Below are 287090 nucleotides of genomic sequence, written 5' to 3' on the forward strand. Positions count from 1 at the left end.
CCACCAGCTTCGCTCCGTAGCTCCGGGGCGCCGCCGCGCTAACCGCGGAGGAACAAGAGCAGAGAGATACTAAATATACCCCCGGTGACTCTTGGGTAATCAGAGTCTTCTGTCGCCCAGAGAAGTCTCCGTCTAATTGCACTCTGATTAGACGAGCTGCCAAGTCTCTCAGTGAGAGGCGTGGAGGGAGCCCTCCCTCTCATGTGCACGTTGCGCTGACATTGTCTCCACAAAGACACGAAATAGAGCAGATGGAGTAAAGTCGAGCAAAAAATACACAAGATGCTGACCTCTGGAACGGTTACGCTTCCCTCTCTCCTGCACCAGACTAGGTTGTGTTTCTGTGATTCCAGATTTGCACGTTTCTTTTGAATCACAAGGGGCTTTTTTTTTTGTACACAGCAGTAAAACTTTGAAGATCTCCACTTTTTGTAATCTTTAACAACTTCAGCTACCGTTCAAGCTTTCCTTACAAGCATAACAATTAGCCCCGCATTTACACCACCTTTCATTCTGCCGGAGTCAGGGGGGGAAAGAGAAGAGGCGCTCCACAGCAGCCCGTGCGTTTAAAAAAAGATCAAATGAAAGTGAATTTATTAAAGACAGATATAAATATGATTCTCTCCCTCCCTCCCTCCCTCCTTCCCTCTCTTCTTCCCTCCCTCGCGCTCCAACTTAGAGGATTCTGTGCTAATTAGAAATGTGTTAAAATCACAAAGGAGAGAGAGAGGAGATCATACGGTATTAATGAACAGAGACAGAGGGATATCATCCAATCTCCATCTCTATCTCCATCTCATCTCTCCCTCTGCACACACACTCCCCCTCTCTCCTTTTATCTGCCTTTGTTTCCTCCTCTTCTCAATTCCCCTCGCAAACTTTGTTTCCCTTTTCTTTCTTCCCCTTTTGTCTTTGCCTCCCTCTGCCTTTTTTTCTCCTACAAATTCCTTGATAATCTATTTTTTTATCTCCAATTTCCCCCCCCTTTTCTTTCTTCTCTTTCTCCCCCCTCTCTCTCTCTCCGCTCCCCCCATCCTTCGGCGGTGCCAGCGCTCCATTAGGCAGCTGTGTTCTGGTTGGCGTGGTTGGAGGCCTGGCGCTGTGCCGCTCTCGGAGTGTCTCAGCAGCCCTCGCCCATCCGTCTGCCCACCCAGCCCCGTGGTCCTTAATTAATGAAAGCTCTGTTGTTTTTGTTTACCGGCCTGTTATATGCTAATCCAGCGAGCCCTGCGTGTGCACGCCCGTCCTTCCTTCCATGTCTGCTTGTTACCCTCTCAGCTGATTAGCATGAACAGCCGTGACCCGATGTCGGGTCCGATAGCCATTTGATCACTGTGTGTATTCTGTTGCCTTTTAAAGGGTCAGTTCACACAAATGGCCAAAGAACATATTTTCTCCGTCATCTCTAGTAGGGCTGCACAATTAATCAAATGGTGATCGCGATTTGGGCTTCCCACAATTAAATGAACATGATCATCTGCGATATTGACGCACATTTTCACACCTGCCGCCGCTATATGATAGTTTTACCTCGGCATACAGCAGCAACGTAACAGCCACACTGAGGGGTTTTGGTTTTTTTTGTTCTGTTTTTTATATGCTATGCGTCACAAATTAATTTCCATTCACCTCCATTGTATAGAGTTGCAAAGTGGGAGGGTTATTTCAGACATTTAGGGTTCTGAAAGTAGAAGTCTTGTTCATTTTCTGCATGTTTGCAGGTGACATTTGGAGCAATCCAAGCCTAGCTGAGTCATCAAAGATAAGCAGCTGTCTTAGAAAATATCTGACTCTTTCAGTCTGTGTACAAACCAGAATTACCGCCTCACGGTTGTATGCTTCCACCAATCAGTCAAGTTACAGTTTACATCCATGTCTGTCCCAAACGTCATCACTTCATCATTTTATCCTGTTAGACATTTGTATGAAATTGTCATAATTAGCATACGAATTCTTGAGTTTTGGCCAAAAATGTGTTTTGTGAGGTCACAATGACCTTTGACCACCAAATTCCAAGTGGATGCCAGATATAATACAATTCCCTCGGGACATTCCTGCGATATCGCTTTCATGAGAATGGGATGGACGTGTGGTCACGGACATGAAAAAAATTCAGATTTAATTTTAAATCAACACTTCCCACTTTTATTTTAAAATAAAAGCCCCCAAGCATTTTGTTTTTTCTGTGGACAGAATTCCTGCATTTGTTAACACAAGGCTTTTGTTCTGAAATATGTGCAGGACAGTGATGTAGAACATGCAGTGACTTGCAGGGCTCCATGAATGAATATAGTACAAATGACCACACGTTTATTAACATTTTTCTGTCTAAAATAAATATAATGACATTAATAATGAAATGAAATGGCCATTATGAAAGGTAAACTCTATGTAGAAAGAAAGAGCTGACAGCAGCAGAAACGCTGCTGGTGTGGACGACACACGCGTGAGACACGCAGCAGTTCAGCGAGGCAGCCGTCACGCACTGCTCACAGGGGCAGTCTGGCCCAAGCGCTGGACACTAGAAGACAAACCGGAAACCGAACAACAAAAAAAATGGGCAGGGTTGACTGGACTGGACTGGGTTGATATTGAAATGTCCAGAAAATGTTGCCTTTGTATTTTTGCCTCTGAATTAAAGTACATAAATTAATAAAAAAGACTGTTTAGACAGGGCTGAATTCATGTGACACTATCAGATCTCTAAACTGGTTTGCTTAATTCAGCCGACCTGTTTAAATATAGGAAAACGTCTTCAATAATTTATTAAGCATGAAACCTTCTCAGCCGGGCGTCATTAGAGGGATGATTAATGACTAATGTGATGTGTTTGCACCTCCAGCCTCCCGCCTCACCTGCATGTTTGTATTAGCAAAAGTGTTTGACTCGGCAGCAGGTATGGAAGGTCAAAGGGGTCAACTTTTTTTCATTCAGACAAAATGAAACCTAAACTTCTGGACGCTAAAGCCACCAAATAAAACTCTGATGAAAGAAGAAACCTGCATCGTAGAACAGGACAGGATATCCGGGTTATAATAACTAACTAATCCTCTTGTGTCAGCACATAATTCTGACATTATTTAGTGTCACACACGAAGCTGCATTTCAGTATTTCCAGTCAAACCGTGCCGACTTGTAAACAGTGTGTAACGACACGGCTTTAAAAAGACACTCGACTCTCCTCTCTGTCAGCCGGAGCTGCTTGCTCTAACCTTTCCTGTCACTATGAATTATGGGAAGGAGACGAGCAGAGGGATGGGACGGCTCTCTGAAGAGGAGGGATGAAAGAGGGAGAGAAAGAGACGGAGAGTTGGAGGGGAATGAAGGGAGACAGTCGGATCACAAATGGGAGCGGAAGAGGAGAAACCGCTAAGTGACAGAGGGAGCGTGAGGAGAGGAGGAAAGAGAGAGAAAGGCGAGAGAGGAGATCAGACGGCGATCATAAGAGAGCGCCAGAGATGAACTTTCTTTTGTCTGTCAATTAGAGGGCTAATTTCTCTCTGGTTGGGCTCCAGAGTGCCAGAGACGGGCGGCATTAAAGTGGAGCTCAGAGGGATAATAAGGGGCTCTGGGACCGTTCTGCTGCTGTCGCTCACTATCCAAACATTAGTATTACAAAGGCGCCGCATAACCTCAACAACACGGAGGGTCTACGAGAGGGCTTCCCAGGAATACTGGGCTCCTGAAATAGATGCAGATAAAGACCACCCCCCCCCGCATTAGATGAAGATTTACTCCTGGGAATCCCCACATGGGAGGCGTCCTGCTGTCGTGGTGGTGTGTTCAGGAACTACTCGTGAAAGTACACTTGAAGTACACTTGAACATAAACAGACGTCGTTGTCGGGCACTAGCTGAGAGGACTGACGCTGTAGTTTTTCTCGGACAGTCTCCTTGCATTACATGCTCAGGAGCTCGGGCACCCATGGATAATGTTGAGCATCCAAGGGGAAATGTGAATTGGCCATATCAGGAGAAAACGTAACGCTGTTCAATTATGGTAAATAGAAGATTACACACAGTTTTATCTACGGGCTTAACCTGTGTCCATCCTTATATTAAAATCTCCTGGTTGTAGTCTGACAGTCTTCTGGGTATTAACCCCTCAGCAGTTTCATACAGAACAGTTTTTAATAGCATGTAAAGCGGACACGTGTAAGATCGACAACTAGTGAAAGAGCTAATAAAGTATTTCACAAAGTGGCAGATTCAGACAGACAAAGATTAGTTACAACTTCCCGAAAAAAATGGGATTAAAATGACAGAAGTAACATCAACTCATCCGTCACAGAAGAGACAGAAACGTGATTGAATGTTGACTATTTCAGCTAAACACAAAAGATCCCACCCGTCTGAAAAGTTCTGGTCTGTTTAACAGTGTTCAAACTTTTCAAAGCTTTATTCCATCAAAATAGAGCGTTCATTTAGATGCATCGTGATAGAAGGACCCTCTATTGAATAAAGTGGACTGATAAGATTTTATTTTTGGGGGGATTTTTACAGTGAGAGATGACAGAGAGAGAGATACAACAAAGCTGCCTGGCTGAACTCCAACAGGTGATGTTACGGTTCATGGTCAGCATCCTAACCTCTAAGTTAAAGGGAGATTTTCTGACTTTGCCATTTTTTCATGTACATTTAAAGCTCATTTTTAAATTCAACATGAGCATGCATCAGTTTCTTATTGTCATGTAGCCCTTAAAGGACCAGTGTGGGAACAATTAGGGGGATCTATTGGCAGAAATGGAATATAATATTAATAAGTATGATAACAAAAATCGTTGTGTTTCCGTTAGCTTAGAATGAGTCGTTTATATCTACATAGGGAGCAGGTCCTCTTAGCGGAGTCCGCCATGTTTCTACAGTAGCCCAGAACGGACAAACCAAACTCTGTCAACTTTTCCTGCTTGGGCCGGAGTCGATAACGTTACTCGCTCTCGTCACCGCCGCTCTCTCTCTCTCTCTTGCTTCACCACTCACTTAGAACACACTCCAGAGAGGGACTTTCTCGTTTTTGCGTCGGCCACCGTAGCTCTCCAACATGCTTGGCACGCGGGAGAGGCTGCAGTTGGTTGCAATCTCCTCACCTCACCTTACCGCTAGATACCGCAAGATGATGGTATCGTATTGGTGCATAGACTAGAACGTACTCGCCAATAACGGATCCCAAATTTTGGGCAGTATCGGACACATTTCCGATACTGGTATAGGTGTCAGAACAACTCTAGATTGTGCTCTAGGTAGCTAAAAAGTGTGCAAGGTTTCTGTGCGTAACAATCCCAATCAATCAGGATGTTCTTTAAAGATATTGATGATGACCAGTGTGTGTGGATGCATTGTACAGCATCCTGTCAGATTTAACTCTGCACTAAGATAACACAAGTAATGAACAAAGCCCACACGCCCAGAGGAGGAGATGAAGACGCAGATGGAGTTAATAAACAGTTGAGCAACATCCTTCATTCCACCCTTGGATGGCTACTTCAGTGTGTGTGTGTGTGTGTGTGTGTGTGCGTTTGTGTTGCAGTGATCTTAATTGAATATTGATAAGTGAGGCGAGCACACGGGGTAAACAGCTGTGACTGGTACTTCATCATATGTGTGTGCATCACTCATTATCAGGCCCAGCTGGTCCTCCGAGACGAGTCATCAGACAGTGACCGCACACACACACACACACACACACACACACACTCACACACACACATTCCTACACGCTCACACTTATTACAGTAATTGACAAACAATTCTGACAGAGATCAAAGTCACCAAAAACTGTGTAGACTGCAGAGAGGGATTCCCCGGTGGCTTTGTTGTTTGTTCAGTAAACAGGCCTCCGAATCTCACATTTATTCATCACAACTTTCCCTCGTCTCGTCCCTCGGAGGGGTCCCTCCCTACCTGGGTGAGCCAGCATCTTCATCCTGTTGCCGTGACAACAGAAGCCATTGTCTTAGTAACGCAAGTCGGACGCAGAGCGTTTAATGGAGACGGATTTAGAAATGACTGGCATTTGTTTGAGTGGAAGGGAAGTGGTGTAGGTAGAGGGTCTTACGGTTGCGTCACAGGTCTCCTAGCAACCACAGTTTGGTGCCATGCATGATGGAGGTCCATTGGAGAATTGTCTGTCTGTGTATGAATAACGGCTGAATATACTGATGGAAGAAAGATCGGGACGGTGTTATAACTTGTAACCTCCATATGAGAGCAGTGCTAGCCGGTGGGGCACGCTCACATGCACAAACATGCACTAAAAGCATGCACGGCCGGCCCGGCGATGTTAAAGGTCCCACATCGTGCTCATTTTAAAGTTCATGCTTGTATTTTGGGTTTCTAATAGAACATGTTTACATGCTGCAATGTTCAAAAAACACTTTATTTTCCTCATACTGTCTGCCTGAATATCCCTGTATTCACCCTCTGTCTGAAACGCTCCGTTTTAGTGCATTGCAACGGAATTGCAACGGAATTACGTTGCTAGACAACAGTTGGGTCCATGTTTACTTCCTGTCTTCTGATGTTATTCACATACACTGCAACAGGAAATAAACTGGGACACATTTAGAATGTTTACGTTTAAAACCGTGTAATGGTCTAAATATTGTATATTTGTGACATCACAAATCGACAGAAATCCAAACGGCTTGTTTCAAACGTGCAATTTCTGAATACGGGGCTGTGTGTATTCCTCCGTATGTTGAGCATTTTGATAGTTTAACAGTATTTATAAAGCACTTAAACCTGCTTTATAATATAAGACATGAAAAAAATCACACTTTTTACAATATGGGACCTTTAACAACTGAGGAGAAGCTCGGATTACAACACACACAGACGTAAAGAGACTTCATTCTCTGCTCAGGTAGACATTACTCCTCTAGGTAGACATTACTCCTCTATGTCTTTACATCTCAAATCATTGTTTGATGTTATATTAATGCTCTGGATATCGTAAAGAGAACCTAGGACATACTGTATAAATGTGGTTTGACTATAACTCCAATGAGTTTTGTTTATTAAATGAAACACCCTGACGAGGTTGACTTGTTTCAGTGTGGGTTACTGTGACACCGTCCTGTCTTGTTTCATCGCCCTGTCTCGGTTGTTATCATATTATTGCTCCTAACAGTCCGTCTCTTTGGACACATCTGGACACATCAGGCCGGCTGGTAAAACGAGTAGCAAAAAAAAAAAACATATGCACAGAAAGAATGGCATGATGAAGAGAGAGGAGGATACGGATGGACTACAGATAAACGTGTATTGTGTGGACAGAAGGATGTGGGCTGAGAGAGCTAGTAACATACAGTTAAACACACACACACACACACACACACACACACACACATACATATGTATGTCTGCCGTTAGGATTAGGAATGCTCCGATAGCCCCTCGGGCCTCCGTTCATCCACAGATGGGATTTGGTAAATTTTCTGCGTTTCACAACAACATCCACATCCTGGTTTTAATATGTGGAACACAAGCAGCACAAATCCAGAGTCAATTCTGTCATGCTTCCTACGTAGAGCCTGAATCCTGAATCCTGCCAGAGCCGGCCACACAAACACATGAATCACCCCCTCACACACACACACATACACTCTGAGGAGGCTGTGAGTCATGTTAGTGTTTTAGGTTTCATTCATTTGTCTGTGGCAGAGTGACTTTGCAGCATTGATGGATGTTAAATCAAGATTTCATTCTCACACACTCTCACGCTATCACTCAGGAAGTGATGCACACGTGTCACTAGTAGAGATGTTACGAGAACCGATACGAGAAGTCGATGCCAAAATTCTAAAAACGTGACGGTACTCGTTTTCTACAGTACCGTACGATGCCTGCAGGGTCTGAAATTAACACCCGCCAAGCGCCAAATGCGGCTGCTTCTGTCCTCTGCTCTGTGTGTCGGAGTTTGACACAAACACAACAGCGCCATGCAGCAGCGAGATCCAGAGATGCAAAGATGCTCTATGTTCGAGAAGAGGATTCACTCGTGGGGGGAAAATCTGAACTGAACAAACTGAATTTCTATCTTTTGTTGCTTATTGCTAAATCTCTGAAAAGTGTGTTTTGTTTTATTGAACTCTGGACTCTTTATTTCCGGTGAATGTTATTGGTACTTGCATTTGATTATCTTACACGTAACTCCCCAGATCCACTTTGTTTGATCCAATCCAACAGCATCCATTCAAGTTTCAGAAGAAAACCATGAAGAACTGACGTTATGTGGACAATAAGTACCTCATACAACCCCTATACTGCCAGCAGACTCACTGCTCCTGGGTTAAACAGAGACTCAGTGCTCCTGGGTTAAACAGGGGGTACACACCTTCTCTTTGAGATGCTTCTGTATCTCAGACAGGGACCTGGGAGTGTTCTGTGGACCACGCCTGAGAGAAACAAACAGACAATTCAGTTAATTCCCGTTCAGCTGCTGCCACCAAACGCCTAGAAACGCAGCGTGGTATTCCTTTGTTTAGAGAACGTTGTGCTGTGTGGTGCTGGTAGGAAGAGGAGAGCGTGTACCTCACGCTGCTGCTGCTGCTGCTGGCTCTGCGGGCCGGGGGAGCTCGGGGGCTGAACCGCCTCAGAAACTGCATGTAGTCCACCGTTTCACCGCCGCCCTCACACACCTGTACGGCAGCAAGAAACAGAGAGCCGTGTGAACAAGAAGCGGAGCCACATACAGTACAGGACACAAGATGATGGCGTGGGACAAAGGGCAGCAACCTTTACCATCAAAACTATAAATAAACTTTACTATCAAAAGAACTGTTTTAGGCAAAAAAAAATCTGTCTGGAGCCGCAAAACATTTGAGCATTGTGATGAAGTTTATAGTCTATAGTATATATATATAGTCTATATAAGTATATAGTATATAAGTCCAATGCAGTGAGGGCCAAACGGAGTATTAGGGCCACATTGAGGGAAACAAATCTGAGATTTCCAGAATAAAGTCAAAATATTAGGAGAAAAAAGTAGTAATATTACGAAAATAAAGTCATAACTTAACGAGAAAAAAAGTCGTAATATTACGAGAATAAAGTCATAATTTAACGAGAAAAAAAGAAAATAACACGTAAAATTACTACTTTATAATATTATGACTTTATTCTCGAAATCTCAGATGTATTTTTTTCCTCAATGTGGCCCTAATACTCCGTCGTACCGTCGTACCATAGACCTACAACAATGATAAATAAAAATGTAAACAACACAGTTATTCATTTCCATGTTTAAACCTCCACAGGGAGCCTCTGGAGAGGAGCTGAAGAGATGCAGGTTGCAGACCACCTGGTCTGGGGGGGAAACATTACTCCACATCCAACCTGCACTCAAGCCCAAACTTTCCAAACATTCCAGCACCAGCTTCTGCGATAATGGCACATATTATGGCGTGGTCTCCGTGGAGACGGGAGGTAGCAGCATGGCGATGTGGCTGGCTGGCGTCAGGTGGGTTGAGCAGTAATTTTCAGGACGAGGCTGTTTGGGGAATACACTAGGTGCCGTTCTCTGGAACGGGACACACCTGGGAAATGCAGCCGCATGCTTTTGTTCTGACCTTGTGCTGTTTTACTGCACACACACACACACACACACACGCACACACACACATGGACACACACACACACTTAACAGAAAACTGGTGAAGAGTTGGCACATACCCAAACACACAAAATCAGGGAACTAGTTTCCACAAAAACACACACACACACACACACACATTCAATCAAGCAGACAAATACTTGGCACACACACACACACACACACACACACACGTACACCTATTTTGGTGGCTCATAATCAAAGTACAGTCCCTGCTGCCCTGCCCTACATCCTTCCATGGTGTAATCCAGTGCAGCGGTCCCCAGCGGAGCTCCTGGCATTGAGTCTTATTATAGACACCACACCGTCCAATTATCACTGCTATCAGCGGCCACGGAGCGTAACACACGGGTTGGAGGCAGGGGGGGGCTCTCCGTGCTCTATATACCTGGGACGGCGTTGTTATACCTGCAGTTCAGTTTGAGGCTGAAGGTGACATGGAGGGCGGAGGCCATAGGACATGTTGCGATGTCTGGACAAAGTCATCTTAAAATCATTATCTATAGGTTAAAGACATAGCTGCTGGTCTTCAGGGCGCGCTCTGCTGCTACGTCACAGGTGGTGTGTGTATATCCAGCCGATCAGACTGTTATCAGGCCATTAAATGGGCGTTATCAGCCTCATAGATGTGGGCCTGCTACACCCACTAGTAGGTCCTTAAAGGGGACATATCGTGCTCATTTTCATATTTGTACTTTGGTTTCTACTAGAACATGTTTACATGCTTTAATGATCAAAAAACACATTATTTTTCTCATCCTGTCTGTCTGAATATACCCGTATTCACCTTCTGTCTGAAACGCTCCGTTTTAGCTCCTGTCTCTTTAAGAGAAGTCTGCTCTGATTGGCTTGTGAGAAAAATATGGTGCACCTTTGCCAAAGAACGTATATCGCCAAGAAGTGAAAGTCAATTGTTCGTTTCATTGCACCATCAGCGCCCAGCAGCAGAGCTACGCTGCCACCATTTTGGACTGAAAGCGAACTGACGCCAATAAAACGTCCGTCGTACAAAAGTAAAACAAAATTATTTCTATTCTATTGTCGTATTCTACCAAAATGGCCTGTGTTGAACAATAAAATATTATAAATATAATAAGCGTTTTCAGTCCAAAGCAGCAGCTGTTGTCAAAAAAAAACACCGGAGTTTTGTCTCTTTGCTTCTAAACTCTTTGCAAAAGTAGTTCTCAAGCTGTGGTTGATATATTCTAATGAGTCTGCATGTGACATAGGAAGGGGAGCCACATCTGAATGGCTTGTTGAATCACATGTTTTCTGATCTAGACAGCCCACAAAAAAACTGACTGTGTTGTTTTATTTCACAGTTTGTGGGTTGGGAGGAACTCCAGATACCCAAATGGAGCACAAGCACTGAGAAAGTGAGTTTTTCATGATATGTCTCCTTTAAGATGCCGAGTACCGATCTGATACCAGTGTTTAATTAATCAGCTGTATGCCTCACTGTGTGGAAGTGACTGGGATCATTCTTGACTTAAACAAAAGATCGGATCGGCCCCATTGTCACTGATATCCGAGCTATTTGAGTCAGTATCGGCACGATATCCGATCCGGTATCGGTGCATCCCTAAACTAGTGGGTTTAAATTTAGGCTTTAAATTGCAGAGTGTGTTCCCAAATAGAAAAGGTAGGATGCTGCAACGTTAAAGTTCTAATCACTCTGAATAAACACAGAAAAAAAAGACATTCATGGAGGGAGGAGACGGAGCTTGAGCTCTCGTGATGCGGTGGATTTTCTCTGTCTTGTTTCCCTGCATGAGTCTGTCTGTCTGTCTGTCACTCCGGCTTCTTCTTCATCATCCGATTTGTCGGCTGTGATTGTCTTTTTGTCATCGACCCTCCTCCCTCTCTCCTTCTCCCCCCTCCCGTTAAGCTCTAATTATTCAGTCGACTTTTACTTTCACAGGTCCAGATAATGCACCTTTAATAACTGATCAATATTTAACGCAAAAAGATCTTGATGCATGAGACCACGTAGATAAATAAAGAAGAAGAGTGTGGGGGGTGTTGTCGGGCTGCTCGTGGCATCTCGCTCCCCCGAGCACGAAGCAACTTCCACATCAGAATGTCACCAGAACAGCAGCTGCTCCTCCGCTGATAGTCCTTTAAAGTAAACTTTCCACAACTCTCCAGAAAGCACACTCACCCACACACACAGTGTCTTTAATGAATAAGACGGTGAGTGGGAGGGGGGGGTGGGGTTGTGTATTGGGATGGTGGTGGTGGTGGTGGTGGTGGAGGTGGGGTTGGGGGGGGTGGAAGACACAAAGTGCTGATATTATGGGAGGAAATCTGTGTGGGAAAGACAGGCAGTCAAACTGTCAGGCGTGAGCGCCGAGACGGAACAAAGAGGAACAGTGGAGACGATTACGGTGGCGTAGCAGAGTGACACACAGATGAAGATGAAGGGAGAGAGGAGGGGGGGGGGGGATTACGCCGACGTGCACGGACCCCAAACACACACACACACACACGTGCACGCTCGATTGATCAATGCCAGAGAGGATGGTGATACGAGGCTCTCATTAGGCCTTCGTTGATGCAGAGTGACGACTTCCAGCGTCCTACATCATCACCTCAGCTTTCACAGCCCGGACGAAAAAAAATATGTATTCCTTCATTTTCAGGCATGCTGAGGAAATGTATGGAATAAAACATATAAAGAATAAGTCAGTGGGCTGGATCAGAGGGAAAAGTGATGCCAGCGAACGCAGCAGAGGTGCAAACAAATAGCGTCTGCTTCAACAGCTGCTGGATTCACTTCTCCTCTGACCAGTCTCCACGGCCGAGGAGCATCGTTTGTCAATGTCAGCCGCCTGGAAGAGATTTTAATATATCTTCTACCGCCCTCTTGTGGAGGATGCCTCTCATGACAACACATCATTTTGGAGGGAAATGTAAGACACATTTCTTTCACATCCTATAACCAAGCGATGCCCAGATACCATCAGCTCAAACTGGAAGTGTTTTTACTTTGGGAGGTCAGAGTAGAAGAGTCAGACATCAGAGTCAGACCTTTTGAAAGGTCAGTCCTTTAACCCACTGAGACCCACGGGGTGCTGTGCTAGCTTGTCGGGAAGGAGGCTTAATGACGTCCCTTGACCTCTGACCTCAAGATATGTGAATGAAAAGGTTTTGATAATCACATGCTGTATAAAAGTGTTATTTTCGCCTATTCTAAAATTATGTATTTTGAATATTTCTGCACACTGGGGTCCTTAAACACTCTTTGAATTACATGAATTGGGTATCACTGTAAAGCTGAGACTCTTGTGGATCCAATGAGTCCAACTGTATTCATGTGTGATGATGTTAGTCCCCATAGGAGACATTTCATTGTAGTTAGACCATTGTTTTTTTTTAAACGTAACCTCAGTCTATGTGACTCTAAATGGGACCATAATTTACTAAATGAACATCATGCTGTTTTGAAGAAGACTTGAAACTAGAGATTGAGACCATAAACTCATGTTTACAATGTTTACTGAGGTAATAAATCAAGAGAGAAGTAGGCTCATTTTCTCATAGACTTCTATACAATCAGACTTCTATACAACCAGAGGAGTCGCCCCCTGCTGGCTGTTAGAGAGAATGCAGGTTTAAGGTCCCTTGGTGTGCCCACACATTGCTTAGGGAGTGTGTTGTTGTAGTACTGGTCAGTGTTTGAACCAGCAGTCTTTACACAACAGAAAAGTGAACTATCTGCCGGTAGCTTGGTCAGATCCAGCTTTGGTTAGTTTCAGATTACTGCTGGACCTCACAGAAGGAGATGAGTGAACCTAACTGATGAAGCAGCCACCTTTTGCTGAAGACATCTGACCTCTGACCTCAGTGTGGTGGACAGAGAGGAAAGTTAGTGTCCCCACTCTCTCACCTCGTCGAGGACGGCGTCCAGCTGGTTCTGGCCGACAGTCAACAGGTTCTTCAGGACTCGTCTGAACTCCTCCCTGCTCACCAGCCCCGTACCGCCGGGGTCCAACGCCACGAGGGCCGACCTGATGCTCGCCAGTCTGCCGTGGATCAGAGGCTCCGCCTGCTCCAGGGTGAGCTGCCGGCCCGGCTGGACTGAGGATGAAACATTAAATGCCACTTTGAAGCTACTTTAGAGAAAGTTTCACAGGAGGTGGTCATATATATACACCTTCCTGCATCGCCACATCATTCTGCAGACCCAACTGAGTAAAGTTCTGCGTACAAAATAGGCAAATGCAGCAGAGGAAACTGGAAAAACTACTTACATCTGCCTGTGTGGATCCATCCTGAGTGTGTGGTGGTAGCAGCCGGAGCAGTGTGGGGCCGCCGGCCGATGACCAGTCGTCCCAGTCTGGGCTGGAGAGGCAGCAGCTTGGCCATACTGGGAGAAACTGGTGTGTGTGTGTGGAGAGAGAGAGAGGCAGGAGGCTGATAAACGACACGGGGTAGTGACTGTGGTTGCTAGTTAACACATGAACATGATCTCTCTCTCTCTCTCTCTCACTCTCTCTCTCTCTCTCAGATTGTATTCAACCTCTCAGTCTGGTTTTGTTGCCTCAGCTCGCTATTATCAAACCAAGTAATCCGTCACCATGGACGCAAAGAAACAATGAATATGTTCCTCCTTAATGTTCAAGACAGATATTCAATGAAGGCAACTAAAAAAAACACAGTGGTGGAAAGTACATTAACTGAAACACAATTACTTTAACTGAGTATTTAGTTACTTATATTACGACTTTTGAGGAAAAAAAAATAATCTGAGATTTTTTGAATAAAGTCATAATATTATAATAAAATATAATAAAAATATTCTACGTGTCATTTTCTTTTTTTCTCGTAAGGTTATGACTTTATTCTTGTAATATTACGACTTCTTTTCTCGTTAAATTATAACTTTATTCTTGTAATATTACGACTTCTTTTCTCGTTAAATTATAACTTTATTCTTGTAATATTACGACTTCTTTTCTCGTTAAATTATAACTTTATTCTTGTAATATTACGACTTTTTTTCTCTTAAAGTTGCGACTTTTTTCTTGTAATATTCTGACTTTATTGTGTAAATCTCAGATGTTTTTTCCCTCAATGTGGCCCTAATACTCCGTAGTACATTGTCTCTTTGGCCCTCACTACATTAGACTTATATACTATATACTTAGACTATAAACTGTGTTACTTTCATCTCAATGATCACATGTTTTGCGGATCCAGACAGATTTATTTATTTTTATTTTTTGCATAAAATGGCTCTTTTGATAGTAAAGGTTGCTGACCCCTGATACCAGTCTACCAATAAGGATTACTTCTTTTCAGGGTAGCCTATTGTTTATACCAGACCAAAGGTGTTGGGTGTGTTAAATCCTGTCCTTGTGGAATAAACAAAGTGGGGACGAAACTGCAGTGTGCGAGTCATTTTTTTTGTCTTAAAAATGATGTCTGTTCATGTGCCATCTGATGAGTGTCTACAGACAGATGTTAAGAACAAAGAAAGAAAACAAGAGTCATCAAATATTGCCTGAAGACACGACTTTATTAATAAACCAGCAAGCAAAGCATGTAAAATACAACGCAAGACGCGCCCAGGAAACAGAGACAGAGGCATGTACTGTATAAAAACAACCCAAACAAACCATAAAGTGGAGATGGGCAGCTGAAGCCTTGCCAACGGCTGTAAACAGAGTGACGGAGAGAAAGAAAGGACAATGAGAGGAGGAGGAGAGAACGGGCGGCCGTAAAAAAGAGGCGGCGTGACGAGTGTGTGCCGAGGTTTTACATCCACACAATAAAAGACATTCACGAGTGTCTGGTAGAGCGCAGGGGCCGGAAACTACTGTGGCAACATGGGGGGGAGGTGCTGGACTGGTTGGAGGTGATGCCTCAGGTTAATAGTCGATGACTAGTAGGTGATGCCTCAGGTTAATAGTCGATGGCTAGTTGGTGATGCCTCAGGTTAATAGTCGATGGCTAGTAGGTGATGTCTCAGGTTAGTAGTCGATGGCTAGTAGGCGATGTCTCAGGTTAGTAGTCGATGACTAGTAGGCGATGTCTCAGGTTAATAGTCGATGACTAGTAGGCGATGCCTCAGGTTAATAGTCGATGGCTAGTAGGTGATGCCTCAGGTTAATAGTCGATGGCTAGTAGGTGATGCCTCAGGTTAACAGTCGATGACTAGTAGGTGACGCCTCAGGTTAATAGTCGATGACTAGTCGTGACACTACAGTGAGTAGCAGAATACAGAACATAGTTAATGCTGGTTTAGGGGTTAATAATACTCTGCTCTCTCTCCTCTCCTGCAGCCAAAAACCTGACATGTCTGAGAAAACAGAGAGGAAGAGAGAAATGTCTCTGTTCGCCCATCAGTGGTAATATGTAGTCTGGTTGGTTTGAGATGTTTTAATAGCTGTGAATACATCCGTCTCTCTTAGACGAATGTGACGGGAAGAAGATGTCTCTTCTTCTGGTGTTTTTCAGCTGGTGCCAAACACTTCAGGTGCATCACCACCGTCACCACCTCTCTCTGGACTGAGTAGAGCCGACCCTGATTTGCATGTAGCCGGGAAACTGGAGACGGATTGTAATCAGATCTGTGATCTGGCTAACGGAGATGCATATATGTGGCAACAAAATTGTATTGAAGACGACCTATTATGCTTTTTTTAAGGTGCATACTGGGGTTTCTACTAAAAGATGTCTTTAGTCTAAATTAGTGGAGTTAAAATGAATTTACGTTATCGCGTTAACTTTGACAGCCCTATACTTTTATTTTAGTTTATATTATGCTCACATGATGCACATCCAAGACAGAAAACATGGGGCCACGAGGGTCAATAGGGGCCCAACAACAGATTTTTCTTTTTCTCTAACAGGTTTAACTGGCCATGGGTTATCTAGCAGTGAGGTTGCACATTGCAACCGTTCTGGGTTACTGTAGAAACATGGTGGCCGGCTCCGTTAAGAGAGATGTAGATATAAACGGCTCATTCTAACGTAACAAAAACACAACGATTCTTAGTTTCAGGTGATTACACACTAAAGAAAACACAATTATTATTATATTCCATTTCTGCCAATAGGTCCCTCTAAATGCTCCACACTACTCCTTTAAATACAGAGCAATGTCCTTTTTATTGAATGTAATCATGTTTATGTCGCCTTGGTTTATAGGTGAGGTCTTTGCATAAGCTTTTGGCTTTCTACCTCTCCTGCACGGACTTTTCTTCACTTTTTATTCACATATATGTGAGTTATATGTAGGTGTAAGTGTCTGCATATATCTTTTACAAACAAATAAAATTAAAGTAGAAAAAAAAATCATGTCAAGGCCTTTAGTCTTCATCCGCACAGATCTTAAACATTGAAGACGAGGGTCTAAAATCGACTTTGTTTGGCATCTGCAGCTGCTCGTTTTAACCACCAGAGGAGACATATTTTATCATATAAAGTAAATACGGTGCAACAGCAGACTGCGTCTCAAATGCTGGAAATGTAACCGTAACGTTTGTATACAAAAATAGCAGTTAAAATCTAAAGCAAGGAAGAATTTGTATGTGATATTAGAGCATCTTTCTAATTATCCTGGTGTCATAAACCTTTTGTTTTATACTAAGGAGAAAGCTCCAGTGCCGATCGGTGCCTTCTGTCTTTGATATTACCACTGAGGGGCGCCAAAGTTACACATCCTTGAATTTAATGTCAAAGTCAGTCTGGAAACTGACGAGACAGATCTCTCTCTCTCTCTCTCTCAAACACACACTCGTGCATCCACACACACATAAAGCTCAGACGGTCAAAGTGATGGAGGCTGAAACCTCTGCAGCACTTTGAGCAAATAAAGGACAATGATCATCTCACACAACGATCTCCACAGCTGTGACGCCGAGCTGCTGGACCGATTTAGGCGTGATCGGCTTCTTCTTCTTCTTCTTCTTCTCTGCAGGTTTGGCTTCACCTCCTACGGGTTCCTCTTCCATGCGTCTACCTGGCTTTGAGCCACCGCTGCATCGAGACAACTGCTAATGCACTCAGTTTCAGGGTTGGACCGATACGTCGGGGGTGACATCGATTAAAGGGCAGATATTAGAGTTGTAATATAATCACCATAACAGGAGACTGTATGAGTTTTTCCAACAGCAGAGTTAATTCCTCTCTTACAGGCAGTAATGTATTCCAGTCTCCTCACCAATAAACAGGTGTGTGTGTGGTCTGACCTATAGAGCTACTAGCCTCTAATAAAACTGCTTCATTAGCCTCTCTGTGGAGGTTTAGTGTCTCGTGATGGTGTCAATGTTTCAGAGGGTTTATCCTCCTGACGACCAGAAACATCAGAGAGAATCACTCAGGCTACGTAGCAGATATTTGTGGCTGATCAACACCGCAAAAAACAAGTCAAAGTGAAGCTTTCGCACCGGAGCACCCACGTGATCGACGCATATGCCATAGCCTGACTTGCAGCTCCCCAGAAATGTAACTACACATCACGGTGACGCAGACTGTGATTGGTCCATTTGGTGACATCACATTTCTTCCTACGCATTTGCCGGACAAGCACATTAAAATCCACCCTCCTTCTGCCTCAATCGGTTCAACGGTCGTACACACCGTCTCCTCCGATGTCTTTTCTGCATTGCAGTAATTTCAGTAACTGTTGTTCAACATAATATTGGCATAGAAACCCCACCGCCAACTAGCGTTTTGGCAGTGTAATTGCAGAGCGACACAGACACCAGCACACAAGTCTAAATGCTCAGAAGAGGCCGCCTGCGTCTTCTACAGCGTCGGCTCTGCGCTACGTACAACTATAAAATAAGTTTCACACCAAGCATGGATTTTCATCCCAAAAATTTGCACAGAAATTTATATAAACTGATTTTGTGGGTTCTTATGAATGCTTGCATAGTAATGCATATTAATTATCCATATACTTCTGTTTGTTGCACGGAGAGTGTGTATTTTCTGGGGCCTTGGAACAATCGCTGTATGTTTTCAGTTGAACGGACAAACGGGCTTTTTTCGGTGCGATGGGACATTTTTCGGACTATCCCTTCTCAACACCCGATAATGTACGACAGACATCGCGACGACTACCTCGACAACCAAGTAAAAAAAAATATATGAGATCGCCCAGCAGCTTTTTCACCTCTCCTCAGTACACATCTCTCCGTGGCTACTTCCTCCAGCTTCTCCGAGGGGTTTCTCAATATGAGCGCAACACAATGAATGCCGTTATCCGCATTTGAACAACATTCGCGTCTCAACTCTATGACGGCAGGCTTTTTGCCACGGCTTTGAATGTTACAAGGATGGATGGATGTTATAAATACTTTAGGTGGTGATTTTTCGTGCATTTCAGCCACAAATATCTGCACGTAGCTTGAATCCCTGTTATGTCTTATTGTAGAGAGATTTAGAATATAACTATTGACCAGTACTTCAGCTCAGTGTTGTTATTATCGGCCTTTAAAAACCCATATCGGTCGAACCCTGGTTAGTATATATACACATATACACACACAGCAGTGGAAACACACTGTGGAGGTAGGGGGGTTCAGGGAGGTTTGGTTCACTATTGATTCCTAATAAATCTGGATTTGATCAGTCCACGAGGGGGCGGGATGTTTTGTTGACTTGAGACTTGAGACAGAGTGCATTCTGGGAAAAGTCTTGCAGTGTAATCCGAGAATGAATGGAGACGTAGGAGTGTGTGGACTGTACTGGAGTAGATCAGTGTGGGTGGTAGAGTAGAGAGGAGGGTCAGGTGCTCCTCACAGGCAGAAGTCAAAGGTCAGGTCGGACTTGCCCATCTTCTGTCTGTACACCGCGTCAAACTTTTCATTCATGGACACCGTGAAGACGTCCTTCCACAGACCCGCACGACCTGCAGGCGGGATGCACAGGAGGACAGGGAGGAATGTCAGATATTAGTAACACGAAAGAGTATCTGATGTACTTGCCACTGATTCAACGGCCAAAACGTGCTGACACATTGGGTTAATTCTTCATTTACAGGCGGAGCCCCGTCCGGATTTCCTGTTTCTAACTCAGTAAATAAATCAAAATAAGGGCGCAGGATCCCCTCAAACTGCTTCCGTAGCGCCGGTCTTTATGTAGCCCCGCTCAGGAGTTACGACGCCGTTACTCTTCGGCGTGAATGTAATATAAAACCTGCGTGAGTTCTGATGATTTATCTGAGAGTTTGAGCTGCCCTGCCGCGGCTCCGACTCCGACTCACCTGCTGAGGCGTGTGTGAGAGACAGATCACACTGAGAGCTGTGTGTTAAGCCTATAACACAGCAGACAGCAGACTTCCATGCACTAAAAGAAAAAAGAATAAGATGGGAAACTGAAAAAACAAACAGATGACAGAAATCATAAACATCAAAATCAAAATAGGAATGGTGACATAAACATAACTTATATATAAAAAATCACGACAAATTAGGGAATAAACGTGAAAGACGTCTCCATGAGGTTTAAATCCAGACAGACTGGGCCTGCAGGTTGATATCAGACAGCTGGAGTGTAATCTGTGGTGTAGATGCAACCTGCAGCCACATGGTGGTGCTATAATCATCTCAAACTGAGTGTGACGAAACCCTCATGGACAGAATTTGAAGATCCCATAACTGTTGTAGATAATTATGGAAGCCTAAAGTGTAATATATTGAATAAATTATTTAGAAGATGTTTTGAAATAATGAATCATATAAATAAATAGTGGTTTTTTTTATTTTATTGGATATCATTTTTATTTCATTTTAATGCCCCTTTTAATTGGTTGAATCACTGAGTGATTGGAGGCTGATTCACTTCACCTGTTGGATTTTAAATGCTAGTTGAGAGCAGCTTGGTGGTTCCCCTCTCGGCCAATCAGGGTGTGACGACGCCCCCTTTCTGTTGGGCTTAAAGAGAGGAGGGAAACTGCACCCCCAGTGTCTGATTCTGATCCCTCCTTCACTAACTGCAACATCTATTATCAGATGAGCCAGAAAATCTGGTCTATTTTAGGCCCTTTGGAGGTTCCTGTGCTCTTTTTGTGTGTTTTGCTGATTGAGAGAGTGTCGACCAAAATAAACTCCCTTCAGTCAGGTTACCTGCATCAGGACGGTTAAGTGCAGGCCTTACTTTGTTATGTTGATTTTCCCTGAAACCCCTTTATACCCGTTTCTTTTGGTCTATTTCATTTGGGGAAACTTTAAAGGAAAAATAAAAAACAATATTTGTTCATAATAATTATTATTGAGGAGGCATTTTTTTGTATTTTTATGTGGATGATCAGCTGAGGTCTGGGGAATCAGTACCGCCACACTCTTGCTGGTTTCTCAAGATCACTGACCCCGCCACCTGCCTTTAATGACGTGAACTGAAGAGGCATTTTAGATAAAACGTCTCAAAAAATCTGAAGCTTTAACTCCGGTTGACTTTGCACTTTTAGATATAATGACAGACACGTGAAAAAGACTAAAGTGTCGACACACAGAAAGAACATGAAAGAATTAAGTGTATATGCATCTTTCAGGACCTTCGCCTCACTAAGAGGCCATCTTTACCATAATAACTCTACTTTAATCGCAGAAGGTTTTTTTTCTCGTAAATTTAGGACTTTAATCTCAGAAATTCAGAGTTGAATTGGCTCTGTAAATGTAAAAGTTATTTTGACCTACAGTGACCCCTAACACGCCATCATATCAAGATAACTTCTCATCCACAACATCTCATCGATCCCTACAGCTTTACAGCCGATTCCAAAGCAAAAGATGACTTGTATTATATGTGATTAATTCTTTCTCTATCTCTCTATCTGGACTTTAAATAACTTTGTAAGAGGAGCTCTGGTAGCTCAGTCGATACCATGACATCATCATCATCATCACGGCTCTGAGAGAGGAACTACATCGAGCTTTCTCTCCTCTCAGCGTCCTCCTCTCTCCTCTGATTGTATAGTTCATTTACTTCTGTATGTCTTACTTGTTTGTGTTATCTATGCAGCTACTGTGGAAAAGAATCTCCTCCTTGAGGACAGATATTAAACTCTATGCACTCTTTTCATCCCGTCTTCCAGCAAATTGCATTTGTTGCACTTTTACAGTATTCATGGAAATTTGAACTCTGACTTAAGTTTTCCTTGTTCTGTTTCTTGTTTGCTGTATTTGTACACCGACTACAATATATTTCACTGTATGCAAGTCGAGAGTTGTCGACTTGTTTTTAAACTTATATTATGACCTACATTTTCTCCACACCTTCACAATGCTGTTATACCACTTAATTGAAGATGACATTTTTATTACGCCCATTAAATGGGATAAAAAGGGAGTTTTTCATGATAAGTCTATCATGAAAAACTCCCTTTTTATCTCGGTATCTGGAGTTCCTACCAACCCACAACTGTGCAATAAGACAACCCAGGCTATCGCTAAGAAGTGAAAGTAAATTATTCGTTCCATTGCAACGTCAGCGCCCAGCAGCAGAGCTACGCCTCCGCCATTTTGGACTGAAAGCGACTACCGGACGCCAGTAAAACGTCCGCCTACAAAGTGACGTACAAAAGTAAAAATAAATTATTTCTATTCTATTGTCATATTTAATGTCTCTACTGAAACGGTCTGTGTTGAACAATGAAAATATTATAAATATGCATACTACTAACGATTTACTTATTTATTTATTAAACTTTTAGCTGCATAATATTCATTATTACAGCTAGCAGGAAGCTGGCAGAGCGTGCAGCGTCTGATGCACGTTCATTATGACGAGGAAAATAACTCTGGATTCAGATATTAGCTAATTTTACTTTCAGGACATCATGGTTTAAATGAGGGATATATAAGTGTTCCTAATGGGAAGTTGATTTACCTTAAAAAAAATACAATCCTCTGATTTACAGGCGTCTCTTTATACATCCACACCCACAGACTCACTGACGTTTTCAGTCCAAAATGGCGGCAGCGCTACTGCAGCGCCATCTAGCAAATGTTGTCAAAAAGGCATCAGAGTTTCACCTCTTTGCTTCTGTAGTCTTTGATTCAGATGTCTCCCCTTCCTGTGTCACATACAGGCTCATTAGAATATACAGCTGACGGCTTGAGAACTACCTTTGCAAAGGTGCACCATATATTATTTTTTTGGTGTTTTTGCTACGATACTTTGGGAACTTGAAACTGATTGACGTAGATGTTCGGTGGGTCAGTCTGCACGGCCTTACAGAATGCAGTTTTGATAATTAACCCATTGATATTAGGACAAACATCAAACAGCGTCAACAAGCTTTACAAAGATCATGGGACACCAAGTGTGAAATCATAAACTGAAGGAACTGAAGTAGAAGAACATGAGATGCAGAGAAAGTGTTTTATAAAAGTGGTTTGATGTGAATCGAATGCTTTAGAGATGCTACTCGGTGTCAGCTACGACAAACGTTCACCCAGGGAGACAGAGACTGTGCCTGGTTAGCAGACGAGAGGATTTGTGTTTCTCCTCCTCCCCCCCACTCACCCCTGCAGATGGACAGCGCCTCTGAGTTGGAGCACTGCTCGATGAGCTGGTTGCAGCTCTCCACCATGCCCTCCAGCTGGGCCTTGTCACAGGAAACCCCCAGGAACCGGGCTAACTGTTCCACCAACATCGCTGGATCCTGGAGAGGAGGAGAGAGGAGGGCAAGGGAGGAGAGGAGAGGAGTGGGGAGTTATAAAGAATGTCATTTATGAAATCAATAATTCCACACAAATACCGAGAAAACATCCCCCCCTCCCTCTTGAATTCTTAAGTAAGACCCAGGCAGTGATTGTCCACCCACAGCTGATGAGAACACACAGTTCAGTTCCCTCCGCTTACACAACCTATGTAGCTTAAAGGTGAGACCCGCTGGCTGTAAACATACAATAGCTGTTAGGACAAAATGTACAGCTCTGTGTGAACAACACATCCTCTAGGGGACAGTTAAATATATATATATATATATATGTAGGCTATCAGTTTACAACCCTGGGTTATATACACATGCCTGTTTGTGTGTTCAAGGAAGGTTCAGTTAGAGATTACTGACCTAAAACTCTCTTTCTCTCTTTAAAGGGACTGTTTGTAACTTTTTACAGGTATAAATCTACGGGATCGGGATCACATGCGCGCTCGCGTGTGGCCGGCGTCTCTCCTCCTCTGCCTGCTTGTCTTCACTCTCACAGCGCGCTCTCTTCAGCCTCCGAAAAGCCAACACTAGTATCAGCAGTGATTCATGGAGAGACCTTCGTCTGGTCGGCTAACATTACTGCCAAGCAGCTGAAATATAGAGTGATATTGTGGTTTTATATGTTTATAATGACATACATTAAAGAGTGCATTGCTTCTTTATTCATCTATAAAATGAAGTTGTGTTTTTTAACGACAAAAGCAAAGTGAAATGTTTGTCTTCTTCCTTCAGTTCTAAGAAATCTATTCTAAGAAAAAGCTCTTACCTGTGAAAACAGAGGAGAGTTTTGAGTCGGGGCCTCGTAAATGTGATAACTCCAGATAATGTAAAAAAGGGACCTTTGACAAAGCAAAGGGCAAATATTGATTTCTGTTCTTTGACTGGAGAAACTGTTGTGTACAGAAGACAGATTAGGATGCATGTGTTTGCCACGTTGTGAGAAAAAGAGGAATAGAGGATCGAAGTGAAGGTTAAAATAGGTCATGGCTGTAAGTGAGTTGAGTTAGTTCGAGTGTGTTGACTTGTATGGGTGGTACATGTCTCTACCGATGTCAAGGCTGTGACCAAAGGTTGGATTCAGGGCCCCTCAGCTTGGGAACTCCTTGTCTGAGGATCTTTGCCAGCTTGCAGAATCAGCAACATCTTTAAACTAACTTCTTATTTTAAGGATTTTACTGAAGTTTGCCATTTCATTTTCCCTACTTCTAATATGTATTAGTATTATACTTCAGTGTATAAATACAGGTTAACCTCAGAGGAGACCCAACTTAAACTAGAAAAAGCTGATGAATCCATTGGTACCAACTACGTCATACTGGGTTTTTAACCACAGTGAAAATGTTGTTTTTGAAAGGCTAAACGCCAACAAATATGAATTGAAGGAGAATATTTAATTAGATTTTGCTACTAGGTATTAAAAAATATATCTTTTTTAAATAGCTTATGAATAGCATATGAAACTAGGAAAGCTGATGAATCGATCGGTACCAACCATGTCATACCAGCTTGTCGTGAAGGAGGTTAAATGACGCTCCAAAGGGCTAAATTTTGGCGAGGAAAAACTGTCATGGCCATTTTCAAAGGGGTCCCTTGACCATCATATACTTCTATCATAATGTTCTTCTAAGCCCGGATACACTTGACACACAGTGCTGAGCTGCATCTCAAATTAATCTTCAGGTTCCCAGCTTTCAGATGATGTTCACCACTTCTATGTGACATCTACTGTTGACCTGCTATCTCCCCCTAAAGACCCCCTGGACCCCCAAATACAAGCACCAGAGGCAGTGATGATGTTACCTTGTACATGTCTTCATATTTCAAGAAGAGGACATTCGAGTCCATACGATGTTCCCAAAACTCCTGAACGTGTTCAAACCAGGAACCATATCCCACTTGGAGAGAGAGAGAGAGAGAGAGAGAGATACAGCTGGATGAACTGACAGTAGTCTGGAGACAGAACAGTACAGGAGGTCACTGACTTGAGACCAGATGGGAACCCAGTGTCCCAGTCCTCCAGTAACCTACTGTACATACTTACGCTTGTCATTCATGAAGCGCCGGCAGAACTCCTGGAAGGTTCCCCGGTAGCTCATGGTCCTGAGAGAGCGGTGGAACTGGTAGTAGGACACCACCAGGTCCTTAGGGTTACGAGCCATGTAGATCACCTGGAGGAGGAGGAGGAGGAGGAGGAGGAGGAGAACAGTTCTCACTACAGTCAGAATTTCTGAATTAGCATGTTAATGCGATGATGGCTATTGTACATGTACTGTCCAGACTCGGCGGACTGACCTTGGCCTCTCCGTTGTGCATGGCTGTGGGGAGGAATCGATAGGGAAGATGGCTTTTGATCAGACGAGGGGAGGTCAGCTCCTGTGGAAACACGAGGGAAGTTATTACTTTATTTGTTTACAGCTTTTGATTCCTTCAGAACATCACATCCTGGACGATGGTTGATGGCGAGGTTAAGAGTTTAACAACTTCCAGATAAACACTACATCCAGAAGACAAATCCAAAGATATAAATATCCAGCAGAGGCTCGGTATGTGATCAGCCTTCAAATCATCCTTGTTGTTTGGACAGACAGTCCTTGTGATTGCAAAGCAAGGCTAGTCTTGTTTTCATTGTGTCGGTGTCAGATTGAGGCCTCTCATGTTTCACATCTAGACAAGTGTGTTGTAATGTTGCTGCACCCAGCGAAAGGCAAACCCACGACAATGCAGAGTCATTCATTATTTTGCCAGACGCCCCACAGACCCAGAACTCCTGCAGTCCTACAACATTACCTGTATGATATCCAGGCCGGGTTGGGGGTACTCTAAGACCGGCAGCTGTTCATCGATGTTCATAAGGCCGATCTCATCAGGGTCGGCTCCCTGACTCACCAGATACACGATCTCCTGAAGTAGACTGGTGCCTACGAAAGAGAGGAGACAGCCAGAGGACAGGAGGAGGACAAGGTTGGACACAGGGGATGAACTTAAAGATGCAGCAGACTGTCACTGTATCCTGACTGCAGTGCATGAGACAGATAATCTGTGGAAAAATCTGCCTCCTCCTAGTGCTCCTAATGGCATTTTAATTTCGTTAACTGAAACCATGACGAAATATGTTCGTCAACTCAACAACCTTTTTTTACACGACTAAGACGAGACCATGACGAGATGGCACCGCCGGCATTAAACAATTAACAGTTTCGATATCAAACATGCTAAATCGTTGACGACTAAAATGTAGTTTAAAAACATAAAAACTTTTCCAAACTCTCTCTTTATTTATTTTATAAACGCACATCCACACACTCCGTCTCTTTCCTGACTTGTGCTACAATAATGCATAAAGTTGGCGGTTAATAGATCCACAGATTATCTGTCTCATGCACTACTGTCAGGATATCGTGACAGTTTGAGCAAATATGATAAAAAAAGTAATTTTTCTAAAAGTTACCAACAGCAGCTTTAATAAAAAATATGTACAAGACAAACTAACTGTTGCAAAGTTTGCTGAAAGAATGTTTCAACATCTTGGTATCACACAAGGGTCGAACATACTTGTGGTTCTTTGTATGTGAAAGTGGAAAGTCTGGCTGCATAGTTCACCACCCCTCATGTACTGTCCAATAAAAAGAGCTAAAAGGAGAGTGGACTTGCATTCTTCCAGGTCCCAAGAAATACATGCAAAAAACAAAAGACTCAAAATCAATTCAGCAGAATCAGATTTATCATCTTTCTTAGTTCACGCATTCAAAACTGGCTGTCTACATTACCCACAATGCAACTAAACCCACTGTTTCAGTCAGTATTGTGATTCAATCCTAAACCTGCTTCTCTTATGCAGAGTCTTTCTCACCATAACACTGTTTTACTCGTTGCCATGCCGATCTGTGGTGTCCCTGCAGTGATTCATTGTGGTTTGCAGATGTGCTCTAATGTCCGATCTGACATCCCACACGCTATTTATTTGGGAAAAACACTGCACAAAATGAAGGCTGGAGGCCGATCACGCACCGTGTGCAACCTGAAAGACGCTGCTACGTTAAGCAGAGAGAGAGAAAGGTACGATCCACTCATCGCTAGTTTCTTAATCAGCTATCAACCTGAGAGCATGCCAGCATGTTCAGCAGAGAAGAGCTACGAGAACAGGACTGAATGTTATAAGAGGACGATGATGTGCCTCTGTGTGGCCTCAGGCCGGCCACATGCCGGCTGTGAAACACACCATGTCACCGAGATCGATGTCAGTTCCCTGATACAGCTCTCCAGCTCTAAAAGAAAACTCTTTATTTCTCATTTGTACCAGTTATAAGATGAACTTTTGCATAGCATGAAAGGGTCCGGTTGTATTTTCTTTGAGATGAGAAGAAAAAAAAAAGAGATTTACTGAAATTATTCGAAATTCTTGGTAATGTTCGGAACTGCATGTCCTCGATCTTAGACAGACAAAAGCAGCTTCTCATGTCCAGCCAGTTACACAATTTTGTCAACAACAACAACTGTTGCTTCCACATTTGATCGGCTATACCTGGCAGGGTAATTCCTTTGTCCCCCAGATTTATATGGCACATAATGGGAACATGACAACGGGTCCTATGCATGGGTGTATAAAGAGAACTGGATACAGCGTTGGAGGCTCCCGTTCATTCCTATCAGAGTTGCTCAGTGGCTCATGAAGCCAAAATGGCTCAATTGCCGAGTGATAAAGTACCCGGATCATCTTCCGCATCCATTGGGCTAGGGATGCACCGATACCAATACCAGTATCGGGTATCGGGTCCGATACTGTGCTAAGTACAGCTGAACGCTGAATAACATATTTTCAGGTGACCAAAAATGTTAGTATATGTTGTGACAAAGCCAGAAGCCTAAAAATAAAGAGGTTTAAAAACCAGACAAAAAAGTGGAGGGGTCATGGGGTTTAATGAGTGACAGCATGCAGCGTAGACTCCATTAGAACAACGAAGAGGGTTTAATTGCATGGGTGCATTGTATATTTGTATTCAGATGTTAGAGGATGTTGTTGCATCGTACTGCTGTCTGTACTCGTTCTGTTACATGATACTGTGAGAGAAAGCAGCATAGAGCCAAACTCTCCCGTGAGTAACACACCGTGCTGCTTCCTGTTTAGGTTTTTGCCCTGCAAGCATAGATTTGTGCTGCAACCTCCCGTTCCACCCAGAGAGGCCTCGCTCGCACTAACTGCACACACACACTCATGATTAATTTAGACTCTCACTACCTCTCATGCTAACCGTGGAAAATAAAAATGCAATTCTCTAAATACATATCAAATACTTCTAAAGAATCTATAAAGAAAAATCGAATATTACTGCCGTTCCTTCTACGTAATATCGAGGAATACCGGGCCGGGTTGAGATCACATTAACAAATATTTCTTTTCCTGAATCATTTTATGTTTCAATAAGGTTTTAATCATGGTTTTGCTCATTTAATATAATAAACAGTCTAGCTGATGCATGAATTATACTTGCAAAGACGCACATAAATGTCTTTGTGAATCCACACGAGCTGACATGCAGTCTTAAAGGTCCCATATCGTGCTCATTTTCAGGTTCATACTTATATTTTGTGTTTCTACTAGAACATGTTTACATGCTGTAATGTTCAAAAAACACATTATTTTCCTCATACTGTCTGTCTGAATATACCTGTATTCACCCTCTGTCTGAAACGCTCCGTTTTAGTGCATTTCAACGGAATTGCAACATAATTGCGTTGCTAGGCAACAGCTTTAGGTCCATGTTTACTTCCTGTCAGCTGATGTTATTCACATACACTGCAACAGGAAATAAACTGGGACACATTTAGAATGTTTACGTTTAAAACCGTGTAATGATCTATATATATTGTATATTTGTGACATCACAAATGGACAGAAATCCTAACGGCTTGTTTCAAACGCACAATTTCTGAATACGGGCTGTGTGTATTCCTCCGTATATTGAGCGTTTTGATAGTTTCACAGTATTTATATAAAGCACTTAAACCTGCTTTATAATATAAAAGACATGAAAATCAATTTTTTTACAATATGGGACCTTTAAGACTACAGTTTGGGAAACATATTAGATGTGTGTTTTGAAATGGAAACGGATGGAGATGCATTCATTTTTGTAACACTGGTGCAAAGATGTAGGCTATATAATTTATTATCATATATTAAGATGTATGTAAAATTACTTAATTAAATCAATTAATCATAACAATCATTGTCCTGCTGATGATCACTAACTGTGCATTGACTTTCTTCCATTATGTAGCCTACAGGTGCTACTGAGATGCTAAAAACAGAGCAAGATATATAATCAAACTCCCCTCTGCCCTTCTGCATGCACTGACTCCAGCCGTCACATGACCGGACCCACCCCAGCTGCACAGCTGCACAGCAGGGCAGCCTGCACAGCGAGCCGGCCTTGCAGCTGCAGCTGCAGCGCTGCGCAACGACACCTCCATCCATTCAAGCTGAATGTAAACACCAACTTCCATCTGGGCTCTGATAGCGCGCGTGTTTTTATGATGGCTGATGCAGGAAGGCCTGCAGCTCTGACGTGTGTGCATGCTTTAACCTGATGCACTGAATATATATATCAGGCACTCTGACTCCATTTGTTGGCACAGATCTGGGATAGTATAAAAGCTTGATAGAGGCCTATAATAATAACATGCAGATCTACGGCACTATAAACAGAGATGTTAGATAACTCCCAGTGCTAATTATTAACTTTAATGATGTGTGTTGTGTAAGATGAACCCTGTGACTGATAACAGGTTGTAAACGTGCCTTAATGTTACTGTAAAATTAACATTATTATACTGTCGCTGACATTTACAGCTTTGTACTGTTAATGAAAAATACTGTTTGAACTTCATTAATTTCACAGTATTTTACAGTTAATTTACTGTTTAAAGATACATTATATAGCTGTTTTTCACCTTTCTTTTACATTATCTTACTGATTTGTTTTAATGCACTATTTAGGTTGTATTTTTTACAACATTATTTCTTGCCTAGATGAATAGACTTAGCAGGTTACAGACACAGGAATAGTCACACTAAATACAATTAAAGGCACTTGTTAGGAAAAAGGCTATAATAGACTTGTTGACACTTTTCCCAAAATGTGAGTCTCTAGCTGGCTACAAGCACAGAATGCAAACCAGAACAACATGTGATGAAGAACAATAAAGCTAATTCACTGATTTTACAATCATGTACAATGTACAAGCCTCACATGAGCAGATCAGGTCCCAGAATTAAACAAATACTGCATGAAACTGTTACTGATGATACTTTAGACAGTTGATCTGCAGTAAACCTGTTTTTTAAGAATGCAATACGGCCTATGAGCGTCATTTAACAGGTTTTCTTTTGTATTAACAGTAAAGCACTGTTTTTAGCAATAACAGGTTAATACTGTTGAAATCCTGCTGTAAATTAACAGCAGTTGTTTACAGCGCGTGTGTTTTTATGGTGGCTGATGCAGGAAGGCCTTTAGCTCTGACGTGTGTGCATGCTATAACCTGATGCACTAAATATATATCAGGCACTCTGACTCCATTTGTTGGCACAGATCTGGCCTATAATAATAATATGTAAATCTGCTGCACAAGCGCACTATAAACAGAGATGATGGATAACTCCCAGCGCTGATTATTAACTTTAATGATGCCTGTGATGGAAGATGAACCCTGTGACTGATAACAGGTTGCAAATATGCTATTATGCATGTATGAAACTTTGATAATCTCAAGAGGAAGCCTGCAGACAGACACTGCTGCAGCAGCACAGACAATAAATGTGTGGAGGCCTATAATAATAACATGTAGATCTGCTGCACATAAACAGAGATGATGCATAAATCCCAGTGCTGATTTTTAACTTTAATGATGTGTGTTGTATAAGATGAATCCTGTGACTGATAACAGGTTGTAAATATGCTATTATGCATATATGAAACTTTGATAATCACAAGAGGAAGCCTGCAGACAGTCACTGCAGCATGCAATGCCAATAAACGTGGAGACACACACAGGGAGAGCCCTGGTGACGCAGAGAGTCTTGTGTACCTGACTTTGGGTAGGTGACGATCCAGATGTCGCTGCTTCTGAGGGAGAAGTTGCTGATCTCCTCCATCTTCCCTCTGCAGAAGGGCGGCAGTCGGACTCCATCAAACTCGAAGTATTTGCTCTCGAACTCGATGGGCGTGCTCGGCGTGTCTGCCTCGCTCTCGGCCATCCTCCAAAACAAACACGAGCCGCCAGTGCAAAGAGACAAGACACACACACACACCCACGAAGAGCTCAATCAAACGTGCAGGATGATGATGCTGATGATGATGATGGTGGTGAAGGTGGTGATGATGATTTGAAACGGATGCTGCACGACGAGTTGACCTACAACCAATCAAGCAGGAGAGAAGTGATGTAATGCGCGAGCACGAGTTCGCAGCATCAGGACCACTCTCTCGGCCGAGGATGCGCGCGACCGCAGAGGAACACAGTTACGCGCTCCATCACCAAGGCTGCTGTAGGGGAGACCGGGGACAACTGTGACATCACTCAAAAACCTCTCCACGTATTTAGATTAAAAAAATTATGGATGTAATTTGTATTTGTGTTCTACATGTTAACAGTTATCAAATGTTTTCACAAGAGACACAATATTGATTGAAACACTATGCATAAGATCAGATCAGATATTCCTTTATTAGTCCCGCAGTGGGGACATGTGCAGTGTACAGCAGCAAAGGGGATAGTGCAAAAAACAAGATGCATCAGCTAACACAGTAAAAAAAAAGAGCTAAACAAAGCATAACAAAATATGAACCATTTAAATAGAAGGAAGTATAAAAATATGAGCAGTATATACAGTATATAAATTAATAACATATAATACTTTAATATATAACCAATAAGCAGCTGAAGGTTTCCTAAGCAGTGGAAATATGAAACAGGTGTTAGAAATCTGCAAATAACTGAAGAAAACAGAAGTAAAGGGTGGTTTGTGTGCTTTATTTCTTTCCTCTTTTATTTTTAAAGGGTGTTGTGACGTCACCACGTGTCGTCTACCCCTACTTGCTGTTGACTGGCTCTTGTGTAGAAAAGGGGCGTTGCCAGACGTGCATTCATCCAATCATACTCACAGAAACATATGTTGCATTTATGGTCCCTCGTAAATCTTAGAGTTCATAAATAAACCACACCTTTGTCACCTGATAGCATTAACACTTGATAATTAAAAAAATGATGGTATATATGAAATTTATCTCCTGTGTGGAGATGGGAGAAACTTCCAGTAGGACAACCATCACTGTAACACTCCACCGATCTGGGCTTTATGGCAGAGTGGCCAGATGGATATGAAAGCCCGCTTGGAGTTTGCAAAAAAGCACCTAAAGGACACTCAGACTGTGAGAAACAAGATTCTCTGGTCTGATGAAACCAAGATTGAACTGTTTGGCCTCAATTCAAAGCTTTATGTCTGGAGGAAACCAGGCACCGCTCATCACCTGCCCAATACCACCCCAACGGTGAACGGTATTTTTCAGCGGCAGGGACTGGGTGACTGGTCAGGGTTGAGGAAAAGCTGAACGGAGCAAAGTACAGAGATATTCTTAATGAAAACCTGGTCCAGAGCGCTCAGGACCTCAGACTGGACCGGAGGTTTACCTTCCAACAGGACAATGACCCTAAGCACACAGCCAAGACAACGCAGGAGTGGCTTAGGGACAACTCTGTGAATGTCTTTGAGTGGCCCAGCCAGATCCCTGACCTAAACCCAATCGAACATCTCTGGAGAGACCTGAAAATGTCTGTCCACCGACGGTCCCCATCCAACCTGACAGAGCTTGAGAGGATCTGCAGAGAAGAATGGCAGAAACTCCCCAAATCCAGGTGTGCAAAGCTTGTCGCGTCATACCCAAGAAGACTCGATGCTGTAATCGCTACCAAAGGTGCTTCAACTAAGTACTGAGTAAAGGGTCTGAATACTTAAGAAAATGTGATATTTCAGTTTTTCCTTTTTAATAAATTTGCAAACCACTTTGTCATTGTGGTGTATTGAGTGTAGATTGATGAGGAAAATAAGTAATTTTATCGATTTTAGCATAAGGCTGCAACAAAACAAAATGTGAAAAAAGTGAAGGGGTCTGAATACTTTCTGAAGGAACTGTATATATATATATACATGTATATATATATATATATATATATATATTTCCAATATATGAACATATACATTATAATTCGCACTGAAATTAGTCTAGTTCAAAATATATATATAAAAAAACAATAAAACAAATACATTTCTGAAATTTCTGCAGCTATGAGGCTATAATATTATTATTATTATTTATTATTATTATTATTATTATTATTATTAATAATAATAATAATAATAATTAATACAAAAATAATACAAATAATATTAACAAAAATAATTATATTATTATTATTATTATTATTATTATTATTATTACTACTAATAATAACAATAATATATATATAATTAAGGTTCCATGAGTGGTTTTCAAAATAAAATGATTTTTGCATCATAAAAAAATTAAATAAAAAAAAAAAATTAAAAAATGATGTTGGGTTGTGATAGTTCTGACAGCACCTGAAGGCAGCATTATAACTACGTCACATGTAGTTCCCTGTAAAGCAGCCAGTTGTTGACCTGTTAGATCATCTGGTCTGTTTCTCTCCACAGAGCAGCAGTTACCTCCTCCTCTCTCTCTACCGGTAGTATCCCGGTCCTCTCTCCTCTCTCCGCTCTCCATGTCCCCGTCATGGTGGACCTGAGCGCCGGCTGGAACCTGTCCTTCGCCGGCTGCGGGTTTCTGGGTATCTACCACATCGGAGTGTCCAGCTGTCTGCTGGAGAAAGCGCCCTACCTGCTGCAGGGAGCCTCCCGGCTGTACGGAGCCTCCGCTGGAGCTCTGACCGCCTCGGTGCTGGCCAGCCAGGCGTCCATCAGTAAGACACACCGCCGGGAGCTTTATATATTTATACACATGAAGCAGGACAGGAAGTACTGTAGTAGTAGTATTATTATTATTATTATTATTATTATTATTATTATTATTATAATTATTATTATAATTATTATTATTATTATTATAATTATTATTATAATTATTATTATTATTATTATTATTATAATTATTATTATTATTATTATTATTATTATAATTATTATTATTAGTATTATTATTATTATTAGTATTATTAGTATTATTATTATTATTATTATAATTATTATTATTATTATTATTATTATTATAATTATTATTATTATTATTATAATTATTATTATTATTATTATAATTATTATTATTAGTAGTATTATTAGTATTATTATTATTATTATTATAATTATTATTATTATAATTATTATTATTATTATTATTATTATTATTATAATTATTATAATTATTATTATTATTATTATTAGTATTATTAGTATTATTAGTATTATAATTATTATTATTATTATTATTATTATTATAATAATTATAATAATATTATTATTAATATTATTATATTATTTAATTTTATATATACGTAATTCTTCTTATTCTTATTCTTCTTATAATTATTATTATTAAAACATTTAATTAAATATATATATAATTATTGTTAATAATGATAATACAATTTCTTTTGTTAATATTATTAGTTTTATTATTCATTATTATTATTATATTTTTTTAATATATGTGTGTGTGTATATATATATAATTATTGTTATTATTATTATTAATAATAATAATAATACAATTATTTGTTGTTAATATTATTTGTATTATTTATTATTATTATTATTATATATTTTTAATGGTGTGTGTGTGTATATATATATATAATTATTTGTGATAATAATAATAATAATACTTTTTTTTGTTAATATTGTTATTTTTTTGTATATACATATATACAATTATGGATAATAATAATATATATTTTTGATTATCATTAACATTATTTTTTTATTATTATTAATTCATAATAATATTAATAATATTATTATAGCTTCATAGCTTTTCTAAAAATATATTTTAAATGTGGTTTGTTTTATTGTTTGTGTATATATATATATATATTTTGAACTACATTGATTTCAGTGCGAATTATAATGTATATGTTCATATATTGGAAATATATATATTTGTATGGGTTTAACATCTTTCAGTTCAGAAATCTGGTTGAATTTTAATAGATTTTAGTTGAAACAAAAGTGTATTTCTTTTTCCATATAGAAATACCAACATATATCATGAATGTACTTTCAGATATTTTTCATATATACATATATGAAACATAGGGAGACTCTGTTTCCCGACTCCTAAACATACTTGTACTTACATGTACTGTGCAATACCTCTGGGTTATAAAGAGAACTTTGTTCATGCTGTGGACAGCGTGAGTCAGAGGAGCCCTTTCGCTTTCTCTCCCATAAAGAAGCGATCAGAACGGCTGATATCAGTCGACACGTGCAGTGACCAATAAGAGGCTGACCTCAGCGAGGACTCACTCGGAAGAGGGTTCGCCCAGGTCACCTCGGTCACTGACTCTTTTTAACCTTATTGATCCAGTCGCAGGGTGACTCTTGAAGAGTTTTGTTTGCAGTCAATCACAGGGGAAGCTTCAAAGTCCCGTCTCCTGAGCCTCAACTCCTCTTTTCTTTACTCATTTCCAGCTCAATGTTGTGAAGATGTCATCGCAGTGGCGAAAGAAGCCAGGAAGAGGAACCTGGGCCCCCTTCACCCGACCTTCAACCTGGTCAAGGTGATAAAGTCCGGCCTGGATCGTGACCTGCCGTCTGACGCGCACCTCCTGGTCTCGGGGCGGCTGTGCGTTTCGCTGACCAGAGTGTCCGACGGGGAGAACGTGCTAGTGTCGGAGTTCAGCTCCAAGGAGGAACTCATCCAGGTGCGAGCTGCTGTTATCTGTTAAATCTGAAGAAGCCTCTAGACCAGGGGTCAGGGGTCAGAGGTCAGGGGTCAGCAACCTTTATCATCAAAAGAGACATTTTAGGCAAAAAAAAAGTCTAAGTCTAAGTATATAGTATATAAGTCTAATGCAGTGAGGGCCAAAGAGACAATGTACTACGGAGTATTAGGGCCACATTGAGGGAAAACACATCTGAGATTTACAGAATAAAGTCAGAATATTACGAGAAAAAAAGTCGTAATATTACGAGAATGAAGTCACAACTTTACGATAAAAAAAAGAAAATAACACGTAACATTACTACTTTATAAAGTTATGACTTTTTTTCTCGTAAACTTCTGACTTGGAGCTAAAGAGCCACATGTGGCTCCGGAGCCGCAGGTTGCTGACTCCTGCTCCAAGGCCTCGGTCACCATAACGGATTTGCTCTGGTTTAACCGTGCACTCTCTGTCCACAGGCGCTGATCTGCAGCTGTTTCATTCCCGTCTACTGCGGCCTGATTCCTCCGTCCTTCAGGGGAGTGGTAAGTGTCTGTGGTTGAATCGCTGTTCATTAAGTTTAGCTTTGGTTTCCCCCGTTTGGGATGCACAATTATTTGTACGAAATCACACTATTTTCATTATTCTCCGAGAGCAGTCATGTTGTTTACTTCATTACATGTGATCAAAAGCATTCACTGGGAACCATGGGACTGAAAGTTTAGACAAAGGAGAAGGAAGTTGAAAAGGGAAGAGCCAAATGAGATCATAGTCTGTAATTAGAACATCATTTGGATTGCCTCTGGGTGCAGCTGTGATCCAAAAACTATTATATAGGGGTGTAACGATTCATAAAATAGATATTAAAGAGAAAATTATGACCCGTTTAACTTCCTAACACTAGCTCTAAGCATTATTTTTAAATCAAATATTTAAATAATCATTTAAAGACGACAACAAAAACGAAGCATGGCTGATGGCGAGGAAGAAGAGCCAGACGAGCGAGAGATTTTCAAGCAGTGTTTGAAACATTTCGGCTTTTGCAAACCGCTCGCTGTTTGCCGAATATACTACAAAGGCCACGTGAAATACAACGGCAACGCGAGCAATCTTTCCACTCACCTACTGAGACGCCATGGGATTGATAGAACCGAACTTTAACTTGATTAATTTATCCCTGATCCAGTATCCAGCTATTTATTTCACAGTCAGACTGATTTAATTTTTGGCAAAAAACAAAGTTACTGTATCGATGTCAAGTCATTGAATCGTATCGTATCGCTCTAGATGAGCCAAATATCATCCTTGAATCGTATCGGAACCCCGGAGAGCGATACGTATCGTATCGCTGTAAGAACATTTCATTACACCCCTGCTGTTATATGACCTCAAATCAGGACTGAGAGGATGCTGCGCTGGAAAGAAAGGTCAAAGTGCCAGCAGGCTGCTGCTATGAGATCATTCTGTTTTGTCATCTCAAATAATCAGGATGAGTCATTTGCATGTTTCGAAAAAGAGCCGTGATAATCATTTATTTTTTTTTTTTGTAAATATGTTTTATAGAAGTGATAATCATTTTAACTGCCAGTTCTTAGAGTCTGATATCTGACCACTGTTGCCTTCACTTTGACTTATCAGCTGCTTTTGGACTTTGACAGTGATGTGATTGGGACAGACAGACAGACAGACAGACAGACAGACAGGCTGCTGTGAACAGGCAGCACGAATCATGTGTTGCCATGTCATGCCCACTTTATGAGACTATGACTTGTTATAGTCAAGTCAGCACACTGACACACTGACAGCTGTTGTTGCCTGTTGGGCTGCAGTTTGCCATGTTATGATTTGAGCATATTGTTTTATGTTAAATGCAGTACCTGTGAGGGTTTCTAGATCAATATCTGTCATTGTTCTGTGTCGTTAATTGATTACTAATCATAAATATATACATTTCCCCGCTCCCATGTTGATAAGAGTATTAAATGCTCGACTAATCCTAAGCCTGATGAAAACATGTAGTTAACACAACAGTCAGTAACAGTTTAAGTATTGAAAGTGTTTGAAATGTGAGTTTAGGTGTCAGTTGAAGTCTGATGAATGAAAACAGTTAACATGTGAGCTGGAAGCTAATCACCCGGCTAAGACCCGACGTCTCAGTTGAAGTGAAAGTGCTAAAAGTTGAACTGTTCGTTGAAGTGTATCCGCTTAAAGCAGTTTTCTTTTAGTACGGATGAAAGCAGTTGAAAGGTCAGTTGAACTTAAACGGCGGTGTGTATGCACAGAGGTTACATCCAGTATGCTGGCTGCAGGCGTTATCTGTGGATTCTGTACATTGTGTACTTTCTGTTGCTCAGATTCTGTTCCCTGTTCAGGGTGACTCACCAGCTCCATGCACGAGAGAGTGAGTGAGTGAGTGAGTGTACATTCATCGAGGCACGACACAACAGCTTATTTATGGAAAACCAAACTTTATTGTGTAGACATTTGTTAGAGCACAGTTCAGAAAGTTTAATAACACTTGATGTTAGTTTCTTTAGTTCTTAAATAGAGAAAGTGTTCAATTGGCATAATTTCAGTTCATTCATTCACACAACTGTAAAGTATTATTATACATATCATACTGTTAAATAGATATCAAGTCTCCGAGAAGAAATTAATATTTAAATTCCATTAGATGTGATTAGGATTTTAGAAGTTGTTCAAAAGAAACTTGAACGCCGAGCATGTTGTGTGCACGACTTCCCGCGTTGTAAACACAGAGTTTCATTTGAAGGCACCATAACGTTGAGTAAACAATATGCTCAGCGTTCAAGTGGTTAAGTCGTGGAGAACGCCGCTGCTAAGCGACGGCAATATTAGCGTTACTGTCGGCGTCTAGCAGTGGGTAGTGGATAACAAAATGCAGCAAAATGCAAAGGAATAATGATAGAGGAAAAAGAAGAGGCCGTTGGGAATATCATCATTATCAACAACATACGATTAAAATATATTAACTTATTGAAAATGAACTTCGATGACCTCCGCCATTTCTGACGTCAAAAAAACACGTCACAAGTCGTGAAGCTTTCAGAAACTTTGGACTGAATACCACAAGAGCGGGGCGTTCATATGGACTCTGCTCGTGAACGCGGTGAACACGACCCCCATTTGACAGCACCATTAAACATACTGTATGTGCCAACAGGATAAATCTGTGATGAGCTAATATCGGCTGATAATATTGGTGAGCCAGCTGCACCCTTCTGTGTGGAGTTTGCATGTTCGCTCCCGTGGGTTTATCTCCGGGTGCTCAGGACTCCTCCCACAGTCCAAAGACGTGCGGGTTAGGTTAATAGTTGACTCTAAATGTCCCGTAGGTTGTGAAGGGTTGTCTATCTCTATGTGTCAGCCCTGTCATAGTCTGACGACCTGTCCAGGTTGTACCTCCCCTTCGCCCAACGTCAGCTGAGATCAGCTTCCCCGAATAGGATGACATAATGACATAAAACCAATATTACACTAATGTAGGTGAAAGTGTCCAGATCCACGTTTCCACACTGTGTTTGCAAACTGACGGATGTCCTGTTCTCCATTCCCTCGCTGACCTATATTCCGTCAGGCTGACAGCTCGTAACGCAGATGCTACATTTTGCACCCGGCAGCGTCTCTTGGAAATAAGGTTAATCCTTTCTCTGTGACATTTTAAGCGCTTTAAATGATAAAAACCCCTCCATTCAGTTTCTAATGTTCCAGAGGTTGAATCTAAAACGGAACTGGAGCGTTTTATTACATAATTAAAATCTGTAAAAAGTGAAGTCACTCGTAAATACAAAGCTGTTTTTGTGTTAGAGGGATGTGACTCTTGTTTGAGTACAGAGTGGTCTGAAAGGCGGTCGTGTCCTCAGGATGTTTAGTCAGATACAGATAGACACAGTGTAGTGTAGTGAAAGCAACGCATCCTCTCCCTCAACCCATTCTCTGTGTCTCTTTAGCGTTACGTGGACGGCGGGATCAGCAACAACCTGCCGCAGTCGGAGCTGAAGAACACCATCACCATCTCTCCCTTCTCCGGCGAGTGTGACATCTGTCCCCGCGACAACTCCACCAGCTTCCACGAGCTGCGCTTCACCAACACCAGCATCCAGATGAACCTGGGCAACATGTACCGCCTCAGCAGGGCCCTGTTTCCACCAGAACCCAAGGTACGGGACTAAAGAAATCTAGAATAACACAATATGAAAATATTATGAATATGATGAGCGTTTTCAGTCCAGAATGGCAGCTCTTGTCAAGAAAACACATGTTAAACCAGCGTGGTATATTTGACTTCAGGACATCTCTGACTACATACATGCTGAAAATCAAACATTTTTACTGTATTAATTTAGAGATTTTCTAAAGTAAAAGTCCCTAGACGTGTATGATTCAACCTTTTCCCATGGTCTAGTGTTAAGAACGTTAACAGAATTGCACAAAATCGCAAAACTAGCTCTGTGATTATTATTATTAGGTAACCTTTAAGATGAGGTGAGCTTTAGGGTAGAGCTGTGTTGTTATTATACAACAGCCTGGCTCCTCGCTGCTCCCCTCACGTGTGCACATTGTGCCGTCTGGATTCCACGATTATGTAATTGGGTGAACAAATCTGTGTGATCTGACCACATTCCTACAGAGAGGAATTACCTCTCTGTACCGCACCACATGAATAACAAGTCTATGTACACGCTTGAGGCAGGAACTCTATGTCCACTTGTCGTATTAACTAAATAGGAACACAGAATTTGAATGTCAAATGAAAGAGTACTTTCCAAGTCTTTTTTTAAATAAATGTTTTTTACATTTATTGGCTTTTTTTTTTGCAGAGAGTTAGATGAGAAGTTTGATACCACTCATTTGTGCGTTCAGTTATGGTATGGAAGATATAAAATACCTAAATAAAAATCAACTAAAGAAATAAAGTGAAATACATAACCCATCGTTTATCCTTCATAATTCAATGAAAACCATATGCTAAAAGGACAACAATTTAGCTTTTTTGTCTTTAATTAATTAATTTTTGTATTTTCCATACCACATAGAAATCAAACCACAACACAGAAAACAAATTGAAGAGGTGTATTTAATTTTTACACATTTTAAATTTCCCATAGCCCTCTGCTGGACAACACTGAAATGCAATATATACACCTCTGCCCTTTGTTTTCTAAATAACTGCCCTTTTAACATATGGTTTTCTTTTAATTGTGACACAGTAAATGCTTACATAAATAAAAAAAGAAAGAAAGAAATACACATAATAATGTGTATTTCACTTCATTTTGGTATTTTTATTTAGGTATCTTAGTGTGGAGCTACAGCCGGGAGGCAATTAGCTTAGCATAGACAGAAAAAGTTACAGCATGTGACTCTCCGTAAAAACACAGATTTTGGTTCCTACACTTCCGTTTGTGTTTAAACAAACGTGGTACAACATGTTAATTAAAAGGTTTTAGAGATGCTTCCTTACGTGTCCTGACAACCACGCCGTACTAAAGACACAGACATGAACAACAAATCTTCATATCTAACTGAATAAGCATATTATCCAAAAACATTGACGTATTCCTTTGAAAAATATCTTATTTTAAGTTGTATAACGACTTATCTTTTTAAAAAATAGCTCAACCAGACGGTAGTTTAAAGCAGATAGTGCGGGAGACTGGCAGCTCTAAAGGGTCAACAACAGTTTTAACATAAAAAAAGAGTTTTATTGTGAAACAGACTCGTCACAGTCTCCATACAGCACTGTACAACAACAAATAAAAGAAGTGTGAAAGACCGTTTTTATAAGATGTACTGTCTTCCTGTCCACAGGTCCTGGCTGAGATGTGTCAGAGCGGTTATAAAGATGCTCTACGCTTCCTTGAAGAAAACAGTGAGTGTCCTACTGCTCTGTTACCACGGTGACTCTCTGAAACAAGCTTACGTTAGTTATGATGCATCCCTTATCAGCCTCTAGCTTTAACCTTCGGACTGTGTCCCTGATGTCGTGTTTAGACCTGCTGATGCTGGAGCATCCGACCTCGGGCCTCGCCCCGCCAGAGAGCCCGCCAGAGAGCCCGTCCGCCTGCTGCGGCAAGCACACGGAAACCAACAAAGAGTGGGTCCTCCGGAGGCTCCGCCTGCTGCGCAAACAGCACTGGTGGCTGGATGAGCAGATCGTTCTGCCCACGTCCATCAAGAAAGGTGTGGAAGGTCATCCCAGACTCTATTTGGTTTTATTTAGTAATGAAGAGATGATTTTGTAACGCGTCTGTTCTCTGTGGGTCCGTCAGTGTTCTGCGAGGCCTGCCAAGACAAACCCGGCCTGTATGCCAAGGTGTCCGGGATGCTGCCAGTGAGAGTGGCCTCCTACATGCTCATGCCGTACACGCTTCCTGTACAGTCGGCCTACTCAGTGGCCCAGAGGTGAGTTTAGATCTAAACACCTTTAAAGCCGGGGGGGCTTTCACAAATACTGCTTGAACTTTCCGAGGCCATGGAAGTTCCCCATTTAAGTAACAGAGCTCTGCACAACTCATTTCCACTCATCTCGTAGCAAGAGAGAGTCAGGTTTCCGTGTTAAACATCAGTTCAGTGCCTGTTCATATAATAACATGGTTTTGTGCTCTGCTCCCAGGTTAGTGGAGTGGATCCCAGAGGTGCCGGCGGATATGCGCTGGCTGTTTGGGGTGGCAGGTGACATGTACCAACAGGCCTGGAGAGGAGCACCAGCCATCAGGTGACAGATGACTCTCTACACACTGCATACACATCGTGCACTCACTCAGCCATACAGTTAGTTGTCCACCCGCTAATTACAAAATGACATAACAATACATAAAACAAAAGATATAAGAAAGTAATAATCACATAAATAATTAAAATAAAAAAGTTACTCAGGCTCCATTTACACTTGGCTACATTAAAATCAGGGCATCTGAAGCTGTGTAGTTAAATAGCAGAAATACCAGAAGAAGAAGAACTTCTCTAGTTTACCACAATAACAGTTTTTAACAGTCATTTTACAGCTCCGCAAATGTCATGGTAATTAGGTGATAATTAGCATGTAACCTATTGGAAATTTCTTTGGAATGACCCCAATATTTACCTCAAACTCTACTTTATTATAAACATTTTAATATTTTATATATTTTATAAAAGCTGGTAATTTATTTAATGCATTTCCAGGAAAAGAATACAAAGTTAATTGATACGCTTTATTTTCAGCTACCAGGTTATATTTGTGCCGACAGTAAATCACACAATGGTGAGATTAGTGCCTGTGATGAAGTGTCTTCTATTAGTTTTTTCCACCTCCGATGAAGAGCAGCCGCTTCTCAAGCCCAAATGGCTCTATTTTAACCATTACATGCTATTTTAGCATATAGTTATTAAATAATAAGAGTATTCAATACTTGACAAATCTCCCTTTAAGTTTCATTTTGACCAGATAAAAAAAAAAAAAAAAGATTGATTTGAGAATAATCGCAATTAAATATTTGAATCGATTGACAGCCCTATTATACTGTGTATTTATATATATATATATATATATATATATATATATATATATATATATACAGTATATATATTTGTGCAATGGTGCAGAGTGCAAAGGGTGCTGGAATAAATATATAAATATAAATATTAAAGAAATGTTGCTTTATATTATAAAGGTAGAGAAATAAATAAAATATTCTATTATAAATCAACCTGTTACATTTATCATTCCTTAAAGGTTTATATACATAAGGTCGGGATAGACGGTATATACTGTACAGCAGCTGTTTGTGGGCCTCAGAGTGACATCTAGTGGGCTGTGGAGGTACTGACATCGGTACCAAAATACATTTTGGCGAGGAAAAACTGTCAGTCATTTTCAAAAGGGTCCCTTGACCTCTGACCTCTAGATATGTGAATGTAAATGGGTTCTATGGGTACCCACGAGTCTCCCCTTTACAGATATGCCCACTTTATGATAATCGCAGTTTGGGGCAAGTCATAGTCAAGTCAGCACACTGACACACTGACAGCTGTTGTTGCCTGTTGGGCTGCAGTTTGACATGTTATGATTGGAGCATATTGTTTTATGCTAAATGCAGTACCTGTGAGGGTTTCTGGACAATATCTGTCATTGATTTGTGTTGTTAAATGATTTACAATAATAAATATATACATACATTTGCATAAAGCCGCATATTTGTCCACTCCCATGTTGATAAGAGGATTAAATACTTGACAAATCTCCCTTCAAGGTTCATTTTGAACAGATAAAAAAATAATTTCTGATTAATCGCGATTAGCTATGGACAATCATGCGATTAATCGTGATTAAATATGAATCGATTGACAGCCCTAATTTCTACTGGCACTCACTCAAACTCTTACTGATGTCATACTGACACAGAGCAACATGACTTCACCAGTTTGTTGTTCCTGAGCCATCAGAGCGATGTGGTAGAAGATCGGGTCCAAACAAGCAGACATTACAACTCGCAGCTTGGAGTCTCTTTGCCTGCTGGACATTCACACATTACATCAAACTGTGTTGCCTATTTCTTTATATACAATGAGACAATAAGTGAAACTAACGGTGTGTAATTGCCTCTACAGAGAGCCGTGCCTGAGGAAATGCTTGAGCGAGCCGCCTCTACCTACAGAGTGTGATAAACCCATGCAGGGAGACAACCCGCCTCCTCTTTCCTCCCTAGACCTCCACGGCAGCTACTGGGAGATCCCCAAATCTACCTCCTCCCACCATCATCCTCACATCGCCCCCTCCTCTCCGCAAAAAGTTAGCTTCTACGTCGGCTCGCAGGATGAACCTGAATGATTCAGGACCTGCACTTTGACAATCATGACCCCACTTCCTGTGAGGAGGAGCTGGTGGATCGACGGGGTGGTACAGATTTGAACCAGCAAACAAAATGTTTTCAAGGAAACGCACATTTAATCTCTGACTCTGAACACTCCAGGCGGCACCGACTGTATTATATTTTAACGAGTGCTCTGGAGAACTCACTCAGGATCGTGGATGTGTCTTTTATGACCTTTTTTTTTTTTATGTACAGCACTAGAAAAGTGTCTAGTTTTACAATCTAACTACAACCCTACCTACCTGTTGGTTTAAAATATACTCAATGTAGCATTCATTCCTAAATCCCAGTAGAGATAATTGAATCAAGAGTCTCCATCTATCTGTCCGTTTAATTTAATCTAATTTATTTTACCCTAGGGATGCACCGATACCGATACCAGTATCGGGTCCGATACTGTGCTCATGTACTCGTACTCGCACAACGGCTCCGATACAACGGCTCTGATACCGTTAGACTCCTTGGTCCGTGTTTCAAGACGGGTCAGGTGGGTTGCCGACATCGCCGCAGACCCCTGGCGCCTTTTACGTGGGGCTGAGCCCCGCTCTGGCGGCACGACGCGGTTGGGGACTCACTGAAAACAGTCCGTCCAGGTCGACAGTCGCACCGGGAGCATGGGGCCCCGTCCCTTCCCGGCGGAGAGAGAGGGCGCAGCGAGGTCCGGGCGGGGAGCGCTGTAAAGCTGTGGTCGCAAGCCACCTTCGCCCCGATCCTTTCCAAGCCGACCTAGAGCCGGTCGCGGCGCACCGCCTCGTATGCGGGACTCCCCAGCCTGCCGTGTGTCGCTCACACCCTCCAGCTGGCTGTTAACGAGAGTCTTTTGGCACAAAGAAGGACTCGTATCGGTACTCGGTATCGGCGAGTACCCAAATGTAAGTACTTGTACTCGGTCTGAAAAAAAGTGGTATCGGTGCATCCCTATTTTACCCCCCTTCCCTCAAGAGGCTTCACCTTTTGCCAGGCCACCACTGTAAATAAGAATTTGTTCTTAAATGACTTGCCTGGTTAAATAAAGGTTAAATAAAATAAAATAAAAGCTTAGATTAGTGGCTATAGCTACAGCTGGAGCCCGGCGCTGCTGATTACAACCAATAGAAATGGTGGTTGCAATAAACTAAAGTGCCCTTTAAATGAGGTGATGTCAAAGACTAGAGCGTTTACTGCGTCACAGAACTCTAAATATTGAGACAAATCTGCCACATAAGTCACTTTACTCACTGATCACTAACATTACTGACCAATGGGGCTGGAGGCAATCTCAGCTGACATGGAGTGATGGCGGGGTACGCCCTGGACGGGTCGTCAGACTATCACAGGGCTGACGCATAAGAGTCAACGCCCTGCATATCTTTGGACTTTTGGACTTAATTTGCCAAAATGAAACACTGATGCTGAGTGTGCTCATCAAGAGAGTCGCAACCAGTGATGTAATGTCAGCGTTATCAGTGTATTATGGTCTGACCTTCCAGTTGTAAATCTGTTTTTACATCGCCTGTCACTTGAATGTAAAGTTATGTTATTACACTGTGATATTCTCTTGTGATTAAACAATTTTAAATCGGTTGTTTTGTTTGTTTGAGTGTCCTGCACCAAATGGTGACACAATACATACACACACATACATTACTCTCTTATGGTGCCACTCGTGTTGTGTCATGATTGGTAGGTCTGTTTATCTTTTCAATATCAATTTCAATATGTCTCTTTTAATATAATGTATTAAACGGTACACCAGCATTTAGTTTATTTATTTATTTATTTTATTTGTTATATTTTATGGTAAATGGTTAACACAAACCGATGGCATACATTTCTTCTGAGTGTCACTCTCAGACCTAAAGGAAATAAACAGTCACCATTGACTTAACTTGCATGTCTTTGGACTGTGGGAAGAAACCGGAGCACCCGGAGGAAACCCATGCAGGCATTGGGAGAACATGCAGACTCCACACAGAAAGGCCTCAGCTGGCTAAAGGAAATATACAGTCAGCAATTAACTGAGCTCACGCTCAGACCTAAAGGATACAGTCAGCAATTAACTGAGCTCACGCTCAGACCTAAAGGATACAGTCAGCAATTAACTGAGCTCATGCTCAGACCTAAAGGATATAGTCAACAATTAACTGAGCTCACGCGCAGACCTAAAGGAAATATCCATCCATCCATCCATCTTCAACCTCTTATCCGGGGTCGGGTCGCCGGGGCAACAGCTCCAGCAGGGGACCCCAAACTTCCCTTTCCCGGGCCACATCAACCAGCTCTGACTGGGGGATCCTGAGGCGTTCCCAGGCGGAGATATAATCTCTCCACCTAGTCCTGGGTCTTCCCCGTGGTCTCCTCCCAGCTGGTCGTGCCTGGAACACCTCCCAAGAGAGGCGTCCAGGGGGCATCTGTACTAGATGCCCGAACCACCTAAGCTGGCTCCTTTCAACGCAAAGGAGCAGCGGCTCTACTCCGAGTCCCTCACGGATGACTGAGCTTCTCACCCTATCTCTAAGGGAGACGCCAGCCACCCTCCTGAGGAAACCCATTTCGGCCGCTTGCACCCGCGATCTAGTTCTTTCGGTCATGACCCAGCCGTCATGACCATAGGTGAGAGTAGGAACGAAGATTGACCGGTAGATCGAGAGCTTTGCCTTCCGGCTCAGCTCCCTTTTCGTCACAACGGTGCGGTAAAGCGAATGCAATACCGCCCCCGCTGCTCTGATTCTCCGGCCAATCTCACGTTCCATAGTCCCCTCACTCGCGAACAAGACCCCGGGGTACTTGAGCTCCTTCACTTGGGGTAAGGACTCATTCCCTACCCGGAGGAGGCAACACAGAAAGGCCTCAGCTGGCTAAAGGAAATATACAGTTGGCAATTAACTGAGCTCACGCTCAGACCTGAAGGATACAGTCAGCAATTCACTGAGCTCATGCTCAGACCTAAAGGATACAGTCACCAATTAATTTACCTTGCATGTCTTTGGACTATGGGAAGAAACCGGAGCATCCGAAGGAAACCCATGCAAGCATGGGGAAAACATGCAGACTCCACACAGAAAGGCCTCAGCTGGCAGGAAGACTCCATCATAGACCCTTCTCATCGCGAGGTGACTTGCTCACCGCGCTGCCTTACCGCGCCTTACCGCGCTGCCTTAAGGGGGGCCTATGTGATCCCCATCCCAGCGAGTCCATGACCCAAACCATCAGCCCATCATTTACATCTGCCTCGTTGACTTGACGTATGTCTTCATTTACGTCTTTCAGTATTTGTTTAAGCTCCTGAAGCTTTAGTTTGAGGGCTTCATTGGTTTGTGCCATAGCCTCCTTCTCCTCCTTCTCCTGGGAGAGTGCACTCTCCATCTCACAGGCTTTGAGACGCATCTCTTCTTTCTGGTGTTTTACTATCCGGAGTATATCCTGAAGGTCCTGAATTTGGTGTCGGAGAGATTCATTGGTTTTTCTCATAGCCTCCTTCTCCTGGGAAAGTTTACTCTCCATCTCACAGGCTCTGAGACGCATCTCTTCCTTCTGGTGTTTTTCTATCCGGAGAATTTCCTGAAGCTGGATTTCATGGACAAAAGTCATCTCTTTCAATTCATCCAGCTCTTGGAGAAGGGCTTTCTCTTTTCCAACAGCTGTGAGACACATCTCTTCATTCTTGTTCTTTTGAATCTGGAGTATTTCCTGAAGGTCCTGAAGTTGGTGTTGCAGAGATTCATTGCTTTTTCTTATAGCCTCCTTCTCCTCCTTCTCCTGGGAAAGTGCACCCTCCATCTCACAGGCTTTGAGACGCATCTCTTCCTTCTGGTCTTTTTCTTTCTGGAGCATTTCCTGAAGCTGGATATGATGGAAAAATGACATCTCTTTCATTTCATCCAGCTCTTGGAGAAGTGCGTTCTCTTTTCCAACAGCTGTGAGATGCATCTCTTCATTCTCGTTCTTTTCTATCTGGAGTATTTCCTGAAGGACCTGAATTTGGTTTTGGAGAGATTCATTGTTTTGTTGCATAGCCTCCCTCTCCTCCTTCTCCTGGGAAAGTATACTCTCAATCTCACAGGCTTTGAGACACATCTCTTCCTTCTGCTGTTTTTCTATCTGGAGCATTTCCTGAAGGTCCTGAATTTGGTGTTGGAGAGATTCATTGTTTTGTTGCATAGCATCTGTCTCTTGGGAAAGTGCACTCTCAATCTCACAGGCTTTGAGACGCATCTCTTCCTTCTGCTGTTTTTCTATCTGGAGTATTTCCTGAAGGTCCTGAATTTGGTGTTGGAGAGATTCATTGGATTGTCCCATAGCCTCCTTCTCCTCCTTTTCCTGGGAAAGTGCACTCTCCATCTCACAGGCTTTGAGACACATCTCTTCTTTCTCGTCCTTTTCTTTCTGGAGCATTTCCTGAAGCTGGATATCATGGACAAAGGTCATCTCTTTCATTTCATCCAGCTCTTGGAGAAGTGCTTTCTCTTCCCAAACAGCTGTGAGATGCATCTCTTCTTTCTGGATCCTTTCTATCTGGAGTATTTCCTGAAGGTCCTGAATTTGGTGTTGCAGAGATTCATTGCTTTTTCTCATAGCCTCCTTCTCCTCCTTCTCCTGGGAAAGTGCACTCTCCATCTCACAGGCTTTGAGACGCATCTCTTCCTTCTGCTGTTTATCTATCCGGAGCATTTCCTGAAGGTCCTGAATTTGGTGTTGGAGAGATTCATTGTTATTTCTCATAGCCTCCGTCTCCTGGGAAAGTTTACTCTCCATCTCACAGGCGTTGAGACGCATCTCTTCTTTCTCGTCCTTTTCTCTCTGGAGCATTTCCTGAAGCTGGATATGATAGAAAAAGGACATCTCTTTCATTTCATCCAGCTCTTGGAGAAGTGCTTTCTCTTTCCAAACAGCTGTGAGATGCATCTCTTCTTTCTGGTCCTTCTCTATCTGGAGTATTTCCTGAAGGTCCTGAATTTGGTGTTGCAAAGATTCATTGGTGTTTCTCATAGCCTCCTTCTCCTCCTTCTCCTGGGAAAGTGCACTCTCCATCTCACAGGCTTTGAGACGCATCTCTTCCTTCTGGTGTTTTTCTATCCGGAGTATTTTCTGAAGGTCCTGAATTTGGTGTTGCAGAGATTCATTGCTTTTTCTCATAGCCTCCTTCTCCTCCTTCTCCTGGGAAAGTGCACTCTCCATCTCACAGGCTTTGAGACGCATCTCTTCCTTCTCGTCCCATTCTATCTGGAGCATTTTCTGAAGCTGGATATCATGGACAGAGGTCATCTCTTTCATTTCATCCAGCTCTTGAAGAAGTGCTTTCTCTTTTCCAACGGCTGTGACATGCATCTTTTCTTTCTGGTCCTTCTCTATCTGAAGCATTTCCTGAAGGTCCTGAATTTGATGTTGGAGAGATTCATTGTTTTTTCTTATAGCCTCCTTCTCCTCCGTCTCCTGGTAAAGTTTACTCTCCATCTCACAGGCTTTGAGACGCATATCTTCCTTCTGCTGTTTATCTATCCGGAGCATGTCCTGAAGGTCCTGAATTTGGTGTTGGAGAGATTCATTGTTATTTCTCATAGCCTCCGTCTCCTGGGAAAGTTTACCCTCCATCTCACAGGCGTTGAGACGTATCTCTTCCTTCTGGTCTTTTTCTTTCTGGAGCATTTCCTGAAGATGGATATCATGGACAGATGTCATCTCTTTCATTTCATCCAGCTCTTGGAGAAGTGCTTTCTCTGTCCAAACAGCTGTGAGATGCATCTCTTCATTCTGGTCCTTCTCTATCTGGAGTATTTCCTGAAGGTCCTGAATTTGGTGTTGGAGAGATTGTTGCATAGCCTTCTTCTCCTCCTTCTCCTGGGAAAGTGCACTCTCCGTCTCACAGGCTTTGAGACGCATCTCTTCCTTCTGGTCCTTTTCTTTCTGGAGCATTTCCTGAAGCTGTATATCATGGACAGAGGTCATCTCTTTAATTTCATCCAGCTCTTGGAGAAGTGCTTTCTCTTTTCTAACAGCTGTGAGATGCATCTCTTCATTCTCGTTCCTTTCTAGCTGGAGCATGTCCTGAAGGTCCTGAATTTGGTGTTGGAGAGATTCATTGTTATTTCTCATAGCCTCCGTCTCCTGGGAAAGTTTACGCTCCATCTCACAGGCTTTGAGACGCATCTCTTCCTTCTCGTCCCATTCTATCTGGAGCATTTTCTGAAGCTGGATATCATGGACAGAGGTCATCTCTTTCATTTCATCCAGCTCTTGGAGAAGTGCCTTCTCTTTTCCAACGGCTGTGACATGCATCTTTTCTTTCTGGTCCTTCTCTATCTGAAGCATTTCCTGAAGGTCCTGAATTTGGTGTTGGAGAGATTCATTGTTTTGTTGCATAGCATCCGTCTCCTGGAAAAGTTTACTCTCCATCTCACAGGCTTTGAGACGCATCTCTTCGTTCTTGTCCCTTTCTATCTGGAGTATTTCCTGAAGGTCCTGAATTTGATGTTGGAGAGATTCATTGTTTTTTCTTATAGCCTCCTTCTCCTCCGTCTCCTGGTAAAGTTTACTCTCCATCTCACAGGCTTTGAGACGCATATCTTCCTTCTGCTGTTTATCTATCCGGAGTATTTCCTGAAGGTCCTGAATTTGGTGTTGGAGAGATTCATTGTTATTTCTCATAGCCTCCGTCTCCTGGGAAAGTTTACCCTCCATCTCACAGGCGTTGAGACGCATCTCTTCCTTCTGGTCTTTTTCTTTCTGGAGCATTTCCTGAAGCTGTATATCATGGACAGAGGTCATCTCTTTCATTTCATCCAGCTCTTGGAGAAGTGCTTTCTCTTTTCCAACAGCTGTGAGATGCATCTCTTCATTCTCGTTCCTTTCTAGCTGGAGCATTTCCTGAAGGTCCTGAATTTGGTGTTGGAGAGATTGTTGCATAGCCTCCTTCTCCTCCTTCTCCTTCTCCTGGTAAAGTGCACTCTCCATCTCACAGGCTTTGAGACACATCTCTTCCTTCTCGTGCCTTTCTTTCTGGAGCATTTCCTGAAGCTGCATATGATGGAAAAAGGTCATCTCTTTCATTTCATCCATTTCTTTGAGAAGTGTTTTCTCTTTCCAAACAGCTGTGAGATGTATCTCTTCAATCTGCTGTTTTTCTATATGGAGCAATTTGTTTAGCTCCTGAGTTTGCTGTTGGAGGGATTCAATGGTTTTTTTCATAGTCCGGGAGTCCTTACGAAGAACCCCGTTGGCTTGGCACACTCTCTTCATGTTTTGGCTGATGAAGACGTACTGTTGAATTAGGCTGTCAACTTGCAAATGGGTAGTCTGTGCCATTTTTAAATCTTTTATCTTATTAAGCTTTAAGTTGGGGAAACTCTCGCGAGATGCTTGAGGTTAGGATAGGGCGTTGGGTAGTGAGTCTCGCGAGATTTACGGGTTATCTTCTAGACACGACCAAAAAAAAAAATATTATTGTGTGAGGGTGAAAGCGGGTAATAGTCTTAAAACTTTCGTTATTTTTTTTTTATTTATTTTCCTACATTTGTTTGTCAGCTTATCTAACATATGTAGGCTATTTTTTGAATATTTAAAACCGTTAACGTCCGTTGGGTGATGGGACGGTCTGCGCATGCGTCGAGGCACACCACCAACATCCAAGGCCTATGGAAAGGAGGTTAGAACACGCGTCATAATTTCGGGGGTATTGCACATGCGCAGTAAAATCTGGCCGCAGCTTCAGTTACACTGCGCATGCGTCATACCCCACACACATCCGTGCCCCAGCCTCCTTCTATAGGCCTTGAAAACATCAGGGAGGAAGAGCAGGATGATGGCGGAGGATGGAAGAGAAGAGTCGGTGGCCACTGATGACGACTCAGACCTCACAGCTGCAGACGGCAGCAACAGCCTAAACAACACGGTAAAAACAGTTTAAACTTTTTTAGTGGATAAATACCGTGTTAACGTGTGTTAACGGTGTAGTGGCTGACGGTTTAAAGCTCAGCTGAGTGCAGGGATACACGGTGATGAAGCTGAGTGTAGGGATACACGGTGATTAGGCTGAGTGGAAGGATACACGGTGATTAGGCACTACTCAGGTACTAACTATGTTTCCTCTAACTTGTTTTAACTCCAGAGGTTATGTGTGATTCACTCAGTCTACTGTTGTTTTCATACTAACATGAACTTGCTTAATAAATAATGCTTCATATGGACATCTGTTAGTTTGTAGCCTAACTATAACAAGAAAAAGTAGGGCCATGAATGAGCCAAATGCAGGGAATGAAATAAACACCTGTCACCTGCCTGATGCAGGTAGATGATGGCTGTGGCAGGTAAACAATCCCAGGTCACCTGCCACCATGGCAGAGAGGTTTTCTTTATATTAAGGAATATAAAACAATTTTTTAAAGCATTCCTAAGTTCAGTAGGCAGAATGTTTTTGACACTATCATTAAGTGTGTAAAAAATGCAAGAATAGTATAAATAAATAAATAGGAATATTAGTTTAAATGCAGGGTTAATACCAGAGTAAACCAGATGATTGCACAGTTGAATTAATGCATTTAATTATTGGTATTGCACAGTTAAAGATATAATAAATTATGGATTTATAGCTGCTGATAGAGGGAAAAAATAATAAATATATGTTGTGTGTATATATGTATAAATATACAACAATTTACAATCTAATGAACATGTCTACCGTTTTCTAGACTGTCTGGTTAGCTGAACTTACAGCTGCAAAGCGACTAATAGCTTGCAGAAGGAAAGCCTCAGAAGTTTTTATTTAAAGGGACTGTTTGTGAGAATCAGAAATGTCTTGTTAACAGCGACACCCGGTGGCCGTTAAGTCAACGAAAGTCAGCGTCCTGTTGCTGGCGCTTGAGCTCGCTCTACATAGACATGAAGGAGCATCGCTCAACACAGTGAGGAGACACACGTCAACTAAAAGCACAATATCACTCTATATTTCAGCTGCTTGGCAGTAATGTTAGCTGACCAGACGAAGGTCTCTCCATGAATCACTGCTGATCCTAGTGTTGGCTTTTCCCGCCTCAGCCTCCCGACCGCGGCCGGAGGGAACGGGGGAGACGCCGGAGTTTTGGTCGGAGACGATAACGTTTCTCTCTGCGGAGCCCCGTCACTTCACAAGACACGGGAAACCTCTGTTGGTCTGGAGGAGCTGCAGCAGTTATTTCTGCACAAACGTCCACTGAACATTCACTAGATATTCTCAGAGCTAAACTAACTCTTCTGCAGTGTGGAGTGAGCAGCATGCACGTGAGAGGTGGCGCGAGCTGAGTGAAGGCAAGCAGGCAGAGGAGCAGAGGAGCAGAGTACAGCAGAGACTCCGGTCCTGGAGACCAAAGCTACGGTCTCCCCCGCGTCCTCCGACCGCGGCCAACACTGTTTAACAGACGGGCTTCACTAAATACAACTTTAAGGGGAAAAAACTTAATTTCAGACCCCGCCCAAATGTCTTGTAAAGAGCCGTTTTCAGAGTTTGTTAATGACACTGTGTGATGTGATGTGATGTGATGTGATGTGATGGTTCAGATGGTGGAAGAAGGCTCCACTCTCCTGCGCAGAATGGAGATCTGCGTCGCTGAGGCTGAGAAAAGGAGCGGCAAGAACACGGTGAACATGCAGGAGACGTTCACCGTGTACCTCATCGAAACACGGTGAGAACAGCACGCCCTTTATCGGCCATTTAAAAAGGTACGGCAAGCCGTTTTAACATTTAATAGCTAGACGGGATATTCATTAGAGATATCTGTAGCTGTTATTTAGGATAGTCAGAACTGGATTACAGATATCTCTAACTGTCGTGTTAGTAGTTGGCTAGTCAGAATGACGTCACAATGTAAATTACGACTAGTCAAAATGCAATTGTAGACATCTCTAATGTTAATTCCAGATAGTCAAGTGTTAAAATGGCTTGCCATAAAAAAGGAAGTGCTGTGGGTTGAGCAGAGATGTTCTGATATCTTTACTTCTTCTTGTCTTATCTCTCGTGTGCATGAATTCACTTCTGTATTTTGTTACTGTGCAAAACTCAATCTCTTAAGGCCAATGGATGCAGTCGCAGACGGTCGTAACCCAGCCCCCGACTCTCTGTGGAGGAGATACAGTGAATTTGAACTCCTGAGGAACTACCTGTTGGTTACCTATCCATACATCGTGGTCCCGCCGCTGCCTGAGAAGAGGGTGAGTTCAGTGTGGCTGCTCTGCTTTCCAAACCCTGTTTAGTGTTACTCAGGAGGATTGTAGCCTTGCTTTATGTCCCTCAAGAAATGTTGAATATAATGTGACAGGATAAGAAATAAGTAGGCTGAGAAATCACCACTGGCTTCCGGCTAAATTAAGGCCCTCTATTAAACGATCTCTAATAGACTGGTTCACTTCAAAAGATCATGACTAATGAAGACTGACAGGAAATATATTTGCAGAACTTATATTTCATCTTTTCTTTGAGGCTCCTTTGTGTGTTTTTTCTCCTGGGGAAACAGTAACAGTGCAGTTTTTAGACAACACAACACAGGGTTCCTACGCAGTGTGGAAAAGTATGAGTAATTAAATGCAACCATGCCAGGGTTGATAAAGAGATCAATAAGCAAAGCCCTCACCAGGCTTGGGGAGTGAATAGTGGCTTATCTTCAAGGCTTTCCAGTTTTACAGAAGGCGTACACGTGCTTTATTCACCTCGATGGCTTATAGTGCAGATAAATGGTTAAACTGTACGTGTTGATGCACCAATACGATTGATGAAAGACGCTGCAACAATGTCATTGAAACACTGAATGTTTCTTTGTTCTCTTGCATGCAGGCAGAGTTTGTGTGGCACAAGCTGTCGGCAGACAACATGGACCCAGACTTCGTGGAGCGCCGCCGGGTCGGGCTGGAGAACTTTCTGCTTCGTGTGGCATCACATCCGGTCCTCTCCAACGACAAGATCCTCCACCACTTTCTCACTGAGGTACCTGCTGCAACTCTGCGTCAGTCAAGTGATAGTTAACAGATCAGAGGCTCGATGAATAACGTTTTTTCCACCGCTATGTGTGGCAGGAACACGGCTGGAAGGAAGTGGTGTATGAGACAGGATTTCAGGCAAAGGTACTTTGTGGAATTTTCTTTAATCTTACAGGCAATTCATACAAAGATTTTCAGTGTTCACAAAGCTTGACCACCTCCTTGTTACTCGTATTCCAGGCGGATTCCAGGCTGAGAGCTCTCAGTGCCACCTTCAGGGTGAGAAATCCAGATAAGTAAGTTAGTGTTAGTGTTTACCAAAGATAACTTCATGTAATAACTAAGATATTACCTTAAAGATAGAGTTGGTAATGGTTATGAAATTAATCAAGAGTACGCTAGATTTAAAAAAATGATCTAACCCTGAACGCAGCACTATTCCAGCCAATCAGCAACAGGACAGGGGAAAGGCCATGGATGTATGAAGAGAAAGGCAGTGGGAGCGAGGGGGGGGACAGTAAACCTGTAAATCAGGATTCATTTTTGGTGTTTTTAAACAACTAGGTAGCAGGGAGGTAAAGGAAATGTAATCACCGCCTTCTGTATTTTCTCTCAGACGCTTCATGGAGATGAAACACTACAGCGATGAGCTGCAGTCTCACACATCTCAGCTGCTCCGAGCACGAGCAGTAAGTCTCTCTCTCTCTCTCTCTGTTTCTCTCTCTCTCTCTCTCTATCTCTCTCTCTCTCTCTCGCTGGTCAGGAAAAAACAATAATTTGTGTACTGAGATTGAAAGATCATTCTTGACCTTGGAAACAGTAGTTGACGAAAACAGTCGCCCCACGAGATGCATTCAGGAGCTAACTGACCAGAGTAGACTCAACATGTCATCACCTCAGTTCTTGTTCTTGAAGGAACTTGACACTGATTATTAATTTGTGTATACAAATAAATGAAAGTACTCCTGACACCTGCTCGTTAGGCTGGAAATCTGAATCAAAACATATTCACTATGTTTTTTAATTAACATCTAAAGTTTCAGGTGTTTATTTCTGTGTCTTGTCTAGAGGGTTGCAGATCGTCTCTACGGTGTTTACAAGGTCCACGGGAACTACGGAAGAGTCTTCAGGTCCGATAAACAAGCACGTCATCATAATGTATCTGCACATGACATCACAAATAGGGCTTTACAATCTGTTCAGCATCTCAATTTGGAAAACAGAAACAATCTACTTTAACCCTTTGGGACCTGCCGACTTCACTGTCCTTCAGAGGCTGAATCCATCGCCATGTCATGCTAGCTTGTGTAACAAATGGTATCAACCCAAATATTGCTGCAACAACTTATGAGACATAGTAGAGCAAATAAATAACAATGCATATCATTCATACTGGAAAACAAAACCTATTCTTCTCAAATGTGTGACAGACTCTCATTGCTAATTTGCAAATGTGTGTGTGTACCCGTGTGTTCACTGCAGCGAGTGGAGCGCCATAGAGAGAGAGATGGGAGACGGGCTGCAAAGTGCCGGTCATCATATGGATGCGTGAGTATATGAGCCGTCATCATCCATCTATCTCTGTTATTATGCTTTTATTTTATGTAATTCACCGACAGATATTACCTCTACGTGTATATATAACGCTTACATTTCGGATTGTTGCTGCCACTACCAGCTGTGTTGCTTGTTTTTTTTTTGTCTTTAGATATGCTGCCTCAATAGATGATATCTTAGAAGAAGAGGAACATTATGCAGACCAACTGAAAGAGTATCTCTTCTATGCTGAAGCTCTGAGGTGAGACACAATGTTAGCAACATCTTCACAAAATATTTGAACGGATCCGTGAACATCATAATGTCGAGGCTTGCCGTGGTAGTCGGTGTTACGCGCGGTGTTGATTTCGTTCCTAAAACTATGATGGAATATGTTCGTCAATGACTTTTTTTCCATGACGATGACGAGACGCCGGTATTAAACACTAACGGTGACAATATTAAACATGCAATATCGTTGACGATAAAAGACGAGACTAAAATGTAGTTTAAAAAATAAAAACTCAAACACACACACACACACAAACCGTCTCTTACCTTCTTGTCTCAGTCCTCAGTCCTGACTTGTTGTCAGTTTTGTTTTGTTTTTTGACGCGTACGGAGCGGATATGACGTCACGTTGCTCAGACTACAACAATAAAAGCAGTAACATACTTCTACCTCCGCATAGACTCACATGAAGACTCAAGTCTTTTGTCTCAAGACTAAAACTAAATTTAAAATAGCTGCCAAAATCAACAGCGGTTACGTGGTGTTCGGGCATATATGTATATGTATATATGTATATTAGAGATGCACCTATATGGTGTTTGACAAATGAATGGATTTATTTTGTAAATGACTGGATTATGCCTGCTTCTGATATGGTAAAGGGTTCGTTCCTATCTACATGTGACATGGTAAATACAGCCTGAGCAGATAACTCCTATATTTCCATTTTATTCCTTTACTTAGTTTCCCAAAGAAAGTTTCCACCTTGAATAATCCCTAATCAGATCTGTGTTCATTGGATATTTACTCTCTGTGTTCCACTACTATGTGAAAGGCTTGTATCGGAGCATAAGAGCTGCATGATGTTATGATATTATGTAGTAGACTTTGCTTTGGCAGGGCAGTGTGCAGGAAACATGAGCTGACCCAGTTTGAGCTTGAGATGGCCTCCCAGGACCTCATCTCCAAGAAGCAGCAGCATGACGAGCTGGCTACGGGGGTACACTATACTCATGTTATCTTTACTCTTCCTTTGTCTGTTATTCTTAAGCAAACCAAGCTAAGACCGAGATGTTAACAGCTTCCAAACTAACATACTTTTCTGTGTGTTCATCTTTCTTAGATTGTGCGGACGTTCTCCTTCAAAGGCATGACCAACAAGCTTTTTGGCCAAGAGGCGCCTGAGCAGAGGGAGGCCAGACTGAAGCTGCTGGAGGAGCTGATAGCGGAGGGTGAAGAGGCCGTCAAGGAGAAAACGCTCGAGTGCGAGTGAGTCGTGGTCACTGCTTAAAGGGTTAGGGTTCATCTGCATTCTTTTCCAGGGTTTTCAAATGGAAAGGTCCACTCAAATGTTAGCAAATGTTCCAATTCCACCTGCAAAGCGTTCTCTGTGTGATCGGGGCCTGACAGAGAATCACGTGTCCTGTCCATGATTCTATATATATATATATAACATATTTAATATAATTGATCTGTTTTCACCACAGAGAGCATGTTGAGAGGGCGTGGGTGGACATGCAACGCTTCAAGGAGCAGAAAGACAAAGATCTGCGAGAAGCGCTCATCAACTACGCCGTCATGCAGATCAGCATGTGTAAAAAGGTACAGAGCAGCACATCTGAAGGTCACAGGACAGCTGTAGAGGTCATGTTTATGATGAGTGTTCTCTCTCTCCCTGCAGGGAATACAGATGTGGGGCAATGCCAAAGACTGTTTCCTGAAGATGTAAAGGTGAAGCCATATTAAAAGGATATCCACCCTCAGTGGTGGATGCTGGGAAATGATGCCAGTAGGTAACATTGCGTATAAAGATAATGTAGTTTCAAGTATTTACAGAAAATAATGCGTTGATATGCGACTAACTTTCAGTCGTGATTTACATTCACTGTTAGGCAAGGCTTAGGGAGGTGGTGGATCACACAAAGCACATGACTGGGATACTGGAGACTCAATATTCAGCCAAGACCATTTCCTCTCACCTTCATGAGGCACTTTAACAGTTTTACATGAGGCCCTGTTCAGACTTGGTATTAACACGCGTCCTGAGTGATCCCATCACAAGTGGACAGCTCTTAGTACGTCTGTTCACACCTGGCATTAGAATGCGTCTCCACATTCGTCTCCAGTGACCACTTGTGATCCGATCTCACTTCCCCGCTCTATACGCAAATAAACACGTAGTAAACACACGGCTAATACAGCAGACGTTGTGACGTAATATTACATGAATGTCCGTAGTAATATCCTAGAGGGATGTCACGAGAACCGATACTTCGGTACCAAGTCGATGCCAAAATACTAAAAACGTGACTCGTTTTCTACAGTACCGAATATACGATACCTGCAGGGTCCGAAATTAACACCCGCCAAGCGCCAAAATGCGTCTGCTTCTGTCCTCTGCTCTCTGTCGGAGTTCGACACACACACACAACAGCGCCATGCAGCAGCGAGATCCAGAGATGCAGAGATCCTGATTCTGTTCCTGATCCATGTTCAAGAAGAGGATTCACTCGTGGGGAAAAAACTGAACTGCACAAACTGAATTTCTATCTTTTGTTGCTTATTGCTAAATCTCTGAAAAGTGGTGTTTTGTTTTTTTAATATTGAATTCTGGACTCTGTATTTCCGGTGAATGTTTTTGGGACTTGCATTTGATTATCTTACACTTAACTCCCCAGATCCACTTTGTTTGAACCAATTGTGCTTGTGACTTGCAAAACAATGACTTGGTCCCACCTCTGGTAGCCTTTACCCGGTGAAATGTCACCATGTCAGTGGATTTAAACTACTGCTTGCAAATAAGAGGATATATATAGACACATGTACACATTACAGGGGATTTATTGTTGTTTTTTTACTGCGGCATCGAATTTGGTATCGAGAACGTGGAAATTCACTGGTATTGGAATCGACTACTAGATTTCTGGTATCGTGACATCCCTAGTTGCAGTCTGGACTAATAATGCTCGTTAATCCATTATTTCTTGGTGAGCTCTTTGTGACACCGGAGAACATAAACACACACCAGAATTTGATTTGTGGGTCCATGTGGCAATGAACCTATCAAATGAATGCAGGAGTGTGAACCAAATTGGACCAGAACCGAAAGGCAGCAGGGTCTCATATGTTTCCTCGGTCCGAACCAAACGAACTGAGCTACAGGTGTGAAAGCGACTTGAGCAACATAAAGACGTCTAAAGTATGACGTAGTGCTCAACAGCTTTATGATAAAACATCTTAGTGGCGTTACATTTCCTCCTCTTCCCTCCGCTGGGAGCTGATTCATGCATCAACGTGTTGATGACATGTGGTGACGTCCAGGTCGACGTATTGTACTCGATGTACAGTAAGCTGCACATAACATTCATGGTACTCAGTCTTAAGATTTGATTTAGTTTCATTGAATTCATCCTTCATATTTATTGACTGAAGTGATTGTGTTTAAATAACATTTTATTTCCTGTTTGGAGGCTTGCCAGCAATAAGCTTTGTGTGTGTGTATTTATGAAGTTTTCATAACTCCATTTGTCCGTTCGTTAATATTTCAAGCTCTTGTTTCTTCTATTTATTTGAATAAAAATGTGTCTGTATTTAGTTTTTCTTGTGTATTTTGATACACGTTGACTAAGAAATACACATTTATTAGATTTATTCTAACTTTACATGTGGAAGACGTCATTTGACACACACATCACATTGCATCAAAACAAAGCTCTGAATGTGGTAGAGGAATATGGTTTTATTTATTAAGTGGATACTGTATGTTTAAGAAAACAGGACAAGAATGCCTAACAGCTTTCTGCTGTTTCTCTCTCTTAATGTGATTCATTTTAAGCAGTTAACTGAGTAGAAACCTCCTAGAAATGTGTAGATGATGGCCACTGCAGCAGATCCGAATGCAAAGAACTGGAATTACAGATGTTCAGATCCTTTATTTAAAGGGGAATTACGCCCACTGTCAAAGTTAACACCATAACAACATGCATGTTGTTATGGTGTTAACTTTGACAGCTCTAAAATTAAGTATTCTAGGGCTCAGTAATGAACAAAAATGACTTGTATATGACGTGTGCAGTATAATTGTGTTAATCTACAAAGTAACTCCAGCAGTAAATTAAATATAGTGAGTAAAAGTGGAGTAGTATGACAGAGTATCAGAGATTTCGAGAATAAAGTCATAACTTTACTAGAAAAAAATTAATTTCCTCCTCTACAAAAGAGGCAGTTTCCCCCAGCAGATCAGTGTGGTTCCTTCTTCAGAAATTCTTCTAAAATAACACGTAAAATTACTTCTTTATAATATTATTACGACTTTATTCATATAATATTACGACTTTTTTTCTCGTAAACGTCTGACTTTATTCTCATAATATTACGACTTTTTTCTCATAATACTACGACTTTATTCTCATAATATTACGTATTTATTCTCATAATATTACGTCTTTATTCTCATAATATTACGTCTTTATTCTCATAATATTACGACTTTTTTCTCATAATACTACGACTTTATTCTCATAATATTACGTATTTATTCTCATAATATTACGTCTTTATTCTCATAATATTACGTCTTTATTCTCATAATATTACGTCTTTATTCTCATAATATTACGTCTTTATTCTCATAATATTACATCTTTATTCTCATAATATCACAACTTTATTCTCATAATATTACGACTTTATTCTGATAATATTACGTCTGTATTCTTATAATATGATGTCTTTATTCTCATAATATTATGACTTTATTCCCGAAATCTCAGATTTATTTTTTTTCCCTCAATATGACCCTGATACTCCATCAAAGAGTAGAAATATAAAGTAGTGGAAAAAAATACAAGTGCCCTTTAAACACGTACTGATACACTGCAGTAATTACACTATCCAGAGGAATCACCTTTTTCAGACACTAAGGAAGGCAAAACATCATGACTTTTCAGTGTCAGGTCTATTGGGGAATAAAGCAGATAATATATACAGTGAAATTATTCAGTTTTTGAGAAAAACTGATTTAGTTAAAAGAATCTAGAGTTTTTTTTTTAATTTATTTAATTTTTTTTTTTTAGTTCTATTTTGTTTCTGCACAATCTTCTGTTCCAAACTCCAGTCCAGATGGTGGCGGTAATGCACCTCTAAGATGGTTTGCCAACCGCCAATAAACACCAAAGAAGAAGAAGAAGAAGAACAGGTGCCCTTTAAAACCACAATGCACTGCTGGCTCAGCTGTCAGACTCCTTCCGGGTTTGGCTCCAGATCTCCTCCACGTGTGAGTGATTATCAGCCTCTGAATAATGTCAACAAACGGTAAAATGATGAATGAAGACGAGGAGTTCGAGGTGTTCGTGTCTCTCCACGCTGAAGCCCTGCAGTCCTCCAGAATCCCCCAAATCTACTGGAGGAGTCTGCACCACAAGATCACCAGTGAGGTCTGTCTGCTGCTCACTTTACCTGCATTAGGCATCCTACCACACCTTAATGTGTGTGTAAAATGTATTTCTTTAATGCAATGTTTAAATCGCTGCAGTCTTGTCGTGGAATAATAAAAAAAAACAGCACAGAAATTTCAATTTTGTAGCAGTTTTAAAGTCTTTTCAGCTGCAGCCAGGTAGCACTGCTGAACTCTGCCAGACTGCATGAATAAATATATGAAATAAGGCAGAGAGTTATGACAAAATGATAAACCCGTTATTTAAGATAAACATAACCATAGCTTATGTTATGACTCAATATTCGGCTAAGTTCGGCTGAGTTAACTCCACCAATTTATCACAAAGGAAGGAAGTAGTGCCAAACTCCCATTTAAAAAATCAGGTTTTTCCACTTTTCCTTCATAGTTTGCACACAAAAACATCCGATACAGCATAGATAAAAACATTTACCAAATATGTATGTTCCCGGGGTAAATTCGGCATATCATTTTCCTACCAGTCGGTATTTTGTTTCAATGCAAATTCGATCTTTATAGTTCAGTTTTATCGTCTTTTCAGCTGCAGCCAGGCAGCACTGCTGAACTCCACCAGACTGCATGAATAAATATATGAAATAAGGCAAAAAGTTATGATAAATGATAAGCCTGTTATTTAAGATAAGCACAACTTTAGCTTATGTTATGACTCGATATTCGGCTAAGTTCGGCTGAGTTAACTTCACAAATGTATCACAAAGGAAGGAAGTAGTGCCAAACTCCCTTTTAAAAAATCAGGTTTTTCCACTTTTCCTTCATTGTTTGCAAACAAAGACATCCGATACAGCATGGATAAAACCATTTACCAAATGTATATGTTCCTGGGGTGAATTCGGCTTATAATTTATCCACCAATCTGTATTTTGTTTCAATGAAAATTCCATCTTTTTTAGTTCACACGCCCACTTCAGGGTACATTTGGTCTGCTAGCAGAACAGTGTTCTGCAAGAACTGGAAGTGCTGCTTTGGGGGGTATTGGAGTTATGCCAATTTTAAGTTGAAGTGGAACCAAAAATATTTTAAACGTGTTTAAACTCGTGTATGGCAGCGTGCTGAAGATGAGAAGCAACAGATTTTAAATTGACATATTTTTTAATGGAGTCTGGTGGTGACATGATGATGTTTTTTTTGTGTGTCATAGATTTATGATGCTGGGGAAGTTTTTGGAATCATGCAGTTCCAACAAGAAGAGGAGGAAGATGGAGAGACTGAGGAGAGGAAGAGGGTCTATACTGGAGCAGTGATCAGCTGTAAAGTGGTGGTGACCAGGGTGACTGGGCTGCAGGCCTCAGAGCCCACCAGGTGAGGGAGCCACAGGACAGAACATACCCATTGACAGGATGGTTTATGGAACCCTAGGTCAGGGGTCAGCAACCTTTACCAGCAAAAGAGCTGTTTTAGGCACAAAAAAAAAAAATCTGTCTGGAGCCGCAAAACATTTGATCATTGTGATGAAGGTAACACAGTTTATAGTCTAAGTATATAGTATATAAGTCTAATGCAGTGAGGGCCAAAGAGACAATGTACTACGGAGTATTAGGACCACATTGAGGGAAAACACATCTGAGATTTACAGAATAAAGTCAGAATATTACGAGAATAAAGTCGTTTTTTTTTAGTTAGTTATTTAATTACGAACACTTTGGAGCTCCTTAATTTTGCAGTGAAGCTTAATTAAAAGAAAAAGACTGATATATTGATTTAAATAAAAAAAGCACTTTTAAATTGAGTTTTTAAAAGATGAGCTTTTAAGCTGAACTCCGTCCATCTTCTTCTTCCTCCTGCAGTGTTTTCTTGGTGGATCACGCCTGGACGTACCGCACGGACGGCGCCCGTCAGCAGCTGGAGCAGATACCCGGCCTGCTGCCCAGAATGACCTCCCTCATGGGGATGTACTTCCACGGCGAGGCCCCCGACCCGGACTTGGTGGAGCTGGTGATGGAGCGCATGTGGAAGTACAACCAGACTTATAAACTCTCCGAGGGGGTACGTCAGAAAACACCATCGCTCTTACACTGCCGACGCTGCTCTGATACACCCAGAGATATTAAAGGGGATTGAAACCTCAGTATTAATAATAAATAATAACTTCTCATCATATTTGCTCAAAGTTACCAACTGCAGCTTTATAAAATCTAAGATAGCAACACTCTTACATGCAGCCGAGCTCTCGTTCCTATTCAGTAATGTAAATGTAAACACTCTGTGTCGTATATTATACTGTCTTATGGGGTTCACACGGTGATATCTGTCCTCGTTGTTTCTCGTGTGAAACCGTTGCTCCGTCAGTTCTCAGCAGATAAAGGCTGAGAAAGATCCTCCCTTATGAAACATCCAGTAGATAGGAGCTATGAAGGAGCAACTGTGTGTTCATTTAAAGGTCTCATATCAGCTCATTTCCAGGTTCATACTTGTATTTTGTGTTTCTACTAGACCAGGGGTCAGCAACCTTTAACCTCCTCCTCTTCCTGTCGCGTTCTCTCGTGCAGTCTCCGGAGGATAAAGTTCCCGTGTGGTACATCATGGATGAGTTCGGCTCCCAGGTGCAGCACTCCTACCAGCCCAGCTGCAGCATGGCTCCCTTCTACTACGCTCAGGGAGAGCTCACCTACTCGGTGCTCTGGCCTCTGCAGAACCTGCAACAAGGAGGTGACCGCACACGCACGCACACACACACACAGGGAGGAAGGAGGAGGAGGAGGAGGACGAGGAGGAGGACGAGGAGGAGGATGCAGTAGTGAGTGAGCTGTGGCTCTGAGCGATAGCTAGTGACCGGCCTGAGACCTGCGGTATCTGGTAGCTCTGATTCAATCACATGGTGTTGGGGGGAGGGGAACGTTATCAGAGGACGGTAAGATGAGCAGTGCACCAGACTAACAGACATAGATAACGTTATCTGAAGGTACCTGAAAATGGAAATGAACAACTGTTTTGTATTGTGTTTACATTTTCATTTGTATTTATCATTGTTGTAGGTCTATGGCACGGTACAACGGAGTATTAGGGCCACATTGAGGGAAAAAAGTAATCTGAGATTTCTTATTTTCTTTATTTCATGTAAAGTTATGTCTTTATTCTCGTAATATTCTGACTTTATTGTGTAAATCTCAGATGTTCTTTCCCTCAATGTGGCCCTAATACTCCGTAGTACATTGTCTCTTTGGCCCTCACTGCATTAGACTTATATACTATATACTTAGACTATAAACTGTGTTACCTTCATCACAATGATCACATGTTTTGCGGCTCCAGACAGATTTTTTTGTTGTTGCCTAAAACGGCTCTTTTGATAGTAAAGGTTGCTGACCCCTGACCTAGCAGCAGTAGCTTATTTAAACCATATATTTACATTTATAGGCTACTGTATTGACTACATAGTTGGTAAATGTGTGTGTTCTAATCGAGGGGTCTTTGAAATTACACACGTTTCACCAAAAAGCCCCAGATGTCCCAGTTTTCCACCAGTACTTTAACGCAGCATGTGGATCTGTGGAGCTTGAGGCGTGAAAATAGTCTCAAGACTCAAATGTAACCTGGTCAGTGTGCTTCTCCTAAAGTAAACATTCCCACAAGATAAGACCACTTCTCTCAGAGGCCCTTTTGTTTTGTTTTTTGAGAGCTACAGATTGTACGAGGTCAAAGAGTACTGAGAGACAACATTTCCATATTAATCAATAGTCCTTTTACCTCCACAGATGAAGTAACCCGTGACTATACGTACGGAGAGTCAGACCCCCTGGTGAGACGATGCCGTCTGTTACCATGGATACCTGACGATCTAGAAGGGGTCAGCAGCGTCACCGCCGAGCCGTCGGACTCTCACTACGAGGTGAGGACTCCCTATCGGTATTTGCAGGTTCGATTTGTATATATTATTATTTTATATATATATTTTATATATATATATATATATAAAATATAATATATATTCTATATATTTATTTTATATATAATATAATATATATATATATATATATATTATATATATTCTCTATATATATTTATAGAGAATATATATGATATATATATATATATATATATATATATATATATATATATATATATATATATATATATATTTATATATATATATATATTATATATATATATTATATATATATATATATTATATATATATATATATTATATATATATATATTATATATATATATATATATATAATATATATTATATATATTATATATATATATAGCGTCCTCTGTGTCTGTTCCTCCAGGCCATCGCCGTGGAGAACAAGGAGCAGCTTCCTGTGGAAGTCCAGCCCTACACTGTCCCCGAAGACAAGATCCTGAAGTAAGTCTTTCACCTCAGCACCTCAACATTATATTAACATTATATACAGAAGGGCTTGTCCCGAATACAGTTTTTTGTATTCAGGTGTTCAGTTATATTCAAAGTCTCTCGTCACGGGGCTAGATGTTGTAAAGCCTGAAAACAAACAGAGCCATGAGGAGGAGCAGAAGTCTAGTTTACTCTCAGAACACTTGAACTACAATATGCTGAAAGGTTATTAATGAAGTTTTGCCAAATGATGCCAAAAATATACTGCCTACTTAAGCTTTAAGTGCGATTCCAAACCAATTAACGGCGAGAGGAAGTGGTTTTTAAAACCCTCCAACAGTGAATCTGCATCGATGCCGACTAAACCAGCCGCCCTCACCGACGCCGTGCACGCCGTTTAGTGTTCGTCATGGAACACGATCCGATACAACCGGTACAAACATTTACTGTAAACTGCTCAAACTAAAATAGATATTTAATTTATTCTACTTTATCGTCAAGCAGACCTTATCAACTTAAAGTAAATCGATTGTATTTAGGATCAAATGTCTCGTCTAGAAAACGGTAGACATGTTCATTAGATTGTAAAGTGTTGTATATTTATACATATATATACAACATATACTTATTTATTTATTTTCCCCCTTTATCAGCAGCTATAACCCCATCATTTATTATAATTATATATTATAATTAGCCAAAGGAGCCAAAGGAGATGAGGAGAGATCGGACATGTCTTTTAAATTCAATTATAACCGGTTACAGTTAATCTATCCATCAGGTTTCTAAGACAGAGCCGTGTCCCGTAACAGAATTACAGAGTGTAAAAATAGGTCTTCTTCCTTCCACCTGGGGTGTCTCTGTGTCCGTGTCTCTGTGTCCGTGTCTCTGTGTCCGTGTCTCTGTGTCCGTGTCTCTGTGTCTCTTTCTTCAGTATTTATACGGGTGTTTTTATACAGGTGTTTTTACGAGTTACATGCGTCAATGGTAGGTAAACATACGTCAATGTGGACCACAACATAGAGGGACATCATGAACATCAACACCTCCATAGGGGCTGCACTTAGCGAGGTTGGCACATTATATACCCGGAAAACTGGAAGGAAGCCCATATATGGTGTTGTTTATGACGCACATTGTCCGGAGGAAGCTCATATATGGTTTTATATGTGGACTGTATGCCTCTCTGCTGAAGATGAGTTTTATCACCTGCGGTCCCAGATCAGAACAGCCTGTAACCACACATACATCCTGCTTCATCTCTGTGACTGCTACTATGAACATTAGTACAAAAATGCATGAGGCCTGATAAAACACAATCATACAAAGATAACTAACCCACTGATGATTCCTGAAAAGCATGTGATGCATTAAAACACACCGGTTATATGAGTGCTGCATAATGAGTACATGAGCATTTAAAACTTATGAATGATTACATGATTCTGAGTCTATCTAAATTAAATATTGATATTGTCACTCAGTAAAAGCTACGACCCAAACATCTGTATGGCTCTGATACAATAATTATAACACATGTTTTTATGATTTTGTTAAAGAGGGAGATTACGTTTCAGAACTGAACAATAGATCCTTCTTTTCAGCATTATTATTTGCAATGTTGTTATAAATATATCTTCTTTATATTTTCGTATAATTTCTCTAAGTCTGTTTTATTTTTTTATTTTTTTATTTTTTTATTTTTTTATTTATAGATTGGGAGAAATTTCCTCCCGGGGATCAATAAAGTGATGACTGATTATTTCCTTGCTGTAGAGAGGGAAGTTCGTCCCAAAGTGGCCGCTGTATTTACACCTTCCACCTTAAAATAAAAACATATTAACATCAGTATTTAAGTTTAAATAAAAGTCATCTTGAGGTAATCCCAAAGCAACGGCAAGTAATCGAGTTATGCTTCTTTCATATTGTGATACCTGGATTAGGACTACCTTTATTTAATAGTAATTGTAGCGGAATACATTTTGATTTTTTATTCTTTATTTTTTTTCGAGGTTGTTTTCATACATGTAATTTACTGTTCGTAATTAAATAGGTTATAAACCAATTTTTACGTAATGAGCTTAGAAACCAAAAAAATAAGTACACAAGAGAAAACATCAGCATTAGAAATTGAAATTAAATATTAATAATAATAATAATAATAATACAAAACAATTAAAATTAATAATAATAATACATTAAATTATATATTTTTTTAAATGAAGGAGGGAGATATAGCAATATTATTTACATGGATCGACACATGCGTCTGCCTATATTTTTTAGCTATATTTTCCATCTAACATCCTCCATATTCCTTATTTTGTGAGTTCCCTTTTCCATAACTTTTACTTCTAGAATCAAACTTTTTCCATTTTATAATAAAACCTTTTTTTTTTGAGTTACATTTTGCTCCCATTCTAGAATATAAATATATAAAAATAGAGAAATCATAAGAAAATATAAATAAGAAATATATATAACGACAAATAATACTGCTGAAAAAATAAGATATATGCAAATAATATAAATGCATGCATTTATAAAAATGCAAGAATAGTGTAAAATAAGAATATTAGTTTAAATGTTCTGTATAAATAAATGCAGTGTTAATGCCGGAGTAGACACGCTTATTGCACAGCTGAATTATTGCACTGTCAAGTCAGTATTGCACAGTTGAAGATATAATAAATGATGGAGCTATAGCTCCTGATAGGGGTACAAAAGAATATTTATACTATATACATTTATATTATATATGTGTTATTATATTATTCTCATTTATATATTATATCTTCTCATATCATTTCTTACATCTTCTTGTATTATCTGGGTTCGTGGCAGGTAACGTACCGAGAGAGCTGCTGCTTTTCCTCTTCATTAATGCTTCATTAATTCTTCATTAATGCCTTTAACCCACCACATTATGTGTAAAAGTGTTGCTGTGTCCTGTAGTGCCTGTTGCTGTCATGGTTTCCACACCTTCTCATCGTTCTGTGCTTTTGCTTTCAGGGTTTACGCCGATCTGTCACAAGTAACAAACAACCTGACACATCCGCGGTTCCAGCTGACGGAGGAGGAGGAGGAGGCCGATATCATCTGGAGCTATATTCACATCAAAAACTACAGGTCAGCAACACACACAACCTGCATTCACTCACACTCCTGGTGGCTCAGCGGAGCCGTTTCATCAGCAGTCAGACGAGATACATCGGGGGGGATTTAGCTTCACGATTTAGTGACTGAAAGGTTGAGAGCATAAACACAGTACAGCTGAACTTAAAATGATCCTGTAAGGTTTTCCTGGTGATTATATCTCAACACATGATGTTACAGTAGAATCAGAGCTACGGGAGACGCCAGGTCAAAGGCCGGTCACTAGTTCATAAACATCAGCAGGTGAGGATGAAGTTTCAGGGCTCAGAGCCACAACTCACTGCCTCCTCCTCCTCCTCTTCTTCTTCTTCCTCCTCTTCTTCCTCCTCTTCTTCCTCCTCCTCGTCCTCGTCCTCCTCTTCTTCCTCTTCCTCCTCCTCCTCCTCCTCCTCTTCTTCTTCCTCGTCCTCGTCCTCTTCTTCCTCTTCCTCCTCCTCCTCCTTGTCCTCCTCCTCCTCTTCTTCCTCCTCCTCTTCCTCCTCCTCCTCCTCCTCCTCTTTTTCCTGCTCCTCCTCGTCCTCCTCCTCGTCCTCCTCCTCCTCTTCTTCCTTTTCCTCCTCCTCCTCCTCTTCCTCCTCCTCCTCTTCCTCCTCCTCCTCCTCTTCTTCCTCCTCCTCCTCCTCCTCTTCCTCCTCGTCCTCGTCCTCCTCCTCCTCGTCCTCCTCCTCCTCCTCTTCTTCCTCCTCCTCCTCTTCTTCCTCCTCCTCCTCCTCCTCTTCCTCCTCCTCCGAGCCTGACGGGCCCAAGTCCGCTGATAGTCTCTGTGTCTCAGTCTCCCTTCTATCCTTCAAGGTCTACGCGGAGGAGTGAGTCACAAGAATAGCATAAACCCATTACACTTTGGAATCATTAAGGTGGAGTTGTGCTTCTGCAGATCTGCACACAGCCGTGTTTAATGGTCTGTAACTGTCAGATGAAAGCAGCAGCAGCGAGAGTGCAGTGTAGAAGCAGGATATTTCCGGCCTCGGGCCTAAAGTGTCTGAGCCCTCTGATCAGCTTTCTTTAAAACTCAATTATCAAGGTATCAAAAAAGTCAACACAGGATACTCAAGTAACTCTCTGGAGACGGTCCAAGTATGATGCAAAAAGCAGAGTTTTTATTGTGTTCAATAATGGTAGAAAGAGACACAACCAAAACCCGAGCCGCTCCGGACTGAACTGACTTGGGGAGCTTAGTATATAAGATATATAGATATCGTTTACATCATCTGACTCCAATATGTTTGGTGCCTTACAGTGTCTATTTTTTAAAGGTTATTGCCACCTGTCGGCTGTACTTCTAGTCAAATAGGGAGCTCTGGGAATTAAGGACCTTTCCAGGTATATCACATTTACGCATTGTCTCTTAGGAGGCCCTTATAAGGATTCATCAGCAGCTGCAGGATGAAGCCAGGGTCATGCAGGGTCATTACTAGGAGCCAGACTGAAATGTTGATGAATCCCCATGAGGCCTCCTTAGAGGCCTCTCAGGTCATCTGGATCAGGTCTGCTTAGTGTCATCTGGATCAGGTCTGCTTAGTGTCCCCAGAGTCAGAACTAAACATGCAGAAGCAGCGTTCAGTTTTTATGCACCAAATATCTGGAACAAGCTCCCAGAAACCTGCAGGACCAACTCTGAGTTCTTTTAAATCAAAGCTTCAAACGTTCCTGTTTGCTGCTGCCTTTAATTAAACCAGATGATGATCTGATACTGCACTAGAGCTTTTACTCTTTTGTGTTTTATTCTATTTTAACTTCTATCTTAGCTTTTATTTTTAGCTTGTTTTTATTTTCTAATCTTTAATGTTTTAATGTTTTTATGTTTTTATAACCGTTTTAATTATGTCTTAATGTTCTTTTGCACTTTGTCGCAATGTCCTTTAATGTTTCTGTAAAGCACTTTGAATTGCCCTGTTGCTGAAATGTGCTATACAGATAAAGCTGCCTTGCCTTATTTTGGTCTTACCTCTGACAAATTTACGTCTCTGAACTTTTTACCCGAGCCTCCTCCATTCATGCCACAGCTAGAGGTGTAAGATCACAGGAGCCTCCTCATCTTACCTACAGTTTGTATCACCTCCCCCCTCAAATCTCAGAAGCGTCCTCCTTTTGCCTACAGTATCAGCCCCCTCATGTGTCACCACTCAGCCTGCAAACCGCCTCCCCTCGCACTTGTCTACAAGCCTGGATGTAACGGTACAGCTGATGCTGCAGGCTCGCTGGAGTCCTTCTGCTAGAAACCCCCTGCCATGCTCCACTCCTCCCAACTAGAGAGCCAGTGTGCTTTTCCCTCACTAATACATCAGACACACATTTTTATGTAATATTAACATTAGCTTGTGTGGCAGAATACGTGATATTTGATTGTCTCTAAGTTTATATTTTAATCAAAAATATCCTAGTATATGAACATTTTGTGTAAATGCATGATATAGTTGTCTTAGGTTATATTTTTATAAAAACACCATGAAAATAGACCACAACACAGCAGGCGCCCCGTGTACCAAAGGCTGAGTCCGTACCGCACAGGCCGGGGGTTCGAATCCGACCTGTGGCCCTTTGCTGCATGTCATTCCCTCTCTCTCCCCGTTTCATAATGATCACTGTCTCTCTCCGTTAAAAATAATATTAAAAAGTGCATTCAAAATCTGAAACTCCACAGCATGCATTGGCACTGATCATTGATTTCAGGAAAAATAACCCTAAACTCAAAGCTACTGTAGCACGATGCATGTCATGGGCCAATACCAACGTCCACACTCACACACTCACAGACTTTGACGGACGCTCACCAACGGCCCCAGACTGTCCGACGGCTGACTGTCGGCTTGGTGTGTCAGGGCGATAACGTTCCCCTGCTTTGGCCTTGGGGAGTGGATCAAGTCTTCTAAGCCATGAGGTTTAAAGTCATTGCTTAAAGTCAAACTCAAATTTGTGACTTCAAGTCCAAACCCTATACAGCATGTCTCCGCGCCGGCAATAGCCGTGGTCGGAGGCTTTATGTTTCGGGTTGTACGTCCGTCCTTACATCTGTACTTCCGTACCATTTTCGTGAGTGCGATATCGCCGGAACGCCTGAAGGGAATTTCTTCAAATTTGGCACAAACGTCCACTTGGGCTCAAGGATGAACTGATTAGATTTTGGTTGTCAAAGGTCAAGGTCACTGTTACCTCACAAAACATGTTCTTTGCATAGGATAAAAGAGGAAGTGATGACATTTTGGACAGACATGGGCGTAAACTGGAACTTGACTGGTTGGCAGAGGCGTACAACCACGACTCAATCATCATTACATGTTCTCTGACAGGAAGCTGAGCGAGGAACGACCTCATGTGATGCTAAACCAGTTTCCCTGTGAGAGCATCATCACCGTGAAGGACTGCATGGCCGCCGTGGCTCACAGAGTGAAAGGCGACTCGCAGCCCGATTGGCTACCGGAGACCTTCAACCTCCAGTCAGAGCTGCCACAGTTCATCAAGCGTTATCAACAGAGACAACAGAGGTTGGGAATGTTACACCTTTTAATTAATACTTTAATAGAATCAGAAATATGTTGCTGAAGGTCTGATCAGCACTAAACAGGATAAAAAGATGTGTCTGTGTGTTTCAGGGGAGAGGATAACCACTGGATCTGTAAGCCCTGGAACCTGGCCCGTGGACTGGACACGCACATCACCAACAACCTGGACTACATAATCCGACAACGAGAGAGTACGCCAAAGGTACGCACGTACAAACTATGACACCATGAAACCAGCAGTACATATTAATCTGACTGGGACACCTAAACCACGACAGCTGAGGTTTTAAACGACGTGTTGCCGGTTCTTGGAGCTGTAGTTGTGGCTTCAGTCTTCAGTGTACGGACGGTACCTAACTGCAGAAGAGGCGGTGTTACTGGAGTTTAAGTTTCTTCTCAATTGTGATGGTTGACTATTTGTAAGCACACAGTTCACTGAAATAGTTTCTGGTAACTTACTTTATTGTACTTTTTCTATACCTTCTTTAGCGCGTTTCTCCTTGTCTAGGTCCGGGGTCAGCAACCTGCGTCTCTTCAGCTCCTCTCCAGGGGCTCCCTGTGGATTTATAAAAATGGAAATGAATAACTGTTTTGTGTTTACATTTTTATTAATCATTGTTGTAGGTCTATGGTACGACAGTACGACGGAGTATTAGGGCCATACTGAGGAAAAAAAAAAAATCTGAGATTTCAAGAATAAAGTCATAATATTATAAAGTGATAATTTTACGTGTTATTTTCTTTTTTCTCATAAAGTTATGACTTTATTCTCGTAATATTACAACTTTTTTTTTCTTGTTAAGTTATGACTTTATCCTCGTAATATTACAACTTTTTTTTTCTCGGAAAGTTATGACTTTATTCTCGTAATATTACGACTTTTTTCTCGTAAAGTTATGACTTTATTCTCGTAATATTACGTCTTTATTCTTGAAATCTCCGATTTTTTTTTTTTTCCTCAATGTGGCCCTAATACTCCGTCGTACCATAGACCTACAACAATGATAAATAAAAATGAAAATGTAAACAAAGAACAGTTATTCATTTCTAGTTTTAATAAATCCCCAGGGAGCCACTGGAGAGGAGCTGAAGAGACACATGTGGCTCCACAGCTGCATGTTGCCTCCCCCCGGTCTGAGTACATTTAGGTCATAATTTATAGCAACGAGGGGCTCCTCGGGTAATAAATACGAAGAAGGCCTCTTTGTGCATGAAGGCGTGAAAGGAATCGGCTGTAATACCCACAAAAATATCATGCATGTGCATTATGCTCACACACGCACAGTTTATCCATCAGGGGCATACAGTTCTCCTTGCCTCCCTTCTTATGTTGTACCTCTAACTGTGTGTCTTTGTTTTCCAGGTGGTGTGTAAGTACCTTGAAGATCCGGTGCTGTTCAACAGAGAGGAAGTGGGAATGGTGAAGTTTGACATTCGCTACATGCTGATGTTGCGCTCCGTGAAGCCTCTGCGTCTCTATGCCTACAACGTCTTCTGGTTGCGCTTTGCTAATAGGTACAACGTACATGCATACATACACATATTGTACATATATTAATACGGGTGGATTTGTTAAATGTTTCATTGACGATCTTTCTTAGATCGTCTCTTTTGCCTCTTTCTGACTGAACGGAGCCAGATTCTCTAAATTGTCAGAAGAAAAACTACAATGAAGATATTTCCAAACTACATTTATCTTTTTATACATATATATATGCTCAGTATTCTCCCATTCATTTAGATGAATGAATCATTTGTTGGTTTTGAATAGAGTTAATCACAGTGTGAAATCAAAGTTACGGTCCGTGTCCTGGATCTGTGGTTCCAGTAGGACGACAAAATTATTTTTATACGCCCGTGATTTGCATAAAGTAGACTGGCCTTCAACTTTAATGCAAATATTTATATTCATTATATCATTGTTTTGTGTTGTTAATTGATTTCCAGTAATATATATATACATACATTTGCATAAAGCAGCATATTTGTCCACTCCCATGTTGATAAGAGTATTAAATACTTGACAAATCTCCCTTTTAAGGTGTATTCTGAACAGATAAAAAAATGTGCGATTAATTGTGATTAAATATTGAATCGATTGTTTTCTCTATACTGATAATAAAGTATTTGCCTTTTTATATAGAGAGTGAACTGTTTCTCGTGCCTGGAGACCTGACGTTTGTTTCTTCTATCTAGACCTTTCTCCTTGGACCATTTAGATGATTACCAAAAGCACTTCACCGTCATGAACTACGCGGATGATGTGGAGCTGAAGCAGGTACCTGTTTATGGTTGTTTTTTCTATTTGTGGACTCGGTCTGCGGTCCCGAGAACACGGTCTGGTCCCTGTGGTCTTTTATTTATTGGTTGATCATTGTAATTGAATGTCTCAGAAAGATGACATATAACATATCTACATCTTCAAAGGCTGCTTTACCTCATCTTTTCTAGTCAGAACTGTCAGTTACGTCTAAGACGAGGTTATTTCATGAGGATATAAATGATCCGGCCTCGTGGTGGCCTAGTGATCTAACGCTTCGTCCACACTGGGAACGTCAGCAGCGCGTGGCGGCTGCGTTACGTGTTGTTTCTTATTTCGGCGTCCGTGTTAACAGGTTAGAGCAGCCACACTGCCCCCATGAGTTGGCTGCTCTCTTCTAGAGATTCGAGGTCTCGCCTATTTTTGAAGCATGCCATGCGGACACTTAAAGTGATCTATTGACAGTATATTGACATCATATCAGCAACATTACTACAGCTTCGATGTCTTTATCTGTAGAAAATGTTACAGAGAGGAAAAAAAGTAAACACTTATTTTTAAATCAACACTTCCTGCTTTCATTTCAAAATAAAAGCCCTCAAGCGTTTTTTTCTATTGACAGAATTCCTTCATCTGTTAACACGAGGCTTTTATACTGAAATATGTGCAGGACAGTGATGTAGAACATGCAGTGACTTGCAGAGCTCCATGAATGAATAAAGTACGGAGTTTTAATTGTGGATTATTACCATTATTTACAAATTACTACCAGGTTCTTAATCTTTCTCTGTCTAAAATAAATATAAATGATATTTATAATGAAATGAAATGGCCATTATGAAAGGCAAACTATGTAGAAAGAAAGGGTTGACGGCAGCAGCAGCAGACACGCAGCTGAAACGCAGCTGGGGTGAACACCCGACGCATGAATCGTGCAGCCTCCACGCGCTCCTGACTTACCTAGTGTGTTCCGGGCGTCAGATGTTCACACCAGCTGCGTATCTGCTGCTGTCAGCTGTCTGTTGTTGCTGTGAACCGCGCGGCTCCCGTCAAAAATAGGCAAGACCTCAAATCTCTAGAAGAGACGCACACAGCTGACACGCAGCTCTCCCTGAGTCACTGTTGCTAACTATCAAATCAAGGCAAACAAATAATCAGTAAAATAAATAAGAGTTAGGCCGTTACATGAATACCTAATGTAAACTAACAAAACTCGGATCAGTTTCATGAAGGTGCCGTTGTTAACATGAAACTCTGTCTCCAGGTGCACTACGACGACTTCATCCCCATGTTTGAGAACCAGTACCCGCTGTACCCGTGGAAGGAGGTGGAAGTGAGTGTAAACTTGTCGTCCTTTTCAGCTGCGGGAACTAATACATGCCTAATTAAGTCTTCTGTTTCAGGGTGAGCAGCACCCAGACTGTGAACCACAGGTTATGTTGTCTCTTGATATAAAAAACAAAGAACAAATAGGACCACATTGAGGAGAAAACATAAATCTGAGATTTAGAGAATACATTTTTACCATGTACAATTTCCGTAACACTTCCCTTCCCTCCTTTTCCTTCCTCTCCCAGGCGGAGGTGTTTAAAGCGTTCAAGGAGTTCTTCCAGGCAGCCTCGTCCCGACCGGCTCCGTACGGTATATGTCCCTACCCGCCGTCCCGGGCCATCTACGCCGTAGACTTCATGCTGAAGTGGAGTACGAAGCAAAATGGTGAGCATTCATTCTATACTGAATTCATCAGCATGGTAAAGAAGCAGAAGAAGAAGTTATACCTTGAGCCTCGGGGGATTCCTTTACACGCAGTGTTCTTTCAAAATAAACTTCCGTTTTCACAGGAAGGTTTAGGTAACACAACCACTTAGGTAGGGTTAGGAAACGGTCCTCGTTGACGTTAACTTCAGTGATTTGACTCACTAACAACTCATGTGACTGACGATACCGACGACGCATGTGATTAACGACGCACTTGATAAAATAAGTCAGCGTTACTTTTTGTTTCAAACGAGACACGAACAGCGGTCTCCTGGTTGAAAGTCTTGTGTTTGTTTGTCACCACCCCTCCTGAACCTCCCTTAGTGGACTTTCACGCTATTATTACTACGTCACTTGCTTCAACCATCGAATAACGCCACGAGTGGGTTTACGTTGGAGTTAGTTGAAAGGCCGGTTTGTCACATACTGTTGCCCAAGGCCACTGTGTGTCAGTTTCTGATGCCGAGGGGCGCTGCCCAATTTGGCGATGTTTGACGAGCTGGGAGTGAGAACGGGTTGGTCCTTGGGTCCCTTTGTGATCCCGGGTCTCATTTATAACCGTAGCGTACTCACAAAAAACGGGTCGTGAAAGAGGCAAAATATTCACATGAGGAGCGCAGCGAGACCCCACGGACGTCAGTTGAGTAGGCGGTCCTTAATGTGGCTGAGGACGGTGTCAAGGCTCGCTAAAGTCAGGCGGATATACTGTAGCTCATAAATGGTAAAACCGTGGTTACTATACATTCTATTGGTTAAAAAACACACATGAAATCAAGTCAAGTCAAAAGGTCCATGCTTCCTCATTTGTTAGACAATTAAAGCGCACTGTGGGCAGAGAGGAAACATCTGCTGCTCTATATCAATGAGATTAACAGACCGCCTCAGGAAACATCTGCTGCTCTATATCAATAAGATATAAACTTTGTGCTAATAATATTTATTTGTATGAATATTTATGTCGTAATATTATGGGAATAAAGTCATAACTTTACGAGAGAAAAAGTTGTAATATTACAAATATTATTGACCAAACAATCGTCAAATATTTTAATATTAACTAAGTATACTGTACAATGTGTATAAATATGTAGTACTTTTTCCTGTGGATGACTTTGTTTAGGATACTTATACCTTTTGTGTAATCACCCTAACCATCATTTGCTTATCTAATATGTGTTCTGATCCTGGGTCAGGTGAGCGAGTCATGCAGCCTCAGATCCTGGAGTTTAACTTCAGCCCAGACTGCGCCCGGGCCTGCCTCTACCACCCCTCCTTCTACAACCACATGTTCCAGACCCTGTTCCTGGACCAGCCCGAGGACTGTCCGGTCACACAAATCGTATGATCGACCCACCGAGCCCCCGGCCAATGTGATTTTTTTGCAGTTCTGTTTTTTATACTTTTTCTGTCCGAACTTTTCTCTCTTTCACACTCTTTCTCCGTAACTGCTTTACCATCTAATATCCGAGGGATTTTAAGAGCTCATGGAACACGTTTGCCTCCATCTCAATTCCTCATGAAGCTTTAAATCGTGACCTGCTGCTGTTACGGACCCAGCGAATTAAAACCAAAACACTACTGTACAATGAGCAATAAATAAAAAAAAAAAAAAACATTTTTGGGATTGTGGTGGAAATTGACCGAATAAGGGAGACCAACAAAGAGAAATTTATCTTTGTATATTTAATTAGCTTTTGCGCAAAAGGACCGAAACCAACAAAGTGACAGTCAGCGACTGCCGAGGAATCGATGCCGAGTGCATCCTCACCAGGGTTTTTATATGCATAAGAACAAAGAGTCAATGGTTACATTCAATGAAGGGATAGACATCACTTGATTAATAAAGGAATTTCCCTAAATGAAGGCACTCTTGTCTCAGACACAAAATAAAAAAGTTAATGTGCAGGCTAGGCTATATTTCAACCTTACATCATTTAGCACGTTAATAATAATAATAATAATACATTTTATTTAGTGGCGCCTTTCTGGACACCCAAGGACACCTTACAAGAATCAATTTAACCATACAGATAAAACAATATAAAAACAACAGGACATGACAGAGACATATTTGTACAGACACATAGGATGGGTGATGATGAGTACTAGAGAGAGTAGGCCAGCTTAAACAGGTGGGTTTTGAGGAGGGATTTGATTGATGTGATATTGTCAGACTGCCGGATGTGTGGGGGGAGTGAGTTCCATAGCCTGGGAGCAGAGCAGCTGAATGCCCTGGCTCCCATGGTGCTGAGGCGTTAGGTGGGGGTGGTCAGAAGTCTGGCTGATGATGAACGGAGGGAACGGGAGGGGGTGTACTCCTGAAGGAGGTCTGTGAGGTAGGAGGGGGCAAGGTTGTGGAGGGCTTTGTAGGTGAGCAGGAGGTTTTTGTAGTCGATCTGGGATTTAACAGGGAGCCAGTGCAGTTGGATGAGGATGGGGGTGATGTGGTCGGAGGATTTGGTGCGGGTGATGATCCGGGCGGCAGAGTTCTGAATGATTTGGAGTCTGTTGAGTAGTTTGATGGGGATGAGAGGACAGCGTTGCAGTAGTCGATCCGGGATGTGACAAATGCGTGAACCAGGATTTCAGTGCTGGAGTGAGACAGATCAGGCATTGTATGAAAAAGGGCAGTTACTTTATAGTATCAGGGGTTCGAGTATGGTTCAGCGGAAAGGGAGCCAGTCATGCTTTCTACAAAACAGTATAACACAGAGAATCACACTTAATACAAAGGTTATACACTAAATGATAATTTTTCCTCTACAGGGATAAACTGGAATTGTATCATAAATGATTGAGGGACGAATAATCTTTGGTGCTATTGTCGTATCTTTCCTGCGACAGTGCTGTTGAAGTGATGAGGAAGGATGCTCCGCGGACACTGTTCTTGCTGGTATAACAGAGTTTATTACAAACAAGCAACAAATATCATAACGAACGTCTAGAATGTCCGGAGGTCTCAAGTCAAATCTGAAAGTCCTGCACTTCGGGGCTCTCGCACCTCCTTATATCGGGTTCATGTCATGCAACATCTGAGCTGAGCGCATGACCATGTATGGCTCCTTTGTCCTACATGTTTATCTTTCAGCCCCTGGACATATCGCATGACCATATGTCTCCACGCATGCCTCTTACCCACATGTTTACAATTAGGGGCCTCACGGTCTTGTGCAAGACTTGAAAATATACCACACTATGAAACTTAAAACTGAAGTAGGCGAGAAGGGAGGGGGGGAGATAGCAAGCTGAGTCAGCTGGCCTTACAGGAACACACACCCACACACCACACACCACACACCACACACGCACACACACAAAGTGAATCAGGGACACTGATTGAGAACATGGGGAAAAATAGTTCCTGCTGTCTATAATAAATAAATACATAAATAAATAAAATTCAACAGAAACACAAATAATTCAAGGAATTAATATAAAGATAAATAAATGAACAAAATAAAACATATCAATTCATGTCACATCTTATCAATTAATTAATGGCTACATTTATTTTTAATATTATTTTTGTTACATTTAATGACATTTATTTACTGATTTATTGAGTAATTTATTAATGTGTTTCTTTAATTTTTGGTTTTGGCAGGCTCTGTCCTCCATACATACAGTTGTTTTGAAGTGGGTTATATGAGGTACTTCTCCATAGTCATTGTATCACCTATAGTAGATGGAGTTTAGTTTTAGGCTATTATACAATATATATATATATATATTGTATATATAAAATTAAAAATAATAAAATAAAATAAAATATTTATATATACATCGCTTTAGACTATTTTATAATATTTTCCGACGGGGAGCTGAACTGAAAGTAAAACTTAGTTATGCAGTTTTTGTCTAGATAAGTTTCATTTCCATGATAATGTTGAGTAGCTTCCTTTATGAAATGTGACTCAAACATTACGTCATTGTTGCTGAAGCTTTGTTGACAAATTTTAACCAATCAGAGGCTGCTTTCTTTACAACCGACCAATCAGAGGCTCTCTTTACAACCGACCAATCAGAGGCTCTCTTACAACCGACCAATCAGAGCTCACGCTGAGCGTCATATAAAAGGATCCGGTCGGCTCTGTCTCTCCTCAGTGACTCTGAGACTCTACCAGGAACTACTTCTAGAGGAACAGCAACAGCAAACACTCACAATTCAGAGGAAATAACCACCAGAAAACGGACCAACGGACTTCTATGGATAACTATGATGTTTATTTCAGTTGAGGGTCTTCAGGAGTTGAGTTTTACTCGGTTTTGAGGCGTTGGAAGCTGAGAAATGAGTTAAAATCAGTTGAAATGCGGTAAGTAACTGTTGATCGTTAGAAACGTTTGTTTTAAATGTGAGCGATAACGGTTGGTCCAGATGTAGCTGCGCATTCAGACGGGGGGAGACGGTCTTTGGACGCAACACCAACTACGTCACTTGAACTTTACCTCATAGCGGTTTTTTAATTTTTTATTATTATTATTATTATTTTAAAACCTTTATTGAACCAGGTAGTACTCATTGAGATTAAGAATCTCATTTTTATATATATATTTTTATTATTATTTGTTTTTTTAAAAAAAAAAAAACTTTATTTAACTAGGTAGTACTCATTGAGATTAAGAATCTCTTTATTTATATTTTTATTATTATTATTATTATTTTAAAACCTTTATTTAACCAGGTAGTACTCATTGAGATTAAGAATCTCTTTTTTTTAAAATATTTTTTTATTATTATTTATTTATTTATTTTAAAACTTTATTTAACCAGGTAGTACTCATTGAAATTAAGAATCTCTTTTATTATTTTTTTTATTATTTTTTTAAACCTTTATTTAACCAGGTAGTACTCATTGAGATTAATAATCTCTTTTTTAATATTTTTATTATTATTATATTTTTTAAACCTTTATCTAACCAGGTACTACTCACTGACATTAAGAATCTTTCTTTTTATTTTTTTATTATTATTATTATTATTATTAAACCTTTATTTAACCAGGAAGTACTCATTGAGATTAAGAATCTTTTTTTTATTTTTGTTATTATTATTATTATTATTATATTTTTAAACCTTTTATTTAACCAGGTAGTACTCATTGAAATTAAGAATCTCTTTTTTAATATTTTTTTTATTATTATTATTTTGTAACCTTTATTTAACCAGGTAGTACTCATTGAGATTAAGAATCTCTTTTTTTTAATTATTATTATTTTAAACCTTTATTTAACCAGGTAGTACTCATTGAAATTAAGAATCTCTTTTTTAATATTTTTATTATTATTATTCTATTTTTTTAATCCTTTATTTAACCAGGTAGTACTCATTGAGATTAATGAGAATCTCTTTTGCAAGAGAGACCTGGCCAAGACAGCAGCATTTAAACATACAGTAAATAAATAAGTTTGGGGAAGTAAATAAGGGGTAAAATGCAAAGGGAAAATCGTGCATAAATAAATTAATAAATAAATACTTCTAAAAATAAATAAATACATTTAAATATTAATACAAATAAATAAATAAAAGGGAAAATTGAACGGAAACATTAATAAATCAAGGAATTGATATAAATAAACACATAAATAAATACTTCTAAAAATAAACACAAAACAAATACAAAATAAATGCAAAAATAAATATATGAATGAAAAATAAATGCTAAAATAAATAAAAGGGAAAATTAAATGGAAACACAAATAAGTCAAGGAATTAATATAAAGATAAATAAATAAATACTTTGAAAAATAAATACAAAATAAATGCAAAAATAAATATAGAAATGAAAAATAAATGCTAAAATAATTAAATACATTCAGAAATTAATCAAAATAAATACATAAATAAATAAAAAGGAAAATTCAACAGAAACACTAATAAATCAAGGAATTAATGTAAAGATAAGTAAATAAACAAAATAAAACAGAATGGCTACATTTATTTTTAATATTATTTTTTTGCTACATTAAGTGACATTTATTTACTTATTTAGTGAGTAATTTATTTATTTATTTCAAGACAGCAGCATATAAACATACATTAAAGTTTCAGACGCCACAACATAAAACAAATGCAAAAGTACATCGCATAATATCATACAAAACACATTAAAATCAAGTGTTTCCCGATTGACTTCTAGGTCTTCATTAATGTTTTAAATTCACACTAAGGGTTGAAATGCAAAGGGGAAAATCGTGCATCAATAAATAAGTACTTCCAAAAATGAATACAAAATAAATGCAAAAAGAAATAAATAAATGCAAAAACAAATCGATACATTTAACAAATTATAAAAATAAATACACAAATAAATAAAAGGGAAAATTAATCAGAAACACAAATAGATAAAGGATTATATTATTCATTAATTATTGGCTACATTCATTTTTAATATTTTTGCAACTATTAATTATATATTTATTTATTGAGTTATTTATTTACCGTGTTAAAAAAAAAATTAAGCGGTCTATTAGCTGATTATTTTTAACAAAGCAAAAAGAGAGGAGGAGGATGAGGCTGGTTGGGAGGGAGAGACAAAAGAGAGGTGATGATGAAAGTAAAGTGCAGGCAGGAGGGACTGAGACAGTGAAGAAGGAAAAAGTAAAAAAAAACAAGATTAAAATACTTTACAAGTCATGAAGTTTAGAAAAGTTACCCTGGAGCCCTTCTGTAAAGAAATTAGTGAAATAATTTTCCTAACGGTGAACTAGAGACAATGAACGCAGCACCGTGGCTGCTACGGTAACTCTCCTGACGGTGAACTAGAGACAATGAACGCAGCACCGTGGCTGCTACGGTAACTCTCCTGAAGGTGAACTGGAGACAATGAACGCAGCACCGTGGCTGCTACGGTAACTCTCCTGAAGGTGAACTGGAGACAATGAACGCAGCACCGTGGCTGCTACGGTAACTCTCCTGACGGTGAACAGGAGACAATGAACGCAGCACCGTGGCTGCTACGGTAACTCTCCTGAAGGTGAACTGGAGACAATGAACGCAGCACCGTGGCTGCTACGGTAACTCTCCTGACGGTGAACTGGAGACAATGAACGCAGCACCGTGGCTGCTACGGTAACTCTCCTGACGGTGAACTGGAGACAGTGAACGCAGCACCGTGGCTGCTACGGTAACTCCCCTGAAGGTGAACTGGAGATATTGAACGCAGCACCGTGGCTGCTACGGTAACTCTCCTGACGGTGAACTGGAGACAGTGAACGCAGCACCGTGGCTGCTACGGTAACTCCCCTGAAGGTGAACTGGAGACAATGAATGCAGCACCGTGGCTGCTACGGTAACTCCCCTGAAGGTGAACTGGAGACAATGAATGCAGCACCGTGGCTGCTACAGTAGCTCTCCTGACGGTGAATATGGGCCTCAGTTGTCTGTTCTGCTCTTACACTGCAGCTGGCGCACCGCTGCACACAAAGCACAAGTCTTGTCGGTTGACGGTAATAATCTGTTAACGAGGGTCAGTTATAGGTTAAGAATTTTTTTCAAAATTAGCATCCCTAGTTTTTCTGCTCAGTAGCATGACGCACATAGCGAGGCGCAACTTGTTAATCAAAACTATTTTATTAAAATCAAAAATGAATACAGTAAAGTAGCCGACTGGACTTAAATGAGTAGTTGGCTGTTTGGCCGGCGCTTAAGGAAAGCTCTGAGCGGGCTACTCTTATACTATGTGAGTCATTCTATAGAGCAGTGTTTCCAACGTTTTTCTTTAAGGGACCTCTTTTCTATCATTGAGTAAACTGACGACCCCTGACTAATTGACATAATTTGAGCTCTTTGATTGTTTAACAGAGAGGGAAGGATCTGTGAATGTAACTTATGTTCAGCTCTACACTGCTCAAATAAAATTGACTTGACTGTACCAGTGCGATGTGGTGAAGAGGGAACTGAGCCTGAAGGCGAAGCTCTCAATTTACCGGTCCATCTACGTTCCAACCCTCACCTATGGTCAGTAGCTTTGGGTAGTGACCAAAAGAATGAGATCGCGGATACAAGCGGCCGAAATGAGTTGGCCGCTGCTCCTTTGCGTCGAAAGGGGCCAGCTGAGGTGGTTCGTGGCATCTGATCAGAATGCCTCCTGGACGCCTCCCTTTAGAGGTTTTCCGGGCATGGCCAACGGGTAGACCCAGAACAAGCTGTAGAAATTATATATCTCGTCTGGCCTGGGAACGCGTCGGGGTCCCCCAGGAAGAACTAGAAAACGTTGCTGGGGAGAGGGACATCTGGAATTCCCTACTAATCCTGCTGCCCCCACGACCAGGCCCCGGATAAGCGGAAGAAAATGGATGGCTGGATGGATGGCTGGAGGATTCATAGGATCCATAGCACCCCCTAATGCGTGGAATGATGTTGGAATATAATTGCTCTGATCATGATTCATGAGATTTGGTACCAGCATTGCTCTCATCATTGCAAACATTCCCATCATTCGCTCCACCCAACCGGAAGTTGGCCATTTTGAATGATGTTCATTTTTCATGCATTTTATGCAAACGTTTTCAAACTCTTCCTTGAGGGTTTAACTGATTGGTTTTAAGATTTGGTTGGTATAACCCTCTGGCTAATGTGACGCTAAATTGCGAAGGAATAGTTGATACCTCAAACGGGGTACAGGATAAAACTTCAATTCAGGAATACCTGTTAGAGTAGTAGATTAGTTTCAACATGGCGGACGGGTCACACACTTTCTCATTTTACAGCTAAACAGTACACTATGGTGATGGACAGGTTGACAGACGAGATCAGACAGGAGTCTCCACGGACTATGATGTTTGCGGATGACATTGTGATATGTGAGAGTAGGGAGCAGGTAGAGGAGAGGTGGAGGTATGCACAAGAGCAAAAACGGAATACATGTCCATGGATGATTTTACTTACTTGGGGTCAACTGTTCAAAGTAATGGGGAGTGCAGAAGAGAGGTGAAGATTAGAGTGCAGGCAGGGTGGGTGGAAAAGAGTGTCAGGAATGATTTGCAACAGAAGGGTACCAGCAAGAGTGAAAGGGAAGTATGGCAGTGAGACCAGCTATGTTGTATGGTTTGGAGGAAGTGGCACTGACAAAAAGACCGGAAGCAGAGCTGGAGGTGGCAGAGTTTAAGATGCAGAGATTTTTATTGGGAGTGATAAGGATAGACAAGGTTAGGAAGAGTATATTGCCCTATTTCCAAAGCAGGAACTTTCCCCCGGAACTAAGATCCTGTTGAGGAACTCATTGCGTTTCGACCGCAGGGACCGGGGTCTATATTAAGTTCTGGGGTCATTTAGTGCGTCTTCACATTAGGTACGATTGATCCGTACCGTGCCCGAGTGCGACTGCCCCCCCTCGCCACTCAGCTTTCACATTAGTAAAGCAGTTCCGTACCTGAGTACACTTGTGTCATCATCCACGTGTATTTGTTTATGTTGCGATCAGATGTACGTAGCTGAGCATCGTAAAACACTTCATTTAAACTGGACAGAAACAAAATAAAATTCACCAAAACCGCCACCGATGTGAAAGCACCCTTAGGTTCAGGAACTCACTCCAAACGAGGGAGTTATTGGTCGTTGGAATCCCGCAGTGGAAAACGTCTGTGTTGTAGTAAATGTGACACCAACCAACCACTAATTTTGCTTTTATTTGTTTCCTAGACCTGAGAAGCGAACTGAAGTGATCGCTTGAAAGATAGCTCTACATGCGATGCAATCTGGATTTCCACGCAGCCAAGAAGGGGCCTATTCTGCATTCCAGCACTGGAGAAACGTTGCTCTCCCATCACCTGAGGACATCAACGTTACACCTGTACCAGTAGTTCACCCTGAAAAAATTAAATACAAAACAACATGGTAGTCACTCAATATCCCGGGGAGCTTAGAGTGGCTTACGGTCCAGCTCAGTTGCACCAAGGCTATGGACAATCATAACAGAATCTCCAGGGACTCCACCACCAGGAGTCACAGGCAAGTGTACTAAGCACTGGATTCCACCACCCAATACCTGAAGATAATGCATGCACTTCTCGGAACAGTCGCCACCAAATAAGCAGAGAAGGCAACACTGAATTTTATTCATCAGCACATGTCTCTGCACAGCACATCAGTTTTTCGGGAAATCAGCTAATGAGAACTCTGTAAGACAATCCGTTAACAACCATGAACAACAAATGTCGAATTTGAAGAATAATACTGGACTGCAGCAAAGACGGCATTTGAATTGTGCCTCATTAGCCTGTACCAGTTCTGCAGCACTTAAGGGAGTCGCAGCAAAGATATTTCCTTTACAGGATCAGTGTTCTTCTGTGACTGTGAGCAAAAAGCAGGCATCTAACCCACTGTTGGTGGCCTTACTGAATGGAAATCCTTCAGATTCCAAATCCTTTACCACCCCGTCTTTTCTGTCAGAGGAGATTAATGGCAACACTGAACTCAATACTATTCCTCATTTTTCAGATGCAAGACACCGCAAAGGTCAGCAAGTCAAAAGTTTACAAGCTGCTCTAAACTGTAGAATGACTAGAACACAAAACCCAGATCATTCAAGAGGAACTCCTTCCAGCCCCCATCAGCAGCAGGTCTTCCCTCCGTCTCTCAGCAGTCAGTCATCCACAGACAACGTCTCTCCAGTTGGAGAGACGGAACCACCTACAGATGCAGAAATAAAGGAATATATTGACCGAAAGTACACATATTATCTGACTGTTGTAAATCAGAAAGAGAGAAATTATAGACATAATGCGTGGGACGGGAACTCCACACTGCAGTCTGACGACACCATGCCAAACAGTATTGCCCATCTCCCCATAACCTCTGCCTCTGACAAAGCTGTGGAGAGGCAAAGTCTCCACTCTGCTATGATTGAGGAGTGCACTGCAGCAGTTGAAAAGGACAGTTCAAAGGACAGCAAAGCCAACGTTGAGTTAACACCCAAGTTTAAAGAGACAGATCGTTGTGCTACATATGCATCAATGATACATTCAACAGGTACACTAGTCTCTGCTCTAGGCAACTCAAAATGTGCTCCTAAAAGGGAATTTGTTAAGAAGACTGCATCGGTAGATTTAGATTTTTCACCAGTTGATAAAATTCAGATTACTAATATAGTATCAATTGCTGCAAACCAAAGTGAATGGCTAAGCGACCAAACAAGTGATGAAGGTGCGAGGGAGGATGCAGGCTCTGTGCATTCACAAACTGATTTATGCATAGCACTTTATGAAAACACAATCAAAGAGCATGCCACTCAATCTGAAAGAGAGGGCGAGGAAGCACGACCAAAATATGAGGACATTTCGGACGATGATGCGTCACAGATGGTCACAACCCTCCCAGACACAGAGCATGGAGGATTAAGCATTTCAGCATGGATTAAAGCCTCACAGTATGAAGATGTAAGTGACGCTGACAGTCCACAGTATGAAGATGTAAGTGACGCTGACAGTCCACAGAATGAGTATATGACTGTGGACACATCTCAAGTACCTGATCCCAAAGATGAGCAGTCACCATTTGAAAATGAACATGTGCACGGTCAGGCTCAGAGGAAGACAGAAATCACTCCAGATGAGGAAGCGATTCCAAAGCAGCAGGTTTCACTAAAGACAGAAACACTTGAAATAGCACAGCATTGTTCTTGTTCATGTTTTGTTGAAACTGATTACGGTTTTGAAGATCTATCATGTCCTAAATGTAACCGTGAAACACGAACAAACCACTTTGTTTCAAATAGTCCTTCCTCTGTTTTGCAAGCTGAAGATAACACTGATGATGAGACTGAAGATGAGACTGATGTTGAGGCTGAAGATGAGACTGATGATGAGACTGATGATGATATGGATTATGACTGTTTAACTATAAGCATGTTAGACCTTAAATTTGAACCAGAAGATGAAGACCAGGATAGCCTAGAAAAAAATGCGCTAGAAGTTGGGGAAACAGAAGACGAAGAAAGACTGCATGACACAAGTCCAACACCTCCGAAACCAGTACTAGCTTTTGATTTTCCCCAGCTGCCGGTGTACGACACAAAAGAGAGCTTTATACAAGCTATGACATGTAGATTTGAGGTGGCATCAGGCGAGAGCACACCTGAACATGAAATGGTCTCTGAGGAAGCTCAGAACAGGAGACGGTCTGTAGACAGCTGTGAAACTGAAGACAGTTGTGATTACTCATCTGCATCGGAACACAACTATTTGACAGTATCCAGGAAGATGTTGAGGAAGAGGTCAGCACCTCAGCCATCAGAGACTGATGTATCCGCGTCTGAAAAAGAGGGCGAAGGCGATGAGTTTGCAAATATGCAAAAAGGTCAAACCAGGAGCTTGGACAAGTCTGGCTGTATGCAAAACCACAGACGACTGATTGAAGCCAGAGCTGGCTGCTCTAAGCATGTTCAACCCGAGACCAATAGACAACAGATTTCAACAAAGGATGATGTAATAGTCATAGTTTCTGACACGGAGGATGAAGGTGATCACTACTGCAAAAAGGCAAAAAGACAGAGAAAAGAAAAAAGAATCTTGTTCTCTTCAGCCTCAGAGGACAGTGGAGATGCCCCATGTAGTCAACAAAAGAGACATTTGCCTGGAACTGTGGGCCGTCAGTGTGGAACTGTTAAAGAAAAGCTTCCAGAAAACAGACTGCCATCTGCAGACTCATCAGCACCTCAGCACCGATCTAACCATGATACACCGACTGAAGAAATGCTGCAGGATGCAAGCTCTGACCTGTCACACAGTGCAGGACAGATTAAAACCAAAGCTGCCTCTGAACATGTTGAAGGTGTAATAAATGTTGACTCTGACACCGAGGATGACAATGACCAAAAATACAAAAAGCCAAGCACGATGAGATTTTTCTCTTCAGAGTCGGACAGTGGCGATGCCCCGTGTGTTGAACCTGAAACCAGACTGTCTTCTGCAGACTCATCACTGCCACAGCGCCAGTCTAAACTTCATGATACACAGTTAAAAGACGTGATGCCGGATGCATGCTCTGACCTGTCGCACAATAGGAAAAAGAGTGGACTGCCAATTGAAGCTAAAGGTGGCTCTGCCCATGTTCGACACAAGGCCGACAGACAAACGGTATCAAAAAAAAGAGTAGTTTTCCACGATTCTGTGGTTAAAAAAGGCCATTTCAGCAAAAAGAAGGAAGATAAAAAAGGAATCTCATCAGGATCAGGGGACAGTAGTGGTGATTTATTTGCCACAAAAAGCAGACGGTCAACTGAAACTGTGAACCGTTTTTGTGGAACTGCTAACGAAAAGCCTAAAAAAAACAGACTGTCATCTGAAGACTCGCCAGAGCAGCAGCCCCGGTCTGTGGACATGGAGGTAGACTCTACTTTGGGTCGCTATATTGTGAAGCCTTCTCGACCAACTGAATCCTTGATACTTTCAAAAGAACCTAGAGTCCACAGGCAGGGTAAAGATGGAACAAAGAATAACGTTCAGGCCAACGTACCAAAACCCAGAATATCAAGACAACTTTCCTCACATAGGCAGGAAGGCCCATCTACCTCCTTCAGTAACTTGTCTTCCACAAGTGGACAGCTTTCTGAAGCCAGACGAAGCTCAGCTTCCTCAAGAGGTTTGTCTCCGTCTGGAGAAACCTCCGCCTCCTCTAGTCTTCCTTTATCTAAGCAGAGCACATCTATTCCCAGACAATATTCGCCTTTGTCCAAACTACAGCGTTCTCACTCTTATCGCAACCCCTCAACATCATCTTCTGCAACCATGCCATTATCGGCAAAGGAACAACTGAAAAAAGACTGGAAGGACAGCTTTTACCCAACCATGAGGGACAAAAAACACAGCATGAGGACGGAGGAGGAAGCTAGACCAGGACCTAGTCACCATTACAAGACACCCAGACAGAGGCACAAGTCTGAACCCCAACTGTCGAAGAGGGCTAGGAGTGTGGCCATACAGAGGACAAAGGACATAAATCCATATGCCCCAAAAGAAAGTGTGTTCTTTTGAAGTCTCTACAATGTATTTTTAATTGTCCTTAATTAATTCAGATAGTTCTTTTTGAATGTGTCTAATTAGAATACATGTTCCCAACCCCTATTCTTATTGTAGGATGCCCTGTGGGTGAAGGTTACAAGTGGTCAATGAAGCCAACAGTGGTAAAGCAAAAAAAAAGGTGATACTTAACATTTCCCTAACATGGTTTTAGGACCCCCTCGAAAACGAGATGCTACATCTCAAGGGGATATCCTACCAATAAATTCAAATGGTTTGCTCCATGAGTAATAATTATTATTTTACAGCTGAACAATGCAGTGTGCAATTTCATCAGGTTTTCCAGTTTCTGTAATGTTTTATTTCTGTTGTTTCCTGCTATTTGTCATTGTAGGTTCCAGCAGGAAGGGGAAGAAGTGTAGATCCCGTCCAAGACCCCATCGGTGAGGAAAGGGTGCCAGTGTCTACGAATCCGAGTCCAGTTTGTTTCACTCCCAAAGGGACAGGTGGTTGAGTGGCGAAAACAGCAGTTGCTGCCGATTCCATCTTTTGATTTTCCAAAACATTTTCTGTATTTTAATTGTTTGTGTTTGTATATACGCATACTGTGAATATTTTATATTATATACTGTATTACCAACTGTTTGTGGTAACGGCATTGAATGTTTTGAAAGTGTTCTTTTATCATGTGCTTCAATATGTATAGAAATAAGGATGCACCGATACCACTTTTTTTTCAGACAAAGTACAAGTACATGTACTTACATTTGGGTACTCGCCGATACCGAGTACCGATACGAGTACTTCTCTGTGCCAAAAGACCCTCGTTAACAGCCAGCTGGATGGTGTGAGCGACACACGGCAGGCTGGGGCAACCTGCATACGAGGCGGTGCGCCACGACCAGCTCTAGGTCGGCTTGGAAAGGCTCGGGGCGAAGGTGGCTCAAGGCCACAACCACAACTTTACAGCACTCCCCTCCCGGACCTCGCCGCACCGTGGACAAAGGGCTCGCTGCGCCCTCTCTCCTCGCCAGGGAAGGACCTCTGCTCCCGGTGCGACTGTCGACCGGGGCGGACTGTCCTCAGTGCGCCCCAACCGCGTCGTGCCGCCAGATCGGGACTCGGCCTACGTAAAAAGGCGCCAGGGGTCTGCGGCGTTGTCGGCAACCCACCCGACCCGTCTTGAAAGACGGTATTGGAGCCGTTTTTTGCGAGTACGAGTACATGAGCACAGTATCGGACCCGATACCCAAAACTGGCATTGGTATCGGTTTGTCCCTATATGTAAATTCAGCGTTAAAGTTATTTTTATAAAACGGTCGCTATATCGTGACAGTAGTACATGAAACAGGTAACCTGAAAAAAATCATGTGCCTTTGTGTCCTTCGGTGCTCCTAACGGCATCTGCAAGAGTTCACAGACTTGAGGAAAACAAGCAGTCAGAGCTGATCTGAGGTCTGATGTCCACCTGCCGTCTATGAGAGCCGGCTGTCAATCATTCGGTTAAGGTTATTATGCAATTTTTGGCCAATGATGCCATAAATATACTGCCTACTGCAGCTTTAAGTTAAATCGTTTTGCTCTGAGTACATGGTACTTCAAACTTTTCAACTATTTCAGATGTTATGATTTTTTTTATACAACACGTTTTTTTGTACTTTGAAAAAAAAAAAAGCTGATTGCACTATTCCTATGGATAATGTTCTATCACTTTTTAAAAAATCAATGTGAAAATGTATAAAAAGTCTTAAATGGATCCATTGCTGTTTGTCTCGTGTGCTCTTCTATTTCACCACTAGAGGGAGACATTGATATATATAAAATACAAACAGTTGATCTCCATTTTAAATCAGTGGAGCCTTAACACCTCATCTGTCTTTTTTTTGGCTTTGGCTTTGGCTTTGGCTTCACAATCTGTAAGACGTCCTCTGTCCCTTTCACAACAGTGGAATCATTTATTTCCATGTGTCGGATGAAGAATCAGACTCAGGAGAGAAAGGCCGGTGAAGATGCAAAATACCCTTTATTTGCATGAAAGATCTGAGCTTTGCATCTCTGCAGTCAAAACAAAACTTATTTGTATGTCCGGGTACATCAGTATATCAAAACAACATAACACCCTCCCTTAATGGAGGTAATGATTCCTGTAAGTCCCAGATCTGGCCTGTTCTGTTCTAATACAAATAGATAACAAGATATCTCAGGATCAAAGTCTAATGTCACGATGGCTGTTCCTGTGCTTTCTAGAGGTCAGGTCACTTAATGCAGAATGGTTGTTTTTTTTTACATTAACCCTTCCTTGCCAGCATATTGTACTGTAGTTGTATATGATGTTCCTCTGGTGTCCTCCTAATGGCATCTGCAAGATCTCACAGACCGGAGGAAAAGAACCAGTCAGAGCCGAGCTGGAGACTTGCCGTGTCTGAGCAGCTGTCAATCACTACCCACTGAGCAAAGACACGTCCAAAAGACGTCAATTTAACGTCTCTGTCGACCGTCCAAAAGACGTCCACTGAGGAGCAAGAATGAAAGTTTTTGCGACGTCTTTTTTTAATGTCTAAGATAGTCCCTGGTCAGACGTCCAGATATCAAACCTGTTTTGCACGTCCACAGACGTCCAAGATGGTCCCTGGTCAGACGTCCAGATATCGAACCTGTTTTGCACGTCCACAGACGTCCAAGATGGTCCCTGGTCAGACGTCCAAGATGGTCCCTGGTCAGACATCCAGATATCGAACCTGTTTTGCACGTCCATAGACGTCCAAGATGGTCCCTGGTCAGACGTCCAGATGACGGTCCCTGGTCTGACGTCCAGATATTGAACCTGTTTTGCACGTCCATACACGTCCAAGATGGTCCCTGGTCAGACGTCCAGATGACGGTCCCTGGTCTGACGTCCAGATATTGAACCTGTTTTGCACGTCCATACACGTCCAAGATGGTCCCTGGTCAGACGTCCAGATATCGAACCTGTTTTGCACGTCCATAAACGTCCAAGAGGGGTCCTGGTCAGACATTCAGATATTGTACCCGCATTGCATGTCCATAGACGTACAAGATGGTCCCTGAAAGCTGCCTCTGTTGTTGAAAGAACAGCCAATAGGAATGCTCTCTCTGAAATGACCTGCGATTGGCCTTCCTTCTTCCTCGTGTCCAGCCATCTTCTATATCATGTCTGTCCAGTGGTTGGTGCAGGCGAGCGCCGCGGCATTTGGTTTCGGCCCAGGTTATCTTTGGTCCATTGTGGAGCTTGGCAACATCTCAGGATGTGTTCCATGGTTTGGGATTCGCCACACATACACACACACACACACGTGCATCGGAAGTTGTTGTTTTCCATTTCTTCATTGACACCTTGCAGCGTCCTTCGCCGGCCCGCAGGCGGTTCAGTGTTTTCCAGACAGCCCGAGGTTGATCGTGGCCAGTAGCGAGACATTCATCTGGGGCAGGGTTCTGCGACCTGCGTCTCTTCAGCTCCTCTCCAGTGGCTCCCTGTGGATTTATAAAAAGATTAGTGGAAATGAATAACTGTTGTTTTGTTTACATTTTCAATTTTATTTATCATTGTTGTATGTCTATAGTACGACGGTACGACGGAGTATTAGGGCCACATTGAGGAAGAAAATAAATCTGAGATTTCGAGAATAAAGTCATAATATTATAAAGTAGTAATTTTACATGTTATTTTCTTTTTTTCTCGTAAAGTTATGACTTTATTCATCACTTTTTAAAATGTATGCATAAAAAAAAGTCAAATGGATCCATTGCTGTTGGTCTCGTGTGCTCTTCTATTTCACCACTAGAGGGAGACATTGATATATATATATATATATATATATATATACATATATATATATATGTATATATATATATATATAAATATATATATATATGTATAATAAAACAGTTGATCTCAGTTTTAATACACACCAGAGGCTTGTGTTAAACCATATACTGTATTGTTCATGCATATATAACATATAAACACAAATTAGGTTCTTATTTTTATTTCCCTGACGACACTTTATGGTCATTTCAGTATTTTATCAAACAAAGGGGGTTAACACTTCAGTATGTTTCTACATGTTGTGTTTTTATTGAGGTCAGAAGAAGAGAGAAAATATATTTTTATGGAAAAGAGTGGTGGTGTTTATTATTATTATTATTATTATTATTATTATTATTGTTCTTACAGCACTGGAATCATTAGAATAATATCTTTTCTTTTCTTTTTTTATTTCTTTTTTAAATTTTCATCACAAACAGACAAAAAAAACAAAAAACAGAAAAGTAATATCTACAGACAGACTCACAAACATACCAACCTCACATACAGAACAATACATAAATAAAATAAATAAATACAATTAAATAATACTAATAGAAAATAAAAAATTTGAATAATTTCTAGATCGAGTTTATTCTCCTCATTGATCCCCTAAAGTGTACAAAATACTAATCTATTGGTTATGTTCCCTGTCATACACTCTAATCCTTGACTGTCTGACCTATATATATATATATATTTAAAGGATTTGTGTGCCTCTTGCAGGATAATGATCAGTGACATCATGGTGAGCTTTCTTCTTATCTTATAGAGAAGTATTTATAGGTCTGCTGGTCTGTTTATCATCCTGCAGGCAGACCCAGGTAGCCGAGTGTCGAGCTCAGGCCCCGAACACCAGCAGGACATGCAGAGCTGAGCAAACAGGAGGAAGATGGCAGAGCTGCAAAAACATTATTAATGTGATCAGAGAGATCCAGTCGCTGCAGGAGGCTCTCAGAGGTCAGTGTGTGTTTGTCTGCCTTCATGTTTACATGTGTGTGATGAAGTACGACGTGTTAGTGACGTCATTGTGTGCACATGGTGTAATTCAGGGGTCAGAGGTCAGCAACCTACTCTTTATCTTCTCTCCAGAGGCTCCCTGTGGATTATTAAAAATGGAAATGAATAAATGTTTTTTTGTTTGCATTTTCATTTTTATTTATCATTGTTGTAGGTCTATGGTACGACGGTACGACGGAGTATTAGGGCCACATTGAGGAAAAAAATAAATCTGAGATTTCGAGAATAAAGTCATAATATTATAAAGTAGTAATTTTACGTGTTATTTTCTTTTTTTCTCTTAAAGTTCTGACTTTATTCTGTAAATCTCAGATGTTTTTTCCCTCAATGTGGCCCTAATACTCCGTAGTACATTGTCTCTTTGTCCCTCACTGCATTAGACTTATATACTATATACTTAGGCTATAAACTGTGTTACCTTCATCACAATGATCACATGTTTTGCAGCTCCAGACAGATTTTTATTTAATTTTGTTTTGCTTAAAATGTCTCTTTTGATAGTAAAGGTTTCTGACCCCTGCTCTAATTTAATGAAATATATTTTGTGTGGTCCTTTTGTAAGAAGAAAAATCAGAGCCTAAATAATTTTGCAACTCCATTGGATATGTTTTAATAATAAAAAGCTGTTTTTTTTAAGGGCACTAAACTCTAAGTATTTTCTTTTTCATTTTTGTTTCCTGTTTGTGTCGTTTCTAATCTTGACTTTTAATCAACAGTATTAGTATATACAGGTCTAGTATTATATGATATGATTTTATTGAGAACCAATATATTGTAAATTGATTATTTATTATCTGGTATGATTATACCTGGTTTTAGTCTTTAAAACTATTATCTTTTACTACTTGTATTATTTTAAATAACTACTGTCTGACACTCAACATGTGAATTCCCCTTTTGACCCCGATAAAGAAAAAAGTCTTGTATTTCAATTTCAATTTTTGTATTTTAAAATGAAAATCAAATAACCACTAATTTACAGATGTTATACAACAGGGAGGGTTTCTACAGATGTTAAACAGAACTCTCACATAATTGACAATTTTCTCTCTCACACTCTCACTATGGGCTGTTTCTTTCTGTCGGCAGGTGAGAAGCACTATGTGGCTACTCCTTTCAACACACCTGACACTTCCACCTGATCCCCTTCACTCCGTTAGGAAGACTGTAGCCGAGTAGTTCTACATCATGATAATGATGATTTTTCAACCAGCGATTATGACATTAATGCCAGCTAGACAGAATAAAGCTCTGTCTGTCATGACAATACTGTACTGGACTGAAGGCCACTCCATCACTCTAGATACTGTAGATTTAACAAATACCTGCTGTCTTCAGACGGCTGTAAAGAGTCACCCGAGTAAAGGAAAGACTTTCAGTACAGTTCTATTGTCATGACAGACAGAGCTTTATTCTGTCTAGCTGGCATTAATGTCATAACCACTGGTTGAAAAATCTGCCTTATCATGATGTCGAACAAATTAACTAAATTACATATTATACCAAATAGACTAGAAATGATTGAAAAGCCTCATAAACCACCAAACAGAATACAGAAAGTTAGTGATTTCAGTTTTTTAGTGAACTGTTGGATTTATTATGTACAAAAGTGCTTACAATTACCTGAAATAACCTGCTTATAAGGGAAGCTGAAAACTGTTGTATTGTTTCATGATTGCTCAATAACTGTCTCTCAATTATTAGCTTCTAAGGGCATAACTCAGGGTGAAGGAATGAAGGACTTGGGGCTGTTCAGTTATTGTTGCACTGTTTTGTTCCTTGAGGAGGTGATTCGGTGACTGTAGATTTCTATATAGTCACATTGTAATAATCTCCGGCAGCATTTGGAGAGGCTTTGAACTACTCAAGGGCGAGGACAGGGGGGAGGCACACGGGACTGCATATTCTGTTCTTTTCACAAGGTCACGGGAGGATGGAGTCAGAAGAAGAAACAAAAAAGAAGATATGCAGCAAAAACATCACGTGCCATAAGCTCATGACTATTGATATTGTGTAAACCATAAAAACGCTGGATCAGGGATAGCTCGGGGTTCAGACTTCGCGAACTGACCCATGCATTGTATGTTGTCAGGGACACGTTGATTGGATCCAGAATTCTGTAAACTCTGTTATCTTACTTATGCAACATTAATTGTTCGGAATAAATTGTATTATTATGCTTTAACCCGTCTGTTTGGAAAATCTCTTTGTCACACAAGATTAACCAACACGTAACTGTGCCCTGACCTCTTCGAGGTAGAGGGCCGGTTCCTTCAGAACTCAGGCTGATTAATCCTCATATTAGACTATGATGTCTGAAGGTTGGCAAACATGCTGATCAACCATACTTATCTATCATTGACCAGGATTATTGACTTGACTTTTCATCTATAAATGCGTCAAAATTGAAAATTTGACTGAAAAGAAAATCCTTGGGGATTGAGGAGTGGTGACCTCTGACCCCTACGGTGGGTAACGTCACAGAAGGCCCACTCATAAAATGCACTGACTTCACTGGTACCGAATCTCCCTCCAAACTAAATTGTAAAGCTGACGGCCCCTCAATATGATCTGATCAATACAATACAATCAAACTTTATTGTCCACCAGGGTGGATTTTTCTCTTCGGCTCACAAAACACAGAAAACAACAAACAGCAGTTAGTAAAAAACAGAGACAGGTTATGTTACACATTAAAAACAGTTCATGTCAGTGTCTGTGGCTCAGATCTGCTCAGTCACTGTGTTGAGTTAAGAGTATTGATGGCGGGTGCCTGGGTTAGCTCAGTTGGTAGAGCGGGCGTCCATGTATTAAGGCTTGGTCCTGACTGCGGCGGCCCGGGTTCGAATCCGGCCTGTGGCCCTTTCCGCATCCACTCTCTCTCTCCCCCCTTTCAAGACTCTATCCACTGTCCTGTCAATAAAAATGGAAAAATGCTCCCAAAAAAATAACTTTAAAAAAAAAAAAAAAAAGAGTATTGATGGCATTTGGGATGAAAGACTTTTTAAACACATGTTTAGTTGCCAGAGGGGCTCTATAGCGCCTCCCGACTGGCTGCAGAGAGGATGGGAGCTATCTGCAAGGATGCTCCTCGCTTTCTTCCTCGTCCTTTCTGTAAAAAGTTGAGTCAAGGGCTTTTGGGGTTTATCAACTATTTTGCCTACCATTGACACAATCCTAGACAGTTTATTCTTCTATCTACAGTGTAGGTGACCGTACCAGGCAGGAAGGTTAAAGGTTAAAATCCTCTCAACAATAGTTTTGTACACTAATTCTAAAATCTGCCGGCTGACACCGAGGCCACTAAGTTTCCTTAGAAGATAAAGTCGCTGTGAGCATCTCTTGAAGATATACTCTGTATTTACAGAGAAGCTCACCTGGGTGTCCAGGACTGTACCGAGGTATTTAAAGTGTTCCACAGTTTCAACATGTTGGCCATCAAGTGAAACTGACTCTGTGATCAGATGTTGTTTTGTGCAGCACATGATTAATTCTTTCTTCTCAGCCACATTGATTTCTAGCTGGCTAGTGTGACACCGTGTTTGAAGGGCTGTAGTGTGGGCCAGATAGGCAGCTTCACCTAGTGGGCCTGTTTCCTGTAAAAGACCAACTAAGGCCATGTCATCCGCATACTTAAACAGTCTAAAATGTTTCTCATTGGTCATAAATTCATTAGTAAAAAGAGAGAATAGCACAGAGGAAAGAACACAGCCTTGTGGGCAGCCTGTCTGACATGTTCTCTCTGATCCACAGAACTAACCCTGTGTTGATGTTGAGATCAAGGAGCCTTTTCAGGAGAATATGCGTCTTCATTGAGTTAAAAGCTGAGCTAAAATTCACAAATAAAGCTCTGGCATAACCTTTAGGATGCATAAGGTGTTTAGTGACTGTGTTAAGCAGAGTCAGCACAGCGTCGTCTGGGACTCTGTCGCTCTTATTTAAGCGAACTGGAGCAGATCTAGCTTAGTCACCACTGTGCTGGTCAGGCTGGCAAGAACTCGTTCCATGGTTTTACACAATATGGAGGTTATTGCGATGGGCCAAAGATCATTTGGCTTACTTGCACCTGGCTTTTTTAGCACAGGCCTAATTATTGTGAATTTCCATGATTTTGGCACAGTGTAGGTGTCTAGGATATATAATTAATTAGGCTTTTTTAGGTACAGTATGTATTTATTTAGCCTATTTATCTTCTACTGTTACCTCGATCATGTGCTTAAATAATGTTACACTTTTATAGAATGACCACACTATCTTCTTGGCTTTTATTTTGACATGTTTGTGCAGCAATTTCTCTTTAATAGAAAACACAAAGTCAAATAGCAAATGAATCATCATCTTTTAGCCGGTACAGAACAGAAGACGCATCTTTAAAAGACAACAGAGCATCTTATTGTGCTCTGTCCTTGCACATCGAGTGAGACACTTGGTTATCTGCAGAGGAGTAAAACATTCTTCACATTTCTCTGCTTAATCTCCGTGACAAAGACAACAGTGAGAGGGGAGTTGAGACGTTTTTACGAGTTCATGTTATCTTCATCAGTTTGCACCTGGAGGCTGGAAATACAATCTCACAATGAATGAGCATTGAATTCTCATGATTACTCAGACACAATGGAAGAGAAAGCACCCGAACAAGAAAGAAAGTTTATTCAAGTGAGCTATTAGTATACTTCTTTTAAACTTAGAATAAAAGAGAATCCTTCAGATTAAGATAAATTTAACAAAGTTATACTTAAGTATACTTGGCATATACTGACAAGTATACAGAAACGTCTAAGAGACAGGTCGAGCCTTCTTCACACCCCGAGAGGTAAAGTTGCAGAAAAAATAACTTAAAAATATTTTTTTAAATAATTTAATTAGTTAATTAAAATTAAAAATAATACGTACTAAAGTAGTATAATTCATGGTAGTAAGATAGAAACATTAAATTAATTAATTAATTAATTAAATAAATGTGGAAAAAAAAGAAAACAGCATATAGAAAATAATAATTAATAATTAAGTAAATACACTAGAAAGGTTAGATTAAGAATATTCTATATAAGTGATCCTTGGATCCCATATCCTATCATAATAAATTTATTTATATAGCACTTCTTAAAACAGATGTTACAAAGTGCTTCATAAGACAATGCAAGCAGATAAATAAAGTAAAAGATATGGTAACTGCTAAAACAGAACATCACAGAACATATCAATAATAATAGAAGTGGTAAAATGGTAGGACAAGTTCATAAAACAAATATACAGTATATATACATAAATGTGTATAAGTGTACACATGCGTCCAGAAATGGATGTGTATGTCTATGTGTTTTCAAAAGTTTTTAAAAGTGGATATACAGAGTTAGATGATCGTATCTCTATAGGAAGTGCATAATATCAGGGGGATCCTCATGATTCCACTTAGATGTGATATATCTATTGGCAGCCGTGATTGTCAGGTTAACAAAAACCCATTATCCTCACGGAGGGAAGATTAGTTATCACAGTGGAAAGAGATATTTTCCTTAATTTCCGGGAACATTCTTAGAAAAGTCCTATTAAAGGGACTATTTGTAACTTTCAGAAATGCTTCTTAACAGCGACACCTGTGGCCGTTAAGTCAACGAAAGTCAGCGTCCTGTTTCTCGCGCTTGTGCTCGCTCTACATAGACATGAAGGAGCATCGCTCAACACAGTGAGGAGACACACGTCAGCTAAAAGCACAATATCACTCTATATTTCAGCTGCTTGGCAGTAATGTTAGCTGACCAGATGAAGGTCTCTCCATGAATCACTGCTGATCCTAGTGTTGGCTTCTCCTGCATCAGCGCAGGCTTCAGCAGCGGGGCTGCGCAGTGAGAAACTCGCCTCCTTCCGCCCGCACCCGGAGAGAGCAGGAAGACACCGGCACCCGGTCGGTAACAAGACGACAAGGTTTCTCTCTGCGGAGCCCCGTCACTTCACAAGACACGGGAAACCTCTGTTGGTCTGGTGAAGCTGCAGCAGTTATTTCTGCACAAACGTCCACTGTACATTCACTAGATATTCTCAGAGCTAAACTAACTCTTCTGCAGGGTGGAGTGAGCGCGCGTTCACGTCTAGAGGTGGAGCGAGTACGCGAGAACGCGCGCTCTGTCTGAGTGAAGGCGAGCAGCAGAGGAGCGGGGACGCTGGCCACACGCGAGCGCGCATATGCGAGCACGCATGTGTCCTGACCCGGTACATTTATACGCTTAAAAAGTAACAAACAGTCCCTTTAAGGAAAAACAACGGTAACCTTTCTCACAGTTTCTCCGTCTCTCTCAGTCTGAATTGTTTGTCGAACATTTCCCTTCTTCTTGACCTTGGCTGTCTGAGTGTCCTTCTAGCCTCTCTCCCACGTATTACGGTATGTGAGAAACTACCTCCCCCATCAGCCCTCCAGCTGTTTTATTATCAACATAGTTTTAACATCACAGAGAGTTATTCTCTTGGTGTGTTGTTACGTCCTGAATGAAAAGCCCTTTGCAGTGTAGGTGTGAAAAAGATGGCTTAGGTTTGATAAGCTCACATTCACACCCCTCACCCGCTCCAACCTCACAACCACTAGTTCACAGATGTGTGTGGATTACTTTGCCGTCTCCTCGTCTGTCTGGGCTGGATCCTCACCCACAACGCTCGAACAGTTCAATGAAAACAAGTTAAACTGAAAAACATCATACTAAACCTGTATTCTGTTACTGTATTATATAAGTAAGCACACTAAACATGTATTATAATCGTATTAAACATGTATTATATTACTGTATTATATCAGTAATCATACTAAACATGTAATATAATCCTACTAAACATGTATTATATTACTGTATTATATAAGTAATCACACTAAGCATGTATTATAATTAGACTAAACATGTATTCTATTACTGTATTATATAAGTAATCATACTAAACATGTATTATATTACTGTATTATATCAGTAATCATACTAAACATGTAATATAATCCTACTAAACATGTATTCTATTACTGTATAATATAAGTAATCACACTAAACATGTATTCTATTACTGTATTATATCAGTAATCATACTAAACATGTATTATATTAATAGTATTATATAAGTAATCATATTAAACATGTATTCTATTACTGTATTATATAAGTAATCATATTAAACATGTATTCTATTACTGTATTATATCAGTAATTATAGTAAACATGTATTATATTACTGTATTATATCAGTAATTATACTAAACATGTATTCTATTACTGTATTATATCAGTAATTATACTAAACATGTATTCTATTACTGTATTATATCAGTAATTATACTAAACATGTATTCTATTACTGTATTATATCAGTAATTATAGTAAACATGTATTATATTACTGTATTATATCAGTAATTATACTAAACATGTATTATATTACTGTATTATATCAGTAATTATACTAAACATGTATTCTATTACTGTATTATATCAGTAATTATACTAAACATGTATTCTATTACTGTATTATATCAGTAATTATACTAAACATGTATTCTATTACTGTATTATGTAAGTTTTTAACTTCTTTTTATTTCCTGTCAACAGGAGCAGTCTGTAGAGCACAATCACATGTTTTCATCCACAACAGGGTCATGAGTGTCCTTAGGAGACACTCAGTTACCTTGAGGACCACAAGTCTTAAGAAGTAATAATTCAAATGTCCACAGCTTGTGCTTTAATTATAAATCGTATTTTTATTGTAAGATTAGGCAGAGCAAAAGCATACAGCTCCAAAAGGTAATTCAATTATGATTAGTTCAATGTTAGATTGGTAAAAAATAGAGATTCATAACCCAGTTATAATGATCATGATAAAAAGACTAATAATATAACCTGTTCAATTCAACGTCTGTTTTGAGACGGAGGGAAAGACGGGGTTTACTGCCGTCGCAGTGTTCCTCTTTTACTGCCAGTTCAGAAACTCCTAAGTCCAAAATCACAAATCAAAGCCCAGCTCGAAGCTGGCGTCCAACCCGTGTTGGCAGCTCAAGCTGAGGAATCATGACCAGTGAATCTGTAATCCTCAGTTGGAAGTGGAAAGAGCAAATTCTCTGTAAAAAATCACAATCTCCTATTTTCTTTCCATGTCACTGAGGACACTTGATCCTTTCTCCGTCCAATCTAGCTCAGTCCAAAAGCTATTCATCCTAATCTCCGAGGCTGATCCATCCTGATGAACAGCCCAGACCGGCTCAGAGACTGTGTGTGAGAGAAAAATGATCCGATTCTACTTTGTCCTTAGTTTTTATATTTCCAGCTTGGATGTCATTACAACATCATTTCTCAATTCATCCACGGGACATGTGCCTGTAGTCACTTCTCCTTCTGGCTAACAGACATCCTCTGTGTGCCTCAGCTCAGCAAACTTCACTTCCTCTGTGTCACAAGGCCACCGGTCTCGACTTCTGGTTTTCCCCATCTTCAACTTTATACAGGCTACCATGCACAATAAAGAATCACGCCGCCCAGGGCCCTCTGTTTGGCTGCCCGTTCCAGGGCCGAGGGTGTACATATAGGGGACGAGGGAAACACTAAACCAATGTCCCGCGCGCTGTATAACGTTGGATCATTTATATTTATTCACAGTTTCACATCTCACCAGAATCAAGGGTTTATCTGTGTATTGTTCTTCTCCTCTGTTTCCATTCAGAAGAATCCAATCCAATAGGTTACATACGGTTACATACGGCACGGCACGGTCAAAAAGTGTTTCACACGCACCTAATCCTAATCATCTGAGAGCTTACGTATATGCGCTTTTCATGTCAAAGATACACCCTGTGACTGGAAAATAAGAGCATGCAGCACATTCCTGCGGACCCGACAGGTGTCTCTCATTGCCATTGAAGTCTATTTTATTTATTTATTTATTTTTTTAAGTTATTTTTTTGGGGGGCATTTTCCATTTTTTTATTGAGAGGACAGTGGATAGAGTCTTGGAAAGGGGGGAGAGAGAGAGAGTGGATGCGGAAAGGGCCACAGGCCGGATTCGAACCCAGGCCGCCACGGTCAGGACCAAGCCTTGATACATGGACGCCCGCTCTACCAACTGAGCTAACCCAGACGCCCCCATTGAAGTCTATTTCAGTTTCTGTGTTGCATTCTTGGTCAACAAACATGCAGTGTGCCTATTTGAGGTCGGGACCTTAAAAGGACAGAAGTGTCAGACAGAGAAGACTATGAGATATAAAGGACTGTGAGAGCACATACGCAAAGGTCTAAATACTGCTAAAAAAAAGAGAGAGACTCGGAGCTCTCAGCCTTGAGGAAAAACTGTCATGGTCATTTTCAAACCGATTAATTTGCGACTTAATTGTGATTAAATATTTTAATCGATTGTCAAGTCAGCACACTGACAGCTGTTGTTGCCTGTTGGGTTTGCCATGTTAAAGAAATAAAGAAATACATGTTTTTTTTTAGTTTTAGTTTTTTTATTAGTATTACTTAATTTTTTTTTATTTTTTATTATTATTACTCTGTATGTGGGGTTGGTATGTTTGTGAGTCTGTCTGTAGATGTTACTTTTTTGTTTTTGTTTTTTGTCTGTTTTTTGTGTGTTTGTGAAATTCTGAAAAGAAATTAAAGGAAAAAATGGAAAAGAAATAAAGAAAATAAAAAAAACAAATTAAAATTTAATTTAATGACATATTTATTTATTTTTTTAAATTTTTTTTATTGAGTCATTTATTCATTTATTTTTTGGCAGGTTCGATTTAGGCTATTTCATAATATTTTCCGACGGGGAGCGGAACTGAAAGTTAAACTTATTTATGCTGTTTTTTTCTAGATACGTTTCATTTCCATGATTATTGGGAGTAGCCTACATTTTTTAAATGTGAGTCAAACACTAGGTTATTGTTATTATTACAGGTTATTATATCCAATCAGAGGCTCTCTTTACAACCGACCAATCAGAGGCTGCTCTCTTTACAACCGACCAATCAGAGGCTCTCTTTACAACCGACCAATCAGAGGCTGCTCTCTTTACAACCGACCAATCAGAGGCTCTCTCTTTACAACCGACCAATCAGAGCTCACGCTGAGCGTCATATAAAAGGATCCGGTCGGCTCTGTCTCTCCTCAGTGACTCTGAGACTCTACCAGGAACTACTTCTAGAGGAACTCAGCAGCAACAAACACTCACAATTCAGAGGAAATAACCACCAGAAACCGGACCAACGGACTTCTCTGGATAACTATGATGTTTATTTCAGTTGAGGGTCTTCAGGAGTTGAGTTTTACTCGGTTTTGAGGCGTTGGAAGCTGAGAAATGAGTTAAAATCAAGTGAAATGCGGATTATAAGGTAAGAAATGTTGAAATATTTTACGCGGTTCGTCCGCCGGATGTTCTGTTAGCAGCTGCATGTTAACCTGTGCACCGCTTTAATCATTAACAAAGGAAGAACTCCAGACCAGGTGGTCAGCAACCTGCAGCTCCTCAGCTCCTCTCCAGTGGAAATGAATAACTGTTTTTGTGTTTACATTTTCATTTTTATTTATTGTTGTAGGTCTATGGTGCGACGGTAGGACGGAGTATTAGGACCACATTGAGGGAAAAACAAATCCGAAATTTAGAAAATAAAGTCATAATATTATAAAGTAGTCATTTTATGTGAGATTTTCTTTTTTTCTGGTAAACTTCTGACTTTATTCTCGTTATATTATGACTTTATTCTGGAAATCTCAGATGTTTTTTCCCTCATTGTGGCCCTAATAAAGTCATATTATGAGAATAAAGTCATAATATTATAAAATAGTATTTTACGCGTTTTCTTTTTTTCATGTAAAGTTATAACTTTATTTTTGTAATATTACAACTTTATTCTCGTAAATTATGACTTTATTCTCGTAATGTTAAACTTTTTTTCTCGTAAAGTTATGACTTTATTCTCGTAATGTTACGATTTTTTTCTCGTAAAATTATGACTTTATTCTCGTAAATTATGACTTTATTCTCGTAATGTTAAACTTTTTTTCTCGTAAAGTTATGACTTTATTCTCGTAATGTTACGACTTTTTTCTCGTAAAATTATGACTTTATTCTCGTAATGTTACGACTTTTTTTTTGGTTAAGTTATGACTTTATTCTCGTAATGTTAAACTTTTTTTCTCGTAAAGTTATGACTTTATTCTCGTAATGTTACGACTTTTTTCTCGTAAAATTATGACTTTATTCTCGTAATGTTACGAGTTTTTTTTTGGTTAAGTTATGACTTTATTCTCGTAATGTTAAACTTTTTTTCTCGTAAAGTTATGACTTTATTCTCGTAATATTACAACTTTTTTTCTCGTAATATTACGACTTTATTCTCGTAATATTACAACTCTTTTCTCGTAAAGTTATGACTTTTTAATATTATTTTTGCTACATTTTAATGAAATTTTTTTTTTTTTTATTGGGTCATTTAGTTATTTATTCATTTACTTTTGTCGTATCTTTCCTGCGACAGTGCTGTTGAAGTGATGAGAAAGGATGCTCCGCGGACACTGTTCTTGCTGGTACAATAGAGTTTATTACAAACAAGCAACAAATGTCATAACGAACGTCTCGAGCGTCCGGAGGTCTCAAGTCAAATCTGAAAGTCCTGCACTTCGGGGCTCTCGCACCTCCTTATATCGGGGTCATGTCATGCAGCATCTGCTCTGAGGATATGACCCTGTATGGCTCCTTTGTCCTAAATGTTTATCTTTCAGCCCCTGGACATATCGTATGACCACAGGTCTCCACGTATGCTTCTTACACATCTGTTTACAATTAGGGGCCCCGCTGTCTTGTGCAAGACCTGAAAATATACCACACTTTTTTGGCAGGTTTGCTTTAGGCTATTTAGAATATTTTCCGATGGGAAGCTGAATGACTTTATTCTCGCAATATTCCGACTTTTTTTTCGTAAAGTTATGACTATTCTCGTAATGTTTTTTTCTTGTAAAGTTATGACTTTATTCTCGTAATATTACGACTTTTTTTTTCTTAAAGTTATTACTTTATTCTTGTAATATTGCGACTTTTTTTCTCGTAATATTGCGACTTTTTTTCTCGTAATATTACGACTTTTTTCTCATATTATAACTTTATTCTGTAAATCTCAGATGTTTTTCCCTCAATGTGGTCCTAATACTCCGTAGCACATTGTCTCTTTGGCCCTCACTGCATTAGACTTATATACTATATACTTAGACTATAAACTGTTTTACCTTCATCACAATGATCAAATGTTTTGCGGCTCCAGACAGATTTTTTTTGTTTTTGTTTTTGCTTAAAATGGCTCTTTTGATAGTGAAAGTTGCAGAGCCCTGCTCTAGAGTCTATTTGATAGAGTTATTTGTTTGATAACCTTGAAAGTAAAATTAAGCTTTGCTCTCGGCTTCCTGACTCATTAAAAAAAGAGAGAGAGCTCGCGAGGGCAAGCGGTAATGTTTCATCCACAGTTGGTACAATGAGAAAATAACTTTTCTTTCATTTGTGAATGAAAGAAAAGTTATTTTCTCATTGTTTCACGGCGGTTATGTTCTAAAGCACAAATAAATAATAGGGACAGTGCAGTATGTTGCATCTGTGTAATATTGGGCTATTGTCTGTGCAATGTGGGAAACACGGTAGACGGTACAATACCTGGGTGCAATACCTGCCATGGGGTGTGTGATGGTATGTACCATTGTGTATGTGTTGAAATATCTGTTTCTGTGAAACTGTTTCCCTGTTTTATGTGGAATCTTTTATCATTCTTGTTGTTGTTTTTATTTAGTGTTTGTTGGTGTAACTGCAGTTGGACGGAGTCCAGGAAAAATTTCCCCACGGGGACAATAAAAGTATATCTTATCTTATCTTATCACCATCAAACACTCAACAGATGATTTACTGTGGAGACCGACAATCTCTCTCGTTTCATTTTCCTCCTCTGCATTTCATTCTTTACATCCAACATAAATATATGTAGCAGTAAAATATCGGGACTAAAAGTCCCAGGAACTTTTGGAGCTTTAGAGGGACAGCTCAGGTTAGATGGCTAGTAGACAAAGCGAGAGAGGTGAGACAGAGATGGTTTGGACTAGGTGTGGAACGGTTCACAAAATTCATGGTTCGGTTCATATCACGGTTTCTAGGGTCACGGTTTTTGGTTCGGTTTGGTACATTTATGGTACAGCGAGGAGGTCAATTTATGATTTCAACATGCTTTTCATTTATTTGGCAAAAATAAGTTAACAAATGTTTGCCTAAACAAAAGTTTGGCTTATATAAATAACATAAAAACTTCTTCATTGGCAAATCTTAATGGAAAGAATGGGTCTTCTACAGTAATATTGTTTACGATCGAGCGTGGTCGTATATGCAGTGATAAACACTCTTATAGCATTAGATGTTACGGTGGCACGGTGTGAATCTGCAGTGGGAGGCTGCCAGAACGCTGTGGGGGAACGGACTCTCCGTCCAGTCTGCTTTTGTTTCGCTCCGCTAATCGACACATTCGGGTGATGCTGTCGTAAATTAAATGTTTAAAGTGTCCACATATAAACCTGACTTCAGTTGAACAGTGTCAGCGTGCAGTTTAACACAAATTGTTGTCAGTTTAGCTCGACTATCATGAGCTACTGGGCGCTACAGCGCTGCTACCATTCCTGGTGCGCTGCCAATACTTTCCGGGTAAAGCTCACGCTCCAGAGTTTCTGTTCCGTCGTGCAAGTAGTAGACATAAACAGATATTTGGGTAACGGCGTACCGAAAGGATGTCGCGGACCGAACCGAACGTCCTGTACCGAACAGTTCGGGTCAAATACACGTACCGTTCCCACCCCTAGTTTGGACATGTGCAAAGGAGAGATGCTGGGTATATCAGGAGAAGGATGCTGAAGATGGAATTGCTTGTTAACAGCGACACCTGTGGCCGTTAAGTCAATGACAGTCAGCGTCCTGTTGCTCGTGCTTGTACTTGTACAGTACCTTTTTAAAATGTGATTTTGAAAATACCAAAGCATTTAAACGTTACTGAGAAATTATTTAAAAAGTATTGTACTCCCCAACACTGTGCACACAATCTACAGTTTACAAGTACAAAGACATAACAAGGCAGCCAAACACACTTCCTTGCAATGCCTGTCTAAACACTTGAATTTACCTCCTGAGCGGTGTTCAAATTTAGGTTCAGGAACTCTGCCCAAAAGAGGGGGTTATGGGTCGTTGGGATCCTGCAGTGGAAAAGGTCTGTGTTGTAGTAAATGTGACACCAACAAACCACTAATTTTGCTTTTATTTGTTTCCTAGACCTGAGAAGCGAACTGAAGTGATCACTTGAAAGATAGCTCTACATGAGATGCAATCTGGATTTCCACGCAGCCAAGAAGGGGCCTATTCTGCATTCCAGCACTGGAGAAACGTTGCTCTCCCATCACCTGAGGACATCAACGTTACACCTGTACCAGTAGTTCACCCTGAAAATGAAATACAAAACAACATGGTAGTCACTCAATATCTCGGGGAGCTTAGAGTGGCTTACAGTCCAGCTCAGTTGCACCAAGGCTATGGACAATCACAACAGAATCTCCAGGGACTCCAACACCAAAAGGAGTCACAGGCAAGCGTAGTAAGCACTGGATTCCACCGCCCAATACCAAAAGATAGTGCATGCACTTCTCGGAACAGTCGCCACCAAGACGGTAATGCTGACTTTTATTCATCAGCACAAGTCTCTGCAGAGCCCAGCAGTTATCTTGGGACATTGGCTTATGAGAACTCTGTAAGACAATCCGTTAACAACCGTGGACATCAAATGGAAGATTCCATGCAAAATTTTGGTAGACATTTCCTGAAAAGATCAAATTTGGAGAATAATACTGGACTGCAGCAAAGACGGCATTTGAATTGTGCCTCATTAGCCTGTACCAGTTCTGCAGCACTTCAGGGAGTCGCAGCAAAGACATTTCCTTTACAGGATCAGTGTTCTTCTGTGACTGTGAGCAAAAAGCAGGCATCTAACCCACTGTTGGTGGCCTTACTGAATGGAAATCCTTCAGATTCCAAATCCTTTACCACCCCGTCTTTTCTGTCAGAGGAGATTAATGGCAAAGGTCAGCAAGTCAAAGGTTCACAAGCTGCTCTAAACTGTAGACTGACTAGAACACAAAACCCAGATCATTCAAGAGGAACTCCTTCCAGCCCCCATCAGCAGCAGGTCTTCCCTCCGTCTCTCAGCAGTCAGTCATCCACACACAAAGTCTTGCCAGTTGGAGAGACGGAACCACCTACAGATGCAGAAATATATGACTTTATTGAACGAAAGATCGCATATTTTATGACTGTTTTAACTCAGAAAGAGAGAAATTATGAACATAATGCGTGGGACGGGGACTCCACACTGCAGTCTGACGACACCATGCCAAACAGTATTGCCCATCTCCCCACAACCTCTGCCTTTGACAAAGATGTGGAGAGGCAAAGTCTCAACTGTACTGTGATTGAGGAGTGCACTGCAGCAGTTGGACAAGCACTTGAAGAGGACTGTTCAAAGGACACCAAAGCAAACGCTGAGTTAATGCCCAAGTTTAAAGAGACGGATGATTGTGTTACATATGCATCAATGAAACATTCAACAGGTACACTAGTCTCTGCTGTAGGCAACTCAAAACATGCTTGTGAAAGTGAATTTGTTAAGAAGAGTGCATCTGTAGATTTCGATTTGACCGTAAAAAAAAACTTGGACGCAACTATGCCTGCAAATGGCTATTGCAAACTTGTTTATTCCGATGACTGTGGCAAATCTTTTGAACTTGCATCACTCGTTGAAAATCAAGACGCAAATACAAAAAAGAGGAAAAATGTTGACGAACATTGCGGTGTGACCTGTGAGGAAGCAATTCCTTATTCCGAGCTAGATTCACCAGTTGATAAAATTCAGATTACTAATATAGTATCAATTGCTGCAAACCAAAGTGAATGGCTGAGCGACCAAACAAGTGATGAAGGTGCGAGGGAGGATGCAGGCTCTGTGCATTCACAAACTGATTTATGCATAGCACTTTATGAAAACAAAGTCAAAGAGCATGCCACTCAATCTGAAAGAGAGGGCGAGGAAGCACGACCAAAATATGAGGACATTTCGGACGATGACCCGTCACAGCTGATCACAACTGTCGCAAACACAGAGCATGGAGGATTAAGCATTCCAGCATGGATTAAAGACTCACAGTATGAAAATGTAAGTGACGCTGACAATCCAAAGAATGAATATATGACTGTGGAGACGTCTCAAGTACCTGAACCCAGAGATGAGCAGTCACCACTTGAAAATGAAGGCTATGGACATGTGCAGGGTCAGGCTCAGATTAAAACAGAAATCCTTACAGATGAGGAAGCGATTCCAAAGCAGCAGGTTTCACTAAAGACAGAAACACTTGAAATAGCACAGCATTGTTCTTCATGTTTTGTTGAACCTGATTACGGTTTTGAAGATCTATCAAATCCTAAATGTAACCGTGAAACACAAACAAACCACTTTGTTTCAAATATTCCCTCCTTTGTTTTGAAAGCTGAAGATGAGACTGATGATGAGATGGATTATGACTGTTTAGATATAAGCGTGTTAGACCTTAAATTTGAACCAGAAGATGAAGACCAGGATAGCCTAGAAAAAAGTGTGCTAGAAGTTGGGGAAACAGAAGACGAAGAAAGACAGTGTGACACAAGTCCAACACCTCCGAAACCAGTACTAGCTTTTGATTTTCCCCAGCTGCCAGTGTACGACACAAAAGAGAGCTTTATACAAGCTGTGACATGTAGATTTGAGGTGGCATCAGGCGAGAGCACACCTGAACATGAAATGGTCTCTGAGGAAGCTCAGAACAGGAGACAGTCTGTAGACAGCTGTGTAACTGAAGACAGTTGTGATTACTCATCTGCATCGGAACACAACTATTTGACAGTGTCCAGGAAGATGTTGAAGAAGAGGTCAGCACCTCGGCCATCCAAGACTGATGTATCCGCGTCTGAAAAAGAGGGCGAAGGCGATGAGTTTGCAAATATGCAAAAAGGTCAAACTAGGAGCTTCGACAAGTCTGGCTGTATGCAAAAACTCAGACGACTGATTGAAGCCAGAGCTGGCTGCTCTAAGGATGTTCAACCCGAGACCAATGGACAACAGATTTCAACAAAGGATGATGTAATAGTCATAGTTTCTGACACAGAGGATGAAGGTGATCACTACTGCAAAAGGGCAAAAAGGAAGAGAAAAGAAAAAAGAATCTTGTTCTCTTCAGCCTCAGAGGACAGTGGAGATGCCCCATGTAGTCAACAAAAGAGACATTCGCCTGGAACTGTGGGCCGTCAGTGTGGAACTGTTAAAGAAAAGCTTCCAGAAAACAGACTGCCATCTGCAGACTCATCAGCACCTCAGCACCGATCTAACCATGATACACCGACTGAAGAAATGCTGCAGGATGCAAGCTCTGACCTGTCACACAGTGCAGGACAGATTAAAACCAAAGCTGCCTCTGAGCATGTTGAAGGTGTAATAAATGTTGACTCTGACACCGAGGATGACAATGACCAAAAATACAAAAAGCCAAGAAGGATGAGATTTTTCTCTTCAGATTCGGACAGTGGCGATGCCCCGTGTGTTGAACCTGAAACCAGACTGTCTTCTGCAGACTCATCACTGCCACAGCGCCAGTCTAAACTTCATGATACACAGTTAAAAGACGTGATGCCGGATGCATGCTCTGACCTGTCGCACAATAGAAAAAAGAGTGGACTGCCGATTGAAGCTAAAAGTGGCTCTGCAGATGTTCGACACAAGGCCGACAGACAAACGGTATCAAAAAAAAGAGTAGTTTTCCACGATTCTGTGGTTGAAGAAGGCCATTTCAGCAAAAAGAAGGAAGATAAAAAAGGAATCTCATCAGGATCAGGGGACAGTAGTGGTGATTTATTTGCCACAAAAAGCAGACGATCAACTGAAACTGTGGACCGTCTTTGTGGAACTGCTAACAAAAAGCCTAAAAGAAAAAGACTGTCATCTGAAGACTCAGAGCAGCAGCCCTGGTCTTTGGACATGGAGGTACACTCCACTTTGGGTTCTAATCCTGTGATTCCTCGCTATATTGTGAAGTGTTCTCCATCCAATACATCCTTGATACTTTTAAAAGAACCTAGAGTCCACAGGCGGGGTAAAGATGGAACTCGGTCTTCACAGACCTCCACAGCATCCAGCAAAAAGACTGACTCCCGTGAAAAGAATAAAGCCCCATTGCACAGAAATAAACCTGTAAATGATCGACACCATGCAACAAAGCATAACGTTCAGGCAAACGTACCAAAACCCAGAATATCAAGACAACTTTCCTCACATAGGCAGGAAGGCCCATCCACCTCCTTCAGTAGCTTGTCTTCCACAAGCTCAGCTTCCTCAAGAGGTTTGTCTTCGTCTGGAGAAACCTCTGCCTCCTCTAGTCTTCCTTCATCTAAGCAGAGCACATCTATTCCCAGACAATATTTGCCTTTGTCCAAACTACAGCGGTCTCACTCCTATGGCAGCCCCTCAACATCATCTTCTGCAACCATGCCATTATCGGCAAAGGAACAACTGAACAAAGACTGGAAGGACAGCTTTTTCCCAACCAAGAGGGACAAAAAACACAGCGTGAGGATAGAGGAGGACTTCAAAGCCACAAATGATACGTTGTGGGAAGTTAGACCAGGACCTAGTCCCCACGACAAGACACCCAGACAGAGGCACAAGTCTGAACCCCCCCTGTTGAAGAAGATCAAGATTGTTGCCTTACAGAGGACAAAGGACATAAATCGGGATGCCCCAAAACAAAGTGTGTTCTTTTTGAAGTTTCTACAATGTATTTTTAATTGTCCTTAATGTGTCTAATTAGAATGCATGTTCCTAATCCTTATTCTTCATATAGGATGCACTGTTGGTGAAGGTTACAAGTGGTCAAAGAAGCCAACAGTGGCAATGCCAACAAAAGGTGATACTTAACATTTCTCTAACATGGGTTTCTCCATGCATAATAACAATTCTTTTACAGCTGAACAAGGCACTATGCAATGTCATCAGGTTCTCCAGTTTCTGAGATACAGGTGTAATGCTTTTTTCTGTTGTTTCCTGCTATTTGTCATTGTAGGTTCCAGCAGGGAAGGGAAGAAGTGTAGATCCCCTCCAAGACCCCATCGGTGAGAAAAGGATGCCACTGTCTACGAATCAGTCCAGTTTGTTTCACTCCCAAAGGGACAGGTGGTTGCTGCTGATTCTATCTTTTGATTTTCCAAAAACATGTTCTGCACGTTAATTCTCTGTTAATATGCATACTGTGAATATTTTATATTATATGTTACCAGCTGTTTGTGGTAACGCCATTGAATGTTTTGGATGTGTTCTTTTACCAGCTACCTCAATATGTATGTAAATTCAGTGTTAAGTTGTTAAATCTTTTTGCTCTTTCTAAACTTGAAACTTTTCAGTTATTTCAGATCTTTTTTATACATATATACTTTTTTATTTTTTTGTTCTTTGAAAACTCAGCTGATTGCACTATTCCTATGGATAATATTGTGTCTCTTTTTATAACATCAATGTGAAAATGCATAAAAAATCTTAAATGGATCTAGTGCTGTTTGTCTTGTGTGCTTTTCCATTTTCACCACTCGAGGGAGACATTGTTATATATATATATATTACACAAACAGTTCTCCATTTAAAATGATATACACGAGTGCCTGTGTTTAACCATATATATTGTAACCTGTCACATTCTGTTATCTGATTAGGAACAGCAGTGGCAGTAGCTACGTATATTACCACTTTAAACATGGTTACATGTTAAATTGTCACAATTTTGCCTCCATAGTGTTGAGATGGTGTCGTACATTTCAACAGCTCTGAGAGCAAAAACTGGTGACTATCAGTGGAGCCTTAAAGGTCCCATATTGTAAAAAGTGAGATTTTCATGTCTTTTATATTATAAAGCAGGTTTGAATGACATAAATACTGTGAAAATATCAGGACGCTTAATCCACAGAGAAATACACACAGCCCGCATTCAGAAACTGAGCTTTTGAAACCAATCGTTAGGATTTCTGTCCATTTGTGATGTCACAAATCTACAATATTTAGACCATTTCACAGTTTTAAACCTAAACATTCTAAATGTGTCCCAGTTTATTTCCTGTTGCAGTGTATGTAAATGACATCAGCTGACAGGATGTAAACATGGACCCAAGCTGCTGCCTAGCAATGCAATTCTGTTGCAATTCCATTGAAATGCACTAAAACGGAGCGTTTCAGACAGAGGGTAAATACAGATACAGAAGAGTATTGTGTATTTCAGTCTGTGGTGTGGATTTGTGGAATGGGTTAGGTGATGGGTTGAAGCGGAGCACAAATATAAACCAATTTAAAAAGCTATACAAAAAAGATATTTTTGGGAGGTATATGGATGAGGAAGAGTTGTGATAAGGGTCTGTTTATATTTATTTTTTAACTCCAAATCGATATGTGGGTTAGAAATAAACTTGGGATGCTGTTCATATATTTAATTTGGGATGTAAATAAATCTGGGATAGTTTATATATTATATTATCATTCTATGATATATGAATATATAATATATGAGAAGTGAGAAAGGGGTATAGGGAAATAAAAGTTTTACTTCTACCTACTCCTTTTCGGACACTATTACTCTTGTTTTGTTTGTTATTATTTTGTATCTGTTTTTATTTATTTTTATGTTCGAAATAAAGTCATTCATTCATTCAGATATATTTATTTTATGTGATATATATATATATATATATATAAGTAAATAAGTATATAAATGAATGAATGTGAATGAATGAATGAATGAATAAATGAATAAATAAATAAATGAATAAATAAATAAATAAATAAATAAATAAATAAATAAACTTCAGCTCGCAGCCAAAACAAAACAACAAAAAACAAACAAATCACTGCCCTTTCGCTACATGATGACGTAGGGCCGCGCATTGATATGCGGCCTCAGTTGTGTTTAATTGTCTAAATAATTCGGTCGTGACCGTTGGTCAGTTAGGAGAACAAACCGATGTAAATCATCACTTTTTATCTTATAATTACAACAAATAAACACGTTACATTTGTCCATCTGTGTGTGTTCAGTGATCCTCAGTGAACTAGGCTGTGAATGGACCGAGTGGACCGAATGGAGGACTAGATTTGAATATCCCGCTCTGGCAGCCTACTCACTCACTGCTCCGACGGAGGAGGAGACTCAACAACACTCCGCCGTCATCTAGATCCAGCTCAGTGTGTCAGCGAGCTGCTGACTAGAGTCACTGAGAGCGAACTATTAGCACTAAAACAACATTTAACAAGCAAATACCAAGCTTTCATTCACTGCTACTAACCCACACAGGAGAAGAAGCAGTGTCGAGCATTTTTATCCAGTTTTCTCCTCTTTTTTTCCTCCATGGAGTCGTGTTTCTTGGAGAACTAGAGAGCGGGCAGAGCTGCTCAGTGACGCCGGGATGAGTGTGAGCACGGCGGGCAGCGGAGCGGGCAGCACCGCGGGGTCCTGCCGGTTCGCTCACTACTTCGCTATCTGCGGGATAGACACAGAAACTGGACTGGAACCGGACGAACTAGCAGGTAAGACCTCTGTTCTGTGACTTATTGTTGTTGTTTTGAAGAAAATGAAGATGTTATAGAAGAATTGTTGACTATAAATATCCCTCCACCACTAAGATAAACACAGTATAGTCACAACAACAACACACAGCTGTAAGTCATCACAACATGTCACCATCACCCTATTAAACACCATCCTTTTATCCATCATTCTTTTACTTCTATCTATATACCTATTTTTATTTATTTTACTTTATTTTCTTATTCTTTTTTATTTTTCTTTGAATGTTGGCTTTTTTAAAGTTTTCTTTATTTTATTTCTTTTATTTCTTTATTTCTTTATTTTTTATTTTTTTTCACTCCATTTTGTTTTATCCATATTTAATTTAATTTAATTTTGTTATGAGGAAGGGAAAGAAAAGAAAGAAGAGAAAAAGTGTATATATATATATATATATATACAGTGTGTGTATATATATATATATATATGCATATATATATATATATACTGCCATACTGTCATACTGTGGCAGGTAAGAATTACACATTATAGGCAAAAACACCCACAACAAGACAAAGCTGTAAGTCATCACCACAAGTCACCATCACCCTATTAAACACCATCCTTTTATCCATCATTCTTTTACTTCTATCTATATACCTATTTATATACCTTTATTTTATCTTATTCTTTTTTAATCTTGCGTTTAATTGGATTTGCACTCTGACTGACAGCCAGCCACCCCCACCACACTGTACACAGTCACATGATATTGATCTTTACCATGTTATGTTGGATTTATTTTATTTATTTATTTTTTCTCCATTTTGTTTTCTCCATATTTAATTTAATTTAATGTTGTTATGAGGAAGGGAAAGAAAAGAAAGAAGAAGAAGAAAAAAATAAAATAAAATAAAATAAAATATATTTATAAAAAAAAAAAAAACTCCTCAACACCAACTTCCATCTCCTCTCTCATCCCTCCAATGATTCTATGGATAGAAAAGGCATAAGCCCTGAGCTATCAAACCAGGCTCACAAATTTACGATTTACGACGATCACCACAAGTGGCTCTATAAACCACCAAATACCTAATTAATGGTTTCCTTTACATATTATATAGTTGCACTCAGGGAATGAAATTAGCACCAGCCACCTGCCAAATAACAGGGTAAATGTTGGCTGTGGCAGGTAACAATGTCAGGTCACCTGCCACCATGGCAGACAGGTTTCCTTATAATAAGAAATATTATATTAAGAATATTTGAGCTAAATAAAATGATTGGACAGGCTTATTACAGTCCTGCGACAGCTACAGATGCTGGATTTTATTCTTTTTTTTGACAGAGCATTTGATTTATTGATTGCTGTCGGGGTGTAATGAGAATTTCAACAAATATAATAAAACATGTTTTTGAAGAGTATTATATATAGCTTTAGGTTATGTGATATATTCCATATTTCTACTGTCTTAACAAATCTAAAGCATTCTACATAGAGTTCAAAAGTGTCAGACAAAAGTATTGAGTGCCTGGTAGAAATTTTCCTCACCTGCCCTGGTTGCATACTGCATATTAACAACAGCATGCAGAGTTAAAACAGGTTTGTTTGTCTCTGCTGAGGAGCCATTGATGAGCTTCTTCTTCTTGTGTTGAGGCATGTTTTTTAAACGTTATATAATCTGATTTAAGCTTCCTGTGCTGCTCCAAAACCTGTCAAAGTGAAACTACTCTTCATACCTGTACTGTAGTTTTTTTTACTCACTGGGTTTTTTCCTTATCTTTGGTTACATGTTGTGCAACAAACAGTCTCCTAGCACCGATTTTTGTGATGAAATAAGTAAAAGCAGAGATGCATTTAAGGCTGCCACAAGTGTGGTTTGAGGTGGTGATGCTGCCTCCACAGCAGGTGGAGAAGGATTTTATTAACAAAAGCTTTGATTAAAGCTGCAGTAGGCAGAAGGTTTTTGGCATCAATGGGCAAAAAATTCCATAATAACCTTTCAGCATATTGTAAATCAAGTGTTCTGAGAGACTTCTGCACCTCCTCATGGCTCTTTTTTCAGTCTTTAAAGGTCCCATATTATAAAAAGTAAGATTTGTATGTCTTTTATATTATAAAGCAGGTTTAAGTGCTTTATAAATACTGTTAAACTATCAAAACGCTCAATATACGGAGAAATACACACAGCCCGTATTCAGAAATTTTGCGTTTGAAACAAGCTGTCAGGATTTCTGTCCATTTGTGATATCACAAATACACAATCTTTACACAATTAAATAAACGTAAACATTCTTAAATGTGTCCCAGCTTATTTCCTGTTGCAGTGAATGTAAATATCATCAGCTGACAGGAAGTAAACATGGACCCAAACTGTTGCCTAGCAACGCAATTCCGTTGAAATGCATTAAAACGGAGCGTTTCAGACAGAGGATGAATACAGGTATATTCAGGCAGACAGTATGAGGAAAATAAAGGGTTTTTTTGTACATTGCAGCATGTAAACATGTTCTAGTAGAAATACAAACATGAACCTGAAAATGAGCACGATATGGGACCTTTAATACCTCTATATATGATAGTAGGACTCCTGTTGTGTATATTCATAGGGAACCCTCTTCCTCCTCTGGCCATACTATGGTGTTGTTTACTCCGCCACCAGATACCTTCACTCATTGGCTCAGTTACTGTTATCTCACGCTTTACCCTCTGGATGTGGTTCTTTCTAACAGCGCGGAGGGCTGCATGCTTTGTTGCTGCGGGTGTTGCATCACAGTCAGATCGCTTAGCTTCTGTCTACAGGCCAAAGTTCAGAACAGTAAAGTCTATTGTGTCGAAAGTGAGCTGTGATTGCACATTTTCAGACTGATGTCAAGTGGACCTGTGTTAAAGAAATGTGCGTATGTATGTGTGTGCATGTGCAGGCATGTGTCTGTTGCCCTCAGGCTGTTCTGTAGTGAGTCTCTGAGGAGACACTGATAAGCCTCCACCATACTGAGTCCATATGCCCTCGCTGTCTGCTCCGATAACACCAATCAGACCAACTTGCTGAGCATCTGGTGTGTGACTGATTATAGTCAAAGGTGAACTCTTCAAAATGTCTTGTTTTTGTCCAGCAAGCAGTCCAAAAATCCCCAAAAGTGTACAACTGTAAAAGACAAAAGAAAACCACCAAATCCTCACATTGAAGAAGAAGTGGAGGATTTAGGTATTTTGTTTTTTCTTGCATGCATCAAAATAGTTGCTGATTAATTTTTATGTTGATTGATTAATCAACTAATCGTTGCAGCTCCAGGTTATCACATTTTTTATGATGTATGCTACAGACAGAGCTGGTAGTTGATTGAGATATCTATCTTTCTATCTATCTATCTATCTATCCATTATCCACATAACGTGTTGATGATGTCATTATTGTTGTAATTGATGAGATCATGTGAAGTGACACATCTTTAAGGGGGGGGGCTGTTCTCGCCTCAGCTGCTACACAGAATTATTACTATCTTTGCTGCTCTTGGTGTGAAAGTATCTATTCTATATCTATCTATCTATATATATCTATATAAAAATACAGCTACATGGGTTAGCACGCATGCACATATACACATGCCTGGAGGTGACCTGACATGTGAAGACGGACGATGGTGCGTGCCCATGTAAATGATATTGCTATATCTCTGCGCTGATTGGTTTGATCCAGCTCCTGTTGGGAGGCGGCAGAAAAATCTGCACTGGTGAACGAACCTTGTGCACATTCGCCCCTTGTGTGCACCCCCCGGGGGCTTTTTATGCAAGCCCACAACCCGATGCTGTCAAGAGGCACATCACTGCAGTTTGATGGACATTGACGCATCAGGGACACCGCTGTCCTGTTAGCGAGGCAGTAAGGTGGCCTGTATCACGTGTCTGGTGTGTGACATGTCGCACCAGGAAAGCAACAGTGTATGTTCCACCAGCTGATCCATGTACATGTTAACAGAATACTGAGGAACAACATGAACGTGAGTTTTACATAAATCAGGCATTAGTAGGGCATTATATCCCCCTCTCCTTCATTCACCCCCATTTCTTTATCCTCTGCCTCAGCTTGCCTCCACCCTCCTACACTTCATTAGAGATCATTTACAATTCTGATCAGGCGTGTTGCCGTCCTCCCCCCATGATGCACATCATCCGGACGACACTAACTCTGCTGTGATTGATATCAACATGTTGCCTCCGGCGCTCCATAAACCTCTTTTCTTCTGGCTACATCCCAGCACCCCGACATGTTCTTGTACCCAGAGTATGAGGCTGCCATAATTGTGGTGACCCACATTGAGTTCTACGCCATGGCTTATTTTAGGCTGTGATTCCCCTCCTCCCTGCTCTTTTGTGTGGCACTGTGGCCTTATTTCCCTCAGCCCATTGTTCCAGTCAGAGGACCAGACTTCCTGTAGACCTGCCTCGGGCTTCTCCGTGGTTTATGTTGCCTCCTCTCTCTGTCTGTGTGTGAGTCTATACAGTATTTAACCCTGTTATAGATCCTGAGCTCAGGCTGGAATGCTAATAAAGCTGGTTTAATTCTTCTCATAACTAGCCACTCCATCACCCACCCACCCCATTCCCTATGCCGTTGAGCCCGAGCGGTATAAATACACCCCGGCTGGCATCGAGAGCCTGAAATAGAGACTGCATTCTAACACCAGATGCATTTTAGGGTCGGCAGCAGCATTGTGCAGTGGAAAGGTGAGAGGAATAGCGGAGAGCTAATTTGGGGAGATGTTTGGCGTGCCGGCTGCTAGATGGAGATATGCTGCCACAGTGTGACACATGTGCACCACTTTTCCAAGTTCTACCCGTTCCAGGGAGGCGGCGGTCATCCAGCCCCGTGCAGCTGCTGGAGTGCTGATTGCACACCACTTCTACCAGTCATAAAGTCAACCAGACTTACTAGTGAGCATGATGGTTGCAGTCCAACAACAAACCTTCGTATCTCTTCTAGTCATAGGTTTCTGTGTTCCACTTTGTTTCTTTAAATGGAGGACTAAGTAAAGAGTTATTACTGTTGTCAGGATTTCTAACTAAAGACTAAAAACGCCGGCTCACAGCTCAAATCGAGCCTTTGACATTCTACAGCAGCCGAGAAGATCTGAACACGAAATGACTCGTATACATTTAAATTTGACCTTTGACTCATGTAAACATCTTATTACTTTCTATAGGGAGAATCAATCTGTCCAGTTATCACACACACACCTGACCAGAGGCTGCATTTCTGTGCAGGTCAAAGGTCACCAGACGAGCAGTAACGTGGATGTTTGGTTTAAAACAAAAACATAAAAATGATTAAATGTTTTCCTCCCCTCTGGTCGATCACTTCAGTCTCAGTAATCAGTTTTTTTTTGTCTAAACAGATAAAAGTTGAGCAGCATTTGAAACATGTCCACGATTTGCCTGTATCGGTACTGATGTGCATGCATGAACACACACACAGATGTATAATACATACTACACACACACACAGTGGAGGCTGTGATGATGGAAACAACAACAGATTCTCAGTTTCAGTTCTCAGATGATCCAGTCCGTCAGGTGTTCAACTTGCCACCACTTGTCATTTTTGGCTCCAGCAGCACCAGACCTTCTCCTCCTCCTCCTGTCTGTCCTTCGTCGTCTTCCTCCTCCTCCTCCATGTAATCCCTCTCTTCTCCTTTCATGTCCTCCTCCTGTGTCTCCATGCTTAACACCTCCCCCTCCTCACACCTGAATGTCACCCACTACACCAGTGATCCCCTACTTTGCTCCGACAGACGTGCCGTCCATAACTGTGATGTGAGTGAGTTGATATCACCTCTGCAGGGGAGAACTGGCCGGGCTGGTTTAAAGCTCAGGGATTTACAACCACCTCCGGCTCCCTAGCCAGGTGTCGATAACTCCCTGTAGAGCCGTAGAGGTTTCCTCTCTTCCCTACAAGTTTCAGCATGTCTATTTCAAGGTGAAAGTCTTTTTATGAGAGCTAGTCTTCAGGCAAGCCTTCGTGTAAAGGCTTCGACTTTTTTTTACCCGGCCTGTTAATTATATAGTTAATGTCTATGTTCTACTTCAGTTACAATGTCAAGTACATTTTCTCTGACCGATAGCCGACCCTCGTTAGATGACAACCTTGCATGCGGGGGTGCTGTGGTTGAAGTGTCCATCAACCCGATGCTCAATCAGGTTAAATCCATCATTTACCGCCAGCTGCAATGCATGTGCAAAATAGGGATGTGACGGTGAGGACATTTTCCCACATGGAGTTTTATTTGTATTTGATTTATTTTACAGAACTCGCTTCTTTCATTGAAATTCTTTCTTTACTTCTTTTTCTTGAAATTGGTTATAAAATCATTACTTTGTCCAGCGAGGCCGAAACACTGAAAGCCATTAACTGATCTACAGTGAGTGGCTTTATAAAGAAAGACCGGAGGATGCCTCAGAGTGGAGTCATGGTTATGACCATGAATGTGTGTGCAGAGGAGGCGGTGGCGAGGCCTGGCCGTGTGTTACATTACAGCGATGCGTTCAGTGTAGCCCGGAGGAACTGTCTGAAAGGATTACTCTAACAGGCTTAACGGCAGCCCGGGCCGGGCTAACGGAGCACGAGGCAACGAGCTCTGGGACAAAATGCAGAGAGATGGATGAAATCACTACGGGGGGGACGAGAGGAAGGAAGGAAGGAAGAGATGAGCCATGAAGGAAAGAAAGAGTAAAAGAGAAAGATGCTAGAATAAAGTGAATTAGAGAAACAAAAACAAAAAATGATGTTGCAAAGAAAAGTCCTAATGTTTTGAATATGAGATGAACAGGTTTGTTTTATTGAGCTACTAGCATGCACTGCCCGTTACCCAGGCATACCTTTGTCAGCATAAGTCAACAGGGGCATGCGTCAGTGTTGTTAGCCCCTGTCATCATTACCATACGTCAGCGGGCAGCCTTTGTGCTGACTGACTCCCAGGCCGGTCGGTGATGTGGACAGATGGTCCAGGCCAGAGAGGACAAAATCCTTTTGTGTCCTATACTGCAGCCTGAGGACACTCCCACCTCAGCTCCCGGCCTGCACACCTCTGTGCTCCAGTCGGATTTAAAAAGCTGCACCGGCCAACTTCATAGAGCTCCCAATGGAGGAAAAGGAGCTCTCTGAACAAACTGAATACCAATAACCAAGCACGGGATTAGACCGGCCCACCGTCCCCAAATGTCCCGGACGGTTTACATTAAACTGGCTCAATACTAGGGGTGTAAGAAAATATTGAAAAATTGCAATATTATGTTTTGTGATACTCCAAAGATTAACTCTATTTCACTTTATTTCACTTGCAAAGAGATGCACCCTCTCGGTGTATGTGTCCTCTCAAAGTAGTGCTATGATGTTGGATGTTACAGGGACTGTGATAAATGCAAAATGCAGATCTCACTGTTCTGACTGCATGAAAAAAACACGTATTACTCAGATTTTATGCATATGGTGGTGCAATAATAATTGCAATATATCGCCTTGCTTATAGTATTGAATCGCAACCTCTGTATCATGATACGTATCGTATCGCCAGATTCTTGCCAACACACAGCCCTACTCCATACGGGTGTGTTTTAGAGTTATACATTCATCACATTCATCTCATAAGACCAGGTCAAATGTAGTCTTGTTTATAAGCATAGTCCTTTTACCTCAATACGGCACCTCGTTCATCACATGACGGTTCATGTCGTGCCAAATTAAGCGCCGGAGTAACTTTTAACATAAAACAGTCACGGCCTGCAATCCCACTAGATCAGACCAGGTAATACTTCTGTAGCACTTCTATAATTTACCTCCGTTAAGGTGAGCTGTTAGATCTGTTATAGGACTGGAGAGACCCTGTGCTGTTGGCAGACGAGCAGCATCATGGGAATGATTATATAACAAGTGTCTGTTCCAAATGTTTTTAAAGTTGTTCCTCCTTGCAGTAGTGACAAATGCAGCTTTATGTCTTCACTCACACTGAAGGACATCCACACCGACGACATGTTGAGTGTGTGACTTTACCATATCTACATGCAGATAGCGTTTATACTCGTTCCAAATGGACACATCCAAAGCTTGGGGCAAAAAGCCTGCCATGTCTTTGTAGTATTGTTGTATTGAATCCTACAGAGGAGAATAATGGTGCACACTCTCAGACAGTTTCTCCTCCTAAAAGGCACTCTGGTGTGTTGCACTCTATTGCACACACAAAATGTGATTGAAGTAATTGTAAAGTGTGAAGACTGACAAAAAGGGGAGCTGGGGAGAGAAGCTCAAACCCTGCCTACTGTCACACAGCTCTGCACACCTGGCCAGCTGCTGGATGAAATGGGCATAATAGTCACATTGTCTTGTTTTGGAGTGGGACTAACAACAGACTTTTGTTGCCTCAAGTCAATGTCAATGTTTAAGTTGAAGAGCGCTGGAACCTGCCTGACATGTTGAATGTCAGGGGTATGACACCCATACAGTGAAGGAGAGGCCGCCATGTGCTGCCAGTCAAAGTTCAAGGATCGGGGGGGGTAAGAGAGGGGGGGTAATAATGATGGATCGTCTGCCAGTGGGACCTGACGACCTCCGAGGATGCTGCTAGCTGTTGCCGACCGGTCACATCTCTTTTGCAAATGCTTCTCCGTCTCCAACAGCAAAGTGAGCAGTTGATCTCGGGGAGCCGTTTCACAACCCCCCCTGAGAGTGACCTCTGACCTCTGAGCTCCATATGTTCTGTCTCTATGGGAGAGGAAGGAGACAAAAGAACCAGGAGGGAGTTTGGGGGGTTGTTGTTTTGCTGATTAGAGGGGCCCACAAAGTGTTGGTTGGTTGGAGCTGGACTTGACTTGACCATGGACGCTCAACTTCACTGTTCTTTGGTCTGTTTTTGCATTAAGAAGAGGGTTTTGGCCTTCTTTATTGTGCTTATTCAAAACCACAATGTTTCCCCCGCTTTATTTCTCTCTGCCCGCTTGGCAGCGGCTGAGCGGCTCTCGTTCTTTGGAGGCGGTGTACTCCGCTAATCGCCAATAGCCAATATGTTCGTCCAATCATCCAACTCTAGACTATACGCACCTATACGTGTTACGACTCTAGAAAAGTAAAATGAATTCCTCGTGTGGAACATCTCCCAGTGTTCGTATTACCCAGCGTAGTATAGAACCACATGCACATATGCTATTCTTGTGCGTTCTGACGTATATCAGGGTTCTACGTTGTAAAAGGTCATCAACCCAGTCCTGTTGTTTTCCCCCGGTACTATCTCTGAATGTCAAATCACGTCCCTCAGGAACTCGAGGGTTTATATGAAAATGCCACTGACATTTTCCTTGTAGCTTGTAATGAGCTCAGATATGCGTATCCCTTAACCATAGCTGTGTAGCCTGCGTCACCAGGGAAAGTCAAAAGTCTTTTAAATTGTGTCACATAATATTACAACAACCATGCTTTAATGGATCGGTTATTTTTGTAATGCTTTTAAATGCTTTTTAATAAATATACCTGAAAGTAGGGCTGCACAATTAATCGAGTATTAATCGCAATCACAATTTTGGCTTCCCACAATTAAATGAGCGTGATCAACTGCGATATTGACGTTTGAAATGCTCCGCTTGATCCAAAATAATCGTGATTATCATTTTGGCCATAATCGTGCAGCCCTACCTGAAAGAAAGTAAAGACGAGGGCTGCAAGTATATGACGTTGTTGGCTACGCGATGCATTCTCAACAGGATTTATTCAAATTGGACATTAAACAGCTGATTAAAGCTGTTTATTTTCAATAATCGGTCGTTTCATTCATATTTCATCTCTAAAATAGACTCATGCTGTCATCTTATTCTCTATTTTACCCTATAGCCACCCTGTAGCTGCCCTCCCCCCAATAGTGCAAAGACCGACTTGTGTTTCGTTTGCTGTGTTTACTCTAAATAAATCAATAGTACATCTTTATGTAGTTAGTGATAGTACACTCTGTGCTCTGTATGTTTATATGTGTGAGTCAAGCGGACACTGACCGGACAGAGATGCAACTTACAAGCATTGATGTGCACTCAGAAGCAGGTAAAGCAGAGATGCTTTAGAGGCTGTAACTGGGGGGGAAAACAAGCCGGCCAGATCGAAACAGCCGTGATTAATGAGCCTGAATTAATATTCATCGATTGCTGAATGTAATATAATACCTCCTAGTCCCCAGAGACACACACACACAGGCGACATCGACTCAAACGAGCTTCATCATTGTAACAGCGTGGAGTGCGATGTTATGTCAGGCAGGCTGTAAATCTCCTTACGTAACCGTGATAGGCTGCACGACGGTAACTAAAGGCCCCCTTATGACGGATTAGAGCCGCTGTGGTGCAGGCCGGGGCCCTGCTGCCGACAGACAGGCCGTCACCTCACACACACAGCGGACGCTGGATTATACGCAGCAGCATTACAGGGCTCGACAGAGTGCTTTTATTTATTATATAATTGCTTTTCAGGCTAATAAGCAACAGTGTGTGTTTGACGAAGATAGTCGGGGCTTCACAAACCTCCTCTCATGTACATATTAGGGCTGGGACGATTCATCTTAGGGCTGGGACGATTCATCTATCTCCCGATTCAATACTATCAAGATACTCGGGTGCCGATTCGATATTTATTGGGATGCGATATTGCGAATAACTTTGTTAACTTTTTTAACACTAGACCAAGGGGTCTGCAACCTGCATCTCTTTAGCTCCTCTCCAGTGGCTCCTTGTGGATTTATAACAATGGAAATGAATAACTGTTCTTTGTTTATATTTTCATTTTATTTATCATTGTTGTAGGTCTATGGTACGACGGAGTATTAGGGCCACATTGAGGAAAAAAATAAATCTGAGATTTCGAGAATAAAGTCAGAATATTATGATAATAAAGTCATAATATTATAAAGTAGTAATTTTACGTGTTTTCTTTTTCTTGTAAATTTATGACTTTATTCTCGTAATATTACGACTTTTTTTCATGGTGACATGGAGCTCTCTCTAGATCAGATTCAGTTTCACTTGAAGGAAGGAAAACTGTGTCTTTTATTATGAGGCCATTGGGTTGGTTGGTCGTGTCTACTTGATCTAGAAGAAAGACAATATGTGAGTTTGTGTTTTTGCTGGCTGGTTAATTGGACTTTGTCACTGATTGAGTTCCAACTCATGCACTGACCTCTGGCCTCAGCGATAAGGCTCGGTAGGTAAACAAAGCATGACTGCTCTGATGATATAGATAAGCTAGTCTTTGTCATATTCTCCCTCAGTGCCACTTTACAAACTTTATTTATTTGTTCTAAACCAGAGAACGGATTGAATTATCTCCTATCTCCTGTCTTTGCCGTGGTCTCTGGTGTCTCATCCTTTCTTTCCCTCCTCTGCTACTGTACTCCTTCACCTCGCCCAGCAGAACACACCATTAAGTTGAACACCCTTTGCGACCGCACAAGACGGTGAATATAGTGAATCAAACCAGTGATGCGTGTAATGAAGTCACCCAGTCATGACCTCCCTCTGCTGCAGCAGAAACATCCAGGCTGGAGGCAGCTCAGCAGAGGCTAACAGCTCCCGGGTGGCCAACGCACGCACATGCACGTGCATGCAAGTGATGAGAGGCACCGCTGGCGGCCACAACTGTCCAAAGTGTAATGCTTTAAGGGGACCTGATGTGAAGGACAGATAACGTTGATGTGTTTGTCTGTGAAGGAGTGGGCTGTGTCGACTGTTGTTTGTCTAAGTCAGAAATTAACCGTGACTGAGGGCGATGAATGTTCCCTGTAGATAAATGAAAATTAGGGGGCAAAGAAGTTTCTTTACATTATTTACAAGAGTGAAATTGAAGGTTCATCCTGTTTACATGTTATGTCCAATCTAATCATCCACAGGATTTCAAAGTCAGACAAAATCCACATAACAATAACTGTATCTACAGTAGATAAACTAGCAGCTACAACAGTAAGATGCTGCGTACACATTAATGCAGCAGTGTACAATAGGGGTGTAAGAAAATATAAAAAAAATCAAATATTGTGATATTATGTTTTGTGATTCTCAAAAACACTGTATCAATTTTAAATTAATAGTTTACATGCAAAGATTCACTCAGTCAATACTTTATTTCATTTGCAAAGAGATGTGTCCTGGCAGAGTAGTGCTATGATGTTGGATGTTACAGGGACTGTGATAAATGCAGATGCAGGTCCCACTGTTCTGTTTGCATAAAAAAAATTAACTTTTGTTAACTCAGATTTTATACATATCACAGTGTGTCTTTATACTATGACAGTTTTCCTAAAATTAGATTAAAAAATCACAATATAACACCTTGCTTATTGCAATATATCGCAATATATTGAATTGTGATACGTATCGTATCGTCAGATTCTTGCCAATACACAGCCCTACTATACAATATAATAATATCAGATAGAATAATAAATCAGCAACAGGAGACGAGAATTAGTTCTTTTACTTTTAATAGTATTTTGCTGCTAATGCTTCTGTATTTTTACTTAAGCAGGTTTTTGAATACAGGACTTTTACTTGTAAAGGAGTATTTTAACATTGAGGTATTAAGGATTTGAGTACTTCTATCACCACTGAAAGGTGGTGGGGTTGATGGCGGAGAGTCCAGAAACATGATTTTTGATTAAATAATGAGTTACAGATCAATTAGTGTTATTAGTGGGAGCTCAATCAGGACATCGGTATGATTATGTCACAGTACACAGCTGCTCAGCGTCCCCCCAGAATGTGTTCAACAAACAGCCCGAACCTCCTCCGACACCACATCATCACCAATCAGTTGACTCGGGTTTTGTGTGTGTGTGTGATTCAACACTCTCTCCCGTCCAGACGACAACATCAGGTTATGTAATTGGGCCGTCGGTGGGCTTGTCGAGGCAGATTAGACAGACTGCAGCTATTTCTGAACCAGTGCCTTGGATTGTTTATCCCGGCGGAGTGACGGGTAAAAACGTGACGCTGAGAGGAGCAAAGACTGATGGGAAGAGAAGGACGGAGGAAGGAAGGAAGGTGCCCGTTAGCTCAAAGGAAGTTTGACAGTTTTACTTGATGAAAATGTGACAGGACTCGATCGTTGTAGAATCGGACTGAAAAACCCGGTGTGTTTGGTGGAGGCAACTACTGGTTGTCTGGTAAAAAAAAGAAGTTTCACTTTGCTAATTTAAAACATCACATTTTTAAAGATTAAAACTGTGTTCCAGTGATTTAGTAGAAAGAATGTTTAAGCAGCAGAGGCTGAGATATTCTGACATTTAGTCTCCAGTTTCTAGAAGTTCCAAAACCGCTGGATCCTACATTTCCCATAATGCAACAAATGGCATCTCTTTGTCAAACGCTTCTATTACCTACATCTTTCAAACGCTACACACCCCCAATTTATAACGCAGGCTTTGTGTATACATTTGTAGTCTACAAGCCTAAGCTGAGATGACCCAGATGACATCACTGTATGACGTCATCAGGGTTACTTTGTAAGATTTGCAAGAGTTCCCCTTTAAGGTTAGGAGAAAAGTGTTTTAAACTGAAACTGTCACCTATTCTTGTATGTAAAATCTTGTCCCCAGATGCTGTGTGCTTTAACATCTGGTAGTCACTCTTCTAATTTTGGATCGATACTGCTACCTGTACACTGGTCCGGTGCTCCCAGCTGTTTTTATCTGAGCTTTAATCTGCTGTGTTTGAAGCAGGAGATCATTCAGAAGTCGTGTATGGACAGATTGGACAGATGTTTTTTAAACTGGTTTGACAGATGAGATTCAAGCAGATTGGATATTTGCATGAAATGCACCAGTAAGTTGTTGTTCCCTATGCTCCAGTGTAGCTCGTGACGTCCCTAGTCCCCATGGTTGTAGTGATTCAAACTTTTGGATCTAATCTCTCTAGAACCTACTGTCAGTTTTTACTGCGAGTTTCTGAACTAAACAGACATCCTCTGCTCCCGGTGTCTCTTCTGTTCACCTCTCCACTCTCATTATATCAGCCCTTTTGCTTCATGCCACAGTATGGGACGTACGGCTGAAGTAGCTTATGCAACTGTCTGTCACTCTACCTTTTACTCCTTCCTGTCTTTATCTCTAGCTCTAAGCCTTTATCATTTCCTTTCCAAGCGGCAGCCTCCTTGAACCTCCAGAGCCAGAAGGGTGCACCCATTATAAAACATCGCTAGCGTTGCCTGCTGCTTGTCCGTCATCCACCACACTCGGGTAGCCCCATGTGATGATGATGATGATGATGAGCTGAGGGGCCTGTTTCGAAGGCAATGCAATTAACGTGCGCCTGGGTTCAAACGGGACGACGTAACCTCCATTAACGCCGGCCCTTTTAGCCTTTTTTTCCTGTGTGCTTACAGGATGGAGGTTGCCATGGAGACAAGAGAGGCATTTAAGCAAGACAAATAATTTCACTGAAGGGGGTTGATGAGCTAAACATCTCCACACCACCCCCCCCTCCACTGACATACTCTCCTCCCTTCTCCTTCTCCTCATTACAAGCAGTAATTTATGTCATTCAGCTTCATTGTGTTTCTGCGTCCTCTTCTCCTAACAAACACACACGATCTGCATCGGCTGTCATGCAGGGTGTGAAAACACTTTCTTATTGTTCAGTGGACAGTTTGACAGTGCAGCTCCTGGGACATTAAGGGATTTTGAAAAGTGTATTAAAGGGAAATTTGCAAAGCACGCACAGTCCACAACTATGGACAATCATGGGATTGATTATGATTAAATATTTTGATCGATTAACAGCCTTAGAAAATACATTTACAGGATCTTCCCTTCACTTACTCTCTGTACAGCACGCCCTGAGAGAGTTGGAATGCATTTTGCGCTGCATGCTAAAAAGGGAAAGTGTGGTTGGATGTTGGGATTTGGTTGGTTTGAGGTTGTGTAATTGTCTAGCTGCACAGGGAACAGAGAGCCAGACCAGAGCCTGTATTTCTGCTCTTAGAGACAGTTTAAGAGTGAAACATGCCGTCGCATAATATGACGAATTAGAGACGTGTATCAAGTGACTAAATTCAGCATAATGTAGATTTCACGGCACTAATTCAACTTCATGTCCTACTCACCGCTCTGAGGTTCTCTTTTTCAACACAAATAGTGTTCATTCATTAATCTCAATCACTTCATCTTGTTTTCTATCATTGTTAAACTGACATTAATAAAAGTAAATCCTGCGAATATTTCAAAATATAAACTTACCAGCCACAGTCATGCACTTTGTTCTGCTGGAAAGCTTTTAATGTGAAACAGCTGGGCAGGAAGTGTTGAGTGTCATTCATGGTAGCTTAACTGTGATTACAAAAACATAGCATAGTAGAATGAGTAATGAGAAGACGAACTGAACAGCAGATGTTGTTGTTGTTGTACTGCGGTTTGATTACCGGCTTTTATTTGAGAATTCTTGTTGTTTGCATCCCCGACGAATGCAAAGAAAGCAGCGTAACGTTCTATTAAAACTGGTTTGTCGGTAACAACCGCTAAGCATTGGTTTGGCATTGGACGTTTCTGCAAACCACGGGATACGACTAATGTTGACATTTCATATCAGCCTCGTATCACGCTTGCACTTTGTGAATCGATTGGTTGGGTTTGGGCAACTCTAAGCATCATGGTTGGTGTTGAAATAATAACATAACATTGATAAACATCCAGACTGTCGGGTAAGCTCCCTGCAGTCGTGTTGTGGGGATTCAGTTACTGAGTTATGTCATGTCAGCTTTAAAAGAGCAGCTTTGTTTCTGTCCGTTGTAATGAAACGTCGGCTCTGTCGACTCCACAGCTGTCTGCTCTCCTTCACTTTCTCCTCCTCCTCCCAACGTCTCCTATCCAGTCTTGTTTGTGTTCCCACTGATTTTCTCTCTCTCTCTCTCTCTCTCTCTCTCTCTTTCTCTCTCGTGCCCTTTGCTTCGCGTTCGTCTCCCCACACCTCGCTGTCACACGTCTCGTTGTTTCTCAGCATCGCCGCGAGGCTCGCTGCGTCTCGGATCTGTCTTTCTGTCTCTGTTAGTCATCCCTCGCCGTGGATCTCTACATGTTTTCGTGTGATCTTCTGTAACACAGAGGCTGCGTTTGATGCTGCTTCTGTCACCTCTGCCAACAAAGATAATGTCTTATAGAGTCTCAGAAAGTTACAGATGAATTCAGTTTTTCTTCAGCCATAATGCGAGACTCGTATGTCACTAGGAAAGTCCAACATTTCAGAATTACCATAAATTCTCAATGCAGCAACAAAGTTATGTTCATTCATTTTGATCCCTTCTATGTGATTTTAATGTGCAGGAAGAGTTTCAGCAAAGCAGAATAAACTGAAATTAATTGGTGAGTGGGAACATCATGAAGTCAGGTGAGACCTGAGCCTGACACGCACACCTGACTGCCTTTAATAATAAACTTATACTATATACACAAGAGTGACTCGCTCCCATCGGGCACATCGCCATCATCACCACCTCGTCATCGCCCTGCAGCTGCTGTGAGAACAGCTGCACACAGACACACATACAGCAGCTCAGACAGCTACTTCCTGCCTGTTGATGTAGTTATTCTTCATAATAAAATGAATACGTAGAGGAGCTGTTTCTCATTAACAAGTTACTGATCTAGTTAACTCAGTATGTCCCTTTAACAGAGCGTCTACTATAGTAGCTGTCACTTTAAGAGGCTTAAACCTGTTGAATCAGTTTACATAAGAATATTCAAAAATGTAATATCATATTGTAATATTATTATATATCAAATACATCATCAAGTGCGTTATAATACACCTGCTTTTAAAGCACATTTCTAATATGATTGGCCGCGGTGCAAAAGTTTGATAAAAACAAAATGTGCTAGGGACTAAAATGTGTGATGTGTCGCAATATTTTGTTTTGTGATACTGTATTGATTTTTAATTAATAGTTTACATGCAAAGATGAACTCAGTCAGTACTTTATTTCATCAGCAAAGAGATGCACCATCTCAGTGTACGAGCCCTCTAAATGTGAATTGCACAAAAAAAGTTTTTTTTACTCAGACTTTATACATATGGTGTTGTGTTCTTTATACTATGACAATTTTCTTAAAATTAAATTAAAAAAATTGCAATATATCGCGATATATTGAAGCGTAACTAGGGATGCACCGATAACACTTTTTTTCAGACTGATTACAAGTACTTACATTCGGTTACTCGCCAATACCGAGTACCGATACGAGTACTTCTCTGTGCCAAAAGACCCTCGTTAACAGCCAGCTGGAGGGTGTGAGCGACACACGGCAGGCTGGGGAGTCCCGCATACGAGGCGGTGCGCCGCGACCGGCTCTAGGTCGGATTGGAAAGGCTCGGGGCGAAGGTTCTTCCCGGGGCCGTGGCCAAAGTGTCACTGGGGCGGACTGTCCTTAGTGCGTCCCAACCGCGTCGTGCCGCCAGATCGGGGCCTGGCACACGTAAAAGGCGCCAGGGGGTCTGCGGCGATGTCTGCAACCCACCCGGCCCGTCTTGTAAACACGGACCAAGGAGTCTAACGCATGCGCGAGTCAGAGGGTGCAAGCAAAACCCCGTGGCACAATGAAAGTGAGTGCCAGTGCGTGCCGGCTGAGGTGGGATCCCTGCCCCGCGGGGGTTGGGCGCTCCACCGGCCCGTCTCGCCCGCACTGTCAGGGAGGTGGAGTGTAAGCGCGTGCGATAGGACCCGAAAGATGGTGACGAGAGGTTAACGTCACGCTGCCGTAAAGTGGTATTGGTGCCGTTGTATCGGAGACGTTTTGTGAGTACGAGTACATGAGCACAGTATCGGATCCGATACCCGATACTGGTATCGGTGCATCCCTAATCGGAACCCTAGTATCGTGATACGTATCGCCAGATTCTCGCTGATCCACAGCCCTAGTAACCAGTGTGTATATTCGGTATCATGGGTTTGAATATTTCACTCAATATAAGCATCAGGATTTATTGAAATGTCAGACAAGCAAGACAACAGCATGTGTAAGTGATATGGTGTGTCTGTAAACATTTTTATGTAATATATTTAAAGGGAAGTTAATGGGAGGAATCTGAGTGCAACAGGTTAAAGGAGCACTGCTGGTTATTGGTTTTCATCACTTTAGCTGGTGTGTGGCGCTGCAGCAGAGCTCTTCTCTTACTTGCAGCCGGCCGGCCGACACGATGGTGTCATGAGTAAAGAATGCTGGACTGATGCCACCGTGGCGACCGCAGCTTAAAGGGGATGAATGGACTTGTTGAGGGGGGGACCATTTTCCCCTCCAAATCCCTCAGTGCAACGACGCGTTATCATCCGTTTATCATGAACACCTCCTCCTTCACTGTGCCGATCACTGACTTCATCCGATGTAGTGAGGGTTATCGGTGCTGCTCTCATCAGTCAGCTGCTAATCTGCTAATACAGTCAGGTGACAGTGAGTCATGAAGCGAGGGACACAAAAGCCTCAACATGATGGAAGGACCCCAGGGGAGCAACCGGAGCATGATGCCTGAATGAAAATGAATCGTCGGCCTCCCTTCACACACCTCCTGCCCTCTTCTCTTCCCCCTCTTCTTCTCCATCCATCCTTCTCCTCCTCGCCACCTCTTAAAGTGAATAAAAGAACAAAGCAGTGTTTGACAGCATGACAGGGTGATGACATCACCACGGTAGCGTCCTGAATGGGGCTGGTTTAGCCCTGGCACTGGGACACTGGACCATTGTAACACACACACACACACACACACACACACACACACACTTGCCCTGTGTTCTCATTGGGACTCCCTGCCGTCCTGATCCCCATCATGTAAGGATAATTCATAATGATTAAGAGATTAGAAGGTGATAACCGCCGCCTCCCCACCGCCGGCCACCCTAACAATAACGTCCCCCATCTTTAGTCCTGTTGCCAAGGAGACAGATGGGTTGCTGCTCCCACCCATCCGGTGCCAGGCGTTGGCAGCCCAGCTTGGCGTAGCAGGCGCTAGCTCCATTAAGAGAGAACGAGAAGGTTGATTGTGTTGAGTGTGTGTATGTGTCAGGCGGGATGCCCAGTTGTAGCAGGTGCTGCTGGTGAAGCGCTGGGTGGTGGAATGTGTCGGTGAAGCCAAATGGATGAGTGCTTTGGGAGCAGTAGATTAACTCCCGCTGATTTGTAGTGAGGCTTTGGCCGTGAATACGACTTTTTTCTTCTTTTCTTAACTGCTGCTGAATAGACAGAGCTGACAGTAATAGCAGTGTGGCATCTTTCACTGTCGGGAAAACCTCGCTTAAAATTCTGAACGCTGAAAAACTGAAATTATATTTAATAGGTATTTTTTATGATTTTTTTTGTTACACCACTAAAATTTTGGGAGCTTTAATTCTGCATGCAGTTATTCTTTGTCTTTCTCCTTCCATGAATCGGCTATTCTTCGTAAATCATGACTGAACAGGCCTGCTGGACACAGGCCCAGTGGTCCAAAAGGGTCAGGAGGGGGGCCTGGACAGCAACAACAAAACAAAAACGACCATATAGAGACTCAAAATGACCACGAAAAAATGCAAAATCACTCAAGCGTCTACTAAGAAACACAAAACGACGTAGAACAAAACAAAAGAGATGCAAAGCGACAACAAAGAGTTACAGAACGACCACAAAGAGATAAACAAAAAACTACAAAGAGATGTAAAAACAACTACGAGACGCAAAAGACTACAAGAGATGCAAAATGACCACAGAGACATGCAAAGCGACAACAATGAGATTCAAACGACCACAAAGAGATGCTAAGCGTCTACGAAGAAATGCAGAATGACCACAAATAGATGCAGAACATCTACAAAGAGTAGCAAAACAACTACAACGAGATGCAAAGCGACAATGACGCAGAACAAACAAGAAGAGATGTAAAGTGACAACAGAGATGCAAAATAAATCAGCAGTGACACAAAAACAACCACAAAGACAAAAGTTCAGGACTCTGCTACTTAGATTTTAACCATTCTTTTTTTCTTGTATCTGTTCCTTGCAAGTCCTCCAGTCTTATGGAATTGAAATACTGATGGAGGTACAACCTTTAAAAGTTGCATCACATTTGGAGTGAAGACCGGGTTGAGATAATCAAGAAGCTGGTTTTGGCACTCGAATGATAAATGGATCAGTTTGTATCTGCGGTTTTCCCTCCTTTCTACCGATGTGATTCTACCTGTTCAGATCCCAACCTCATCCAGTGCTGGTCTGAGCTTCATATTTCCACGTCAGTAGTGATTGTGTGCGCTCTACGGGGCTCTTTTTGTGCCCAGAATGCATCCCTTTGCTTTCAACGCATGACTGACCCGTCGTTGAGGGGGATGATTTAATGCATTCGGCAGATATTGAAGACGTGCACAGACGGATGCTTTTTGAAGTAGCACGAGACGTACGAGCCCCTGGAGTCTGTGAATAATGACGGCCACGGGCCTGCTGTCAGAGCCGTGAATACACGCCATGTCTGTACCTTTATGCTCCAGGTGAGACGATGTCGTCTCTCAGTCGGCTGGCAGTTTGGTTTTGTGTGTGTCTGCTCGGTCTGCCTCTAAAGGGACTCACAGTGATGTGAAGCCAGTCAGTCAGCCGAGCTCCCCGAGTGTCTGATCACCCGGTCTAGCAGGGCAACAGGCTCCACATACATTATGCATCAGTGTCTGCAGCCAACATATGATTAGCTCCTCTGTTTCTTGTATTTGTCTGCATGTGTGAGCTGTAATTGGGTATTTTCCCCCCGTGTGTGCCTGGTAAGGGGCTGAGCTTTAACATGTTTTGTCTAATGAGATGCTGCCTCACTCTCCTCATTGTGTACTGTGTATACAGTGCATGTGTGTTTTATGCATTTACATACTCGTGCTATATATTCTCCAGGGGCCTATTGCGTGTAATTAGAGGTGCATTAGTGATTTGTGGCTCTAATGATGCAGCTTGTGTCATATAATACCCCAACCCCTGATACCCAGCGGGGGGAGAAACCCCTCCTGCAAGGTGGCGCTGGCTGTATGAGCGTCTATTGATGGAAATGACCTCATTATTTGATGATTGTCAGCAGAAATACAGAGAGATGGAGGGAGGGGGGTGAAGAAAGCAATTTTTTGTCGGCAAATTGTTAAAGTTCAGCCTGAGAGAGGACGGCATCAACCGCTGCAGCAGAAAGAGGCACAGAAGCAAGTTTTTAACTGTCCATTATTAATCATATCATCATTATTTCCCAGTTTAAACATTATGTTGTGATAGGGAAGTACTACAAGTAAATATACGTATGTAAGTATAATCAGGAAAATGTACTTTAAAGTATTGAGAATTATAGTATTCATGCAGAAAAGTGGCCACTGTGACTAGTATATTATTAGATTATTAGATTACTATTAATCATGCATTAATGCGTAAGCAGCACTTTACTGCTTGGTTGGTTGAGCTGGAGCTCATTTCAACTATTTAGGACTGCATGGATGGATTAATTCATAATAATAATCCATATGGATTAATCTGATTATTGTTTCTCCATTAATGGATTGATCGTTTGGTTTGTAAAAAAATTCTGAAAATAGTGAGAATTTGTTTTGTCCAGCAGTCCAAACCTCAAAATTATTATAAATAAATTAAGGTCTAATAATGTTTGGCATTTCTGTATGAAAACTAACTCATATATAAATAGCAGTTATCAAAATAGTTTAAAATACACAGAAAAATCAATCTGAAAGAGCAGACTAAGTAATGTTATCACAGCATCACAGCAGGAACTGGACCGTGATAATTCAGACGTCCTATTGTTCCTTTACTCTCCTGACGCAAAAGGTCATGTTGCTCTCAGGGCCTTTGAGGTATTTAATGCTAGATTGTAGGATATAAGTTGTGTAATGAAGGTTTCATCTGATAACAAACACATCTTGTTAATAATAATAATAATAATAATAATAATAATGAAGGTTATTTATATAGCACTTATCAAAATGAGTGCTCATTACAAAGTGCTTTACAAGGCAGACATACAAATAATAAAGGATAGAATCAAATGTCAGATAGACACACATTTATTTACAAACAAATATAAATAAATCCCAACGTGGTCTGAAAACTACAAGTGGCCTACAGATCGGATCTAACAGGAAGTCACTTTTCCTGTGACTTCCTGTAAATTCTTCGAAGGCTGCTGGAAACTGTCCGACTCGACCGCAGCTTTTTTTTCACCGCCGCCTCTCGTCTGCTTTCCAGGCGAGGAGCAGTTCATCTCAAAACGAGCCGGTCGGTGATGATGATCACACAGCAAACATTGGTCGGACAGTGATGTTGTGTTGTTGTGATAATGTTGTGGTAAAGGGTTAAATTATGAATGGCTGTCGGTCTCATGTTATTGATATAAAGCCTGTCTGGTGTTTGGCTCAGTGCTGTGCGGTTTAATTCAGATTGTCATAACTATTATGTATGAAAAATCCAAAATGTAAACCACATAAACAACCTCACACAAACAGACCAAACCTCAACAACAACAGAGCCTCATGAAGAAATGACCTCAGGTTAAATTGAACGGGGAACTAAATCGCAGTGGGAGTTGAGGGTAGTGAGTGTATTATAATAAATATGTATCTGGCTGAAAACAGTCGATCCTCTGCATCAATACAGAGTCCCAGAGGGCCGTGGGGTTTGGGATCAACACTGACTCACCAATGTAATTGCTATTGTTTGCTGTACAGTGAACAGCTGAGTGAAGATCCATGCTCTCGTACAGCTTCTTGGCCTTTTCACCATATTGACCTCAGTTCAGTGGTTTGTGAATCTTAATATGTGAGCCTCGTGGACCATAAAGGGGCCCACGAGGCTCCGGGGGAAAACAATAAAAATATAATTCACAGGGAGAAGCGAAAGCTGACGCTCAACGGGATGCTCCATGGCGCAAAGACGCAACAGTGGTGGTGTTTTTTTTACTCCGACACAACCTAGACTGAATATCCTACTGCGAGGTCCGGCAGCAGTCGCGCTGAGAAGGTCCAATGACATCATTCTGCATAATAAGTAGCCATGTGCTTCTGTTTCTAGACTTTCTGTGGGAAAGTCTTGAGGCATCCCAGATGCTGCTTTGGTTGTGGTCTACTGTGAAACGCTACACGAGATAAAACGATCGATTGTCGCACACGACATTCAGTTATTGTTCCCGATCCGAGTCGACACCCTACGACGGCCGCGTCGGGCTATAATCGGGCTGATATCGTGTAGTCTGAACCGGGCATTAAAGGCTTCAAGGGTGGCAGGTGTCGCAAAAGACAGATGGCCAAGTCTTCATGCTTTAAGTCGACTGTCTGGACCGATGCTCATACTTATTAGAGGGAAACAGAGTCCTGCCAAGGTCATGCAGTAGGTCACCAAAACTCCACTTGTTTCAGTGTCAGATATATAGTTTTTATTTTTTAACAAGGCTCAAACTGGAGGATATAGTGCATTTGTCGGGGACTATTTTCAGCGGCGGATTAATCCACATTTGGTGCTCTAGTGAGTATTTGTGGCAGCAGAACGGTGGATGTGGTATCGAGTCTAAACAAACTACAGTGTGTGTGTTCATGGTGATGAAGGAACACGTCACCCAGTGACACAGTGAGGCTCAGTGATGTGTTTTTAATAGTTTTAGGACAACGATGGAGCTCTACGGCTCAGAGGAAGAAGATATATCAGGCTTGGATACACTCGGCTCTGCACATGATGGATTTATTATACTTGGTTATTGATTTAATTCCTGTGCACACAGTTAAAATGGATTACCAAGACTGAGCTGGAAGAATATCAGAGCACCATTAGATGCAATAGATGTTAGTGGCATTTAAGCAGCATCAGTAATCATCCTAAGCATGGTGTGCTCTGAGCAGCAGAACATGCAGACCAATAACTATCAGCTTAATACTGTGACTCATTGATCTTGTGTGCAGTCTTTGCATGTGAGGATCCACAATATGTCCAAAAAATGTATCTTTGTATCTTTTCACAGTATGTGACTCTGATTGATTTTATCTGCGAATGAATGAACAATGAGAAATGAGAATAGAGCAGATAAGAGCGAACAGAGCCGGGCAGACAAAGAGAAGACGGAGGTATACGGTGATTGAAGGAGCAGATAATGCCAGCAGCAGCAAACTGTGTGTGTGGTTTTCCTGTCGCACAGCAGCTGAGCAGTCTTCTGCCGTCCTTCACTTCTTATGACTGATCCGCTGTTTTCAACCGAGTGGGCACCTCGTTTTCACAGAATGACTGGCGAGACTTTCACTTCAGTCCCAGCAGGCGCCACAGCAGGTCCTGCGGAGTCATCACATGAGACAGAGAGAGAAATAAGCTCTCCTGAGGAAACTGAGAGTCTGTGAACAGGTCCGTCCTTTAGCTTTCTGCAGCTCAGGGGAGGACGATTAGATGAGACATTCTTTGGACTTACTACAAGGATTTTTACTGATTATGAAAGAGTCTCTATATGACCTACATAAATAAACGAGACCGTCAGCGAGAAGATTGGCCTTTTCTATATTCTTAATGCTTGTCATCGGTGCCACCGGGTGCGATTCCGGCAGACAAAATCATCATGCAGGTTCACCAGAAACTTCTTCAGCTCAGACTCCGTCAGCGACCAGCCCACCGCGGACAGACCCAGATACTCTGGATAAAGATATCTAGCGAGCTGTTAGCGTAAAGCTCCCTGCTTTAGAGGTTTTGTGTGTGCAGGAGAGAGCTGATTAAGGCCTCTAATCTCCGGCCTGGTGGTTCTCTCACAGGGATTAGCCTACTGTCTGTACGCTCACAGAGTACCTCCGTCAACAGATGGACTAGCTTGTTTGTATTCTGGTGTAATCTAGACATTTACAAAGTGAGCCTGTTTTCACTAAATATATACAATAAATGTCTTAAAGGGGAACTCCACCAATTTTACACATCAAGAAGATGAGTAAAATCGTCCTAGGAAGTCATAGCGGGTTACCTTTAGGTGCTAGGGGTCCATCAAATGGAAATATTTTAGATGTCTTGTGCATCATTTTCCATGCTTTTTCCAAATTGACATATTTAGTAACTTTAAAACTATTTTATCACCACATGCATACATATGGAGTTTGAGAGATCTAAATATGATGTCAGCAGTTTTTGCTGTTCCTGGAAATGTTTGTTGTTGTTGTGCAAATGCTGCTTGGTTTAACTCCATAGAGTTTGTTGCTTACTAACACTGAACCACTCACACAACTCCTCCATTATTCAAGGCAGACGCTGACATGCAGCTTCCATTGAGTCTTGCACCCCTGAAATGGCACTTTTTACTCCCTGAAACACCAAATATATTCATGAAAAAGCCTCATGAGGAGACAGAAAGGAATGTCACACTTTGCAGACGATGACCTACTATTTGTATCTAACATACTGATTTTCTGACCTCCATAATTGCGCCGGTTGTTGGTAGTCCAACACTGAAAAGTAAAAAGTGCTGTTTCAGAACGCTAACACTCTCGTCTCAGGTCCGTGTGTGTGTTATATGTCTTAAATGCTCTGTTTTGATGGTGTATGTGTCATTGTTCATGCTATACTCATTCTCATGCATTTATTAATCTGCTTCTCTGTGTGTGCATTTCTTTTGACATTGCGCTCTCTTTTTCTTTGTTTTTTTTGCTCCATGTTTTTCCTGCATGTGGCTCGTCCGTCCGTAGCTTTGTACCGATGGCTAGAAGCAGACCGCCAAGGCAGGGATCCAGATGCTGCAGCCACAGGTAAAACACCATCAACTGTTCCACATCTTCATAACATAACGGAGCGCTACACCTCACGCTGTCTGCATGCCCGCCGTCAGCTGCTCCCTTACACCTCGACAGCTACAGTATGAGACCTAATATGATGCCAGCCTCGCCCCAGTATAGATTTACACTTCCAAAGTGACACAGTCTGTGTTCATCAGGTTTTTCAGAAATGTGGGCTCGAGTCATTGTGACTTTGGACTTCACTTGACATAACTACCTGAGACTAGGACCAAATGACTTGAGTCACATGTCTGGTTTAACCTGTTTTCGTCTCTGACGGCGCTGGGTCCATTCTTGTCTGTGACCATTCTCATGAGAGATGTTACAAGATAAGGGGCAGAATAAAAATGTTTATTGTTTAAGTTAGATAGACATTATATCACAATCGTAGACGACCTCTCAGCCTTGGTACTGGTCCCACACAAACATACTCTTTGTCCCACATTTAGTTTGTTGGGATCTCGTCACTCTAGACCAGGGGTCGGCAACCTTTACTATCAAAATTAAAGAACGCTGTCTGGAGCCGCAAAATATATTTGGTATCACAGCCTATAACGTCTATTGCAGCGAGGACCCGAGTCCAACTGAGAGGCAGGACATTGAAGAAACATTTGGCTAGAAGCTCCTGCTGTCTAATCTGCAAAGGCACTGTGCTTCTTCTGAAAATGTCTTTCAATATTACTTTTTTATTGTTGAATCTGTCCACGCATTATTAAATTACTCAAAGACTTTTCTTTTTTGGGGATTTGTAATCCATAGCTGGCCTATTGAGCTGTTAAGGTTCGGCTAAATTAGATGATAAGGCGCCGGGCCGAAGACTTACATTTTTTAAATTCGGTGTATAGGCTACATATTTTTACAACTGGAGAATGTAAGAAACACTAAAGGCCTACAAAAATGATAAAATAATAACTGTTATTCATTTTCATGTAACTTTTTGTCAAAGCCACCGGAAGCCGCTGGAGAGGGGCTAAAGAGCCGCATGTGGCTCTGGAGCTACAGGTTGCTGACCCCTGCTCTAGATGTTACCTGGATGATATCTACATTGCTCTATGCCAATAAAAAGACAGATTAGAAGCAAAGGCTTGGATTCAAAGTGGAGCCGGCAATCAGAAACCGATCCTAAACTGACTAACCGACACCTCACAGAGCAATCAGCTGATAATAGAAAACAACAATAAACAGCAAGCAGCTTGTGACACGGAGTCGAGGACAAGATGGAGATAATAATATGGAAACGCTGGTGTTAATTAAACATCTGGTGTGAGGATGATGGTGCCTAACATACAACCTTTTTACACATCATCCTTCTTTATTTACAGCGTTGAACTTCTAAAACTAGTTGCAGTGAACCTGCTATCCAGGATTTGATTTGGAGAGGAATTGAATTCATTTATTTCCCCCATAGAGTCTATTTGTGTTCGGCTGGCATCACTTCTATGGTCTCTAGATCCCTGTGTATCACTCTGCCTCCACCACTTCCACCTGGATTACATCCTTCAATACATGTCATCCTCTTTGCCCCTCTCTCTCTCTCTCTCTCTCTCTCTCTTTCTCTCTCTCCCTCTCTCATTTCCTTCTTCGTTGTACAGTATTTGGGTCAACTTTTCTCTGAGCTTGTTATCCAAATCAGTCCTCCTTTCGTCCTCCCTGGTCGTATTTTTATCTCCCTCTCCTCCTCATCTGAACCCTGATGAAAGAGATGCAGTCGTCCTGTTTCCTGCCTCCAGGTTATTGTTTGTTTTTTATGTCTGTCGCTGCTCGACGACTGGAGTTTAGGGACTTAATAAAAGTAGACGATGGAAGGCAAAGCAAGCCTCTTTTCTTCCCCTCCCCTCTTCATCCTCTCCCTGTCACCTTCTGTTTGTCATGGTTAAGGACCTCGGGGGGGCTTCAGTTGTCCTTCCTCGCACTTGCAGAGAAGACACAAAGCCAGGACCTCCTGGGGCTCACGGCCAACTAGTATTTTATCTGTGTGTGAGAGAGAGAGAAAGACAAATAGACAGACAGAGAGATAATAACAACAACATGAGGCCTGCTGTTTGTACAGGTTTAAACAAATCAGACGTTGCCTTATCAGGTGCTGTAAATGTCACCTCATCCCTCACGTACAGGAGGACGTTTATTGTGCAGGTGCAGAGGAGAGAACCAGACAGACCACCTCTGACTGTGAAACATGGTTTTGCTTTGTTTTGTTCCCCAAAGCCTCCTTAAATGTCAGCTGGCCTTTTCATTATTCATCTGGCGCTGCCTCTCAACCTTTCACCCCCTCGCTCTCTCTCTCTCTCTCTCTCTCTTCCTCAAACATTGAGGCCTCAAGGATACACACAATGCAGTTTAGTGAGAAACATTGAATGCTTATATACGTAGACGCCGCATTGACTCCTGGATCGTACGTCAACGTGGGCGCCATATTGGACCGGGCAAGACTGGCCTGTAAACACATACAAGTGAACGAGGGAGCTGCCGTTATTCTGGATAAACAGCTCTATTTAGTCTACATTTCTCAAGTGATTTCAACGAGTCGTTATTATATTCAAACGTTAATGATCTACAAGGAGTAACGCTAAGTTAACTAAATAACAGACCTGTAAAATGAAGCGAAGAAATGATCTAATGTAAAAGGTTATATAAGATACTTAAAACCTTTTATTGTCCTCTTCAGTTCAGCGGTGCGTGCACAGAAAGCATCAGAAGAGAGTGAGACTGTGATGGAGTCGGTTGTAGTGAGATGTAATATAAACAGTTGTTGTGGACAGCTGTTGTGTCTGGAGCAGTTGTTGGGGCTACCCTGCATTAGACACAGTTTGTCTCTATGCTATGGGCTGTGACAACTGTCCGTCTCACACACCCACACACCCACACAGACAATGAAATCTCAGTATATGGAAGCAGACGGGGTCGTTTAGGCATAAGCGAGCTAGGCGTTCACCAGCTGGCTCCCAACGATGTATTTCATTGTTAAATAAAAAATGTCAGACTACACGATATCAGCCCGATTTTAGCCCGACACGGCCGTCGTAGGGTGTCGACTCGGATCGGGAACGATAAAGGAGTATCGTGTGCGACAATCGTTCCTTTCGATCTGGGACGCCTCACGACGTCCCGACACAAAGTCTAGCATGATTGATTTTTTTTCTTTTTTGCTTTCCACGACGTGTTTCATCACGGCCGTGGATTTGACCGGCTGAGCACAGACGCACACAGCTGTAAACAGAAGGCTACTTATTATGCAGAATGATGTCATCGGACCTTCATGGGAACCTTCCAAATCTCTACCATCCATACGATCTGAGGAGACATTTTGCAAAGCTGGAATGATGAGGTTAAAAATCATGAATGATATGTTTAATTGTTGTCGGCATTTAAAGTTTATTTAAACAGAACATGTTGAACTTCAAAGAAGCTGATCGTTGTGTTTAGTTCCACGCTGAACCTCAGGGTTAGACTAGTGTATGTGTGTGTGTCCAGTGAGGTGTGTGTTGTTATGGGGGATGAGGGGGGAACGTAGAGCGGTCCAGCTGCTGACAGAGAGGAATGTCATGCATGCAGTCAGAGTAGCTGTCAGTGACACATTCTGTTCATGAGGTCATCCTCCCGGCGCTGTACTACTGAGCCGGTGCTCCTGATTCTACACAGCTTCATACTTTCTAAGGGCGTTTTCACATTAGGTACGATTGATCCGTACCGTGCCCGAGTACGATTAAAACTCGTCGTCGTTACATAGATTTTCTGTCTCACACTCTCACACAAACATCCAACTATATAACACACACAAACATACATACACTTACACAATTTCCCACCATTTATAGAAACGTTTGTCAAATGGATATTTAAAGCTTCATGCGTATATGATAAAGATTGTTTATACTGGAGGTTGTTCAACGTGACACACCAACTGGTGGTCACGGTGCCGATGCGTTACCACTGCATCATTGTCTCTGTGTCTTCTTGTCCGTCCAGGTGAAAACTTTGAGCAGAGCCCCCTGAAGAGGACGTTCAAGTCCAAAGTTCTGGCACGCTACCCCGAGAACGTGGAGTGGAACCCTTTCGACCAGGATGCCGTCAACATGGTAGGTGGAATGTACCATTATACAGGGGAGAGGGATGTATTGTTCAGTAAGTGTGCTGAGGATTATGCAACCTAAAAGAAGAGACGTGTGTATATAAGGAGTTGAAATTGAATCAATGACCTTAATTCACACGTATATTATAGCAGCACCATTCATCAATCTGGACCTTTATCTTTCACCGTTATCACATCCGGAAGAGGAAACCATGATGAGGGATGATGCTCAGAGAGAAATAATGAACAGGAAATCTTGACAAGATAGGGACCTCTGTGAAACCTCTGTTTCAACCAGTTTTTTTTATAATACCCTAAAGTATGCAAATGTCTCCATGTAGTCCTATTATCTCACCAAACCAGACCTTGAGAGTTATTGAAACGTCCTTGAAATTGTTTTTGAAAAGTGTGATTGTTTGATGAGGCTCTGCTGAAAGTGCTAAACTGTCAGTATGTTGGGCTCTTGGTGACTCTCTCTCTCTCTCTCTCGTGGTCACCACCTATTTTTCCACCTGCCCCGGCGTCAGCACTGCTGAATAATTCAGCCGCAGGTTCTCGCGTTACGTCGGCATGGAAACGGGCCATTATGCAGCAGCGCGGCGTCTGAAATCCGACGCCCAGATGATTGCGAGCTGTCGAGGTTGACGGCTGAGACATTCTGCATCATCTCTCTCTCTCTCTCTATGTTCCGATGTCGTGTGACCAACACAGCCCCTCATTTCCCCATCTTCCTCCTCCTCCTCCTCCTCCTCCTCCTCCTCTATACCTCCATCATCCACTCCTCTCTGGAATGATCTCACTCCAGCTCCTCCTCTCCTTCTTGCTGTGATGTGAGAGATGAGGAGGAGGATGATCGGTGAAACCCTGACATTTTTTTTTGATAGAACCATAGATCCCATTTTCCTTCACATATCTGGAGGTCAGAGGTCAAGAGAAAGATCGAATAGCGGCCGGGCCCGACGTATTTTTAAGAGGTTAATTAAAAATCGCAAGTTGCGTTAATTCTTTAAAGAAATTAGTGGAGTTAAAACAAATGTAATCGCGTTAACTTTGACAGCCCTAATACATATACAGTATATACATGTGTATATATACTGTATAAACTCATATCTCGCCTTCTTATTCAGTATCAAATGTAATCCAGTTGATAGTTGTCTGTACATCCATGGTTACAGCAAACAGGACCGACTAATATCTAATGCAGCATGACTTTCCATGGTGCAGATTTGTGAAGATGAAAACAAATATAGGCACAAAAACAGTGGTGCAGATAGCTTTACGTTTGATATTCAGACATTTGGCGATGTTCATCCTTTAAAATAAACCTTAACCGATGTTACAAAGGTTTATATACATTCAGTTTAGCCTTACTTGTTTCTTGTTTGCGGGCTGACAGAATATTGTCTGTGTGTGCACAATGCTAGTTCAGCCCTCTGTGCCTCTCTAATTGGGCCATGTCTCCATCTGAAGAATTATTAAAGGAGACTGATTGGTATCGCTGCTCCCTGCCTCATAAATATCTCTGCTGGAATATCTCCGGCGTGAGACAAATCATTTCTTTGAGTTTGTCTTGTTTCCTACCAACCACCATCCCCATAAACGCACACACACTTCCCATCTCCCCCCTGCTGAATCTGAGGCCCTGTTCAGACCAGTCCTGTTTATTCACGAGGAGCGCAGGGAGACCCCGCGGATCTCAGCGGCACGTCAGTAGAGTAGGCGGTCCTTTACGTGGCCCAGGACACATCTGCGTACACACTGCTAAAAGACCGTGGCCATATGTGGCCCAGACCACGTCTGAAAGTGGTCTGAAAGATCAGATCTCAATGCGTCCTCTTGAGTGCGTTCACACCCGTACTTAAAGCTGTCCACTGATTGGATCACTCAGGACGCATGTTAATACCAGGTCTGAACAGGGTCTGAAGGTTTACAGCACATTGATGGCTCAGTCACCACAAACAGGATCACTCCACAGGATGATCTTCTTAGTCGAGCCACATTTCCACCTGGAGAGCTCCAGTTTACCAACAGAGAGAGATCTGTGATAAAGGCCTCAGCAGCTTTCCTGCACCGTGAACAATAAACCAGACGCACCGCCTCCGCTCCTGTTGTCCTCATTCCTCTCTCACATGAGCAACATAAACAGGACAAACCCTTGAATGAGGTCATTTTGTACTGCTGACTCCTGGAGTCACAGACGTGTACGGACCGTCACGTCGTTGCTTCTCACTAACTCAGCTGAGCGATTCTGAACGCGGCGAGTCGATACTCATCTGACCCAAAAGCTCGCCAAATTTCAGCTCCACGTCGTGAGTGATTTTGAGCACGTTTCTCACCGCTCCGTTTGATTTCATTACCTTCCTCAGCCCGGCGGGGGCCGAGAGGTGAAACCAGATAAATGTGGTTGTGATGGTGACTAATGTCAAACACGGGCTGGGCGTAGAGGAGATGTGATCAGTGAGACACGGAGGCACAGAGCGTCTCTCGTCTCCAGTCAGGTTCCTGTTCAGCTCTCAGCGGCCAAATAAACATAATGAGGCTAATAAGTCTGATTTATTGCAGGCTGCTGCTGCTGACTGCGTGTTTAGACCAATAGTTTATGTGGATCTGGCCTCAGAGTTTGGCTGTGAAGCACACACACTATCACTATCAGTCATTTAAAATCATGAATATTGGTTTAGAAAATTAAAAAGTATATTGTCAAGTTAAAAAAATCTGAATGTTCTTGAAGTGGATAATCCTCATACCAGTACAGTATTCTGCCTTGACTGGAGAAGACTTTTGGTTGATTGTAAGCCCCCCCTCCAACACTGATTTTGAGCTATGCCTGCAGAAGAGTGAACATACACAGCATCAACTTTCACTATGTCTGACGATAGTGAGTGTCTGACTCCTGTCCCCCCCCCTCCTCTCCCTGCAGCTGTGTATGCCTAAAGGCCTGTCGTTCAGGACGCAGATGGACCAGCGTGATCCACAGTTCCACTCCTTCATCATCACCAAGGAGGACGGCTCTCGGACCTACGGCTTTGTCCACACCTTCTACGAGGAGGTGACCAGCCCGCAGATCTGTTCCGCCATGCAGACCCTCTACCAGATGCACAACGCAGAGAGCGCCACCGCCAACACCCCTTCCTCCTCCTCCTCCTCTTCATCCTCCTCCAGCATGGACTCTCTGGCCAGCAGTGTAGACGAGGCCGACTCCCCCGCTTCCTCATCGTCCTCCTCGTCCCGCAGGGCGGGTGGCTACGACTCGTCGCGGGACACCCTCTACGTGTCCAAGGCCTTGTGTCTGATTGCGCCCATGCCCTTCATGCACGCCTGCCGCCGCTTCCTGTCGCAGCTGCACAGGGCCGTCACCGCGGCCACCGCCCCCCCGCTGCCGCTGGAGAGTTACGTTCACAACATCCTGTACGAGGTGCCGCTACCCGCCCCGGGACGCTCACTCAAGTTCCACGGCGTGTACGAGCCCATCGTGTGCCAGAGGCCCGGACTAGGGGAGCTGCAGCTGGCTGACTTCCCCCTCGCAGAGACCTTCAGTCAGCTGGGAGTGGAGAACCTGGTCCAGGTGTTCACTTGCACCATGCTGGAGATGCAGATCCTCCTCTACTCACACGGTAAGGACGCTTGAAGATAAAGTCTTTGTTTGTCGTTACAAACTCACTGTATCGGAGCCGTTTTGCGAGTACGAGTACATGAGCACAGTATCGGACCCGATACTGGTATCGGTGCATCCCTAATTCAAACAAGGCAAGATCCAAGGATGTCCGAAAATACCAGATGTATGTCAGAATTACCAGGAAATGTAATATACCTGAGATGTGATCAGATTTTCCTCCTTCTATGTTTCCCTTCATCCATTATTCACGACTGCAGTGAGGCCCCGTTGGAGGACCTCACATAGACAGCAGCTATATTGTGAACTACTCTGTGGCCTCAGATCACCGTTTGTCCTACATCCCTCTGTCCTACTCTTTCTCAGTTTCACGCCTCCAGTCTGCAGCAACACTCTGTAACACTTTCTCTGTTTGTTTAGTTTCTGTGCCGGATGAGTCATGGAAATAGCAAAAGGTCCGCACTCTGCACGCATGTGTACACCAAATCCACAACCCCAAAATAAAACCTTGTCTATACAGTATTCTGCAGCATGCACATACAGTAGGAGGATTCGTTCCTGTGGTGCAGAACCGATAGCGAGATGTGAGCAAGTGAAACCGCTCGGCTGCTCTTTGAAGAGGCTGAACTAAAATCAGAAGTGCAGCTGTAAAACCTTCTAATCTGTATGTATGTACAGTATGTCCGTGCAGAATGTCACCTAGATAACCTGTAACATCCTTTATCTTAGTATTATAAACCTCTGTGCAGACTTTTGGCACCCGAGAAGAGACTATCAAGGGACTGCTTTGACAAGCAAGGCGAGGGTCAGGTAACGAGCTGGAGTAGCCGAGCTACAACTACTGCTGCATTTGCGTTTTTACTATAAGCTACTATAAGCTAAAATCCAGAAATTGGAAAGCTAATTTTATGCTTAATTTGGTCTTAAACAGATAGTTCTGGTGTAATACCTACTAGTGTTGCACCGTATACCCATACTATATATGTATATATACCCTGCCGTTAAAAACGATACGATACCCTGTGTTATTAGTACCGATAGTTTCAGAATGACGGTGTTTTTATACGAGCCGTGAGTTGCATTGATGTGCGCCCGCGGGGCTGTGTGTCTGTCTGCAGCGCTCTGCTTTAGAGGACGCCAATAGGACTGTGATCTTGCAGGAACAAGTCGTTATAACTTTGCTTGTGGGAGCAAACTGTAAAAAAATAACCTGTAGGGATAACCAGAAGGATGGTGCGGAGCCTCCCTAGACCTCCCCTTGTATTTATTCGTTCTCTCGAGTTAGTAACTCGACGAGTGGTCAGGGACCGTCTACAAAGTGCAACACCGAAAAGAGATGCTATAAAAATATTCAATAACTTCATTATTATACAGTGTAGTGCCACCAAAATTCAGCTTTTGTTACTTACTGATCTAGTAGAAAGAATGTCAGCCCGTCTCGTTTTACCTTGGTTTTTAATCACTCTCCCTCTTCGCCTTCTTTGCCTCCTCCGTCAACGTCGGGTAGACTTTCCACTTTTTGTTTTTTCCAGACTTCATTAACCACACAGTATTATTACAATACAGATTGCTCCGGTTGTTCCACCGTTCGCCATTTCCACTACCTGGATCGCTACCGATAGCTACCCAGGGAAAACAAAAGCGCTATCCTCTTCCTGTTTTGGTTTGACGCACTTCCTTTGTGCCGTAAAAGGAGCCTTCGTTTTCACCTGGGAAGATCGTACCTGGTGGCAGACAGACTTGCATAGTGAAAGCGAGGCTTATATGGGGAGCCAATCTAAATGCAGATAGTGTCATTGTTCTATATCTGTTATATTGTGCAATCAACATTTACTTCATAATGATAAGTTAAAGCAAAAAAACGCCACTTTAATGCGGAGACATCAGATTGATATCAGTCCCAGCACCACAATCACGTAGCACCAAAATGTCAAATAAAAAAAAACTTAAAAAAAAATGTAAAAAACAGGTCAGACATCTCATGAATTAAGACGGTATATCTGCTAAATTTAGGGATATCTGAGGCAGAGCAGTGTTAAAAAATGTTAACTGAAGCAGTCTCAGTGGACCTGCTTCTCTCATCCCGTCATCCTTTGATGAAAAATGGGTCTCAGTGTTTTATTCATCATGGCGTCAAAGGCAATCGCTCCTGGAGGGGAATGATTAAAACCAGACCTCACTCTTGAAAACAGCCCCGTGTTGTTCGTCATTTTTCAATTGGGGAACCACCGTCGTCATCCCACCAGGGCTCTGACTGTGTGACACGTCCGTCCAAATGAGCCCTCGTTTCTTTGTAATGAGGTGTGGGAAACACCCCCTGCGTGGGGAGCATCGTTTGTCTGGAGGCAGCTGATGGAAGGGTTCAGTTCAGTTCAGGATAAAAAAGATGGAGAACGTTCTCTGGATGTTAATGAGACGCTGCCCCCGCACCATATGTTCCCACGCTCCTCCTAATCAATCAGCAAGTAATTACACCGAGACACATAGAGGCTTCATCAGCCCCCCTACCTGTTCCCCTCACACACAGGTAGAGATGGAGAGTGACAGGCGGGTGTCTCCTCCAATCATGGGGCACAGTGGGGGGTATGAGGCGGGGCATGCAGGGATATCATTATATGGTAATCAGCGTAGTTCATTTACATTCCTGGCAGGCAGTCAGAGACAACTGATGTGTGTGTAAATGCTAATAGAAGCTGCTCACCCACATTATATAAACCTGCCACTGGTACACTATTTTTATGGTTGGTTTTAACACCACGTATAAAAGTTTGAGAATCACTGATTTTAATCTATTTTGTTGTCTAGTTTTGCACCATTTGGGGTTTTCTGTGTGTTTTCCCCGGGTCAGCTGACCAGTGGTTGACCAATGTTTTCACACAGCATTAGTGATTCTGTGAATTGTCATGGGATGAGATGCTTCTCTAAGCCTCTTCCCTTTTCATTTTCTGTCTAATCTTCCCTCCATACAGTCATTTTCTGACTCTGTTATTATATCATGGTGCAGCTGAACACATAATGTCAGCTGTTCACCACAGACAGCTCACGTCTTCTTCCCTTGTGAGACTGAGCTGCCTGTGTTTATCAGTTGCTGATGCACAGTCCCAGTTTCACAATGACTCGACGTGTCCTGTCCTGTTTCGCAGCACCCTTGAGCCCTGCCTGTACCGGGGCTTTCTGCAGCGCTACGCCTCGCCATATCAGATTTGTTCCTTTTTCTAAATGATCACATGCCTCCTCACAAGGTGCTCGTCATATTTCAAAGGGAGTTTCTTTGTGCGACGCAGCAAACGTTGTCAAAGATGAATCGGGAACACCCGTAGCTATTTCTAAAGGGAACAAAAAATTATGAATTAGTTCAACTCAGTTCAGCAAGAGGAGAAAATGTAATCAGTCACTGTCGGAGTCTGTCTTCATCATCCTCTCGTTATTCCCCGAGAGGCCTCGCTGTGTGGGCTTTGATGTTTTTCACTGTGAGGAAAAGGAAAGAGGGTGAAATTTATGAGGTGTGAAGGAAGATCGCTCAGGAGAAGCACTTTTTGGAGACACGTCAGGTTGTAACAGCGACGTGTTAATGAAGCCAGCTGAGATGCTGAGGCTAAACTTATCCTGGTGTGATGATGAGAGCGTGAAGGGGAACGGGCGGGAAAGGGTTTGATGTTGCACCGAAAAAAAAAAGAAAGAGGAGTGTTTCAGTCGGACTGTGTTTCCCACAGAGGGAGAAGCTTTGAACCTGTTCAGACTTGAGCACACACTCTCTGACTGGCATATCTTCTCTCTGAGTTGTGTGGATGTTAACATGTTGCGGTTCAAATGAAATGGAAAGTTAACTGATGGGAATGTTATTAGTTTTGCAACTATTTGGTCTTTGGTATTGGACAAATTGACGCTAGATGAAAATGTGGGGTCACCAAAGTTAAAACAATTCATCCAGAGGGAAACTTTGAAGTTAAAGTGAGGTTCAGCCGTCTATTTTTGGCATCATTGGGCAAAAAGTCCATAATAATCTTTCAGCATATTGTAAGAAAACTAGACTTTTGCACCTCCTCGTGGCTCTGTTTTCAGGCTTTAGAAAATCTAGCTCGTGACGGGAGACTTTGACCAATCACAGGTCATTTCAGAGAGAGAGAGCGTTCCTATTGGCTGTGCTCCGCTGGTGGGCGGTGCTTGGTATTTCCTCAACTTGATCTCAACATGGCTGCCGGGTCACGAACTTTCTAATTTTTACAGCTAAACAGTACACTACAAGATGTTTCTAAAACATCTGAGGAGAGAAATAGGCATTACAGTAACAGAATATTGATTCATATTTGATCAGCGCTGCCTAGTTTGACCGTTTGATCAGAGTTCTTGAGTGATTGACAGCTGCTCAGAGACGGCAATGCTCCAGCTCGTCTCTGATTGGTTGTTTTTCTCCGGTCTGAGAAATCTTGCTGATGCCATTAGGAGCACCGGAGGACACAGATTACCTGTCTCATGCACTACTGTCAGGATATAGTGACCTGTTTTTTTAATCATATTTGCTCCATCTCTACCTGCTGCAGCTTTAACGGTACACTTCATAGCTTTCTAGGCAGCGGAATAGAAGTCTAACTAAAGCAAACACATACTAATACAATATATTAATTGTCCTTGGACGACTCCAAACTACGTTTTAGTAGAGATTTAGAGAGTCTACAGTGGGATTAGAGTTGGTGTCAGCTTTTCTCTGTGGGTGACTGGCTCTTAGGGTGCTTTATGATGACCAATAGTGGAGGGATGTTTATGTTAAGTGTCTAAGGGGATCTTGAAGGGTCAAAGGTGTTGTGGGTAAGTGGTCTAGTTTAGGAGAAAAGGGATCTCGATTGTTGCTGTTTGCAGGATGTTGTAAATCCATGATGTCTTGTTGGCCAGCATTCCAGCTAAACAGTACACTACAAGATGATTCTGAAAACATCTGAGGAGAGAAATAGGCATTACAGTAACAGAATATTGATTCATATTTGATCAGCGCTGCCTAGTTTGACCGTTTGATCGGAGGTCGCGAGTGATTGACAGCTGCTTGGAGACGGCAAGGCTCCAGATCAGCTCGGTTGCGAAGCACACAATCAACGCTGGCTGAACCCTCGGTGTAAAAAGGGTATAACAGTACTGTACATGTTGATCTTCATTTCAGTACATATTAGAGGAAGCATTGATGTAAACAGCATTTATTTAGATAAAAGGCTTCTCTGCTGAATCAACAATGTTTGGTTTAGAGTTGTCAGGGTGACGGTCAAAAACAACAACACACCCTGAAGTCAAACTACATCTGTCGCTTTTGTAACCACTATTTAGTGTATTCAACCATTAGGCAAGATCTCAGCATGAAAACAACTGTCCCAGTTCTTAATCCAGCAGTAATGTGAGGCGAGGTCACCTCTCTACCTTTCAAGAAGTGACGAGAAGCTGAGGAAACACTCGGTCCAGTTATAGCTGAGCTTGCTGATGGTCCATTTAGTTCCTTTATTGAGTACTCTAATGAGTATCACAGACTTGCAAGGTTGGTAAACATAAGGAACATGAAGGAAAAAGAAAGTGTGTTGCCACTGATTTAGTGTGTGTGTATCCTTATCGTATCACTCAGCTGCTGTTCATACAGAGTCAGAGTCATTGTACAGTATGTGCGTGTTTATAAGACATGCACACACTCAGGAAGTGAACCAGCAGAGCAGCCGCCTCTCGTCAGGTTTCTCCTGTTGAATATAAATCGTTGTGGTCCGTGGTGAAGGTACCGGAGAGCTTAATGCATTTCCAATGAAAAGTGCACAGATTCCATATGTGCACATACAGACAGGACTGAACCTGACAGAGTGAAATGAAATGAGAGAGAGAGAGAGAGAGAGAGGGGGAGGGGATGTGTGACTCTATCATGTTTTATTCTACCTCTTTTCTTTCCTCGAGGTCGTGCAGGCTTTTCACTCCGACCGTCACAATAACATCTGATGAAACTGCTGCTGAACTCAATACTGAAGCCAGCCTGCAACCGCTGGCCTTAATCTGCTTTAGGGAACAGAGGCACTACTCTCTCTCTCTCTCTCTCTCACACACACACACACACACACACACACACACACACACACACACACACATGCACATGCGCGCACGTGAAAATGTGATTGAAAAGAATCCATCAGAATGTAATTCCTCTCGTTTTTAACCCCCAACTCTCTCTCAGATTCAATTTGAATCACTTGATTAAAGCATCTGGTGCACACCAATACCAATAAAAAATAGTATGTATGTATTTCATAAACCTCTCACGTCTCATGGTACGTGTCCACAGGCTCTGTCCTTTCCACGCTTCCCATTCATTGTCTATGTAAGCAGCCGTGCAATGCATTCTGGTAGCGCGATTGGAGCGACGGAGCGTCACGACGGCCGTTCCTCATTTGCATAAAGTTGGAGTCTAGTCTACTTTATGCAAATCAGGGACGTGCGACGCGTCTCACCACCTCTGGAAACTCCCGAGAATCTTTTAAAATAAACGTTGATGATCCAAAATAAAGACAGATTCAGTAACTGCGCGGATTATTTCTCGAATGGCTGGAGCACAGAGATAAAGTGTTTCTTCCCTCCATGTTCTGTCACATCTTTGTTATTATTTCCTACAAGATGAAACCATTGAGAGTTTGTAAATCTATTCCCTTTATATTATTATTATTATAATGATTCTGATTCTCTCTCCTTCTCTCAGACTACCAGCGGTTGATGACGGTGGCCGAGGGCATCACCACGCTGCTGTTTCCCTTCCAGTGGCAACACGTCTACGTTCCCATCCTGCCGGCCTCTCTGCTCCACTTCCTGGACGCTCCTGTCCCCTACCTGATGGGCCTGCAGTCCAAAGACGGCGCCGACCGCTCCAAACTGGAGCTTCCTCAGGAGGTACGCAGTCCAGACTATATGCTATAGGTTACCGCCGAGCCTCACTCAGGTTAAAAAAAAAAGTGTGAAATGAGAAATTTCTCTGGCGTTCAGGTTATCCCGGGGCTAAGAAAGATTTATTTTTAAATCAACACTTCCTGATTTCATTTCAAAATAAAAGCCCTCAAGTGTTTTTTTCTCTGGACAGAATTCCTTCATTTGTTAACACAAGGCTTTTATTCTGAAATATGTGCCGGACAGTGTTGTAGAACATGCAGTGACTTGCAGAGCTCCATGAATTAATGTAATACGGGGTTTTAATTGTGGATTATTACTATTATTTACAAAATTACAACACGCTTCATAATCTTTTTCTGTCTAAAATAAATATAAATTACATTTATAATGAAATGAAATGGCCGTTATGAAAGGCAAACTCTACGTAGAAAGAAAGGGCTGACATCAGCAGAAACGCACGTGGTCTGAACACCCGACGCGTGAATCATGAAGCCGTTCAGCGAGGCAGCCGCCACGCACTCTTGACGTTCCCTGTGTGGACAAAGAGTTACGTGTGTGACTAATTGAACAGTTCTTTTTTTCTTACAAATACAAATATTTAAACAAATAGTTTTTATTTATTTCATTTTTTTATTTTTGGGCACAAAGCAATTACGCCTAGGGCACCCAAATGGCTAGCAGCGGCCCTGCCCACAAGTATAGTAAAACAAGTACTGTAAGTGTGTGTGTGTGTGCACAAGCTGCAGCAGTTTGCAGTCGGTGCTCATTACTGCTGACAATACAATATCCAAGGCCAACAGCATCTCACACACACACACACACACACACACACACACACACACACACACACACACACACACACACAGGCAGACTAGCAGGCTCCTGTTCAGACAGACAGGAAATTGCAAAAAAACACATCTCTGTTCTAAACAACACACACACACACACACACACACACACACACAATAGGACAGGGATTTACCTATTGTTTGTTTACAAATTCACCTCCAGGCAGCGGCAGTCTGAAGTGGATCGGTCTCTGAATTCTTCTTTCTATTTCAACACTTGTCAGCCGGAGAGGAGGTCTGGATCTGAACCAGTGTTCAGCCCAGAGCAGGGTTACAGTTAATGTGTGTGTTCATGTGTTAAAGCGAGATAAGGCCCCTAACAAAGCGGAACATCCCGGCTCGCCAGCTTCCGGTTTCGCTTACATCCCCCCCTTCGCCCTCGACTCCCAGCGCTTGTTAATCCAGCCCATTCCGTATGGATGCTAATTATCCAGCCAGCCAGCGCAGGATGCTGCCGCGGAGCGCCCACGAGCCCGGCATGCCTCCCCCCGCCTCCCCCGATAAAGGGGTCCCCTTCACCCCCCCGCCTGCACAGACTGGTGAATCTCCCCGTGTTTTCTGAATGAGCCTTTGAAGTGTCTGTGACCTAGAAAATGGGCGGATGATGAAAGAAAGAATGGCTTAAAGCGAAGCAGAGAGGACACGATGAGAGAGAGAGAGAGAGAGGGAACGAGGGATGTAATTGGGGAATTAAACGCCAGATGAGGTTTGCCTTTCTGAACCCGGTACTTCAATCCAGCTCTTCTGCTTTTTTTTACTTGATGTCAAATGATAACTTTGTTTGCGTTGCAGACAAGATGATGTGGATTCTGTTATCATCCCCTCTCTACATATTCTCCTCTTTTCTCTCCTTGTGCATATAGAAGTATTACTACTGGGCTTTAAATCCAAACTAGGGCAAACTTCCTGAAGACAATAAGTGATAAGTTAGCTTGAATTCTGGTATTGTTCCTTTATTTGACAGAGTAGAGGCAAAGTAAAACGGGGGTAGAGAGAGGGGTACGACATGCAACATAGGTCCCAAGGTTGGACTCGAACCTGGGACGTAACCACTCGGCTACAAGGTGCTCCGTAGTCCACAAACCAATGGGTGACGTCACGGTGACTACGTCCACTTCTTATATACAGTCCATGGATAGAGTTCATATCTGTCCTAACCTGATGGTTAGCAATAAGTATTGTTTATTTTTTATTTATTTTGCACAATTTAAGACTACACAACATAACAACAAAAAAATAAATAATATAAAAGTGCAGGAAGAGGCAGGAAAAAAAACACTGGGCTGATCTGAAGCCTCCACCTAGAGACAAGATTAATATAAAGAAATAATATAACTACATAATATTAGAACAAGATATATATATATAATAACAACAATAACAATAAATATATCAAAAAAAGACAAGTGCGTGTGGAAGTGTATTGTTAGTGTTTAAGAGGAGGATATTGATTTAAATATCTGCAAAGACTTCTGGGCAATCGTAACCAAACAACACTGTGAGTGGAAAACAAAAATAAAAATAAAACAGATACATGGACAACATGGGGAAAAGCAACTACAAAACAGCAATTAAATGACCCTTTAAGCAACTTTTGAAACATTTGACAGATGAACAGTTTATTGATAGATGTGAAAGGCTACTCCATAATTTGGTTCCTCTAAATCTTATTGAAAATGTACCTCTACTAGTGAGACATTTCTGAAGGATGAAGATCTAGAGATTGACGGGTTGAGTAAGAATGGACCTGAGAATTTGTTTTAAAATAGTTCTTGAACTGCTCAGGAATATTCCCTTCACTAGAGAGTATCTTAGAAATAAAAACACATATTTGAGAAATATTGATATCATAAATAGTAAGAATCTGGAGTTTGTGAAATAGAGGAGCAGAGGAGATGTGTGACTCTGATCGAGTTGTAATCCTCACAAAATGTTTTTGGAGGACTAAAATTGTATGAAGGTTTGTAGGAAAAGTACTCGCCCATAATCGGCCATATAATGTACAGCTAGCAGGTCATTGTTGTGAAATAAACCCTGACGTCTCTTACTTACTGACGTCCACTTCTTATATACAGTCTCTGGCTCTGACTTTCAGATTGCAGTCTGGATCAATCTTTTCTGTCACTCTTGTTTTAAATTTGAATTTATATATCTGTGCTTTCCGGCACTGGTGTATGTCCAGTAGTAAGTGCATTCCTATTTCTGTGGTTCTGAGTGGTTTAGAGTATTATCCGGTCTTACTATAATCCCATATGAGGGTGTGATGCTAACTCCATTATATCAGATTTAGGTTGATCTCCGACAGTGTGCTGTTATCAATCACACACTGACCTACATTCCCCCATCATACCTCCTAAAACCACCTGATAATACCCCCACCCTATGCCTGTTTCTACTGTCAATGTCATCTTCTGTCTGTGAAGGAGAGATTTGAATATCAGTTTATAGGGATCATTGTGTATTCCTGAGCTATATTGTAATATGAACATATTCCCCTGTCCCAGGCCAACCTGTGTTTCGTGGACATTGACAACCACTACATCGAGCTTCCAGAGGACTTTCCCCAGTTCCCCAATAAGACCGAGTTCATTCAGGAGCTCAGCGAGGTGCTGCTCAGCTTCGGCATTTCTGCAAACACAGGAGCCCCGCCACGGACCCGCAGCAGTCCCGGTAGCGCTCCAGGCAGCGCTCCCGGCAGCACCCCTTCCACCCCCGGCAGGGAGCGTAAGACGGTAGCTCTCCGGCAGCTGGAGGACGACGGGCGTAACGGCAACCTCGCGAGGGAGGAGCTGGCCGTGCTGGAGCTGCTGCAGGGCAACGCCACGCTGGAGAGACTGCAGGCGCTGACCAAACGCACCGGGGTGACGGTGGCCCGCGTGGACGCCCTGAGGGCCGGAGTGAAAGCTCAGGTCACCGAGGGGCAAGGGGGCCGGTCGGCGGCCGAAGAGGAGGAGCTGAGGAACGCCAAGCTGAACGTCCAGCTGAGGGAGGTGTTCGCCGGCCGCTTCACCACCATGTTTGCAGACTACGAAGCCTTCGTCATCCAGAGCGCCCCGGACCTGGAGTCCTGGCTCACCAACAGGGAGCAGATGCACAACTTTGACAAGGTGACTAAATCAAGCACAAACACACATCGAGGGCAGAACAAATCACTTCTTTCTTTTTGGCATCCAAATTCCATCATAACCTTTCAGCATATTGTAATTCAAGTTGGCTTCAAAGGCTTCGTCTCTGGCTCACACATATAGTCCGTATATCTCTGTAGGCCTCGTTCCTGTCCGACCAGCCGGAGCCCTACCTGCCCTTCCTCTCCCACTTCATCGAGACGCAGATGTTCGCCACCTTCATCGACAACAAGATCATGTCCCAGTGGGAGGAGAAGGAGCCGCTGCTCCGCGTCTTTGACGCTCGCATCGACAAGGCCCGCCTCTACAACGTCCGCGCTCCCAGCCTCCGATCCTCCTGCTACCAGAGGTGCTCCATCCTCAAGGAGTCCGGTAAGCTCAGAGTCGGGCTTCAACTCATGAATGCTATTATACGGCTCTTAGGATGCTTTATGATGAACAATAGTGTAGGCTTGTTTATGTTAAGTGTTTAAGGGGATCTTGAAGGGTCAAAGGTGGTTTGGTGTAAGTGGTCTGGTTTAGGAGAAAAGGATCTCGATTGTTGCCGTTTGCAGGATGTTGTAAATCCACGATGTCTTGTTGGCATTCCAGGCGGGTTGAAGGAAGAGCTGTATCTTGTATCTTGAAGGTTTGAAACATGGAGGGACGTTTAAATTGGAGGCAAGAAAGGAGCTCATTGGTCAGCATGCTGTACATGTCTGTCGGTCCTTCAAAGCATACCAGTGGTCCATTAGCTGAGGTCAGACAGGATTGCACTGTGCCATGCAATTTAAAAACACACATAACCACTCTACATCCACGCCTCTGCCTCCTCTTCCTCCTCCTCCTCCTCCTCCTCCTCCTCCTCCTCTTCCTCCTTCATTTCTCCTTTCCCTCCTGCCATCTGGAAGCAGCTCGGCCCTCCCCAGTGACCAGAAAAACCGCACTTCTCATTTCTCTACATCCCAACACAGCAAACACTCCATCACTCTCTCTCTCTCTCTCTCTCTCTCGCTCTCTCTCTAATAAGCACAAGCACCAAGTCTTACTGCAAGAGTGTTTGGTCAGGTCTTTTTTTTTTTTTTCCTGATTGTCTCAATTAGTGCTGCCTGGGTTTCCCTTCGTTAGGCCTTTAATTGGTGCTGAATGTGCAGTGTGAGGTGTGAGGGTCAGACTCAGGACTGACTCAGACTGATGGAGGCCAACAGGGAATCTGTGAGGCTGCTCGTGGGTTACTGATGTTCTTAAAACTGGAAAAGAGCTGGATTGCAGGTTTACTTGTGTATTTATAGAAGAAGGACCACTGGGAAAAGAGTGCATGACTCTAATTTGCGTCCTGAGAGTGAGAGGAGAAGATTGATACCACTGTCTTGTCTGTGTTAAAGTTACAATCTCAGAGATCTTCGTTTCATTCTCTTGGCGGCGCCCATGATGATAAGCGGTGACTGCAGGTGTGTTTTGGGATCTCACTTTCCAGAGATCCAAACACTGTGCGCCACTGATTTTTCCCAGGAATTCGGCCAGAGACACCCAGTTCGTAAATGTAAAGGGCTTTCATCAGTGGGCCACATGCTCAATCACCACTGTGTTATCTTATTCAGAGATAGATGGTGACTTAACAGACATTTATTTAAATGAAAATCTCAGAGCTGGAGCAGGTTGCACTAACTGTTGATCAATTTAAAGTTGACCTGGCTATGACATACTGTACGTGTTTACTAAGTGGAGATTTACAGATCACTAGATTAAAATAAGTTGCACCACACTAAATAGGGGTGTAAGAAAAAATAGAAAAAATTAAATATTAAATATCGTGATTGTACGTTTTGTATCGATTCTTAAAAACACTGCATTGATTTTTAATTAATAGTTTCCATGCAAAGATTAACTCGGTCAATACTTTAGTTAATTTGCAAAGAGATGTGTCCTCTCAAAGTAGTGCTATAATCTATGGTGGCAGTTTCTGTTAAAACAAGACACAAGCCAAGGTCACAGGGAAATTTAATAAAAAGCATCTGCAGATGGAATCACGAGCACAGAACATAAGAAGAGTCAGGCTTTTATACACAATAATACATAACACACAGATGAGTGCAGAGTCATGGAAAAATAGTGCTTCACAGACAACAGAGCATCACAAGACATAACGAGTTCTTCAGCCATCTGTTGTTTACAGAGATTATCTGTCAGAAGACAAAACTGTCGGGTCACCGTTATAATGCTGATGGTGACAAGGTCTGCTAGCTGTGAGGCCCTGAGATTCTCTAAAGGAACATGGTTACCTTTGTCCTACTCCTCGGGGGTCTTGGAGTGTCTAATGCAGATATGAACTTTAACCTTCCGACATTAGTTTGATATTTATTTTTTTAATCTCGCTCTTGGAAAGAAAGCAATAAGCATATTTGTCAAAATGTTAAACTAGTTATTTAACTATATATATATATATATAGTGTTACAAGGTGTATTTCCACAATTAATATCTGTCCCCCTGAAACATTTCAGTGTTGACTGAACCACAGGAATATGAATTCATACTGAAATTGCTTTATAAGCTTTTATATGGTAATATATCAGACAGATATTGGGATGATTCAAAACAGCCGTGTGATCGTATCGACTTTCGGTTTTGGCTCGATATCCGCTGTGCAGCGTTTTATACCTCAGATCGTTATCTTCTTCCTCCTCTATGAGAATGATCAGAGTACTTCCCTGCATTCTTCTGGTGTGTGTGCGTGTGTGTGTGTGTGCATGTCGCCTGCTTTTGACCCACACTGTTTCACGCTAATGGGCCGAGCGATGTAAAGCTTTAACTGCAGATGGTGAGCTTATTTGTGGGCGATGGTGCATGCAGGTACCCAATTACCCAGACAATAGGCAGCCTCTCCCTCCGCCTGCCTCCCCTCCCTCCCTCCGTGGTGTCTCGCTCCGGTACCCTCGCTCACTGCTCACTTCTGGAGCTCCTGTCTTTGGAGTTCAGTCACACACAAAACAAGTTCAGCGCTCGAGCAGGGCAGCATGACACGGACGGTTTAACAACAAGCAGTTGCAGAGTTGGATAAGATAAAAAGCAGGTGAAGGACACAGAGGGAAGAGTCTGAGTGTGTTTGTGGGTAAGAGAGGGAGTAATGAATGGGTCAGACAGAGAGAGACAGATGAGAGGACAGCATACTTCCTCTGTGATTTATTATATAAAACAACTTGTTTTGAAGTCAGGGTTTTTTTCTTCTCTGCAAATGAGCAGCTGTCAGAGCACATTATGTTTGCTTCATTAGGCTGCAGTAGGAGATGTGTGTGTGTGTGTGTGTGTGTGTGTGCATCAGGGGGAGTTATTTGTCATAGTTCATGTTTGTCAGCTTTTGTTTACATAGCTGTCTCTTTCGCTGCATTCCCACAATGCATCTGAAAAGTGTTCTCTCATTGTCATTTTGGACGTCATTCGTTGTTCTTGCCGAGTTGCTGAGATCTGGGAACAATTGTTTGTTCATAGTTTTACCATGTGAAAGGTTTACTGATGTTGCTTAGGTCTCATTGGTGAGTCGGTTTTATCATAAACTGATAGAAAAGACGGACAAAACTAAGACCCAAGTCGTGGATAATGTAATTATCCTTTAGGTTTTTCGGTGCAATGACTTTCTGTGATTACATGGACGGCAGTAACATTACTACAGAAGACATTATACAACTGTTATTATACACAGGTTTAGTAGTACTCTTCATCACAAGTCAGTAGAGTAAACTTAGTCTTGATGTGTACAATCATACATGAAGATGCCCTCAATATATTATTTCCTAATGTCACAGTTGTCCAGCTCTGAATGAGAGTGGGTTTAGACACTGAAACGTGTCATCAAGCAGCTGGACTGCTGTATGAGTCACTAAATGTCAGATTAACGTGTGTATATACGATACAGTGTAAAATTCCCTTTAATACTATGACTATAAATAGACTCCTCCACATGTCTACATTGAGTTGTGCAAGTCGATCAAAACATAAATGTTTTGTATTGAATGTCTCCCCTACAGCTCAGGCCATCGAGCAGCGGCTGATGAAGATCGACCACACCGCCATCCACCCGCACCTGCTGGACATGAAGATCGGTCAGGGCAAATACGAGCAGGGGTTCTTCCCCAAACTGCAGGCCGACGTGCTCAACACGGGGCCGACCAACAACAAGTGAGTCGGCTTCCACCTCATGACTTGAAAATCCGCACATGATGATGAAGATTTGAATTTTACGTATCCATGATTGCCCAAGACTGCGAGAGTGGAAGAGGTTAAAATATGTGCAGTCTAATTCCACGTTGTGTGAACTGCAGGTGGTCTCACAGGACGGCGACAACTCAGCGAAGGAAAGACCGTCATCGACAACAAACGGAGCATCTGGGACTCGACAACGACCTGAAAGAGGTAGAGAAACCTCCCTAACAACCGACACGTCACCTGCCCTCTCCTTCCTCTCTGTTCTCTCTAACGTTATCTAGTCTACGAGCATGTCTTTATTTTCTCTGTCCGTCTCATAGCATCATACTTCTGTTTGTTTTTGTCCTGTAACTGTTTTTCTGTTTGAGCTTTCTTTCTTTGTCCTCCTTTTTTTGAAGACCTTATGTGCATGCTGCCTTTTGTTGTCTTTTCCATTCTTCTCTTTTTGTCCCGTCCTCTCCTGTCTGCTCGTGTGTCCTGTGGGGGTCGGCTCGTACCCCTCTTCTTCCTCCTCGTCCTCCTCCTCGTCCTCCTCCTCAGCAGGTGGAGGGCTGTCTGGTCCTGCAGAACTCCATGGCGTTTTGGGAGTGGGACAAAGCGTCCCCTCCACCTATCAAACCGCCTAAAAAATCTGCCTCTGCGTCCTGCCTGGTATGTGGAGGAGCTGCCTGTGTTGTTGGACTTCCTCTTTCAAACCCCTCCACCCCCGTACCTCCACCCGTACCTCCACCTTACAGTCTCACTGAAGCAGCAGCGGTGGGATGTATCAGTATAATCCAGCTCTCTGAACCATAAACAGTGAGGCTGATATCAATGAGATGAAATTACTCTGGATTACATGCATGCATTGTCAATCCCCAGTGCTCAGGTAGGCGGACTCCACCTCTACCAATAAAAACCTAACTGCTACTGCAGGAAAAAAACTGTTGAAACCTCCGTTCAGTCTCCTCCTGCTCTCTGTGATCGCCTACGCTGTGATTTAATGCTGCCGAGTTTATGATCACTGTTAACTGAAGTATACAATCTGGTAATTAAACTCGGAAAACAAAGTTTGGTCGATTATTTCTCTGTTGTTACAACGCTAATGACGTTGGAAAGCCTGTTTATTTACCTTACCAAAGCAGAGCAGATGGAAAGTTCTTATTTCAAGGAAGAAATAGAACATTGTGGAAAAGAGCGGCACTTCAGTTACGGCTTCAGTGGGAACCCAGCTCACCTCCCAACACTCCTCTCCTGTGTCACACCCTTTCCTCTTAACTCACATAAACCCTCTGAAGTGTTGGATTTTCACATTGAAAGCAGATAAAGCTGTCTGTGTCAGACGGACCTGTCATCGTGTGTGCATTAAAAACAGATGACGCAATTCTCTTAATTTACTGTACTGGGTTAGGTCAGTTCTCCAGAGCTCACTAACTGGTCCTGTCTGATCCTCAGAAATACATGCAGGAGGCCCGCAGCCTGGGGAAGAACCTCCGGCAGCCCAAACTGTCCGATCTGTCTCCGGCCGTCATCGCCCAGACCAACTGGAAGTTTGTGGAGGGGCTGCTCAAGGAGTGTCGCATGAAGGTGAAACATACAAACCAAAGCATGTCTCCGTGATTCATTAGCGCAGTTATTCACTGACCTCCTGACACCCTTCCTCAGTCACACACACACTTACAAACCCAAACTCATCTCTCATGAATGATGCATGCAGGGAAAGACAAAGATTATTCCTCATATTGAACATTAGACGTCTTTACATCAAGTTTTGGGAACATCTGACTAAGAATTCCCATCTGGTGATGATACAAAAAATCTATATATTTAGCATAACTGCTCCTCTTGATATTCCCATTGATTGTTCTAACAGTGTGTGTGTGTGTGCGTGTGTGTGTGTTTGTGTGTGCGTGTGTTCAGACCAAGCGTATGCTGGTGGAGAAGATGGGCCGGGAGGCGGTGGAGCTCGGCCACGGTGAGGCCAACATCACGGGACTGGAGGAGAACACTCTGATCGCCAGTCTGTGTGACCTGCTGGAGAGGATCTGGAGCCACGGACTGCAGGTCAAACAGGTCAGCGCGCACACACACACACACACACACACACACACACACACACACACACAAACAGTTTATTGCCTGATGAATCCTCTTTGTCTAGTGTATAATCTTTGTGTGATTTTGGTTCTCTGACATCACGCTTCTCTGGCCTCTCAGGGAAAGTCGGCCTTGTGGTCTCATCAGCTGCACTACCAGGCCCGAGAGGAGAAGCTGGAGCAGCAGCAGGCAGAGTCACCAGGTACACACACACACACACACACACACACACACACACACACTGTCTGTCCTGCATTGTCTAACACACATTTGTTTGATTGTAAAAAATCCTATCCTGTGTTTCTCTTCAACAGTGTCACATGTTCCTGAGAGGAGGAAGTCAGACTGTTCCATAGCGATGCCGTCGCTACGTGTGTCTCTCATACAGGACATGAGGTACGTGCTGCTACAGCAGTTCATCTCTCGACTCCTGAGAGTCACTGAACATCAGAGTGATGAGGGTTTATGAGCTTTCATCCATCTGTCTTCTGTCCCTTCCACTCTGTCCGTCTCCTCAGGCACATCCAGAGTATGTCCGAGATAAAGACAGACGTGGGACGAGCCAGAGCCTGGATCCGCCTGTCCCTGGAGAAGAAGCTGCTCTCTCAACACCTCAAACAGCTGCTGTCCCGACAAGCCTTAACCAAGTGAGCACACCCTGATACGCCTTCGTGATAAGTGTGATGTTTTGGTATCTTTGAACCTGACCTGACCTGTGCTGTGCCGTGCCATGCTGTCTACAGGAAGCTGTACAAACGTTACGCCTTCCTGCGCTGCGAGGAGGAGAAGGAGCAGTTCCTCTTCCACCTGCTCTCTCTCAACACCGTCGACTACTTCTGCTTCACCAGCGTCTTCACCACCATCAGTGAGTTCTCCCTCAGCCGCACACGACCTCTGACCTCTGTTCGATCCTAGTTAAGCTTCACCGTTATGTTCACTGCTAAGATTCAAACATCATCACAACACCGACGCCTGCTCGCTGGAACATTATGATTGGTTACCATGTGGAGCGTTCTGATTGGTCATGATCAGGTGTCAGTAACCTGCGTCTCTTCAGCTCCTCTCCAGTGGCTCCCTGTGGATTTTTAAAAATGGAAATAAATAATTGTTTTTTTGTTTACATTTTCATTTTTATTCATCATTGTTGTAGGTCTATGGTACGACGGTACGACGGAGTATTAGGGCCACATTAAGAAAAAAAAAAAATCTGAGATTTCGAGAATAACGTCATAATATTATGAGAATAAAGTTTTGCTTTTTTCTCGTAAAGTTATAACTTTATTCTCGTAATATTACGACTTTTTTTCTCGTAAAGTTATGACTTTATTCTCGTAATATTACGACTTTTTTTCTCGTAAAGTTACGACTTCATTCTCGTAAAGTTATGACTTTATTCTCGTAATGTTACGACTTTTGTGCTCGTAAAGTTATGACTTTATTCTCGTAAAGTTACGACTTTTTTCTCGTAAAGTTACGACTTTTTTTCTCGTAAAGTTACGACTTTTTTTCTTGTAAAGTTACGACTTTTTTCTCGTAAAGTTACGACTTTTTTCTCGTAAAAGTTACGACTTTTTTCTTGTAAAGTTACGACTTTTTTCTCGTAATATTACGACTTTTTTTCTCGTAAAGTTCTGACTTTATTCCTGTAAAGTTACGACTTTTTTCTCGTAATATTATGACTTTTTTCTTGTAAAGTTTTGATTTTGTTCTCGTAATATAACAACTTTTTTTCTCGTAAAGTTATGACTTTTTTCTCGTCATATTCTGACTTTATTCTGTAAATCTCAGATGTTTTTCCCCTCAATTTGGCCCTAATACTCCGTAGTACATTGTCTCTTTGGCCCTCACTGCATTAGACTTATATACTATATACTTGGACTATAAACTGTGTTACCTTCATCACAATGATCAAAAGTTTTGAGGCACCAGACAGATTTTTTTTGTTGTTGCCTAAAACGTCTCTTTAGATAGTAAAGGTCGCTGACCCCTGGTCATGATGAACCACCCTACAGAAAAAGAAGTCACATAGACCTTTTGCACTGTTCTGCAGACATGTGCTGATCTCTTATCTGTGCCTTCACAAACATTAAAACATTATCAAATGTGTTTTTTGTTCTATATTGTTCCAGCACAGTTGCTTTTTAATAGATGTAAAGTAGCCTCACTGACTCCAGCAGGCATCTATAAACCACCGCCTCCCATCTGTGAGATATCGAAAGCCTGACTGTATATATTTCCTCTTCCTGCTCTGAGTTATTTGGTTAATGTCGGCTGCTAAATGGATGAATGTGGATCAATGGCTGGCTGAGCTGTTAATATGAATAAACCATGAGGATGTACGTACAGTTTAATCAAAGATTCAGATAAATGAACACACACTGTTCAGGTGATGCTTTAAAGCCTCTGTCCTATCTGATCAGTTGTTCTGTTTCCTTCCTGCTGCAGTGTGTTTACCCCAAATCTGTAATTTTATCATGAAATTGACCCAGTTAGAGTCTAATTAGCACGTCACGGTGTTCGTATTTCTCGTCTCTGGCGCTGACATGGTTGTTTCGCCCACCCACAGTGATCCCGTATCGAGTCGTCATCATCCCCATCAAGAAGCTGAGCAATGCCATGACCACCTCCAACCCCTGGGTGTGCGTGTCAGGTGAGCTGGGAGACTCGGGCATCATGCAGATCCCCAAGAACGTCCTGGAGATGACCTTCGATGTGAGTAGTGTGACCTTTGACCTCTCACGAGCACGAGCACACTGTCTGTCAGTCACTCTGAGTGCAGTTTGGGATTGATGTTGTCTGTGTTTACCTTCTCACTCTGTCACTGTGACACCATCTCACTCTGCATGCTGGCAGCATGTACATTAAAGCAGATACAGTTTTACTTGTTTGAAGGGGAATAAAGTCGTAATATTATAAAGTAGTAATTTCACGTGTTATTTTATTTTTTTCTCGTAATATTCTGACTTTATTCTGGTAATATTACGACTTTTTTTCTCGTAAACTTATGACTTTATTCTCGGTATATTATGACTTTTTTCTCGTAAAGTTATGACTTTATTCTCGTAATATTACGACTTTTTTTCTCGTAAACTTATGACTTTATTCTCGGTATATTATGACTTTTTTCTCGTAAAGTTATGACTTTATTCTCATAATATTACAACTTTTTTTCTCGTTAAGTTATGACTTTATTCTCGGTATATTATGACTTTTTTCTCGTAAAGTTATGACTTTATTCTCGTAATATTACGACTTTGTTTCTCGTTAAGTTATGACTTTATTCTTGTAATATTAGGGCTTTTTTCCCGTAAAGTTATGACTTTATTCTCGGTATATTATGACTTTTTTCTCGTAAAGTTATGACTTTATTCTTGTAATATTACGAGTTTTTTTCTCGTAATATTGCAATTTTTCTCGTTAAGTTTATGACTTTATTTTTGAAATCTCAGATGTTTTTCCCCTCAATGTGGTCCTAATACTCCGTAGCGCATTGTCTCTTTGGCCCTCACTGCATTAGACTTATATACTATATACTGAGACTATAAACTGTGTTACCTTCATCTCAATGATCAAATGTTTTGCGGCTCAAGACAGATTATTTTTATTTTTTTTTGCCTAAAACGGCTCTTTAGATAGTAAAGGTTGCTGACCCCTGCTCTAAATATACACTATATTTTATAGTATATACTAGTGCAGAGCCCGGTCGTTATTTTTTTCCTACTACGGCGAAGGCATGCCCCGCCCTTGTTGTTGATGAGGACTTAAATATATAATTATAGTGCTGAAACGATTAAACGAGTCTATTTACAGAAACTTTACAGCCCTCCTCCCCTAGAGACATAAACCCAGTCCCGATGGGGACGACAGACCGCCTGCTGTCCTCCTCACGCTGCACGTCTGTCCGTCTGCATGTTGTTGAGGGAGGTGTGATGTTTTCATTATTCTGTTTGCATGACGTTTGATGATGTTTGTGGTTCTGAGATCGCCGCACCACCACCATTTTTGATTTGTCCATCCATTGTGTGTTAACAAGTGTTTCCGTCTCCCTCAGTCTGCTTTCAGGGCTCATACGCACATCTCCGCCTTGTTCAAGGTTAGAGGAAAGCCCCTGCTCCCTTTCATCCATCTCCCATTACCTCCACCTGTCCTGTTGCCTGTTCCCCCTGCACTGTAGGCATCGTTGTCATGTTTAGTTTGGATTGGGTCATAGCTGGTTTACACCACCGTTAACTGAGCTTCAGTCTCACCCTTGGATCTAAATGCTGCTCTGTATTATATTTCATGCCTGTACTGTAATTATTAACACTGTTTAAAACTACTAAGATCTATTCACTCTATTAAAGACAGTGAAATATAATCAGTGTGGCAGTAGGTAGTAGTTTATGATCACGGGAGGACGGCAGCAGTAGTAACAGTTCTTTGTACATCAGATGAGGTGCACTGATAAAGCTAATAAAGTATGATTTGATATTGCAGGATGATATTAATTGAAATGCTTTACATTAACTCTTCGCTGTGTGTGTCTGTGTTTAGTGTCAGAACCTGGGGAAGCTGACCACGGTGCAGCTGGGTCATGATAACGCCGGCCTCCTGGCGAAGTGGCTGGTGGACTGCGTCATGGTGCGCAATGAGATCACAGGACACACCTACAGGTGAGCGCAGGTTGTGTGTTTTTAGTTGACGCTGACGGGAATGTCATTCCAGAAGTTCTTTTTTTTCTATCATCCAAAAATGCATTTCATCATCACGACAGTTGAATCAACTGAGCATTTGTTCATGAAGTCTGTGAGATGTGGTTAAAAGTTCCAGCAAAAAAGGAAGTGTCATGGCTTTAGTCTAGTAATTTTATTACTAATTCATTTTTACGACTTTACTCTCGTAATATTAAGACTTTATTCTCGTAAAGTTATGACTTTATTCGCGTAATATTACAACTTTTTTCTTGTAATATTATGACTTTATTCTCGTAATATTGCGACTTTATTCTCGTAATATTATGACTTTATTCTCGTAATGTTACGACTTTTTTTCTCGTAATATTATGATTTTATTCTCGTAATATTCCAACTTTTTTCTCGTAATATTATAACTTTTTTCTGATAATATTATTTTTTTTCTCGTAATATTACGACTTTTTTTCTCGTAAAGTTATGACTTTTTTTCTCGTAATATTACAACTTTATTCTGTAAATCTCAGATGTGTTTTCCCTCAATGTGGCCCTAATACTCCGTAGTTCATTGTCTCTTTGGCCCTCACTGCATTAGACTTATATACTATATACTTAGACTATAAACTGTGTTACCTTCATCGCAATGATCAAATGTTTTGCGGCTCCAGACAGATTATTTTTTTGCCTAAAACGGCTCTTTTGATAGTAAAGGTTGCTGACCGCTGGTCTGAACCCCTCTGACTCTGTTGTCTCCAGGTTTCCGTGCGGTCGGTGGCTCGGTAAGGGCGTGGACGACGGCAGTCTGGAGAGGGTCCTGATCGGTGAGCTGGCGGTGCCCAGCGGAGAGGAGGATTCTGGGAGAGGCTGTCGTACACCCCCGCTGCAGCGCTCGCCATCCCAGACCAGACGCATCAGCATCACGTCGCTGTCCGGACGAGGCTACAGTCAGTATCTGTCGGGAGGGCGGGGGGACTGATCAGATCTAAATACTCACATCTGTAGACCCACTTAAATAGTAGAGAGGAGAAATGAACACTGAACAGTCAGGGACATCATCATCCCGTTAAAAGTATAATCTAGCAGTTAGGTGACACTCATAACGTCAGAGACATTCTCTGTGCTTATATATAATATATATATTAATCATATATTAATGCAGCTGTTTTCTTGATTCCAGAACCGACTTCAGCCCAAATCCAAGAGGCCATCGGGGAGGCTGTGAACAACATCTGCAAACACTTCCACAAGCCAGAGAAAGAGGTTAGTGACTGATCTTATCCTTTGTGGTGTCTGAATAAATAATGAATGAACTCGTTTTTTCTTTTGTGTTAGCTTTACTTTCTCTGAATCTTTCACAACACTAGACACTGTGTGGATTTGATTCTCTCTGAAACTGACTGGGTTCATTATGTTTTAGTCAGTAAAGTGCTGGTCTAATGGCCAAGTCCTACAGTACGGCTCAGGCCACGCTTTAAGTGCCCTCCGTCAGAGCAGTGATGGAGAGAGAGAGTAGAGAGTAGAGAGTGGAGAGCCCTGAAAGAGGCCATGAACCCGACAACAACACTGGTTTCATGCAGTCGGAGGCTGTTTCTCCTCTAAGAGCTGCAGGACGTTCTCTCCTCCACACTACAAGACCTTGAATCCTGCAGGATGTTCTCTCCTCCGCACTGCAAGACCTTGAATCCTGCAGGACGATGTAAAGATTTGTGGCATCAACAGTTTTTGTCAGATGTGTCGTCTCCTCTCAGATTTTCTTTGTTAGCGTTATTTTAAATACCATTATTGAAGTAGAGTTTATGTAAAGAGGAGACAATGTGTGATTTCCCTTCTCATGTATTGATTGTTGTCTGTGTGCAGAGAGGCAGCCTGACCGTCCTGCTGTGTGGAGAGAGCAGCTTGGTGGCAGCTCTGGAACAGTTCTTCCATCACGGCTTCAAGTCTGCCCGGCTCTTCCAGAAGACTGTGTTTGTGTGGGACTTTGTGGGTGAGTTTGGAGGGACAGCGCCATCTGCTGCTGATTTCATGAACTATTTAATTTGTACGTGCATTCATGTATTCATTTTGATCAGAAATTCCGAGATTTTAAAATCAAATTTATTTATTAAGACAGTTCAGCTGGTTGGTATACACAGTGTGGAAGGAAACATGTCCTCCTCTCCCTCTGCAGAGAAGGCTGTTGCCTACATGGAGTCAGCTGACCAGATGGGAGACCTTCAGGAGACCGCGGAGCCCCTGGGAATGACCTGTCAATCACTCTGTCGCTACGTTAACGCCATCAACTCCACCCCCAGGAACATCGGGAAGGATGGGAAGTTCCAGCTGCTGGTCTGCCTCGGAGCCAGGTCAGATTCAAAACAGAGAACACTGCTGTCAAAAAAATTCATAGTATAGTATGTCGAAAAATTTATTAAAAAAAAGTCATAGTATAGTATGTCGAAAAATTTATTTAAAAAAAGTCATAGTATAGTATGTCCAAAATTTCATGAAAAAAAAGTCATAGTATAGTATGTCGAAAAATTTATTAAAAAAAAGTCATAGTATAGTATGTCGAAAAATTTATTAAAAAAAAGTCATAGTATAGTATGTTGAAAATTTTCATGAAAAAAATTGATGTCGAAAATTTCGTGAAAAAAAGTCATAGTATAGCATGTCCAAAATTTCATGAAAAAAAGTCATAGTATAGTATGTCGAAAAATATATTTAAAAAAAGTCATAGTATAGTATGTCCAAAATTTCATGAAAAAAAAGTCATAGTATAGTATGTCCAAAATTTTCATGAAAAAAATTGATGTCGAAAATTTCGTGAAAAAAATTGATGTCGAAAATTTTCATGAAAAAAATTGATGTCGAAAATTTCGTGAAAAAAAGTCGTAGTATAGCATGTCGAAAATTTTCATGAAAAAAATTGATGTCGAAAATTTCGTGAAAAAAATTGATGTCGAAAATTTTCATGAAAAAAATTGATGTCGAAAATTTCGTGAAAAAAAGTCATATTATAGCATGTCGAAAATCTTCATGAAAAAAATTGATGTCGAAAATTTCGTGAAAAAAAGTCAGTATAGTATGTCGAAAAATTTATTAAAAAAAAGTCATAGTATAGTATGTCGAAAAATGTATTAAAAAAAAGTCATAGTATAGTATGTCGAAAAATGTATTAAAAAAAAGTCATAGTATAGCATGTCGAAAATTTTCATGAAAAAAATTGATGTCGAAAATTTCGTGAAAAAAAGTCATAGTCTAGCATGTCGAAAATTTTCATGAAAAAAATTGATGTCGAAAATTTCATGAAAAAAAAGTCATAGTATAGTATGTCGAAAAATTTATTAAAAAAAAGTCATATTATAGTATGTCGAAAAATGTATTAAAAAAAAGTCATAGTATAGTATGTCGAAAAATTTATTAAAAAAAAGTCATATTATAGTATGTCGAAAAATTTATTAAAAAAAAGTCATAATATAGTATGTCGAAAATTTTCATGAAAAAAATTGATGTCGAAAATTTCGTGAAAAAAATTGATGTCGAAAATTTCGTGAAAAAGTCATAGTATAGCATGTCGAAAATTTTCATGAAAAATATTGATGTCGAAAATTTCGTGAAAAAAAGTCATAGTATAGCATGTCGAAAATTTTCATGAAAAAAATTGATGTCGAAAATTTCGTGAAAAAAAGTCATAGTATAGCATGTCGAAAATTTTCATGAAAAAAATTGATGTCGAAAATTTTCATGAAAAAAATTGATGTCCAAAATTTCATGAAAAAAAGTCATAGTATAGTATGTTGAAAAATATATTAAAAAAAAGTCATAGTATAGTATGTCGAAAAATGTATTAAAAAAAAGTCATAGTATAGTATGTCGAAAAATGTATTAAAAAAAGTCATAGTATAGTATGTCCAAAATTTTCATGAAAAAAAAGTCATAGTATAGTATGTCGAAAAATTTATTAAAAAAAAGTCATAGTATAGTATGTCGTTAATTTTATGAAAAAAAAGTCATAGTATAGTATGTCACTAATTTTATGAAAAAAAAGTCATAGTATAGTATGTCGTTAATTTTATGAAAAAAAAGTCATAGTATGTCAAAAAAAAAAGTCATAGTATAGTATGTCAAAAAAAAAAAAGTCATAGTATAGTATGTCAAAAAAAAAGTCATAGTATAGTATATCAAAAAAAAAAAAAAAAAAGTCATAGTATAGTATGTCAAAAAAAAAAAAGTCATAGTATAGTATGTCAAAAAAAAAAAAAAAAAGTCATAGTATAGTATGTCAAAAAAAAAAAAGTCATAGTATAGTATGTCAAAAAAAAAAAAAAAAAAGTCATAGTATAGTATGTCGGGAAAAAAAAAGTCATAGTATAGTATTTAAAAAAAAAAAAAAAAGTCATAGTATAGTATGTCGGAAAAAAAAAAGTCATAGTATAGTATTTTAAAAAAAAAAAAAAAAAGTCATAGTATAGTATGTCAAAAAAAAAAGTCATAGTATAGTATGTCAAAAAAAAAAAAAAAAGTCATAGTATAGTATGTCGGAAAAAAAAAAGTCATAGTATAGTATGTCGGAAAAAAAAAAGTCATAGTATAGTATTTTAAAAAAAAAAAAAAAGTCATAGTATAGTATGTCAAAAAAAAAAGTCATAGTATAGTATGTCAAAAAAAAAAAAAAAAGTCATAGTATAGTATGTCGGAAAAAAAAAAGTCATAGTATAGTATGTCGAAAAATTTATTAAAAAAAAGTCATAGTATAGCATGTCGAAAATTTTCATGAAAAATATTGATGTCGAAAATTTCGTGAAAAAAAGTCATAGTATAGCATGTCAAAAATTTTCATGAAAAAAATTGATGTCCAAAATTTCATGAAAAAAAGTCATAGTATAGTATGTCGAAAAATGTATTAAAAAAAGCCATAGTATAGTATGTCCAAAATTTTCATGAAAAAAAAGTCATAGTATAGTATGTCGTTAATTTTATGAAAAAAAAGTCATAGTATAGTATGTCAAAAAAAAAAAGTCATAGTATAGTATGTCAAAAAAAAAAAGTCATAGTATAGTATGTCAAAAAAAAAAAAAAGTCATAGTATAGTATGTCAAAAAAAAAAGTCATAGTATAGTATGTCAAAAAAAAAAAAGTCATAGTATAGTATGTCAAAAAAAAGTCATAGTATAGTATGTCAAAAAAAAAAAAAAAGTCATAGTATAGTATGTCAAAAAAAAAAAAAAAGTCATACTATAGTATGTCAAAAAAAAAAAAAAAGTCATAGTATAGTATGTCAAAAAAAAAAAATAAAAAGTCATAGTATAGTATGTCAAAAAAAAAAAAAAAAAGTCATAGAATAGTATGTCAAAAAAAAAAAAGTCATAGTATAGTATGTCAAAAAAAAAAAAAAAGTCATAGTATAGTATGTCAAAAAAAAAAAAAAAAGTCATAGTATAGTATGTCAAAAAAAAAAAAGTCATAGTATAGTATGTCAAAAAAAAAAAAAAGTCATAGTATAGTATGTCAAAAAAAAAAAAAGTCATACTATAGTATGTCAAAAAAAAAAAAGTCATAATATAGTATGTCAAAAAAAAAAAAAAAAAAGTCATGATATAGTATGTCGGAAAAAAAAAGTCATAGTATAGTATGTCAAAAAAAAAAAAAAAAAAAGTCATAGTATAGTATGTCAAAAAAAAAAAAAAAAGTCATAGTATAGTATTTTAAAAAAAAAAAAAAAGTCATAGTATAGTATGTCAAAAAAAAAAAAAAAAAGTCATAGTATAGTATGTCGGAAAAAAAAAAGTCATAGTATAGTATTTTAAAAAAAAAAAAAAGTCATAGTATAGTATGTCAAAAAAAAAAGTCATAGTATAGTATGTCAAAAAAAAAAAAAAAAAGTCATAGTATAGTATGTCGGAAAAAAAAAAGTCATAGTATAGTATGTCAAAAAAAAAAAAGTCATAGTATAGTATGTCAAAAAAAAAAGTCATAGTATAGTATGTCAAAAAAAAAAAAGTCATAGTATAGTATGTCAAAAAAAAAAAAAAAAGTCATAGTATAGTATGTCAAAAAAAAAAAGTCATAGCATAGTATGTCAAAAAAAAAAGTCATAGTATAGTATGTCAAAAAAAAAAGTCAGTATAGTATGTCAAAAAAAAAAAAAAAAAAGTCATAGTATAGTATGTCAAAAAAAAAAAAGTCATAGTATAGTATGTCAAAAAAAAAAAGTCATAGTATAGTATGTCAAAAAAAAAAAAAAAAAAGTCATAGTATAGTATGTCGAAAAATTTATTAAAAAAAAGTCATAGTATAGCATGTCGAAAATTTTCATGAAAAATATTGATGTCGAAAATTTCGTGAAAAAAAGTCATAGTATAGCATGTCGAAAATTTTCATGAAAAAAATTGATGTCGAAAATTTTCATGAAAAAAATTGATGTCCAAAATTTCATGAAAAAAAGTCATAGTATAGTATGTTGAAAAATATATTAAAAAAAAGTCATAGTATAGTATGTCGAAAAATTTATTAAAAAAAAGTCATAGTATAGTATGTCGAAAAATGTATTAAAAAAAGCCATAGTATAGTATGTCCAAAATTTTCATGAAAAAAAAGTCATAGTATAGTATGTCGTTAATTTTATGAAAAAAAAGTCATAGTATAGTATCTCGTTAATTTTATGAAAAAAAAGTCATAGTATATTATGTCGTTAATTTTATGAAAAAAAAGTCATAGTATAGTATGTCGAAAATTTTATGAAAAAAAAGTCATAGTATAGTATGTCGTTAATTTTATGAAAAAAAATCATAGTATAGTATGTCGTTAATTTTATGAAAAAAAAGTTATAGTATAGCATGTCGTTAATTTTATGAAAAAAAAGTCATAGTATAGTATGTCACTAATTTTATGAAAAAAAAGTCATAGTATAGTATGTCGTTAATTTTATGAAAAAAAAGTCATAGTATAGTATGTCAAAAAAAAAAGTCATAGTATAGTATGTCAAAAAAAAAAGTCATAGTATAGTATGTCAAAAAAAAAAAAAAAGTCATAGTATAGTATGTCAAAAAAAAAAAAAAAAAAGTCATAGTATAGTATGTCAAAAAAAAAAGTCATAGTATAGTATGTCAAAAAAAAAGTCATAGTATAGTATGTCAAAAAAAAAAAAGTCATAGTATAGTATGTCCAAAAAAAAAAAAAAAGTCATAGTATAGTATGTCAAAAAAAAAAAAAAAGTCATAGTATAGTATGTCAAAAAAAAAAAGTCATAGTATAGTATGTGAAAAAAAAAAAAAAAGTCATAGTATAGTATGTCAAAAAAAAAAAAAAAAAGTCATAGTATAGTATGTCAAAAAAAAAAAAGTCATAGTATAGTATGTCAAAAAAAAAAAAAAAAAGTCATAGTATAGTATGTCGGGAAAAAAAAAGTCAGTATAGTATTTAAAAAAAAAAAAAAAAGTCATAGTATAGTATGTCGGAAAAAAAAAAGTCATAGTATAGTATGTCAAAAAAAAAAGTCATAGTATAGTATGTCGAAAAATTTATTAAAAAAAAGTCATAGTATAGCATGTCGAAAATTTTCATGAAAAATATTGATGTCGAAAATTTCGTGAAAAAAAGTCATAGTATAGCATGTCGAAAATTTTCATGAAAAAAATTGATGTCGAAAATTTTCATGAAAAAAATTGATGTCCAAAATTTCATGAAAAAAAGTCATAGTATAGTATGTTGAAAAATATATTAAAAAAAGTCATAGTATAGTATGTCGAAAAATTTATTAAAAAAAAGTCATAGTATAGTATGTCGAAAAATGTATTAAAAAAAGCCATAGTATAGTATGTCCAAAATTTTCATGAAAAAAAAGTCATAGTATAGTATGTCGAAAAATTTATTAAAAAAAAGTCATAGTATAGTATCTCGTTAATTTTATGAAAAAAAAGTCATAGTATATTATGTCGTTAATTTTATGAAAAAAAAGTCATAGTATAGTATGTCGTTAATTTTATGAAAAAAAATCATAGTATAGTATGTCGTTAATTTTATGAAAAAAGAGTTATAGTATAGCATGTCGTTAATTTTATGAAAAAAAAGTCATAGTATAGTATGTCACTAATTTTATGAAAAAAAAGTCATAGTATAGTATGTCGTTAATTTTATGAAAAAAAAGTCATAGTATAGTATGTCAAAAAACAAAAGTCATAGTATAGTATGTCAAAAAAAAAAAGTCATAGTATAGTATGTCAAAAAAAAAAAAAAAGTCATAGTATAGTATGTCAAAAAAAAAAAAAAAAAAGTCATAGTATAGTATGTCAAAAAAAAAAAAGTCATAGTATAGTATGTCAAAAAAAAAAAAAAGTCATAGTATAGTATGTCAAAAAAAAAAAAAAAAAGTCATAGTATAGTATGTCGGAAAAAAAAAAGTCATAGTATAGTATGTCGAAAAATGTATTAAAAAAAAGTCATAGTATAGTATGTCGAAAAATTTCATGAAAAAAATTGATGTCGAAAATTTCGTGAAAAAAATTGATGTCGAAAATTTCGTTAAAAAAAGTCATAGTATAGTATGTCCAAAATTTCATGAAAAAAAAGTCATAGTATAGTATGTCAAAAAAAAAAAAGTCATAGTATAGTATGTCAAAAAAAAAAAAAAGTCATAGTATAGTATGTCAAAAAAAAAAAAAAAAAGTCATAGTATAGTATGTCGGAAAAAAAAAAGTCATAGTATAGTATGTCGAAAAATTTCATGAAAAAAATTGATGTCGAAAATTTCGTGAAAAAAATTGATGTCGAAAATTTCGTTAAAAAAAGTCATAGTATAGTATGTCCAAAATTTCATGAAAAAAAAGTCATAGTATAGTATGTCGAAAAATTTATTAAAAAAAAGTCATAGTATAGTATGTCGAAAAATGTATTAAAAAAAGTCATAGTATAGTATGTCGAAAATTTTCATGAAAAAAATTGATGTCGAAAATTTTCATGAAAAAAATTGATGTCCAAAATTTCATGAAAAAAAGTCATAGTATAGTATGTCGAAAAATATATTAAAAAAAAGTCATAGTATAGTATGTCCAAAATTTCATGAAAAAAAGTCATAGTATAGTATGTCGAAAAATTTATTAAAAAAAGTCATAGTATAGTATGTCGAAAAATTTATTAAAAAAAAGTCATAGTATAGTATGTCGAAAAATTTATTAAAAAAAAGTCATAGTATAGTATGTCGAAAAATTTATTAAAAAAAAGTCATAGTATAGTATGTCGAAAAATTTATTAAAAAAAAGTCATAGTATAGTATGTCCAAAATTTCATGAAAAAAAAGTCATAGTATAGTATGTCGAAAAATATATTAAAAAAGTCATAGTATAGTATGTCCAAAATTTCATGAAAAAAAAGTCATAGTATAGTATTTCGAAAAATTTATTAAAAAAAAGTCATAGTATAGTATATCGAAAAATTTATTAAAAAAAAGTCATAGTATAGTATGTCGAAAAATTTATTAAAAAAAAGTCATAGTATAGCATGTCGAAAGTTTTCATGAAAAATATTGATGTCGAAAATTTCGTGAAAAAAAGTCATAGTATAGCATGTCGAAAGTTTTCATGAAAAATATTGATGTCGAAAATTTCGTGAAAAAAAGTCATAGTATAGCATGTCGAAAATTTTCATGAAAAAAACTGATGTCGAAAGTTTCGTGAAAAAAAGTCATAGTATATATCGCATGTCGAAAATTTTCATGAAAAAAATTGATGTCGAAAATTTCATGAAAAAAAAGTCATAGTATAGTATGTCGAAAAATTTATTAAAAAAAAGTCATTATAGTATGTCGAAAAATTTATTAAAAAAAAGTCATAGTATAGTATGTCGAAAAATTTATTAAAAAAAAGTCATATTATAGTATGTCGAAAAATTTATTAAAAAAAAGTCATAATATAGTATGTCGAAAATTTTCATGAAAAAAATTGATGTCGAAAATTTCGTGAAAAAAATTGATGTCGAAAATTTCGTGAAAAAAAGTCATAGTATAGCATGTCGAAAATTTTCATGAAAAAAATTGATGTCGAAAATTTTCATGAAAAAAATTGATGTCCAAAATTTCATGAAAAAAAGTCATAGTATAGTATGTCGAAAAATGTATGAAAAAAAAGTCATAGTATAGTATGTCGAAAAATTTCATAATAAAAGTCATAGTATAGTATGTCGAAAAATGTATGAAAAAAAAGTCATAGTATAGTATGTCGATAAATTTATGAAAAAAAAGTCATAGTATAGTATGTCGAAAAATGTATGAAAAAAAAGTCATAGTATAGTATGTCGTAAAATTTATGAAAAAAAGTCATAGTATAGTATGTCACTAATTTTATGAAAAAAAAGTCATAGTATAGTATGTCGTTAATTTTATGAAAAAAAAGTCATAGTATAGTATGTCAAAAAAAAAAAAAGTCATAGTATAGTATGTCAAAAAAAAAAAAAAAAAAGTCATAGTATAGTATGTCAAAAAAAAAAAAAAAGTCATAGTATAGTATGTCAAAAAAAAAGTCATAGTATAGTATATCAAAAAAAAAAAAAAAAAGTCATAGTATAGTATGTCAAAAAAAAAAAAGTCATAGTATAGTATGTCAAAAAAAAAAAAAAAAAGTCATAGTATAGTATGTCAAAAAAAAAAAAGTCATAGTATAGTATGTCGGGAAAAAAAAAGTCATAGTATAGTATTTAAAAAAAAAAAAAAAAGTCATAGTATAGTATGTCGGAAAAAAAAAAGTCATAGTATAGTATTTTAAAAAAAAAAAAAAAAGTCATAGTATAGTATGTCAAAAAAAAAAGTCATAGTATAGTATGTCAAAAAAAAAAAAAAAAGTCATAGTATAGTATGTCGGAAAAAAAAAAGTCATAGTATAGTATGTCGGAAAAAAAAAAGTCATAGTATAGTATGTCGAAAAATTTATTAAAAAAAAGTCATAGTATAGTATGTCGAAAAATTTATTAAAAAAAAGTCATAGTATAGTATGTCGAAAAATTTATTAAAAAAAAGTCATAGTATAGCATGTCAAAAAAAATTATAAACAAGTCATAGTACAGGTGTCACCAATGTAGAAACGTCATCTTGCTGCTTGTTCTGCAGAGACCGGCTGCTGCCTCAGTGGCTCCCCCTGCTGGTGGAGTGTCCGGTGATCCTGCGGATGTATGAGGACACGGCCCTGCTCAGAGACCGCACCACTGTCAACGCCCTCATCGGAGTCCTGGAGACGCTCCACGACTTCCCCATCACACTGGAAGCCTCGCTGGTCAAAGGCATCGACCTCTAGCCCCACGAGGGGAAGGAGGACGAAGTGAGGGACAAGAAATGAAAACGGGAAGAGACTTTTGGTTACCAAAGCAAAAAAAAAGGTTCCACCGCTTCACGTTGAGAGGTCGGGGCTTTGGATGCAGTATTATTACCCCACTCTGAAAGACCCTTTTTAATTCCATTACAGCCAGTGCTTCATCATGTTCTACTTCATGAACTACAAATCCCAATTACTTGACATTACTGTGTACAATTTTCCAAAACATACCGTTCGTTTCAGGTTTCCAGGCAGCCACTCGTTACACTTTTTTTCAGTAAACTCAAAATCTACTTGAAGAAACGTAAAGTTTGTATTTTACATTTTTCTTATTGATAACAAATTTCATGAGCCAACAATGCGTTAGTGTCTCAATACTTTTTTTGCTCTCAGCTCTAAGCCCATTGGTTCCTACCGAGGAGGTAAATCTTTAATAACACCTCACAAATATATAGTTTTATTTGTTTTAAAGCTCAGTAATTTCCTAAAACAGCTGGTGACTTTAGTTTTTATCAAACGTTACTGAAACTGGAGGATATAGTGCATCTGTTGGGGACTATTTTAAGCGGTGGATTAATCCAGATTTGGTGCTCTATGAGCCGTATTAGTGGCACCAGGACGGCCACAAATATAAAATATCACCAGACTTATTCTTTAAAACACACCAATGTGTAATGCTAATGTAATTTAACAGCTTTCTAAAGTTTCTGCAAGTTGATTTTCACAGTTTTACTGAGATGAATTGAGAAAGTTTCTGCCTGGAGGGAAGAAAATCAAACAAAAAACTGACTGACAGTAATATACACTGATATACACTGATATACGGGGTGAAAGCAAAACCACTGGTGTGTTTCTTTACATGTTCGTAGCCTAGCCCGCCTCCGGGAGGTACAACTAGATATAAACTGTGATAGATTCACTTCCTCGCCTGCAACCCTAGTTAGCGTTAGCATGCCTACGGGATGTAGAAAGAAGAGACGACCTCAGGAAGAGACTGAGCGATCACTGACACACTGGAACGAGGATTATGACACACAGATGGTGATGAAGTTGTGTTCTGACGAGGACGAGGACTACCTACCTGGTGTTGAGGAGTCACCAGCTCTCCATGCCTCTCTTATCTCTTTTAGTTCGCTGGACTTGTGTTGGGCATTTCCTCTGCTTTGGATGAACACAAAGAAACTGATCTCAGAGATGTGGCTCAGAGTCAGGAGCTGAACCTGTGGCTGCATGGACATTCCTACCCAACTGAGTGTGTGTGTCATATTTCAAGGACGTATGTGCTGTGGTGCATGTGTGTTTATGTCTTCCAACTCAATGTTTTCAAAGTGGTTTCTGCAGATGTGTGTGATTAATTTATCATTTTCTAACAGTTTTACCAGATCATCACTTTAATAACGGCTAAAATAATCTAAAGTCCTCTTACTTACAAGAAAGCAAAATGTTCCTTTATCTAAATGAATGTAGTAATCACTGGAATAGAAACATGTTGAGTGATTCCTTCCATAGATCTTATTTCACTATTATAATGCACCGTTCATGTCACACTGAACAACAGGTTCCCATCTTGGGTGTAAAACATATAGCTGCTTACATTTTTAAGGATATTGTCAACAAATCTCACGAAAAGACCAATACCAATGAAGTGAATCTTTAGAAACACCTCACAAATATATAGTTTTATTTTTTTTTTATTATTATTTTTTTTTAAAAAGCTCAGTAATTTCCTAAAACAGCTGGTCGCTGTAGTTTTTAAACAAACATAGTCAAACAGGAGGAAATAGTGCATTTGTTGGGGATTATTTTCAGCGGTGGATTAATTAAAATAATACTTGGACATGTTTTTTCTTTTGTTTTTTTGTCACTTGGGCATTTATTGTTGGTTTTGGTCTTTTCATGGGATTTGTTGACAATATAAAAAAATATCCGTAATCCTTAAATGGTGTTTTAGCATAAAATGGAATCATTTGATATCAGTATGGGACGTTACAAGCTGTTAAAACTTTTAATTCCCATATTACATGAATACAACATGTTAGATATAAAAGGGAGGAACAGGATCTGACATTTATTTATGATATTAAAGAATTTAATTCAACCCCCGCCTACTACAAACACACACAAACTTTTTACTTTAGATTTGGATTTTTTGTTTCCCCGTAAAACTTTTGCTGCATGAGAGATCTTTCTAGTGTTGCCACTTTAAATGAATTCCTTTCTGAGAAATGGTGTAAATATTCTCCTTTAGTGCATGTTGAGCTGTATTTATCGTGACCCTCTCTAATGAACTCTAGATGGAAGATGAGTTTTGAGGGGATGAAAGAGTTCCCTGTAGTGTTTCCTCTCTCTCTCCAGTATTGACTCAGTGAAGGAGCCGCAGCCTGTCATGGTTTTGTTTTGAATGTCTTGCTTTCATGTATTTATTAATTTAATGTTAATCCATGGCAGGCTGACAACAGCACTGCTATTTTAAAGGTTGATGAAGCCTGTGGAATAACATTCATGTCTTTAACCACTGTTTCCACTTGATGTGTTTTGATCATGTTTTAACCCTCTGCTGTCCTGCTGATGCCTCACCTACAGGACGACCCACAGCTCCAAAGCACAACACCAGATCCTCGCTCTCCTCCTGGATCTGTTTGCGTCTACATGGCAGATTTCTGGTGGAATAGATTGAGATTCCTCCTTTAGACTACTGCACACTTTGCTTACTACCCTGAACACGTCGTGTGACGAGTGGTATTAACACTGAGTGGATCCGCTCAAACAGGAAACGGGAAATGCTACCGACGGCCATGACAGCAGAAACTGTGCAACCTGCTCATGGCGAGAAAACCAGCGGACAAATAGTTTCATGTCTGTGTTGGACTGACTTCTCTGTTCTGATATTTATTATGCCTATTTCAATAAAAAACACCCAGTGTGTTAAAATCATACTATGACTTATTTTTCGACATACTGTACTCTGACTTTTTAATTAATTTTTTCATCATATTATCATATCCGATCTTAAACATCGTCTTGAGTGTGTTCACACCTGTACTTAGAGCTGTCCACTTGTGACCCGATCACTGCGGACGCATGTTAATACCAGGTCTGAATGGGGCCAGTATGTGTGTTTCCAGATGTGCAACATGCAGGAAGTCCTCCAACCAGCTGTTGGCACAGAGAATAGAGAGGTGTGATAACAATCCTGGCAGAGGCAGAGCGATAACTTCTAACACTCTGAAAGTCTGCTAGGGAGCAGTATGAGGACACCATTCACAGGTAAACAGGGTTTATTACATAATCCATTTTACATATATATAACATTTAACAAGTGTTATTTCTACTTTGTTGTGGTTTACTTCAGTCAACTGAGGTGGCAGGTAAGTAGGTCCCCAAAATGTAGTACAACACAATAATAAGTTAGTACGATGTTAAAGCAACTTACTAAGCAGTCCTGACTCCACAAATATTACCTGTTGTGTTAACAAAGAGGATTAAAGCGAAAATGTCTTAAGAAAAAAGTGCCGAGCGTTCCATCTGATGCGGGGGGGGGGGGTTGTTACTGTCCAGGCCAGGAGGCTCGGAGGTTCAGGAGAATCAACACGTCGCAGGGCGCCAAGCAGTAAACCCCCAACTCATTGAGAGCAGACTCCGGCGGAGGATCCCCCAGACCGGCCCAATCTCTCGCCACCTCCTCCTCCGACTCTTTGAGGAGGTTCCTCAGCAGAATAGCAGAACCCACGTTGAGACACAAGATGATGCACGCCTCCTTCACACTGTGGAGAGACAGAGAGAGACGATGGAGAACCAAACTCATTATAATGAAAGCGGAGCTCCGTCTCTAACAGACTGATTCATCCTGTTTTAGTCCTGGAATAATCTTTCACATGTTGAATTTAAACACATCTACATCTATCTTTACTACCTCAATTATTTTTTATCTTGCATACTTTGCTTTACACTTACTGCTTAAAGAAGTTCTCGGGTCTTTTGCAGTAGTGACCGAACAGAGGAAAAAGGTTCCTGGTCATGTCGAACTGAATCTGAGCGGCTCCACCTTCGCTGAAATGATTAAACAGGATCACCTGATGGAGAGAGACACGTGGACATAATGAAGTGCACGGTGAGGAAACCATGTCGTCAGCATTTGTTCTTAATACGCTCTGCCACAGACGGTCCTATATATTCATCTCTTACATCCTGGTAGAGAACGTTGTCCAGCCTCTCCGCCAGGCCCTGCCAGGCCAGTTGGAACAGAGAAAGACTCAGGACCTGATGAAGGTTCAACAATCTGTCCCTCACACACAGCATCATGGGACACGCTGAACTGGACAGGGACATGGTGGACAGGTCCTGCTGGGCTGGGAGGGACAACCACCTGAAGAAATGACAAAGGTAGAGAATAAAATCAGTGAAATCAGGATCTTTCCTCTCTATTTTAGATCTCCTCTACCTCTTCCTGCTCAACTGTCCTAAAAACAGGACACTTTTGAAAGGCAAATAACAAAAATATGTTTTTGTTATTATTGTAAATTGTTTGTGTAATATGATGAGTCCACCAGAGAGCAGCATCAGGTAACTAAACGGCAGAATGAGAGCACAGCCGAGTCCTCTATCATTTCTTCACTCAAACTTAATCATTTAAAAATATTAAATATCATCATCATTTTGTCGTACTACGAGACATACTGCACGTTACAATGACGCCTGGCAGTGGGGGGGATATATTAGACAGCAAGTCCTAACCTGATGGTAAGAAGCGATAAAACAATAATAATAATATATGGTACACATCGACAGTCTCACCTGTCTTGGCCGTACGGTTTGGCCTTCTCTGTGATTTCTCTCATGGTCCACTCCAGTAGTCGTCCCATCATGTCTCCTTTCAGTCGATCCAACAACGCGAGCAGACCTTCAAACAGCGAGCCCTCCAGAGAAGCCAGGCGACCCACCTCCAGCACCCCAAGGCCTCCCAGTACCCCTTCCTCACCGAGTGAGACCGCTGCCTGCTGCAGCTGCAGGAAGAACTGTAGAGAGAATAAAAGAAGCTGGTGAACACAGACAGTATCTGTCTCCCTCTTCTGGCTGCTGTCTGGCAGCACGGGGCAGCCTCCTCTCACATGAAACTTATAGGGATATATTTTTGTGACGGTACAGAACACTTTCATGCCCCGTTTTCTGCATTCAGAAATGAGGCCTGGAGGTCAGGACTGACTTTTCCCAATGAAATTAGAAACAAGGGGCTTGTGCATTCATGCATGAGACACAATTTGAGAAGCGAAACATCCTAGTGGGGCTGTGGCACAACAATGCAGAAATAAGATATAATACAATTAATTAAATACATTTTTAAAAGTCCACTCACCACATTGTCTCCCCAGTCTCCCAGGATGGTGGAAACGTAGTTAACCGCATTAAGGATGGCACAATAACGGGCGCCGAGCGGGCAGCGAGACTCCTCCTTCATCACCTGGAAAGAAAAAAACACGTTATCAACCATCTCTGCCTCCGTCAGTTCTCTCTCTCGCCCTCTCTCTTTAAAAATTCTACTTGATTTCAGTCTGTAAATATTGTTACCTGGGTGAGTCGTATGCGGAAGTCATCCACCAGCTCTCTCTGTAGTGCCAGGAACTTGAGCTGCGCTGAAGGACAGGGCAAAGCCCGGTACCGCTCTACAGCAGGGCGACAAAACACACACAACCACTTTTACTTTAAATGTTTTAAAGGTGCCGTGGGGAGGCTTTGACTTTCTTGTAAAGCTGCAGCGTAACGTTGCTATGAGTGGGTTCCCAGTTTTCTTTATCTCAAGGACGCACGGTGATACACCTTCCTGTTTCACACTATTCCACAAATCAACATTTGGTGGCAAGAAACGCAGCAATGTGTCTGTAAACGGAGGGAGATGAAGAAGACTGCTAGCTGGCAACATGGATATAAACAATGTAGGTTTCAAAATGTGCCAAAATATTCTCTGCACGTGTTTTATGAGGTTCCTGCTATATTACATGTGTGTGTTTGATGCTTCTCCAAATCAAAAAGCGTACTACCGATGGCGACTTAAAGAAGCTGAAATGAGTCGTCTCACCAGTGATGACCTGTAGAAGAGTCATGAAAGTCTCGGCACAATCTGGCGCCTTCAGCTCGTCCATATCGCTGATGTCTTTGTACTGAGAGCTCCAGGCTCCCTCTGCCGACAGCATGGCGTCCATCTTCTCCACCGCCACTGTGTAAACACAGAGGAATAGACAGTAAAGTCAGTCGGGATGGTCTCAGAGGGTAAAAGAAGGTGAGAGAAAAGTCAAGTATCGGATAATTAACAGAGGCAGCAATTATGTTTTTAATTTCTAAATACATCACTTACTCTTCTTTTCCACGGTGAGCCACTTCTGAAGGGTCGCGTCTTCGAGCAGGAGGTGAAGCAGACCCGGCAGCACCGCCGGGTACGACTGGTTGCTCCGCAGCTCCTTCTCAAACTGCAGCACCTCCTCCACCAGGTGACAGAAGAGCACGTCGTCGTACAACAGCCTGGAAGCGTCGCTGGCCACCTTCTCCTGGACCAGAGACAGCAGGCCTCGACACAGCTCCACCTGCATGCACATATATACACACAACACTTAAATACCTCTGGGACTACACTTAACCAAAGGTACGGAAGCCCTGAGAGGCAAAAACTCTGGTGATCAATTTTCTAACTCTGATCTAAATTATTTTCTTCCCTGTGTTTATGACTTAAGAACATCTTTTCTAAGTCAGACAGGCAGAGCGGCACATCTTACAGAGGAAGAGCGAACTATATCAGACAAATAATATAGTGGAGTACAGCCTGTTACAGAACAGCGTACCATGGCACTGATGGTGGCCCCGGCTCGGTCTAGGATGGGTTGGATCTTTTCCTCCATGAAGGTCATGCTGTTCCCCATCCACATCAGAACCTGAGTGAGGTACCACTCTGGCTGGAAAAGGAACAAATAGAGGAGTTGTTATAAAGACAATTTTCTACTTTTATTTTCTTTAAAACTGGCGTGCTATAGGTGTCTAGAGTTACTGCCATTGTTTATACCTATTTTATTTATCATCATCATTATAGTGTTTATTTTACTCTATTATGTTTAATCAATTGCTGATCATTATCTCTTTTATTCTATTAAAATGTCATTATTTTAATACAATCTGCTTATTTTGTGTAGTTTCATAATTTTTATTTATTTATTTTTATTGTTATTTTTATTTTATTTATCTTTTATTATCTTGAATACCCATCTTTTATTGCTTTCTTATTCAGTGAACTTTTATATTGGTTGTTTTGGTGCATTAGTCTCTAAATCCATTTTTTTAACACTCTACATTTTTGTCAATCGTCACTTTGAATTGCATTTAACTTCAAGATTCCTTTATTTGTCATTTTTATGCTCCACATATAAACTAAATTGTGTTTCACACATCCACCACTCAGTAATTGAGTGCAAAACAATTGGTAAAAACTATAAAGTGATTAGCTAATAAATAAGCTAAAAGTACGCTAAAATAAAATAGAATAGAATAAATAGTTATAAATTAAAAATTAAAAATATTTTAAAGGAACCGTCTCTTAAGTGCAGTTCACATTCTCTGATTTTGCAACTTGTTTGAAATGTGCTATGTAAATAAAGTTTGATTGATTGATTGATTGATTGATTGATCATGTGTTTTCCAAGGAACTGCAATCGTATTCGACTTCTGGTTATCATTACAACTAACGTGTGACTGCTACAAGTATGTTTATGTGTCCAACCTTGCTAGGATTATACAACTGAAGTTGTGGTGTGTGTTCTGTGTGTGTGAGACCTTGTTGAGGGTGTTGGTCTGTCGATTCCCGTAGAAGTGGTATCTGAACCTCCTGCTGAGCGGCAGCAGCATGATCTGGATGGGCAGACAGAGCGGGGGACCTTGGGACGGAGGGGTGACTGAAGAAGAAGCAGCAGGCTGGGAGGAGGGGACACCTTGACAAGAGGCCAAAGCCCTCTGGGATATGAGGTCATCACTGGCAGGGGGAAGTTAGAGAAAGCAAACACTGGAGAGGGATACCCTGTCTGGAAACCATGAATGTTTGTGCCATGGTGACGATATTTCATTGGATAAATGAAAACTTTGACCTGCTGGTGGCCGGAGGTGAAACGTCCTGGATCACCAATGTCAGCAGGATTCATTTGTGTTGTGAATATGATGAAGGTTATAACAGAAATAAACGAACAGAGATGTGAAGGATACGAGGTCTGCAGGGCGACCAGCTGCGTGACGAGCAGCTCCAGCTGGCTGTTGATCTCTTGACCGTTGGCGGTGGGCGTCAGCGACTGAGTCGGAGGAGAGATGATCGGCCAGTGAAGTTGAGTCAACACTTTCTCAAAATCACTAGGAGAGAACAGAAGAGGAGGATTTAGCTCATATATTGAAGACAGGATGATGATACAGTGATTTCTGGAAGAGTACCTGGCCAGTCGGTCTTTGATGATCTTGTGCCAGAAGTGAAGTGTCTCTCGGAGGAAGTCCTGGAGGTGAGAACACCCGGACTGGTTTAGTCCGGCGTCCAGCGCAGCCATGCTGTCTACCGCCCTGATGGCCTCCCACACACTGCTGGTCATCAGACACTGCTGGACCGCAGCACTGCAAGAACACAACACTCACATATGACTGCTGTCAGCCCACAGCTCACACAGACAGGGATATATTTAACACTTGTTTACAGTACCTGAGCTCCTCTATATGTTGTAGGCACCGCAGGTATTTCACATGTCTCTCTATAGTCTCCACTTGGTTGAGCGTCTGGCCAAGATTATCCATCCAAGGCTGGGCCCCCTGTAGGTGCTACGAGATGGAACAATGAATAAAGACAAACTGCTTATTAGGGGTGTAAGAACATATCGATACACAGGAGTATTGCGGTATTATGTTTATTATAATTAATTAAGCTCTTAAGAATCTGACGGCGATAATAACGCGTTAATGTAAATTTGGTTTTAACACTAGAGTGAAGATACTGGCATCATATGAAACTAAAAAACCTAATGAATCCATCGGTGCCAACCATGTCATACTAGCTTGTCGAGAAGGAGGTTAAATAACGCTCCAAATGTACGCCAAATTTTGGTCGGAATATTACTAGAATAAAGTCATAACATTATGACATTTTTTTTTCGTAAACTTCTGACTTTATTCCCATAATATTACGACTTTTTTTTCGTAAACCTATGACTTTATTCTCGTAATATTATGAATTTATTCTCATATTACAACTTTTTTCTCACAATATTAAAACTTTTTTCTCATAATATTACGACTTTTTTCTCATAATATTAAAAAACAATTCTCATAATATTAAAAACAAATTCTCATAATATTAAAAAAAAAATCTCATAATATTACGACTTTTTTTCTCATAATATTAAAAAAATGTTCATAATATTAAAAAAAAATTCTCATAATATTAAAAAAACATTCTCATATTAGAAAACGAATTTTTCTCATATTACATTTTTTTTTCATATTAAAAATAAAATCTCATAATATTACGACTTTTTTTCTCATATTACAACTTTTTTTTCTCATATTACAACTTTTTTCTCATAATATAACTTTTTTCTCATAATATTAGGACTTTCTCATAATATTACGACTTTTTTCTCATAATATTAAAAAATTCTCATAATATAAAAAAAATTCTCATAATATTAAAAAAAAATTCTCATATTCCGACTTTTTCTCATAATATTAAAAAAATATATTTTAAAAAAATAATCTTAAAAAAATATTCTCATAATATTACGACTTTTTTTCTCATATTAATTTTTTTTTTCATAATATTAAAAACAATTCTCATAATATTACTTTTTTTCTCATAATATTAAAAAACAATTCTCATATTAGAAAACGAATTTTTCTCATAATATTAAATTTTTTTTTTATAATATTAAAAATAAAATCTCATAATATTACGACTTTTTTTCTCATATTACAACTTTTTTTCTCATATTACAACTTTTTTCTCATTTTATAACTTTTTTTTCATAATATTAAAAAAAATTCTCATATTACGGCTTTTTTTCTCATATTAAAACTTTTTTTCTCATATTACAACTTTTTTCTCATATTCAATTTTTTTTTCATAATATTAAAAAAAATTCTCATATTACGACTTTTTTTCTCATATTAAAACTTTTTTTCTCATATTACAACTTTTTTCTCATAATATAAAATTTTTTTTTTCATATTAAAAAAAATTCTCATAATGTTACGACTTTTTTTCTCATATTAAATTTTTTTTTTCATAATATTAAAAAAAATTCTCATAATATTACGACTTTTTTTCACATATTAAAACTTTTTTTCTCATATTAAAACTTTTTTTCTCATATTACAACTTTTTTCTCATAATATAATTTTTTTTTTTCATAATATTAAAAAATTCTCATAATATACATATAATATAATATTACGACTTTTTTTTCTCATATTAGGACTTTCTCATAATATTACGACTTTTTTCTCATATTAAAAAAAAATTCTCATAATATAAAAAAAATTCTCATATTAAAAAAAAAATTCTCATATTCCGACTTTTTCTCATAATATTAAAAAAATATATTTTAAAAAAAAATCTTAAAAAAAAATTCTCATAATATTACGATTTTTTTTCTCATAATATAAATTTTTTTTTCATAATATTAAAAAAAAAACTCATAATATTACGACTTTTTTTCTCATATTAAAACTTTTTTTCTCATATTATAACTTTTTTCTCATATTAAATTTTTTTTTTCATAATATTAAAAAAAATTCTCATAATATTACGACTTTTTTTCTCATATTAAAACTTTCTTTCTCATATTACAACTTTTTTCTCATAATATAAAAACATTTTTTTCATAATATTAAAAAAAATTCTCATAATATTACGACTTTTTTTCTCATATTAGGACTTTCTCATAATATTACGACTTTTTTCTCATAATATTAAAAAAATATATTTTAAAAAAAATCTTAAAAAAAATTCTCATAATATTACGACTTTTATTAAATTTTTTTTTTCATAATATTAAAAACAATTCTCATAATACGACTTTTTTTCTCATATTAAAACTTTTTTTCTCATATTACAACTTTTTTCTCATAATATAAAAATTTTTTTTTCATAATATTAAAAAAAATTCTCATAATATTACGACTTTTTTTCTCATATTAAATTTTTTTTTTCATAATATTAAAAAAAATTCTCATATTACTTTTTTCTCATATTAAAAAAAAAATTTCATAATATTAAAAAAAATTCTCATTAAAAAACGAATTTTTCTCATATTACATTTTTTTTTTCATAATATTAAAAATAAAATCTCATATTACGACTTTTTTTCTCATATTACAACTTTTTTCTCATATTATAACTTTTTTCTCATAATATTAGGACTTTCTCATAATACGACTTTTTTCTCATAATATTAAAAAACAATTCTCATAATATAAAAAAAATTCTCATAATATTAAAAAAAAATTCTCATATTCCGACTTTTTCTCATAATATTAAAAAAATATATTTAAAAAAAAAAATCTTAAAAAAAAAAATCTTAAAAAAAATTCTCATAATATTACGACTTTTTTTCTCATAATATAAATTTTTTTTTTCATAATATTAAAAAAAAATCTCATAATATTACGACTTTTTTTCTCATATTAAAACTTTTTTTCTCATATTACAACTTTTTTTTCATAATATAAATTTTTTTTTTTCATACTAAAAAATTCTCATAATATTCCGACTTTTTTTCTCATATTACAACTTTTTTTCTCATATTAAAACTTTTTTTCTCATATTACAACTTTTTTCTCATATTAAATTTTTTTTTTCATAATATTAAAAACAATTCTCATAATATTACGACTTTTTTCTCATATTACAACTTTTTTCTCATAATATAAATTATTTTTTTCATATTAAAAAATTCTCATAATATTCCGACTTTTTTTCTCATATTAAAACTTTTTTTCTCATATTACAACTTTTTTCTCATAATATAACTTTTCTCATAATATTACGACTTTTTTCTCATAATATTAAAAAAAAAATTCTCATAATATAAAAAAAATTCTCATAATATTAAAAAAAATTCTCATATTCCGACTTTTTCTCATAATATTAAAAAAATATATTTAAAAAAAATAATCTTAAAAAAAAATCTTAAAAAGATTCTCATAATATTACGACTTTTTTTCTCATAAATTTTTTTTTTCATAATATTAAAAAAAAAATTCTCATATTACGACTTTTTTTCTCATATTAAAACTTTTTTTCTCATATTACAACTTTTTTCTCATAATATAAAATTTTTTTTTCATAATATTAAAAAAAATTCTCATAATATTACGACTTTTTTTCTCATATTAAATTTTTTTTTCATAATATTAAAAAAATTCTCATATTACTTTTTTCTCATATTAAAAAAAAAATTTCATAATATTAAAAAAAATTCTCATTAAAAAACGAATTTTTCTCATATTACATTTTTTTTTTCATAATATTAAAAATAAAATCTCATATTACGACTTTTTTTCTCATATTACAACTTTTTTCTCATATTACAACTTTTTTCTCATATTACAACTTTTTTTTCATAATATTAAAAAAAATTCTCATATTACTTTTTTTCTCATAACATTAAAAAAAATTCATAATATTAAAAAAAATTCTCATATTACGACTTTTTTTCTCATAATATTAAAACTTTTTTTCTCATAATATTACAACTTTTTTCTCATATTAAATTTTTTTTTCATAATATTAAAAAAAATTCTCATATTACTTTTTTTCTCATATTAAAAAAAAAATTTCATAATATTAAAAAAAATTCTCATAATATTAAAAAAAAATTCTCATATTAGAAAACGAATTTTTCTCATATTAAATTTTTTTTCATAATATTAAAAATAAAATCTCATAATATTACGACTTTTTTTCTCATATTACAACTTTTTTTCTCATATTACAACTTTTTTCTCATAATATAACTTTTTTCTCATATTAGGACTTTCTCATAATATTACTTTTTTCTCATAATATTAAAAACAAATTCTCATATTCCGACTTTTTCTCATAATATTAAAAAAATATATTTTCAAAATATTAAAAAAAAATTCTCATATTACGACTTTTTTTCTCATATTAAAACTTTTTTTCTCATATTACAACTTTTTTCTCATATTACAACTTTTTTCTCATATTACAACTTTTTTCTCATAATATAAATTTTTTTTTTTCATAATATTAAAAAAAATTCTCATATTACTTTTTTTCTCATAATATTAAAAAAAAAATTCATAATATTAAAAAAAATTCTCATATTACGACTTTTTTTCTCATAATATTACAACTTTTTTCTCATATTAAATTTTTTTTTTCATAATATAAAAAAAAAAATCTCATATTACAACTTTTTTTCTCAGAATATTACAACTTTTTTTGTAATATGCAGTCAGTGCTTCTCCCTCTGCTCTCTGTTGATGGTACAGAAGCTCTACCTGGTGTCAGCTGTACCTGGTGCAGCATGTTCTACCTGGTGGTGTCTCTACCTGGTGTCAGCTGTACCTGGTGCAGCATGTTCTACCTGGTGGTGTCTCTACCTGGTGGTGTCTCTACCTGGTGGTGTCTCTACCTGGTGTCAGCTCTACCTGGTGGTAGCATGTTGTACCTGGTGTCAGCTCTACCTGGTGGTAGCATGTTCTACCTGGTGTCAGCTCTACCTGGTGGTAGCATGTTGTACCTGGTGTCAGCTCTACCTGGTGTCAGCTCTACCTGGTGGTAGCATGTTCTACCTGGTGTCAGCTCTACCTGGTGGCAGCATGTTGTACCTGGTGGTGTCTCTACCTGGTGTCAGCTCTACCTGGTGTCAGCTCTACCTGGTGGCAGCATGTTGTACCTGGTGCAGCATGTTGGAGATGAGTCTCTCTCTCTGCAGCAGCTCCTCCAGAGAACATGAAGCCTCCTCAGCAGCAGACAGAGCTGCAGACACTTTAGGAGGAACACAGCTGGGCACAGTCAGAACCTGGAGGACACACAGTAGACAGTCTTGACACAGTCATGGAGACATAGTGCACAAGTCCTGTGGTCTTCACAACAAGTCAACAAGTCAGCATGTCTCCTCTGATGTAAACTTCCTCACCTGCTCCTCCAGGAGATTGTTCTCCTCTTGTATTTTCTGCAGCAGTTCTCCGACATTCTTCAGGGATTTCAGGTCACAGCCGACTTCTTTCTGCAGGAAATCCACTAGATAATCCTCTCGAGTCTCTGAATCTGCTGACAAACCTTCACTGCTGCTGTAAACGGAGTTAAACGACCCGTCAGACAGCTTCTTCATCTTTGGCTCTACCGCCGCCATGTTGCTTCTCCTCAGTGACGTGTTGTTGTTGTTCTTCTTCGTTGGTGTTTTTTGGCAGCTGGTAAACCAGCTTATAGGTGCATTACCGCCACCTGCTGGACTACTGGAGGACTGGAGCAGGAGAAAATAAATAAAATAAAATAAATAAAATAAAATAAAATAAAATAAAATAAAATAAATAAAATAAATAAAATAAATAAAATAAAATAAAATAAAATAAAATAAAATAAATAAAATAAATAAAAACAAACAAACAAAACAAAACAAAAAATAAAATATATTTTTTAATAATTATTAATAATAATAATAACAATAATAATAATAATAATTAAATTCTCTCCATTATTCCTGTTGCTATCGGGAGTAGATGATGGAAATATTACAATCTGCTAGGAAAGATATCTAAGAAAGTACACAATATTCAAATTAGTTACTTAAGGGCAACAGGAATAATTGAGAGAATTTAATTATTATTAGTATTATTGTTATTATTATTAATAATTATTCATTTTTATTTTATTGTTGTTCTTTTTTCTTTTTTTTTTTTTTAAAGGGACTATTTGTAACTTTTTAAGTGTATAAATGTAGCGGGTCGCCACACATGCGTGCTCACATATGCGCGTTCACGTATGGCCGCTGCCTCTCCAACTCTGCCTGCCTGTCTTCGCTCAGAGAGCGCGCGCGTTCTCAGCTCGCTCCACCTCTAGACGTGAACGCGCGCTCACTCCATACTGCAGAAGAGTTAGTTTAGCTCTGAGAATATCTAGTGAATGTTCAGTGGACGTTTGTGCAGAAATAACTGCTGCAGCTCCTCCAGACCAACAGAGGTTTCCCGTGTCTTGTGAAGTGACGGAGCTCCGCAGAGAGAAACGTTATCGTCTCGTTACTGACCGGGTGCCGGTGTCTCCCTGCTCTCTCCGGCTGTGGGCGGAGAGAGCAGGAAGACACGCTGCAGAGCCCCGCTGCACCAGCCTGCACTGAGGCAGGAAAAGCCAACACTAAGATCAGATCTAAATCATGTTCATGGAGAGACCTTCGTCTGGTCAGCTAACATTACTGCCAAGCAGCTGAAATATAGAGTGATATTGTGGTTTTAGCTGACGTGGGTCACCTCACTGTTTTGAGCGATGCTCCTTCAGGTATATTTAGAGCAAGTAAGCGCGAGCCCGACGCTGACTTTCGTTGATTTCACGGCCACAGGTGTCGCTGTTAACAAGCATTTCTGAAAGTTACAAATGGTCCCTTTAAATAAAATTAAAATTAAAAATAACAAAATAATAATTATTAATAATAATAATAATAATAATAAACTGTCACATTTTGAACACAAACAAAAAGGCTTCTTTTGGTTTAGGCAACAAAACTACAACTTCTTTTAAGTTTCGGCAAAAAAAAAGCACTTGGTAAAGTTTAGGGAAAAACATCGTATTTTGGGTTAAAGTATCTATGAACACAAAGACAACTACACATTGTTGGAGGCGAATTCCGGTCTCCTGGGTGAGAGTCCTGTGTTTTGTGTCCCATCCAGCGTCTCCAAACCTCACCCTCTTATGGAGTTTCACACTGTCTATACTAAAGCGCCTAACTTCCACTTCTGCTCCTGTCATAATTACTACGGTTGCTAGAGGTCGCTGTCGTGTTCTTTTATACCTTCTTTTTGGTGAATAGATGATAAAGCCTACTAGTGGGTGTAGTAGGCCCCTATTGACCCACATCTATGGTGCTTATAGCGACTGATAAAGTCTATTTAACAGCCTGATAACAGTCTAATCGGCTGTATTAAAGGTGCAATGCGGTGCGGTTGCAGATTGCAACCAACTGAAACTTCTCCCGTGTGCCAAGCAAGTAGAAGGACTACGGTGTCGCTATTTTCAGGTGATTAAACACTAAAGAAAACATACTTATTAATCCATTTCCACTTATAGATCCCCATAAATATGACACACTGTTCCTTTATTAAACTGTTTCAAAATTTGACCAAAGAAGAATGTGTTGCTCAGCTTTACGGATGCATGCAGGCCTATAAATGACTGCATGATGATTGCACTACTAAAGGGGATCAATTTGCTGTGTAGTTTCTTGGGAAAAAGAAACTAAACACTTAATGAACAAAAACTATATTTCAGTGTGGTCGGTTCAGTCGCCGGTCAGTCGTCACGGGAGAAGTTCTTGTGCTTGTAAAAATGGAGTAAAAAAGGACATAGCCTGCGAGGGTGCTGGCCTGGTGGGCATGTGCGGCGGTAACAGTCACCCTGTTACCCTGCAGGTCAGTCTCAATATGACAACATGAGACCATCTGCCCAACAACCCACTATGTTCCTGTGCGTGTGTGTGTGTGTGTGCAGCAGAGTCACGTGGAGCTCCAGCCTCTCGAGTCATCACTGAAAACTTTCATTGAGTGAAACACGCATGTGCCGCCCACGTCACTGCTCGGTTTCTCTTATTGAATAGAAAGTATTTTAAACATCTTTTACTACTTTTATGGTATGTATAACATATATTCTCATTATTGTCAACTAAATATTTTGATAACAATAATAAAGTCCAGTTAAAGCCTAAAGAGTACATAAAGAGTACATAAATGTGTGAGCAAAGGGTTTAAGAAGTACACATCTGCACACCTTGTGTTTGTAATACCAAGAAGAAATGTCATTATACATAATATCTAGGTTTTCTTTCTAGTTTTTGAGAGACGGACCTGTCCTTGTGTGTGGATGTGTGTGTGGATGTGTGTGTGTGGACGGTGGGGAGATGCTTACTCGTTTGTCAGTGTTTGATGTCAGAGTTTGCACAACCTTGAATTACGCCAGATGTCGTGGTATGTTTGGGTTTCCCAGACAGCTGTTTGTTCTGTGGAGAGGTCAGACATATATTTCTCTCTAGTCCAATACATTTCAATACATTCTTCTTTTACGCATATTTAAGACAATAACATGCAATATTCTCAACTGGAGAATCATCACAAGCAATGGGTCAATTAGTCGTTAGGTGAGGCTCTAGGGATGGTCTGCAGACCTCTGTCAACACTTTGTCCAGAGGGAAGCACCTTGACCACTATTGGATGGGTTGTTGTTGTTGTTGTTACAGACATTCATGCTCCCTACAGGATGCATTTTGATTGATTTTGGTAACTCAAAAACAAAAGAATGAATTCTCTTGTATACTCGAGGGCTGATATCATGTTAAAGCTGCAGTAGGCAGAATGTTTTTGGCATCATTGGGCTAAAATTCCATAATAACCTTTCAGCATATTGTAATTCAAGTGTTCTGAGAGACTTCTGCTCCTCCTCATGGCTCTGTTTTCAGGCTTTAGAAAATCTAGCCTGTGACGGGAGACTTTGACCAATCACAGGTCATTTCAGAGAGAGAGAGAGCGTTCCTATTGGCTGAGCTCTGGCTGGTGGGTGGTGCTTTGTATTTCCTCAACCTGATCTCAACATGGCTGCAGGTTCACAAACGTTCTCATGTCACAGCTAAACCGTGCACTACAAGATGATTCTGAAAACATCTGAGGAGAGAAATAGGCATTACAGTAACAGAATATTGATTCATATTTGATCAGCGCTGCCTAGTTTGACCGTTTGATCGGAGTTCACGAGTGATTGACAGCTGCCTCTCATTGACGGCAGATGGACAGCAGACCTCAGATCAGCTCTGACTGCTTGTTTTCCTCCGGTCTGTGAAATCTTGCAGATGCCGTTAGGAGCACCGGAGGACACAGCGCTGCTCTACTGCCATGATACAGTGACCGTTTTATAAAAATAACAATACAGTTAGCTCCGATTCTTGGCCTACTTACTCTTACTGATGGATTTCCGTTTCCTCAGGAATCATAACCTTTTCTAGTTTCTGATGACGCCCGACCGACACATTGAACGATGAGTCAACTATGTACAACTGAGAGGAACTGATCCAGGTTACTTGACGTCATTCAACCGGCTTTCAGAACATCATGACATTCATTCATACTGCTGCCCTATACGATGTGATTGTGAGCTCCTGTTAAAGCTCCCTCATCAGCTGATTCTGACTCTTTGTATTAGTGCCTGGAGCACTCTTTAAATGACCTTTTTGCTTGTGTATCTGGAGGGCGAGCAGACATTAATGAGAGGTACTGGAGGAGAAGCCTGCTGAGTGGAACCTTAAAGTTTCAACGTCAAACGTGTCGTATCAGCAACCCAATGACGTCCTCGGTTGATGATGTCACTGCTCTTGCAGACTGCCTCATTATGATACTCCCACACACTCCCCCCCCCCACCCCTCTCTTTCTCTTTGATATGAAAGTGTAAAAGGGAAATGGTCAGTGAGGAACCCTCATATGAAGCAGCGGGGATCTTTGAATAGACAAGCTTCTACAACATCTGCTCCACGCCCTGCAGGATGCCTGGAAACATCAGATCAGGTACTTATTGCAGGAACTTCATGCATGATTCTGTCTCTTTATTTAATTTCAAAACACCTTAAAAGAGCCCACAGCACACGTACACTTTCTCAAAAAGCTTAAGAATATGATTCAGGTGGAGACTTGTTCTGTGTTTTCAGTGAATGTTTTGTTTTATTTAGCATCTTCTTTCTTTTCTCCTGTAGTGTCTTTTGTGTGGGTGGTGTTGGTCTGCCTGTTGTTCTGCAGCAGACTGACCAGCGTGGGTGCAGCACCCATCTGTACCAATGCCCAGGCGGGATGCCACGTCCTCTCCCTGGCAAACCTGTTTGACCGGGTCATCCAACACTCGGCCAGGACGCACAGCATTTCCAATGACCTTCACTCCGAGTTTGTAAGTCTCCTCCTCGTGCAATCTGTCTGACGATGCTTTTGTAAAGGGATATTTATGTTTGCTAAATGTGTTTTATATCTATAAATATGGATGATATGTGTATGTTTTAACTTTTGCATTTTAGACAGTCTGATACAACAGTCCTGCAATAATAATAATAATAATATAAAGGTTCTAATGTTTTAATCTTCAACTCTGTGATCATTTGAGGATGTCGTTTTTAGCTGCTGTTGAACTATACTGTGTTATACAGACAGAGATTCTATTAATCAGCCTGCTCTCATTGATAAAAAATTGATAATAATTGATAAAAAACTGGCAACTGAGTGCACACACACACACGGATATATATCAATTGTCATTTGTGATTACTTGCAACTGCAGGCCATTCTACTATTTCATTCACAGTTGACATTTAGAGGAAACCTGACCTCTGACATTTTCATTCTTGCGTTCATGTTCGTCCTGTCAGGAGCAGTACTTCCTGCCCAGTAAGAATCAAATCGGCCGGGTCAGTCGCAACTGTCACACCTCCACCATCCTCACCCCAAATGGCAAGGAGAACGCTCAGAGAATGACGGTAATTAACCTTTATAAAAAGATATCACCCTGTCGTCGGCATGCACTGTCCGCATCATATTTGCCCTTCCCTTAATCCCTCACACAACACGCTTTTTTATGTTGATTTCCCTTTACTTATGTTATGCAAATACTGTCCTTGATACACTGTCATGACTGAAAGGAAGGCTTGAGTTTGAAGTGTATTAACGGGTCCACCTGTCCTGGTGTCGCCGCAGAGAGAGGAGCTGACCGAGGTGATCCTGAAGCTCCTGGTGGCGTGGAGTGATCCTCTGTGGCACTTCCACCAGAGCATGGCTCACCACCACGACTTCAACAACTTCAGCTCCAACAAAGCTCTGGAGATGAGCGACATGGTGCACGAGCTACGCAAAGGTGTAGAGAAAGTGGCAGAGAAGGTACAGTATGTCCTGCCAAACTATAAAGATGTTTAGATGAGCAGTTAAAGTACTAGCTTTAAGTGTAGACATACGTGGCAGTATGTATAGTAGATGCTCGGAGGTGCTGTGTAATGTACTGTGGCTTCCAGGGATGTCGTTTCAGGTTGTGTAATCTTAGTGACACAGATGACAAAGACTTAATGTCACACAACAGATCCAAACTGCACCGTTCACCCTCGGGTGACCTTTTGTTCCGATTCAGTGCAAAACATTCAGCCACGATCTGGCAAGACAGGAACAGGGCACACTTTGGGCATTTCTGTCTTAGTGCAGAGAATCATACTTTAATGACGTCAAATGTTCAGAACAGCTTCCAACACGTCTTAAAAATGTTATATGAACTTAATGTACGGCCACCATTGATTGCATTAGTGTGCTGTGTTGTCTATTTTTGTAGCAAGAGGATGTTTAAGTAATATTATAAGATTAAAACTCAGTTATCGAGATTAAAGTCGTAAATTTACGGAAAAAAACTAACGTTTAAAGACCTTTTTAAGACCTATGAATGCAATTTAAGACCTACTTCACGTCCATACTGGCAAGAAAGTACTTAGAATTACTTGCAAAGTAAATTAATTTATTCACTGAAACACATTCTTTCAGTCTTTGAATTTTTTTTTGCCCATTTGCCTCTCAGGGCTTCCGTAAATATATGTTATATTATATCTATTTCTATTATTTGATATCTGTCTGCTCAGACACACACTGGGGTTTGTTATAATGTGTGTACGTGTGTCCTCTCCTCTCCTCTCCAGATGCAGGTTTTGGGGATAACAAGCAACACCGTCAGCAGCCTGGCTTCTCCCGAGGTTTCGTCGCCGTCCGACAGCGCCGATTGGCGCCTGATGAAAGACTACGACCTCCTCTACTGCTTCCGCCGAGACACCAACAAGGTCCAGAACTACCTGAAGATCCTCAAGTGTCGCATCGTTCCGGAGCACGGATGCTAAAAGGACGGAAAAAACGACGACCGATGGAGGCTGCGTTTAAACTTCTGAAGATATCAACGTGTTGGGACTGGAAATGCTTCGGTTAGAGACTACACGGATGTTAACTGATATGTTTACTCCTATCATGACCGGAGCTCTGCTGGAACCCAAAGACTCTACTCAACCCCACCACCCCCACTTCATGCCTGATATTATAGCGTGTGGACAAATGTGAGTTGAGTATGGACAGGATGGAATGAGTGTAATGCATGTTTCTGTGATGTTTAAATATAATATCATTATAAAACATTTCAAGATATCCTCGTATTTGTCATTTCTACAGAGATAATGTATTTTATTAAAATATATCTCATCTATAGGCTACATATCTACAGACTATCAGACGGCACACAGAGTGCATTATTATCACACTGTCGGAGATGTGTCGGTGTTTTTGCTCCGCTGTTCTGCACGGAGCTGACACCCGACCGCTCGCTCACTCTCTCTCCTACCCGGCTCTCTGAAGCTCTGTTCCCCGCTGTTACCCGGCAAAGGCAACGGTGTCAGCAGCACGGAGGTCCCCGGGGACCGCCGGTACAACAACCTTTTATTGTGATGTTAATAAAATGTACCTGAATCCAGGAATACGTAGGATATCACTACTGACATTCATGTAATATTACGTCACAATGTCTGCTGTATTGGCCTTGTGTTTACTACGTGTTTATTTGCGTATAGAGCGGGGAAGTGAGATCGGATCACAAGACGCATGTGGAGACGCATTCTAATGCCAGGTGTGAACAGACGTACTTAGAGCTGTCCACTTGTGATCGCATCACTGAGGAGCATGTTAATACCAGGTGTGAACAGAGCCTGTGTTCGCATATTGCCACCACCTTAGCTGCAGCTACAGGAACAGTTCAACTGAAAATGAGCACATTATTCTATGCTTGAAATGAAATCCTGAAGGTTAATACATCTGAGCATATAGTTTGGGTTTTATTATGTTTATTGAGTGAGAAAAAAACTAAACAAACAGAACATTGCACTGAAATTGTGTGGTGGTGTGCGGTTTGGACTTGCAAACCAGCAGCTTCAGGATGCAGCTGCTATGGTGACGACCTCTGGCCTTCCACTGCTCTGCTCTACACAGGACACATGAACGGAGCCGTCCCTGCAACATACAGAAAGATTAATGACGTACAAAAATCAATCAATCTAATACCATGTGCCTCGTGCTCTGAATCCTGGTGGATACCTTTTCATGGTCACCACGGCGTCGATGTCGTGGTTCTCCTCTTTGGGCTGCAGGTTCTTCAAGACAATCTATACATCATACACACATAGCAGATACAGGGTTAATTTGAATTATGAATCAGTATTTTTATACACCCTCTGATCTACACCGATCAGCCATAACATTATGACCACCTGACTTATATTGAGTAGGTCCCCCCCCCTGACCCGTCGAGGCATGGACTCCACTAGACCTCTGAAGGTCTGCTGTGGTATCTGGCACCAAGCCGTCAGCAGCAGATCCTTTAAGTCCTTTATAAGTTTTGAGGTGGGGCCTCCGTGGATCGGACTTGTTTGTCCAGCACATCCCACAGACGCTCCATCGGATTGAGATCTGGAGAATCTGGAGGCCGAGTCAACACCTCCAACTCGTTGCCGTCCACATGATGTAAAAGAAAACGCGATTCATCAGACTGGGCGACCTTCTACCATCGCTCCGTGGTCCAGTTCTGATGCTCACGACGTGCCAATTGTAGGGCGCTTTTGGCGGTGGACACGGGTCAGCACGGGGCATCCTGACCGGTCTGCGGCTACGCAGCCCCATACGCAACAAACTGCTCCTCACTGTGTGTTCTGACTCCTTTCTATCGGAACCAGCATTAACTTTTTCAGCAGTTTGAGCTCCAGTAGCTCTTCTATTGGATCGGACAACATGGGCCAGCCTTCGCTCCCCACGTGCATCAATGAGCCTCGGGTCTGACCCTGTCGCCGGTTCACCTTCCTTGGACCACTTTTGGTCGGTCCTGACCACTGCAGACCGGGAAAATCCCACAAGAGCTGCTCTGACCCGGTCGTCTAGCCAGCACTATCTGGCCCTTGTCAAAGTCGCTCACATCCTTACGCTGGCCCATTTTTTCTGCTTCCAACACAAAGTTCAAAATGTTCACTTGCTGTCTAATATATCCCCCCCACTGCCAGGTACCATGGTAACGAGATTATCAATGTTATTCACTTCACCGGTCAGTGGTTTTAATGTTACGGCTGATCGATGTAATCGAAAAATTGAAAAGCCAAAAGCTCCCTGGTGATGCCAAAGGGTTAACATTTGATCCGGTGTTACCTTCGCTAGCTTTTCTGGCTCCTCTGTGACACATCTCTGGTAAATCTCCAGACAGAGGGAGGATAGTTCCCCCCCTCCGCTCAGGACGTGATGTCTGCGGGCGGGGAGCGGCGTGCCCGACGGAAGGAGAACGGTGAACACCTCAGCTCCTGATTCGTCCACCTCCTGCAACACCACCAGGCCAGACAGGAAACATTAGAATTATATTAAAGTCGTTGGATAGAGTTACAGTTATCGAATTAAAACATTTACATTCAGGTGCATGCGACAATAACACATCATGTGTTTTCAAATTGACCAGTATACCTTCACTAGTATGTCAGAGACAGAAACATCCACTGTGACAGACTCTTCGTTCGGGGCGAGGCTTTCTTTGCCGACCAGTAAGCCGGCCTCCAGGGCTGCTCCCACAGCGATGACCTCATCGGGAGGTGCTGAGTTGAGAAGCTCCACATCAGGAAACATGTCGCGGATCATCTGCTGGAGGCGAGGGATCCTGGCCGAGCCTCCGCAGAGAACCACCTGATATACACAGACCGCGTGAAAGTCTTTATTACGGATTCGTCCGAGGCTTTTATTTTCTTGAACTCACATTCACTATCAAAATAAAGGTCACTCTCATCCACATCATTACAACTATACATGCACTTGGGTCATTTCAAATCAATGCTGCCCTCACACACCGACCGTACCTTGTTAATGTCGCTGGTGGGGAGTCCCGCCTTCTCCAGCAGGGGTCTGATTGGCTGGATGCTCTTGTTGAAGAGTGACGAGCAGAGTAGCTCAAATCGAGCTCTGAGAAAACACCACACTGAGGTTGTCATGTCGGTAACAACTATTTATCCAACAAATTTCATAAGCATAAAAACATATTTCTGCATGACAATATATAGACAATACATGCTCACACTAAATCTGCTCGTAAAGGCAAACATCACAATACATGTCTAAACAAATCCATAAGTGTGTTTCTGCTCTATCCAGCAGCAGTCCATGGTGCCTGCTAGGGGTGAGGAAAAATCATGAAAAATGATGGGGAGTGGAAAAAGCCAAAGCTTCTCATATGGACATACATTATCTACTGATTCTATACGTGCACTAACGCCTAAGTACAGTAAAGTTGGAATCCTTCGCTGTTTTTGTAGTACAGTAGGTAACATAATTTTTTATCATCTGCATGGTGAAGTGTTGTTAGTTACCTCGAGATGTTGCATTCAAAGTCCATGCCGTCGTGCAGGGAGTCAACGAAGCAGTTGGCCGACCCCAGCGTGGACAGAGAGTGTTTGGCCATGTCGGCTCCATTCATCAGCTTCATCATCGCCCGGACATTACTGCTCACGTCATGCTTATAGGTGCTGTACGACAAACGCAGACAAACAACATGAGGATGGCTGGCAGGAGTCAAATACAGCAGTACATTACTTTGCCCCCGTGCTGGTACTCCTGTCTGTTTCTCCAAACTCTATCTACTGTAGGTAATAAACTGACTATGGAGAAGTACCTCATGCAACCCCACTTCAGAACCCAATAAAGTTTACTGCTCAGTGCTGTATGTGATCTTCAATAGAAGTGTGTTACACATGGTAGAAAACATGAAGTGTGAGGAGAGCTTCAGGGAGCAGCAGGAAACACAGTAGCTACCGTTTGAATTCGGCGGCGAGGTGCTGGGCCAAAGCCTGGGTGAAGCTCTCTCCTCCGATGCTGTGGTCGGTGTGGGTGTCGAGAACCCGGATAATTCCTCCGTTGACCTGCAGCACTGTCACACTCAGGGACGTCCCGCCCAGCTTATACACTAGAACGTGGCTGCCAACACAGACATTTTGATGTCATGAGTCCATTAAGCAATAAACAGGTTAACTTCAACATGTACCAGGAACACAAGCTGCAGCTGCGTACCTCTTCCCAGAAGGACAGTCCTGTCCGATGTTGTAGGCTAACAGAGCAGCAGCGGGCTCGTGGATCAGCCTGAGTACATTGAAACCTGCAGCCTCCGCGGCCTTCCTGCACAAAGCAAACACATCGGTAGACTTTGTTAAAAGGTTTCACTGTCTCACAACAAAACGTAACAGTAGTAGATGGTAACGTGGCCTAACCTCAGAGCACGCTTCTGAGCATGTGCAAACTCAAAAGGCACGGTGATGACGGCGTCGGTGACATCGGAGTCCAGAGCGGACTGAGCTGTTTCTGTGAAAATGGAAATGATTGATCAACTTACTGTTTATCTACAAAGCATGTATCTGTGTGTGTGTGTGTGTGTGTGTGTGTGTGTGTATGTGTGTGTGTGTCACAAACTACCTTTCATTTTTTGGAAGATGAGTTTTGCGACATCATGTGGAGCAACATACTCTGGGTGATCTCCCGCTGTAATCTCATAAGAAGGCTTGTCCCCTCTGTTGACCACCTGAACACACCAATCACTGCTTTACCAGGACAGTCAGTCGCTGTGATTTATAAACTAAAACTAACAAGCCAACCGGCACACTTCTGACTGAAGATGTCAAGTTAATCAAGATGAACAGCATCCGAGAAATGAATGTTGTCTATGTTGTAAAGCATCATTTCAGACATGTTGGGGTAAAAAAACAACACAGATTGGATGTGTAACAAACTCACCTGACACTTGGTCTCTGTTTTGTGAGCTTGTGTCTCTGGATCATCGAAGCTGCCCATTGAGAGACAGGAGAAGAGAAAATCTATTAGTCACTCTGAACATCATTTGAGATTTGCAAACAAGAGAGTATTTAAGTACCTTCTCCCCAGCACTTGTTTCACTTTAACAACTGTGTTGGCGGCGTTGCGGACCCGTCCTTGCTTTGCTGCAATACCTACAATCTGCAGAAGATAAAAAAAAAAAAATCAAGCAATAATAATAATAAACAGCTACAAGGCAGAATGAGGGAGCTACAGAGGCTTTACAGCTGCATCACATACTTCAGCTGTCAATAATGGAATAATAATTAGCTTTAACCTTTACCTTAAAACTATGAAAGGTCTGATAACTGAGTCTGATGTGAAGTGAAGTATACTGTATGTTTTACCTGCTCAGTGTCTCTGTAGGACACCACAGCTGGAGTCACTCTGTCTCCTGCATCATTAGCCACCACATCAGCCCGTCCATCCTAAGAAAAACACACACACACATATATCATTTCAGTTGCAAAAGATTTATCGGAACCATTTTTCGTTCCGCCGGTTGACCGGGCCACTATTCTGTCTTTCAGAGGTTGTAGCGGGCTCAGTTTTAAAGCTAGAGTGAAGGTTCTGGCCTCATATGAAACTAGAAAACCTAATGAATCCATCCCCTAGACCCCCTGTACCCGCCTAAAGACCCTTGATTTCAAAATACTCCCGCTGGTTTACAAAGCACTAAATGGTTTAGGGCCAAAATACATTTCTGATCTTCTGCTATGTTCTGAACCATCCAGAGGCCTGTACTACGAAGCCAGTTCAACATACCCAGGGTATCTTTAGTTATCTGGCTTCACTTAACCTAACAAACGAGATCTCGCTAAACTGTACTAAGAAGCTGGTTATCAACTCAGTAAGTCAACCCAGGGTTTCTCTGTCTGGTTAGGAGTGTGTTCACATGAACGAGGAGGTGTTTGCAGTTTATAACCAATCACAGACATGGACTAGTCTACTGACGGACAGGCAGAGAGACACATTTTACAAAGGAAGAAACTAAATTAGACAAATACGAAGAAGTTAAACACTTAATCCAGACTAAAAGTAACACAGATGAAGCTGCTAAATGCAGGAAGGACAACTGGCAAAAGAAAAAACTCCGGATGTGTGAATGCGTAAATAAACAGACTAATTAATTTAACGAAATACACAAAAGTCAGATATACTCATCTAAATATAAATAGCGTTAAAGAGTGAAATAGATGAATGTATAACTCATCTTTTTACACTGCGATTATGAATTTGCGTCTATGACTATTTAAACATCCTTTCACCTGCTTCCTCCTCTCTGACGGTGTGAAACGGACTCAAGAGTAAGTAAAAAAAATATATATAAAAACATAATTCAAAGCGGTAAACACCCCCAGCATAAAGTCAGCTGTCCTTCCTGTATTTGTCAGTTTAGACTGTGTTGTTTTTAGTCTGGATTATGACTGTAACTTCTTCATATGTGTGTGATATTATCATACAATCACCGCAGTGAGCTCTGATTGGTCAGTAGGAGGTGCTTTCATAGGAGTTGATCTCTGATCTGGAACATAACCTGCTCCGGAGCAGGTCAGCCGTTCAGCATCAGTTACCATGGAGATCTACCCAGCATCAGTTACCATGGAGATCTACCCCGGTAAGAAGTGAACCAGCTTCGTAGTACAGAAAACCCAGAGTTAACCCTGAAGTCACCTCGATAACTGCAAATCCTGCTTCGTAGTACAGGCCTCTGGTAAGAATAAGTTTTTATGCACCATATACTTGGAAGAAGCTCCCAGAAACCTGCAGGACCTCCAACTCTGAGTTCTTTTAAACCAAAGCTTTAAACGTTCCTGTTTGCTGCTGCCTTTTATTAAACCAGATAATGATCTGATACTGCACTAGAGCTTTTACTCTTGTGTGTTAGATTCAATTTTAGCTTCTATCCTAGCTTTTATTTTTATCTTGTTTTTATTTTCTAATCTTTAAAGTGGTATACAAATAAAGATGCCTTGCCTGTACCCCCTAAAGACCCCCTGACATCTACTGTTGACCTGCTATCTCCCCCTAAAGACCCCTAAAGACATCCTGTACCCCCTAAAGACCCCTAAAGACATCCTGTACCTCCTAAAGACCCCCAGACATCTACAGTTGACCTGCTATCTCCCCTTAAAGACCCCTAAAGACATCCTGTACCCCCTAAAGACCCCTAAAGACCCCCTGACATCTACTGTTGACCTGCTATCTCCCCCTAAACCCCCTTAAAGACATCCTGTACCCCCTAAAGACCCCCTGACATCTACAGTTGACCTGCTATCTCCCCCTAAAGACATCCTGTACCCCCTAAAGACCTCCAGACATCTACTGTTGACCTGCTATCTCCCTCTAAAGACCCCTAAAGACATCCTGTACCCCCTAAAGACATCCTGTACCCCCTAAATACCTCCTGACATCTACTGTTGACCTGCTATCTCCCCTTAAAGACCCCTAAAGACCCCCTGACATCTACTGTTGACCTGCTATCTCCCCTTAAACCCCCCTAAAGACCCCCAGACATCTACAGTTGACCTGCTATCTCCCCTTAAAGACCCCTAAAGACATCCTGTACCCCCTAAAGAAGACTAAAACAGGTCTCTTGTGGGTCTCAGAGGGTTAAAGAGTCTGTAGTCTTCATATAAAGCCAGATTAACTACCTAAACCAGCCTGTTTGTCTCGTGTTGCTCCTCTAAAGTGACTTCATTCATGGTATTCATGGTTACAGTTGGTTAGCATCGTTAGCAGCTAGCAGCTGTTTCAGTGTTATTTTAGGGTTAAAGGACGAACGTGTCTCTATCTGGAGGACCAGTAGAAGTAGGACATCCTGGGACAGACCTGTTAGACCCGGTAGAGTCCATCTGCAGGTAGAACTCACCTTGAATATCGCCACGCAGCTGCAGGTGTAGCCGAAGTGAACTCCGATGGCCGCCATGATGGAGAGATGCCGGCACCACGCGCATGAAGCTCCTCTTCCGGTTCCCACGAACAACTTCCGGCGGAGCTTCCGGTAGAATATTTTCAGAACAAAAGCGAGAAGCTGAATATTTATTATATAATTATTTGATAACATTTGATAACATGTAATATTATATATATCAAAGTACTGTTTTTTCAGAAAAATATAATATGATACAATATAATATAATATAATATAATGTAATATAATATAATATAATATAGTATAATGTAATATTATATAACATAACATAACATGATGTAATATAATATAATATAATATAACATAATATAATATAATATAACATAACACAACACAACGTAATATAACATAATATAACATAATATAACATAACATAACATGATGTAATATAATATAATATAATATAACATAACACAACATAACATAACATAATATAACATAACATAATATAATATAATATAACATAACACAACACAACGTAATATAACATAACATAACATAACATAACATAACATAACATAACATAATATAACATAACATAATATAACATAACATAACATAACATAATATAACATAACATAATATAATATAATATAACATAACACAACACAATGTAATATAACATAACATAACATAACATAACATAACATAACATAACATAACATAATATAACATAATATAACATAACATAACATAACATAACATAATATAATATAACATAATATAACATAACATAACATAACATAACATAATATAATATAATAATACATAACATAACATAATACAATATAATATAATATAACATAACATAACATAACATAATATAATATAATAATACATAACATAATATAATATAACATAATATAACATAACATAATACAATATAATATAACATAACATAACATAACATAACATTACATAATACAATATAATATAACATAATACAATATAATATAATATGATATAATATAACATAACATAATATAATATCATATGTAAATATCATACTTTAGACGGTGTGATGACGTCAGTCTCGGAGTCCCCCTCTGTCTGCTGGCTGTGTCTCTGAGTCCCGGAGTCTCCTCTCAGTCCTGCAGCTAATAATAACCACTAACTAACTATCGCTGCCATGTCTGTGTTGTCCGTCGCCATTCTGCTGTTTTTCAGAGGCTTTACTGTTTCTGCTGAAGGCGACTGTGAAGGTTAGACAGCATGGTGTGAGCAGGAGTTATAATATATATATATACATATATATATATGGTTGATATCAGCAGCAGGTTCTTATTCTATCTCATGCATGAACACAGTTCTCCAACATAAATCTGCCTCCTGGCTGCATGTGTGGACGAAACTGGAGGTGCAACCCAACACGTGCTAAATAACTTCATAATGAGTCAGCTGAGAATTCATGAGTAGATGTGGAAATTAATCTAAAATGACATATAGGATATAGCTTCAGAGATTTTCAAGACAACTAATGTAGTTCAATAAAATAAACACCACACAATTACACAATTTAACTTAATATATATTTGTTAAAAACAAGAAAGGTTATAAAAAAATATTAAAAAGGGATTTATATTTTTTTTAGTATTTTCTTTCTTTTTTTATTTATTTATTTGCATATACATAAAACTGCACAAAATCCAGTCAATGAAAAAAAAAACAATAACAAAAAAGGAAGAAAGATCTAAACTAACATAATTTTAAAAATACAACAAAAGTTAAACAACAACAAGAAGCACACAACATGAGCAGAAAAAACCAAACCAAACAATCCAATAAAAACAATGAAATACATACAAAAAAAAAGTACAGAACAAAATAAAAAATATATCCAAACACATAAAAAAATAATTAGTCAAGAATTAAATGTGATGATAATTTCCTTTTAAAATATTCTAGGGATAACGAGCTCTTCATAACATGTATGTTTGGTCGTACACCATGATATCATGAGGGAGAACCAGCCATGTTCAGGTGAAGATGATTAACCTGTCTAGTATTATGTGAATGAATTTGAGAATAACAAACCATAACAAATATTTTCCTTGTAACAAACATAGGGTTAAATTGTGAAACTCACAAAATATATATTAAAAGCTTCAGTAGGCAGTATATTTTTGGCATCATTTGGCAAAAATCCCATAATAACCTTTCAGCATATTGTAAATAAAGAGCCTGTTTTCACACACTGTGAAATGTATTTTTTTGTCCACAAATGATCAGACTTGCTGAGCAGCGTGCTCAGCCTCTACTAACAGTGAACTGGTCTGCAGTGTGTGTGGACTTCCTTTACAGACTCTATGGCAGTCTGACCTCGGCCCACAGAGAACTCACTCCGTCTCTGGTGGAGGACGAGCTGATCCGGGCCTGCACCTCCGCCCAGGGGAAGGAGGCGAGGCTGGTGAGACGAACACAGACACACAGACTCTGATCCTTTCTACCATGTAACTGTATTATAGCACATTGGAGACTTGCATTGTTACTGTACTGTTGTGTTGCTTTATGACGTCTCTAAATTATTTTCTTCTACAATATCTAGTAGTAGTTTTCGAGCCTGAACTGCGACCGTTTCAAAACCGACCATGATCGAATATATGTTTCTGTGCCGTCCTAGTGTTACTACCTCGGAGCCAGCAGCGATGCAGCAACCCGCGTCACAACATCAGTGTCTCGACCTCTGGCCTCCCACGTCCCCGTTGAGAAGATCTGCCAGCGCCTCAGCAGCTCCGACACGCAGATCTGCCAGCTCAGATACGGTAAAGTGTGTTCCAATACATACATTCATTTGTGTGTGGGGACACGACATAAAGCCTCTGTCTGTGTCTCCCGGTTGTCTGCAGAGCCTCAGCTGAAGGATCTGAGCAGCGACGGGCTCAACAAGCTGAGAGTCTTGGAGCTGAGGAACATTTTAGCCTCGTGGGGAGAAGAGTGTCGAGGCTGTCTGGAGAAACACGAGTTTGTCAGCCTCATCCAGGAGAAAGCACCGATGCATGCTCACAGTATGGAACTATGAATAATAATAATAATAATATCCTCTCCACCCAACCATCCACACAGCATAACGTCTATTCACTCTTGTATTGTAAATTGTTTTTGAGTTTGAAATTTGCAGTAAAGTTAAAAGTTGTTGTTTGATTCACATCCAACTGGTACCTTTTTCTTTGAGGCAAATTCTGCAGCCTGACAGGTCGTCATGGGGGGAAACAATCATTAGAGTGCATGATTTACTAGTCTGATTCACCGGATGTAGACTTTGGGTATAAGTCTGCCATCGGCTGCTTATCTCATGTATTTTTGCACCATTCCCTCTGGGTGACGTCACAGAGACACACTTTATAGTCTATGAGCTCCACTTGAAATGAATGGCTGTATAAATAAAGCTTTACTTATTTACTTACAAACAAAACAGGGACCCACTTGTAAGAAATAAATAAATAAAAAAACGTCAAAAATTCAACAAGGTACCTTTAATTACATCAACATGTGCTTTAAAATAATGCATTATAAAAAATATACACACCTTCAACCTGAGTGAGAGCAACGTTTCTACCTTTTGTTCTCGTTTCATGTCGTAAGAATAAAATATAAGAAACCAAAATTCTCCTTACTGAAAACACAAGAGACAACCACAACGTGAAGGTATTTAAATAAAGATGCTGTTATGTTACTTGTACAAATATTAGTTTTGAGAAAATGCTTATTATCTTGAACCTGGCCGGGGTTATTCTGTGTTTCATACGGTTTAATGCCATCACATCACTCACAGTGGATCTGAACCCAGAAGACATGAGAGCAGTGAAACAGGCCGAGCTAACCGGAGGACTGCTTGCCTTGTTCCTGGCTGTGGTTTTGTCCGTTTTACCTCTAACATGCTGCTTTCTATGTTCTGCTCTGTGGCTGCAGGGATTGCAAATCGCCCCGCTTGCTTCATCTCTGAGTGGGCTTTACGAAACAGGACAGGAGTGTAACAGGAAGTCTCTCTACTACTACTACAGTCCCGTCTCAGAGAACAGTTCCTCTGTGTGAATCCGTCCTTCGTTATAAAGACTCAGTTTGTTCTTCATTCTCTCCTTGGCTGCGTTTTCCACCACGACGTCAGCTGAAGCACACAAAACACAGCAACTGATTACTATTACAACGTTAACACACACACACATATATACAGTATGTTCCCCGTGTGATGATGCAATTTTGATTGATTTTTATTTGAGGCCATTTTAAATGTTCCACTTGGCAGGATGTCCGTCACGGTCCGGTAAAGTACTTTGTGTATTTCCTCAAAAATGACTCACAAGAAGCCCTGAGAGTTGACTCACCCCTCTGAGGACATTTAGACGATCATATGTTGTAATATGCACGTTTGGTTACATGTGTTGACATCACTTACTCTGAGGACTGTCTGCGTGGTCAGGGGTGAAGCCGTTGGCCCTGCAGTCCTCACATGCCAGACCGCCGGTCTCAGCGGGGCAGCTGCACTGAACGGGACAGCTGCTGTACAGGTCCTCGCTGCTGTACAGGTCCAACACCACCACCTCCTCGCCGGAAGCCCCCATAGTGTCACTCACGTACGTCACCTCCGACTGGCTGCATTCACAGGGCCCCCCCACCGGTTTCAGAGAACCGGGGAGGCTGAGCTGCTCATCGTGCTCCACAGGTATGGAGGGTGAGAGGCTCAGCTGGGCGTTAATAGGGAGTCTGTCATCCAGGCTGTGGGGTTGGTCGGCGGGGGGGCAGCTCGGTGGAGGAAGCAGCTTGCTCAATGCCAGAAGTACCTGAAGACAGTTAAGATTTTATAGTATTTATCTCCTTCACAGTCACTTAAATATGACAGCGTATCAGGGCTACTGTAAGTAAAATAAATAAATAAATTACAGAGCTGGGGGAGCGGGTGATAGTCAGAGAAAAAACTCAGAATATACGGGAAGAAAACTTGGATATTCTCTGAGATTAAGGTCGATCCAACCTTACGAAAAAAACAATTTTCCAAGTTTTTCCTAATTTTTTTTCTTGTAGATTTGTGATTTAAATCTCAGAGAATTTCAGATTATTCTTCTCATAAACATGACTTTATAATCTCAAAGAATATTCAAGATTTTTTTCTTGTAAATTTACCAAATTAATCTCAGAGAATATCCTACTTTTTAAAAATGTTCTCCTGTATTCCCCCCTGGGCGCTGTATGCCAAATCAATGATGCGGATAATAAAGTCAGATCTCAGAGGATCCGCTGTGGTGACCCCTGACGGGAGAAGCCGAAAAACAGACAACAACACCCTCCTCCCCCCCGACTCCGTAGGTTTCTTTTTACCTACAACGGCTCGAATACGAACTTAAATGATTCCAGCAGCATGAATGAAAACCACAAGACGCAGTGGAAAGCGTTAAATATTTTGTTATGTCGACTGTTCCTGGAGGTCAAGAATGAACTTGTATATTGCTCACATTCTCCGTGCTCGGTCTGCTGCGGTGGCGGCTGGCGGTGCAGTCCAAGGACAGACGCAGGAGGCCGAGGGCCACAGCCGTCGGCCAACGACCGGCCGCCGCGTCCAAAAACTGCAGACAAGAGTCCACGCCGCCGCTGTCCTCCACCTCAGTCACAAGCAGATCTCTCTGACAGAGCAGACGGGGGGACAGAGAGTATAGCACATCATAATGTGTTATGTAGCCTATAGATAAAGGCTTCATTAAATGTGTTAACCTGTGAAGTTACTATTGCAGCTTCCGTGTTGACTCACCAGTGGTTTTTGTTTCGGTGCATCCTCTACGACCTTCCGTCCCGTTACTGTTTCCATTATAACCTGAGAGCAACAAACTGCAATTAATGGCAAAGAATACGAAGGTTTCACTCAGAAATCATCGTCCTGTTTTCAGTAAAAGTAAAAGTAAAAGTTCAGCAAAGCTTATACAGTATGATCTCGTAACAATCACCATCCCAAAGCTGTAGACGTCCAGGCTGAAGGACAGCTTGCCGTCTCGGATGTACTCCTCAGAGAGGTATCCCAGGTCAGCGTGGGCCCTCGTGTCCAGAGTGATGGTGCACTGCTGATTGGCTGAATGAGGACGGAGACGAGCCGACCCGAAGTTGAACAGCTTGGGCTGCAGGTCGTCGTCCAAGAGGATGTTGGCGCTGTGCAGAGAAAAAAGACACGGACACTGTTTGAACCTCTGAACCACACAGACGGCAGAGAGACACGAGACAGTGGAGGTCCACAATGCTGCAACTGTATGATATATATACTATATAGATGTACAGTATATATATCATTGAGTGTTGCTCTCCAAAGAGACAGCAGACAGAGGGAAGCAGTTGTTCTTTATGGAGTACCTGGAGATGTTTCCACAGATCACTGGGCAGGGCTGGGCTGTATGGAGGTGATACAGGGCCTTAGCAGTTCCTTTAATGATGGTGAGACGCTCTTGCCAGGACAGAGGTCGCTCTCCGCCCTGCACAGTAGTAACATACCATTTTAGATATATAACTCAAATGTTCTGTATGCTTTCAAATAGCCAAACTAACTTTAGGTATTGTAAAAGTGTACAAGTGTACACTACAGTAAATACCTGTTTGAGTCGTCTACATGACTGCTATAACTAGAAGCTCCCCATAATAACTGTTTGTTTACATTACAAAAACATACTCTTCTCCTCAGTCACATTGCAGATTGTGTTTTAAATCCATGTCACAGTAAAAGAAGCAAACTCAGCATACATGAAACAAGCCAACAAACACACAGAAACCTGCTCTGTCTGCTCATCTGTGCTAAGAAATGGTCTGAGCCGAAGGGTTGCACTGCACCACCTGATTTATAATTATGAAACAGAACAAGCTTCTTATGCATACTGTATATTTCCCAAAATAAAAAGCCTTTGTTAAAGGCACAATGAGTAGGAATTTCCTAAAAAACAACGTATAGACTAATACAGAAACCTTCTGACCCACTAACAGTGTGTTGTGGTGTGCCTGGGTTTTCTCTCTTCCTCTTACTCGGCTGTGTTCGGGGCATTTCTGGGCGTCATCTTCTATAAACATGTAGTGACCAGGTGCCAGACTCTCAGAGGAAGCTACAGAAATGACGGACAGCGCCGAAAAAACCCTCATATATACTGTAGCTTTCACCTGCAGGCGAGCACCGTATCCCTCGTTGAGCCGGAGAGGAGGAGGAAGAGCCAACTTTGAATATGTTTACAAACCACAACCGACTAATCCTACTCATTGTGCCTTTAATTGTTTGTTCTGCAAAAGCTAATCTCATGTACCACAAGTTCTACTTCCTATTATCTGATGATTGAAAGTATTACCTGGCAACTATTTTGCTCTGGCTCAATAAACAAGTCACACACACACAGAGACATACAGCACCTGATGGTGTAGTCTGTGGGAGAGCGATCCGTTGTGGAGGTAAGGATAGACCAGACAGTAGCGGCCCTCGTCAGAAAAACAGCACAGCAAGTCTAAGATGTTTGGATGTTGGTACCTGTAACACATCACCACACTTAATACTGAACACACTCTCTATATATAAATATATAAAGTTATCTTGAGAGTGAGGGTTGACACATACAGATGATGGATTTCCATTTCCTTTGTGAAGATATCCCACAGCTTCTTCCACGATGCCACGTTGGTCTGCAGAATGATGGATAAGGGATGCATTTCAGTTCAATGTTCTTTGCAGCGATCAACACCCCCGACATTAAACAGATAGTTCAGATGTTCCTCAGTGTTATATGTTATTGTATGAGGTACTTCTCCATAATCAGTTATACAGTTATGGAGAAGGTGTAGGACCATATACTTCTTCCAACTTCTTTTTGGACATGTAATATTTATTTATGTTGATTATTTGTTAATTGATTATTTACTGTTCATTTTACTAGTTATTCTTGTTTTGTTTTTTACTTGTTACATGTTCTTAATAAATAATGAATTCAAAATAAAGTGAAACGAAATCACTGTCCAATCATATTAAACATGAATCCCAATTAGCGTATGAAAATAATATGCAAGATCGGCATATCGTTTGTTATTATGAACGGCCGAATGGTGCGTCGCTTTAAATGCTGCGGCCGCAAGGAATAATAAAGGAAGCATTGAAGCTCCTTTCCTCAGCATTTAGAGGATTCAAACAGCTCTCATCACGGCTGCTACTGAGATACTTCCGGGTCATTTCACTCCGTTAGGAACCTTCCTAACAGAGAGAAACACTTAAATGTGAAACCACCCATCAACAATCACCTGTTTAAAAAGCTTCACTGCGACTGTTTTACTTCCTATCTGCGCTCTGTAGACGTCGGAGAAGTGGCCCTCTGCGATTCTCATTTCATGATGAAAGTCTCTGGTTCCTTCTATGACGTCCTGGAAAGTTATTATGGGCCTCGGGTTTTCTGCAGCAGAGCTCACTGGAACACAGAGAGACAGATCAGTACGAACTATGTCAAAGTTCACCCTCAGCCTGGACCGTAATGGAAAAAGGAAGTTCCACCAAAACTTTACTTACCTGGACATAATACTTGAGGTGCAGAACTCGCCTCCGGTTGGGAGGTTTCCGTTATTGCTGAAATTAACAGACAGACGGCCAAAAATATGAAACCATAGTTCTATTTCTCTTGATAATTTGATCGATTTGGTTTGATTACATCAGACACGCACCACAAAGAGGAAACAAGAAAGGGCTTTACACTTCCCCCTTTTGTAATGTAACTTCCCTCCAACGCTCATTCAGTTCCCTGGGAATTTTAACAATAATACAATACAGTTAAACACAATTTTTGCTGCAAAAATTCCGCTGTGAAAAACGTGATATCACATAGTTTAGTCTGCTCCTAAATTCACATAGACGTGACATAGACATAGACGTCAGTTTTATCACTTTAACAGCAACTCTCAACAACTGTGTGATTTGTCAAAAGTTAGAAAGCCAAGACAGATGTTTTTCCACTTACGCAACATCGCTAAAACTAGGACTTTCTGTCCCATGGCAATGAAGAGATTCTAATTCACGCCTATGAATCCCCCCAGACAGGATTATTGTGACGTTTTGTTGTAAAGCCTGTCACGTTCTAGGTCTTCAAATGGTTCAGAACGCTGCAGTTAGAACCCTAAAACTAGAACATTTGAGCGTATTTCAGCTTCCCTTCATGGCTTCCTATCCGTGTCAAATCAGACTTTAAAGGGACTCTATGTAAGAATCAGAAATTGCTTGTTAACAGCGACCCCTGTGGCTGTCAACAACAGTCAGCGTCCTGTTGCTCGCGCTTGTGCTCGCTCTACATAGATGCGAGCGAGCATCGGTCAAGACAGTGAGGCGACACACACAAGACTGATTTGACAGCTAAAAGCACAATATCACTCTATATTTCATATGTATGGCAGTTATTATACCAAACAAAGGTCTCTCCATGAATCGAAAGCCCGCCAGATGTTGATGATACTAGCGTTAACGTTTACTGCTTCAGCCTCCCGATCGTGGTCAGAAGGAACAGGGGAGACACCAGAGTTTTTGTCGGAGTCTGTAACGTTACGCGCTCCGGAGTTAACCCCCTGTTACTCCACTCAGAAGCTGGGAAACAAGACACAGGAAACCTGCGTTGGTCTGGAGGAGCTGCAGCATTTATTTCTGCACAAACTACAACTTCCACTGAATATTCACTGATATTCTCAGAGCTACAGTAACTCTCTCCTGCTCCGCTGCTCTCTTGTTTCGCACCGTCGGTCACAGTCCTGTTTTGCAAGACGGGCTTCACTAGATATAACTTTGCGTTTTTGTGCTTCCTTGTATTTTGTGTTGGAGTGTGAGTTGTGGTGGAGGCTGGTCTGTAATTTCCATTACAGAAGTGATGAATCCATTCAGTTTACTGGATCAGTGTCACCAATACTGACCTCATTAAGTGGATCTGGTACCAGCAAGACGTGACCGATCAACATTAAATACAGAGGGAGAAGAGGACTGGAGCTCACAGCTATAATTATTATTATTATTATTATTATTATTATTATTAATATAGTATGCAGTAATCTCAACATGACACGTACCATCTGCTCAATCTGAGTCTAGAGTACCAGAGATATTTTAAAAAGTGCTCTCTGCACATAAGGAAACTGACCTTGAGGTTGACCCTTGAAGAGCTGCAGAGCTCTGTGGTGGCCCATGTCCTGCAGCACCTTCAGCAGGTCCTGCACCGTTGAGTTCTCCTGAGCCCAGGACCACAGCAGCTCCCTGGTGGGACTCCGACCCGTCGCCTCGGTGCGTTCCAACATGCGAACTTCCAACGAACTGGGGACAACTCGGATAGCTGGAGACAAAGAAGGACGATGGACATGAGAAGAAGATGTCAAATATCAAGCTCACAGAGGAAAGCAGTGTCAGCAGTGTAACCCTTTCCTTACGCAAAGCGTAATAATAACTAATTGTACAATAAAAATAGGCATTAATATATTTGTTTACAAATGTATTTCTGTTTCAACAAATTAACCACAAACTATAAAAAAAAAAAAAAAAAAGTATTGTTATTGTACTACAATGGCTGTTTTGTTAGCATGTTGTCCAACAATAGCTCCCATATAGACAGTCCATGAGCCACTTTGGAGGGACCATCATGTCTCACGGTGATTTTCTTTTAAAGGTCTAAATGTCTCCACTAGTGTTGGAATAATGCATGACAGCATTGTCTTTACATTGGTTACCTGTTAGTTTACGTATTGATTTTACATTTATTTTATTAGTTTATAAGACACTACATGGCAGTGTTTTATAATTTTATGGTTTTATAAACAATAAAACCATAAAGACACTACATGAAAGCCATCTCTATTTAGTCTGGATTTTATGTAGTGTTTTATAATTTTATGGTTTTATTGTTTATACTTATTTTATTTATCATCATCATTATTATAGTGTTTATTTTACTCTATTTTGTTTAATCAACATTTTATTGCTGATCATTATTATCTCTTTTATTCTATTTTATTTTATTAAACATTTTATTATTTTAATACAATCTGCCTTTTTTGTGTAGTTTCATAATTTGTATTTATTTATTTTTTATTTCCTTGTATTTTATTTATCTTTTATTATCTTAAAGGTCCCATATTGTAAAAAGTGAGATTTTCATGTCTTTTATATTATAAAGTAGGTTTAAGTGCTTTATAAATACTGTTAAACTATCAAAACGTTCAATACACTGACAAATACACAGCAGCCCGTATTCAGAAATTGTGCTTTTGAAACAAGTCGTTAGGATTTCTGTCCATTTGTGATGTCACAAATCTACAATATTTAGACCATCATTTTAAACATAAACATACTAAATGTGTCCCAGTTTATTTCATGTTGCAGTGTATGTAAATAACATCAGCTGACAGGAAGTAAACATGGATCCAAGCTGTTGCCTAGCAACGCAATACCATTGAAATGCACTAAAACGGAGCATTTCAGACAGAGGGTAAATACAGGTATATTCAGACAGACAGTATGAAGAAAATAAAGGTGTTTTTTTTAACATTACAGCATGTAAACATGTTCTATTAGAAACATAAAATACAAGTATGAACCTGAAAATGAGCACGATATGGGACCTTTAAAATACCCATCTTTTATTGCTTTCTTATTCATTGAACTTTTATATTGGTTGTTTTGGTGCATTAGTCTCTGAATCCATTTTTTAACACACTATATTTTTGTCAATCGTCTGTCCAGCACTTTGAATTGTTTGAAAGGTGCTGTATAAATAAAGTGTGATTGATTGATTGATTGATTAAAATGTATCCAGCTTTTTTTTTTTTTTGCCATTTTACACATTGATCCAGTATAAAAGAAGGTAACCAACACAGAATATCATGAAGTCACATATCATTGTAAAACTCAGACTATAATCTATCCATCCATCACATTGTAATGACACTGTGGTCAGGAGAATTTGACCTTTGACCTCTAATGCTGCAATAGGGGCAAATTCTGAATGCCACTGCAAATGCCCTTATAACTAACTTCATCATTTTTATTTTTAAATTATAAATAGTTGTAAATATAAAACACCATAAAACAGTCAATAGAGTACACAAGCACATTTTTTTCCACTCACAATGTTATGTTTGGTCAATCACTATTATGTAGTTATATTATTTCTTTATATTAATATTGTCTCTATAGGTGGAGGCTTCAGATAAGCCCAGTGTTTTGTTTTGTCTCTTCCTGCACTTTATATTATTTATTAATTTATTTTTTATTATGTTGTGTCGTCTTAAATTGTGCAAAATAAAAAAATAAATAAAATATGACTGACTGACAGTTACATATATAGAACTACAGCCTATGGATTTGTAACAGACCAGAGTAAGAAGCTGTAGCCTCAGTCAGAAGCAGCTTCCTGTTCCAGCACACTGCGGTAAGCCTTCTTGACCTGTTATCTATCAACCAGATCTCTAAACCAGATGATAACAGCTCCTCCTCACCTAGTCCTCTCCATCCGAACCGGTCGTCTCCGCTGTCCAGGATCTTACACAACTGTTCCACCACCACTGGAGGGACGTCGTAGAGGAAGGTGGAGGGCTCCATCTCATCCGAACAGAACAGAACAGAACAGAACAGAACAGCTGCTCTGACAGCAGAACACTGACAACACTGAGCCGGAGAACAGTTCACTGTTGCACAAATACGGAAGTTCCCCCCGTTAGACCTCTACAACTACTCAGTGCTGATGCCGCTCTGACAGGAGAACACTGAGAACACTGAGAACACTGAGAGAACAGTAACAGTTCAGTGAAGTACAACAGTTCAGTTTGAGTTGTTGCTCAAACACGGAAGTTCCCCCCCACCTCTCCAGCTCAGTGCTGCAGCCGCTCTGACGGCTGATGAAGTCATGATTTATGACTCAGTGAGTAAGACAGAGAAAAACCAGAGTTACAACAACAAAGTGTTCAAAGACATGTGTGGTGTCGCGTTCCATAGAAACACACCGGATGCGGGGCAAACTGTGGCAGAGCTGAGGGGACGTCGCACGAACTGTGGCGGAGCGGAGGGGACGTCGCACGAACTGTGGCGGAGGGGACGTCAAAATCAACATGAGAGTAAGTCAGGTGAGATGGTAGTAACACTCCACCTGCAGTAGTATTCACAATCCCAATCAGTACATACATACAAGGGATTTGACAAAGACAACTTACACAGAAATATAAAACAACAGCTAGTAACAAGGACAACAAAGCTGGACAAATAAATAAATAAATATATATGTATATATATATATATATATTATATATGTATATTTATATATTAATAAATTATATATTTATTTATATATTTTATATATATCATATTTTATATATATCATATATTTATATATATTATATATATATATATATATAATATACATATTATATATATATTATATACATATTTATAATATATATATTTGTATATATAATATTATATGCATATTTATATATTATTTATTTATACATATATTTATATATTAATATATATTATATTTATATATATAAATATATATATTATATATTTATATATTATATGTATATTATATGATATACATATTTATATATCATATTATATACATATTTATATATTATATATATTCATATTTATCTATTATATATATAATATATATTATATAATATATTTATATATATACATATTATATATGTATATCTATATATATATAGATATGTATATCTATATATATAGATGTTTATGTTAAGCGTGATGATATATATAATATCTATATATATACACATCATCACACTCAACACAAACATTGCTTTCCTAACTTTCTAAAACAAAATGCAACAAATAAATACATAGATATAGATTTACTGAATTATTTATTATCAAAATAATAAATTGTACACCGGCAACGTGGTAAAAAAAAAAAATCGCCATAATTAACAATAATTACAATTCAGTTATGTGTTGATTTCGATCCGTTCATCTTAATGTTCTCAGGTCAGATCTGTGGCGTGATGGAGGATTGGCAACATCAGTATCTTCTTGGATACGACCACCAGGCGGCGCTATAGTCTGACGTTTTTAAATCCTTCACATAGTGGCTTATTTTATTGTGACAGCAGATACAACCTTTGTGACTCCAGTAGAACAGTAGCTGTACATTAAAAGGTAGGGTTGGTAGTGCAGTTTAAATTAATTTTTTTTTTAAATTCTCATATATGTATATATATATATACATATATACATATGTATATATATATATACATATACATATATCCCGACAGCTATCAACAAATCTACGACGGAGTATTAGGGCCACATTGAGGGAAAATAATAAATCTGACATTTCGAGAAAAAAGTCGTAATTTAATGAGAATAAAGTCATAACTTTACAAGAAACTCTTGTAAACTTCTGACTATATTCTCATAATATTACAACTGTTTTTCTCTTAAACTTCTGACTTTATCCTCATAATATTATGACTTTTTTTCTCCTAAACTTCTGACTTTATTCTCATCATATTACGACTTTTTTTCCTCAATGTGGCCCTAAAACTCCGTCATACAAAACAAAATCCTCAGACAAAAAAAAAGAAAACAAATCCAGTATCTGTGGCTGTCGCAGGACCGTAATAAACCCGTCATTTTACTCGACCTGATTTGAAATGATTGGACATTCTGCCCGCCTGCAAGAGTTGACAACACTGGGCTGGGTTTTTCAGTTTCTTAAATCTCATGTCCTCTTGCTAGTTTCTCAGCATTATACCGACCCTAACTTTAAACATCAAACTGTGACGTCACCGGTGAACCAGCTTCCTCCTGCCACTGACTCGTGTCCAAAGGCTTCGGGCCGTCTGGGCGATGGTCACCCTGCGGGGCAGACGGAGGCTCCTCAGAGGCTCCCTGATGCACGTCAGCACTCCTGGCTCTGACGGCTGTCCCAGATACTCATGGGAAATGTAGTTTATCCTCCTCAGCTGCTTGCTGTAATAGTTCCTCAGGTCAGAGAGCTCTTCGGCTGCAGTATCAGAGATGATGGAGGCCGTGTCGCCCCCCCCGGGGGACGGAGAGGAAACATCTGCTGCAGCTGAATCAGCGCAGGGTTTCCTTCTCGCTCTCTGAGGCGTGGTGGATTTACGTTTGGTAAAAGGTTTAACTGGATGTGGCGGTGTTTTCTGACTGTTATCTATAATGTTTATTTCAACATCAACCTCAATGCCATGTTGAGGCATAACGGACCTCCTTTTGTTCTCCTCTTCCTCTCCAGGTCCATCTGTTGGGCTGACTGGCTTCAGGTCTTGTTTCCTGGACAGGTTCCTCTGCTCTTTAACTAGTTTCTGTTTGGGTTGTGGGGGACAGCTGTTGTCCATGACAACGGCATCAAAGGTCACATCAGTCTCCTCCTCGTTGGCTGATGTGTACTGTAACCATGTGACAACATAGTGTCAGTCAACAACAGGAGAAACGGAGATGTTATTTCAATCAGTCATCATAATATGCAATTAAAATACCTACAGCGACAGATATTTATAATGCAATTTAGCCTACCTCACTGTGAAGTCAGTGAGAATAAATCCATTATGTTAGCAGAGCCAGTGTGATGAAATGTTAGTGACAGAGGGAGCATGCTCCTGAGATCATGGGTAATAGGCTTGAGCGATACAACAGGTTGTGGTGGCCAATAATGTCCTTTTATCGCCCAAGCCTGCTGGTTAGGAGCAATTAGATGAGATCATGCTTATTATCAGACTGTCTGATCCAGATGTGAAGCATGAAGTAAGAGTGTGGACAGAGCCATGCCAACAGAAGCAGTAGTGAACAGAATAAAGAATGATGGACTGTACTTAGTCAGCTTGTCTTGGGGGGGGTTAGGGGAGGCGTGTCTTGACTTTCTTGGACGCAGGGGCGTCTCCGCCACTTTGAATTGATCTCTTTCCCTCTTTGGCTTTGCCCTGGCCACTCACAGCTTTTACCTGCAGGTCATTAACAACAGTCTTTACTGGAGAGGGTTCAAAGACCTACATGGACATGTGGTGGACGAGGGAACGTTAGAGGGGACAACACTCAAGAAGTAACAACATAATCCTCCATTCATCATCACAGTGGCCGAGGCCGTGCTCACTCTGTCAGGTTCATTGCTGAATCTTTCCAGATCTACATGAAATGGTTTTAGGATCGGAGTTCAAAAATAAAAAAAATGCTAAGAATGCTGGTCAGAAATGCCGATCATAAGTGCTTAAGTGGTCATCAAAGCATTGTTTAATCCGTCCTCCTATAAACGGTGCACATGGGGACGGATGGAAGGACAGAAGGACGGACACGCAGAGTGCTATATACCCCCCAACTTTGGCCTTTAAACAGCTGTGCAGATGACAGGAGCAGCAGTGTTATCTACATCAACTACAACTATCTAATCTATGATTTCTTATGTTAGTTACTAATGATCATTATCAGTAGCTGTGAAGTGGTGTGAAGGTTATTTTTTCTTTTACAGATTGTGAAATCTTGAAAATAAAAACACAAAAATCTTCAAATCACTACGTGGACTAACGGGCTGAATGATTATCAGTATACAGTGCAAAAATCACAACATTTACTCGACTTACCTCTCTGGACTTTTAGAAACAATTAGAAAATGTGACGACATTTTAAAATGACATGTAGGAAAGACACGTTGGAAGAAGAGGAAACTGGTTAGAGAGACTTCACAAAGAGAACAGAGGACTGGAAGAAACATCACATTAATACACAGAGAACACGTTCAGTGGAGCACTAAAGAGAGAAGCCCGACATCTTACTGTACTCACAATACGTTAGCTCGTCACAGATGAACAGTTTTTACAGTATACGGTGGCCGATATGCCACAGCTGAATATAATAACTTTTCTTAAAGTCTGTATAGTCCTGAAGGTGAACTAACCTCCTTAATTACAGCAGACAATACATGCGTATGATGTAATATAGTAGACCCAGTGGAACATCTTTTGTGATGACTGTGGGCAGCATTTACTCACCACAGCAGCTCCGGTCTCCGTCGTCCTCATCTTCATGCTGAGAGTGTGAGTCGGGCTCTTCACCAGAGGAGCTTTGCGGCCCAGCTTCATGTAGAAGTAGGTGGTGTACGGAGTGAAGCTGAAATCCTCTCTGAAGTCAACACACAGAATACAGAACATAGATGAAGTCCTGTATTAGCCTGTAGAGGACAGCAGAATGACACCTGGATGTCCAGTGTTACACATATTGTCCAAAGTACCAGCCTCTGTGTGCACAATAAGGACAAACTAAGGTTAAGAAACAAGTCACCTGAGGTATCCCTGCAGCAGCAGCCGCACGATCACAGCTTCGGCCTGCAGCCGAGACAGCGTGGTGGTCTGGATCATCTTCCTGCGCTTGGCCGGGCCTTTCCCCATCCACGTCTCCACCAGCTTCAGAGGAGTCAGCTTCTCGTCCGACGAGGCTGCTAGCTCCAGGATCTGCACCACCTGCTTGGCATGCTGAGTAAGGTCTACGGTGGTGTAGTCTGGAGGGATAGGGGTCAGATAATTACCAACTCAAATAGAGAAGATGCAACCATGAATTTTATTAAAACATATCACAGACACCTTTTGCATGACGGCAAGTATCACACATCTGGTTGCATCCTTTGTCGTCCCACACCTCATCAAAATGAACAGCCATGAGAGAGCGCCGACACCTTCACACAGCAAACACGAGACTCAATAGACGTTCAATTCAGGTGCGTAAGCCATTATCTATCACACTGTTTAGTACTGTGTGTGTGTGTGTGTGCTACCTGTCAACATTCTGGCAGTAGTTGACTATCTGCAGCAGCTTCTGCTGACCGACGTTCTCCATCACCACCATGGTGCTGATCCTGAAGATGTCAGAGAAACCGAAGTAGATGATGCAGTCGGCTGGAAGGTCGTCTCGACCTGGAGACACACAGACGGAGGGATTTTAATGATATATAACAGTATAAATAAACTCGTATTCTGTCCTGATAGAAGTGAAAGAAGTCTACCTGCGCGCCCGCTCTCTTGGTAGTAGTTCTCGACGGACTTGCTGATGGTGTGGTGGATGACAAACCGGACGTCAGGCTTGTCGATGCCCATGCCAAACGCCACTGTGGCCACCACTACCTACAGGGCAACACAATCACGTACTGTAATATGTTCAAATATGTATTTTTTTATCTTTGGGTTTTGGACTGTTAATCAGATTTTTTGTAGGCTAAATGATATGAATATTTTATGTAGTAAATCAAATGCCAAAAAGTCAGTTGTCAGTAGTTGAACGGTTTACCGGCCCGATGCTGTAACACCAGCAATACCTGGATTTTGTTGGAGGTCCATTTGCGGTGAACGCTGGATTTATCGCTGGGGTCCATGTGAGCGTGGTAGGGATAGGCCAGGATGTTTCTCTTCTGGAGCTCAGAGGACACCGACTCTGCATCCTTCTGAGAGAACACGTACACGATCCCTGCGGCACACACACATCAGGCGTATGACTAGTCAGTATGTGTATATATGTATCTCAAAATCACTTATATCAGCATATTGTGATGCGTTATATTTTATCTTATCAGTACCTGACTGATCCTTGTATCTGCTCTTGATCAAAGACGCGATGTCGCTTATTGACGCATCGTAGTTCGAATCTTTAATACGAACCTGAGAAACAAATAGACTGTTAGTGTCACTGAGTTGTAAAAGGGGTGAGGTCGTATTTATAGATTACAGTATTTTATTAGTAATCATACAAAAACACCAGTATAGTCTTTCATGCTTTGTAAGGCAGTGCAGATGATTTTAAAGGGTCTGACAGGAGTGTGCTTGACAAAGAGACATGCGGTGTGTGTGTTAGTGTAGGAAGCAGGTGGCTGAAAGGTGTTTGTGTGTGTGTGTGTGTAAGCGAGAGTGTAGGTGCCATGGTTACCACCTCGTAGTAGAGGTTGGTTCGGTTAAAGGATGCAGAGAGCGTGATCGGCTTTGGCACACACAGGATCTTCTCGCAGTCCTTGAGGACGCTGCTGGTTGCCGTGGCGGTGAGCCCGAGCAGTGGGACTTTGGGGAACTGCCTCTTCAGGATGCCCAGCAGTTTGTAATCTGCACAGGGACACAGACACGTTGAAGATAAACCTAGAATTTGATCTTAGTTGGGTTGCCTTGGAAGAACTATACTTCTACATCCCTCCATCTGAGAGACCTCTCACCTGGTCTGAAGTCGTGTCCCCACTGGCTGCAGCAGTGTACCTCGTCCACGGCAACACGACTCAGCAGGTTGGCGTTGTAGGCTTTCTCCAGACGAGACATGAGCAGCTTGCTCTTGGCGATCTTCTCCGGCGTCACATACAGCAGCTTGAAAGGGGACTTGGGATCCGTCATTCCAGCCATGACGGTCTTGGCGTGCTCCTAAAATGTTTTTATTATACATTATATTATTTTTTTCACACTATGGAAGTTGACATTTCACACCAAGACATTAATATTAGTGATCATCGGCCCTTCGGCTACACTTTTTGTGGGGCCCACTACTTGGCCACACTAGCAAAAAGAGACAACCAAGTGATTCACTGACACATTTCGATAAATAGCACATGCATGTGTGCAGGAAGTACCGACCTAAACACACATGCATATGCAACGCTAACAACAGCCTGTAATATAATATGGCTGCCTGTCGTTACCTTGCTACTGGATGCATTCAGCATGACTGCTGGCACATCGATGGACTTCAGGTACATGATCTGGTCCTCCATCAGGGACACCAGGGGACTGACGACCAATGTAAAACCTGCAGTACATGTGATGTGATTACATGTGATGTGATAACAGCAGGAACCAAACATAATTATTTTATAAACTGCAAAAGAGGTGTGTGAGCGTGGGCAGCGTGGTTTAGATCCAGCGTACCCTTGGAGCAGACTGCAGGCAGCTGGTAGCAGAGGCTTTTTCCTCTTCCTGTGGGCATCACCAGATACAGATCTCTGCCTGACAGAGTCAGGTTGATGGCCCTCAGCTGCAGCGGTCTGAACGTGGAGAGACGGAACGAGTCCTTTAGCTGCTGCTCCACTTCTTCGGACCACGGGAAATCTACCAAACAGCAAAAGATTGACGCAAGTCAACACTAGAGATGTTAATAATTAACTGATGGGCAGCTTGTGAGGCACTACAACCACAGCACCTCTGCATGCAAGGTACTAATCTTGTTGGTTAATGATCAGTTAACAAGGGTCGGCTATTGCTCAGCATCCCTAGTCAACACACAAACTTATTGACTTTAATTGTATAGCCATGTGTGTGTTGTGTAGAGTACCTGTGCCATCATAGAGCTGCATCTCCTCTTTGCTCATTACCGGAGCAGCTCCAGAGGACTTTGAGGAAGATGCGGATGAAGAGGACGAAGGCTGCGCAGCATCGCAGGCCTCCTCCAGCTGTTGCAGCAGTGCATTTTTGCGAGTAGTCAGCTCAGCCTGTTTCTGCAGGAGCTCTGCGATCTGCAGCTCCACCAACTCCAGCTCCGCCTCCACGGAGTCCAGATCTGCCTGCACATCTGAACAGGAACGCACATACCAGGAAAACTGTTAGCAACAATGGATGTTGGACATGTGAATGGAGATAAGATAGTTGCAAGAGATGTGAAAGGCAACCTATTATATTTTATCACACGCGATAATGCACCATGACGTTGTTTGCCAGGAGTTCAACACCATCTGGCTGTCTTTGTGTTCCTTTAAAGATGAATTATATAAATGTGGGTAATGGCAGATCTCCTGGAGCGTGTGTAGTCGGGAGTGCTTGCTATGCCTACAGTCCGCACGGTCTCAAATTTTGCATTAAATTAGGAAACAGGGATAGAGTGGATGTTTGTAGTACAGCAGGTTCTTTCAGTGGAGTTATCCTGATAGTGTGAACAAGGAGGAGACTGTCAGGTCTCACGCCTGCACAGGTACTAATCCTCTGAGGATCACACCTCCACAGCTAATGATGTCATTCTTTCTCTTTGTGCATCCCCTAGTGTCCCTTTAGAGCTGAGGGACGGTGTTGTCTGACATCAGTCGCCATGAAATATCAACCTCCTCTCCTACAAAAACAACGGCAGGATTATCACAGTCCCCTGGGACTGTTCTTAGCACCGTTTGGTCCTTAACAAGGTTTGGCTCACTTTTCACGCAAATACAACTGACAACTGTCCCACTGCTTGGAAAGAACAGACCTACCATTATTTCCACCACCACCATCCATATTTCTCAGCGTCTCATAGATGTTGATATGAATCCCTGTAAGACAGAAGAACATATTCAATTAAATCCAGTTTCCCCTTTTCACAATAAAATACTGTATTTCTGTTCAGATGACGAGAGGAACAAACTGGGGCTACTTCTGGCTCTACTACAGTTATCTCATATAATTTAGTTATTGCTTGTTTATGTGAGTGAATACCCAATTTTTTTTTGATTGATCATTTTATTTTTAAACAAAATGTTTCAGAACATTTTAATTAAGTAAATTATTAAAATTATTATCCAGTGGAACATTCATACTGTATGTTTGCAACCACTGCCAGTACACCTATAAAGGCGCAGTGTAAGCAGAACAAAGATAAGATAAGATAAGATCAAACTTTATTAATCCCGAAGGAAATTCTTGTGCCAGAGATTGCTCAAAAATACAACAAAATTACAACAAGTTCAAGTGTATAAAAAAAAAGTACTATTTCTAGCACCAGTGCCTAAAAGAATAACAATGAAGTAAGATACATATAGTAAAAAAAACAGGAAAATCTGATTACTTTTGATGAATTTAAAACATTAATGAAAGACCTAGAAGTCAATCGGGAGCTGTCTGTGTTTCTGAATATTTTCACTTTAACGTTAGCTTCAAACACTTGATTTTAATGTGTTTTGTATGATATTATGCCATGTATTTATTTTGCATTTGTTTTATGTTGTGGCGTCTGAAACTTTACTGTATGTTTAAATGCTGCTGTCTTGGCCAGGTCTCTCTTGCAAAAGAGATTCTTAATCTCAATGAGAACTACCTGGTTAAATAAAGGTTTAAAAAATAATAATAATAAATAAAAATATAAAAAAGAGATTATTAATCTCAATGAGAACTACTTGGTTAAATAAAGGTTTAAAATAATAATAATAATAAAAATAATTAAAAAAAAGATTCTTAATCTCATTGAGTACTACCTGGTTAAATAAAGGTTTAACAAAGAATAATAATAATAAAAATATAAAAAAGAGATTATTAATCTCAATGAGAACTACTTGGTTAAATAAAGGTTTAAAATAATAATAATAATAATAATAATAATAATAAAAATGTAAAAAAAGAGATTATTAATCTCAATGAGTACTACCTGGTTAAATAAAGGTTTAAAATAATAATAATAATAATAATAAAAATGTAAAAAAAGAGATTATTAATCTCAATGAGAACTACTTGGTTAAATAAAGGTTAAAAATAATAATAATAATAAAAATGTAAAAAAATAGATTCTTATCTCAATGAGTACTACCTGGTTAAATACAGGTTAAATACAAAAAATACAAAAAATAAAATGAGTAAATAAGATAAGTAAAATAAAAAAAAGGTAAAGTAAGCTAAAAAACAGAAAAAGAAGTAATATTGCACACAATGAACAGTGATATTGCACATGAGAATGGAAAAAGTAGAGTATAACTCTAACGTTAACTTACATCTTCTTACCCAATATTAACTGTAGTTAACGTTACAAAGTCACATTACTTTTGTCCCATTAACATCAAATCCCCATAGTTAGCTAACTATGGGGATTTGATGTTAATTATACTCTACTTTGTCCATTCTCATGTGCAATATCACTGTTCATTGTGCAATATTACTTATTTTTCAGTTTTTTTTAGCTTACTTTACCTTTTTACTTATCTTATTTACTCATTTTACTATATGTATCTTACTTAATTGTTATTCTTTTAAGCACTGGTGCTAGAAATAGTACTTTTTATTTTATACACTTGAACTTGTGGTAATTTTGTTGTATTTTTGAGCAATCTCTAGCACAAGCATTTCCTTCATGATTAATACAGTTCTATCTGATCTTATCTGATCTTAGTTCTGCTTACACTGAGCCTTTACAGGTGTACTGCCATGCTATGTTTAAGAGTCTTGAGCTAGTTAGCTGATAGTCATCACCTGTTTCCTCTCTCTGCATCTCCTCCAGCTAACTAGCTTCACTAGCTTCACTCCTCTACAGCTGTTCTCTCTGTTGTTGAGGGCAAAATGAGTCAATATGTCTGAGACAAGACTCTGAAACATCATTAAATACAAACAACTTACTAACCATTCAGCAGCTCCACCCTTCTCCTCTTCCTCTTCCTCCTCTTCTTCTTCTTGTTGCTGGTTGCTATAGTGAGAGGCAGACAGACTCGCGCCGGCAGAACAAGAGAAAGGGGTTAGTGAGTTGTGATTTAACGCCCTGGGTTCCGCCTGTAAGGCTGCCTACAAATTCTGCCTCCTGCTGCAGGATTGTCACACATCATTTTCATTCATAATTTTTAATGTTTTTCATAAATAAAATGTATGTACTCCATTTTTAATACATAACCTGGGATGGTTGAGTTAAAACCGACATATTTTGTTATGTCAAGTTTACATCAGCACTGCCTGACAGGTTAAACTCAGGGCAGCTACTCAAACACAAACATATGGTGCATTCAAGATACATGTTCCGTTGAAGAGTTGAAACTTTTCAGTTAATATTCTACTAATAATACTCATATGTAATCCAGTAGGTGTGTGTTATACCAGCAGAGTATATATATATTCTATATTCACACTATTACAGATGCTATGATAATTAATTATAACAACAGAGCAAAGGAGAACGAAAGTGTTAAAAATAAAATAGCCGCCTTGAACGCGACACGGCGCTTTTCCCGGATATGACGTGACGGGAAGGTGTGTTTCCGGAAGACGTGGCTGTAGCTGCAGTCAGCTGCTGTTCATCATCATCTCTCTCTAACTCTCTGCTACTCTCACCTTTATCTCCTTATTCATCCACTCCTGTTCACCCGGCGTCAGGATGATCTCTCTAACGGACTCCCAGAGTAAGAGGCTTCGTGTTTAGTAGTTTAGTTTAATAACTGAACTCAGTTAAACAGGTTTATTCTGTTAGCTAGCTGTTAGCATCCAATGCTAACAGCCAGCTAACTACCTTGACATTAAAGTAACACATGTTTATGTTGTTATTCTGTATCTTAAAGGGTTATAATAGCTTTAAATGGACAATGGAAGCTCCAGTGAAATTATTGACCTTTAACCTTTACTGTTATGCACAAAGTATCCTGTATTTATCAGATGTTTATCACCAATAACTGACAATAACTGCTCTATACTGTACACTGACTGCAATATCAGTACCACTCAGGTGTAACTTCATACTGTGCAATACTTTCAGGTGCAATTTCATTCCAATCACTTTGTCTTTGTTCAGCTGAAGAAAATTCTGGCACATCCAATTATTGACTTGTTCAATGCACTCTTTCAGTGTGCAATACTTACAGGGAAATTTCATTCCAATCACTGTGCAATATCAATTTTCCACAATTGTGTTAATAGTCTGTTTATTTTCAATACTGTACATATTGTTCCAATCTTTAATATCTCCCCTTGTTTATATTGTTCCTATTTTTATATTTCCTTCTATTTAAATTGTTCATATTTTATATGTCTGTCTACTTTTGTTTTGTATCTTGCTTTTTGTTTTTACTGCTTCTTCTTGTTTCTGCATTATCCCCTTTGCTGCTGTACACTGCAAATGTCCCCACTGTGGGACTAATAAAGGAATATCTTATCTTATTTTAACTCAAGTGAGATGAAAAATGTAAACACCTGGAGAGTAGTGAAACCATCACCTGTCTCCCTCTATAGCACATCTGTGTGACAAGAATGTTTGAATTGGCCACACATAACAATGCAAATCTCACTTTCTAGGTGATGTGTGTGTGCTTATTAACAGTTAAACAGTCAGTGACATGCAACATTTAGCAAAAATTTAGGGTGGTGTCAAATGGTGATTGGCCAATTATATTTAATTATATTATATCCAGCTCTATACTTTAATGAAAAACTCAGATGGAATAATAATAGTAACCTTCCTCTGGAATGTGTTTGTGTGTGTCCTGCAGAGATTGGAATGGGATTAACAGGCTTCGGCGTGTTTTTCCTCTTCTTCGGGATGATCCTGTTCTTTGATAAAGCACTCCTGGCTATTGGAAATGTGAGTTTCTTTTGCTTCATTAAACTGATATTATATGTGCATGTTGAGAAACACACATTTCACAAATGTTGAGCAATTTATCAACTCTCACCTGGTTAACGGTGCCAATTCATTCAGTTTAAGACAGACTTAGCACACTTTCAGAAACAGGTTTCACACCAGTCTGTAATTTTTATTATTATTATGTCTGATTGAATGCTGTACCTAAGATGCAGCATAAAAAAGGGACTAAAACTGAAATAGCCTCTTAAGTCAAGATAAATAAAAAAGGTGGTGGTGTTCCTGCAACTTCAAATGACAATATCTCTAATATCGGACAATCCCCTTTTTTAATTGTAGATCCTGTTTGTTGCTGGACTTTCCTTTGTCATCGGGCTGGAGAGGACGTTCCGCTTCTTCTTCCAGAAGCACAAGATGAAGGCCACCAGTTTCTTCCTGGGAGGTGTATTGGTGGTGCTGATTGGCTGGCCCATCATCGGAGTCGTGCTGGAGATCTACGGCTTTTTCCTCTTGTTCAGGTAAGAGGAAAACAAAGCTGAGAAACAGAGCGGTGGAGAGGGAAACGGGGTAGTGCACGAGCTTTCCACTTCCACTTTTTATTTAATGAAACCTTTTAAATGTTAAGAGCCAATCATTTCTGATTATCCATGTTTAGATGTAATTATTTGTCTTTCTCTGTTTTGTTTAGGTATCTTTACTAGTACTCTGACTAACTTCTCTTTCTCTCCCCCTTCCTCACTCTCATCACATCCAGGGGTTTCTTCCCAGTCGTTGTGGGCTTCATCAGAAGAATACCGGTCCTCGGCTCCATCCTAAACCTGCCCTTCATCAGTGCAGTACGTATCACCCAGCACTGCAGCAGTCCTGCAGCTCTGCTTTGTTTTATACGCAGCATGGCTTTTTCTTGTTTATTAATCACCGTGTTCAAACACCACAACCACAACAGATTAGCCAAACTGCCAACAATCCAATGACAGCTCAGTGATTAAGTAATCCACTTGGAGACTGCCTGTAAATGTAGTCAGAGATCAATTCAAAGGACTCAAAATCAGGAGTATACATGTTAAGAACATCGTGGTATTTCAACAACAAAAAGGTAGTTTTGGATATGAAGTGATGTCGGGGTCATCTGGGCTTTACCTCCAAGTCTTTAAGACATAATGAGGTTTCCAACGGGGACTGTCACTGTAAGTTGTAGCACATAGCTTAGTAGGTTTGTGGCTAATGGACATGCTCCGGCCATGCTGTTGTGTGGGAAGCTTTGTTTTGAGGTGAATGTCTCTCTGTGTTTGTTTTTTATTAAAGCCTTCGTAAGGCTCTGAGGACAATCAGCAGTCGTGGTCAGTCACTGCCGATTTTCCCTTGCATGCTAACATATTTAATACGCTTTACAATATTCAGAAAACAAGAATCATCATGATAGAAGACGGGGAAGCACGTACTTTGGTTTTAGGAGCCGGTAATCTATCTTAATGTGTTCATTTGGCTTTAAAGGCACACACCGCAGGTATAACTCTGAACTCTCCCAGCAAAACTCCTCCTGGAAGGTTGACGGCATAGTGACTGCTAGCAAGGCTAGCTGGTGATCTACTATAGACATATTAGTACCATGATCTGAAATCATGATCTGAAATCATGTCTCTTTTGTAAAGCAGTTTATATAGCATATGGCTAATGCAACAAAGCTCATATTTTACTGTTGCCTTGACCAGGTCTCCCTTGCAAAGAAGGTTTTGACTTCAATTTGACTTACCTGGTTAAATAGAACAATATGATCAATAATGGATAATAAATTATGAGACCGCTACAACCAGAAAAAGCTGATGGTGTTAGTAGGCTACTTTCCAGTCGCGTCGCTCGGTCCTCTACTTGTACTGTAAGAAGGTAATGACTCAAAAAGCTTGAAACGCAACTCTCAACAAAAGACTTGTTTCCATTATCAATAATCAGTTCCTACTGAAGGGTATCCTTTCTAACAGGTTTCAAAATAAACAACATTATCAAACCCATAGTGTAGCTGATAAGATAACGTTGTAAAAACAGCTTGCACAGTCAACAGAGGTCAGCTGGCATTAAACTTCCGTTGCTATGTATAACAGACCGTTGCTATGTATAACAGACCGTTGCTATGGGCGCAGCTCTGATGTCGGACTCTGGTGCACCGTTTTTGTGTCAAAATATAGTAGCCGTGTAATAAACGGGATAATGTACAGCTAGCGGGTCATTGTTGTGAAAGAAACTCCTTCAGGGCGATGAGAGGCTCTTCCACAACAATGACCTGCTAGCTGTACATTATCCCTTACCTAAAATTAAGAAATCTGCACTCGGATATAACAAACGGGTTTTCAACTTGTGCTTAAATATGCACAATGAAATACTATGTGAGTAATTTCTAAATGGTAATAACAACAAAGGTAACAATGACAGGGAGTGATTCTGTTTGTCCTGTCCTCCTGTGGTGTGTCCCCTTAAGTCATGCATGCTTTCCATTAATACAATGCTTCAGCATATAGCGGGCAAACAGTGTTTAATCCACACTAACAACTCGCACCTCATTGAAAAGCTCACAGGTCCGTGTGTCAGTCAGATGATGCTTTATACGTGAGAGAAGCTGAGAAGCTGAGAAGCGACCAGATGACACCTAACACCGTCTCCTTTCTTCTCTTCCAGTACGTGGACAAAGTGGGCGAGAGCAACACCATGGTATAACAGAGACTTTTTATACCCAGAGAAGCAGGTTTTTTCTAAAGCAACACAATCTTCCATCGGGGCTGATTGGAAAGCAGCTTAAGGTTACATATTCAGATTCCTCCTCTCCCCCCACCCCCTCCATCTCCACCTCCAGCAGGCAAAGACTTTCTGTCTGTCTGCAATATTTCACCGGTCAGTGCTGCTAATCAAAGGTTCAGCAGAGCGTCGCACCACCGGTCTGTTACTACAGGGTGGAGTCACTGAGGTCACTACGATATATACTTCAATGTTATTGATCGCCGTCACCTTCGAGTGCATCTGGTCATGAAAACGAAGGACTGGAAAGAAGGACAACTCCCTGTAAAGCACCATTGACTCCGTCTACGTGACTTTCTTACTCTGTGGAACAAACCGCTGATCCTCCACGAGGGATGACAAGTGGACGGACGGCTTGTTGCCACGTTTCTGTGCCTGTGCTTTCACTTTATTTGGACGCCATTTTTGTCTCTTTGTCAGATATTCTGTGTTTAGTTTTTGTCCCACAGCTATTTGAATACCAAGTGTGGCTATTTTCATTTTCCCCCTTTGTTACATTTGTTTACGGTTGGCTAACTTCAGTATAAATTATTTTTAAGTTCATGTGTAGTGAGGTGCTTTGGGATCATGCTAGTATTTGTTACTATTGTTATTAAAGTCTGGTCACACCAGAAAGTGGCAACACCACCTCATGTTACGATGACACGTTGGACGGTGACGTTCATCCAGGTGGTGCTGGAAGCTTGGTAATGTAGTGACTACTTAATAAGGCTAGCCATTGGTTTTTATTTAATTTAATGAACTACTAGCAGAGACTTGAAATGTGCTGCTTACAGTATATCTAGTCCAGGGGTCAGCAACCTTTACGATCAAAAGAGACATTATAGGCAAAAAATAAATAAATAATAATCTGTCTGGAGCCGCAAAACATGTGATCATTGTGATGAAGGTAACACAGTTTATAGTCTAAGTATATAGTATATAAGTCTAATGCAGTGAGGGCCAAAGAGACAATGTACTACGGAGTATTAGGGCCACATTGAGGGAAAAAACATCTGAGATTTACAGAATAAAGTCAGAACTTTAAGAGAAAAAAGTCGTAACATTACGAGAATAAAGTCCTAACTTTACGAGAAGAAAGTCGTAATATTACAAGAAAAAAAAGGTCGTAATATTATGAGAAAAAAGTCATAACTTTACAAGAAAAAAAGAAAATAACATGTTACTACTTTATAATATTACGACTTTATTCTCGAAATCTCAGATTTATTTTTTTCCTCAATGTGGCCCTAATACTCCGTCGTACCGTAGACCTACAACAATGATAAATGAAAATGTAAACAAAACACAGTTATTCATTTCCATTTTTATAAATCCCCAGGGAGCCGCTGGAGAGGAGCTGAAGAGACGCAGGTTGCTGACCTCTGGTCTAGTCTGTCACAAGAAACATTTTGTTATTGGCATATAAGTTCTCTTATTTGATGGTAAATAGTAACCTTCGTAGTGAAAGAAGAAGTTTCCCACAAAAAGCACTTAAACATGACATAAAGGAAACATTTTCAAAATGTAATGGATTACAGTCGGCCGATATGAGCAGCGAGTTGATTTTAACTGGAATCAGTAACTGTCTGGAAGATAGAAAACTAACCTAAGAGTGTATGGTCTGCTTCGGAAAAGGGTCAGTGATGTAAAAGTGTACATCATTTGTTTTTAAAGTGTCTTATGAAAGCCCAAACTATGAAAACAAGGAGCCAAACTGTAATAAAGTTTTCCTATAATGGACTATATGTTCAATAGATATTATTATTTCAGTGGTTTAGAGCGGTCAATTAACTTTGTTTTGTGTTACTAAATGAACTCTTTTCAACCTGAGGACTGAGCTTCACATATTTGTGGACCCAAACAGACCTTTTCCATCTTTAGTTTTATCAGATGGTACCACTTAGAGAATCCCTCATTCACTGAACGGACGTCCTTAAACTCTTTGTTGAGCTTTAACTTGTTTTCTTTGAGAGAGAACCATCAGCCAATAAATGAACTCTTCAGCTGCGGCTCTTTCTGTTCAGACTGAGTTACCTGTGAAACGACGACGTGTCGCTGTACGGCACTTTTGTAAATAAACTACGGAAGTTGGCTTTGTATCTTCCATCCATCTGGTTTCTGGTCATTTATTCCCGTCTTGTCGTTGACTCTACTGTACATACACTGTAAACCAGATGTTTCATCAACATCTGCATACCCTTTAACCAAGAGGTCAGCAACCTGCGTCTCTTCAGCTCCTCTCCAGTGGCTCCCTGTGGATTTATAAAAATGGAAATGAATAACTGTTTTTTGTTTACATTTTCATTTTTATTTATCATTGTTGTAGTTGTAGATCATGACTTTATTCTGGTAATATTACGACTTTTTTTCTCGTAAAGTTATGACTTTATTCTGGTAATATTACAACTTTTTTTTTCGTTAAGTTACGACTTTATTCTCGTAATATTACGACTTTTTTCTCTTAATATTCTGACTTTATTCTGTAAATCTCGGCTGTTTTTTCCCTCAATGTGGCCCTAATACTCCGTCGTACATTGTCTCTTTGGCCCTCACTGCATTAGACTTATATACTATATACTTAGACTATAAACTGTGTTACTTTCATCACAATGATCACATGTTTTGCGGCTCCAGACAGATTATTATTTTTGCCGAGATTGGCTCCTTTGATAGAAAGATTGCTGACCCCTGCCCTATATAGACAGATATACAGTATAATTTATATATAACAGTAACAGCCCAGATGTGATGCATTACTTGGAATCTAAGTGTGTATTTTTTTATAAAGAAATACGGCTTTTGTATGACAGTATAATAAACCGATGAACTGTGCTGGGTTCATTCTTCACTGGGGGACTTAATGACCTCACAGTTAAGCTCTCTCATCTCTCCCTGTTCCGCTCCAGTGAGCAAGGTGCAAACATATCAATATTTCCACAGAAGGGAGGGAAATATTACTCATTATTATTACTCATATCGACAGTGACAACGTCACCACTATAGACCACATCCTGGAACCTGCAGCAGCTTCAACATCTGGAAGTGCTGACGGCAGCCGTTTTAATTCACAAGTATTCACACCAGAGTCGTCAATGAGAGGAGCTGTATGGATGGATCGATGATGAGGAGGAGAGTTCATTCACTCCCTTCAACGCCCCCGTGTCCACAAATTGGCGTGACCTATAGCTGCTGGCACCATGAAGGAGTGTAGAGGAGGGTTCACCGCCCAGACCCGGAGGAGATAAATACTGGAGAGGAGAGGGATCACCACCAGCAGCATGTCCGCACTCAAACCCATCCAAGAAAGACACACCATCCTCACCCAGAGATATACACAGAGAGCCATCCATAACCTGCCATGACACAGTTAATCATGAAGGACAACGGGCCACCAGAACACCACCTCTCCATAATCCTCCAAAACAAACCACCATAACTATCAAACCAACACCAATATTAACCCATGATCACATTTAACTCCAGTTACAGTCCACACACCACATACAACCACATCATCCTTTTTTATCCATCACCCTATTAAACACCATCCTTTTATCCATCGTTCTTTAACTTCTATCTATCTACCTATTTATTTTACTTTATTTTTTCTTATTCTTTTTAATCTTAACCTTAATTTGATTTGCACCCTGACTGACAGCCGGCTACCCCCACCCCTCTTAAGCGCACACACACAGTCACATGATATTGATCCTTACCCAGATATGTTGGCTTTTTAAAAAAAAAAAAAAATTCTTAGTTTTCTTTCTTTATTTGTTTATTTATTTATTCTTTCTTTATTTTTTTTCCCTCTTTCTTTAATTTATTTTTCTCTCCATTTTGTTTTATCCATATTTCATTTTATTTTATTTTGTTATGAGGAAAAAGGAAGAGAAGAAGAAAATGAAAAAGAAATAAAGAAAGAAAACTTAAAAAAAAAAAAAAACTTTAAAAAAGCCAAAATAACTTTTTTTTTTTTCTAAGTTTTCTTTCTTTATTTGTTTATTTATTTATTTTTTCTTTATTTTTTTTCCCTCTTTCTTTAATTTATTTTTCTCTCCATTTTGTTTTATCTATATTTCATTTTATTTTATTTTGTTATGACGAAAAGGAAGAGAAGAAAAAAAGAAAAAAAAGGAAAAAATAAATAAATAAACAAATAAAGTAAGAAAACTTAAAAAAAAAAAAAAAAAAACGTTAAAAAAGCCAACATAACTTTTCTCTTTTTTAAAGTTATTTTTCTTTATATGTTTATTTATTTAATCTATTTTTTTCTTTCTTTAATTTATTTTTCTCTCCATTTTGTTTTATCCATATTTAATTTAATTTAATTTTGTTATGAGGAAAAGGAAGAAAAAGAAAAAATGAAAAAAGAAAAAATAATATATATATATATATAAATATAAAAGAAAAAACCAAGAAAAAAAAAAAACCTCCTCAACTGGCTGGGCATGGGCCAAGCTGCCTCAACACCAACTGGGCTCCTCCTCCATCTCCTCTCTCCTCCCTCCAGTGATCCTCTGGATAGAAAAGGGCAGAAGCCCTGAGCCATCAAACCAGGCTCACCAATTTACGAGTAAAATCACCTTGCAGCAAGTAGCCTGAACCTTTGACTCCTTATTCTCCTCCTCCTCTCTGCTGGACTCCAGACTCCTTCTCCTCTCTGCTGGACTCCAGGCTCCCAGGATCTCTCTGCTGGACTCCAGGCTCCCAGGATCTCTCTGCTGGACTCCAGACTCCTTCTCCTCTCTGCTGGACTCCAGGCTCCCAGGATCTTTCTGCTGGACTCCAGGCTCCCAGGATCTCTGACACCATGAAAGTGAGTACAGCATTTTTTTCTCTCTGTTTTTTTGTGTGTGACTCAGGGAGCCCTCTATTGGCCGGCCGCCACTGGTTACAAATTTATGAATGAAAAGCTTTTTTCCTGTATCTTCCTCAGGGTTTGAGGACCATCACTTTAACTTACCTACTCACCCTGTTACTGCTGGCATCGTTCTTCTCTCAGTCGTGGAGCGCACCGAAGGTAAAGAAGCTCTATTTCTCTTTATTAACAGTGTTCAAAGGGTTTCACTCAATAATCCAAGAATGGCAGGATGAAGCAGAAGCATTTAAAATGTATTTTTAAGATGTGTTTCTTCACTAAAGGGCTCCTTCCAACGGAGGAACTGGACCCCGCAGGCGATGCTGTACCTGAAGGGCACCCGTATGTATTAATGATCCCAAAAATGTTCAATATTAGATAAATAAATATTAAATAAATTATCATATGGATAAATACAGACACAGCATTTAATGCAATCACGGCCTTTTCAAGATTCCTTCATTTGTCATTTTTATGCTCCACATAAAATATAAAAATTGGTAAAAACTATAAAGTAATTAGCTAATAAATAAGAGCACTAATAAATAAACTAAAAGTACGCTAAAATAGAATAAATAAATAGTTATAATTTTAAAAATTAAAAATATTTTTAAAGGAACAGCCTCTTAAGTGTTTATTATTTTTTCCAAAGTCTGTTTTATTTCATAATGTTAGACAGAGATTATGTTTTATGTGAGTTTTACACTGCTGTTACTTAAAATAAAATATAAAAATATAAATAAAATAAATTAATAAAAAACAACTCTTTTATTGGGTGATTTCACAGTGTCATGGGTGTATTGCATAATGTGTGTATGTTTATTCATATTATATTATTATATATAATAAAATATAATATTATTTTTGTATATTATATTATTATTTACTTCATAAAGTATTTATTTAAGGACACTCTGGGTCTCCATGTTGCTCTACAGCGATACGTCCTGCTGTATCTGTCTCTACATTAAACTGAGTGTTGGATGCATCTTTTCTCTCCAGAAGGACGAAGGTTCATCTCAGAGGACCGAAAAGAAGGAGACGTCTACGACACGTTACACTTAGGTACTACCGAGCAGGATCGTTTGTTAACCTTCTTTATTTTATAGAAATAATTCTGAAGAACGTTCCACCAAGAGCTTTTTCCAAAACTGGAATGACCTTTGACCCCATGATAATCTGTGTTTTGGTGTGTGTGTGTGTTTTCCCGTCATCAGAGACCCGCAGTCAGAACACAGAGAAGCTGAGCGTGGACCAGGCCGCCACCGTCCTGCTCAACTTCCTGCAGCAGGCCAGAGAGGGAGGTGAGAGCCGCCTCGGTACCAGCTGGTCAATACTTCCTGTTAGAGAGGTTTGGTTTCACTAGTCGGAGGGAAAACAGTCGAGTTATTTACATCAATGGAGCAAATAACAAAATCAACAAATCAAAAATCTAATTTTCTAGAACTTCTTTTAATGTGTAATTAATAATGTGTGTTTTATATTTTTATGATGTCCTTGTTTTATGATCATTTTATCTGTGTAAAGTGTCTTTGAGTTTCCAGAAAAGCGCTATATAAATAAAATGTATTATTATTATTAACACATTATTATAAAATTATCATAATAATTATATATATATATACATTTTTAGAAAAGAAATAATATATTTCTTTCTTTAGGTATATATTTTCTTGCAATTATACACTTTTAAATAGATCAATAACTAAATTAAATAAAATATTTTTTTTTGTAAAATTACAGAAAATGTTGCTACTTTTATCAGTAAAGACTACTTTATAAATATTTATATATTTAATGTATTCCATTTAAACAGATTTTTTTTGTTAAAACACATTAAGACACATTTCAATAAACAGTTAATTATTGTAATTTTAAAAAAAAATAATTCTGTCATTTTGAAATACAGGGAAAAAATGTCAAATTTATTGAGAAAAACTGTAAAAAAATATATATATATTTTTTAAAAGTATTTCTTGGTTATGACAGTTGGAAAGACGAAGGTCACCGTTAACAGATGTTTTAATGAGTTAATTAAACTGGAACTGGAGCTGTAAAACAAACAGGATTTTAAAACGTGAAGGGAAACAAATCTGGTTTTAAACACAATAAAGCATCTTAGTGTCCTCTCTCTGAACAGCTGACTCTTAACAGGTGGAAGATGAACAGGATTCTCACTCTCAGACGTCAAATTTAAGGATCTTTCCAAGACTTTTAAGGTCTTTTATTGACGAAATTAAAAAAATAACGAGCTTTAGGAAGGTCTAATTTCAAGTCAAAAAGCTACAAAGTAAAAATGATATATATTTTAATTCCATAATGTAATGTTTAATGTTTCTCTTTCTGTCTTCTAGCCGATGAGAACCCAGATGAGGTGTATTTCCAGGATCTGCCGGTGTGGAAGAGAGAATACTTCTGATGGTACATTTCTAAAGCTGTCGTTGTTTTTGAATCTGAATCTCTGAGTTGGGTTCTGTGTGACGGAGAAGAACAGCTGCTTTTTTGTAAATATAAATTCTCTGACGATGTTTAAAATGTGTGATGTTTTAATAAAAATAGTTTGAATTCATTCATTCACTATTGGTCTGAGATTGTCTGAGTTTTTGTTTTTTTTTCTTCCTTGACAAAATATTGAGGTGGGTGTCTCGGCTAGTTGAAGCCAGGCGATGCTAGCCGACCGAGACCCGCCAGCGATAGTAAACCGAGCTGGACGGTGTTGGCTAGCTGGGACCCCGCCGGTGACAGTGAATGACTATGTTAGTTCGCCAGCTAATTTATGTGCTAAGTCAGGGGTCAGCAACCTTTACTATCAAAAGAGCCATTTTTGGCCAAAAAATAAATAAATAAATCTGTCTGGAGCCGCAAAACATGTGATCATTATGATGAAGGTAACACAGTTTATAGTCTAAGTATATAAGTCTAATGCAGTGAGGGCCAAAGAGACAATGTACTACGGAGTATTAGGGCCACAATGAGGGAAAAAACATCTGAGATTTACAGAATAAAGTCGTAATATTACGAGAAAAAAAAGTCGCAACTTTACGAGAAAAAAAGTCATAATATTACGAGAAATTATTCATTTCCATTTTATAAATCCACAGGGAGCCACTGGAGAGGAGCTGAAGAGACGCAGGTTTCTGACTCCTGGTCTAAGTAAAGGTGGCTAACTTAGCTGAGGTCTGTTCAACAAGACTGTGACAGCTTGTACTTTTCTTGTGGTCAGGCAGCAGCATCCAAGAAACGTGAGAAATCATCAGGGAAAGAAAAAGGAAAATTTGTTTATTCAGTTCAGACACACTCACCATGTAAAACACACTGGTATCCGTTGTTTTGGAAAGAAAACAAACAGACATTGGACCAAATAAAGTTAAAGATGTATTTTAAGTGATTGCGTCTTTTTCTTTTTAATGATATCGCGATAATATCGTTATATTTTTTTTACCATGATGATCGTATTGAGAAAAGACTGAAATGGTGACATCCCTACATGGAACCCAGCACAAAGGGAGCCTTGATGTTCAGACGGTCCCTTTCGGCCTCCTCGTCTTCATCGTAATCGTCCTCCTCATCACTGTGGTGGGGGGTAGAGTGGAGGGAGGCATTGGGAGAGGGCGGCACCGAGTAGGGCCGCGGGTAACGGAAACCCTCCGTCTGTGGAGACAAATTACTCTAGATGAAAATGGGTTCTATGGGTACCCACGAGTCTCCCCTTTACAGACATGCACACTTTATGATAATCACATGCAGTGCAAGTGTGTTATATTTGAATATTTCTGCATCCTGGGGTCTCTCAACAGTCTTGGAATAGCATAAATTGTGAATCAGAGAAGGAAGAGAACAGGAGAAAGAGTGAGTCTTATATTATGTAACTCTACGGATCGGCATCAGCACACTCCACCATGACGTCTCGTCATTCATCCAAATGTTAGGCTGTCAATTAAAGCCCGACAAATGTGGGTGAAATCCAAAAGTATCCGCTGTGTGTTATCAGCCAGAGGGATTCTCATGTACACGCATGTTCAGTTAGAGAAAGACTTCTATAGCAGGTTCTCCGAGAGCTGCCATGAAACTCTTTTCAGTTTGCAGCACCACTGAAATATTGTGTTTAACAACCAAATGAAATGTAAGTTGGGAGTCACAAAAGAGAAGTAGAGGCTGGCTAAAGATGTGCAAAATCAAAACCAAAACCCCACAAAACACACAAACCCAGAGAGCCAACTGAAGGTGTCGACTCTCTGCAGACACACAACCAACTAAGCAGCCAACCTGCTGATATAGAGCCTCCCAGCCAGGCTGATTATCAGCAGCTGAGGAGATCACAGGTGACTCCAATGACTCCTGATGAGCAAGACTCAGAGAAAATCATTTATATGGCATTTCCACTAACTTCCCATGAACTACTGCACATAAAACAGTTGAATTGCTCACTTTTTTTGCAGATGTGAAATGCAAAAAAACATTTCCATTATTAAAATAATTAATTTAGATGACTCTGGATCTCCGTCATGTTCTTGTGCAGTATTCCTCACCTTCAGAGGGGCCATGGGGTCCATCTTGAACTTGTCTGGGAAAGCTCTGTTGAGTGCGAGATGGCGGGCGTGGATGTAGAACTGCAAATCACAAGCCAGCAGAGATGTACATCAACAACTGAGCAACATTTGACTGAACATCTTTCTAAGTTTCCCCCCTTTGTTTTGAGATTTATTAAAAGGTATTTTATGATTTTATTGTGAGCTACAACATGAAAAAAGAGATGGGTTAAGGACAGGAGGGAATACACTAAAGAAGACTTCCAGTAGAGGAACTCTACAGTGCTTGCTCTTTAATTTGTTTATCACTCAACTTACAGTAAGTTGGCTAAAGCTCAGGTTCAAATCTAATTTGCATCTCAGTTGTGGTTTACTGTAAATGGAAATCTCTGTACCGTAACTGTATTCATGCATGCAAACAGTTCACATCATGTGAATTGTGTGTGTGCAGAACATATTCTGCCTGACAGATGTTGTATTCTCTCTTCTATTAAACATCTATTTGGTGCCGGTGCAGCAGTAAACACAGACCCGTCCCAGGTATCTCCAGTCCAGCAGGTCGGACAGCCTCTCGGTTCGGTTCCGCTGGATGACGCGCTGGCGCAGAGACTGCTTGCAGAAACTGAACATGAACTGGGTCAGCTGGTTGCAGGACTCTTCGGGCGAACAGCAGCGCCGGTCCACGATGTAAACACCTGATGGAGATGGTGAGGGGAGGAAGACAGGGGAGTCATGTTACTCCTCAAAATGAAAGGGCTCTTGGAGCTTTGAGATAAAGCGGTAATAAGCACTGATTATAAGACAAGATGTGTGTGTGTGTGTGTGTGTGTCCACACCATAGGCAGCAGGGTCTGACACATGCTCCTCCATGAAGCAGCCGAACCCTGACAGGTTGGTGGTGACACTGGGAATGCCCATCACAGTACATTCACCTGCGAAAATACAACACAGCTCAGAGAAGGTACAGATTGTTGGTTATCAGTATCACGTGACAAAATACACCATCTAGAAGGCCCTCAGCTCTTTGGTTGCATGTTTACATATGTGACTTGACCACCTTGCATCTAATAGTGTGCTGTTTTTTGTACCTCTGTATTTAAGGAACATGAAGCATATGTGTGTGTAGATGCATATTTTACCAGGTGTGTATCCCCACGGTTCATAGTAGGAGGGGAACACTCCGAGGTTACAGCCACGGACAAAGTCCTCGTAGTCCATCGGCAGCAGAGGACTGGTGGAGGACAGGAACTCAGGGTGGAAGATAATCTGAGAGGAGGAGGAGGACAGACAGGGGGACATTGTCAGAGTAGAGACGGGAGGTTCTGGAGGTAAAAATATTCTTTAGTCACCACGGGGACTTTGGACTTGTTGCTGCAGTATGTGACCTAAACTTTGCTGTGGATATTCAGGATGTTACACTGTTCGTACCTACGAAAAGTAATGCACTATAATTCGTATATAACCTGTATATCATTTTGTATATAAGGATGACTTAGTTGTCACGTAACTTGTGTTATTTTAACCCAAACCACAATCTTTTCCTAAAACTAACCACGTAGTTTTGTTGCCTAAAACAGGTTCTGCACTGCAGGAGCTCGCTGGACATTCGTAGGAAAACACATGTCTCTTCACTTGTTCACATGAAGCCTTTCTAGTTCTGACCAAAAACATTGTCAAACATCGTCCTTCATCATCACCAGGCAACTCGTGACTAAGAGATCCCCACAAACTGACTCTGGAAGATGAAAAACAACGATGATGAACACATAAAGGAAGCGTGCAGGATAGACAGAGTTCTACCTTGACGCGGTCATTCCTGGAGTTGAAGAGGCCGATGCGTCTGACGTTGGAGAGGATCGGGTCCGTTGAATCATCCAGCATGTTGTGAGTGGTCACCGGAGGGAGACTGTGTCTCTGCATACAGTTTGTTTAAAAGAGGGGACAGGTTCAGTTTGGTCTCTGGATCGTGTGTTAGCGTGATGGAACACACATTTCCATACCTGACAAGACTGTCCAGATTAGATTTATATCACGAAATGATATGACTTTGTGTTATCAAATGCATGTCCATATTCCTGTAAATTTAGATTGTATGGACAGAGTAGTAGAGGTGAAATGATGCCTCCTATTTCCTTGGAGCCTGTGGCCAGATCTTCCACATTGCCCCTTTAGAGGGGGTCAGGGTCCTGATTGTTTATTTCCCTCAGGGATAATAATGCTAATCAATGCATCAATCAATAAAGCTTATGCTCATTGCACCAGGATTAAAGACAAACACCACTGGACAGGAAAGAAACGATTGTTGTAGTCGATCTGGTTTCACGTGTGTCTCTGTGGCATGTGGAGTGAGGAGTGAGGAGAAACGACCTAATGAGTGTTTGAGTCAGTGGTCCGCGACCAGTAACCTTTCAGAGTGTGATTCAGAGAGGTATTGATCAGTGCGGGCATATCAAAAACCTAACGATATCCGACTACTGACTCACATCATGACGCAAAACAAACCAGGCAACGCTTCATTGGATTTTGTTGCTTCCTTGAAAGGAACTGTTAATTCACAGGAAGGGATTTGTAAACAAATAGAATTTGCAAAGATGTGAAATTACATATACAGAGAGTAAAGGAGAAAAAGAAGAAGAAGAAGCTCCAGTACCTGGGTGGCGTAGATGGCTCTCTTCATGATGGTGAAGTCGTCTCGATCCAGGATGGAGTCCATGTCGGGGATCTGCCCTCTGGAGACGGAGCGGACAATAAAACACAAACACAGAACAACACGTAATCACCATTCATCACAGGGAACCAGTGTTGCTGTAACACGGTGTAAAATCAATAAAGCTGTGGGTTCACTTACAGTGGTGTCCATTTACTTACTTTAACAGAGCTTCATACAGTCTTTTACCGAACTTCTCCTTCACAGTGTGAGCTGTATCCCTGTGAAGTCAACGGAAACCTTCTTTACCATTTACCATTAACTTCACCGGCATTGCTAAACCAAATCAGATTTCATGTGCCAAGAAAACAGCCATTATTAACTTTCTATTAGCATGACATCAGTGAGAGGCCATCCTCTACATCAGGGTCCTATTTTTAGGTCAAGAGACGTTTGAAAGACTGGAAGGTTGCCAAACCAAAAGTAGTTTCCCTATCTGCCACTGCTATGGTTCAGGTTTAGTTTGGGGAAAGATCACGGACACGGTTAAACGAATGTTAACAGTCACACACTTTTTCAACCTCAACCTCCTCCTTAAGAGGTTTTGCTGCTTTTACAACGTCACACCACTTTTGCATTTGCATGAACACAAGAGGTTGATCAATACTGTTGTTTTTTAGGTGAGGACAGTCTCTCAGTCGCTGCTCCAGGGTCAGCGGGTCAGATTGTCTAACTGTATATGTGAAAGCAAAAGAGAGCTTTGCTGTCACTGAAGCTACCCGGTTCATAAATTCTGCTTGGCATCAGGAGGATGTCTGTGTTCAATGATCTGGGTTAGACTGTTGGTCAAATACTTTATATACATACTATATATATACTGTACTGTATATAGTATCATCTCTTCATGTTGGTATTGGACTGTTATATAAACCACATGAGGGCATACCAGAGCTGCTTGCGTACTGCCTGTCCCTTCAGTGACTCCACATTGAAGTTGTTGGTTTTAGCTGGCATGATGAAGAAAACTACCACCGTCACATCATTTTTGTGGACCTGCGGGGAAGGGAAATGGGATGAATTAGTATTTTGGACAGGAATGTATGCTGAAGAATATATACGTCCATTCTCTTGACAAGGTTATAATTCTTTTGAAGGTGTACTTTTTGTAACAAGTGCTACTGAAAGCAAAGGACTAAAGGACCTCACCCGCAGCAGGTAGTTGAGTCTGGACAGCGATTCAATGAAGATATCAGCTCCCTTGTTGGAAAACTCATAGCGCCCGGCGATGAAGAAGAAGAGGGTTTTCTCCAGGTCGAAGTCTAGATGACTGCCAAAAGGAGAAGAATTAAGAATCTGTACTGTACATGAGATGGATCAGAACGACATTACTGTAATAAACTCCACCCACCCGTAGAAGTGTCCTCGGACAAACTCCTGGATGCGGGCCTTGCTGGTGGAGTGCAGGTTCTGAAACTCGTGCATGGCCGAGAACTTCTTCACATTCAGCCCGTTCGGGGTTACCACATCTGTATCATCAACACGGTAATAGCTTCATTGTCAAGTTATTTATTGTCATGTACACAACAATTACAGAGAAGCAGTCGTTTGGCAATGAAAATCTCAGGCTCCCTCCAATAAGTAAGAGGTAATGGACAGCGAGCCGGTCATTGTTGTGAAAGAATCCCCGACAGGGGACTGACTTAAAGAATCTATTGATACCAACCATGTCAGACTAGCTTGTCGAGAAGGAGGCTAAATAACGCTCCAAACTTACGCTAAATTTTAGCGAGGACAAACTGGCATGGCCATTTCCAAACGGGGTATCATGACCTCTGACCTGCGCATGTTGCGAAAAAATAAAGTAATCAAGAATAAAAGCAAAGTTGAGGAGGAGCTTGAGACACGGCAGCCGTCTTCTCAATATTAATGGACAACTAGTTGATTGCTAAGTTTGTCCTGATGGTGTTGCTGGAATCCAGGTATCACTGGATTCATCCTCTGGGGACCATCAATAAACTTGTCTGGATCTGAACAAAGTGATATACCAACTGTGGAGTATCAAGGTGCAACAGTGAAAAGCTTCCCCCCACCTGGCTTCCTGTGCAGCATGTGGCTGGCTTCCACAGCAGTGATCTCGGAGACGGTGGTGAAGACGTGAGCACAGTGGACCGCCGCTCTCTCAATGCAGTAACGATGGTAGATCTGCCTGTCGCCCGCCTCCTTGTCAATATTGAACTACAACACACACACACACACACACACACGCACACACGGGGACAGGTCAATATGGTGTGAGGGGCAATTATTTACAAGGATTCTCATTTTTATCCTTGTAACCCCTGAAACGGACACCAGTAAAACGTCCACCTAAAAAGTGCCATACAAAAGTACAAAAACAAAAACTCACATTATTTCTATACTCGTCATAATTTTAATGTCTCTACTGAAATGGCCTGTGTTGAACAATATAAATATTATGAATATGCATACTATTATAACTATTCACTTACTTACTTATTAAACTATTTTGCCCGGCTGCTTCCTTGAGGAGCATAAAGTGAGCAATGGTTGTAGGTCTATTTAATTTTGTCCAGAGGCATTTTGGTCTACGCCTGTTGAAAATCTTTGTTGGAAATCTTTGGAAATCGAAAATGAACTGAGAGGTTCCACAAATTTGCATTTGCGATTTGGTCTGGCGACGTAAGAACAAAGCTAATCTAAGCTAAGCTATAAAACATTTTGTTTATCTAAACAACTACTCGTCATCTCACATGAAACACAAAAAGATGAAGATAACGTTTAAGTTTATTAAACCATTTTCATTTAAACTCATTTATTTATTTTGATTTCATCTACAGCTCTCTGATTCTATGTTCTGCTTTGTTTCCTCTCTCCTGGCTGCATCGTGTGTCACAGTCAACAGAACTGAAATATGCATATTGATACGATTCCATCGATAGAATAAATGTTAAGTTCCACTGGACTTCCTTTTGAGGCCGAGGGTTACAAACACCTTCTGTCTGTCAATTATCCGTTCAGCCAGTGAGTGGCCTTTAGGTCCGTGCTGACCTTTAGGATGTGAGCAGAGCAGAGCCAATTACAAACCGATCGCTCGGCTCCACACACACAACTCAGCATCACTAATGATGCTCTAAGTGGCTGTAAAAGGCTGCAACTTTTGGGCCTGAACCTTTTGAATGTAAAAAATGAATCTGATGGAACACAACTACGTTTGCATGCAAGTTCAGAAAGTGTTTGCAAGTGTGTCCCAAATAAAATGCATATTGCTATTGTTATGGTTTGTTGATTTTAAAAGGGAACTACGCCCATCTTCAAAATTCATACATGTTCTTAATCCTATTTTCTAAAGCCTCGGCCACACCAGGAGCGTCAGCAGCGCGTGGCGGTGGCGTTAACTGTTGTTTTTTATTTCGGCGTCTGTGTTAACAGGTTAGAGCAGCCACACTGCCCGCGTGAGACGCGCGTCTCATGGCTGCACGTCAGCTGCGTCTCTTCTACAGTTTCGAGGTCTCGCTTATTTTTGATGCGAGTGATCTAAAAGTGATCTATTCACAGTATACTAACATCACACCAGCAACATTACTACAGTTTCAATGTCTCTATCTGTAGAATATGTCACGGAGATGAAAAAAAGAAAGACTTATTTTTAAATTAACACTTCCTGCCTTCATTTAAAAATAAAAGCCCTCAAGCGTTTTTTTTCTGTGGACAGAATTCCTTCATTTGTTAACACAAGGCTTTTATTCTGAAATATGTGCCGGACAATGTTGTAGAACATGCAGTGACTTGGAGAGCTCCATGAATGAATATAGTACGGGGTTTTAATCGTGGATTATTACTATTATTTATAAATTATCACACGTTTCTTAACCTTTCTCTGTCTTAAATAAATATAAATGATATTCATAATGAAATGAAATGGCCATTATGAAAGACAAACTCTATGTAGAAAGAAAGGGCTGACAGCAGCAGCTGCAGCCGCCACGCGACGCAGCCGCCGCGCGCTCCTGACGTTCCCAATGTGGAAACGCTGTAAGTCCTTCCTAATCTATTAATTGTGTGTATCCTGTCAACTTAAACGCACACGAAAGCTTTAATGTATTTCAGAAATGATCCGGTACTTGTGTTGGAAATGGATCAATATTTGATGTGTGTCGGTTAGATTGTGGTAATTTAACAAAATAGGGATCCTACAGGAATATGCATCATGTAAGCACAATACCAACTGAAATATTAAAACAAGATTTGAATCAAAGTTGCCCAAAAGATGGCCTCTAAAACAGGAGTTGCATTGTCACCTACAATGTGCATGCGTCTATACTATATATTGCATGGCCAACACTCGTGATCTCTTACCTTGTCCAGGTTGTTGTAAAAGTCAGCACTCCCAGCACAGAGATATCGTCCCAGCAGGGTGGCGTGCGTAGTGAAGACAGTTGCTATGGGAATCTTGCGGGAGCGAGTGAGAATAACCCCCGGACCGGCCTGCCACTCGTGGAAATGACAGACGACGTTGGGCTTGTCCCCCAGCTGGTCTGTTAACTGGAAAGATGCATCTGAGTTGGAAATAGCAGTGTTTACCTAAGTTCATCTTGTAACTTACCAACTTAAAGCTGCACCAGGCAGTTTGACACTTTTGCAGCCACACGATGGCGGCAGGAAGTATAAACGTTTCAAATGTAGGAGGGAATTCACTGATAAGCAGTGCTGAACACCGGCTGACCTCTTTGAAGAACCAGGCGATCAGGGAGCCCAGGATGAGCGAGTCGTTGGCCTCTCGGTCATGGTAGGGCAGGCCTATCTTGCAGGTCTCCCACAGGTCCCCCTTCCAGCGGTCCAGGTTCCAGGCCGCGGAGCCGATGTCAAACAGGATCACAAAGGGGCTGCCCTCGATCAGCCAGCGGCCGAAATGAACCTGCAGAGGAAGCCCATTGAGAGAGGAACCATTTTAGAAATCAGTTTTCAAAATCGAATAGTGACTGATAGTGGTTAGAGCGTTATGAATTGCCGTTATGAATCTCACAGACGGCCTGATACGGCAGAAAAGGGAAGACTTTCAGAGGGTAATTAACGATTGCAGCGGATGAGAGAGAGGGAGGGATCTCTTGGTGCTTTGAAGCAGATAATTCCCAAACTGTTAAGAGCTATTGCTTCAATGGGCACATCATCTGAAAGAAGACAAAAACATCTATGTTTTGATGTATTAGTTGTGTATGAGGAGTGGAAGTTGTGGAACCTACAAGGTTTTTTTGCCAGAAAATTTTGAAAAAAAGGAAAAAATGCAGGGAGTGTCATCACTGTAAAGCAGCGCAATTACACACCCTTTATAAAAAAGCATACAACTTAAACTGTGATAATTCAAAAGCTGTCAAAGATATCAAAAAGCTGAATCATACCTTAATAGTTCAAAGTCTTGTAACCCGTTAAAAGTTTAAATGAAGTCTGTAGCTGAAAGTATGCGGGAGCAGTAGCGTTTCAAAGAGGAGCATGTTTAAGAGGATTTGAATTTTTGGATTTTGTTTCTCCATTTAGGTACATTTTAAAAAAATGTTTTTGAGAAAAGCTGAATATTTTAAAAAGTATAAATAGTTGAAACAAGAGATGTCATAGCACTAATGTCCTTAAAGAGCTGAATATTTTGATAGCTGAATGGTTTCTGTAGCTGAAAGTATGCAGGAGTAGTTAAAGTCCAAAAAACGTACGGAAGAAATGGAAGTTGAAGAAGAAACCTTAGAAGAACAATACTGGGAATGCTGACATTCCCACAATTATTCATTTGGCACAAGCTTTTTATTTAGCTTTTTATTATTAAGACAGCGCTCCCCACCTGGCAGCCGTTGTTGATGAGAGCGTCCATAGCCTTCCTGATGGCGGGGTTCGGTGGCTCGCAGCCCTCCACCTGGGTTTTAAAGTTGTGTTCGAAGTAGGGCCCCATCATGTAGTAGTTCTCCCCCCATTCATCCACTGTGATCTTGGCTTTGGTCTGGATCACCGTGTAGATTCCTCCGACTGCAGAGTCACATACAGCGAACGGAAAAGACAGTTCTTTAAATATTATCATTGACTAAGATGAAGGTCATGCAGTTTTACAATTGGGACCCTGTTCTACCTCAACATACTGATAAAGGTCAAAGGTCAGATGGGCTGACAAAATGAGCTTTCTTGCTTGGTTGCAACCCCTCATTTTTTCTTTTTTTACAGCATTTCAAGTGACAGGCACACAAGTTAATTTAATAGTTATTTATTGAATGCTTTAGTAAGCTTTCATATTACAGCTGTGGATTCACTGTCATCGTGTTGACTGGTTAACTGTTGTAGTTGTGTTACTGTTCTGTTATAAGCTGTCATATCTGATGAATTTGAATGCAAATGTTTCTGTATTTCCAAAAAGCCCTGGTTATTCTGCAAAAAAAAGAAAAGGAAATGTGCCATACAACCACATCTGGATATTAAGAGACAGCGTCCCGAGACAAAAGATAATTTCAGAGCTTTATGCACTTTTTCTATAGTTCGTCAAACAGAGACATTATTTTTTTCCTATTTTATAATAAATGTTTTTCTCAGTCTCTGACGTGGCAACAAAAAGACAAATATTGATTAGAACGACCATCAACAATCAGTGAGCCCATAATGACGTCTGAACTGCATCAGCGAGCGTTATGTAAGAAGTGAGAGCGGAAAAAACAGCAGAATGGCCAATAACCTCTGAACTGTTTGACAACATGACCATGTACAGTACTAACTGCAGGGAAGTAGAGGAACTCATAGATTTATATTCACAACTGTGTAAATTAAATATGTATATATACATATACATGTATATTTATGCTGTATACACCGATCAGCCATAACATTAAGACCACTGACAAGTGAAATTCTCATCATGCATAAACATAGTACATCCTGTTTACATTCAGCTTATCCATTTGAAATACTGCCTTCCACAAATGTATATTTACATTAATTATTTTATATTTATGCATGCTAAAGGGGCTCTATGTAAGAATCAGAAATGTCTTGTTAACAGCAACACCTGTGTCCGTTAAGTCAACTAAAGTCAGCGTCCTGTTGCTCACGCTTGTGCTCGCTCTACATAGACATGAAGGAGCATCGCTCAAAACAGTGAGGCGACACACGTCAGCTAAAAGCACAATATCACTCTATATTTCAGCTGCTTGGCAGTAATGTTAGCTGACCAGACGAAGGTCTCTCCATGAATCAATGCTGATCCTAGTGTTGGCTTTTCCTGCCTCAGCCTCCCGACCGCGGCCGGAGGGAACGGGGGAGACGCCGGAGTTTTGGTCGGAGACGATAACGTTTCTCTCTGCGGAGCCCCGTCACTTCACAAGACACGGGAAACCTCTGTTGGTCTGGAGGAGCTGCAGCAGTTATTTCTGCACAAATGTCCACTGAACATTCACTAGATATTCTCAGAGCTAAACTAACTCTTCTGCAGTGTGGAGTGTGCGCGCATGCACGTGAGGTGGAGAGAGAGAGAGAGAGAAGGAGCACGGTGTGTGAGTGAAGGCAGGCGGAGGAGCAGAGGAGCAGAGTACAGCAGAGACTCCGGTCCTGGAGACCAAAGCTACGGTCTCCTCCGCGTCCTCCGACCGCGGCCAACACTGTTTAACAGACGGGCTTCACTAGATACAACCAAGAGGTTTTGGTGCTTCACTGTAGTTTGTGTTGGAGTCTGAGTCTGAACAGCGTAGCCACACGCGAGCGCGCATGGGACAACGACCCGGATTGATTTATACGTGTAAGAAGTTACAAACAGTCCCTTTAATATTTAAGCCCTATATTTTAACATGCACTATTTTATGTCTTTGATCCTCATTTTGCTTTTACTTGTGTGATTTTCCTTTTTTAATGAACATTGTTGAAGGGTTCCTAGACCCAAGTTTTTCTTTACCAACGCCTGCTCGCTGTAATTGTTGTGCATATGATAAATAAATTAACTTGAAACCGCTTGTCCAGCAATGTATTCATCCAGTTTGTTCACTATCAAATGTTTTCATGTTTTCATGCCTTTGATTTCATTATGGACACATTTTAGCATCGTCATTCTAAACCAGCCAAAGTGATAGCTTTTCATTTTTCACCACTTATCTGCAGGTTAATGTTTAACTCTTCAGAGGTAATAGACTCTGTCTCCATGCTCGCTGGATTTAAATATTTGCTCTTCTTCAAGGTGGTAAAGAGGCACAGCTTTACACAAAATAATACCAACATTGCCAGACTTTTAAAGTGTTTAAATTTATAAGCAATAGTGGATGTATTTCATTTATTACTTTTTAATGAAATGCTCTTTATGGAATTATTATACAGTTGTTATTATGCAATCAGAGAAATCTTCAGAGAAATCATGTAGAGTTTCCTGCCAAAGGCAATTTATTTTTTCACTTCATGATGGCTGTATGACTATATTCTTGAAATGAACACACCACATGTGTTTTAAGTATCGTAATATTTTTATAATTATTATAACGTACTGTATAATTTTACAATACTTTGGAAGACGTCCTTCTGTAGTTGAACTTACTGTATGTTTACTGCATAAATGCATCAATTCAAAACATCTTATTTCTTTCGGACATTTAAGGATCGTTACGCTTGTGATCTGACCTTTGTTGGTGACCTCCCAGGCCACCTCGAAGAGCAGCAGGTCCTCCACAGGCAGCTCGTCTTCCTCCCAGGCCGGCAGCACCCCGCTCAGGGACGTCATGGAGAGGGAACGTGACAGCGGCATCTTAAAAAACGTCTGGAGTTCAGACAGAACTGTGGCAGTGTGTAAAAAACAAATCCTTCAAACAGGCCTGCTGGTGGAGGTCCTGGGCTCGGCTGGGACAGTCCTCCAGGACAAGATAAAAGGGACTGAAGTTCCACTCACACTAAAACACACACACGTCGGGGTGAAAGGTTTGGTGCAGTCGTTGCTGAGCTGAACTAAATGTGATTGTGAAATGTAGATGAATGAACGCAGGTCTGCCGACTAGGACAGGAGGGGGGTGGGGACTCCCAATTGTGACAACTCAGTTTCTGTCCTGCATGTTGACCTAATGAAGGCAATGGAGCACTTGAGTTTTTATTTCTCACCTGTATAATGGGACACATACAAGCAGACAGGTCAGAGATACTGTTAAGATGGTCGGAACAGCTCGCTCCAACCACAGCGTGACAGTTTCTTTCTGCTGTTTTTACATTGTGATCTTTACACAATGACAAATAGTGCTAGAATATTCTCAAAGAATGTCACTATGGCAGCATCATTACTGGACTGTTGGATATTTTACTTTCTATTTTTCTTTTCTTTTTTTTTTAAAGATGATTACTTTTGCAGCCCCTCTCAGTAACACGATGGAGGGAGAAGGTTAAAGAGGTTTATTACATAGAAAACATCACTGCAAGGTTATAACTAAGGACAGAAACTTTTTTGTAGGTGTTTATTTGTTTATTTTCTTTGTGATTTATTATCACTATTTACTTTGTTTCTCTTTATTTTAATTTTATTTATTTATTTATTTGTTATTATTATTTTTTCCATATTTATTTTTGTCTATTTCATTTTTATTTATTTTTGTTTATTATTATTCCTATTCTATTTTTTGGATTCTTTTATTTCTATTTTCTAACTTTATCTCTCATTTTTATTTTATTTTTATTTATTTAGCTATTTATTTATTCTTTTTCAATTCCCTTTTTTATACTTATCTTTTCCTCTCTCCTAGTATAAAGTATAAATATACATGTGATTTTTCCTCCCTGTACATTTATGTATCATCTCTGGGCCTATGGACGAAAAATATTACTCATTCCTATTTAATGGAACAATGTGTGGACATTGTGGGGACGCCGAAGCTCACGGACGGACTGTCTCCTAAGGACACTTATGACCCTGTTGACATCTTGTTGCTTGTTGAACAAACAGTAAATGAGCCAGTGTTAGCCTCAAAGGTTATTTACATCTGTTATGCCTAGCCAGGTGTAAAAAGGCACCTAAAAATAGAACAAAATTACCAAAAAAAATCTTTACAAAAGCAAATATATAATGATATTTGACACTTCACAGTAGAAATATACAAGACATATGGGGAGAGGAAGGAGAGGATGGTGCAGTTGCATGTTTTGCATCAGACCAGACCAAGGGGCCAGGAAGATGACGTTTATTACTGCAGTCCTATGGAGCCCTCTGCCGGTGCAACTATGTCTAAACCTCTTTTCTTCCCATGAGAGCAGCAAGAAATCCTGATTAACCACCAGACATTTTTTGGAAAACTGAGAATATTGAATAAAACATGAGAATATGTACTGAAAATCAGAGAATATAAAAACAACAAGTTTGTTTTTTTTAAACAATATATTTATTGATTTTTCCCCTTTTTTATAGGATAGAACACAATGACGTAAGATAATTGCATGAATAAACTTAGAATATATCATAACAAAATAACAGTAGTCACAACTGTGAAAAATACAAGAAGAATTTTTTTTTTTCTAAATTAGATTTAAAAATAAATAAGGAAAAAAAAGAAAAAAGGAGAAAGTAAAAGAATAATAGAAAAAGAAGAAAAAATATACATAAACATATATATACAGTATATAACATATAAATAAAACAATAGTTTATTGCTGAAAGAATTCAGATTTTGGCGGCCTTGTATAGCACAAAACAAGTTATTATATTGGGACATTTTCTGGTATAGAATCAATAACAACAGCATACCTCTTTGGTTTAACAGGCATTTTTAATTTATCAAGAAATTCTTTATAACATAATAAACATTTTGGCCAACTGTCAATATTCCTTTATTAAACCAAGTTGTGATAGAAAATAGTCCTATTCTTATATCGAATGTCTTTATTGTTCCATATGAAATAGCTATGGGGTGAAAAGTTATGTTTGTAAGCTAATAACCATGCTGTCAGTGCTAACTTAATCGGGATTTTATCAACAGAGAAGTCACATTTTAATAGAAATTTGATACCACCGACTGAATCAGTTTACATCACTAACTCCACACAGAATACTCCCATAATAACCCATACAGTGTGTCATTTAGAAGTGCAGTTGCATATTGTTCCCAGAGGGTGGCGCAACATGCACTCTGTGGAAATTAAGGATGCTACTTGCTACAGTTTTTCCTCTCCAAAATTTAGCCCAACTTTGGAGCATTATTTAACCTCCTTCAGGACAAGCTATAGCATGACATGGTTGGTACCGATGGATTCATCAGGTTTTCACATGCCGTAGAGACATACTGTAGCAGAGAATCCAGTCATCCAGGCAGCGTTGTGTTAATAACTAGTGTGGGGAAAAGTGGCTGGTGAGGAGAGTGTGTGTGAGACTGCACGTACTGTATGCTCACAGCTGGCGGACCGGGCAGGAGGAGCAGAGGCTGTGTGTAAGTGGGTTAGGATGTGGGAGTGAAGGTTGGTTAGGATATTGGTGCCTACGTGAGGAGCATGGCATAGTCACTTTTGGAAAACGCAGATTGTGTGATATCACTGCCCACCTGACACAGATTAGTTTCCTCTGTCCACTCTGAAGTTTAGAGACACAGAAACACATTTTAAAGGGATTGTTTGTAACTTCTTACACGTATTAAATCATTGCGGGTCGGTGTCTCATGCGCGCTCGCGTGTGGCTACGCTCTTCAGATTCAGTCTCCAACACGAACTACAGTGAAGCACCAAAACCTCTTGGTTGAATCTAGTGAAGCCCGTCTGTTAAACAGTGTTGGCCGCGGTCGGAGGACGCGGGGGAGACCGGAGCTTTGGTCTTCAGGGCCGGAGTCTCTGCTGTCCTTTGCTGTACTCTGCTCCTCTGCCTGCCTTCACTCACACACCGCGATCGTTCTCAATCTCTCGCTCCTCTACACGAGCATGCGTGCACACTCCACACTGCAGAAGACTTCGTAGCTTTGAGAATATCTAGTGAATGTACAGTAGACGTTTGTGCAGAAATAACTGCTGCAGCTCCTCCAGACCAACAAAGGTTTCCCGTGTCTTGTGAAGTGACGGGGCTCCGCAGAGAGAAACGTTATCGTCTACGACCAAAACTCCGGCGTCTCCCCCGTTCCCTCCGGCCGCGGTCGGGAGGCTGAGGCAGGAAAAGCCAACACTAGGATCAGCATTGATTCATGGAGAGACCTCCGTCTGGTCAGCTAACATTACTGCCAAGCAGCTGAAATATAGAGTGATATTGTGCTTTTAGCTGACGTGTGTCTCCTCACTGTGTTGACCGATGCTCGTTTATGTCTATGTAGAGCGAGCACGAGCGCAGAGCTTTCGACGCTGACTTTCGTTGACTTAACGGCCACATGTGTCGCTGTTAACAAGACATTTCTGATTCTTACATAGAGTCCCTTTAAAGGATACCGCTGATGATACTTTTCTTTATTTTTCTTACAGTGGTGAACTAGTCCAAAGCCAGCTATGGATGTATCTACTAACAAGTATTGAGTGTGTATCCAAGCCTGACATACAGTATCTTCTTCCTCTGAGCCATATAGAGCTCCATTGTGGTCCAAAAACTATAAAAAACACATCAGTGAGCCACACTGTTGCCGGTGCACTGGGTGACACAGTGCCGGCTTAAGGCATAGGTCTTCTGGGACGTGCTGGACGCCCTCCTTAAAAAATTAATAAATAACAATGCCAGTGGGCAAATAAATAAAAAACAGAAAGAAAGAAATGCACTTTTCACCCCTCTTTCTCACACTTTTTCATCTGCCCGTCTGCACTAATCTGTTCATAAAAGTGTAAATTGTAGTGAAACTGACTAAACACTTTTAAGTCAATAATATTAGGGACCAATTGTTCATTCGTATTATAATAAATGCAGTTATTTATGATCTTAATTTCAGTCTTAAAAACCATTGTGATCTCTGATATGTGTTTACGGGTCTATGGGTTAGGGGTTCTGGGGGTCCGAATCCGAATTTCGCCTATAGGGCATCAAAAAGGGCTCACTGCACAGCTGCACAGCTGTGGAGCAAGCAGCGGTTACCTCCCCCCCCCCCAGCCTCTCAGAACATGCAGACTATGTTTGACAGAACATGCAATTTTCAGTGTCATGTCTAGTTTTCTCTAACATGAGCTGTCTCAAATGTTCCCACAGTGGGAATGTGAGGCCATGTTTGTTTCCACACACACATCCAAGATTCAAACCGTGAAGGTAAATGATGTTTGACCGAAACTGATAGCAGCCAAACTCATCTGCCTCCCGTGGTGGCGTATTGGGACGACTGCAGGCTGATCTCTGTTTACATTCAAAGTAAATGAAAGATGACAACAGGAATCCTCGTGTGTTGCTTTCTCTGTGTACTTCTGCTTGTACTTATTTCTTTAGTCTGACGTTCTCTGTAGGTGTGTGAGGCTTTGTGTGGATTCGTGTGATTGCACTGTGGTTTTCTCAAGGATTTTCTTTTGGAGTTCCTGCCCCCCTGCTCGGGTACAGTAACACGAGCCGGTGACTCACCGCCATATTCCTGTCTCAGCAAATAACATCTGACACCAGATAACTACAAGTCAAGTCAGCTTTATTTATCTAGCCAAATCAAAGCAATCATGGCACTTTTTATATAGACCAGGGGTCAGCAACCTTTACTATCAGAAGAGCCATTTTAGGCAAAAACCCCCCCAAAAAATGAAAAATGAAAAATGGTTATTTTTAACATTTTTATTTATCATTCTTGTAGGTTTATGGTGATTCTTACATTCTGCAGTTGAAAAAATCTGTAGCCTAAATACACTGATTAATTTTTTTTAAATAATTTCAGTCAACCAAAATATGCGTCATCCTTTATCCTTTAATTTTGCTCAACCTCAGTAGCTCAACAGGCCAGCTATGGATTCTAAATCCCCAAAAAGAAAAGTCTAGGAGGAAAATAGAGGAATTTAATCGTGCATGGACAGATTCGACAACAAAAAAAGTCATTGAAAGACATTTCCAGAACAAGCACACTGGATTTTCTTAAAAGCCAGCATGAGATGTTTCTTCCGTGTCCTGCCACTCATTTGCACCTGGGTCCTCACTGCATTAGACTCAATAGGCCGTGTTACCTTCAATACAATGCTCAAATGTTTTGCGGCTCCAAACAGATTCTTTTTTTATTGCATTTGACCTAAAATGGCTCTTTTGATAGTATAGGTTGCTTACCACGTTAAACCGCGTCTACTGTTACCATTTGTTCATTAACGAAGAGGCATTTGTTCATTATTATTAGTAAAGAGGCATTTTATTTCATATTATTATGTCGATGGGAAGTGGTTTTCAGTCTTCTGCCTGATCGACTAAAGTCTTTCCGAACTTTCAGATTGTTGTACTTTTTGATGATCTCCACGAGTTGTATTTTTGATGCCGTCACCTTGTTATTAATTTCCTGCCAAGCCTTTTCATTCGGGAGGTCTTTGCACATGTCCTGAATGCTTTGTTTGAGATCGGGGGTTTTCTGGGTAATCGCCTCTTTCTCTGCCGTCAGTGCATCGAAGACTTCAACCAAAGCTTTTGAAGTTTTGCGATTCTTCTCGAACTCCGCGAGCTCCTTGAGCGTCTCTCTCAATATGTCATTTTGAAGCCTCATGGCTTCAATTGTGTCCCTCTTTGCATCACAGCTTTCCTCCAAAAGCAGGCTTTCGTGGAGCTCCTCATTCTCTTGCTGCAGAGCCTCATTTTGCTGGCTCGCAGCAAGGTGCTCTGCTTTGTACAGCATCAGCGTGTTCTTTAGCTCCTGATTTTCTTGTCTCAAAGTGTCGTTGTCTTGCTCAATGGCCTCTTTGGGAAAATTCAGATCATTACACTTTGCATCCAAACCTCTTTGAGTTTGGACATTTTCACGGAGCTCCATTAGTTCTTTTTCCTGATCCTGGATCTCACGGTGTTGCAGGTCATCAAGTGGTTGGTCAACTGCTCCTCCTACTGCATTGTCCTGGTCAGTAGTATCTGTCAGCCTTTTGTGGAGCTCCTCAATCTCTTGCTGCACAGCCTCATTTTGCTGGCTCACGGCAAGGTGCTCTGCTTTTTACAGCATCAGCGTGTTCTTTAGCTCCTGATTTTCTTGTCTCAAAGTGTCGTTGTCTTGCTCAATGGCCTCTTTGGGAAAATACCGAGCATTACACTTTGCATCCAAACCTCTTTGAGTTTGGACATTTTCACGGAGCTCTATTAGTTCTTTTTCCTGACTCTCACGGTGTTGCAGGTCATCAAGTAGCGTCACCGTTTCCTAAACCGGACGTCGCTCGCCGCTATTGTCCTAAACCGGACTTATCCGGTGTGACGCATTTTCCGGTCTTTTCGCGGTCTTTTCCTTCGGAGATCCCAACTGAAATGTAAGTAGAATCACTTATACATATCCAAGTATCTATGTGTCAAATTTCATCTATATGTATGGACGTTTACATGTTGAATTCCTACAGGAAAGTGACTTTGATGAGATAAAGCAGTAAGAACACTTTAGTTGCGCTCGGGCGGCGATCTGTCCCCCTGAAAAGTGTGTCTGTGTTTTCACTGTACTGCTAATATGAGATAGCTTATGAGCGCAGTTCGTAGCTAGCTTTACCCTGCTTTGTCTAGCCAATGAAGATAGAGGATCATGTGTGACATCATCTGTTGTCAAGTGAAGAGTGGCAGAAATGTTGGATGTCTGAAAAAAAAGCGGGAAAAGACGAACAAAGGATCCCGTAGTGTTAGTGAAGGCAGGCGGCTGTTTTGTTTGTGTGTTTAGCTCTGAAACATGACTGCAGACATAAATAACATTAAAATAAAAAAATTAAATGCTTTTTCTTGTTCATAAGCCAGGCTACATGAAGTATATGTATGCATAATGATCTAATAAATAATGCAAATAATGTGTGTGTGTGAGAGAGTGACTGACTGACTGTCTCTGTACATGTGTTGAAAGCTTATGATTGGAAATATTAGTTATAGATTAACCTCCAATATATATATATATATTTATATATATAAATATACATATATATCTATATATATATATTCATATATATATTTATATCACTTCAAAAAAACAAAAAAAACAATCGAAATGTACACAAGTTGAAATACCATGCACGCTTCATATATATATATAAAAAAATATATATATATATATATATATATATATATATATATATAAATATATATAAATATACTCTCTCTATATATATATATATATATATATATATATATATATTAACCAAAAAGTAATGTTTTTGCCTCTCAACTTTCTCTCGTATGGTTTATGTTCCTGGCTAAAAAGATAGAGAACAGAGAGAGAGAAGAAAGAGGGCAAGAAGGAGGAAAAGCAAGAAGCAGGAAAGAGAGAGAGAAAAGCAGAAAAGAGACAGAAAGAAACAGCTAACGTAAGTGAAGGTAGGTAACATGTGTGTCTGTGTGGGAGAGAGTTTTTAATTTCCTTTACAGGAGCATCAAGATGTCAAAAAGAAAAGATGGATGTAGAAATTGTAATGCTGTTGTGGCTAAGGTGAATATATTTGTCTATGCCTGTGGTAAATATGCATGTCTATATGTGGTAATGTGACAGTTTATAGAATTTATCAACCTTATTCGAGACATGAAATGTGCCTTTAAACCTTTATATCTGACTGCAAAAAAAGAATGTGCATTTGCAGATGCCCAACATCTGGCAGATCCAGAAGAGGGAGAGGAAGACGAGGAAGTGGACCCAGGAGGCCATGGAACAGGCCCGTCAGGAGGTGGAAGCAGGCAGGCGGACTATACGGCAGGCAGCCCACATGTTTGGGGTCCCAAAGTCCAGCCTGAGTGACCGAGTCAGTGGAAGGGTGGCCTCTGACTGCGTCCAAGGTCAGAGGACTCTCCTCACCCCTGCAGTTGAATATTCCCTGGTAGAATACTGTTTGTATTCTGCCAGTCACGGGTTTCCACTGACGAAGCCTCAGGTCCTGGCCCACGCTCTGGCCATATACAACCTCCGCCACCAGGACGCACTTAAGACCGCGCTTGGCCAGACGTGGTGGATAAACTTTAGGGAGCGGCACCACCATCGCCTTACAGCCCGGACCCCAGACATCATTGACCGTGGGAGGGCATCCTGTGCCAAGAGGGGGGCCATCGAGGAGTATTTCAGGCTCCTCACCACCTCCCGCCCCAGCCGCAGAAAAACAGTGCCCCTCGGGGCTGCTCCAGCCACCAGCTCCGGCCTTTCCAACGCCGGTCCCTCAGCCTCTTGTGCCTCCCATGGTCCCCGGCTGCCTGCCACCACCAATACACCAGCGAGCCTGCCTGTTGAGGGACATTACCACCTTCCCCCATCTCCTGGTCAGCAAGTCTCTGGTAAAGCATACCTATTTTACATTTGAATTAATGTAAATATCAAAATTGATTTACTATTGTGATGTATAGACATTATTAGGAGTATGCATTTTAATGTCGTAATAATAAAATATGATTATTCTTTAGTGCCTTCAACATCAACCGCAGCAGGCCTCCGAGGGTCCCAAGCTCCTTCCTCTCCCTCCCACTGTAAATGCTTTATATAAACTGTAAAACAGAAAGCAACATTTTAACATGTTGGTATCATGAGCCATGATGAAGAGTAAGCAAAACATGTAAGGCTTTGTCTCTTATTTATACAGACTCTCAAGACCGGACAACAACCCTGTCATCAAGCTCCTCGTCCTCGCCTGCTGGACCCACGACATCCACCGGTAGTTTACTTATTGTTAACAGTCTTTGCATGCCAGCCCATAAGATCAGACAATTTTCTTACATATATATTTTTTTTTCTGTGAGTAGGTCACACCACTGAAGAAATGGAGCAGATGGTTCGGTGGTGTGGCCGGTGCAGGGAACCTGACCCTCCGGAGAGTTCGGAGGGATTGGTGTCGTGGGTCTAGTGCGACAACTGCCACACATGGTTTCACACCGACACTGTTAAAAAAATCGTAACGTTAACGTAACACATTTTTTATCTGTTCAGAATGTACCTTAACAAACCTTTAAAAATGGGTAACAAATATATAGTTTCATTTTGTTAGTCAGTTTTGACACGGATAAACATGGGAGTGGACAAATATGCTGCTTTATGCAAATGTATGTATATATTTATTATTGTAAATCAATGAACAACACAAAACAATGACAGATATTGTCCAGAAATCCTCACAGGTACTGCATTTAGCATAAAACAATATGCTCAAATCATAACATGGCAAACTGCAGCCCAACAGGCAACAACAGCTGTCAGTGTGTCAGTGTGCTGACTTGACTATGACTTGCCCCAAACTGCATGTGGTTATCATAAAGTGAGCATGTCTGTAAAGGGGAGACTCGTTTGTACCCATTTTCCATAGAATTATAGTGAAAGTAAATGATTCAACTTTTAGCTGCAGAGGACTCCCTGGAACGCTTCGTTTTAGCGCATTTCAGCGAAATAGCGTTGCTAGGCAACAGCTTTGGTCCATGTTTGCTGATGTCATTCACATACACTGCGACTGGAACTCAACCGAGACACATTTAGAATGTTTACGTTCAAAACTGTATAATGGTCTAAAGCTGTACTTTATGACATCATCAGAATGTTGATGATGTCTTAAAGTACGACTTTAAGACATCATCAGCTTCAAAGGAAGCTGTGAAGCCGTGAATGCAGCTGTAGGTCAAATATTGGACACACTTTAAAACTGTTTTTTCAGCACTCTTAAGAAAACTGTACTTTCAGCACTCTAAGAGAGCAGAAAATGGGTTCCACGATATCTAAAGAGATTGAGAGCATGGCTTCAAGCCAAGAGCAGACAGATACTACTGACGAAGACAATGTAGTAGGAAGAGCAGTTGATCAACAAGAGCAGACTGATCCTACTGACCAAGACAATGCAGTAGGAGGAGCAGTCGACCAACAAGAGCAGACAGATCCTACTGACCAAGACCATGCAGTAGGAGGAGCAGTTGACCAACAAGAGCAGACAGATCCTACTGACCAAGACCATGCAGTAGGAGGAGCAGTTGACCAACAAGAGCAGACTGATCCTACTGACCAAGACAATGATACTACTGACCAAGACAATGCAGTAGGAGGAGCAGTTGACCAACAACAGCAGACAGATCCTACTGACCAAGACAATGATCCTACTGACCAAGACAATGCAGTAGGAGGAGCAGTCGACCAACAACAGCAGACAGATCCTACTGACCAAGACAATGCAGTAGGAGGAGCAGTCGACCAACAACAGCAGACAGATCCTACTGACCAAGACAATGATCCTACTGACCAAGACAATGCAGTAGGAGGAGCAGTTGACCAACAAGAGCAGACAGATCCTACTGACCAAGACAATGCAGTAGGAGGAGCAGTTGACCAACAACAGCAGACTGATCCTAATGACCAAGACAATGCAGTAGGAGGAGCAGTTGACCAACAACAGCAGACTGATCCTAATGACCAAGACAATGATCCTACTGACCAAGACAATGCAGTAGGAGGAGTTGACCAACAAGAGCAGACAGATCCTACTGACCAAGACAATGCAGTAGGAGGAGCAGTTGACCAACCACCTGATGACCTGCAACACCGTGAGAGTCAGGAAAAAGAACTAATGGAGCTCCGTGAAAATGTCCAAACTCAAAGAGGTTTGATTGCAAAGTGCAATGCTCTGAATTTGGCCAAAGAGGCCATTGAGAAAGACTTGAGACAAGAAATTCAGGAGCTAAAGAATACGCTGACGCTGTACAAAGCAGAGCACCTGAGAGCAAATGAGGCTCTGCAGCAAGAGATTGAGGAGCTCCACAAAAGGCTGTCTTCGGAGGAAAGGTGTGATGCAAAGAGGGACACAATTGAAGCCATGAGGCTCCAAAATGACACAATGAGAGAGGAGTTCGAGGAGCTCAAGAAGAATCGTCAAACTATAAAAGCTTTGGATGAAGTCTTCGATGCACATCGGGCAGAGGAAGAGGCGATTAGCAAGGAAAACGACGAACTCCAACAACGTATTCAGGACATGCGCAAAGACATCCGTAATGAAAAGTCTTTGCAGGAAATGGATAACATGGTGATAGCATCACATGTGGTCCTCAGAAAACAAAGTGACGCACTGAAACAACAACTCATGGAGCAAACCAAAAAGTATGACGAACTGAAAGTTCGGGAAGTCATGTGGAAGGAGAGGAAGAGCAGCATGGACTTATTGAGCAGAGAAAATGATAACATCGAACAACAAGTTCAGGCGATTACAAGAAAGGTCCAGAACAAAGAAAACTTGGAGAAGAAAAACAGGCACATTAAATCAGAAGAAAAAGTCGTCTCGACCAGAAATACAGAGCTTCTCAAAATACGTGGAAAGCTCTACTCAAAGCTTGTATGTATCGGCGACCCTGAAAACGATTGCCAAACTGTGGCAGACGAGATAGAAGCCATGAGAGAGTTCAATCAGAATCTCCAAGAAGAAATCCAGGAGCTCAACGAGGAGGTCATAAACAAAACTGCTTTGCAAGCAAAATATAAATCAATGAAAGCAGAGAAAAAGGTTCTAACTCACGAAAATGCCAACCTGTATAAAGAACTTCAGGAGCATCACAAAACGATTGCAAAGGAACAAGCTTTGAAAGACAGGAATGCTATCCTTGCAGAAGAAAATCAATTAGTGCGTGATCAAAACCTCTCACTTGACTACGAGATCCAGGAGCTCTACAGCAGACTCCAAAGTGAGAAAGTATTGGAGGCCTCACATCAGTTGCTGAAGGTGCAAAAAAATGCCATGAGACAGCAAAATGATTCACTTCGACGAGAGGGCCGGATGCTCCATAAAAGGTTGAGAAGACAAGAAACTTTACAAAATCAGTGCAAAGCGACGAACGCGGAGAAAGAGAACATCAGCCGAGAGCGTGACATCCTACAACAACAAATCCAGCTGCTGAACAGCATGTGAGGAGCTGTGTTGTGGGTTTACTCCGGGTGCTCCGGTTTCCTTCCACAAAAATGCTGAAACAAAAACATGACAGTGCTGTCATGTTTTTGCTCTCCATAACGGTGTATTGATGTGGATGAAATGATTTCTCACCTCATCTCACCTCTTTGTTGTGGATTTACTCCCGGTGCTCCGGTTACCTCTCACAAAAAAAGCTGAAATATGACAGTTGTGTCATACCCTCGAACACCGTGGTGGACACCGGTGGTCAGGGAAGCCGTCCGACTGAAGAAGGAGGCCTTCCGGGATGTGTTATCTCGCAGGACTCCGGAGGCAGTTGCAAGGTACCGACAGGCCCGAAGAGCAGCAGCCACTTCCGTGACGGAGGCAAAGGAGGAGCTGTCTTGGATGACACGTCTCTTCAACATTGCGTGGAAGTCGGTGACTGTGCCTAAGGAGCGGCAGACCGGGGTGGTGATTCCCCTGTTCAAAAAGGGGGACCAGAGAGTGTGTGCCATTACAAGGGTATCACACTACTCAGCCTCCCTGGTAAAGTCTACTCCAAGGTGCTGGAAAGGAGGGTTCGACCGATAGTCAAACCTCGGATCGAAGAGGAACAATGCGGATTCCGTCCCGGCCGTGGCACAACAGACCAGCCCTTCACTCTCGCAAGGATCCCGGAGGGGGCCTGGGAGAGCCTATCCAGTCTAAATGTGTTTTGTGGACTTGGAGAAGGCTTTTTGCAGATTATGTGGTCCTGTTGGCATCATCGGTCTGTGACCTCCAGCACTCACTGGATCGGTTTACAGCCGAGTGTGAATTGTGAATTTCACCTCTCTGTTGTGGGTTTACTCCAGGTCCTCTGGTTTCCTCCCACAACAACAAATTCAACAGATAAACAGCTCGTGAGGAGCTGAACAAAAAATAAATGAACAATTATTTTAAAAATTACCTTAATTGTTTTTGTCTTGACATGTCTTAGTTTATATATAATATATTTAATAATAATATGATATATTATACATATTAATAATATATTATTTATTTGTATTAAGTTATCTGCTGTCCTTCACCGACCTCTGTTTGTCATTTTTACTGATCTGTGATTGACATGTAACATTTTGGATGTTTGTCTGGATGTTGTCTGTGAATTGAATTGCCCTTCTTGGGATCAATAAAATTGTCTGAATCTGAATCTGAATTTACTACTTATATTCTATTTGAATGTCCGAATTCTGGGTGTGATTTTACGGTAAAAAAGTTTTTTAAACATTTTTAAAAACGTAATTGTAACGTAAATTGAAACAAAAACAAAACTACTTGGTTTAGTTAAAAAAAACAAACATGATTTTGCTTGAACTAGGGCTGTCAAAGTTAATGCGATAACGCGTTAACGCAAATACGTTTTAACGCCACCAATATCTTTAACACAAAAATTAACACTGATGCTGAGCTAAATAATTTGCTTTCTTGTTTATCCGTGTCAAAACTGACTAACAAAATGAAACTATATATTTGTTACCCATTTTTAAAGGTTTGGTAAGGTACATTTTGAACAGATAAAAAATGTGTTATGTTAACGTTACGATTATTTCTTTTCCCAAAGATTTTGGTGAGAAACTGTTAAATACGTTAACGTCTCTGCTTCCTTATCACGGATCAGCGGTCTGTCCTTCAATATGGTGGGATTCAATCAATTATTATTAAAACTAGTACTATCATATCATGTTTTCCTTTAAGCATCTGTCACATTATCAACTGTTCAAGTTCACGTTACGTCTTTACAAAACGTTTGCCTCCGTAACTTCGGATAAGAGCTAGCTAACGTTCGTTATTGTTATCTAATGTTATCTTATTGATGTTCATATCTAACATGATACCGTGTATAAAACATGAAAAGTACAATACTTATTAAAAACCATATGTGTCTTGTATTGCAAACAATAAAACTGACGGCATGTCTTGGTTAACAATTCGAATATTTTTGTTTTTTACAATTGCTGTATCATCACTATTATTTCAATAAATTCAGATCATAACTAATATTATTATACTAATTATTTATTAAATAATAGTTAATACTGTAAAACGGAGAAAGACATTTCATCGTTCAATATATTATATTATATTATATTATATTAAATTATACACGGACCTCTCTACAAGTATTAACCTTAAACAAGGAAAATAATAAACAATAATAAATATATACATATATTTGCATAAAGCAGCATATTTGTCCACTCCCATGTTGATAAGAGTATTAAATACTTCACAAATCTCCCTTCACGGTACATTTTGAACAGATAAAAAACGTACAATTAATTTGCAATTAATTGCGATTAACTATGGACAATCATGCGATTATATACTTGAATCGCGAGGGAAAGTCTGATGAAGCAATCTGCAGTTTCACTTCTCCTGAGTCACTCTCAATCAGCTGCATTCCAACAACATACCTCCGACATTAACAGGTGTTTCAGTCTGAAGTATGTGCCTGGCCGTGTGTTGGGGGTAAAGTATATCAGTGCTGGTTGCATAAAGGTTGGCCCTGAGTCGTGTCGTGTGTTGGAATGTAAATGTTATGACAGAGAAAGAGGGTCAGTGTGGATCCAGAGGCCTCTTTGGACAGGTGCGTGAGGTGAGGACTGTGTCTGCCTTCTGTCTGTTTATCAAACCCACGGAGCCACGGAGAATTATCAGCCGACTCTGAAGCTCTGTAGGAGCTTTTTTATACTCTCTTGTTTGCAGATCAACCTCATCAACCCTCTTTTCCAGCAGTAGCACAGCCGATCGCTCGTCTCCCGGTACCGCTGTTGTCGGGGGGGGGGGCGTGCCTGTTCGGAGCTTAAATTTTCAATAAAGTTACTATCTATCTATCTATCTATCTATGCCCACTTTATGTTCATCACATGCCATTTTATGATTGGAGCATATTTTTCATGCTCAATGCAGTACCTATGAGGGTTTCTGGCTTTGTTTTGTGTTGTTAATTGATTTCCAATAATAAATATATACATATATTTGCATAAAGCAAATATATTTAAGAGTTACTGGGGTGAAATGTTTCTTTCTTTCTTTCTTTCTTTTGTTCATTTGTTACCTCAGTGAGTGCGGAATGAGGAAGGGCGCCCACTGGCATTTTATTTTATTTTATTTTATTTTATTTTAATTTATTTTATCTTATTTAATTTAATTTAATTTAATTTTATCTAATCTTACTTTATTTTATTTTATTTATTTATTAATTTAATTTAATTTAATTTAATTTAATTTAATTTAATTATTTTTCCAGCGTCCCCAGCCCCCCCAGAAGGTGGCACCCTCGGCGACAGCCTATATGCCTTAACGCGGCCCTGGACTTAGGACAGCGCACATCTCTTTTCCTCCTCTTTTCAGAAAGATAAAGAACTCCCAGCTTGAAGTAGCGAGGTGTTCCCGAACAAGCAGTCAGAGCTTGTATCTACTTTCTCTCTCTGTATCTCTTCTTCCTCCTCTTAGTTAGTTAGTGTCAGATTTACACTGAGTGTCTGCAGGATTGCATTCCTCTGAATGCTGTGGAGCAATGCGCTGCTCCCACGTTTGTGCAGATCTGTCATGTGTAAAATGTTGTTGGGTAGTTTTTTCCATTAGGCAACATGAACCATATCTGTGAGTTTCCACTAAATCACTGCAATAAGTCACCTATCTCCAGTCACTTGGCCCGACCAGCACTTCCGTTAGTGGATAGTGTCGGCACAAACTGTGCTTTCACCTCTCAACGTGATTTATCTGCTTTGTTTTTTTACCACTTGGAGGATGTAACTGTTTTTTAGCTGGTCTAAAGATTGACATGAGTACTTCCGTCTCAGACTACGAGCCTAAACTGTAGATGTAAGTAGAGGTTGTCCGCTGGTATGTGACACAGATTCTGCTGGCTGAACATACATCAGCTACATAATTTATGCTGGTTGACTTTTTTTGGGTATTTGTTATTTACATAGTGATTAAACCTAAGAGCGTGGTGACGGGGAATGTGTAGTTCTAGTTTTAAAAACCACAGAAGGGCCTAAAACCTCGGTACTCCCATGATTTAGAATTACACTTCCATAAAGTCGGTGGGACTCATAAGAGTTATTGGTCCCTACCATATCCTATAGGGAGATATCTGGCTCTTTAGCTGCTAAATGCTGCAGCTAGTGTCTAACTGTAACTGTGTGGTTTGGTGCTGAGCAAGTATAGATAGTGTACATATAGTTTTTAAAGTGTTTATGTTGAAAATATAAATGGGGCTCGACATTAATCACCACATGAACCAATAGCTTGTCCGCTGTTGACCCAACCTCCTGTCACTCATTAACTACGCCCCGTCATACGACCTTTACCGCCAACGTGGCTGCTGATGCCCACGATCATGTGTTTCTCAATGATTCATTCACTATTGTCCCACGCCATTTACATTTGTTGGTTTTGTCATGCAGTGACTTGTAATGATTGACTTATTTGGGTCAGAACGGTTTAGGTTAAGGGCACAGTAACACGGAGGAGGCTGGGGATGATTTAAAGAAATATACTGAATCACATATTTTTGTGAATATTTTGATGCATTCAGAGTTTTTCAAAGCCTCGCGTCATTCTATCTATGTATGTCTTTTAGTATGGAGGACCACAAGAGTCACAGAAATAGTAATAAAGCATTTAATTGATTAATAACTATTTTTTTATATTAATAAATTTGTGGCTAATTTGCATTTTTTTGCCTCGTTTCCCTATTGTAAGGCCCAAAGTGTCACGTTAACGCTAAATAAAGAGGCTAAATGACAGGAAAATGCTAATGCTAACGGGAAAAGACGTTGCCCTTTTAACTGCCTGATTAAAACCTTTATTCTTCATTCAATTTGTGAATCCAGTGATTCGTTTATTTTTTTAAACTGAATTTTCAAATATTTTTTTAAATTACATTATTTTTTATGAATTTATTAAAATACTTATTGTAATGAATTAATTAATAATGCACTTATTGACTGTTTTATGGTGTTTTTGTAAATCCCTTTTTAATTTGAAGTATTTATTGATGGTTTAATATTTCATTTGTAAATTATTCTTATAATTCTTCTTTAAAATGCCCATTAATTAATTAAATGTCAAATAATGAATTACTTATTAATAATAATAATAATAATAATAATAAATATAATAATAATAAAAGTAATTTAGTTCATTTATTCATAGATAAATAAATACATTTGTAAACAAATTTAATAATGGTTATTTTTATTGTACAATTGGTTACTAATCAATTAAATGCTCGAATCACATATTTTTGCATTTTTTGTGAATATTGTGATGCATTTAGAGTTTTTCAAAGCCTCGTGTGATTCTTTCATGTTTGTCTTTTAGTTTGGAAGACCACAAGAGTCACGGAAATAATAATAAAGCATTTAATTTATTAATAACTATTCTTTTATATTAATAAATGTGTGTCTAATTCAATTTGTGAATCCAGTTATTTATTTCTTTTTTTAAAACTGCATTTTCAAATACTTTTTTTAATTACATTATTTATTTATGAATTTATTAACATACCTATTGTAATGAATTAATTAATAATGCACCTATTGACTGTTTTAGTGTGTTTTTGTAAATCCCATTTGAAGTATTTATTGATGGATTAATATTTGTAAATTCCTCTTATAATTCTTCCTTTAATTGTCCATTAAAATGTCAAATAATTAATTACTTAATAATAATAAATAATAAACAAAAAAATAATTTAGTCCATTTATTCATAGATAAATAAATACATTAGTAAACACATTTAATAATGCCTCTTTTTATTGCACAATTGGTTACTAATCAATTAAATGCTTTATTAATATTCATGTGACTCTTGTGGTCCTCCATATTTTAGGAATGCACACACACACACACACTCTAAATACTCCATTACATTATTACAGTATAGCTCTTTATTTACAGAGTAAAGGACATTGACAAACAGTAACATTTCAACTACAGTTAAGACTTTGTTTCACTACCATAAGGTTTCATGTTTAAGGAGCAGTGGGGGAAAAAAAAGGGGGAGATAAATAGTCTTTGGTGACATACAAATATTTAACATACAAAGATAACTTAAATACATAACTTTCTTTAAATAGTTTGGCTGAATATACATATATGTATCTATATATTCACAGGTGCACACGACGTTCACAGTCATCCTGACGCCACACGGAGTGCACTGATGTCTTCAAACACAATCTCAAATGCAACATTTACAAGAGACGAGCCTTGTCCGACTTTCACAAGTTCATTACAATGAGTGAGAATCACACACGTCAGTTTGCATTAAAGTGCTTTCCTGTGACGACCCCCCAAAGGAGAAAAATCTGCTAAAAAAGAAAAACTGAGATCGACCTGTATCTACTGCACGCTATCTAACAAAACCAATAGAGACATTTTACACTCATTCTTCTTTTGCAACAGAGAAAGAGCCATGAAAGGTATTTCTACGGGGGAGGTATTCACGGTCGTGCTCACACAACTCGACGTGACGCAACTCCTGACGTCACAAAAAACACCCGTTGCGTCCAAAGAAACACAAAAACAGACTGGTGCGCACAATGGTCCGGAGCGCAGATCAAACACAGCAGATAAGTGTCCCGATAGGCTACGTACAGCAGCTCAACACACACACACACAAACACCTCATGTGTGTTTCAAAAAGCAGAGAGATCCACCAGGATTTTTTTCAGCGTTTGAAAAGCCTTTTAATGATCCGTCACGAGACATTGATTAGCTCCATTACAGCAGAGAGAGAATGGCATGTTTGACCTCAGCAAGCCTTTGAACAGATTAGATTTAAGACTATAAGGAACCACTGCTTATTATTATTACCCTGTGACCTCCACGATTATAGACAGAAGAGAAAAGAGAGCTGAGATGGGGCTGAGAGACTAAATATATATATATAAATATAAATATATATATAAAAAATAGGCAAATGAAAGTAAAATCAGAAGACACAGATTAAGATATAAAAGAATACATTATTATATGATGTAGATCACATGTAAAACTCATTCGATTTGTCAAGTATTGCCAGGTATTTGGTGAGTTCAAACTAAGGAATACCAAAACGTTCATGTTTGTGAAATTATATGCAAAATAACAAGGGGTAAAATATGAAATGTGATATATCTAAATGACCGACAGCTTGGTCTGTATAGAGCGGTGCCGGAATGAGTTTTTAGCACTTCTGGTTCCCTCGTCTGGAAGGTTTTTTGAATGGGTTTTTAATTAGATGTTACGCCTCAAAAATCATAAAAGTGGTGTTAATTTGTGGAGATTATTTTACAGAACAAAACGTGTATGTATCATAAACGTTGAGTTTATTTTCTGCAATAATCCAAAACCCAATGGAACAATCTTATTGGCTTTTTGTGGAGGGAACCAGGGCGACGCTAACTTCCTGGTTGTCCTACAAAAACACGTCATCCCTGCACCGCTCTAATTCCTACTATGAAACGCTCAACCACTCTCTGCAGGTTAGAATCAGGCTACCATATAGTACAGTCTTGGAATAGAAGTTTAGAAGTATGTATATAATATGTGGTATAATTATATTTCTCGCCATAAATGTGGGGTTTTTATACATATGGTTTAAGGCCTGTCAAATTTGAGTATGCTTGATGAGTTCGAGCTTGACCTCAGTTATTCTCAGTCCATCGCCACACCATCTCAGAGACGGACATTCCTCACACGAGGACATGTCAGGGCGTTGTGTGGTTTTTATGATGGCGCTATACGCTATTTTGTGTTTGAAATTGGGGCACACATAACATTTTGGTCGCTCTGGTCTCGCACAAGAAACCCGCAATGTAACAGTCGTCTCAGGACTACTTTCAAAACATACTAAAAGAATGATGTTGGCCTATATACTACAATGTGTTAAGTGTTGCCTATAGACCCTTTTAGTGTCGACGTCATGATTACGTCACGGTGTTATCTGGAGCTAAAGGAAAGACTGGAGGCGAACATGAATCACCTCAGAGTTTAGGCTAAAGTTACACATCGAAACTGTCTTCTTGCTGTGTTGTAGGATGCCAGAATCAATACTGCATACATTTGAGATGACAAACTGTGAGGCTCTATAGCGAGCTAAAATATCGGCGAAGAGTTTAATAGATGGAGATCCGCCACGATACGTCATCATGTTTGCTAACAGAAAAAGGGTCTATAGGGAATTGTAGGGAAGAGTTGACCTTTAATTTTCAATTCTTCTGCAACATTACTGTTAGACAACTTTTAGAGATTTGTACCTCCACACCAATACACAAGTGGTGAATGTAATTTTGTCTGTGCACTAAAAAATGGCATTAAAATAATTCAGCAACATTTCTAAGTTGTTTTTTTTTGGTGAACCGACCCTTTAATATCTTCAAACTGCATATGTGTAGAAGCCACATGCCTTGCTCTCCTCCTGCTGTGGCGGTACATATGCTTGAAGTGATTAGGTCAGTTTTATTAAACAGCTGTCAACCCAAAGTCCTGACTCGCTAAGGGCAACTTATGAATCACGTGAAAAGGCTAAGATTTCAGACTTGGCCTCCGGCGGGGGGAAAATGTCAGCGGGGGTGCGACGGAGCTCTTATCCGTGTGGCTCCAAGGCTCACTTTGCTACCTACTGCGTTGGCGAACAGGCTACTGTAATGCAACATTGAAACTGATCCTGAATTTCTGTGTAGATTCCTTCCAAGGCTCTGGATGCTGACTTTCTTTTTCATTTTCTGCGTGGAGTTTATGTGGTTTAGTCCTCAGACTCTCTGAAACTCGAGTGTAACCCGAGCGGTGCTGTGGCTGGTTTCAAACGTAAACTGCGGTCCCTGAAACACAAAAGTCCTGCTGAGTGACGAATTCCCAGTTCGACTGAAAGCTTGTGGAAGATTCTTGGGATATATCATCATATCGTGATTGTATGCAGTTGTGAAACGACTTGGGAGTTGACACAAAGGCGGGGCAAAAAAAAAGAGGTAAAAGGGTTCATCGGGGTCTTTGGGAATATATCGGTTTGGACAGAGCTCAGTGCAGGTTGAAATCCACATTAAGGGCTTAAGTGTTTGATCAATGAGATCTCAGAGAGGTCAGCTGGCAGACAGGACCGGGCCGCTGGATGGTGTCGAGGACAAGCCTTCATTCGCATATCAACAGGATTAAGACGTCAAGCGGAGGCCTTCTTTTGAGCATTCAAAAGGGAGAACCAGTAAGACTTTGACGAGACTTGAACGTCCTTCAAAAGGTCCTCAGGGTGGTGGGAGAAATTTGAGGATTTCAAGTCAGTCATGATCTTGAATTTGAATCTTCAAATCCATCAATCCGCACAAAAAGTAGAGAGGCACAACAGTCATTTACGGGAAGATAGATAAACAAACTACATCAAACTCTAATGCAGCGACTACCAGTAATACATTAAGAGATAAATGGGGATATAGATAGACTTGCTGTGGGTGTTTGGGGGTCAACTAACTCATCCAAAACTGTGGGGGCTCCTGGGGTTGATGGGCGACGAGTCTTCTCTGCCGCTCTGGCCAATGAGCTGGTAGAGCCGGTGGCTGAGGTTTTGCACTTGGCAGGTTCCCAGGACGCAACCCACTCTCATCAGCTTGGCGTGGTGGTTGTTGTAGTGGTGACCGCCTCGCGATCCCGAGTGGGCATGGCGACGAGTTCTCGCCGCCCTCCGCTCCGAAGCCTCAGCGGGTCGTGCCCACGCCAGGCCTGGCGAGGCTTTTCTCGTCGCTCCTGAAGCCTCAGCGGGTCTTGCCCACGCCAGGCTTGGCGAGGCTTTTCTCGTCGCTCCTGAAGCCTCAGCGGGTCTTGCCCACGCCAGGCTTCGCGAGGCTTTTCTCGTCGCTCCTGAAGCTGGTTGGTGTCTCAGGAAGGGGGGCAGCCATTTCGGGGATCGGCTGGGTGTCGGAGAGGGGACGGTGACGGTGACGGCGACGGCGTCGTGAGTCTGGCTTCCTGACGCTGAGGGTTCATCCTCTGTCCGGTCAATGAGCTTGTCGAAGAGGTCCGACCTGAGGAGGACACAGAAATCAGACAGACAGTCAGACAAGCCCTGACTGTTTGATGGTTCTAAAGATTATCTTGCCAGATGTTCCTGTGGTGTGAGGTATGTTAAGAGTGTTTTTTACATCCCCCGAACGGCTCGGAAGCCCATCCTGGCCGCACCGATTTCAAATCGATCGGATGTACTGTTGTGTGTGGGGAACCCAGAGGACAGCCGATGACGCGGGGAAAGAACGATAGCCAATAGAGAACCAAGCTGACTGAAGGACAACCACCGTCGTCATGGCGACTGCATGAGCTAATGCTAAACGAGAAGCATAAAGTCGTAGTGAGATGGAGCTCAGAAATGGAGGACCAACGTGCTGATTTGTGGCAACAACGCAAGTGTTTATATAACGCGTCTCCATGACTTCATCCATCCATCCTTCGTGAATTTTCAGTACAAAATAAAAACTAACATTGCTAATTCTTCCTGCCTGTCGTCCGCAAAGTTTGTTTACACTAAAGTCACGTTTGATCGCGAGAGATTTTGCGAGATTTCCATTGTTTTAGTCAGGACTCTAGTAGTCCTTGAATGAATCTGTTAGTCCTGGAACAGGAACAAAACTGTTAAATTTAACATATTATGTCGTTATGTGTGAGCTCTCTAAGATCTTCATCATCTGTTAAGATTTGAAGCATCTTTTAGTTTGGACCAGCCGTTAGACACAGCAGTGCTTTGAGCTCAAATGTCAACCGACCAACGTTGCCATTCCTAGTGGTTAATAAAAATATAAATGAACCTCTATGTCTAGATTATTGCTGCAGCTATGTAAAGAACAGGGACAGAATGAGGATGGAAAAGGTTTTTAAATTAACCTTTAGTCATGCATGCACCTGCCAGCGTTGTTACTATAACAACTAATGTTGCAGGTAATTCTGCAGAAATCCGATTAGCCGCTCAAAGCAGCTTTGATAAACAAATCATTTCTGCCCGCTGTCTGAACACAGCGTGACCGGCCTCCGCACAGCCACCCACCCGTCCACGTGGACACCATGCCCATCTCTTAATGCACAACAATAAAAGTTAATGGCTTTGTTTTCACATGTTACCTAAAAGAACAGGTGCTTCAGAGTCTGCCTCGCTTAATGCATTATACCATCGAAAACCTGCACCTCACTGCATTTTAATGCCCAGCTGGGTTTTAGCAAACGGTAACTATGGGAGATTTAGCCATGACGTCTCAGCGGTGCTGATCGGCTCCAGATGAGAACAATAAAATCTCGGTGGAGAGATGGAATCAAGTTTCACATCTGATGCAAATTCATTTGTTTCAGGATCTTATAACCCTTGCTCTGCCTTGTTTCTATGCATTATACATGAAGTGAAACTGGAGACATCTCTTGTCATACAGAGACATATTTTCACTCTTTAAAGGGGCAGTTCATCCAAATTACATAATGATATATTTTCTCACTTGATCGGATCAACGCATCGGTGACACTAGAGCCGATCTATTCAATTCTATTCTATGTTTATATACTATATAAATTATATACTGACATTTTAATTCCTGTTTAAATTTTGTCCAATGTCTTGCTGCATTAAAAAAAAGTTTACACTTGAATTGTAATTCCTGTTAATTTTAAAGTTTTTTTATAAAGTTGCTGGTGTACGATTTATTATTTTTTTTAATAATAAATACAAATACTGTTAATTTAGAAGATTTTTTTATTAAGTTCCTGGTGTATGATTTATTATTTTAATAATTAATAAGCATTCTGTTAATTTAGAAGATTTTT

General features: G+C 40.4%; 19 protein-coding genes and 1 long non-coding RNA gene across 39 annotated transcripts in view; 10 read left to right on the plus strand and 10 right to left on the minus strand.

Moving 5' to 3' along the window:
• The window catches only part of efcab6 (EF-hand calcium binding domain 6), a 39282-nt gene extending 25261 nt beyond the window's left edge, over nt 1-14021 (minus strand). Inside the window, exons 1-4 of the mRNA XM_037759897.1 lie at nt 13866-14021; nt 13502-13692; nt 8532-8638; nt 8335-8395 (exon numbers count right to left, since the gene is read on the minus strand). Of these exons, the coding sequence (XP_037615825.1) occupies nt 8335-8395; nt 8532-8638; nt 13502-13692; nt 13866-13980 (474 nt within the window). The 5' untranslated portion in view covers nt 13981-14021. The remainder of the gene's footprint in view (nt 1-8334; nt 8396-8531; nt 8639-13501; nt 13693-13865) is intronic.
• On the minus strand, nt 2604-8101 carry LOC119482424. Its single transcript, XR_005205422.1, has 3 exons — nt 7834-8101; nt 3125-3132; nt 2604-2614 (listed from the first exon to the last, which is right to left on the minus strand). It is a non-coding gene; the product is annotated as an uncharacterized LOC119482424 (long non-coding RNA).
• Nucleotides 14022-18938: 4917 nt separating the features above from the next.
• sult4a1 (sulfotransferase family 4A, member 1) lies at nt 18939-31868 on the minus strand. 2 transcript variants are annotated; one of them, XR_005205426.1, is made up of 8 exons: nt 31370-31868; nt 26072-26202; nt 25577-25657; nt 25326-25452; nt 25085-25179; nt 23095-23233; nt 19832-19914; nt 18939-19477 (listed from the first exon to the last, which is right to left on the minus strand). XR_005205426.1 is itself a non-coding variant. In XM_037759938.1 (7 exons), exons 1-7 carry the CDS (start codon nt 31536-31538, stop codon nt 19365-19367), a joined length of 855 nt encoding a protein of 284 aa, XP_037615866.1. In that variant the 5' UTR covers nt 31539-31857; the 3' UTR covers nt 18939-19364. The 2 variants fall into 2 exon arrangements, 1 of the variants encoding a protein (XP_037615866.1); XM_037759938.1 differs by lacking the exon at nt 19832-19914 and having other exon boundaries at nt 31370-31857.
• A 2139-nt stretch (nt 31869-34007) lies between these two features.
• pnpla3 (patatin-like phospholipase domain containing 3) lies at nt 34008-45390 on the plus strand. Its single transcript, XM_037759936.1, has 9 exons — nt 34008-34279; nt 36003-36235; nt 36715-36780; nt 40207-40416; nt 42068-42128; nt 42251-42439; nt 42529-42661; nt 42873-42974; nt 44849-45390. The coding sequence occupies exons 1-9, from the start codon at nt 34093-34095 to the stop codon at nt 45066-45068; spliced, it is 1401 nt and encodes a 466-aa protein (XP_037615864.1). The 5' UTR covers nt 34008-34092; the 3' UTR covers nt 45069-45390.
• Nucleotides 45391-48225: 2835 nt separating this feature from the next.
• Nucleotides 48226-62293, minus strand: LOC119483154 (trichohyalin-like). Its single transcript, XM_037761240.1, has 5 exons — nt 62288-62293; nt 54085-54089; nt 51739-51986; nt 50833-51462; nt 48226-50565 (listed from the first exon to the last, which is right to left on the minus strand). The coding sequence occupies exons 3-5, from the start codon at nt 51949-51951 to the stop codon at nt 48226-48228; spliced, it is 3183 nt and encodes a 1060-aa protein (XP_037617168.1). The 5' UTR covers nt 51952-51986; nt 54085-54089; nt 62288-62293.
• LOC119482440 (sorting nexin-4-like) lies at nt 52823-59582 on the plus strand. Its single transcript, XM_037759937.1, has 14 exons — nt 52823-52978; nt 54619-54743; nt 55131-55269; nt 55889-56038; nt 56128-56175; nt 56272-56327; nt 56648-56720; nt 57100-57161; nt 57514-57579; nt 57740-57829; nt 58699-58798; nt 58922-59067; nt 59286-59400; nt 59480-59582. The coding sequence occupies exons 1-14, from the start codon at nt 52886-52888 to the stop codon at nt 59525-59527; spliced, it is 1311 nt and encodes a 436-aa protein (XP_037615865.1). The 5' UTR covers nt 52823-52885; the 3' UTR covers nt 59528-59582.
• ttll12 (tubulin tyrosine ligase-like family, member 12) lies at nt 59480-79909 on the plus strand. The gene is made up of 15 exons (XM_037759935.1): nt 59480-59587; nt 62976-63233; nt 64413-64573; nt 65059-65257; nt 65761-65920; nt 66967-67100; nt 67509-67585; nt 70586-70702; nt 74017-74211; nt 74320-74431; nt 75593-75744; nt 76426-76507; nt 77754-77822; nt 78067-78205; nt 79441-79909. The coding sequence occupies exons 2-15, from the start codon at nt 63099-63101 to the stop codon at nt 79590-79592; spliced, it is 1884 nt and encodes a 627-aa protein (XP_037615863.1). The 5' UTR covers nt 59480-59587; nt 62976-63098; the 3' UTR covers nt 79593-79909.
• A 2468-nt stretch (nt 79910-82377) lies between these two features.
• On the plus strand, nt 82378-116687 carry LOC119482534 (dentin sialophosphoprotein-like). 8 transcript variants are annotated; one of them, XM_037760129.1, is made up of 6 exons: nt 82378-82560; nt 87888-89999; nt 90036-91570; nt 115134-115896; nt 115990-116052; nt 116209-116687. In XM_037760129.1, exons 2-6 carry the CDS (start codon nt 88400-88402, stop codon nt 116259-116261), a joined length of 4014 nt encoding a protein of 1337 aa, XP_037616057.1. In that variant the 5' UTR covers nt 82378-82560; nt 87888-88399; the 3' UTR covers nt 116262-116687. The 8 variants fall into 8 exon arrangements, with proteins under 8 accessions (XP_037616057.1, XP_037616061.1, XP_037616056.1 ...); XM_037760133.1 differs by having other exon boundaries at nt 87888-88196; nt 88686-91570; XM_037760128.1 differs by having other exon boundaries at nt 87888-91570.
• A 1574-nt stretch (nt 116688-118261) lies between these two features.
• Nucleotides 118262-186791, plus strand: dennd5b (DENN/MADD domain containing 5B). 6 transcript variants are annotated; one of them, XM_037760104.1, is made up of 24 exons: nt 118263-118709; nt 144390-144449; nt 148443-148552; nt 151466-152159; nt 158871-159058; nt 162408-163010; nt 163169-163400; nt 167031-167181; nt 167325-167415; nt 167749-167859; nt 168643-168774; nt 169108-169260; nt 169405-169486; nt 169599-169680; nt 169803-169931; nt 170028-170149; nt 171851-171996; nt 173336-173377; nt 173818-173936; nt 174711-174898; nt 175132-175214; nt 175812-175938; nt 176122-176296; nt 185029-186791. In XM_037760104.1, exons 1-24 carry the CDS (start codon nt 118589-118591, stop codon nt 185210-185212), a joined length of 4125 nt encoding a protein of 1374 aa, XP_037616032.1. In that variant the 5' UTR covers nt 118263-118588; the 3' UTR covers nt 185213-186791. The 6 variants fall into 6 exon arrangements, with proteins under 6 accessions (XP_037616034.1, XP_037616032.1, XP_037616033.1 ...); XM_037760106.1 differs by lacking the exon at nt 144390-144449 and having other exon boundaries at nt 118262-118709; XM_037760105.1 differs by lacking the exon at nt 173336-173377.
• A 1676-nt stretch (nt 186792-188467) lies between these two features.
• On the minus strand, nt 188468-199658 carry rint1 (RAD50 interactor 1). Its single transcript, XM_037760110.1, has 15 exons — nt 199402-199658; nt 199159-199284; nt 193944-194059; nt 193685-193858; nt 193466-193606; nt 193043-193238; nt 192061-192171; nt 191580-191805; nt 191304-191441; nt 190796-190890; nt 190584-190688; nt 190025-190245; nt 189416-189596; nt 189185-189303; nt 188468-188994 (listed from the first exon to the last, which is right to left on the minus strand). Exons 1-15 carry the CDS (start codon nt 199615-199617, stop codon nt 188778-188780), a joined length of 2382 nt encoding a protein of 793 aa, XP_037616038.1. The 5' UTR covers nt 199618-199658; the 3' UTR covers nt 188468-188777.
• Nucleotides 199659-203909: 4251 nt separating this feature from the next.
• On the plus strand, nt 203910-206586 carry prl2 (prolactin 2). Of its 2 annotated transcripts, XM_037760888.1 has the most exons (5): nt 203910-204020; nt 204206-204393; nt 204866-204973; nt 205191-205370; nt 206168-206586. In XM_037760888.1, the coding sequence occupies exons 1-5, from the start codon at nt 203999-204001 to the stop codon at nt 206360-206362; spliced, it is 693 nt and encodes a 230-aa protein (XP_037616816.1). In that variant the 5' UTR covers nt 203910-203998; the 3' UTR covers nt 206363-206586. The 2 variants fall into 2 exon arrangements, with proteins under 2 accessions (XP_037616816.1, XP_037616814.1); XM_037760886.1 differs by lacking the exon at nt 203910-204020 and having other exon boundaries at nt 204102-204393.
• A 737-nt stretch (nt 206587-207323) lies between these two features.
• hspa14 (heat shock protein 14) lies at nt 207324-214386 on the minus strand. Its single transcript, XM_037760723.1, has 14 exons — nt 214261-214386; nt 211736-211816; nt 211447-211529; nt 211311-211359; nt 210993-211098; nt 210791-210881; nt 210594-210698; nt 210339-210500; nt 209897-210052; nt 209390-209492; nt 209004-209219; nt 208698-208862; nt 207600-207667; nt 207324-207515 (listed from the first exon to the last, which is right to left on the minus strand). Exons 1-14 carry the CDS (start codon nt 214315-214317, stop codon nt 207437-207439), a joined length of 1521 nt encoding a protein of 506 aa, XP_037616651.1. The 5' UTR covers nt 214318-214386; the 3' UTR covers nt 207324-207436.
• Nucleotides 214387-215393: 1007 nt separating this feature from the next.
• On the plus strand, nt 215394-217475 carry cdnf (cerebral dopamine neurotrophic factor). Of its 2 annotated transcripts, none has more exons than XM_037760724.1 (4): nt 215394-215525; nt 216603-216730; nt 216944-217085; nt 217170-217475. In XM_037760724.1, exons 1-4 carry the CDS (start codon nt 215453-215455, stop codon nt 217340-217342), a joined length of 516 nt encoding a protein of 171 aa, XP_037616652.1. In that variant the 5' UTR covers nt 215394-215452; the 3' UTR covers nt 217343-217475. The 2 variants fall into 2 exon arrangements, with proteins under 2 accessions (XP_037616652.1, XP_037616653.1); XM_037760725.1 differs by having other exon boundaries at nt 215457-215525; nt 216229-216730.
• A 310-nt stretch (nt 217476-217785) lies between these two features.
• irak3 (interleukin-1 receptor-associated kinase 3) lies at nt 217786-227277 on the minus strand. The gene is made up of 12 exons (XM_037760721.1): nt 226780-227277; nt 224433-224621; nt 222827-222883; nt 222565-222728; nt 221891-221955; nt 221689-221803; nt 220654-220772; nt 220257-220455; nt 220064-220126; nt 219771-219938; nt 218717-219101; nt 217786-218428 (listed from the first exon to the last, which is right to left on the minus strand). The coding sequence occupies exons 1-12, from the start codon at nt 226880-226882 to the stop codon at nt 218319-218321; spliced, it is 1737 nt and encodes a 578-aa protein (XP_037616649.1). The 5' UTR covers nt 226883-227277; the 3' UTR covers nt 217786-218318.
• Nucleotides 227278-228754: 1477 nt separating this feature from the next.
• On the minus strand, nt 228755-237834 carry recql (RecQ helicase-like). 4 transcript variants are annotated; one of them, XM_037760778.1, is made up of 16 exons: nt 237620-237834; nt 235509-235568; nt 234605-234841; nt 234202-234381; nt 233976-234082; nt 233502-233700; nt 233228-233394; nt 232878-232959; nt 232620-232768; nt 232311-232428; nt 232083-232221; nt 231892-231983; nt 231593-231809; nt 231304-231433; nt 228819-229710; nt 228755-228788 (listed from the first exon to the last, which is right to left on the minus strand). In XM_037760778.1, exons 2-15 carry the CDS (start codon nt 235531-235533, stop codon nt 229087-229089), a joined length of 2466 nt encoding a protein of 821 aa, XP_037616706.1. In that variant the 5' UTR covers nt 235534-235568; nt 237620-237834; the 3' UTR covers nt 228755-228788; nt 228819-229086. The 4 variants fall into 4 exon arrangements, with proteins under 4 accessions (XP_037616706.1, XP_037616705.1, XP_037616704.1 ...); XM_037760777.1 differs by having other exon boundaries at nt 237616-237721; XM_037760776.1 differs by lacking the exon at nt 237620-237834 and adding an exon at nt 237472-237585.
• A 387-nt stretch (nt 237835-238221) lies between these two features.
• On the plus strand, nt 238222-243212 carry golt1ba (golgi transport 1Ba). Of its 2 annotated transcripts, none has more exons than XM_037760780.1 (5): nt 238222-238385; nt 239466-239557; nt 239897-240075; nt 240312-240393; nt 242228-243212. In XM_037760780.1, exons 1-5 carry the CDS (start codon nt 238361-238363, stop codon nt 242264-242266), a joined length of 417 nt encoding a protein of 138 aa, XP_037616708.1. In that variant the 5' UTR covers nt 238222-238360; the 3' UTR covers nt 242267-243212. The 2 variants fall into 2 exon arrangements, with proteins under 2 accessions (XP_037616708.1, XP_037616709.1); XM_037760781.1 differs by lacking the exon at nt 242228-243212 and adding an exon at nt 240863-240886.
• Nucleotides 243213-246673: 3461 nt separating this feature from the next.
• On the plus strand, nt 246674-249770 carry spx (spexin hormone). The gene is made up of 6 exons (XM_037759822.1): nt 246674-247142; nt 247263-247346; nt 247469-247526; nt 248187-248249; nt 248402-248488; nt 249539-249770. The coding sequence occupies exons 1-6, from the start codon at nt 247137-247139 to the stop codon at nt 249601-249603; spliced, it is 363 nt and encodes a 120-aa protein (XP_037615750.1). The 5' UTR covers nt 246674-247136; the 3' UTR covers nt 249604-249770.
• Nucleotides 249771-250457: 687 nt separating this feature from the next.
• Nucleotides 250458-263339, minus strand: gys2 (glycogen synthase 2). Its single transcript, XM_037759821.1, has 16 exons — nt 263007-263339; nt 260209-260390; nt 259105-259296; nt 258738-258923; nt 256451-256595; nt 255769-255886; nt 255567-255687; nt 255307-255413; nt 254582-254641; nt 254364-254442; nt 253514-253627; nt 252853-252979; nt 252550-252645; nt 252245-252408; nt 251714-251794; nt 250458-250835 (listed from the first exon to the last, which is right to left on the minus strand). Exons 1-16 carry the CDS (start codon nt 263128-263130, stop codon nt 250668-250670), a joined length of 2064 nt encoding a protein of 687 aa, XP_037615749.1. The 5' UTR covers nt 263131-263339; the 3' UTR covers nt 250458-250667.
• Nucleotides 263340-271305: 7966 nt separating this feature from the next.
• On the plus strand, nt 271306-275537 carry LOC119483155 (kinesin-related protein 4-like). Its single transcript, XM_037761241.1, has 7 exons — nt 271306-271692; nt 271819-271881; nt 271995-272066; nt 272155-272249; nt 273080-273696; nt 273790-275318; nt 275458-275537. Exons 1-6 carry the CDS (start codon nt 271597-271599, stop codon nt 275280-275282), a joined length of 2436 nt encoding a protein of 811 aa, XP_037617169.1. The 5' UTR covers nt 271306-271596; the 3' UTR covers nt 275283-275318; nt 275458-275537.
• A 7349-nt stretch (nt 275538-282886) lies between these two features.
• Nucleotides 282887-287090, minus strand: part of LOC119482887 (protein ADM2-like) — a 13185-nt gene continuing 8981 nt past the window's right edge. The window contains exon 3 of the mRNA XM_037760788.1: nt 282887-285316. Within this exon, the coding sequence (XP_037616716.1) occupies nt 284767-285316 (550 nt within the window). The 3' untranslated portion in view covers nt 282887-284766. The remainder of the gene's footprint in view (nt 285317-287090) is intronic.

This window comes from Sebastes umbrosus, chromosome 23, assembly GCF_015220745.1.
Source record: "Sebastes umbrosus isolate fSebUmb1 chromosome 23, fSebUmb1.pri, whole genome shotgun sequence".
Classification (NCBI taxonomy): domain Eukaryota; kingdom Metazoa; phylum Chordata; class Actinopteri; order Perciformes; family Sebastidae; genus Sebastes; species Sebastes umbrosus.

Coding starts and splice junctions, on each gene's coding strand:
- rint1 (XM_037760110.1), bottom strand. CDS start 199,617: ATGGCGGCGGTAGAGCCAAAGATGAAGAAGCTGTCTGACGGGTCGTTT. Junction 193,239..193,465: donor CTGGTCGCCCTGCAGACCTC/GTATCCTTCACA, acceptor TCCCCCTGCCAG/TGATGACCTCATATCCCAGA. Junction 191,806..192,060: donor GGGCCACCATCAGTGCCATG/GTACGCTGTTCT, acceptor ATGTGCATGCAG/GTGGAGCTGTGTCGAGGCCT.
- LOC119483155 (XM_037761241.1), top strand. CDS start 271,597: ATGGTCCCCGGCTGCCTGCCACCACCAATACACCAGCGAGCCTGCCTG. Junction 271,693..271,818: donor TCCTGGTCAGCAAGTCTCTG/GTAAAGCATACC, acceptor ATTATTCTTTAG/TGCCTTCAACATCAACCGCA. Junction 271,882..271,994: donor TCCTTCCTCTCCCTCCCACT/GTAAATGCTTTA, acceptor TTATTTATACAG/ACTCTCAAGACCGGACAACA.
- gys2 (XM_037759821.1), bottom strand. CDS start 263,130: ATGCCGCTGTCACGTTCCCTCTCCATGACGTCCCTGAGCGGGGTGCTG. Junction 260,391..263,006: donor CTGGGAGGTCACCAACAAAG/GTCAGATCACAA, acceptor GTGACTCTGCAG/TCGGAGGAATCTACACGGTG. Junction 256,596..258,737: donor TTTACAACAACCTGGACAAG/GTAAGAGATCAC, acceptor TGTGTGTTGTAG/TTCAATATTGACAAGGAGGC.
- spx (XM_037759822.1), top strand. Junction 248,250..248,401: donor CTACGACACGTTACACTTAG/GTACTACCGAGC, acceptor TCCCGTCATCAG/AGACCCGCAGTCAGAACACA. Junction 248,489..249,538: donor GCAGCAGGCCAGAGAGGGAG/GTGAGAGCCGCC, acceptor TCTGTCTTCTAG/CCGATGAGAACCCAGATGAG.
- cdnf (XM_037760724.1), top strand. CDS start 215,453: ATGTCTGTGTTGTCCGTCGCCATTCTGCTGTTTTTCAGAGGCTTTACT. Junction 215,526..216,602: donor TGCTGAAGGCGACTGTGAAG/GTTAGACAGCAT, acceptor ACTGGTCTGCAG/TGTGTGTGGACTTCCTTTAC. Junction 216,731..216,943: donor AGGGGAAGGAGGCGAGGCTG/GTGAGACGAACA, acceptor GTGCCGTCCTAG/TGTTACTACCTCGGAGCCAG.
- pnpla3 (XM_037759936.1), top strand. CDS start 34,093: ATGGTGGACCTGAGCGCCGGCTGGAACCTGTCCTTCGCCGGCTGCGGG. Junction 40,417..42,067: donor TGTTTCCACCAGAACCCAAG/GTACGGGACTAA, acceptor TCCTGTCCACAG/GTCCTGGCTGAGATGTGTCA. Junction 42,975..44,848: donor AGAGGAGCACCAGCCATCAG/GTGACAGATGAC, acceptor TTGCCTCTACAG/AGAGCCGTGCCTGAGGAAAT.
- LOC119482440 (XM_037759937.1), top strand. CDS start 52,886: ATGATGGCGGAGGATGGAAGAGAAGAGTCGGTGGCCACTGATGACGAC. Junction 54,744..55,130: donor GTGTACCTCATCGAAACACG/GTGAGAACAGCA, acceptor CAATCTCTTAAG/GCCAATGGATGCAGTCGCAG. Junction 57,162..57,513: donor AACTACGGAAGAGTCTTCAG/GTCCGATAAACA, acceptor TGTTCACTGCAG/CGAGTGGAGCGCCATAGAGA.
- golt1ba (XM_037760780.1), top strand. CDS start 238,361: ATGATCTCTCTAACGGACTCCCAGA. Junction 239,558..239,896: donor CACTCCTGGCTATTGGAAAT/GTGAGTTTCTTT, acceptor TTTTAATTGTAG/ATCCTGTTTGTTGCTGGACT. Junction 240,076..240,311: donor GGCTTTTTCCTCTTGTTCAG/GTAAGAGGAAAA, acceptor CATCACATCCAG/GGGTTTCTTCCCAGTCGTTG.
- sult4a1 (XM_037759938.1), bottom strand. CDS start 31,538: ATGGCCGAGAGCGAGGCAGACACGCCGAGCACGCCCATCGAGTTCGAG. Junction 26,203..31,369: donor CGTCACCTACCCAAAGTCAG/GTACACAAGACT, acceptor TCTCTTTCGTAG/GCACCAGTCTACTTCAGGAG. Junction 19,478..23,094: donor GGCGCTGTCCATCTGCAGGG/GTGAGTGGGGGG, acceptor TCCCGCCTGCAG/GTCGTGCGGGTCTGTGGAAG.
- ttll12 (XM_037759935.1), top strand. CDS start 63,099: ATGTCAACAAACGGTAAAATGATGAATGAAGACGAGGAGTTCGAGGTG. Junction 65,258..65,760: donor CTTATAAACTCTCCGAGGGG/GTACGTCAGAAA, acceptor TCTCTCGTGCAG/TCTCCGGAGGATAAAGTTCC. Junction 74,432..75,592: donor AACGAGAGAGTACGCCAAAG/GTACGCACGTAC, acceptor TTTGTTTTCCAG/GTGGTGTGTAAGTACCTTGA.
- LOC119482534 (XM_037760126.1), top strand. CDS start 111,396: ATGCAATCTGGATTTCCACGCAGCCAAGAAGGGGCCTATTCTGCATTC. Junction 115,897..115,989: donor TCGGGATGCCCCAAAACAAA/GTGTGTTCTTTT, acceptor TTCTTCATATAG/GATGCACTGTTGGTGAAGGT. Junction 116,053..116,208: donor AGTGGCAATGCCAACAAAAG/GTGATACTTAAC, acceptor TTGTCATTGTAG/GTTCCAGCAGGGAAGGGAAG.
- LOC119483154 (XM_037761240.1), bottom strand. CDS start 51,951: ATGCTCCAGCTAGAAAGGAACGAGAATGAAGAGATGCATCTCACAGCT. Junction 51,463..51,738: donor AACTTTCCCAGGAGACGGAG/GCTATGAGAAAT, acceptor AAACTTTTCCAG/GAGACGGATGCTATGCAACA. Junction 50,566..50,832: donor AGAAGGACCAGAATGAAGAG/ATGCATCTCACA, acceptor CAGAAGGAAGAT/ATGCGTCTCAAAGCCTGTGA.
- hspa14 (XM_037760723.1), bottom strand. CDS start 214,317: ATGGCGGCCATCGGAGTTCACTTCGGCTACACCTGCAGCTGCGTGGCG. Junction 211,530..211,735: donor CCTACAGAGACACTGAGCAG/GTAAAACATACA, acceptor TATCTTCTGCAG/ATTGTAGGTATTGCAGCAAA. Junction 211,360..211,446: donor AAACAAGTGCTGGGGAGAAG/GTACTTAAATAC, acceptor CTCAATGGGCAG/CTTCGATGATCCAGAGACAC.
- prl2 (XM_037760886.1), top strand. CDS start 204,127: ATGATTCAGGTGGAGACTTGTTCTGTGTTTTCAGTGAATGTTTTGTTT. Junction 204,974..205,190: donor AGAACGCTCAGAGAATGACG/GTAATTAACCTT, acceptor GTGTCGCCGCAG/AGAGAGGAGCTGACCGAGGT. Junction 205,371..206,167: donor TAGAGAAAGTGGCAGAGAAG/GTACAGTATGTC, acceptor TCTCCTCTCCAG/ATGCAGGTTTTGGGGATAAC.
- irak3 (XM_037760721.1), bottom strand. CDS start 226,882: ATGGAGCCCTCCACCTTCCTCTACGACGTCCCTCCAGTGGTGGTGGAA. Junction 220,127..220,256: donor ACGTCTACAGCTTTGGGATG/GTGATTGTTACG, acceptor TGTTGCTCTCAG/GTTATAATGGAAACAGTAAC. Junction 219,102..219,770: donor GCAGACCGAGCACGGAGAAT/GTGAGCAATATA, acceptor AACTGTCTTCAG/GTACTTCTGGCATTGAGCAA.
- dennd5b (XM_037760104.1), top strand. CDS start 118,589: ATGAGTGTGAGCACGGCGGGCAGCGGAGCGGGCAGCACCGCGGGGTCC. Junction 152,160..158,870: donor GATCCTCCTCTACTCACACG/GTAAGGACGCTT, acceptor TCCTTCTCTCAG/ACTACCAGCGGTTGATGACG. Junction 170,150..171,850: donor CAGCGTCTTCACCACCATCA/GTGAGTTCTCCC, acceptor GCCCACCCACAG/TGATCCCGTATCGAGTCGTC.
- recql (XM_037760776.1), bottom strand. Junction 232,429..232,619: donor GGACCTCCAACAAAATCCAG/GTATTGCTGGTG, acceptor GTTGCCCTGTAG/GTAGTGGTGGCCACAGTGGC. Junction 231,434..231,592: donor CTGCTGCAGGGATACCTCAG/GTGACTTGTTTC, acceptor TGTTGACTTCAG/AGAGGATTTCAGCTTCACTC.